The sequence below is a fragment of the Megascapheus bottae genome, chromosome 17 (assembly GCF_031878675.1).
Source record: "Megascapheus bottae isolate mThoBot1 chromosome 17, mThoBot2.hap1, whole genome shotgun sequence".
In the NCBI taxonomy this organism is placed as follows: Eukaryota; Metazoa; Chordata; class Mammalia; order Rodentia; family Geomyidae; genus Megascapheus; species Megascapheus bottae.
In genome coordinates, this window is record NC_143525.1 from 15,296,713 (window position 1) to 15,553,741 (window position 257,029).

The window sequence follows — 257,029 nt, forward strand, 5'->3', positions numbered from 1 at the left end:
CCATGAGCGGTATATGATTTTAATCTCTTTGATGGTATTTATTAGCCACGTGTTGGATTGTGGGGATCAGTTGTGAAGAGATAATGAAAACATACCAAAAAAAGATCCCAACAATATCCACCAACTACTTTTGAGTAATTATGTGGCTTTCTTTCAAAGGCATTGTAATAAACAGTGAACTGAGTGAATAGATTTGTGATGTATCAAGATATGGCATTTTTCTGTGACCTTCAGGGCTAATGTATTTATGTATATTTTTAAAGTCTCCTTTCTTTAGTATCTCTTTAGGGCCCAGAGACAAGATTCTTAACTGGCTTAGGTCAAGAGTCATTTTGTAGGCTAGCAATATGGCTTTGTGGTAGAGTGCTTGCTTTGCATGCATGAAGCCCTCAGTACCACATAAGCAGAGAAAGCTGAAAGTGGCACTGTGGCTCAAGTGGTAGAGCACTAGCCTTGAGCAAAAGAAGCTCAGGGACAGTGCCTTGGCCCTGCATTCAAGCCCCAGTTCTGGAAGAAAATAATTTTCTTTTTGAAAAGGGCCAGAGTAGCCAGGTGGTGGTGGCTCACGCCCGTAATCCTAGCTACTCAAGAGGCAGAGATCTGAAGATCTTGGTTCAAAGCCAGCCTGGGCACAAAAGCCTGTGAGACTCTTATTTCCAATTAACCTCCAGAAAACTAGAAATGGCTCTGTGGCTCAGGAGGTAGAGCTGAATAGCTTAGGGACAGTGCCCAGCCTGAGTTCAAGCCCCGAAAGCAACTAACCAAAAAAAAAGATCAGAGTGTAATTGATGCTACATAAAGCATGTAACCAGACAACCCAATAGAGCGGGATGGGCTAAATGATCTTAGTACTTTTCTGATAGTAAGATTTGTAAACAAGGTGACAATCTGCTATCTGAGCCGTAGTTCTTCAAAAATTAAAAATCCAGCTAGTGACCTTTACACCTTGATCACAAATAATCTACGCATTCATTGTTGCAAAAACTAAAGCGTCACACCCTGGCACTACATTGGCATGCTGAGACAAAACCTATTGGGTTCGTCTATGTTCTAACTTCCAAAAGAAATATTTGCTTTTAAAATGAAAGGTGAGGCTCAAGGGGTAGAGTGGTAGCCTTGAGCTGAAGAGCTCAGTGACAACGCCTAGGCCCAGAGTTCAAGTCTCGCGACCAAAAAAATAAGAAAAGGTGAGTGAACTTCCTAGGAATTAGTGCAAAAAGGGAACGTGTTTGGGTGGAGAATTTTACAGATGCCATTATTCACTGTGATGTCATTGTGAAATCAACCAAGACTTTAAGGGAAAACCTGGAGATATTTTTGTGCTTTCAAGTCAAAATTCTGCCTGTTGAACTGAAAGTCATCTTGAGTTGCTTTGTTATCAGCAAGAAGAGAAAAAGCATTGGGCATTGTTGGGGGGTTTTTTGTTTTTTTGTTTTTTTTTTTGAGCCACTTCCATGTAGCTTTACATGTTAAGTTCAGTGTTTTCTGTTTTGAGCTGAGATCTTGGTGGTTCCATGAATCAAAAACTACCACTGCCACTGAGAAGGACCAAGCGTCAGAGGGCACATGCCCTGGCTGATCACATGCAAGGCACACTCAAGTAGATCCCCACACCTTGCCATCCTCCGTGTCATTCTATGGCTGTGCTGTGTTGTTGTGTCCCCTACCTCCCCCCCCAGTTATTTATTATTGTTAATAACTTCCTTTTTCTTACATTCTGTTGTAAATAAAATACAAAGCAATCTTTCCAAGCGTAGCTTCCTCTCTCTTTCTCAGCTAACCACCAGGGGACGGTGGTCACTGTTGACTTGTGGATAGGAAGGAAGGTACAAGCAGTCAAATGCTGCTACTTACACCCAGTTCTAGGACCCAGTGCCTGGATGCTTCACCTTCCAAAAGGTATATTGTACCCTGGGGGTCAGGACCCAAGGCAGGAAAAGTCTGAGTGTCTAATTCTAACAATCCAGCCAAAAAAAAAAAAAAAAAATTACCCAAGAGGGCTGGGAGTGTGGCTTAATGGTAGAGCACTTGTCTAGCATGCATGAAGCCCTGGAATCAATTCCTCAGTACCACATAAATAGGAAAAGTTGGAAGCCGTGCTATGGCTCAAGTGGTAGGGTACTAGCCTTAAGAAAAAAAAATTAGGGGCTGGGAGTTTGGCCTAGTGGCAGAGTGCTTGCCTAGCACGCAAGAAGACCCAGGTTTGATTCCTCAGTACCACATACGTAGAAAAGAGCCGGAAGTGGTGCTGAGGCTCAAGTGGTGGAGCTCTAGCCTTGAGAAAGTCCAAGGACAGTGCTCAGGCCCTGAGCTCAAGCCCAGGACTGGCAAAAAAATAAAAATTAAAAAAAAATTATCCAGGTGCTGGTGGTTCATATCTGTTATCCTAGCTACTCAGGAGACAGATTTGAGGGTTGTGGTCTGAAGCCCGCCTGGGCAGGAAAGCCTGTGAGAATCTTATCTATAGTTAACCAACAAAAAGCCAGGAGTGGACTGTGACTCGAGTGGTAAAGTGCAAAAGCTCAAGGACAGTACCCAAGTCCAGAATTCAAGTTCTAGGACCTGTACTCCCCTAATCCCCAAAAAAGATAGATAGATAGATAGATAGATAGATAGATAGATAGATAGATAGATAGATAGATAGATGGATGATAGACAGATAGATAGACAGAAGAAAATCCCATAGAATTTGTACATGGGCTCATCCATCCATCTTGCAGATAGTTGATTCCCAGTTCTGGAATTTGAGACTGCGCCTCCCCCCCACCCCCTCCAGGAAGGCAATTGGCAAAGACCATGCTTCTAATGCAACACCAGATTCTTTTCAAGGCAGGTGGGGTCATTTTTCAAGATGAGTTAAAGTCATTGTGACGTGGCTTCCTCTTAAGTAGGGTATGTTGTTTACAAAAGGACGCTCTGGGGTATGCATGGTTTTGTTTTGTTTTGTTTGGCATTGGTACTCAAGGCCTGGGCACTTCCTGCCTCTTGGCTTTTCCCTCAAAGCTGGCACCCTGCTACTTAAGCCACAGCTCCATTTCCAGATATTTTTTTCTAGTTCATTAGCGATGCGAGTCTCACAAATTTGTGTACCTGGGTTGACTTTGAACCACGATCTCAACCTCCTGAGTAGATATGATTACAGGTATGAACCACTGGTATCCAGCAAGACCAGAGATATTTTCATCGCCCCTCGCCCATGCGTCTTTTATGAGTCACGGTTCAGCCCTCATGAGCCCAGCACACACCAGTCAGTTTTTACACTGAAAATTGCCCAAATTTGTGTAACAGAAATTGTTTACCAAAAGATGCTTGATTTTGCAGCTCTGACTTCCCTATCACCACCCCTCCCTGCCTTTTAATTCTCTATTCAAAACGCACACCTTCCCACACATACTTGCTGGCTGGCATTCAGTGTGCTATCTTGGGTATGGTCTGGCTGGGTGTTTATTCCTGGGTCTGCACTAGAGGAGGTGGTTAAATATTTGGATAACTAACAGTAATTATACAGATACTTGTAAACTCTCTCCTATTTATTTATTTTGGCCAGTACTAGGCTTGAACTCAGGGCCTGAGTACTGTCCTTGGGCTTTCTCAAGGCTAGAGCTCTACCACTTGAGCCACAGCACTACTTCCCACTTTTCTGTGTATGTGGTACAGAGGAATTGAACCTGGGTCTTTGTGCACGTTCTCATGGCCTCTAAACCTTCATTTCTTAATAGTTTTTGTGTGGTATCTGTACTGGTGTTTGAATTCAGGCCTCTCATTTCCTAGGTATGCAATCTTAACACTTGAATTATCTTACCAATATTTTTCTTGTTTCTACTTGTTTTTATGAAAGGGTTTCTTGGGGCTGGGAGTTTGGTACAGTGCTTGCCTAGCATGCACGAAGACCTGAAAGTGGTGCTGAGGCTCAAGTGGTAGAGCTCTAGCCTTGAGAAAGTCCAAGGACAGTGCTCAGACCCTGAGTGCAAAAAAAAAAAAAAAAAAAAAAGGTTGCTTGCTTTTGCCCAGCTAGCTTCAGACCTCAAACCTCCTAACTCTTTTTTCCCAAGGAGATACTGGGACTACAGACATGTACCATTCACACTCAACCCCTGGTAGAGCTTTTAATCAAGACATGTTCTGCATTTGAGCATGACTCCTAGAGATCATTCCCTCACATTGTTCATTAGGTTTCACTTGGGGTTTTACACCTCTGACCTCCATCCAGACCTTGGTCTCAAGTTTAAGATATAGCCTCTGTCACTTCTTCACCCTCTGTTCAGAAACATCTGTATGTAAAAATGTCATTGCAAGCTGGGAGTGGTGGCTCACACCTGTAATGCTCGCTACTCAGGAGGCTGAGATCTGAGGATCGAGGTTCAAAGCCAGCCTGGACACTAAAGTCCCTGAGACTCATATCTCCAATTAACCACTAAAAAAAATCCAGAAATGGTGCTGTGACTCAAAATGGCAGAGCACTAGCCTTGAGTGGAAGAGGTCGAGGACAGGGCCTACACCCAGAATTCAAGCCCCATGAAAACAACAACAAAAAGAAAGCACTGCGGTGCAGGGAGTTTGGCCTAGTAGTAGAGTGCTTGCCTAGCACGCACAAAGACCAGGGTTCCATTCCTCATACCACATATGTAGAAAAAGAGCTGGAAGTGAGGTTGTTATTATGTTATCATCCTTAGGCCAAACCACCTTCTTCAGGAAGCAGCGTTGGTCATCACAGAGAAGCTAAGACGCTGGACCTCTTTTAATTTCACATACGGCCAAATCGAGACTGTTGTGATGACTTAAGTCTGGTGCCCAGGGGATTCTCCTGGAGCGAAGCGGGCAGCTTCCAGCCGGATTGCTACCCCCGCCGCAGTGCGCCTGCACGGCACAGCGACCCTGGCTCCCAGGGCGTTTGTCTCTTCTTGGACCCCAACTTGGAAACTTACAACAATCCCTAGAAGTCCCCATCTTCCCACTGTCATTTGGTACTTAGTTTATTTCTTCATCTTTTGCTAAGTATATATCTATATCTATCTATCTGTATCTACCTACCTATCTATATCTAGCTATCAATCTATCTCTATGAGCTATAAACCCAGGGGTGTAACATGGTTCAAGTCCCAGGACCAACATTAAAATATATATATATATATATACTATATATATATATATCCCAGATACTTCCTTTTTATAAACTGTTTTGAGAGAATTTTGAGATTTTTTTTAAATAAACACCTTAACACACATGGCCTGGATATATTTTTTCAGAGCTATATGGTATGCCATAGGGTTAAATATCCATAATACATATATAACTATTACTTTAAGCACAGAAGTTATTCTCTGGATTTTGTCATTATGTACAATTCTGAAAGGAAATTCTTTTCTCTCCCTTGCCTCTCAAATCTCATCCTCCTGAATAATTAGAACTGTAAATGTGAAATATGAGCCATCAAAGTCTGGCTGAAAATGCTTTTTTTTTTCTTTTGTCAGTACTGGAGCTTGAACTCAAGGCTTGGGCACCATCCTCAAGGCTACTGCTGTACTGCTTGAGTCCACAGTACCACTTCTGGCTTTTTTTCTGTGTATGTGGTGCTGAGGAATTGAACCCAGCGCTTCATGCATGTATGCATGTTAGGGAAGCACTATACCATGAGGCCACACTCCAAGCCCTTAAAAAATAAAAAATAAACAGTTTATATCTTAATTTCTCTCCCCTGCAAGACACAGCCTCCTCTAGTTCTCTGAGCTTTAGAAACTGACAAGCTAGGCTACTACAGAAACAAAAGCCTAATTTGAGCATAAGGAACTACATTTAATTGAATAAGTAAACATAAATACTGAGTCATTTTGCTTCACACAGTGTCACCACACATTGGGTATATCTTTCCTGTGCATTTCCAGAAAACCATCATAGTACAAGTTACTTTTGCTAAGGGGCCGGGGCAGAGGAAGACTCAAAACTGAGTTCACCCTGGAGCTGCTGGCTCACACCTATAATCCTAGCTACTTGGAAGGCTGAGATCTGAAGACCTGTGTTTGAAGCCAGCCCTAGCAGAAAAATGCCCAGACTCTTATCTCCAATTAACCATCAGAAAACTGGAAACGGTGCTATGGCTCAAAATGGTAGAGTGGTCGGGTATGGTGGCTCATGCCTGTAATCCTAGCTACTCAGGAGGCTGAGATCTGAGGATCCAGGTTCAAAGCCAGCCCAAGCACAAAAGGACCTGAGACTCTCGTCTTCAATTAACCTCTAAAAACGGGAAGTGGGGCTGTGTTTCAAGGGTAGGGCAGCAGCCTTGAGCTGAAGAGTTCAGGGACAATGCCCAGGCCCAGGGATAGGGAGCTAGCCTTGTGCTAAAGAGCTCAGGGAAAGCACCCAGGCTGAGTGGAAAAAAAAAAAAAACAAAAAAAAAAACCATGGTAAAGTGTTAGCCTTAAGTGGAAAAAGTACAGTGACATTGCCTAGGCCCTTCAAGCCCCACAAGCAACAAAACCACAAAAAACAAAAAAGAAAGCCAAGCAAAACTAGAACTTGGTATGATTTTCACCTTCAGATCTTATTTTGCCATGCTAGAATCAATCCCTAGGCTTGGTGCTGTCTGTGGGTCTCACTTCTGCTGCCCTCTGAGTGCCATATCTGAGAAAGAGAGGTCACACAAGATCACCACACATCAAAGACAAGGTAGAAAATTTGCCTGTCTGTTAATTGAGACTGTTTCCAAACTTCACGGTTCCCCCAAACCATCATCCATCCATCCATCCATTATTGATCATCTATCATCCTTTTTCTATCATCTAGCTACCCATATATTATCTGCCCATCCATCCATCCATCCATCTATTCACCCATCATCTATCCATCCATCAATCCATCCATCCATCCATCCATCCATATAATATGTCCATCCCTCAGCTATCAATTGATCTATCCATCCATCATCAATCCATCCATCATCTATCTATCCATCCATCCCATATTATGTATGTATGTATGTATGTATGTATGTATGTATGTATGTGTCTGTCCATCTATTGGCATCCTGGGCTTGAGCTCAGGGCCTGAGCACTGTCCTTGGACTTTCTCAAGGCTAGAGCTCTACCACTTGAGCCTCAGCATCACTTCGGGCTTTTTTCTATGTATGTGGTACCAAGGAATCGAACCCGGGTCTTCATGGATGCTAGGCAAGCACTTTAACCACTAGGCCAAACTCCCGGCCCCCATCTATTGGTTTTTTAACACAAGGCCTCAGGCAGGCTTCAACTTGACAAGTTCTAGACCTCAGCCTCCCAAGTACTAGAATTTCAGGCATAGACCACACAAATGAAACAGAAAGTGTGAACACTGGATATATAGCTGTCTTTAACATGTTGGAGGCTCTGGGTTCAATCCCCAGCAACAGAAAGCAAACAAAAGCAACCAAACCAAATGAAAATCCCTAGAAGGTCTATTACAGAGCAGAGAGCACACAGAGGATGGTGGTCCCTGGAAGTTCATGAAGCCCATTTAGAGTTTGTTCCTCTCAACTACAGGAACTAAAAACAGGTTGTATAGCTGGGTGTTCTACACCTGTAATCCTTACTACATGGGAAGCTGAGATCTAAGGACCAAGGTTTGAAGCCAGCCCGGGCAGAAAAATTTGCAAGACCCTTACCTCCAATGAAACAGCAAAAAACTGGAAATGGAGCTGTGACTCAACTAGTAGAGTGCCAAACTTGAATTTAACAAAGCCAAGCAAGAGCAAAAGGCCCTGAGTTCAAGCCCCAGTTCACACACACACACACACACACACACATACTTAACATTATTGTTATGAAATGTGTGAGATTATTGGTTTATGAGGAGGAAATGGGAGGGAAGTTGCTCATAGTTGCTCCTTTTTTTTTTTTTTTTTTTTTTTTGCTAGTTCTGGGGCTTGAACTCAGGGTCCTGGTACTATCTCTGGGTCCTGGTACTATCTCTGAGCCTCTCTGTGCTCAAGGCTAGCACTGGGTCTTCATGCATGCTAGGCAAGCACTCTTTCCACTAGGCCAAACTCCTGGCCCCAACAATCCTTTCTAAAAATGAGTTTAATGAAAAAAATAGATTAAAAATGAAATTTAAAGTGTTTTTTGTAGTATTCAAAAAATAATAGCATCCCAAGTAACAAAAAATAGCATTGTAAGGGTAAATATATTTCTGCTTATGAATAAATTACAATAAGTCAGGCATAGGTGGCTCATGCCTGTAACCCTAGTTATGCAGGAGGCTGAGATCCAGAGGCTCAAAGGTCAAAGTCAACCCCATACAGAAAAGTTCTTGAGATTCTTATCTCCAAAATAAATCACAAGAAGCCTGGTTGGAAACATAACTCAAGTAGTAGGCTGCTAGCCAAACAAACTCCCAAGTCAAATACAACTTCAAACTCAACTACCAGAAAAAAAAGAAGAAAGAAAGAAGAAAGAAAAAGACAAACTCAAGACTGCAAAATCTGTTTTATTTATTTATGCCAGTCCTGGGGCTTTGACTCAGGCCTGGGCACTGTCCTTGAGTTTTCTCAAGGCTAGCATTCTACCACTTGAGCCACAACACCACTTCTGCCTTTTTCTGTGTATGTGGTAACCAAGGAATCAAACCCAGGGCCTCATGGATGGTAGGTATGCAATCTACCACTAGGCCAAACTCCTGGACTCTGTTTCATTTTTATGCATGCAAATTTCAAGTTTTATTTAAGAAAGAGAACTAAATGAGAGTGTTTGGATCATTTTTTAAAAAGTGGCTAAGCCAGAAATGGAGCTGGGTCAAGTGGTAGAGCACCAGCCTTGAGCAAAAAAGCCAAGGGACAGAGCCTTGGCTGTGAGTTCCAGTCTCAGTACTATCACATAAATAAATAAATAAATATTGGGCTAATTTCTGCTCACTTGATAGATCAGTACAGTGTATTTTATTCAATTTTTTAAAGGAACTTGACCTACTACTGTCAAAAGATTGTATTTCTTTCTGATAGGCTGTCTAATTTATATCTAAATGAAAAGACTTTGAAATAAGATAAGATCGCCCCTCCCCCAAGTTGATGGATGGCTTTTGAGGCTGATGTGATTCATAAGAAGTTGAACTGGAAAGGCTATCATTTTGTTAATTGGATTTGAGAAGCTACAGTCTCAGCACAAATTGAGCCAAAGGTACCTCAGAGGCATGCCTATCTTTAAACGGAGCCTATCTTCAGATTCCAACTTGAATTCAAACACAAATCAATTCTTTTGTTTATAGGAAGACCCTGCCCTTCTCCCACACACTGCATCCTCTTTAACCTTCAGATAAAAGCCAAGCAAAAGTACTTTAAAAAGTAGTTTTCCATCCGGGTGCCAGTGGCTCACGCCTGTAGTCCAGCTACTCAGGAGGCTGAGATCTGAGGACTGCAGTTCAAAGCCAGCCTAGGCATGAAAGTCCATGAAATACCTTCATTAACCACAGAAAACCGTAAGTGACACTGTGGCTCAAGGGGTGGGGTGGTAGCTTTGAGCTGAAGAGCTCAGGGGCAACACCCAGGCCCCAGAGTCCAAACCCCACTACTGACCAAAAAATAAGAACCAACAAAGAATTCCAGCCAGACGCTGGTGGCTTACACCTGTAATCCTTGCTACTCAAGAAGCTGAGATCCCGCGCAGGGAGCTTGGCCTAGTGGTTAAAGTGCTTGCCTAGCATGCACGAAGACCCGGGTTCGATTCCTCGGTACCACATACATAGAAAAAGCCAGAAGTGGTGCTGAGGCTCAAGTGGTAGAGCTCAGCCTTGAGAAAGTCCAGGACGGGAAGAAGACTAGTTTAATCTCATTTGAGTTTTAACACTACATATGTGGAGTGTAACTCAAGTATACAAAAGTTCTTTGCAGTCTTGGATGGTTTATGAGAGTATAGAAAGGAGACTATAACATTTGTGACCCTATGTTCTGGAGTCTCCTCCTCTCTCCCTCTCTCTCTTGAGCCACAGCTCCTCCTCCGGATTTTTGGTGGTTTAATTGGAGAAAAGAGAAGAGCCTCTCACAGACTTTCTTGCTGGGTGTTTCGAACCCTGATCCTCAGATCTCAGCTTCCTTAGTAGCTAGGATTACAGGCGTGAGGTTTCCCCCATTCCCCCTACATCCCCTGTCCCCTGCCCCTGGCTCAATCTGCTTTTAAGTTTGTCCACTTCCTAAATCCGTCTGTCTCGGCGCCATTAAACCAAGAACCCCGCAGACTCCGAACGTAACGGGCAGAAGCACATCCGGGACTCCGGGAGGCGTGCCCTTGGGAGGCGGAGTTTAGATTCACCGCTCAAGCCACGCCCACTCCGCTGCGTGGCTCGGAGCCTCCCTTCGGCCCACCAGGGGGCGCTGGCTGCGCGAGCGGATTTCTTCTCGGATGGATCCCTCCCATTTTAAGTTATCGCGAGGAAACGTGCTAGGCCTGCCGGGAGCTCCACACGGCCGTCCGTAGGCCGTCCAACATGGCAGCCTTGGAGGAAGAGTTCACGTTGTCTACCGTAGTCTTAAATGCTGGCCCTGACGGACTCCTAGGCGTAGAGCCAAGCAACAAAACAGACCAGTTTCTGGTGACGGACAGAGGCAGGACGGTCGTCCTCTATAAGGTGAGGTGACGGCAGCGTCCAGGCTGCTTGTCTGTCTGTCCCCCGTCCGGGTCCGGGTCCGGAGGCTCGTGTGTCTCTCTTACACTCACACGCCTTCCGGAAGCGTCGAGGAGCGGCCCGGACCAGCCCGCCCGCCGTGCCGGCCGGCGACGCGGGACCAGGGCTGGGGTGCGCCGGGCGGCTTTCCTGGAGAGAGGCGGCATCCTTCCGAGTTGAGTTGGTGGCACGGCGGCCCGGTGCACGTGGGACTGACGGGAAAAGCAGAGGGAGCCTGCGCGGCCGCTCGAGTCCCGCAGACACGGCCCCCTCTCGGGGTCTTTGTCACGCTGCTGCTCGTACGGGGACCGATCGGAGCTGGGCAGCCGAGCGTGACTGACAGGTCGGGAGGCTGGGCGAGTCGTTTCTGAAACCTCCCTCCCTCTCTCTCTCTTTCTCCCTCCCTCCCTCTCTCCCCCTCACTCTCCCTTAGTTCTTGCTATGCTGGTAAGGATCTCGATTCCGAGGGACTTGTATGTGGGCACCTCTGTCTTACGTTGGAATTTGAATAGCGGGAAATTACACGTTCCACCCCCTGTTTACAAATAGGCGTAACATTGCTTTTGATGGTCGTGTAGAAAGGTGTTTTGTTTTTTTGAGGTTTTTTTTTTTTTTTAGGGAAAATTTGGGATGCTGAGTGTAGTCCACAGTGTCTTTAGAGTATAGCCATCTAGTTTGAAGTTTTGAGGACGGATTGCCAACAATTCCTTACAATGTTTATTTAGGCTTTTCTGCTGACTCTAGATTGTCCTGCAGTTCCTCCGTTGGGAATACAGGCAGGAAAATCTCTAGAAGCCGTCCCCCATGGGCCCAGCCTCAGCTACATAGCAAGACCCTGCTTCGCAAAAAAAAAAAAAAAAAAACGAAAAAACTTTCGTATTCCTCAGTGTTTGTCAACTACAATTTTTCTATCTCTTTACACGTTTTGACTACTGTAGGTACTTCGTGTGAAGTAAATACCTCAGCTACATAGCAAGACCCTGCATAAAGAAAAAAAAAATTGGATTCCTCAGTCCTTGTCAACTACACTTTTTCTATCTTTTTACACGTTTTGACTACTGTAGGCACTTACTTCATGTGAATGGAACTTATCCCTACTAGGAAAGATGTTAAATACTGTCATTTGAAACTTGTCTTTCTGTCTCAGTACTGGAGCTTGAACTCAGGGCCCGGACACTGCCCTGGAGCTCTTTTTTTTACTCAAGGCTAGCACCCTTCCAACCTTTGCACCACAGCACCATTTCCAACCTTTATTTTCTTTCTTTCTTTTGGGGGGGGGGGAGTGAGTCATGGGCCTTGAACTCTGGGCCTAGGCCCTTTCCCTGAGCTCTTCAGCTCAAAGCTACCGCATAGCCCCACTTCCCTTTTTCTAGTGATTCATTGGAGACAAGAGTCTCAGAGTCTTTAGTGCTCAGGCTGGCTTTGAACCATGATCCTCAGATCTCAGCCTCCTGAGTATTTCTTTTCTTTTTTCTTTGTTTGTTTGTTTTGCCAGTCCTGGGGTTTGAACTCAGGGCCTAGGCACTGTCCCTGAGCTTCTTGTGCTCAAGGCTGGCACTTTACCACTTAGGCCACCAGTGTCACTTCTGCCTTTTTCTGTTTATGTGGTACTGAGGAATTGAACTCAAAGCTTCATGCATGCTAGGCAAGCACTCTGCCACAGAGCCACATTCCCATCCCTGTCCCTTATATTTTTGCTCAAGGCTGGCACTCTACCACTTGAGCCATGTAATTCTACTTTTGGCTTTTTGGTGATCTCATGAACTTTTCTGCCTGGGCTGTCTTTGAACCATGATTCTCAGATCTCAGTCTGCTGAGTAGTTAGGATTACAGGTGTGCATGAGCCAACAGCACCTGGTCTGAAATGGTTTCTTGGATTGTAAATCTAATTGCTACTGATGTCTACAACTGATTACTTAATATTGTATTCATCTTATTTTATTAGGTTTCTGATCAGAAACCCTTGGGAAGCTGGTCAGTGAAACAGGGTCAGACTATAACATGTCCAGCTGTATGCAACTTTCAAACTGGAGAATATATTGTTGTACATGATAATAAGGTGAGCTCAGAACTTTATAGACCAATGTATGTAAGAGACAGTAACATGTTAACCATGTCATTTACATATACATCAAATATGGAATACTTTTTAATTTGTGTGCTTTGATTGAAGGTTTTGAGAATATGGAATAATGAAGATGTAAACTTGGAAAAAGTATTTAAAGCTACAGTAAGTCTTTTGATTTTTTTCCCCCCAATATATTTATCTAGGTTATTGGAGAAATGGAATCATAATGTAGTATACATTTGTTGTCTTAATGTCTCTAGGAAAGTGAGCCTAAAATTGCAGTCAGTTTTTCTTTCTACTTACCTTACAATATTCATCTCAATTCATGTATTAATAGGCTATTGTTTCATGTATTAATAGTTTAATACATGTGAGATAATTTACATAAGTCATGAATGACTGATTTATACTCATTTCCATGAATTTGAAAGTTTGGGGTGTGCCTGTTATGAGAACAAATGACCTTAATCAGAATATGTAGACTAGTCCCTACGATTTTCTCTTGTACATTTGAAAAACATTATATGATATAGTTTATTTTTAAGTTTTAATTAGGTATATATTTTCTGCTAATGACCTAAAGAACATGAGTTAAATTGTTGATAAAGTGAGATTTTGAATGAGGTTAAGTTCAAATCTTCTGATCAATGTATAACTCTGAAAACAAATCAGTTGACTAAGTTGAGCCAAGGGTAGTGGTGCAGATGTGTAATCCCAGAAGTCAGAGGTGGGGCAGGATTGAAAGTTCCAGACCAACAGAGACTATCTCATTTTATTGGATTGTATTGTATTTGTCGGTCATAGGGCTTGAACTCAGTACCTGAGTACTCTTTGCTCAAGGCTAATGCTCTATTTCCTTGAGCCACAGCTCCACTTCATTTTCTGGTGGTTAATTGGAGGTAAGAGTCTTACAGGACTTTTCCTGCTGGGCTCACTTTGAACTGTGATCCTTAAATCTCCTGAGTAGCTTGGATCATGGGCCGAGCCACTGGTACCTGGCCCTCATCTCATTTTGCAAACAAAAATCTCCAGAAGTCCTTTTTTTTTTTTTTTTTTTTTTTTTTGGTCAGGTATAGGACTTGAACTCAGGGGCTGGGTACTGTCCCTGAGTCAACACTCTACCATTTTAAGTCACAGCTCCACTTCTGGTTTTCTGGTCACTAATTGGAGATAAGAGTCCCACAGAGGGGAGGGAAATGGGGACAAAAACATGAGAAAGGGTAGCAATGTTTGTGAAGTAATAATGCACCTTCTATCTGGCGAATAATGTAATCCTTCTATTAATTGCAATAAAATATATATTTAAAAAAATAAAAAAGAGTCCCACAGACTTTCTTACCCAGGCTGGCTTTGATCTGTGATCCTCAAATCTCAGCCTCTTGAATAGCTAGGATTATTATAGGCATGAGCCACCTGGCTCCAGAAATCTTCTGTAAAGTCCTGGGCTTGAGCTCAGGGTCTGAGCACTATCCTTGGACTTTCTCAAGGCTAGAGCTCTACCGCTTGAGCCTCAGCACCATTTCCAGCTTTTTTTTTTTCTATGTATGTGGTACTGAGGAATCGAACCCGGGTCTTCGTGATTGCTAGGCAAGAGCTCTACCACTAGGCCAAACTCCCGGCCCTGTAATGTCTTTGTCTTATTATGTAAGTTGTTTAAGAATTAAAATATTTCTAACACTTTTTTCAGTTGTCAGCTGAGGTCTATAGGATACACTCAATACAAGGGACAGAGCCATGGGTCCTGTTCAAGGAAGGGGCTGTCCGTGGACTAGAGGCCTTGCTTGCAGAGCCCCAGCAGAAAATTGAAACTGTCATCTCTGATGGAGAAGTGATTAAGTAAGTTACAATACGTGAAAGTGAAGTTTCACTAAGATAGAAATTATCTAGTACTCAGTCTCAAAGGCAGGAGGATCTTAAGTTCAAGGTCAGCCTGGGCTTCAGGCTGTAAGTTTCAGAAGAGCCTGAGCTACATAAGACCTGTTCTCAAAACAAAGAGGTGGGGGCAGAAATCTGGCCTAATAGTAGAGTGCTTGCCTAGCATGCACAAAGACCCGGGTTCGATTTTTCGATACCACATACATAGAGAAAAGCCAGAAATGGAGCTATGGCTCAAGTGGTAGATCGCTAGCCTTGAGAAAACCCAAGGACAGTGCTCAGGCCCTGAGCCCAAGCCCAGAATTGGCAAAAAAAAAAAAAAAAATGCTATGTGTTTCACCCTACATTCTCTGCCTTGTCTAGAAGTAGTTCTGATTATGCAAGTAACTTAGAGCTAGTGGTGAAACTCACAGATTTGTCCTGCGTTCACAAAGCCCTGGGTTCAATCCCTATGCACACATACATAGATACGTGTAACTTAACAACTTTGCTAGTGCTGGCAGCTCATATCTATAATCCTGGCTACTTACAAGGCTAGGATCTTAGGGTCAAGGTTTGAAGTCAGCCAGGGCAAACAAACTCGAGACTTATCCCCAACTAATGCAAAACCCAAGAATTAGACATGTGACTTGCGTGTTAAGAGAGCCAACCTTGTTCAAAAAAGCCAAACAATAGTGCATTGCCCTGAGTTTGGCCCTAATTAACCCCCCTTCCCAAAATTAACTGACCAAAGTAACATTGGGGGTAATAGATGATTTAGGGAACACTAGTCATGAGAGTCCTATTGGAATGACAGAGAACTAGATATTTGTTTGAAGATGACCAAGGACCAACCTTTTTCATTCTGTTGTACTGCCTGACTGCCAAGTCAGAGCAGTATAATTGAGAAAGTATAATTGCTGGTTAGTGAGACCGTGATAGTACTTTAAGATACCAGTTTTCTCAGATTCTGGAACAGACTGAAAAATGACCCACTCATGTGATAGAGGCTATTTCATGATTTTACATCTCTGATCTTTATTGTACCACATTTTCTGTTGAATTGACTTGCTGCCTCTTCAAGTCTACCTGGTAAAGTCAGCAGTGTGATCGACAGTTCTGTCAAGTGCCAACCCAATGCATTTCTCAGTGTGAGCAACTGTGAAGAAAACCTTTGGTCTCTGATGACTACTTTGCCACAATCCAAGGTTATGCTACCTTGGTTATGTCTTTCAGCTTCCTTCTGTTGCATGAAGTAGCTAAATAGGATACAAATGTATTCCTCTGAACACTATGCCCCAAAACAATTCTGAGGGAAAGGGGATGATATCAGTTTAAGTTAGGGGAGCATTCATATTGTCACTCTGCTCCTAGAACTTCTCTTTATGGTCTGGGAAGTTCAGTATCCTATAATGCAGAGATGCATTTGAAAGAGAAGGGCCTATTGAGAGCCTGTGACTTACATTCTAAAACACTGAATTAGCTGTTTTTTGTATTTCAGACTCCAGAATCATAGATATAAGTTTTGATTGATAAGATTTCAACTGATTTTTACATTTTATAATTTTTTTCTTGTTTTTTTCAAGGTGGACAAAATTTTTCATGGTATATAGACATCCTACAGTAATTTTTGTTACTGAAAAAGTAAGTGATATCTTCTGTTTCTCACCTACTTTGTGGAATTTTAAAGTAATCCATAGTATTTTCAAAATGAAAAATGGGATTTATATATAGTATTTCTCAGATGGTTAAGTTTCTTTTTTTTACTTATTTTTAATTTTTAAAATTATATTTAATCTAATAACATTTAAGTAGTTGTACAAAAGTTATAACTTAACTCATTTTGGAGGGGTAGTTCTGGAGTTTGAACTCAGGGCCTGGGCATTTGCTCATGGCTGTGTTTTACTAGTTGAGCCACAATTCTACTTGATGGTGGGATTTTTGCTGGTTAAGAGTCTTGAGGACTTTTCCTGTTCAGACTGACTTGAAACCATGACCTCAGATCACAGCCTTCTAAGTAGCTAGGATTATAGATATGAGTCATTGGCACCCAGCCAAAAAAAATCATTTTATAACTACAATGCATCATCCTTTTTTTTTTTTTTTTTTTTTTTTTTTTTGCCATCCCTGGGGTTTGAACTCAAAGCCCGGGCACTCTCCTTGGGCTTCTCAAGGCTTGTGCTCTACTACTTGAGACACAGAACCACTTCAGCAGTACCAAGGAATCCAACCCAGGGCTTTGTGAATGCTAGACAAGCACTCTACCACTAGGCCACACTCTCAGCCCTAGTACAAAGCATCTTCATCAGTGTCATGCCTTTTTTCATTCTGCCTTTTTATTCTTTTTTGGGGGTGCCTCCCTGGGGCTTGTACTCAGGGCTTAAAACTGTCCCTGAGATTGTTTTGCTCAAGGTTAGTGTTCTACCACTTAAGCTGCAGTACCACTTCTGGCTTTTTCTGAGTAGATTTTCCAGGAAAACAAACAAAAAAAAAGAGTTTGACAGACTTTCCTGTCCTGCCTGGCTTCAAACGGGGATCCTCACATTTCAGCCTCCTGAATAGTTAGGATTACAGTCATGACGAGTGTCCATCTCCTTTTTTATCTTCTTTAAACATGAAAACTTCTGTTAAAGTTATTTCCGTTTCTAAATAAAATATTTTATAAACATTTTAAAATTTTATATTGGACAAGTGGTTGGAGCAACAGGGCTAAGAGCATGGACTACTTGTAGAATGCTTGCTAGCATGCATGAAACCCTGGGTTTGATTACTTAGTACTACATACACAGAAAAGGCTGGATGTGGCTCACTAGCATTGAGAAAGCACAAGGACAGTGCTCAGGCTCTGAATTCAAACCCCAGTACTGGCAAAAAGAAAAAGAAAAAAGATTGAGCAACATCTTACTGTTTTACCATTCAAATATGATTGGATGAAATGGGAATATTTATAAAATAAAATTCTCCTTTTGTTGCAGCATGGCAAATATTTTGCTTATGTACAAATGTGCAAATCATATAACTTCACAAAATATACACTCATACTCGGACAAGAAGAAAAATCTATTATACCAAATTTTACTGCACATGTAGATCGGAAATTCATCTGTTTGATGTCATTATGTAAGTTTTCTTTAAATTTTCAGTGCTTGTCTAATATAACAATGTATAATTTTGAGTCTTAGGCTTTTTGCAGTTTTCTCTCATTACTCTTCCCCTTTCATTCTTCCTTATAAGCATTTATATCTTTAGTTTTTGCAATTGGGTCTGTCTGGTCATGCCTGCTCATTAGATTAGTGAAATATTTCATGTAGAGCACAATTTTCAAGCATGGTTTCTATAACTTTTATGTCTTAAATTTATCCTAACCAATAAATAAAAATATAATATCCAGCCAGGCGTGGTGGCTCAGGCCTATAATTCTAGCTACTCAGGAGGCGAAGGTCGGTGGACCAAGGGTCAAAGCCAGCCCAGGCACAAAAGAACCTGAGACTCTTACCTGCGTTTAGCCTCTAGGAAATGAGAAGTGGGTCTTGGCCCAAGGGTAGGGCAGTAGCTCTTCAGCTCAAGGGTAGCACCCAGGTAGAGTTCAAGCCCCATGACCCATAAAATGTATATGTATGTATGTATGTGTGTGTGTGTGTATTACATACAAAAGAAAAGTTAACCTTTTTCCTTACAGTAGAAGTCCAAGCTTGTTGATAGTCTACAGGATTTGGAAACAAGACAATGTCAAATTAAAGACCAGTCTGGGCTACATGTCCAGACCCTGTTTCAAGAAAACAGGAGTTGGGATGTTGTTCAATTGTTCAGTCAGTAATAAAGCTCTAGCTTAGATAAAATGTAGGTTTTTCTCCAGCCATTAGTTTCGCTGTTATCCTTTGAAAAAAAGAGGGATGACCAGAAAGAGACTTAAGCCATCCACTTTTTTTTTTATAGGGTTTTCTTGTTTTACAGGGTTTTTTGTTTGTTGTTGGTTTTGTTTTGTTTTTTTTTTTTTTGCCGGTCATGGGGCTTTGAACTTAGGGCCTAGGTAGGCATTGTCCTTGGGCTTTCCTCAAGGCTAGTGCTCTTCCACTTGAGCCACAGCACCACTTATGGCTTTTTCTGTGTATGTGGTACCAAAGAATCTAACCCAGGGCTTTGTGCATGGTAGGTAAGCACTCTCCTACTTGGCCACCATGCTCCTACAGATATTTTGTTTGTTCTCATTTGTTTTCTTGTACTAGGATTAAATCTAGTACCTTGTACATGTTAGGAAGCACCCTACCTCTGAGCTACATCCATAACTTTTGGGGGGAAAAAAGATTTCCCCAGTTCTGGGCCTTGAACTCTGGGTCCAGGCACTGTCCTTGAGCTCCTTTTTGCTCAAGGCTAGTGCTCTCCCATTTGAGTCATAGCACTACTTCTGGCTCTTTCTGCAATTAACTAGAGATAAGTCTTTCCAGCCTTCCTGGCCTGGCTGCCTTTAAACCACAATCCTCAGATCTCAGCCTCCTGAGTAGTTAGGATTACAGGCCTGAGCCACTGGCAACCAGCTTTCAACTGATTTTTTTTTTGTGGGGGAGGAGAGTAGGGGTTGTAGGGCTTAAACTCGGGGCATGGTCTCTATCCTTGAGCCTCTTTGTGCTCAAGGCTAGCACTTTACTACTTGAGCCACAGCACTGCCTTTCTCTCTTTTTTTTTTTTCCTATGAGCCATGGGCCCACAGCCTGGGCGCTGTCCCTAAGCTTTTCAGCTCGAGGCTACTGCCCTACCCTTGAGCCAAGCCCCACTTCCTCATTTTCTAGGGGTTAATTAAAGATAAAAGTCTCAGGTCCTTTTGTGCCAGGCTGGCTGTGAGCCTTGATCCTCAGATCTCAGACTCAGATCTCAGTAGCTAGGATTACAGAAATGAGCCACCCCTTCGGCTACAACACCACTTTTTGAGTAGTTAATTGAAGAGAAGAGTGTTACTAAGATTTTTTCTGGCTGGGCTGGCTTTGAACCGTAGTCTTCTGATCTCAACCTCCTGAGTAGCTAGGATTGCAAGCATGAGCCACCAGCACCTGGCTTTGGTTTTTTTGTTTTTTATTTTTAGTTACTACTTCCAGCATTTCAAGATTGTAGTATTTTTACAAATTTGTACTAGCATATATAATTAATTGTACAAAATAATGGATTTTTATTATGTTTTTAATACATAAGTATAATGGGCTTTGATCATATTTACCACAGAAATACACATACACTTCTGTAGTATTTAATAGAAGCATTACAGTGATATAGTTTTTCTGATTGAATTAGTGAAAACTTGAAGAAAAAAAACCCTGGAAACATTTAACTTTAAGAGATATTGACCTGTCCTTATTCACTTGTAAACATCAGGCTGTGATGGGTGCATATATGAAACCTTGATACCAATATATTCGAGTGACACAGCAAAGGATCATCGTCTTGTTAGTTCACTTTTGCTCAAGACTGTTGTGACAGGTACCACTGGAAATGTTGTTGGACTTACTACCCTGGATTCAGATCACGTGGCAGTCCTGGGACCTCCACTGCCAATTTCTAAGGGTAAATGCATATGGTCCCAGTCCGTCCTTCCTTCCTTCCTTCCTTCCTTCCTTCCTTTCTTTTTTTTTGCCATTGCAAAATCCTTATCAGGATTGCTTCATTCATTTGAGCTCCCTGAAGTTCTATATTAGTTTGAGGATTGTCTGTTCCATTTTTGCAAAGAAAAAAAAAAGTATTTTTTAATTGGCATGTATCATCAGATTGTATATAGAAAGGATTTTATCATATTGCTATACATGGATCCTGTGTGTCCCCTTATCCTGTATGTCCCCTGTAGTCCTCATAATTGCCTTTGGCCTTTGGAATTTCGATGGGGATTCATTGAATCCATAGATTGCTTTGTGCAGTATTGCTGTCTTTTTCAAATTATATATTCATGAATAATTGATAAGACCTCTTGCCCTTCCTCCCTTTTCACCAGTCTGGGGTACCTCTTGCCATGTCCTCTCCCATGGTCCAATTTCTGGGCTAATTGTGGTGTTCATTTCTAATTTTAGACTTAGTTAAATCAAACTTCTGCCTCTTCGTTGACATGTTCCCCTGCCCCAAGATGGCATGTATACATTCTTAGAACTATTTCTGAGTTTGTCTTATTTTTCTAGAGTGCATTTCCATATGGAACATAAAATTTCAAACATTACAGACTTCAAAGGAGTTACCACAAGGGACCAGTGGACAAGTAAGTGTTTTCCTTGAGGATTGTTTTCAAGTTTGGTTTTTGTTTATATGAGACAGGATATCAGTATGAAACCTAAGCTGGCCTTGAACTTGGAAGCTTTCTGCTTTAAGCCCCAGAGTGCCGAGATTACTGATGTGTGTCACTACACCAAGCCAAATTTAGTTACCTTGCTATCAGTAAATATTGTAAGGGAAAGATCTCCCTACAGAGTTAAATTTGATTGAAATAAATTAAATTTTTTTTGTGTAGTTGGGCACTGGTGGCTCTAGGGGTAGGGCAATAGCCTTGAGCTATAGAGCTTAGGGACAATGCCCAGGCCCAGAGTTCAAGTCCCACAACCAAAAAAGAAGAAAAGAAACGAAAATTTATAAGATTCCTATCTTGACCAACTCTGGGTATAGTAATATATATGTATGTCATCTTAGCTGTGTGAGAGATAGATTAGGAGGATCAAGGTTCTAGCCTAACTTGGACAAAATATAAGATTCCCAACTCAGTGTAAGAAACTAGGTGTAGGGGCCGGGAGTTTGGCCTAGTGGTTAAAGTGCTTGCCTAGCATGCATGAAGACCTGGGTTCGATTCCTCGGTACTACATACATAGAAAAAAGCCAGAAGTGATGCTGAGGCTCAAGTGGTAGAGCTCTAGCCTTGAGAAAGTCCAAGGACAGTGCTCAGGCCCTGAGCTCAAGCCCAAGACTGGCAAAAAAAAAAAAAGAAACTAGGTGTAATGGTGAGCATCACTCATCCCAACTATGCAGGAAATGAGAAAGAAGATCACCATGTAGGCATGTACCTGTGTAGAAAGTGAAACCCTATCTAAAAAGTAGAAGTAACGTGTGCAGAAAAGGACTGGTGCAGTGGGACGCCTTCCTAACAAGCTTGAGTAACCCAGTACTACCAAAATATTTTTACCTGAAAGATTATATTTAATTTAGTTATTGTTCTAATAGTTTCTAAATTTTTTTTGCCTTGAGAAAACTAAATTATACTTAGTTTAGGTCAAAGAACAGTTAGCTAATTAAGATACCATTTTGGCCAGGCCCTGGTAGCTCACACCTGTGATCCTATCTACTCAGGAGGCTGAGACCTGAGAATTGTGGTTCAAAGCCAGCCCAGGCAGGAAAGTCTGTGAGACTTGTCTCCAAATAACCACCAGAAAACCAGAAGTGGCACTGTTGCATAACATGGTAGAACAGTGGCCTTGGTAGGAAGGCCTCAGGGATAGCACCCAGGCCCAGAGTTCAAGCCCCAAAACTGACAAGATAAACAAGACACCATTTCTTTTTTTAAAATAATACTGGGGCTTGAGCTCAGTGCCTTATGCTGTCTAGGCATATGCTGTACTACTCTAGCCAAACCCCTGGCTGTTTTTAAAATATTTTTCAGCTGAGTCTCATGTTTTAGTCTGGGTGCAGCCTCAGACCACAATCCTGCTAACAGCATCCTGCATAGCAAGAATCAGGGATGCACAGCACCACACCCAGCTTCCTGATTGAGATGGGATCTCAATGACATTTTGCCTGAGCTGGGCCTTTTACCTAGATCTTCCTACCTTTGGCTTCACAAGTGGCTAGAATTACAGGTATGAACTACTGCTTCTGGCTTAATAAACTACCTTTTTTTCTTTTTTTCCTTTTTTTTCTTTTCTTTTTTTTTTGCCAGTCCTAGGGCTTGAACTCAGGGTTTGAACACTGTCCTTGGGCTTTCTCAAGGCTAGAGCTCTACCACTTGACTCATAGCACCACTTCCAGCTTTTTACATGTGTGTGGTACCAAGGAATCAAACCCAGATCTTCATGCATGCTAGGCAAGCACTCTTACCACAAGGCCAAACTCCCGGCCTAGTAAACTACCTTTTTTTGTGTGTGGGGGTCATGCTTGAACTTGGCCTGCCCACTGTGCCTGAGCTCTTCAGCTCAAGGCTACCACCCTACCCTTGAACCAAGCCTACTTCCCTTTTTCTGGAGGTTAATTGGAGATAAGAGTCTCAAGTTCTTTTGTGCCTGGGCTGGCTTTGAACCTTGATCTTCAGATCTTGGCCTCCTAAGTAGGATTACAGGCATGAGTCACCGCGCCCAGCTAATTTTTTTTTTTAATATTTTTATTTTTATTTTACTTTTTTGTTGGTCGTGGGACTTGAACTCTGGACCTGGACGCTGTCTGAGCTCTTCTCTAGGATAGTGCTCTACCACGTTGAACCAGAGAGCACTTCCAGTTTTCTGGTGGTTAATTGATAAGAGTCTCACAGACTTTTGTCCCCAGTCTGGCTTTGAACTGGGATCCTTAAATCTCACCCTCTTACACAGCTACCTAGCTCTTGAGAAGCCAGGATTACAGGCATAAGCACTGGCACCCAGCTGAATCTTATTTTTCAACTATACCTTAAGGTATTGGGTTTCCTAATAAATTAGGAATAAAGAAGTGTTAGAAAATTAAAGAATTAAGATTTAAACTGACCAAACTTCATGAGGCTAGGGTTCTTGATTGTTTTGTGAATTCTTCTGTACCTTCAGTGCCTAACAGCAAGGCAGAATATTCACTGTACTTACTGTCTGGGAAATTACCTGTATGCAAATAAGGTATCAATTTAAACATTTAGAGTATTGATTTAAAGAGAGAAACTCAGGTTTTCTCAGCTTACAATGAAGTTATAATTTATATTTAATGATTGATTGTAACAAAATTAACCAATTCACAGTTCTATTACTCTAACTTGTTTTTTATTTCTTTGTTCCTTTAAGCTTTTTGTTTAAATACCTGTTTTGCTTTCTCAAACTAATCTTTGAAATCATAAGATAGAAACACTGAGAAGAATGCACAGTAGCATATTCCTAGAATCCCAGTACTCTGAGCAGGATGATTACAACTTTCTAAGTCCAAGCAGGGCTACAAAACCCCAAGTTTTAGGCCAATGTGGCCTATATAGGGAGGCCCTGTCTCAAAAACAATAGCAATGACAGTAACCAAAAGAAAAAGTGTGTTGTGTGGTTCAAGTCTGTGAACTAGCTGTGAGGTAGAGCTTAGGGGATCAAGATTCTCTGCCAGCCCTGACATAAAGAAGTTGAAGAGATTCCATCTTGGGTGTGGGGAATCGCACTGGTTGGATGCAGTGGCATTTGCCTATTATCTCTAGCAACACAGGGAAACACAATAGGAAAGTGACAGCTTAGGCCTGCCCAGACATAAAGCAAGACTTTACCATGAAAAGAACCAATGCAAAATGAGACTGGAGGCATGGTTCAAGTGCTAAAGCACCCTGAGTTTTTTTCTGCATAGCAATCACCAGTACTGCCAAAGATAAAAATGCCCTTTAAATTATATTTTATTGAAACTTGACCCTAACTAATAAGTTATGATATATTAGATTACTTTGAAAAGTTGACTGGATTTCTGTTTATGTTATACTTAGCTTATACAATAAGTTGTTATAAGACTTTATTGAGTCAGGTTTTAATAGAGAAAAAAATTGCTTTTTTTGTTTGTTTTATTTTCTAGCTCTGGTATTATGGAGAACATTTGTTTATGTTACATGGGAAGTTTCTAACTGTGATTCCCTATAAGTGTGAAGTTTCATCGTTGGCAGGTGCCCTGGGGAAACTCAAGCATGATCAAAATCAAGGTAGGAACTTGACTCTGCTTTTTTACTCAAGAGCTGGTGTTCTACCACTTGAGCCACAGCTCTACTTCCAGCATTTCAGTGGTTAATTAGAGTTAAAGTGTCATAGACTTTCCTATCTAGGCTGTTTTTGAACAGCCATCCTCATATCTCAGCCTCCTGAGTAGCTAGGTACACATAAGCCACTGGCACCCAACTTTATACTGTTTAATTAATGCATATATTTTACCTCCTGGTTTCAAATGTAGATTTGCATATCGTCCTGTTCACAGGGCCTCTTCGTAATGTAGACATTGGTTCACTGCCTGAGGGTCCTTGGGATTGGTCCCCATAGAGAGGCTGTGGCAAGTTCACAAGGTAAACCCATGATACCGTTCTCTACGGTTATTTGCTGTGGCAGTCACGACTCTAGCTTGTAATCCTTGACTGTGTTAGGATTTACCTGTGGGGTTACTGGTGGAGTTACATGGACTTCACTTGTGCAGGAGAGGTCTTTCAGTTTTTGATTGATCCTTGATTGCTCATAATAGTCCAGTTGTGTCTCTTATATTTTCTTTTTAGACATTCAGTCCATGCCCCATTTTGCTAACTGGGAAACCTCTCAGGAATTTGAGCTTGGATCATATAACTCAGAGCAGTCAAGGAAAATGGTAAGTTTGGTTCGTTTTCTCCGTCCCTCCCTCCCTCCCCCCCTCCCCTCTCTCTCTCTCTCTCTCTCTCTCTCTCTCTCTCTCTCTCTCTCTTTCTTTTTTGGTCAATCGTGTGAGTGGAACGCTGGGCCTAGGTCTCTGCCCTACCTTGAGCCATAGTGCCACTTCCAGTTTTCTGGTGGTTAAGTAGAGATAAGAGTCTCATGGACTTTAGGGCCCAGGCTGGCAGGCTGGCTTTGAACTGCATTCCTCAGATCTCAGTCTCCTAAGTAGCTAGGATGACAGGCATGAGCCACCATGCCCAGCATTTCCAGCTTTTTCTATGTATGTTATACTGAGGAATCAAACCCGGGGATCCATGCATGGTAGGCAAGCACTCTACCATAAGGCCAAACTCCTGGCTAATAAGTTTTGTAGCAATGATATGCTGGTCTCTTTGGAGTGTTTTGTGTTAAATGTTAACAAGTCTTATATTGCTTTGTGGTCCTAATTAGTTTACTTCATTGCAGTTAAGGAGAAAAAAAATGGAAACACATTTACAGTCAGAAGGTCCAGCATCTGAACAACTTTTATCAGTCATAAAGGTAAACCAAAACTTGAGTAGCTATAAGCAATTCCATCTACTTTTCTTTGCTTTCTTTAATGAGCATGTTGGTGGTTCATGTTGAGTCTTTGGTTATCAGATTGGTCCACAACTGGCATGTTTGACTATCACCTTGTAATATTGCTATCACCTTGTAATATTGCTGTTTTTACCTCAGCCTCCTTAGCATCTCATTCAACCACATGCTGTGTTTGTAGACTTCAAAGGATATCAGTTTCTGAACCCTTAGATTTCTTTTCTCTTCAAATGTAGCCTGACATGTACTAACATGAACGATGGAATTCCTCAATTGTACCCTTGCAGAAAGCTTCTGAGAAACATATAGAAGTGGAACTGCGCAAATTTCTGGCTAAGTGGACACCTGACTTTCATAGTATCATTGGAGACTTAATAACAGGACTTCTGGGAAGATGTAAAGCAGATCCATCCTTTTATCCCCGGAACTGTCTCATGCAACTCATCCAAACTCGTGTGCTTTCCTATAGGTGGGTGTTCATGTATTCCAAGCTTCAAATGCCTAACTTTTTTTTTTGCTTGTAGGGCTTGAATTCAGGGCCTGGGTGCTGTCCCTGAGCCTGTTTGTGCTCAAGTTCTACCACTTGAGCCACGTGCCACTTCTAGTTTTTAAGTGGTTAATTGAAGATAAGAGTCTTATGGGGACTTCTTTATACCTTTTTCTATTTTTGAACTGAAATCCTCAGATCTCAGCCTCCTGAGAAGCTATTACAGGCATGAGGGCTGCCTCACTTTTTGACCTTGTTTTTGTTGTTTGTCAGGACTGAGGTTTGAACTCTGGGTATTATACTTTCTGTTTGTTTATTTGGCTGCCGCTCTACCACTTAATTCACATCATCAGCCAGCTTCTTGCTGGTTTAGAGATGAAGTGTTATGGACTTCTCTGACTAGGCTGGCCTTGAACCAAGATCCCCTGCAGATCTCAGTGTCCTGAGTAGCTAAGGTTACAGGTAGAAGCTATACAGCTTGATCTTCTTTTATTTAAAGAGCTGAAATTGTTCTTGCCAGTCCTGAAGCTTGAATGTAGGTCTCTGGGCACTGTCCCTTAGCTTCTTTTGCTCAAGGCTAACCACTCTACCACTTGAGCCATAGCACCACTACTGGCTTTTTCTGTATATGTGGTACTGAGGAATTAAACCGAGGGCTTCATGCATGCTAGGCAAGCACTCTACCACTAAGCCACATTTCTAGCTCCTGAAATTGTTCTTAACATATAAAAGATTACTAGGGTGAGGGTTGTAGTGCCTAACCATAATCCCAGTCCTCAAGATGCTGAAGCAAGTAGGGTCATGTAGCCAGCCTGGACTACATAGCAATTTACTATCTCAAAAATAATAGGGCTGGGCCAGGAGTTTGGCCTAGTGGTTAAGTGCTTGCCTAGCATGCATGAAGACCTGGGTTCAATTCCTTGGTACCACATACATAGAAAAAAGCCGGAAGTGGTGCTGAGGCTCAAGTGGTAGAGCTCTAGCCTTGAGAAAGTCCAAGGACATAGCTCAGGCCCTGAGCTCAAGCCCAGGACTGGCAAAAAAAAATAAATAAATAAAATAATAGGGCTGTAATCCTAGCTACTCAAGAGGCTGAGATCTGAGGATCAAGGTTCAAAACCAGCTGGGACACAAAATGACCTGAGACTCTTATCTCCAGTTAACCTCTAGAAAATGGGAAGTGGGGGCTTGGCTCAAAGGTAGGGTGGTAGCATTGAACTGAAGAGCTCAAGGACAGCGCCCGGGTCCTGAGTTTAAGCCTCAGGTCTGGCAAAAAATAATGATGATGGTGGTGGTGATGGTGATGGTGATGGTGATGGTGATGATGGTGATGGTGGTTTTTTGTTTTAGTTTGTGTCCTGGACTAATGGAGATTGCCTTAGAACAAACAGATGTGCAGATGTTACAGCTCTGTCTACAGCAGTTCCCTGACATTCCTGAATCAGTCACCTGTGCTTGCTTAAAAGTTTTCTTGAGGTAATTTGGAACCCAAGGGCTTCACTACATTTAAAAATCTGTTGACATTATTGGAGTTTTAAAATTCAGAATACTTAGAAAATGAATTTTCATCCAACAGTTCAAATGATAATAAGAATTAACCTTTTGCTTTTAATTAACATAGCATTGGTGATGACAGTCTTCAAGAAATTAATATCAATATGGAGTCAGTTTTTGATTGTAGTGATACTGTACAAGATGAGAAAATGGAAGAGCAACCTAAAATCCTTCAAAACGGCTTTAGTCGGGAAGACAGCAGTTGCAGTAACTGTAATCAGGAGTTAAATAAAAAGCCCCAGGGAGCATCAAATACAACCACCTCATGCCCTGTGACACTGAAGAGAGCAGCTCTGCTGTATCCTTTGTAGCTTGTATTTCTGAAACACTTTGTGGGGTATAATATTGCCAGCCAATGACTAATGAGCCATTAGATCACTTAGGAGGGTTTTGTTTTGTTTTTTTTAAATACAGTTTCTGCCTGAGCTGGCTTTAAACTTGTGATCCTTAGATCACAGTCTCCTGAATAGCTAGGATTACAGGTGTGAACACCTGGGTTAAACAGTTTGTTGGTTGGTGGTTGATTGTTTTGTTGGTTGTGGGGCTTGAATTCAGGGCCTGGATGCTGTCCCTAAGCTCTTCAGATTGAAGCTAGCTTCCTAGTTAGCTTCCTAGCTACCGCTACCACTTCTGGTTTTCTGGTGATTAATTGGAGATGGGCTAACTTTGGCTGGCTTTGAACCACTAACTTCAGATCTCAGCTCCTGAGTAGCTTGGATTATGGACGTAGGCGTAAGCCACCAGCACCTGACTAATGCAAATACTAGGGTTGGGAATGTGGCTTAGTGGCAGAATGCTTGCCTAGCACTCATGAAATCCCTGGGTTCAATTCCTCAGTACCACATAAACAAAAAGCCAGAACTGGTGCTATGGCTCAAGTGGTAGAGTGCTAGTCTTGAGCAAAAGAAACTCAGGGACAATACCTAGACCCTGAGTTCAAGGCCCAGGATTGGGAAGAAAAAAGCAACACACACACACACACACACACACACACACACATATGTACTTAGAGACTGTCAATTCTTTTGTGGGGGGTGGGGGCGGTCATGGGGCTTGCTTGACTTGGGCACTGTCCCTAAGCTCTTCAGCTCAAGTGAGCCACCTGGTTAGAAACTGAATTCTGTAAGATGATACTATTTACTATTTCAGGGGGCTGGGAGTTTGGCCTAGAGTGCTTGCCTAGCATGTACAAAGCCCTGGGTTTGATTCCTTGTTATCACATACACAGAGAAGGCTGTAAGTGGTGCTATGGCTCAAGTGGTAGAGCTCTAGCCTTGAGAAAGCCCAAGGACAGTGCTCAGGACCTGAGTTCTGCCCCAGGATTGGCAAAAAAAAAATCTTAATTTTAAGTTCTAGGTTATTAGTATATTTTCGAGGGTCTTCAGCTATAATATATCATTCATTTTATAATTTCATGTGAAATTAATGTTATGTATTTACCTTCTGCTTAATGTTATGTATTACCTTCTGCTATAAAATAAATATCAAATACCCATCTTAAAAAAAAATACTATTCCAGGGGGCTGGGAGTTTGGCCTAGTGGTAGAGTGCTTGCCTAGCATGCACGAAGCCCTGGGTTCGATTCCTCGGTACCCCACATACATAGCAAAAAGCCAGAAGTGGTGCTGAGGCTCAAGTGGTACAAGCTAGCCTTGAGAAAGTCCAAGGACAGTGCGCAAGCCCTGAGCTCAAGCCCAGGACTGGCAAAAAAAAAAAAAAAAAAATACTGTTCCAGTAGAGTAACCTTCGTTGAATTAGGAGTTGTTCTTTAAACTGGGTGCCAGTGGAGGCTGAGATCTACAGTTAGCCCAGGGAGGAAAGTCCATGAGACTCTTGTCTCTGATTAATTGCCAAAAAAGTGGAAATGGAGCTGTGGCTCAAGTGGTAGAGCACTAGTTTTGTGTAAAAAGTTCAGGGACAGGGCTGGGAGTTTGGCCTAGTGGTTAAAGTGCTTGCCTAGCATGCACGAAGACGCGGGTTCGATTCCTTGGTACCACATACATGGCAAAAAGCCGGAAGTGGTGCTAAGGCTCAAGTGGTGGAGCTCTAGCCTTGAGAAAGTCCAAGGACAGTGCTCAGGCCCTGAGCCCAAGCCCAGGACTGACAAAAAAAAAAAAAAAAAAAAAAAAGTTCAGGGACAGCACCTAGCCCTGAGTTCTTTCCCTGAGGACTAGCACACACATAAAGAAAAGTTTTCCTTTATTCCCGAGTAGAAATGCAATTCTTCACTCAGCATACAGCGAGACGTTTCTTCTGTCACACTTGAAGGACATCCCTGCCAAACATATCACTGTAAGTAGTGAGAAAGCCAGGAAGATATTTATTTATTTATTTATTTATTTATTATTACCAGTCCTGGGCTTGAGCTCAGAGCCTGAGCACTGTCCTTGGACTTTCTCAAGACTAGAGCTCTACCACTTGAATCTTAGCACCACTTCCAGCTTTTTTTTTTTTTTTCTATTTATGTAGTACTGAAGAATTGAACCCAGGTCTTCAGACATGCTAGGCAAGCACTCTACCACTAGGCCAAACTCCCAGCCCAATCCTGAAAGATTTTAATTCTCATTTACTACAATGTCTGACTGGTTATAGCATTGCATTGTGAGTTTTATCTTATGTGAATTTCAAGTTACCCAGACCTCATGGTGAGGAAAAATAAGACAATTGAGACCAGAGCGCCTTTTGATGGGTTACAGACCTTGGCATGTTCCACATACCAGACTGAAAAGCAAGGTGAAGCCATCTGAATCATACATGAGCAGAATCTTCTCTTCTGCCACCTGCAGACAGATGGAGTAGTCATCTCGTCTCCCTCCCCATAGTGTTACACCATCTCGGGTACTTGCTGTTCTACTGGTCTCCACATACCTGCAGTATTTGTTTGATGCAGATTTAAATGAACCATCAGCTTCTCAATAGTTCTTGCCAGTATGTGTTAAATTTATATGTAAAGTTTTCTACTGAAATGGTTAATTGTCCTTTTTTTTCCCCTTCCTCCCTCCCAGCTATTTCTCCAGTATCTTTATTTCCTTTATCTGAAGTGCAGTGGAAATGCTACCATGACTCTTCCTGGAATACATCCTCCAACCCTGAGCCAGGTCAGGCCATTTTCCTTCCTGTCTGTTTACAACCAATTGCTCCTGTCATTTCCAGGGGAAGAAAGAGACCCTGGGATCGCCTGTCTTTGTCATGCACACATACTACTGAAGATGGAAATAGAGAGGAACTCTCCCTTTAGTAGAGTTCTAAATGCAAATTCTGTATTTAGCAGAATTTAAGTCTCTGCTTCTTCATTGTAATGCCCAAGAATTTCCTTAGACTTGTCAGGAAAGGATAAGATGGCTGTTGGTAGATTGTCCTCCTCAGTGATCTCTTAAAAATCAGAGACTGTAGCTAGATATGGTGGTGCCTGCCTCACAGACCTTCGTTGGGTCAATCAGGAAGATCCTAAGTTTGGGTCCAGCCTGGGCTATGTAGTAAGACCCTGTATTAAAACTTTAAAAAAAAAAAAAGAAGTGCTAGGTGCTGGTGGCTCATACCTATCATCCTAGCTATTCAGGAGTTTGAGATCTGAGGATTACAGTTCAAAGCCTGCCTGGGCAGAAAAGTTCCCATGAAACTCTTACCTCCAATTAGCCAAAAACCAAAGTGGAAGGCCAGAAGTGTGGCCTAGTGGGAGAGTGCTAGGCTAGCATGCATGAAGCCCTGGGTTCCATTCCTTGATACCACATTCACAGAAAAAGCTAGAAATGGTTCTGTGGCTCAAGTGGTAGAGTGCTAGCCTTGAAAAAGCCCAAGGACAATGCCCAGACCCTGCGTTCAAGCTCTAGGACTAGCCAAAAAAAGAGAGAGAGAGAGCGAGAGAGAGCTGTGGCTCCTAGTATTAAGGGGTAGCCTTTTGCAAAAAAGAGATCAGGAATCGCATCCAAGCCCTGAGTTCAAGCTCCACAACAACAACAACAACAAATTGAAATTTTGTGGCAATATATGTACATTGCATCAGCAATCTCTCTGGAAGCTGTGGATAATTGGGAGGAGGACAGGGGAAGAGAACAGCCGATGAGGTTGATAGCTCTCAAGTGTAATGTGTGTCCCTCTGAGATGGCGTGGTGAAACCCATTTATACAACTAATAAACAACAGTGGAGAAATGAATAGCAGGAAGTAAAACAATCTCTGTTGTGGGGTGAATATCCACAGGAATGGAGAAGGTCAACAGAAGGTGGTGGAGATGAATATATTTAAAGTACATAACACACACGTATGAAATAGAACAGTGAAACCTATTGAAGGATGAAGAAGAAAAAAAAATATATGCTAACAGAATAGCTGAAATATGAAGAATCATAGTTTGAAGCCAGTCCAGACCGAAAAGTCAGAGATGCCATCTCCAGTTAATGAGCAAAATGCAGACTAGAAATGTGACTCAAATGGTAGAGTACCAGCCAAGAGCAAGCAAACCGAGTGTGTATGTGTGTGTGTGCGTGTGTGTGCAAGTGCGCGTGCGCCTGGCACTGATGGCCCATTCCTATAATCCTAGCTACTCAGAAGACTAAGATCTGAGAATCATAGTTCCAAGCCAGCCGGGGCAAGAAAGTCTGTGAGACTCTAATTAACTAACAGAAAACAAGAAGTGGTTCTGTGGTTCAAAGTGACAAAGCACTAGCTTTCAGCAAAGAGTTCAGAGACTTTCCTGGCCCTACCTTAAAGCCCCAGAACCAATGGAAAAAAATATATATTTTTTTCAGTATCTTTTTGGGAAACAAACATTAAAAATTACTGTGTTTAAGAATGTGTTAATTATTTCAAACATAATTTGGGTTGGGCACTGGAGGCTCACATCTGTAATCCTGGCTACTTTTAGGAGGTTGAGATCTGAGGTCATAGTTCAAAGCCAGCCCAGGCAAAAAAGTCCATGAGACTCACTGCCAATTAACTACCAGGAAACTGGAAGTGGAGTTGTGGTTCAAGTGGTAGAGCATTTGCCTTGAGCTGAAGAGCTCAGACACAGCAGCCAGACCCTGAGTTCAAGCCCCCCAACCCACTAAAATAATCTGGGGTCGGGAGTTTGGTCTAGTGGTAGAATACTTGCCTAGCATGCATGAAGATCTGGATTCGATTCCTCAGTACCACATATTTATAGAAAAAGCCAGAAATGGTGCTGTGGCTCAAGTGGTAGAGCTCTAGCCTTGAGAAAGCCCAAGGACAGTGCTCAAGCCCTGAGTTCAAGGCCCAGGACTGGTCAAAAAAAAAAATTATCTCATCTATCATTTGACTACTTCATTTTTAGAATAACAAATTAATGAGTAATATTTATAGTTGAAAGCTTCATCAAGAATAAAAGCAAAGGGCCGGGAGTTTGGCCTAGTGGTTAAAGTGCTTGCCTAGCATGCATGAAGACCCGGGTTCGATTCCTCGGTACCACATACATAGAAAAAAGCCGGAAGTGGTGCTGAGGCTCAAGTGGTAGAGCTCTAGCCTTGAGAAAGTCCAAGGACAGTGCAGCCCAGGACTGGCAAAAAAAAAAAAAAAAGAATAAAAGCAAAGCTTACACCTCTGCTCCTTTAGTCCCTCTTAAGGGACAAAATGTTTTATGTCTAGAAATGTTTTTGTTACCCTTCTCTCATTCCGTCCGTAGATCCAAGTGCATGGAGTTTTGCATTTGATTCTTTCACGCAGTACCATTTTACCCATTTTCTGGACCTGTACTCATTCAATGGACAAAACTTTCTTTTTCTTTTTTTTTTGTTGGTTGTGGGTGCTGTGCTGAAGCTTTTCAGCTCACAGCTACCACCATTCCCCTTGAACCACAGCATCACTTCAGTTTTCAGGTGGTTAATTGGAAATAAGAGTCTCATGGACTTTAATGCCTGGGCTGTCTTTGAACCTGGATCCTCAGATCTCAGCCTCCTGAGTAGCTAGGATTACAGGTGTGAGCCACTACACAGCTAAAGCTTTCTTTATTCTCCTTTGAAAGGCATTTGTTTGAAAGTCCTACTACTGTGAACATACCTTCCATGAGCATCCTTGTCTACAGCCATAGCTGCCCCACCACTATAGGTGGACTGCTAGACCTGAGGAGATGGCACTACCTTGGCTGATAGCCTCTGGACCATCATGACAAGTGCCACTGTCTTATTTTTCACATTCTTCCTGACATCAGTATCTTGAAAGTTTTTACTCTACCTCTTTGAGGAAACAACTGCTGCGATGAGCAAGCGAGTATCACTAACATGAAAAACCATTAAGGAAACCAGTTGTGAAAGGAGAGCAAGCCCCTGGGAAACTACATCAAAATAGACTCTAAATCTGCCCGTGAGTTAAGACATACTATGTATGTAGTCATGAAGCAATGATTATCTTGGAGCAGAAAGGCTTTCACAATGCCCTTGGTCATAAAGAATAGCTTCGTATTTTACCAGCATAAAACCAAAAACTTGTCTGGGCCAAAAATTATACTGAAAGCCAGCTGTCAGTGGCTCATACTTAGAATCCTAGCTACTCAAGAGGCTGAGATCTGAGGGTCCTGGTCAAAGTCAGCCCATGCAAAAAAAATCCATGAAGCAAAGTGGATGTGTGGCTCAAGTGATAGAGGACCAGCCCTGAGCACAAAGAGGCTTAGGGACAGCACCCAGGCCCAGAGTGTAAGCCCCAGGACCAACAAAGAAAGGCTATGCTTGCAGGACTCTGAAATGAGTATATTTAGTTTTAGGTGATGTTACCAAAGAGCCTTTTTTTTTTTTTTTGGCCAGTCCCGGGGCTTGAACTCAAGGCTTGGGCATTGTTCTTGGACACTTTTTGTTCAAGTGCTCTGCCACTTGAACCACAGAGCCTCTTCTAGCTTTTGCTGTGTTTGTGGACTCAAGCCCAGGGCTTTGTGTATGCAAAGTGAGCACTCTACCACTTAGCCACAGTCCAAGCCAAGAACCCTTTTCTATTGCTTAGAAATTCTCCCATCTCTAATCTGTTCAATTAAGACTTTTCTTATGAGTGTTTGAAATCATTGTGGACTTGTTACAAAAATTATTTGGAGTCTTTTTATTTCTCCTCAGATCATGGATTGGATATGCCTTCTTCTAGATGCTAATTTTACTGTCGTCCTAATGATCCCAGAAGCAAAAAGGCTACTGATAAATCTTTATAAGTTCGTGAAGTCCCAGGTTTGTGATTACTATTGAGTCCCAATTCTGTTTTTATCCACATGTCCCTTTCAGCTTGATAGTCGGGGGGTGGGAGTGTGTATGCTCAATGCTGGAGCCCACGCACAAACATGTGTCCATGGAAAAGTCCTAAGCAGCATTGGTTATATGTAGAAGTTATGGGGAAAGTTACTGTGAAACTTGTTTGTTTCCCCTTTAGATAAGTGTCTATTCCGAGCTCAACAAGATAGAAGTAAGTTTTCGAGAGCTACAGAAATTAAATCAAGAGAAGAAAAATAGAGACTTATATTCAATTGAAGTGCTGGAACTCTTCTGATAGCCGCTTCCTTCCTCAGTGTGAGGATGGGACCATTGCGGCGTGGGGTTTGTGCTCCGCAGTGGACCCAGGCCACACAGGAGTCTCTAGTGATGGACATTGTGGGGTTGGGAGGCTTGTGAATGTTTTTTTTAAATATGTGAGTGACCTGCTTTTAAGTAAACTTATTTGTGTATTGATAAGTGTCTAATTTCTTACATGTTCTGAAGCTTTTAAAAAATAATTATTGTGGGCCAGGAGTTTGGCCTAGTGGTAAAGTGCTTGCCTAGCATGCACAAATACCCGGGTTCAATTCCTTGGTACTACATACATTAAAAAAAAGCTGGAGGGCCGGGAGTTTGGCCTAGTGGTAGAGTGCTTGCCTGGCATGCACGAAGACCCGGGTTCAATTCCTCGGTACCACATACGTAGCAAAAAGCCAGAAGTGGTGCTGTGGCTCAAGTGGTAGAGCCCTAGCCTTGAGAAAATCCAGGGACAGTGCTCAGGCCCTGAGCCCAAGCCCAGGACTGGCAAAAAAAAAAAAAAAAAAAAAAAAAAAAAGCTGGAAGTGGTGCTGAGGTGCAAGTGATAGAGCTTTGGCCTTGAGAAAGCCTGAGGCCAGTGCTCAGACCCTGAGCTTAAGCCCAGGACTTGGGGGAAAAAAAAATTATTTAGGGCCAGGAGTTTGGCCTAGTGGTAGAGTGCTTGCCCAGCATGCACAAAGACCTGGGTTCAATTCCTTGGTACCATATACATAGAAAAAAGCCAGAAGTGGTACTGAGGCTAAAGTGGTACAGCCCTAGCCTTGAGAAAACCCAAGGACAGTGCTCAGGCCTTGAGCTCAAGCCCCCATGAGTATGTTTCTTTTTGGACAGTGTCATGCCTTCCCTCACCCTCCCCTAGTTTTTCCCTGCCATCTCCTCCTACAAGTTGTATAGTTCATTTTCAACATAGTGTCTTGCTGAGTGAAGCCTTTTATTTATTTATTTATTTTGTTGGTGGTGGTGGTGGTCATGGGGCTTGAACTCTGGGCCTGGGTGCTGTCCCTGAGCTCCACAGCTCAAGGCTAGTGCTGTACCTATTGAGCCACAGTGCCACTTGTGGTTTTCTGGTGGTTAATTAGAGATAAGAGTCTCAGGGACTTTCATGCCAGGGCTGGCTTTGAACTTCAATCCTCAGATCTAGTCTCCTGAGTAGCTAGGATTACAGGTATAAGCCACTATCACTCTTTTTTCTTTGCTTAAAAAACAAATAAAAACAAAAACGGGGCTGGGAGTGGTTGAGTGCATACCTAGCATGCATGAAGCCCTGGGTTTTATTACTTGGAACCACATTAACAGGAAATTTCAGACATAGTGCTGTATCTCAAGTGGTAGAGTAGTAGCCTTGAGAAAGTCGAAGGACAGTGCCCAGGCCTTGAGTTCAAGCCCCAGGACTGGCACAAAAAAAAAAATCACCACGGAAGCTGTAAATGTAGGAAGAGTCAGAAGCTGCCGCAGTTCATCTGCTTGTAGCAAGGAGGTGAGGCAGAGAGGTCCTATCCATCGCATAGCCTGCTGCTGGGGGTGAGAAATGCCCCCTCCTGTACCGCTCTCAATGCCTCAGACTGGTTGACACTAGGTTATGACAATGTATTACCAAAAAAAAATTTAAGAGGGTGGGAGGGGCTGTGATGGAGCTTCATGGCAAAGCGCTTGCCTAACAAGTACAACATATCCTGGATTTCATCCCCAGTACCAAAAAGGTACGACAAAAAAACCCAAAGTTAAAAAAGCCTCTTCTGAAACTAAATTTTAAAAGAATTTCACCTGTTGATTGACAATACACATTTACTAATCAGATCACAGATGTCCAATCCTTTTGCCCATTGGTTACATTTTTGTGTGCATATATGCAGGTTCTGGGGCTTGAACTCCACCTAGGCACTGTCCCTGAGCTGTTTTGCTCAAGGCTAGCTCTCTGCCACTCAAGCCACAGCTCCACCTTCAGCTTTTTGGTGACTAGTTGAAGATAAGAATTTCAGGCTTGGGCTGGGTGTAATGAGTCACACCTATAATTCTAGCTACTCAGGAGGCTGAGATCTGAGGATTCAGGTTCAAAGCCAGCCCGGGCACCAAAAGTCTGTGAGCCTCTAATCTCCAAATAATCACCAGAAAACCAGAAGTGGTGTTGTGACTCTACAGTGGTAGGTAACCTTGAACTGAAGAGCTCAGGGACAGTGCCCAGGCCCAGAATTTAAGCCCCACAATAGACCAAAAAAAAAAAAGATACTGGGGTCCCACATGATACTGACAAGATTTCATTTTGTTAATTAGCCATTTAAGCAGAACTCCTGGGACTGGGGATGAAGCTCAGTGCTTGCCTATCACCCTTGAGGCACTCGGAACCCGCCCCAGCACCACAATAAACAACTCTTCTGTTATTCTTTCTTAGTTCACAGAAACCTGTGGGAATAGTCACAGGGTATCAGTTATTCAACTTCACTTACAGCCATAGGTTTAAGGGAACAAGAATTCAAGTTAGGCTTTGACTAGGGAACAAGTCACTATTAAAAACGTTCAAGAGCTGAGAATGCAGCTAAGTGACAGAGTGCTTGCCTAACATCCATACAGCCCTGGGTTCATTTGCTTGCTACCATACAATCAAAAAAAAGCCAAAACTAAGCTGGGCATCAGTAGATCTTGCTTGTAATTGGAACTTCTCGTCTGAAATCCAGAGGGAAAAAAACTGGGCTAGAGGTATAGCTCAAGTGAGAGCACTAGAACTACGTGTGTGTGTGTGTGTGTGTGTGTGTGTTCGTTCCTCATCCTCAGAGTGAAGAGCTCTGGCCTTGGTCCATGGCCCTTAGGAGACATCACTACATCACTTTATGCATTGAGCCTGTTCTGACTCCTGCTGTTTACCTGGAGCTTTGAGACCCGCCAGCGGCTGATTGGGATTTATGGTAGGGGCTTTGGCTCCCCCTCAGAAGAGGCTGATGCCCAAAGGTTATGTGGGAATCATCATGTCCCCAGGAGTGAACCAAGGGAAAGCACAATGAAGCTCCACTGAGCTCTTGCTGGTGGGGCCTCATGTGCCCCACTTCTTATCTGGAGTTAGTGCTGTCCACAGACCATTAGTAGAGGGCACCTGGGAGCTGCAAGTGTGCCCTGAGCACTGTTGTCCCATCTCCTTGCACACTGGGTGGCTTGCCCTGTGAGAATGACAGCTTCTGGTAAGTTCTGGACATCTGACCCTGTGGGAAAGCTTGGTGAATTACAGTTGGTGCCAAAGAGAGAGGTGGGAGGGACTGGAGGTGCCTAGGCCTTTCAGTACCCAAGTGAGGTGCTCTTGGCTATGAGGATGAGTGATACTTGATCTCCATCTTCTGTATCTCACATGCCTGTGGGGAAGTTCCCCTACTCACTCAGAAAGCAGAAGTAGAAAACATGGAGGGCAGGCTGGGGGTGTAGCTACAGGGCTTGTTCCCAGTATGCATGAGGCATTGGGGTTCTCTGCCCACCCATCCCAGCACCAAAAATAAAAAGGGAACCTGGGGCCAGGAGTTTGGCCTAGTGGTAGAGTGCTTGCCTAGCATGCACGAAAACCCGGGTTCAATTCCTCGGTACCACATACATAAAAAAAAGCCAGAAATGGTGCTGAGGCTCAAGTGGTAGAGCTCTAGCCTTGAGAAAGTCCAAGGACAGTGCTCAGGCCCTGAGCTCAAGCCCATGACTGGCAAAAAAAAAAAAAAAAAAAAAAGATAAAGAAGTGTTAGGATACTTTGTCACCTGACAGGCATCCTTAGTCACAGCTCCTGTTAGGGGAATGTGCACAGAACTTGGCCCTGACCAGGTTTTCATGTTGATGGTTTTTTCACAGTGGTAATCTCTAAGATGACAAGAATCTTAATTCCTATTGCACAAATCAGCCAGGCAGCAAAAGGCACTGTGGGGAGTACATCATCTCCAGCCACAGCCCACAGGGCAGAGCAGAGCAAGAGGGATGGATATCAGTGTGTGTTGCTGGAGTTAGGAGCTCAGCAGATAAAAATCAGTAGGTCTGTCCAGGAAATTAAAACCAGAAAAGGAAGATCCTTGGATTTCAAACACCAGGCCCAAGTCAGAAGACAGGAACAGAGGCCAGGATCGTGACCTAATGGTAGAATGCTTGCCTACCATGCATGAAGACCCAGTACCACATACATAGAAGCCAGAGGTGGTGCTGTGACTCAGTGGTAGAGTGCTAATCTTGAGGAAGGCCTAAAGACAGTGTTCAGGTCCCAGGTCTGGCAAAAGAAAAAAAAGAGAGAGAGAGAGAGAGAGAACAGCCCATGTTTCTCTGCCCCAAAGCCTCAGCCATTACAGACTGTCATGAACAGACTACCCAAGCAATGAACAAGCAGGTATGCCTTGAATTCTTTTTTTTTTTTGTATAAATAGAAGCAGGTATGGCACTATCAGGTAATATCTATGGAAATTAAAATCCAGGCACCTTTTGGCCCACCTGTTCCTAGGAATATTCTAATGTTGGCCGAGATACCCACAGAAGTAGATGAGTAAATTCATTTCTTCCCTATGTGTGATAAGGTAGAAATAATTTACTGTCCAAAGGAATCCTGATTAAATAAAAGTAGTCCATCAATGTGTTTAATACAGAGTAGGGACAGCTCAGCGTGTGTTCATGGGAAATCACTCTAGAATATAATATCTGAAAATAATAGCTGGAATGTAATAGCTGAGTGGGTTGTGGTGACTCAGTCTCAGTTTGTTGCACTGAGTGATGAGAATTGCATTATTCTATGTAGATGTGTAGTGCATGCACACATGATCCCACCTGTATTGGTGCTTGAACTTAGGACCTTGTGCTCTTGAATGGCTTTTTTGCTCAAGGCTGATGCTCTACCACTTAAACCACAGCTCCATTTATGGTTTTTTAGTGGTTAATAAGTCTCTCACTTTCCTGACCAGGCTAACTTTGAACTGGTATCCTCAAATTTCAGTCTCCTGAGTAGTTAGAAGTACAGGCATGAGACACTCTCGCCTGACTTCAGGTTTTCTTATTGAAAGACAAAAATGTGGTGCTAGGGGCCAGGAGTTTGACCTAGTGGTCATGCATGCCTAGCATGCATGAAGACCCAGGTTCAATTCCTCAGTACCATATACATAGAAAAAGCTAGAAATGGTGTTGTGGCTCAAGTGGCAGAATGTTATCCTTGAGGGAAAAGCCCAAGGATAGTGCTCAGGCCGTGAGTTCAAGCCCTAGGACTAACAAAAAAAAAAAAAAAAATGTGGTGCCAGGAGTGCAGTCTAGAATGCGTAAGCCCTGAGTTTGATTCCTTGGTACCACATACACAGAAAAAGCTGGAAGTGGCACTGTGGCTCAAGTGGTAGAATGCTAGCCTTGAGAAAGCTCAAGGACAGTGTCCAAGCCCTGACTGTCAAGACGCAGGACTGGCCAAAAAAAAAGACAAAAATGTTTTTGCTTGCACTCAAGGAACATTGTCTGCTTGTTGAGTCACTATTACTGGCTAGAGATACACAGAAGTTCATGAAGTCATGGTGGGAGCGAAATACAGGTCTGTGAGAGTGCTACTTGCAGTTGTGGTAAAGACTGAGTACTTGGGGCTGGGAGTTTGGCCTAGTGGTAAGAGTGCTTGCCTAGCATGCACGAAGACCAGGGTTGGATTCCTCAGCACTCCACATACATAGAAAAAGCCAGAAGAGGTGCTGTGGCTCAAGTGGTAGAGTGCTGGCCCAAGGACAGCGCTCAGGCCCTGAGCTCAAGCCACAGGACTGGAAAAAAAAAAAAAGACTGAGTACTTATTCAAGTGCTGGAGGCAGGGAAAAGTACAGTACTAGATTGACTAACTTGCCATTCTTCATGACTGCCAATAGGAGACCTTGCTTTATTATAATGCACCTACTTCAGTACATAGTCTCCTGGCTACATTTTCCTTCTGGCTTTTCTCCTGCTCCAATGTCTCCTCCACAGCCATGCAGGGAGGGTCAGATCAATTCACACATTCCCTTTGTAAGTTTCCATATTGAGCCAGGTTCCGTGACTCAAGACTATGATGCTAGCTACTTGAGGGGCAGAGATCATGGAATTGTGGTTCAAGGCCAGCCTGGACAAAAAGGAATTTGAAAGGCTCCATCTCAACCAATCACTGGGTGCAGTGGAGCACACTTTACCTCAGCTACTAAGCACAACAAATGAGCCCCAGTGGTGCACATCTGTCATCTCCAGCAATGCAATGCACAGAAGCACAAGTAGGATTATACTCCAGGCTGGCCCAAGCAAGAACGAGAGACATAGTCAGGTACTAGGATCTCACGCCTGAAATCCTAGCTACTCAGGAGGCTGAGATCTGAGGACCATCGTTTGAAGCCAGCCTGGTGCCCTAGCCCCTCCCCCCAAAAAATGTATAAGATTCTTACCTCCGGGCCAGGAGTTTGGCCTAGTGGTTAAAGTGCTTGCCTAGCATACATGAAGACCCAGGTTCGATTCCTTGGTACCACATAAATAGAAAGAAGCTGGAAGTGGTGCTGAGGCTCAAGTGGTAGAGCGCTAGCCTTGAGAAAGTCCAAGGACAGTGCTCAGGCCCTGAGCTCAAGCCCAGGACTAGCAAAAAAAAAAAAAAAGATTCTTACCTCCAAAGGACTACTCAGAAACCCGAAGTGGAACTGTGACTGAAAGTAGTCTTTTGGGTGTTTTCTCGGTCCTGGCTTGGGTTAGAAGTCAACTGTATTAGGTTCATCTCTTGAGGGGGACAGTCTGGCTCCGAGGACATGGTTATCCCTGCTCCAGGGAGTTACTGGGGGAATAGGAAGGGATCAGACTAGGAGTTCTCCCTGGCAAGACTGGGGGAAACCGTGGACTCAAATCCCCATCCATGACTTGATTTCAGTGACAAAAAGAATTCCCAAGAGATATGTGGACAAGACTCACAAGGTAAGATGACAGTGAAGGCTTATTTCCAATTCACAATAAGGTGAATGGGTCTAAGGTGGCTTTGCAAAGTATCTTCTGTTTTGGGTACCTGTTTTTTGTGACCCTGAACATTCCTTTCTAGTCAAAGAGTTACTAAATCCAGACTCATTTAAGGCAATGGTAACTCACTCAGCATCTAACACAGAGGGCTGCGATGCACATGTGTATTTTCCCAAATGATGAATCCTAGTGCTTTAGCAATCCTTACCCGAACATCCTGGCTCTGGATTTCTTTCTGATGTTCTCTGATTTCCTGCCATCTCACATCTATATACATTCTCATTTATGGAATGTTCTGTCTTGAGGCAGAACTGCCAGGGATGAGTTTCTGTTCCTGTTCCTTGATGTTGTCAATCCATCCCGTCCTTCTCTCCCCCCACTTCGGTCATGAGGCTTGAACTCAGGGCCTGGGTATTGTGCTGGAGCGCTTTTACTCAAGGGTAGTTCTCAACTACTTTTGAGCCACTTCTGGTTTTCTGGTGGTTAATTAGTGATGAGTCTGTCTCATGGTCTTTCTTGCCTTGGCTGGCTTTGAACCGTGATCCTCAAGTCTCAGCCTCCCAGAATAACTAGGGTTATAGGCAAGAGCCATCAGTGCCCAGCAGTACTGTCTTTCTTGAAGACCAAGGTGACTGCAAGCAAGGGACTCAGAGCAAAGGAGGAAACCAAATGGAGACAAGAACATCATGCTTTTCTCCATTTACTCATTCATGTACCAGTAAAGGGTTTGAACTCAGAGCCTTGCCCTTGCTAAGCAGGTTTTGTTTTGTTTTGTTTTGTTTTGTTTTTGCCAGTCCCAGTCTTGAACTCGGCCTGAGCACTGTTCTTGGGCTTTCTCAAGGCCTAGAGCTCTACCATTTGAGTCACAGAACCACTTCCTGTTTTTTCTGTGTATGTGGTACCAAGGAATCGAACCCGGGTCTTCATGCATGCTAGGCAAGCACTCTACCACTAGGCCAAACTCCCAGCCCTGTCTTTTTTTTTTTTTTTCCAGTCTTGAAGCTTGAACTCAGGGCCTGAGCACTGTCCTTAGATACTTTTTGCTCAAGGCTCGTGCTCTGCCACCTAAGCCACAGTGCCACTTCTGGCTTTTTCCTGTATATGTGGTACCAAGGAAATGAACCCAGGGCTTTGTGCATGCTAGGAAAGCATTCAGCCACTGTGCCACACTCCCAGCCTAGGCAAGTACTCTTACCACTGAGCCCACCATCTTCCTCCAGCTATCAGTCAACTTGAAGATTTGTGAGTAGAATAAAGAAATGACATTTTAGAAGTTAAAAATACCAGATCCTCTCTCCTTCCTTCTTCCTCTTTCTTGTTCTCTTCTTCTACTATTTCTCTCCCACCCCCTCCTACTTTCTTCCCTCTAACAGTGTTTTAGCTCATCAAGTGACCTTTTGTTAGATTTAACTTCTCCAGGTAGGATATTGCCATCATTCCTATTTTGCAGATGAGGAAACTGAGACTCAGAGAGGAGAAATGACTCTGAAGTCATAGATTGAATTAGTATTAAGGCCATTTATTCAGGTTCTACTTAGCTTTGAGAAAATCCTCTGGCTTCCTTAAAGCTCCTGTTGCTTCCTTTCAGTGCTGTCTACCTGGGAGATTACAATGAAGATTACCTGATACACTTGCATAGGACTGACCTGGTTCTAGATTTGCTATTGTGCTGTGCCATTTATACCCTCTATGGTGATTCAGGACAGAGGGCCCTTTCGCTTTGCTCAGTATCCAGGTTGGAGAACTCAGGATTGGAACCTTGGTGCCTGGAAAGCTACACCCCTGTGTTCTTCTAGCTTCTCTCTTGCTCATCATATTGTACACATTGCTTCCATACACACGTTTGTTCTGTGGAATTTCCAACTCAGACAGGAGGAAGGAATGTATATTTAAGTCCACAATAGCCAGAAAAATAATCCAGCCTGGCACCATTCCCAGAGACTTGGTTCCCAGCGGTTGTCTTGACCTGAGTCCACACCCAGTCACCCTCAGATTATACAGTGTTCTGCTGATTTCCCAGAACCACCCTCTCCCAGGTACATTGACAAGATTCTTAAGTCAGAAGAGAGAATAGAAGTGCAGACAGTAAAGACTGTGCCATCTGGGCTTGGTGGCTTATGCCTGTAATCCTAGCTACTCAAGAGGCTAACATCTGAGAATCACAGTTCAAAACCAGCCCAGGTAGGAAAATCTGAGGGACTCTTAACTCCAATTAACCACCAAAAAACCTGAGTGGAATTGTGGCTCAATTGGTAGTGCACTAGCCTTGAGCATAAAAGCTCATCAACAGTGCCCAGGCCCTGAGTACAAATTCCAAGATTTGCATGTGTGCGCGTGTGCGTGCGCATACACACACACACACACACACAAAGAATCCAAGTACTTTTCACTAGGATAGTAGAGAAAATGCCTTGAGGCTACTTCAGGAATCAATGAGACCCCATTCATCTACTGCAGTCTGGAGGGTGTGAAGGTATAAACTCATCTAAGACCTTCCCCTAAGAAGAGAGAAGCACCTCCTGCTGGCACAGGGTCACCTATGTTGCTCTTCCCAGGGCATGATTGACCACACTCAGCCAGCCAGGCACCAAAGTAACATGGGCCAAGGACACTCAGATAGTGGCAAGCTGGCAGTGGACCTTGGCATCAGCTACAAGATATTCCTTCTCTTTCTTTCTTTCTTTCTTTCTTTCTTTCTTTCTTTCTTTCTTTCTTTCTTTCTTTCTTTCCTTCCTTCCTTCCTTCCTTCCTTCCTTCCTTCCTACCTTCCTTCCTTCTTTCTTTGTCAGTTGTAGGGCTTGAACTTGGGGTCTGGGTGCTGTCCCTGAGCCCTTTTGCTCAAGGCTCTATCACTTGGAACCACAGCTCCACTTCTGGTTTTCTGAGTGGCTTATTGGAGGTAAGAGTTTCCTGGACTTAGCCAGGCGGGTGTGGTGGCTCACATCTGTAACCCTAGCTACTCAGGAGGCTGAGATTTGAGGATCAAGGTTCAATGCCAGCCCAGGCACAAAAGGACCTGAGACACTTGTCTCCAAAACAGGAAGTGGGGCTTGGCTCAAGGGTAGGGCTGAAGAGCTCAGGCACAGTGCCTATGACACACACACACACACCAAAAAAAGTCTCCTGGACTTTCCTGCCTAAGCTGACTTTGAACAGAGATCCTCAGATCTCAGTCTTCTGAGTAGCTAAGATTACAGGCATCAGCCACTGGCACCCAGCTCACACAATGCCTTTAGAGCATGCAAAATTCAAGAAGTACAGGGTTGTAGAGGCTTCCACCTGATTGCAGTGGAAAGCCAGATACTTTGGGGCAGTGTTTGACAGGATTGGAATCCCTGGAGGCAGCCTAGGACAGGGTGAGGTTGAGGTGAGGCATAAGCTAGAATGGAGACATCAGAATGTTGAAGGGCCCAGGAATGTAGAATGAGCACAACCAGCTCAAGAGGGAGGCCATGCAGACAGTCTACTGGGCTGTGGGGGTGTGGCAGCCCACACCTGTTGAAGCTCACATGATATAATGTGCCTTGCATGCAGATATGAAACAACATGATTAACATTTCAGTCTTTCTTTGGCCTAGTTTCTGTGTCACTGTGTCTGAGAAGTACGTAACTTTTTTGTTCTTGTTGGTTGAGGCTTGAACTCTGAGACTAGGCACTGTCTTCGAGCCACAGTGCCACTTTCAGTGTTCTTGTGGTAAGTGGGAGATAAGAGTGTCATGAAGCTACTAGGTGTGGGTGTCTCACACCTATAATCCTAGTTACTCAGGAGATATGAGGATCACAGTTCAAAGCCAATCTGGGAAGGAAAGTCCATGCTTCATGCATGCTAGCAAGCATTCTACCACAAAGCTACATTCCCTGCCAATAACTTTTTTTAATTTTTTGCCAGTCCTGATATTTGAACTCAAGGCCTAGATGCTGTCCCTGAGCTTCTTTTTTTTTTGTTCAAGGCTAACACTCTACCACTTGTGCAACAGCGCCCACTACTGGCCTTTTTTTTTTCTTTTGTCGGTCATGGGGCTTGAACTCAGTGCCTGAGCACTGTCCTTGGGTTTTCTCAAGGCCAGAGCTCTACCAGCTTGAGCCACAGCACCACTTCCAGCTTTTTGTATATATGTGGTACCAAGGAATTGAACTCAGGTCTTCATGCATGCTGGGCAAGCACTTTACCACTAGACCAAACTCCCGGCCGTCTGGCCTTTTCTTTTTATGTAATACTGAGGAACCAAACCCATGGCTTCATGCATGGCAGGCAAATACTCTACCATTAAACCACATTTTTTTTTTGCCAGTGCTGAGGCTTGAACTCAGGGCCTGGGCACTGTCCTTGGCTTTTCTCAAGGCTAGAGCTCTACCACTTGAGCCATAGTACCACTTCTGATCTTTTCTGTGTGTGTGGTACTGAGGAATCGAATCCAGGGCTTCATACACGCTAGGCAAGCACAACAGTAGGCCATGCTCTGGGTCCTGAATACTTATTTTTAACCAGTGCTAAGTACAGGATTTTTATTTTTATTTTGCCAGTCCTGGGCTTGAGCTCAGGGCCTGAGCACTGTCCTTGGACTTTCTCAAGGCTAGAGCTCTACCACTTGAGCCTCAGCACCACTCTTGGCTTTTTTCTATGTATGTGGTACCGAGGAATCGAACCCAGGTTTTCATGCATGCTGGGCAAGCACTTTAACCGCTAGGCCAAACTCCCGGCCCTAAGTACAGGATTTTTGTAGCTCACTTTGTGAAAATAATACACTAGCCATGCCTGTGGCAGACATGATTTGATGCTATTCAAATTGTGATTGAATTCAGTCTTATGAGGTACTTAATTCTTCAGTATTAAGGTTATAACTGGGTTATTTCTGAATATTTCAATTTTATGAAGGCATAAAACTTTATCCTAAATAGTGCATTAATGTCTTTTTTTCTCCATTGACCCTTTGAGGAATGTACACATCAAAAGTTTTAAGCGGAGCTGGATGCTTGTGGCTCAAGCCTGTAATCCTAGCTACTCAGGAGGCTGAGATCTGAGGATAGAGATTCAAAGCCAGCCCAGGAACAAAAGTCTGAGAGACTCTTATCTCCAGTTAACTACTAGAAAACAGGAAGTGGCACTGTAGTATGGTAGAGCAATAGCCTTGAGCTGAATAGCTCAGGGACAGCACCCAGGCCAGAGTTCAAGGCCCATGGATTGACCAAAAAAAAAAAAAAAAATTAAGCGGGGTGGGGGTGAGGGCCTGGAATATGGCTTAGTGGTAGAGTGCTTGCCTAACATGCGCAAAGCCCTCAGTTCAGTTCCATAGCACCATATAAACTGAAAAAGCTGGAAGTGACACTGGCTCAAGTGGTAGAGGGGTAGCCTTGAGTAAAAAGAAGCTTAGGAACAATGCTCAGGCTCAGGTTCAAGCCCCAGGACTGGCATAAAAAAAGTTTTTAAGCATGTAGTGGCGGGGTGGAAGGAAAAGGGAGGCAAGGGATGGACAGCTTGTCTTTTTTTGCTTTTGTTTTTCTTTGAATAAATGTCCTTTCTGAAGCAGAAGAAAAAAAATGTTTCAAATGGCTGGGTGCTGGTGGCTCACACCTGTAATCCTAGCTACTCAGGAGACTGTGATCTTAGGATCATGGTTCACAGCCACACCGGGCATGAATGTCCATGAGACTCTCATTTCTAATTAACCAAATTAATAGAAAATTAGAAGTAGGTCGAGCATGGTGGCTCACACCTGTAATCCTAGCTACTCGGGAAACTGAGATCTGAGTATCAAGGTTCAAAGCCAGCCTAGGCACAAAAGGACCTGAGACTCTTATCTCCAGTTAACCCCTAGAAAATGAGAAGTGGGGCTTGCCTCAAAGGTTGGGCTGTAGCCTTGAGGTGAAGAGCTCAGGGACAGTGCCCAGGCCAAGTTCAAGTTCAAGCCCAATGTTCCCCCCCCCCCCAAAAAAAAAGAAAGAAAAGAAAATCAGAAAATCAGAAGTAGAACTGTGGTTCAAAGTGGTAAAGCACTAGCCTTGAGCAAAGGACCTCAGGAACAGGACCCAGACCATGAGTTCAAGCCTCATGACTAAAACAAAAAAAAGTTTTATGTGGAAATAAAAAGAGCATGTACCCCAAACTCAAGCTGCAAGGGGCCAGAGACCATTTGATGCAGACTCCCTGGAGCTTCTGGCTCAGATGACTTCTAGAGCTGGAGTCACTTTTCTCACAAAATATATTTCCTTCTTCAGGGGAAAGGACCCAGAGATGCTTTTGCTTACTCCCCTAGGAACTTCTTGTGGTGTTGCTGATGAAAGTGAGGACTTAGAGCCGCTACAGGATAGATGGTGACAGGTACCTAAGAGGAAGGAGTTCTGGGAAAGAAAAGACAATACATTTTCCTCATTCAACTCAGGTTCATAGCTAAGACATAGCAACAGCAACAACAACAAAAGATTTGTTCTGAGTTATTTAATACAAATTGTATATGACACAGAAGCCTTGAGAAATGAAGCAACTGGCTGATGTTTTTAGATAGTCATGCAGTGGTAAGCCAAAGAAAGAAAGGGTCTGATCTTATGGTAGTACATAGGAGTACTTAGTAAATCCCATTGGATCAGATTCTTTTTTGTGCCAAAAATAGGGCTTGAACTCAGATCCTAATGCTTTCACTTGGACTTTTAATTTTTTTTGTTCGTTTTGCTTAAGGCTGGCACTCTATTCCTTGAACCACTAGTAAAAGAAAAATGTTAAATTTCTTAGGCTTATTGAGAATGGAGTGGAAAACTGAGTATTTTGATGATTCTAAGATACTTTTTTTTCCTTCCACATACTATTTCTGAAATTGGGGTGCACCTTACAATGAATGGCTCCTTTGAGTCAATGTATTCATTCCCTAGTGTCGGCATGGGATTAGTTCCAAGACTTCTATGGATACCAAACTCCACAGATGTTCAAATCCTTTCTAGGAAGTAGCAAGGCATTTGCATGTAACACATACACATCTTCCTATATCTGCTTGTTTTTTTTTCAGTGCTGAGAATTCAAGCCAGGGTTTTGCTTTCCATATATTTTTAACCACTTTCAGATTCTTTCTAATACCTAATTACAGTATAAGTATATGTAGTTGTTGTACTAGGGCTGAGAGTCTAGGTTTATGGGAGTTGACCTACCCTGGTTTTAGCCCTCAAGTCTGAAACAAACAAACAAACAAAATGTAGTTCTACTTGTTGTTTAGGACATGATAACACTAGAAGGCTTACAAGTTCAGTCCAAAGGTAATTTGTTTCCCCCAAATGCTTTCCACTATGGTTGGTTAGGACCAGGAATGCAGAACCTGAGGATCTGCTGCATCCACAAAACAAACCCTGTTCCATCATTTGACCAAATGTTCCTCAGCAGAAGGGCCAGTAGCACCTCCTGCTGCCACCGTCTGTACACTGCATCCTGCCCAGTTAGCACAATAATGGTGGTAGCCTCTGGGTTATAATGGTTCCTCCAACCCCTGTTACTTTCATCATCATAGCCTATCTCATCAAGTTCTTACACCCATCGCACCTGAATCCATCTGACAGTGGGACACAATGTCACTGGAACTTCAGGACAGCTTGGGGTGTCCTGTGGCAGCCCACGACAATTTCCATTCTTACTGGTGATGTGTGAAGCTAGAAAATGCTAATGAGCCGGGCTTGGTGGCTCACTCCAGTAATTCTAGCTACTCAGGAAGCTGAGATCTGACGATCAAGGTTCAAAGCCAGCCCCAGAACAAAAGGACCTGAGACTCTTATCTCCAGTTAACCTCTAGAAAATGGGAAGTGGGGCTTGGCTCAAGGGTAGGTTGGTAGGGTGGAATCATGGAATCATGGTAGCCTTGAGCTAAAGAGCTCAGAGACAACACCCAGGCCCAGAGTTGAAACCTCATGACCCACAAAAAAAAAAAAAAGGTTAATGAGCTGGCCGGGAGTTTGGCCTAGTGGTAGAGTGCTTGCCTAGCATGCACGAAGACCTGGGTTTGATGCCATGGTACCACATATAGAAGTGATGCTGAGGCTCAAGTGGTAGAGCTCTAGCCTTGAGAAAGCCCAAGGACAGTGCTCAGGCCCTGAGCTCAAGCCCAGGACTGGCAAAAAAAAAAAAAAAAAAGAATACTAATGAGCCTGGATTTGTTCTTGGAGTTGAAGCTTTTGTACTGTCTTCCCCACACACGGAGGGGCTCACTCTGCTCAGATGTTCCTAGTCTGCATCTTCTAGTCAGATTTTGGACTTCTAACACTTTATTTACTAAAGCCATAGGTATTTTCCCTGCTAAGTTCACTGTGTGCCTGAGTTAGTACCTGATCCTCAGCCAGGCACTTCTCTAAGTATGGCCCCCTCTTTGAACGGGGCTTTGTAGCTCTAAGTGTCTTAAAGATCTTACCTTTAAGGCTAGCCAGCTTTCTTCTAGGGACCCCAGTTCTGGTAAGATTACAGGCACAAGCCGCTGGCTCCTGGCCCTCTTCCAATGTTAAAAGCTATGCTGGGGGCCAGTAGCATAGCTTAGAGGTAGAGTGCTCATCTAGCATGTATGAAGCCCTGCTTTCGGTTCTTCAGTACCACATACACAGAAAAAGCTGGAAGTAGCATTGCCACTCAAGTTGCAAAGCACTAGCCTTGAGCAAAACATGTCCAAGGGGAGAACAAAAATGTTCAAGGACAAGGACCAGGCCCTGAGTTCAAGTCCCAGGACTGGTAAAAAAAAAAAAAAAAAAAGGAGGGCCGGGAGTTTGGCCTAGTGGTAGATTGCTTGCCTAGCATGCTTGAAGACCCGGGTTCAATTCCTTGTTACCACATACCTATAAATAAAGCTGGAAGTGGTGCTGTGGCTCAAGTGGTAGAGCACTGGCCTTGAGAAAAGTCCAAGTACAGTGCTCAAGCCCTGAGCTCAAGCCCACGACTGGCAAAAAAAAAAAAAAAAAGGGAAAGAAAAAAAGAAAGAAAAGTATTCTGGGTAAAGTAAAGCCTAGTGCTGGATCATTCACCTAGCAAACAAGAAGCTCTGGGTACCAGGCAAGGTGGCTCATGCCTGTAATCCTAGTTACTCAGTTCCAAGCTAGCCAGGCACTAAGAGACAGTGCCCAGGCCCAGAGTTCAAGTCCTAGGACTGGCCAGGAACAACAACAAAAAAAACCTACAAGGGCCAGAGTTTGGCCTAGTGGTAGAGTGCTTGCCTAGCATTCATAAAAAGACTTGGGTTTGATTCCTTGTTACCACATACACAGAAAAATCCAGAAGTGGTGCTGTGGTTCAAGTGGTAGAGCTCCAGTCTTGAGAAAGGCTAAGGACAGTGCCCAGGCCCTGAGTTCAAGCCCTGGTTCTGGCAAAAAAGAAAAAAACAAAAACCCCACAAAACCCACATTTCTGTATAACCTGGAGGTGGCGCCCTTGCCATTGATCTGGAAAAGCTGGACCAAGGTAAGATTAGCAAATGGATGGAAGAGCTTGCCACCATAGTTTGAAGACTGAGTCAGACCTTTCCACCAGCCCTCAGAAGAGAGCAAGGTCATTATGAACATTACTGCCACATCCACAAACTGTTCAGGACTCATCTTGAAATCTGTTTTTACTTCCATACCCTCAGATTCACAGTCACCTGGCTTTTACATTCCACACTCAGATTTCTTAAACAATTTGGGCTATTCCTGCTGGAGCATGCAATTCAGGCAGTCAGAAGGTGGAGATGGTAGAATCTTAAGTATAAGACCAGTCTGGGCTACACAACGAGGGAAGAAAGGGAAGGAGGGAGGGAGGGTGAGGGAAAGGAAGGGAAGAAAAGAGAAAGGGGGAAGAACATTCCAAATCCAGCCTTACCGTAGAACCTTCCCAAGTCCTAACTTGAAAGTCTCTTTTCAAGCTGGATGTTGGTGGCTCATGCCTGTAATCCTAGCTACTCAGGAGGCTGAGATCAAGAATCACAGGTCAAAGCCAGGCCAGGCAGGAAAATGTGAGACTCTTATCTCTGATTAATCACCAAAAAGCTGGAGGTGAAACTGTAGCTCAAGTGGTAGTGTGCGAGCTTTCAGTGAAGAAGTCTAGAGACAGGATCCAGGCCCAGAGTTCAAGTCCTACTACAAGCACACATACAAAAAAAAAAATAGAGAATCAGCCTAAGTAGGGCATAGTCTTACATAACTACATCATATTAGGTCCAGCCTGGCCATGCCTGGTCTGGAAGACAAAATGGCTCTGTGTGTGTGTGTAACACATTTACTTAGAGCAGCTTAGGGCAGATCATTTCTTCCAGCTTGGATTCAAGGATACACTAAACCAAGGAGCAGGCAGCTTGGCCCAGCCTCTTATTTATTTTAGAAATTAAGACACTTCTTTTATGCCTTTGGCATTTGCTGACAAATGTGTAGCAAAGTTTCATTCCACACCTTGTTCTTCCCCTAAAAAAGTCATTTATGATCAAATTTATAACATACATTTGCTTTTGAGTAATACAAGTAAATGTTTCATAAAAGTCTAAACCTCCAAAGATATTGACTTTATAGTTTCCTGGCTGAGAAAGTGGCATTTGGGAAAGCGAGAAGATAATGAAAGTGCTGAAATTATTTGGGGCGGCTTAAATCGATCTGAAAATAAAAATATTCTGTCCTTACCTTGCTTGGTGAAAATGACCCGTTAGGTAGATTGAACAGGGTTTTGAAAACTCTGTACCTGTTTCACTTCCTATTAGATGACTTTGTTCACAAAGCACACAGGGCCAAAGAGCAGCTCACACTGGGTGTGATGGCACACGTCTGTAATCCAAGCACCAATGAGGTGAAGGCAGGAAGAGAGTTTAGGGCAAAGGAAGGCTGCATAAACCTACCTAAAACAAAACAAAACAAACAACAACAACAACAACAAAAACGTACTGGACACTAGGTACTAATGGCTTGTGCTACTAATGGCTCTAGCTACTGAGGAAGCTGAAATGTGAGGTTCATGATTTGAAGCTAGCTGAGGCAGGAAAAGTCTTTGAGACTTTTTTTTTTTCTTTTCCAATCCTGGGCTTGAGCTCAGGGCCTGAGCACTGTCCTTGGACTTTCTCAAGGCTAGAGCTCTACCACTTGAGCCTCAGCACCACTTTTGGCTTTTTTTTTATGTATGTGGTACCAAGGAATCGAACCCGGGTCTTCGTGCATGCTAGGCAAGCACTTTAACCACGAGGCCAAACTCCTGGCCCTGTCTTTGAGACTCTTATTCCCAATTAACTACACACACACACACACACACACACACACACACACACACACATAAAGAGCCAGAAGTGGAGGTGCAACTCAAGTGATAAAGTGCTATCCTTGAGCAAAAACAAAACAAAACAAAACTCAGGGACAGTGCCCAGGCCTGAGTTAACTTTGAAATGATTAATATGTTTTTTATTTCTGGCTTCTACTTTCCTCAGCCCTTTCAAATGTCTAAAACAAACCTTTTGCTTGGTTTGTTGGAATACTTAACTCTGTATTATGGAATAAAATTGGCACAATTTTAGAATTAAAAATCAAATAGGATTCAACCTAGACTACTGTGGGTTTGACTAGGTAGCTTAACTGTGAAGATGCTGAGCCTGCATCACTACACCTGACTCCTTTCTGTCAGTACTAGGATTTGAAGTCAGGGCCTGAATGCTTTTTTGCTCAATTGATGTTCTACGACTTGAGTACCTGAGCCACAGCTCCATTTCTAACTTATTTATTTTTTTGTCAGGGGCTTGAACTCTGGCCTGGGTGCTGTCCCTGAACTATTTGGTACAAGGATAGTACTCTACCATTTGACCCACAGCTCCACTTTCAGCTTTTTGGTAATTGGAGATAAGAATCTGTCCAGGCTGGCTTTGAACCATGGTCCTCAGATCTCTCCCCCACTGTCTCTTCCCCCCCCCACCCTCCCTCTTTTCTTTCTTTTTTGCCAGTCCTGGCTTGAACTCAGGGCCTGACCATTGTCCTTGGGCCTTCTCAAGGATAGAGCTCTACCACTTGAGCCACAGCATCATTTCTGGCTTTTTCTATGTATGTTGTAACCCAGGAATTGAACCTGGGTCTTCTTGTATGCTAGGCAAGCACTCTACCACTAGGCCAAACTCTCAGCCCCAGATCTGTCTCTTCAGTAGCTAGGATTGTAGGTGTGTATTACTGGTGCCTGGCAATACTAAAATTTAGTATTCCCTCCGATGCTATATATCTTTTATTATAATTATATTCTATGAAGAAGTGTGTGTGTGCATGCTGCTATTGGGGTTTGAACTCAGGACCTTTCGTTCTTGCTTGGCTTTTTGAATCAAGACGTGCTCTACCACTTGAACTATACCTCAACATCCCACTTCTTGCTAGTTAATTGGAGACTAGAGTCTTATAGACGTTTTTGCACAGGTATGGTTTCAAACCAAGATCCTCAGACCTCAGCTTCCTGATTTGCTAGGATGACACATGTGAACTGGTACCAGTGCCCTACTTCTTATTCCATCCAGTCTGAACTCCTGACCAGGTTTATAGCTCTACTGGGAGCTATTGCCTATAATCTACCATTGGAGCTGAGGTGCCAGGTCTGGCCTCCCCTGGGGCTAAACCCTTGACTAAGGCACCTGCACTGAAGCCTTTTTGTTTTGTTGGTCATGGGTCTAGAGCTTGGGCGCTGTCCCTGAGCTCTTTTTTTGCTCAAGGCAAGCACTCTACCCAGTTTTTTTCTTACCAGTCCTGGGGCTTGAACGCATGGCCTGGGCACTATCCTGGAACTTTCTCAAGGCTAGCACTCTAGTACTTGAGCCACAGTATAACTTTCAGCTTTTTCTGTGTATGTGGGACTGAGGAATCAAATCCAGGACTTTGTGCATGCTAGGCAAGCACTCTACCACTAGGCCACACTCCCAGCCCCAACTCTACCACTTTGAGACAGTGCTACTTCTGGTTTTCTGGGGTCAATTGAAGATAAGAGTCTCATGACCTTCCTGCCTGGGCTGGCTTTGAGCTGAGATCCTCAGATTTCAGCCTCTTGAGTAGCTAGGATTATAGGCATGAGTCACCAGCGTCTGGCTCACTGTAGTCTTTTTAATCCATACACCCACCCACCTACCTAGCTAGATCTATCTTTGTGTTGGGGATTGAACCCTGAGCCTATTGTGTTAATTGGGTACGCTGCCACTGTTACACCCCCAGTTCCTTCTTAGTTTCCATAACTGGAAGAGAGAGCTCTGTACTGCAGTGACAGCACACAGCATGGGCACTGCTGTGAGGGCAAGCTGGCAGCAGTCATGCTGTCTCCAGTGTCCAATTCTGCAGCATGACTTCAGACATTTCCTGGCTGCAAAGCCTCAGTGCCTAGCTCAGGTGCTCTCAGAACTTATATGAGCTTAAAGTGGGTCGGGTTATTATTATTATTGTGTGTCTTGGGGCTTGAACTTTGGGCCTGGGCACTGTGTCTGAGCTTTTCAGCTCAAGGCGACTGCCCTACCCCTTGAATCACAGCCTCACTTCCCATTTTCTAGTGATTAATTGGAGATAATAGTCCCTTGGACTTTAGTACTTGGGCTGACTTTGAACTCTGATCCTCAGATCTCAGCCTCCTGAATAGCTAGGATTGCAGGTGTGAGCCACTGTACCCAGCTGGGTTATTATTATTATTGTTTGCATGTTGGGGGGGGGTCATGGGGCTTGTACTTGGTCTGGTCACTGTCTCTGAGCTTTTCAGCTCAAGGCTACCCTTGAACCAAGCCCCATTTCCAGTTTTCTAGAGGTTAATTGAAGATAAGAGTCTCATGGCTTTGAACCTTGATCCTCAGATCTCAGCCTCCTGAGTAGCTAGGATCACAGGTGTGAGCCACCACACCCAGCGGTTATTATTATTATTAAGAAAGGATCCAACTGATAATTGGTACCAGACTGGGTTGTGGGCTACAGTTCAGAGTGGTTGGGGGTGTGGGTAGCAGGTGGCCTGAGAGTGCCTTGTCTTCTGAGGCTGATTGTAGTAAAGACAATGGACCTAGTATTAAGGTTTAAAATGGAAAGACAGCCAAATGCACACTATTTTTTTTGGGGGGGGGGGCAGTTCTGAGGCTTAAATTCAGGGCCTGAGCACTATCCTTGGGCATTCTCAAGGCTAACACACTACCACTTGAGCCACAGCACCACTTCAGGATTTTTCTCTATATATGATACCAAGGAATCAAACCCAGGTCTTCGTGCATACTAGGCAAGCACTCTACCACTAGGCCAAACTCTCGGCCCCCCAAAACATACTATTGATGGTCCTTTTTTCTCTCAGTGGCAATACCAACTTAATGGAACTAGCCATGTCACTAGGAAATATAGACAAGTCTTTTTAAGTGTGGTGGAAACCAAGGGACCTCCTTACTTGAGTGTGAGGAACCCCAGGACCCAGGATGGTAGAGGATGTGGCTCTTGTGGACATGAATGGAGGCTCAGAAGCCTCTTGGACATGTATAGCCACATCTGGAGGAATTGCCTTATTCTATTCCTAAGTCACCTGAAGTTTCTTCATCAGGCCCACAATACACTGCACAGAGCTCTGATCACTGGGCCCCATGATTCTGTGTAACTCCTCCCCACCATGTTCCATGCCCAGCCACAGACCCCAATGTACAGAGGCTGCAAACCCCGAAGAATCATCACCATGAATGGTCAAACAAAGCCTTGTTTTCTGCTTATTTGAGGATGGCTCTTACTTTGTCCCTGGGCTCTGACATGGAAAGCTGAGTGACCACAGATGTGGCCAGTTTATCATGAAATATCCATAAAGACCTTCCTAAAGAGGCAGGACTGGCTAGGCCCTGGAAAAGTCCAGGAGTGGTGATTTCAGGCAACTCTGTTTCTGTGGCACTGACCCTACTTCCTCAGCTTGCAACCATGGCCTTACGAAGAAGTGGGCATAATCAGGTGACTAGGAACACTGGGTTGACTAATGGTACCAGGCACATGGCATGGTGACAGGAAAGCCAACCGTGGGAGGAAAGGTTATTTATGCTGAAATCACATCTGCTTTTCCCACCAGCCATTCTCTTACCAGCATCATCCATTTTCTTTGGTGCCAGTTCTGGAATTTTAACTCAGAGCCTGATGCTGTTCTTAGTTTTTTTCACTCAAGGTAGGTGCTCTACCACTTGAGCCACAGCTTCATTTCAGACTTTTGCTGGTTGACTGGAGAGAAGAGCCTCACCGACTTTCCTGCCTGGGCTGGCTTCAAACCTCGATTCTCAGGCTGTGAATGTGGCTTAGTTGTAGAGTGATTTCCTAGCATTCATCAAACTCCAGGGTTGGCAAAACAAAACAACCCACCTCGATTGTGAGATCTTAGCCTCCTGAGGGGACAGGATTACAGGCATGGGACATGGACATCCCATATGCCATGCCATCGGCCTGTGAACTAAGTACACTGAAACAAGGACTGTGCTACTAGATCCACTGACCTTACTCTGCACCTAACCACCAGAAGTGGTTGTTGGAACAGTGGAACAGCCTATAGAACACTGGGCTTCCGTGGCAGATGGAAGGTAACAGCTGAGTACTTGGATTCCATCAATACTCCTAACAGTTCTGGAAGCATCCATATCCTTCTCAAGAACTGTTGCTTGCAACTAAAAGCTCTAAAGCATTTTCCACTGTGTGACATCTAATATATATATATATATATTTTTTTTTTGTTTGTTTTTTTTTGCCAGTCCTGGGTCTTGAGCTCAGGGCCTGAGCATTGTCCTTGTCTTTCTCAAGGCTAGAACTCTACCACTTGAGCCACAGAACCACTTTTGGCTTTTTTTTCTATGTATGTAATACTGAGGAATCAAACCTGGGTCTTTGTGCATGCTAGGCAAGCACTCTACCACTAGGCCACACTCCACCCCCCCCCCCTTTAAAAATTGTAATGAATTAATTTTGTCAGTCTCAGGACTTGAACTCAGGGCCTGGGCCTTGTTCCCTTGCCTCTTTGTGCTCTCCCACTTGGTACCACAGCACCATTTCTAGCTTTTTATGAGTAGTTGATTAGAGATAAGGGTCTTACAGACTTGCTTGTCCGGGCTGGCTTCAAACTGCAATCCTCAGATTTCAGCCTCCTGAGTAGCTAGGAACGATTACAGGTGTGAGCCACCAGTGCGCAGCTCAGTGGCCTTTTTAAAAGGAAAGATACCACACTTTGCCTGTCAAAGTTCTTTTCTTACTTTTTTTCTTTTTAACTTTAGTCACTTTGTCCCTCTAGGTATGTAAATTTGCCACCAATGGTGGTCAGCTGAATTACAGCGAATAAGTTAGTCAACTAGTACTATATTTTCATTTTCATTCTATATAATGTTCATCCAACTACAGTGTAATAAGCCATTTTTTTGGTCTTGTCTTTTTGGCACTGGAGATTGAACTCAGGACATTGCACTTGCTAGGCAAGTTTTCTTTTTACTTTTGGTGTCAATCTTGGCTTTTGAACTGAGGGCCTGGGTGCTGTGCTTGTACTTTTGTGCTCAAGGTTTGCGCTCTACCACTTGAATCACAGCCATTTCCAGCTTGTTTGAAGATTAATATGGAGATAAATCTCATGGATTTGCCTTTCAAGGTGGCTTTGAACCTCAATCCTCAGATTTAAGCTTCCTAAGTATCAAGGATTACACCTTTGTACCACCAGTGCCTCGCTTAGAACTCTGTTCCTGTATAAATTACTTTTTAGTTGTAATATATTTCAATAAACATGTGCTTATAAAGCTCTCTTTTTGGTAGTATTGGGGCTTGAATTCTGCACGCTGTTCCTGAGCTTTTGTGTTCAAGACTAACTTTGCTACTTAAGAGACAATTCAAGTAGTAGACAATTCATGACAGTTTTTGTGGTTAACTTTACTGCTGGGGCTGGCTTGAAATGAGATACTGATCTCAACCTCCTAAGTAGTTAGGATTACAGATATAAGCCAGTGGTACCTACTCTCTCTTTTAAGACAGGGTCTTGGAAATGGCACTGTGGCTCAAGCCTTGACCTGAAGAGCTCAGGAACAATGCCCAGGCCCAAAGTTCAAGTCACAGGACTGAAAAAAAAAAAAAAAAGAGGGTCTGGGGCCGGGAGTCTGGCCTAGTGGTTAAAGTGCTTGCCTAGCACGCATGAAGACCCGGGTTCGATTCCTCGGTACCACATACATAGCAAAAGGCTGGAAGTGGTGCTGAGGCTCAAGTGGTAGAGCTCTAGCCTTGAGAAAGTCCAAGGACAGGGCTCAGGCCCTGAGCTCGAGCCCAGGACTGGCAAAAAAAAAAAAAAAAAAAAAAGAGGGTCTTACTAGCAGTCCAGGTTGATTTATAATTTATAATTTTACTTCAGACTCCACAGCACTGGAATTACAAATAAAAGGTTCAATAAGGCAGGGTGTGGTGGTACTGAGTTATAACCCCATCATTCAGGAGTTGAGAGGCCAGCCTTTAATCCTCAGGAGGCTGGGATCTCGGGGAGGGCAGTTCAAAGCTAACCCAGGCAGGAAAATCCCATCACACTTCTTGTTGTTATGTGATACAGAGGAAGTCGAATTCAGGGTCTCATGCACGCTAGGCAAGCACTCCACCACTAAGCCACATTCCCAGCCCCTATAGGACTCTCATTCCCAATTAATCACCAGAAAATTGGAAGTGGCGTGGTGGCCCAAAGCGGTACAGCGCTAGCCTTGAGCAAAAGGACGCAGGGACAGCGCCCAAGCCCCCGCAAGTTCAAGAAAAAGAAAAGAAAAGCGGAATTAGGCCAGCCCGTCCCGGACAAGAGAAAAAGCCGCACGCCAATGGCGCTCAACTGTAATAATCGTAGCGACTGGGAGGCTGAGATCTGAGGAGCATGATCCCGGCCAGCCCGGCAAGAAAGTCCAGAAAGCTCTCGGCTCCAGTCAACCACCCCGAGCCGGAAGTGAATCCACCCCCGAACGTTCTGGGTCTCCCAGACTTGGGCTGCCGCAGGTCGCGCGCCTGCGACCCGGAGGGGACCTGTCGGACCGAGAAGTGGAACTGACTTCCCGGCGGGACAGGCGTGGAAGTGGTGGCGGTCTTGGGCGCGCTTTCCCCGCAGGTGCGGGCGCGGCGGGCGCGGGGGAGGGCTGGGCGCCGGCGGCCGGGGAAGGTCGCCGCGCGGTGGTCAGTGTCACCCCCCCCCCCGCCCGGGCCCCCCTCCGTCGTCTCGGCGGCCCGGGACGCGGCTCCCCCAGCAGACGTCACCCGGGTCAGTTTCAGGACTCCCCCCCCCCCCGCCCCGCCCTGCCCAGCGCCCCGGGCGCCACGCTCCCCCAGGGGGCCCCCGGGGGGGACATGGGGGGGGCGCCCCTGTCTTCTGGACTACCCTCAGAGTTGGAGGTCGTGCGGAGTTCGGGGTCCCCTCAGGGTTCCCCCAGACGGAGGCGTCGGGGTGAGGGCGCTGCCAGGAGTCGCGGAGAGCCGCGGCGACCCCACTGCACGGCTCGGGGCGTCCCCAAGCCCGCGCCCCAGGTGCCCCCGCCCCTCCAGCGCCGCCGCCGCCGCGCCCTCGCACGCCCCCTAGCGGCCGCCGCGCCTGCTCGCTCTGTTCCAGGCTCGTCGGCGGCGCAGCTCACGTGACGCGCTCCGGGCCTGCGGCCGCTGTCGGTTCCCCCAGTCACCGAGCGAGAGGGAGGAAACAAGATGGCGGCTGAAGGCGATCCGGAGTGGGGCCCCAGCAATTCGGACTGAGCCTTCTCCCCTCCGCCCGCTCCCGCCGGCCGGGCCCCTCCCGCCCGGCCCTGCCGGCCTCCCCCCCCGGACCCCGGCGCCCCCCTCACCACCCCCGCCCCTCCCCCTCCGCTTTCCTTCACCCCCCTCCCCCTCCTCCGCCTCCCCCGGCCGCCGCTCCGACATGAGGGGCCGGCGGGGCAGGCCGCCCAAGCAGCCCGCGGCGCCCGCGGCGGAGCGCTGCGCCCCGGCCCCGGCCCCGCCGCCGCCGCCGCCGCCGCCCCCGCCGCCGCCGCCGCCGCCGCCGCCGCCCGCGTCCGGACCCATCGGGGGCCTGCGCTCGCGGCACCGAGGCAGCAGCCGGGGCAGGTGGGCCGCCGCCCAGGCTGAGGTGGCGCCCAAGACGCGGCTGAGCTCGCCCAGGGGGGGCGGCAGCGGCCGGAGGAAGCCGCCGCCGCCGCCGGCCCCCCCCAGCACCGGCGCCCCGGGCCGGGGGGGGCGAGGAGGCGGGGGCGGCAGGACGGGGGGCGGCGGCGGGGGCGGCGGCGGCGGCGGCCACCTGGCCCGGACCACCCCGGCCCGGCGCGCCGTCAACAAAGTGGTGTACGATGACCACGAGAGCGAGGAGGACGAGGAGGAGGACATGGTCTCGGAGGAGGACGAGGAGGAGGAAGAGGAGGAAGGCGACGCCGAGGAAACCCAGGACTCGGAGGAAGACGACGAGGAGGAGATGGAGGAGGACGAGGACGACTCCGACTATCCGGAGGAGATGGAAGACGACGACGACGACGCCAGCTACTGCACCGAGAGCAGCTTCAGGAGTCACAGCACCTACAGCAGCACTCCAGGTACCCACCCCGCGGGGCGGCCGGCGCCCCGGCCCCCTCCCCCTCCCCCTCCCCTCCCTCCCTCCCTCCCTCCCTCCGGTGAGCCGAGCATCCTGCGCCCGGCCGCCCCCCGAACGCCGGTGCCCGGCGCTCACCGCAAGTGGCAGGAAAACAACCCCACCACTACAACAACCCCCCAAAACTCGATTTGCAAGAGAAAAGAGGCGCATTGTTCAAAATGGAGATTGCATTGTTGCTCAGGCAGGCCCCACCGCACTCGGTCGCTCCCTTTCTCTACCTCCTCCGTCCCATCCCACCCCCAGCCCTCTACCCGCTCTCTCCCCCCCCCCTTCCTGGTCTCCAAAATTTGTGCCACTGCAGTGCCTGTACCGGGCAGGGTTGAAACTTTGGCACTCATCCATTGTGTGTGTTTATTTATTTATTTTTCTCTTTTCCGCCTCTTGTTTTGGTGTGGTGTATTTGGAATGAAAGAGGCCTCTTGTTTTGCCGAACCTCTTTGCAATTCTAACGTGGTTTCCTGAAGATTTTTTTTTTTTCTTTCGGGAGTATCTGTTCCTTAAATGGGGATTAAGGATTTAGGCTGATTGTGGGAGCCAGGCACACGCAAAACACGCTTTCTCTCGCCTAGCTGTGCGGTTTGAAAATTGTGTGAAAGAAATGATCGGCTGGGTTGGAAGGAGGGGGGGTGGCGGAGGAAGCCTTTCTGGTCCCGAGCGTGTTAGTGTTTTTCAAGTGCTAATGGGCGCGTGCAACAGTTGCCGGCAAATTGCAAGGCCCAAACCAAACAACCCTGAATTTGACAATCGATCAGATTCACAAATCATTTTAGTTAAATCCAAAAGTAAAGAGTAGGAAAGCACAAGACCACTGTCCGTCCTAACATGTTTTGGGAAGCCTGGGCTCTGCCGGGGGAAATGCAGTTTGGTGGCACCTGTTGCAGGAGATGTGGAGTTGATCCTCCGGACTGGAGTGCTGAGAAACTTTGCAAGTCACCCACAAACAGCACATTTATCACAATACTGTCTCTCTTCGTGCTATTTCTGAGGAATAATGCCTCTGTGGATCTGTAAGGCATTTCTCCATGGTGACGTCTATCCTGTTTTCTCAAAAAGTTTCTCAAGGCTAGTGCTGAAATGCATTTTGTTTTAAAAAAGAAAAGAAAAAGAAAAAGAAAGAAAGTAACCCACACACAATTGCTGCTTTGTATAATTTACATAGTGTGGTTTACTAAGTTGTCAAAAAATATAACTTGTAGCAAAAACCTATCAGGTCTGTATGTTTTGTGAACCTGGGTTAAATAAACTACAATGCAATTTTAAAAGCGCTTACAAAGTAAACTTTGTGAGGAAATAGGAACTTAAAGTAGCCAATTTGTATCTTGTCATTTTCAGAGAGTAAAAAAAGAAAGTGGTTAAATGTTTCCATTAAAAAAAATAAATGCATTAATACTTGTTAGGAGAAATATAGCTGTTAAGCCAGATATAAACCCATTTAGGTTTTCCTAACTTCTAGTGAAAAAAAAATTTTTTTTTTGCCTGGCAGTAAACATTGCTGTTTGTCTGAAGGGAGTGATAGGAGAGGCTGACAGGTAGAAGGCATAAGCCAAATGTGAAGTATTTGTCTTGTACTGAGTGAGCATGTTTTCATTTCTTAGATTTTGTGTGTCTTTTTGTTTTTTTGTTTGAGTGGACTTGAACTCAGTGTCTAATGCTTTCACTCATTGGCTGGCTTTGTACCACCTGAGCCATCCCTCCAACTCCCAAGTACCTCTCTTAAAGTTAGTAGATTTTTATCTTAAGAAGTCTTCTCTTTGTACCTAGAGCCCAGAATTGGAAACCTGAAGAGTGAAATATGTTCATGATTGGAGAAAAGTGTTCCCCCCCCCCCCAAGTTAGAACTGAGACATTTTGACAGGCTGGTTCAATGGTTCAGCTAACTTTACTTCCTGCTAAAGATCTAGCAAATTATATTTAGCATTGATGGCAGTACATATGTTGAATTAAATTACAATTGGTGGTGGTTGTAGCTTGTGTGTATGTGTGTGTTGCTGTTGGGGCTGAAACTTAGGGCCTGGACTCTAGGCCTGGGTGCTGTTCCTTAGTTGTTGTTGTTGTTTTTCTTGAGCCACAGCTCCACTTCTGGCTTTTTGGTGGTTAACTATAGCTAAGAGTCTCCTTGACTTTCTTTCCTGTCTGGATTGGCTTTGAACCACCATCCTCAGATCTCAAGCCTCCTGAGTAGGTACAGTTGCAGGTGTGAGCTACCAGTGCCAGGCAACTTCTTTTTCCCAAAACAAAACACTTGACTATTTATGATACTTGGAACATTTTCTTCCTCCTGACACTTGTAGCCTACTTGGTGTTCCTTGTCCTGTATTTCTTTGAACTTACTGTGGATCCTATTGACATTGCAGGAATTCAGGAAAGTAGGCTTAAATAAATTATTGTATTGAGAATTTGTAATAGATGAAGTCGTGAGAATCTTTCAGTGTGGGTCATAACAAATATTTTGGATTTAGGACATAAAAAGTTGGTCTGGGGCTGGGAGCGTAGCCTAGTGGTAAAATGCTCACCTTGCGTGCCTTGGGTTTGATTCCTTGGTGCCACATACACAGAAAAAGCCAGAAGTGGCACTGTGGCTCAAGTGGCAGAGCACTAGCCTCTAGCAAAAAGTGTCCAGGCCTGGCCTCCCTCCCCCCCCAAAAAAAAAGTTAGCCTGATTAGGTTTTGAATGACTATTTTTTCATTTACTTTCTAAAATTCAAATGGTTGTACGTAGGTACAAGGGGGTTCCAATTTTACCCATTCATAGATGGGTCCAGATGATCATATATGTGATCAGCCGCCTCTTCTTGCTAAACCATTTGACCAGTAGATGTTTCTAATACACTTAACTTGATTGCCAGGCAGCTTTCTTTGTGGAGTTAACTTGAAGGTTTTCCTGTTTTTGGGGGGAGGGGGCTGGTACTGGGGTTTGAAGTTAGTGCCTGGCAGCTTTCCTAGTTGAGCCACACCCCCGTAGAGCCACGCCCCCACCATGGACTTTTGCCTTTTGAAACATACTCTATATTAAGATTAAAGATTATGGTAAAGGAGCTGGGACTTGGCCTAGTGGTAGAGTGCTTGCCTAGCAGGCACAAAGACCTGGGTTCAATTCCTCAGTACCACATACATAGAAAAAAAAAGTCAAAAGTGGTGCTGAGGCTCAAGTGGTAGAACTCTAGCCTTGAGAAAATCCAAGGACAGTGCTCAGGCCCTGAGCTCAAGCCCAGAACTGGCCAAAAAAAAAAAAAAAAAAAGATTATGGTAAAATGGAAGCTACACTTTGTATCTTATCTTTCAGCATATGCGCCCTTGTCTAAAAGAGTACCAATTAAAAATCATGAATTGTTTTCAAGTCACATGCTTGCTAGTTTCATTAGTTTTATAGTCTGTACTTCCTGGAGGGAGGCTGTCTAGTAAATGTGTATATGTTTGGGTTAAGATATCCCAAGAGTAATACAAAAACAAATTGGTAGATAGGAATGTCAGGATCTAAGAGAAATATGCTTTATTGGTAATTTAGACTAATTTCATTATTTTTGTAGTTTAGAATTTTGGTTAAACACTAATATACTAAGTTCCTAGTATAAGAAATAAATCATGGGCCGGGAGTTTGGCCTAGTGGTTAAAGTGCTTGCCTAGCATGCATGAAGACCTGGGTTCAATTCCTTGGTACCACATACATAGAAAAAAGCCGGAAGTGGTGCTGAGGCTCAAGTGGTAGAGCTCTAGCCTTGAGAAAGTCCAAGGACAGTGCTCAGGCCCTGAGCTCAAGCCCAGGACTGGCAAAAAAAAAAAAAAGAAAAAAGAAAGAAATCATTTCTATACTGAGTACCTTTTAGGTAATGTAACTGTGCATGCAGACATGGACTGACATTATTTATTAGAGATTGTTTACTTTTTTTGTGTGGGTCATAGGGCTTGAACTCGGCCTGGGCACTGTCCCTGAGCTCTTCAGCTCAAGGCTACCACCCTACCTTTGAGCCAAGCCCTACTTCCCATTTTCTAGAGGTTAATTGGAGATAAGAGTCTCAGGTTTGGCCGGGAATTTGGCCTAGTGGTTAAAGTGCTTGCCTAGCATGCACGAAGACCCGGGTTCAATTCCTTGGTACCACATATATAGAAAAAGCCGGAAGTGGTGCTGAGGCTCAAGTGGTAGGGTTCTAGCCTTGAAAGTCCAAGGACAGTGCTCAGGCCTTGAGCTCAAGCCCAGGACTGGCAAAAAAAAAAAAAAGAGTCTCAGGTTCTTTTGTGCCTGGCCTGGCTTTGAACCTTTATCCTCAGATCTCAGCCTGCTGAGTAGCTAGGATTATAGGTGTGAGCCACCACACCTGGCAAGAGATTGTTTACTATTTATGGGGAAAAATTAAATGAGTATGTGAAGTATTCTCATGACAATACTGTAGGGATGTCATTTTACTAATATGAAATTGAAATAACCTCCACTGATATGATTTTTTTTCTTTTTTTTTGCCATTTGTGGGGCTTGAATTCAGGGCCTAGATGCTGTCCCTGAGTCCTTTGTACTCAAGTCTAGAGCTCTACCACTTGAGCCATCATGCCACTTCTTGAGTGGACTTTGAATTGTAATCTTCACATTTTAGCCTTCTGAGTAGTAGTTAGGATTACAAGTATGAGCAGCCATTGATGTATACTGGGTTTTGAACCTATGACTTTTATATACTAAACTGATATTCTATGACTGCGTTATATTCCCCAACTCTTTAAAATATCTTATTTATTTTGAACAGTACTGGGGTTTGGATTGACTTCATACTTGCTAGGCAAGTTTCCTAATATTTGAGCCATGCTTTGAGCCAGCCCTATTTATTTTATTTATTTATTTATTTTGTGTGTGTGAGGGTCCTGAGGCATGAGCTCAGTGGCCTGAGGACAGTTCCTTGAGCCACAACTCCACTTTTGACTTTTGGGGGGAAAGTTTATTAGAGATAAGATCTCACAGACTTTCCTGTCTGGCCTGGCTTTGAACCAGGAACTTCATACCTTAGCCTGCTAAGTAGCTAGGATTATAGATGTATAGCCCTTGTTTATTTTTTTCTTAAGCCAAAGTCTTTCTAATTTCTTTCTTTTTCTTTTTTTGGCCAGTCCTGGGCTTGAGCTCAGGGCCTGAGCACTGTCCTTGGACTTTCTCAAGGCTAGAGTTCTACCACTTGAGTCTCACCAGTACTTCTGGCTTTTTTCTATGGATGTGGTACCGAGCAATGGAACCCAGGTCTTCATGCATGCTAGGCAAGCAGTCTACCACTAGGCCAAACTCCTGCCCCCTCTAAATTTGACTTGTAATCATCATGTTTCAGTTTACTGGTAGCACATAAATAATTTATGTGTTATCCTGTCTCACAAAAAAAGCTGTTTTGTATAAACATTTGGGGAAGTTCTGATAACACTTTTAAATTAAGCATTTGTTCATTAAAAAAAGTTATTCTTGAAGCAGAATATTTCTTAGAAGTGTGAGGCTTCTGAGAATACTTCCCTGGAATTTTGAAACTTGGAACTTCTGATGACATCAGAAGACTGAGTGACTCAGGTGGTCTAAGGAGATCAGAGACAGAGTTGGCACTGCATGAACACAGCAGAGTTTGTTACTGATGTGCAATCTTCATTCCCACCAGTGGCAGTCAAATACCTTTTCAATGTATGTGTCATTCCTGATCACTACGCATGAAGGACAAAGTACAGCAGAGATTTCAATGAAGGCAAGATCTCCTGTCTTCGCTAATAAGGCTTGATGTGCTTCCTGGATGGACTTGGGGATTGTTAAGGACAGATGGAGACAGGGAGGGAACAAGCAGCATAAGCTCAGGCACTGATAGTAAAGTGTGGGCAGACACAGCAAGTCTGCTCCCCCAGTGGCTGAATATGGAAACAGGAAATAAACCATAAAGCTCCCCTATGCTCTGTGTTGGGCAGTTCCTTTGAGAGACAAGCAGTGGCCATTCTGTTTTGCTTCTCCTGGGGGTATGGGGATTGGATCCCACTGGTGAACCAAGCATTTTCAGTCTTGGAACTTCCAACCTGTCAAGTTGTGTGAGAGACCTACCTGAGAGGTAGGCTCAAGACCCTCTGTCTGTCTGTCTGTCTGTCTGACTCAGATTCATTTCCTGTCTGTAATTTTGGTACTGAGCTCCATCAGGGGTTTGGCTGGAGAAGATGGGAAATGGTCTGTCTCAGTGGTGTGGTGGCTAGAGACTGGGTTGGCAGAGGATGAGCTAGCTGGTGGGATCTGCATGGAGCCCTGGATGGAAGATCAGTACAGGAGTTCTCTGGCCTTGGCCCACCATAAGTGTAGACTTAGGTAGAAGCACATTCTCTATACACACATCTAGGTGAGGATGTAGTCTGTGTCAGTAGAGAAGTCAAGGTGATGAGGGAAATGAGTGAGAGCAATTTTCCAGTCTCAGCACCTGGAGAGATGAAGCATGAAGAAGACAAAGAAAGAAAATGAGGATCAGAAGACTTAGTAAAAAGTTATCATGAGCTGTGTAGCAGGGAGGCATGTGCTAATCTGCCATAATAAATAGGCTTGCATGTGGCTCATGCTTGTCTGCTCTTCTGCTACTTAGCCACAAGGAGAGCTGGAAATGGCGCTGTCAATTGAAATGTGTGTGCAGCAGGCTAGCGCTCTGGTGTCTTTTGTTAGGTTCCCCTTTCCTCACTCCTTCAGACCCACTTGTTCTTCCTTTGGCTGCAAACCTTTGTATGTGGGGCTGTGTGTGGTGGTGGGGTACAGTAATCCTGTGATATAGGCAGAAGCAAGTCCTAGTGTACACCCTCCTGCCTGCCCAAAGCAGAGGGTGCTGTCCCTGTGCCTGGCTTTCTGCGCTTTTTAAAATTATTATTGTTAATTTTTGAGTTGACATACATTTGTAATAGGAGGTTTCATGAGATATTTTCATTGTGATTTATGTACACATACTTTAAACAATGCTTTCTCATCTTATTGTCTTTCCTCGTACTCCCTTTTATACACAGTGTTTGGTAGGGTTCAGTATCTGTTTTTTTTTGTTTGTTTTTATTTTTTGTTGGTAGTAGGAGCATGAACTCTAGGCCTGGGCATTGTCCCTCAGCTTTAGGCTACCGCATTATGCCTGGAACCATAGTGCCACTTCCAGTTTTCTAGAGGTTAATTGGAGATAAGAGTCTCACAGATTGTGGTTTTGAACCATAATCCTCAGATCTCAGCCACCTGAGTAGCTAGGATTACAGGCGTGAGCCACCGAGCCCAGCTTGGTTTTTGTTTTGTTTTCTTTCTTATTAATCTGTCTTTTGATCTGCCTTCTGGTGAATTCATTTTTTAAAAATTCTAAGCCTTTTTGTGAACTGGTTTTTATTTTTAGCTGTCAGGTTTTTAATTTCCATTGATTTTAATATTCATTGATTTACCCTCATGTTTCTGGGACAATGAATGTTATTTAACTTGCACCCTTTATGTACAGTTTTAACTACTGCTGCCATCAAATATGGCAAGTCATTGTCACTCCTGCTTAATTCCTCTGTGTTCTTTTAGTCAGCTCCTATTCCTGATTACTAGCTACCACTCATTCTGTAGTTTAATTATTATTATTTTTTTTTTGGCAGTCTTGGGGCTCAGAGCCTGAGTACTGTCCTTTGGCTTTCTCATGGCTGGTGTTTTACCACTTGAGCCACAACACCACTTCCAGATTTTCTGTATATATGGTACTGAAGAATCAAACCTGGGTCTTTGTGCATGGTAGGCCAGTACTCTACCGCTAGGCCAAACTCCCAGCTCTTGTTTATTCTTTTTTTTTTTTTTCTGCCAGTCCTGGGGCTTGAACTCAGGGCCTTGAGCACTGTCCTTGGGCTTTTTCCTCAAGACTGCACTCTGCCATTTGAGCCACAGCACCACTTCCGGCTTTTCTATGTATGTGGTACCAAGGAATTGAACCTGGGTCTTTGTGCAAACATTCTACCACTAGGCCAAACTCCTGGTCCTAGTTTATTCGTATATGAAATTATACAGTATGTATACTGTAAGTGTGTGTGTGTGTGTGTGTGTGTGTGTGTAGAACTAAGATTAAACCCAGAGGTTCATGTAGCTAGGCACTACTCACTGTGTTCCCACCCTAGCTCCAGTATACAGAATTTGGGGCCTGACTTGTTTGTTATGATGTCTGACTCCTTTCTGGCCCACATGGTATAAGTTGTCTATTACAGAGATGCATTGCATTTGCTTTCCCCTCCACTGATAACATTTGGATTATTGCCAGGTTTTGCTGACAATGAAAAAAGCAGGCAAATATCCCCTTACACATTTTGTGTATGAACAGGAATATTCTTTTTACTTTTTTTTTTGTGCTAGTCCTGGGGTTTGAATTCAGAGCCTGGGTGCTGTTCCTGAGGTGTTTTGCTCAGGACCTAGTGTTTTAATTAACTTGAGCCACAGCTCCACCTCTGGCTCCTTTTGTGGTTGATCAGAGATATGAATCTCACAGACTTTCTTGTCTGGGCTGGTGTTGAATTGTGATCCTCAACTCTCACCTTCCTGAGTTGCTAGGATAGGATGACAGACATGAGCCACTGGTACCTGGCATGAGTACATTTGTTTTTGGATAGAGTTACTCCTTCCTTCACTCTCTTTCAGGTTTTTCCCTTCTGTCCCCATCCACAAGTTGTATAATTCATTTTCAACATAAATGTCTAGTTTGCACCAGTTCTGTATGTATTTTAACCATTTTATGACTATTTTGCCTTTTTTTTTTTTTTTGCCAGTGCTGGGGCTTGAACTCAGACTCTGGGCACTACCCACTACCCCTGAGTTTCTATGCTCAAGGCCAGAGCTCTACCACTTTAGCCACAGTGCCATTTCCAGTTTTTTTTATAAAACCCTGAGGCTTCATGAATGCTAGGTAAGCAATCTACCACTAAGCCACCTTCCCAGCCCTTGCCAAACTGAAAATGTTTTTACCATACTGCATTCCTACCAGCGATATGTAAAAGTCTTCCATTCTAATCGATGTACTGTATGATAGCATGTTTCATTATGGTTCTTACATATCATCATTAATATTTATGTAATTTATACTAGTAGTGTGTGAAAGCCCATTTCATCAGCATGTAGTGTTTAAAATCCATCTCCTCCCTCCCCCCTCTCTTTCTCTGTCTCTCTTTCTCTGTCCCTCTTTCTCGTTCTTTCTCGAGCTCGGGGCCTTGTGCTTGGTTGATAGGTGTCCCTCTATGTTCCATGAATTGACAGTTTTGTTTGGCTGGACACTGGTGCTCATATCATACCTATAATCTATAATCCTTAGTACTCAGGAGGCTGAGATATGAGGATATTTATTGATTCAGTGCCAGCTCAGGCAGAAAAGTCTATGAGACTTTTATCTCCAGTTAGCTAGAAAAAAAAGCCATAAGTGGAGCTGTTGAAGCTCAAGTGGTAGAGCACCAGCCAGGCAAGCAAGCTGAGCAAGAATGAAGCTGGGCTTGGTGCTGGTGGCCCATGCCTGGAATCTTAGCTCCTCAGAAGGCTGAGATCTGAGGATCCAATTCAAAGCCAGCCTAGGCAGGAAAGTCTGAGAGACTCTTATTTCCAGTTAACCATCTGAAAACTGGAAGTGGTGTTCAAAATGTTAGAGTGCTGGCCTTGAGCCAAAAAGCTCAGGGATAGAGCCTGGGCCCTGAGTTCAAGCCCCAGGATCAACCAACTCCTGCTCTCTCTCCCCCCGAAAAACTCAAACCCCAACAACCCAACTCTGTTAGGATATTAGAACATTTGTATTTCCTTAACTACAACATTGACTTGTTCATTTATTCAAAAAAATGCCTACTGAACTCCTGCTATTTCAGGTGTTACCCTGGATGTCTAGTGTGTCGGATCTGACACTGGCACTAATAAGGCTTCTTGGGTAGCAGGGCAGGCAGCCTATGTAGTTGCAAGCCTTTCAAAGAGGAGAAAGAAGCTCACAGTTATGCCAGAGAAAAGGTAGAAGATTCTGGACCCAAGGATCAGATCAGTATGTTAGTGTACCAGAGAGGAAATTGGGAAAGATTGTAAGAAGGGAGTGATATGATTAGACTTATGTTTTTGTTGTTGTTGTTTCAGAAAGTCTTGTGGTGGGGGGGGGAGTGGCCTAGTGGTAGAGTGATTGCCTAGTGTGCACTAAGCCCTGGTTCCATTCCTTAGTACTACATATACAGAAAAAACTGGAAGTGGTGCTGTGGCACAAAGTAGAGCACTAGCCTTGAGTAAAAGTGCTCTAGCACAGTACCCAGGCCCCGAGCTCAAGCCTCACAACTGGCAAAAAAGAAAGAAAGTCTTTCAGAGTCTGGGCACTAGTGAGTTTCTAGGTGTCTGTGTTACTGATTTCTAATTTAATTACATTCAAAGAAAGCCGGGTTGTGTCTCACAGGTAGAATACTTGTTTTATTTTAGGTTCTTAGTTTGTTGGAAATAAGAGTCTCATGAACTCTCTTGTCTGGGCTGGCTTCGAGCTGTGATTTTCAGGTCTCAGTCTTTTAAGTAGCCAGGATTACTAGCACCACTAGCACCCAGCTAGGTTTTATTTTTTTAGGGGGAATTTTGGGTTTTTTGTGTTGGTCCTGGGCTTTAACTCAGGGTTTGGGTGCTTTCCCTGAGCTTTTTTGCTCAAGGCTAATGCTCCACCAATTGAGCCACAGCTCCCACTTTCTTGCCTGGCTGACTTTGAACCTCTGTCTTCAGATCTCAGCCTCTTTAAGTAGCTAGGATCATGGGCATGAGCCACCAGTGCTCAGTTAGAGTATTGCTGTGTAGTTGTATTGCTACATAGATTGGTTTTGAATTCTTATCTCAGCCTTCCAAGTGCTGGTATTACAGATATGTGCCACTGTATCTAATTTAGAAGTTGGTTTTGCATCCTGAAATATTCAGACTAAGTGATTATTCTATATTCACTTGAAAAGTAGGTGTTGTCTCTTTCCTCCACCACCACCACCACCACCACCACCACCTCCACCTCCTCCTCCTCCTCCTCCTCCTCCTCCTCCTCTTCTTCCTTTTTGTGTCTTGGGGCTTGAACTCGGCTTGGGGCGCTGACCCTGAGCTCTTCAGCTCAAGGCTACCACCCTACCCTTGAACCAATCCCCACTTGCATTTTCTAGAGGTTAACTAGAGATAGGAGTCTCAAGTTCTTTTATGCCTGGGCTGGCTTTGAACCTTGATCCTCAGATCTTAGCCTTCTGAGTAGCTAGGATTACAGATGTGAGCTGCTGTGTTTTTTTCTTCTATAGTTGGGCAGAGTATTCCATAAATGTTAATTGGGTCAGATTAGTTGATAGTATTAAGGTCTATATATCTTAGAGATTTTTCTGTCTACTTGTTCTATTGCCTATTAGGGAAGGATTTGTATGCTGTTTTTTTTTTGGCCAGTCTTGGGGCTTGAAGTCAGGGCCCGAGCACTGTCCCTGACCTTATTTTTCTCATGGCTACCATTTGAGCCACAGCACCCCTTCCAGCTTTTCCTGTTTATGTGGTATTGAGGAATGGAATCCAGGGCTTCATGTATGCTAGGCAAGTACTATACCACTAAGCCACATTCCCAGCCATATGAGGAGTTGATTTTGTTTTTTGTTCATTCATTCATTCATTTATTTGTCAGTCTTTGGTCTTGAATTCAGGGCCTGAGCACTGTCCTTGGGTTTCTCAAAGCTAGCGCTCTACCACTTGAACCATAGCACCACTTCCAGCTTTTTCTATATATGTGGTACCCAGGAATCAAACCTGGGTTTTCATGCGTGCTAAGCAAGTACTCTATCTCTAGGCCAAACTGGCAGCCCCTATTTATTTATTTTCTGCCAATCCTGGGGCATGAAATCAGGGCCTGGGCACTGTCCTTAGGCTTTCTCAAGGCTAGTGCTCTACCACTTGAGCCACAGCACCACTTCTGGCTTTTTCTGTATATGTGGTACTGAGGAATCGAACCTGGCTTTATGCCTACTGGGCAAGGATTCTATCACTAGGCCACACTCCTTGCCCAGCCCCCCCCCCTTTTTAAAGACTGAGTAGTTAAGGCTGGGAATGTGGCTTAGTGATAGAGAACTTGCCTATTATTCATGAAGCCCTGGGTTTGGTTCCTGAGTACCATATAAACAGGAAAACCCAGAAATGATGCTGTGGTTCAAATGGTAGAGTACTAGCCTCAAGCAAAATAAGCTCAGGGACAGTGCTCAGGCCGAGTTCAAGCCCTAGAACTGGCCAAAAAAAAAAAAAGACTACATAGTCTCCTACATAAGCCAGGGTGTCCTCAAACTTTTGATTCTTCTTAGTCTTTGAAGAAGCTCAAATTACAGGCATGCACCTTCATGCCTGCTTTCTGCTTGTAAGTTCTATCAGTTTTCATGAATTTAATTTTATTTTAAAGCTGTTATTAAGTTCATAAACCTTTAGGAAAGATGTTTTATTCTCTTCATTGTTTGACTGTTATCATGATATCTTTGTTTGTCAAGGCATTAGACCATAAAATAGACTATTAGCTACTTGGTTCCTCCATTAGAACCTACTTTAGGTAGGGAGGATCTCATGAAATCTCTCTCTCTAATTTAGAGTCAAGCTCAGTTTTCTAGTATTCAGTATTCAGTACTCAGGGTAATTTTTTTCACACTCTTGTTCTGTGTTGTTTAATATGGTAGCCACCTACCCCATGCAGAAGTGTGTGTATTTTTGGGCTTCTAGTTCTTCAGTGTTCAGCAGCCATGTGTACAATTCATAGTGTGTATTCTACCACAATGGAGAACATTTCATATAACATTTCCCATGATTGTGAAAAGTTCTTGTGTGGACAAGTCTGTGCTTTGGTTGCTAGTCTGCCTCTTGTGGACAGTGAAAACTTACCTAACATTTTATTTTTCTCTGACATTTACTTTCTCCATAGTGCTGGCCTTGGTTATTTTTGTTAAGATTATTGGCCCATTGATAGTATTGTGTTTCTTTCAGTAGGAAAGGTTATCAGCCAGGCATTGGGTAACTCACTGAGGAGGGTGAGATCTGAGGATCATGGATCATAGTTCACAGCTAGCTCAGGCAGAAAATTCTGTGAGACTCTTATTTCCAATTAAGCACAAAAAAAGAAGAGGAGAAGGAGGAGGAGGAGGAGGAGGAGGAGGAGGAGGAGGAGGAGGAGGAGGAGGAAAAAGCCAGAAGTGGAGCTGTGGCTCAGGTGGCGGCAGAGTATTAACCTTAAGCAAAAATATACTCAAGAACAGTACTCAGGCTCTGAGTTCAAGCCCCTGGATCAGCATACACAAACACAAAACACCTTTTAGGAGTCACTACTAGATGACTTACCTCACTGTTTTCAAGGAAAAGATGCTCCTTTTTTGAGTAGAATTACTTTGTGACTTAAGTGGGTAAGTAGCAGCTGTGGAGGACTCTGAGAAAGTTAAAGTTAATGTTTAGAGTCTTCACTCATGGATATGTTCTGCAGTTCACACTCTTGGGAGATGGCCTAACAGTGATTCATACCAATGATACTGTTCTGTAGGTGTGGTTTCTGTATTTTACTAGAAACATGGATTCATGTTTGATTTCAGTATCTTCATATTGCCTTCTTTGAGATCTATTTCCATTCATGAAACCTAAAAGATATTTTTGGAAATGAGCATATTAATCAGTATGGAATTTCTTTGTCCTTTTTCTTTTCTGATGCTTGCACAGCTACTTGAGAGACTTGTTTGAAGAATCAACATGAGAATTGCTAATGATGGAGGTAGAGATTTGGATAATGCCTGCCTAATAAGTGTGAGGCCAAGTTTAAACCCTAGTACTACCAGGAAGTAAAAAAAAATATTTTTATAACTATAAATAATATAACTATTATCTGTTTTTAAAGTACTATGTGAATAATACAGTTTTTGTTGTTGTTGATCATGGGGCTTGAACTCTGGGCCTGGGTACTGTCCCTGATCTCTTCAGCTCCAAGCTGGTGTTCTGCCACTTTGAGCCACTACTCCACTTTGGTTTTCTGATGGTTAATTGGGGGTGTCTCAGGGACTTTTGTGCCTTGGCTGGCTTTGAACCGTGATCCTCAGATTTCAGCCTCCTGAGTAGCTAAGATTACGGGATGAGCCACCAATGCCTGGCAAATAATACAGATTTTAAGAGAGCTTATATTAAGATATAGTTGCTATACATCTATAATCTCAGCACTGGGGATGGTGAAGAAAGAGTTCATGATCAGCTTGGCTGCTAAGATCCTACTCAAAAGAAATCACAACAATAAAGTGTTTTTGCTGTAATTTCAGGTATTTGAATTTTGAGTCTCAGTTTTCCTAGTGAAAGGCCTTATCTTGGATCCCCTGTAAACTTGTGAGGTTGCCTTCTTCCTTCTGAGTATTTTGTCCTTGATTGCCTGGGTGGCTTGAGCTGATTCTTCTCTGTCCCATAAGAAGCCTATGGCAGGTGCTGTTGGCTCATGCCTATTCTCTTAACTACTCAGGAGGATTGCAATTTGAAATAAGCCAGAGCACATAAGTTGGAGTGATACCTCCAAAATTATAGCTGAGCATTGGTGGCTTATGCCTGTAATTCTAGCAACTCAGGAGACTGAGGTCTGAGGATTGTGGTTTGAAGCCAGCCTAGGCAGGAAAGTCCATGAGACTCACTTTCCAATTAACCACCGAAAAGGTGTAAATAGAACTGTGGCTGAAGAAGTATAGCATCAGCCTTAATCAAAAAAGCTAAGGAACTGTGCCCACCTTCTTTGAGTTCAAGCCCCAGTATGGTGTATATACATATATGTACACACACACACACACACACATAGACACACACACACACACACACACACACACACACGGAAGTTTTTTTCCACCTTCTTTGAGTTCAAGCCCCAGTAAGGTGTATATACATATATGTACACACACACACACACACACACACACACACACGGAAGTTTTTTTTCTTCTTTTTTTTTCTGTTGAATGTGGGACTTGAACTCAGGGCCTGCACACTGTCATTGTGCTTTTTCATTCAAGGCTAGCACTTTACCGCTTTGAGCCACACAGTACCATTTCCGGTTTTCTAGTGGTTACTTAAAGAATCTCCCAGAGTTTCCTGCCCTGCCTGGCTTTGAACTGTGATCCTTAGATCTAAGTCTCTTGAATAGCTAGGATTACAGGAATGCGCCATCAGTGCTTGGCAAGAAGTGTCTTTTTTCTTTAGTAATATCTGATGTATTTGTTATTGCTAGTTATTTGCTATGAATTGTACCATGTTGAGATTTCAGTCCCTTTTTACTTTTGCACAGTGTGTCTAAATATTCTGAGGATGTAAATCCTTCCTGGTGCTCCTCTCTGTAGACTGGGAAGAGGACCTGACATGTCAAAGGTCAGACCAGCTGATACTCTCATTGCTTATTCACTTAAAACTTTTTCTATAAGTGGCCAGGGTAGAATTTATGGGGGCGTGGTGGGGGCTTATAATCCCTGTTAGAATTCTGCTGTTGTTTATAAAACAACCCAGACAATATATAAATGGATGAGAGTGGTTGTTCAATAAAGCTTTATGAACTCTGCAGTTTGAATTCTACCTGATCTTCAAAGTACTAATTTGGATTATTTTCTAGCCATTTAGTTCTCTTGGGCCAAATAAAAACAGTGGATGGACGGTAATTTGCTGATCAGTGTCAGATAGATTTTTCTCTCACTCTTTCTTTTTTTCTTTCTTCTTTCTTTCATGTAGAATGCTTCACCAGTCTGCATGTTATCCTTGTACAAAGGCTGTGCTGATCTGCTTTGTATTGTTCCAACGTTCCAATGTTAGTGTATGTGCTGCCAAAGTGAACACTCTCCTTTGATTTCTTTCACACTTAAAAAAATTATTTTAGTTTTTTCCTCTCCCTCTCTCCCTTCCCTTCTTCCTTCCATCCTCCTCCCCTTCCCTCCTCTCCTCTTCTTTCCTCCCATTCCCTCCTTTAATCACTCTACTTGTAGTTTTTTGGGGGAGGGGCAGTCTGGGGCTTGAACTTGGGGCCTTAGCACTGTCCGTGGTCTTTCTCAAGGATAGTGCTCTACCACTTGAAACATGGCACCATTTCCAGCATTTTTCTATGTATGTGGTACCAAGAAATCAAACCTGGGTCTTTGTGAGTGCTAGGGAAGCACTGTACCACTCCCAGCCCCTCCACTTCTAGCTTTTTAAGAAGCAGTTAATTGGAGACGAGCGTCTCAAAAGCTTTCCCACCTGGAATGGCTGTGAACTTCCATCATCAGACCTCAGACTCTTGAGCAGCTAAGATTACAGGTGTAAGCCACCGAAAACAGGCTCTCTTTTCTTTGGTGGTAGGATCAAATCTAGGACCTTGTACATGCTATATAATGGCTCTACCACTGACTACTTTTCCAGTTCCTTATTGTGTGTGTGTATACATGTGTGTGTGTGTGTGTGTGTATATGTGTGTGTGTGTCCTGAGTCCTGAGCTCAGGTCTTGGGCACTGTCCTTGAATTTTTCTGCTTTAAGGTAACACTTGAGACACAGCTGTACTTCCAGCTTTTTTGGTAGTTAATTGGACAGAGGCTGTCTTCAAACTGAGATCCACAGGTCTTAGCCTCCTAATAAGATAGGATTACAGGCATGTGCCACTGCTGCCTGGCTTCATTTAATGTTTTGTTTTGCCAGCCCTGGAGCACTGGCCCTTAGTGTTTTTGCTCAAGACTGACACTTTACCATTTGAGCTACAGTTCTGGTTAATTGAAGTCATTATTGTGTAGTTTTCTGTAGACATATCTCTGGACTAAGGTTGTCCAATAGAACTTTCTGTGGTGAATGCACGTGAAATGATAGCTCTCGTGGAAAATTTGTGCTGTCTCATTCTTTCTAATTCCATCACTGCTTTCCTTTATTTGCTCTTTCTCCATTTTCCACAAAAGACATGTGCTACTTTTTAAATTTGTGATCACTGAAAGGTCACTTGAGGCTTTTATAGTAAAGGAAGGCTGTCCTAGGGTAGAAGTTCAGAACATAGGTTGAAGAACCAGGTATTCTTATTGTGACACATTTAGCCTCTGTAAGCATCTTTTTTTTTTTGGTTGGTCAATGAGCTTGAACTCTGGGCCTGGGCAATGTCTCAGAGCACTACCCCTGGAGCCACAGTGCCACTTCGTTTTTTAGTGCTTAATTGGAGATAAGAGTCTCATAGTGTTTAGTGCCTGGGCTGGCTTTGAAGTGCTGGCTTTGAACTGCGATCCTCAGATCTCAGCTTCCTGAGTATCTAGGATTACAGGGGTGGGCCACTGTGTCCGGCTTGTAAACATCTTTGAAAGGTAGTAATTGATTGATCTGAGGATAAAATAATGGCAATGCATTGAAAGGTGTTTGCACAATCCCTAGCAGTCAGGAAAGCCCAGTCTGTGAAAGCTTGCTGCTGTTTATAAGCACTGCTGGCACAGAGGATAGGAATAGGGACAGATGGGATGTCCTTAGAGAACATGGCCTTACCAGCAGTAACTTTATGCTGGATTGAGGCACTATTATAGATCAACCTGCGAATCCTTGTTAATGTGGGTAAGTTTATTTCAAATTGCTGTTTTTGCCTTTTTTCCTCTAAGGATTGAACGTGGCTTTCACTTACGCCACTCATCACTGAGTCAAGACTTTTTTTTTTGCCAGTCCTGGGCTTGAGTTCAGGGCCTGAGCACTGTCCTTGGACTTTCTCAAGGCTACAACTCTGCCACTTGAGCCTTAGCATCACTTCCAGCATTTTTTTTATGTATGTGGTACTGAGGAATCAAACCTGGGTCTTCGTGCATGCTAGGCAAGCGCTCTGCTACTAGGCCAAACTCTCTTGAGTCAAGATTTTTTTTCTTTTCCATATATTTTTTATTGTAATTAATAGAAGGGTTACATTATATTCGCCAGATAGAAGGTGCATTACTTCACAAACATTGGTACCCTTTCTCATGTCTTGGTCCCCATTTCCCTCCCCCTCCCCCTGCCCCTCATCTTATTTTCTCCCCTTCCCTATCTGATTTCAAATAACCAAATTTGCCTATATACAATATATCAGATAACAAGGTGAAATACTGTAACAATATGAGATAACCAAGAGACAGCAATTGAGATGAGAGATAACATAGTACCTTAAGGACAACAATCCCTGAGTCAAGATTTTTTTTTTTTTTTTTTTAAGTAATGAATTGCCTTTTCTTTTTCTTTTTTTTTTTTTGCCAGTCCTGGGCTTGAGCTCAGGGCCTGAGCACTGTCCTTGGACTCTCTCAAGGCTAGAGCTCTACCACTAGGCCAAACTCCTGGCCCCCCTGAGTCAAGATTTTTATTGGTTAAAATGAGGTCTTAGCTTGGCATGGTGGCTCACAAGTGTAATCCTAGATACTCAGGAGGCTGAGATCTGAGAATCGCAGTTCAAAGCATGCCTGGACACTTAAACTAGTCCTTGAGACTCTTATCTCCAATTAACCACCAGAAAACTGGAAGTGGCACTGTAGCTCAAGGGGTGTAGGGCCAGTAGCCTGGAGCTGAAGAGCTCAGGGACAACCTCCAGGCCCAGAGTTCAAGCCAAAAGATCTTGAGAACCTAGGATGGGCTCAACCGTGATCCTTCCAGTTTCTGCCTCCTGAGTATTTGAGATTACAGATATGAGCAACTTCATCTGGCCCATAATTTTTTTTTAATCATCAGTGTGGGACTTAAATCAGAGCTTGAGCTCTTTTTACTAAAGACTAGTGTGCTACCACTTTGAGCCACAGCACCACATCCCTTTTTTGGGGTGGTTAATTGAAGATAAGAGTCTAATAGACTTTCCTGCCTGGGCTGGCTTTGAATTGTGATCCTTGGATCTCAGTTTCTCGAGTACCTAGGATTACAGGTGTAATTTTTACTCACTTGCCTTAACTTAGGAAGGTGATTCCAGAACAGCACAATTAATGCAGTCTGAGAGTTATTAGAGATTGAGAATCTCTGACCCTGTTCTTAAATTAAAACAGTTTAATCACAATCAGCCCTCCAGTGACCCTGATGGTCAATATGCATTTCTTCTCTACAACCTCCATTCTCTTGTTCTTTCTGGAGATGCTCTTCTGTGGTGCAGCCCAGGCTGACTCATGATCCTCCTGCTTCTACCTCTCAGTGTGTGAGATTTAAGGCTTGAGCTGCCAACCTCACGCTTTACCACTTGAGCCTCAGCACCACTTCCAACTTTTCTTTTCTTTTTTCTTTTTCTTTCTTTTTTTTTTCCCAGTCCTTGAGCTCAGGACCTGAGCACTGTCCTTGGAGTTTCTCAAGGCTAGAGCTCTACCACTTGAGTCTCAGCACCACTTCTGGCTTTTTTCTATGTATGTGGTATCAAGGAATCAAACCCCCGGGTCTTTATGCATGCTAGGCACGCACTCTACCACTAAGCCAAACTCCAGCCCACTCTTGGTTTGTTTTTTAAGATTCATTCATATTGACATACACAGCCCTAAATTACTCATAGTTACTCTAAAGAATTACACCAAGTGAATGTTCCATAATTTCCTAATCATTTCCTTGTTGATGGACCTTTTGGTTACTAAACCAGTGTGTTTGTTCTTTGTTTTCATAAACAGTGTTGAGTGTTCTGAACATGCATTAGGAGAATTTCTCTAAAATAATTTTTCAAATGGTGGGCTGCAACTAGCATTTTTTAAAAAGTAAAACAGTGTAGAAGAACATTGTAGAAGGAGAGAGGGGAGGAAGAGCAGAGAAGGGGGGAGGGAGAGGAGAGAAGGGGATAGCAGTGCTTTGCAGAACTTTGACTTTGAGGGATTTGTGTGCTGTGGTTAAGATGTGAAATCTAGTTCCTGCTGGGCACACAGGCTTGGAGGCTATCCTTTCAGGTTGTATGCAGCCTTGTATTACTAGCTATTAGAACTGTTCCCAAGGTTTTCCTTCTAGTTTGTAGTCTCACCACAGGTGGTATTCTGGTGTTTCCATTTTTCTGCATCTAAATATTTGTTTTGTTTACTTTAAAATTTTTTCCCTTAGTGAGTAATGATTTTTTTTCTCGCCTCCTGCCAGGGTTTAAATCCAGGGTTTTATGCATGCTAGGTAAAGCCTTCTAAATAGTTGAGCTGAATGCTCTCACTTCTTTTAATTTGTTCCCCCCAGTCCTGGTACTGAGGAATCGAACCCGGGTCTTTGTGCATGCTAGGCAAGCACTCTACCACTAGGCCAAACTCCCGGCCCCTGGGTTCGATTTCTTGATATCGCATACATAGAAAAAGCTGGAAGTGGTGCTGTGGCTCCCGTGGTAGAACTCTAGCCTGGAGAGAGCCCAAGGACAGTGTTCAGGCCCAGAGTTCAAGCCCAGGACTGGCAAAAAAAAAAAAAGAAATCGAACCCAGGTCTTCTTGTATGCTAGGAAAGCACTCTATCACTAGGCCAAACTCCCCACCCTAATTTTTTTATTTTGGGGGAGGGGGATCAGGGCCTGAATACTGTCCCGAGCTTCTTTTGCTCAAAGGTAGCATTCTACCACTTGATCCACAGTGGCATGTCTGCCGCATCTGTTTATGTGGTACTGAGGAATTGAACCCAAGGCTTCATGAATGCTGGGCAAGCACTCTACCACTAATCCATCTTCCCAGCCTGCCTGCCTTTCGTTCTTTCTTTCTTCCTTTCTTTCTTTCTTTTTTTTGCCAGTCCTGGGCTTGAGCTCAGGGCCTGAGCACTGTCCCTGAGCTCTTTAGTTCAAGGCTGCCACCTACCCCTGGGCCTGGGTGATATCCCTGGGCTTTTCAGCTTAAGGCTGTCACCCTGCCCTTTATGGTTTTCTGGTGGTTAATTGAAGATAAGTGTATCACATTCTTTAGTGCCTGCCCAGGCTGGCTTTGAATCATGAAACTCAGATCTCAGCCTCCTGAGTGCTAGGATTACAGACATGAGCCACTGTGCTCGGCTTATGCCTTTTAATTTTTTAATAGAGGAAAATTAATCTAGTTAAGTCAGTGTTGGAAATGGTTATTAATATAATGTGTGATAAATATAAATACATTTCTGTGAATTATTGAAATGACTTGCTCATACTAGTGATTGGGCAGCTGAGGATCTTTAACAGTTTCTTTTTATTTATTTATTATTTATTTATTTTGCCAGTTCTGAGGCTTGAGCTCGGGGCCTGAGCACTGTCCTTGGGCTTTCTTTCTTCTTCTTCTTCTTCTTCTTTTTTTTTTTTTTTGCCAGTCCTGTGCTTAAGCTCAGGGCCTGAGCACTGTCCTTGGATTTTTCTCAAGGCTAGAACTCTACCACTTGAGCCTCAGCACCACTTCTGGCTTTTTCTAAGTATGTGGACCAAGGGTCTTCATGCATGCTAGGCAAGTACTCTACCACTAGGCCAAACTCCCAGCCCTGTCCTTGGGCTTTCTTAAGGCCAGAGCTCTACCACTTGAGGCACAGCACCACTTCTGATATTTTCTGTATATGTAGTACCGAACAATTGAACCCTGGTCTTTGTGCATGTTAGGCAAGCACTCTACCACTCAGCCAAACTCCTGGCCCCAGGTGGTTTCCTTTTATGAGTTTTCTCTTTACATACCATAATCTATGGTTAGTTCTGAATTTGGTTTAATGACTGTATATGTGTAGTCAGGCAAGATAAGTAGAAATGTCATTTTTATTTGAATATCAGTATTATGTGTATACATAGAGACTTGCCCCCCCCTTTTTTTTGGCCAGTCCTGGGGCTTGAGCTCAGGGCCTGAACTCTGCCCTTGGGCATTCTGAAGGCTAGACCTCTACCTCTAGAGCCATAGCACCACTTCCAGCTTTTTTCTTTTTTTTTCCTTTTAAGATGTAATAAAGGGGGGCCGGGAGTTTGGCCTAGTGCTTAAAGTGCTTGCCTAGCATGCATGAAGACCCGGGTTCGATTCCTCAGTACCACATACATAGAAAAAAGCCAGAAGTGGTGCTGAGGCTCAAGTGGTAGAGCTCTTGCCTTGAGAAAGTCCAAGGACAGTGCTCAGGCCCTGAGCTCAAGCCCAGGACTGGCAAAAAATAAAATAAATAAAAAAATTTTAAAAAAAAGATGTAATAAAGCTGGATGCAGTGGCTCACACCTGTAGTCCTAGCTACTCAGGGGGCTGAGATCTGAGGATCATGGTTCAAAGTCAGTCCAGGCACTAAAGTCTGTGAGACTCTTATTTCCAATTAAGGAGTAGAAAACCAGAAATGGTGCTGTGGCTCAGGGGTAGGGTAGTAGCTTTGAGCTGAAGAGCCCAGGGACAACCCCCAGGCCCAGAAGTAATAAAAATGCATGAGGGGTGTGTGTGTGTGTGTTCATGTTTCAGTGCCAGTACCAGTACCATTGTCTGAACTTTGGGTCTAGACACTAGCCATAAGAGTCTCATGGACTTTTCTTCCTAGACTGGCTTCAAACTATAGTACTCAGATCTCAGCCTCCTGAGAAGCTTTGATTACAGGCGTAAGACACCAGTGCCTGGCTTGAGATATATTTTTAAGTATGAAATGGTTAAAAATTGATCGTTCTTTTTGGACTCTTCTATTCTTTTCCAGAAACAACTTTAGAAATGTATCCCTCCCCCTGCCCTTCATACAAGTAGCAACAGTCTGTTGATTGTATTATATAGCTGGTGCCTGACTTGAATGAAGTGTTTTTGTACTTTAGACATATATGTGAGTATAAATCCCTGGACGCAGAAGTATATTCAGTAGGCTTTTGCCAGTTTGCCTTAAAAGCCCAGGACTGGCAAAAAAAAAAATCCAAACACCAAATGACTCATGCTTATAGTCTCCCCTGATTGTACCCTCTGAATATTTCAACTTATACTGTGAGAAGTGCTCATTTTGTTCAGTATATTATGGTAAGAATATGGAACTCATAGAAGCCTCTGGCCTTCCCCAAAACTAACCAAAGACAGACAGACTTCAGCTTTGATAGTCTGAGGATCCCAGGGCTTTGCTATGTGAGCAACACTGTGATCAGTCATGAGCTACCATGTTCTCCCTGGCTATCTTCTGAGGAGAGTCTCTGGCGAAGTCCTCCTCATATGCCTTTGCTGTCTCTTGAGTTATGTTTGTGCAAGGAAGTCCTACCAGGCTTTCCCACAGAAAGTTTGAGTATATTTGTATTTGAAAAATCTGCTTTCTGGTAAATGGTTGCGTTTGCATTGTGTAAATGTAAAAATTTTGACCTTTTATCTCCGTAATTATATATAAACCTCTAGTATCTTGTATGACTTTATTTTATTCATTTATTTATTCTGTGGGTCATGGGGCTTGACCTGTGGGCCTGGGAGTTGTCCCTGAGCTCTTCAGCTCAAGGCTATCGCCTTACCTCTGGAGCCACAGACCCACTTCCCCTTTTCTAGTGATTAATTGGAGATAAGAGTCTCTTGGTCTTTAGTGCCCAGGCTGGCTTTGAACCTCGATCCTCAGATCTCAGTCTCCTGAGTTGCTAGGATTACAGGCATGAGCCAACTCACGCCTGGCTAGTATGACTTTAATTTGCAGATAGTGCAGTAAAAAGTAGAGGTGAGATTTTTCCAGGGTACAGCAAATTCACATCAGGGTTAATAGAACTTAATTATACAAGAGGGAGTACAGTGTTAGCCTTATTAATACTTTTCATTTCTGAAAAGTGGAGATTTGCCATTCTGTAGATATCATCAGAAACTGTAACAATAATGATATTACAGACAATAACTCATTTTAACAGGCAGATTGTAGTACTCCATGTGCTTGTTTGGAGACGTGTACACATGTTACAAAGTAAGTTGTCCTAAAGTTGTCACATACATCTGATAACTGACTTGATGACAAACATGGCCTTTTGTCTATTTCCTAAAGAAGACACTATTTTCTCTTTGCATTGGAGATCTTTTCTCTCCCCTTCTTCCTTCCTCCTCCCTTTTCTTTCTGCCTCTGGCTTGAGCTTGTGCTTCACTGTGGAACTTTGAATTTGTGTTTTCCATACAGTAAAAGCATTGCTTCTTGATACTTTAGTTTCTTACTTCTGGGGATTGTACCTAGGGCTTTAAGCTTGCCAGGTGAATAAAAGCTCTAGCACTGATCTGCATTCCCCAGTCCCTTTTGTGGTATTATTTTCACTTGACAATTTTAGGGAAGTTGAGAGACCCCTATGTTTGTGGAAGCAGTGTGATATATTAATTTGTATATCATCACAAAGGCTATTATGCATTTCTCTCTTTACAGGTAGACGAAAACCAAGAGTACATCGGCCTCGTTCTCCAATATTGGAGGAAAAGGACATCCCACCCCTTGAATTTCCCAAGTCCTCTGAGGATTTAATGGTGCCTAATGAGCATATAATGAATGTTATTGCCATTTATGAGGTACTGCGGAACTTTGGCACTGTTTTAAGACTGTCTCCTTTCCGCTTTGAGGACTTCTGCGCAGCTTTGGTAAGCCAAGAGCAGTGCACACTCATGGCTGAGATGCACGTGGTGTTGTTGAAAGCCGTGCTTCGAGAGGAAGACACTTCCAATACTACCTTTGGACCTGCTGATCTGAAAGACAGTGTCAACTCCACCCTGTATTTCATAGACGGAATGACCTGGCCGGAGGTGCTGCGGGTGTACTGCGAGAGCGACAGGGAGTACCACCACGTTCTGCCCTACCAGGAGGCAGAGGACTACCCCTACGGACCTGTGGAGAACAAAATCAAAGTTCTGCAGTTTTTAGTCGATCAGTTTCTTACGACAAACATTGCTCGTGAGGAGTTGATGTCTGAAGGGGTGATCCAGTATGACGACCACTGTAGGGTGTGTCACAAACTTGGGGACCTGCTTTGCTGTGAGACATGTTCAGCTGTATACCATTTGGAATGTGTGAAGCCCCCTCTTGAGGAGGTGCCAGAGGATGAGTGGCAGTGTGAAGTCTGTGTAGCACACAAGGTACCTGGTGTGACTGACTGTGTTGCTGAAATCCAAAAGAATAAACCATATATTCGACATGAGCCTATTGGATATGACAGAAGTCGGAGGAAATACTGGTTCTTAAACCGAAGACTTATAATGTAAGTAAATCTGTCATCATCCTTTTAGTGCTGGGGCTTAAACTCAGGGCCTTGGCACTATCCCTTAGCTTCTTTTTGCTCAAGGGTAGCACTCTACCATTTGAGCCACAGCACCACTTCCAGCTTTTTCTGTTTATTTGGTGCTGAGAAATTGAATCCAGGCCTTTAAACAAGGTGGGCAAGCACTCTACCACCAGGGCCAGCCCTGGTCATCATTCTTTTTTTTTTTTTTTTTTTTTTGCCAGTCCTGGGCTTGAGCTCAGGGCCTGAGCACTGTCCTTGGACTTTCTCAAGGCTAGAGCTCTACCACTTGAGCCACAGCACCACTTCCGACTTTTTTCTGTGTATGTGGTACCAAGGAATCGAACCCTGGTCTTCATGCATGCTAGGCAAGCACTTTAACCACTAGGCCAAACTCCCGGCCCCCTGGTCATGATTCTTATATGTATTTTCCTTATGATCAACACAGCAGAGCTGTGCTGCTGATGTGGTATCAACGTCTTTAATTTCATAACTTCAGACTTGAAGGAATATGTGTATTAATGCAGCTTTTAAAGTCATAAAGGAGAAAGAGTTTGAGAGATGCAAGATTCATGCCAGTGTTTTTCAACCACCAGGGCCAGAAGTAGAATGGTCCTGGGCAGTCCTGGCAGTGTATTGCTATGAGCTCCTCCTTGCCTCTTTGGTCTCTCCCGCTACAGCCCACTCATATATTTGCTCTAACTGTGGTGTTAGGGTTTTTTTTTTAGTAGAACAGCATGAACAAATCTTGGTTGCAGGAAAGACTGGTTGCAGTCTCTCAGGGGGAAATAATCCCAGCAGATGTCAGGTCAAAACCTGCCCTCCACCATACCAGGATTTCAACAAACTCTTCCAAGCTTCCATGTCAAGGCCAAGCAAGCACTTCAGTTGTATCCAGGGCATGAGGCTACTCTTAAAAATTTTGAGGTAGAGACAGAGTCTTGCCCAAATTTGTCCACAGCAGCATTGTACATCCTTATCCTTTCATCTCCTAAAGAGCTGGAATTACAGGTGGGATCTTCACCTCAGCTTCTGATTGTTGAGTTATTGTGTAGGCTGGGTTTGGACTTGGCTAGAAGCCTTGGGTACTTTGTAGGTGTTGACACCTACAGAGGGACTCATTTTATCTACTGTACATTTGGTAGCAAAGTTGTGTCCTTTGGTTTGAGAACTCTCCTGAAAACTTCCTCTTCTTCTTTCCCTTTTGCTATTATTTTATTGAATGTTGCACTTCCTGTTTTGGTCTTCTGATTTCTTATCTTTTCTCTTCAGTGTTCCTCTTTGGGTTGCTCAGTTTTTCTCAAAGATTCTTATCTTAGTCTTCTAACCCTGACACCTACTACTTTGGCTAACAATTTTCTATTCCCCCCCACCCCCCAAATCTTAGAAAATAATCCTAGAATCTTTCTGTTTTTGTATGTCAATCTTGAGATGTGAACTCAGGGCCTGGGTGTTTTCCCTGAGCTTTTGTACTCAGGGCTAGCACTCTGATACTTGAGTCACAACTCTTATTTCTTATTTCCAGCTTTTTGGTGGTTAATGGGAGGTAAGTATCTTATAGATTTTCCTGCCAGGCTGACTTGGAACTGTGATCCTTAGATCTCAGTCTACTGAGTAGCCAAAATTGCAGACATGAGTCACTGGCACCCAGCTAGAAATTTTCTTTTCTTTCTCTCTTTTCTTTGCCCTACCCTCTCTCTTTTGTCCATCATGGAACTTGAACTCTGGGCCTGGACATTGTCCCTGAGCTCTTCTTCAGCTCAAGGCTACCACTGTACCACTTGAGCTACATAGCTATTTCCTCTGTCTGTCTTTCTCTCTCCTTCCTTTCTTCTCTCTCTTTCTCTTTCTTTCTTTCTTTCTTTCTCCTTTCCTTTCCTTTCCTTTCCTTTCCTTTCCTTTCCTTTCCTTTCCTTTCTCTCAAGACCAGCACTCTATCACTTGAGCCACAGCTCCACTTCTGGCTTTTCTGTTTATATAGTACTGGGAAATGGAACCTAAGGTTTTATGCATGCCAGGCAAGTACCCTCCCCTTAAGCCACATTCTCAGCCCCTAGAATTTTTTTTTGTAAAAATAATAAAGCCTAAAAAACAAAACTGTCTCTGGCACTAGTGGTACAGGCCTGTAATCCTAGTTACTCAACAGGCTCCAGTCCAGAGGAGTGGTTTGAGGCCAACTTAGGCAAGAATGACTGAGAGCTGGGGGCCAGTGGCTCACACCTGTAATCCTAACTACTCAGGAGGCTGAGCTCTGAGGATCATGATTCAAAACCAAGCCAGGCACAAAAATCTGTGAGACTCCAGTTCTGGAAGTGGCTCAGTGGTTAGAACCTTGAGAAAGCCCAAGGACAGTACTCAGGCTGAGTTCAAGCCTCAGGACTGGCAAAATAACAACAACAACAATAATAAATAACAGTCCAGGAGTTTGATCTAGTGGTAAAGTGCTTGCCTAGCATGCAGGAAGACTAGGGTTTGATTCCTCAGTACCACATACATAGAAAGCTGGAAGTGGTGCTGAGGCTCAAGTGGTAGAGCTCTAGCCTTGAGAAAGTCCAAGGACAGTGCTCAGGCCCTGAGCACTAGGATTAAGGAAGAATAAAATGAACATATTTTCAGTTAAATTATTGACACAGAGCACTAATGACACCAAAAGGAAGCTATCCTTATGTGTCACAAGTGCTGTACTCTACACACTTTATTACACACCAATATAGGAAATCTGGGTACTCTAATTCGAGTTCTTAAAGTGAATATTTAAATATGCCTTTTGCTTGTGTGCTAGAGCACTGAACTCAGGGCCCCACACTCTCACTCAGTTAAGGCTGCCATTCTACCAATTGAGCCACACCCGCACTTCAGCCTTTTGCTAGTTAACTGTATATAAGCACAAATCTCAGAATTTAGCCTCTTGACTAGCTAGGATTATAGACATGAACCACTTATACCTGGCTAACTTTATAGTTTTAGTGCAAAACACAAAGCATTTTACATTCAACTTAGAAGTAATTGACTTAATTATGACCATGTATGCTTTAGAAAGTGAATTATGAGATTTCGAAAGTATATACTTCTTTGCTTTCTTAAGTATCGTATATCTGCTTCCTGATGAATCAGTACATAAAACAATACTTTAGAACACTTAATTTAGTTTTGGTTTTTTTTTTTTTTTTGGCCAGTCCTGAGCTTGGGCTCATGGCTTGAGCATTGTCCTTGGACTTTCTCAAGGCTAGCACTCTACCACTTGAGCCTCAGCACCGCTTCCGGCTTTTTCCTATCTATGTGGTACTGAGGAATCAAACCCGGGTCTTCATGCATGCGAGGCAAGCACTCTACCACTAGGCCAAACTCCTGGCCCCTTAATTTAGTTTTTTAAAAAATGCTTTTATTTCACAATTTAAAAGCTCTCAAATATCAGTGTACATATAACAAACTTTTTTTCTATGGCTCTAGCCCATAATTGCAGCTACTCAGAAGATGGATCCTAGGGCCGGGACTTTGGCCTAGTGGTAGAGTGCTTGCTTAGCATGCACGAAGACCAGGGTGCGATTCTTTGGTACTACATACATAGGGAAAAAAAAAAAGCTAGTTCTCTACTTGAGCCACATAGCTCTACATCTGGATATTTGGTGGTTAATTGAAGAAGATGGATCCTGGTTCAAGGCCAACATGGACTAGAGCAAGACCCTGCTCTCGAAAAAGCAGAAAGATCCAGGCCAGGAGCATAGCCTAGTGGTAGAGTGCTCAACTAGCATGCATGAAGCCCTGGGTTCAATTCCTCAGTACCACATGCACAGAAAAAGCCAGAAGTAGCACTGTGGCTCAAGTGGTAGAGCACTAGCCTTGAGTAAAAAAGCATACAGGGACAGTAACTAGGCCCTGACTGGGGACTTGAACTCAGGGTCCCTCCTTGGGCTTTCTCAAAGCCTACTGCTCTACCACTTGAGCCATAGCACCACTTCTGGCTTTTTCTGTGTACATGGTTAACTGGAGATAAGAGTCCTACAGACTTTCCTGCCAGGGCTGGCTTTGAACCTTGATCCTAAGATCCCAGCCTTCTGAGTAAACAGAATTACAGGCATGAGCCACCAGCCTCTGGCTTCCTTTAAAAAAATTAAATTTCTAGAGGTGTAAGCTAGCAAGGGTAAGGGAAAGAGGGGAGAGACAATAAAAAGAAGATTAAAGTAGGAAAGCAGATGGATAATAGATTACTGTCAAAGTGTAGAGCCAAGAAAGCCCAATTTGAAAGACAGAGGCAACCAATGCAAACTCCCAGTCCCTCACACACTTCCAGTGCTTCAAAAGGCAGGAGGGTCTCCAACAGAACTGGCTGCAAGCTGTTCCAGGCAGTTCCCTAGAACATCTCTCATGGTCAAACCACTAAACATCCAGTCTCTAGAGGATGCATATCTGAAGTGCTCTGGGCCAGGAGACATCAGGCTCAAGTGTGAATAGAAGGCCTACCTATCAGAAAATAGAACCTTAAATGGCATACTATTTACAATTTACACCTACCACTCAGCCACCCTCTGAGAATGCCACCAGCCACACCTGCAAGCTCCAAGCTAAGCACTGGAAAAGAACTCTTTGAGCCTTCTATCCAGCTCTCAAAGACTGAGCTACAGGACAGACAGGAGGAAAAAAAAAAAAAAAGACAGTGAAAATCACCTATGTGTAAGCTCAAAACTGCTCAGATTCCACCCCCCCCCACGTGCTCAGAGCTTCCAATTAGCTAGACAATGTTCATTAGGAGCAGAAAATTAAAATTAATAGACATCTGAGAATGGAAGAGAGAAACCAAAACAAACAACAGGAAGAAGTAAATTTAGAAGAAACAGATGACACAAGGGGGGAAAAACTATAAGTAATATCCTCAGAAGCAAAGCATGGAAGTGCAAGCCTGTAATTCCAGCATTGAGGAAACTGAGGCAGGAGGATTAAGAGTTGTTTTGTTTTTGTTTGTTTTTTTGTTGTTTGTTTGTTCATTTGTTTTGCCAGTCCTGGGGCTTGATCTCAGGGCCTGATCACTGTCCTTGGGCTTTTTCTTCAAGGCTACCACTCTACCAGTTGAGCCACAGCACCACTTCCAGCTTTCTATGTATATAGTACTGAAGAATGAACCTGGGTCTTCCTGCATGCAAAGCAAACATTCTACCACTAGGCCAAACTCCCAGCCCCTAAGATTAAGAGTTCTAAGCAGGATTTTTTTTAGGGAAATGGTACTGGGATTGGAATTCAGCTTTGTACTTGTTCAGCTTTTTCTTTTAAGCACTTGAGCCATGCCTCCAGCAAGCTTTTTGCTGGTTATCTTTGAGATGGAATCTCCCAGCCATTCTCCACACCCCCACACCCCTACTCTGCCCCTTTAGTCATGGGGCTTGAACTCTGGGCCTGGACACTGTCTTTAAGTTCTTTAGCTCAAGACTAGTGCTCTATCGGGTATTGAACCAGGCCTTTGTGCATGCTAGGCAAGCACTCTACCACTAGACCAAACTCCTGCTCCCCTAACCACCAACATCCCCCTCCACCCCCCATTAATGTCTTTTAAAAATGAAAATTAGCTTAGGATAACAGACTTAGTGCCCCCTTGTGGCAGACAACCTCTGTGAAAGTTTCAGAGCCAGGGAAAATGCTGAGCAGTTTAGTTTGTGGAGTTTGGTCTGTGCTTCTCTGCAGCTCAGAAACTTAAAATAATCATTCTTAGTGGCCCTGTGGTTCAGGGAAACAGCAGATGTGTACTACAGCCTGCCACTGTCCATCTGATAAATACGAAATTATCAGTGGGTAGTAATTTTTACATTTTTTTTGACAGCTGTGGAGATTGAACTCAGGGCCTGAGCACTGTCCTTGGACTTTTCTCAAGGCTAGAGCTCTACCACTTGAGCCACAGCACCACTTCTAGCTTTTTTTTTTTTTTTCTTTTATGTATGTGGTGCCGAGGAATCGAACCTGGGTTTTTGTGCATGCTAGGCAAGCACTCTACCACTAGGCCAAACTCCCGGCCCATATTTTTACTTTTATTTATTTATTTAGTTTTATTTATTTATTTATTTATTTAGCCAGTCCTGGGCTTAAGCTCAGGGCCTGAGCACTGTTCTTGAACTTTCTCAAGGCTAGCGCTCTACCACTTGAGCCTCAGTACCACTTCTGGCTTTTTGCTATGTATATGGTACCGAGGAATCGAACCCGGGTCTTCATGCATGCTAGGCAAGCGCTCTACCACTAGGCCAAACTCCTGGCCCATTTTTACTTTTATTAAAGATACATTTTCTGGGTAGATCAATATAAGAAAAGTTTTGGGGCATGAATTTATAGTTTGCCCTGGGGAATAAGTTTAAAGATTAGTTTTAATTAGGTACCAATCAAATCAGTCTTTGTCTTTCTTTTATTCCTTCCCTCCTTTGTTCTTCCCATCTCTTCCTCCCTCCACTATGTAGCCTAGTCTGGCCTTTTTTTTTTTTTTTTTTTTTTTTTGCCAGTCCTGGGCTTGAGCTCAGGGCCTGAGCACTGTCCTTGGACTTTCTCAAGGCTAGATAGAGCTCTACCACTTGAGCCTCAGCACCACTTCCGGCTTTTTTCTATGTATGTGGTACTGAGGAATCGAACTCGGGTCTTCATGCATGCTAGGCAAGCACTTTAACCACTAGGCCAAACTCCCAGCCAAGTCTGGCCTTTTTTGTTTTGTTTTCCCAGTTCTGGGGCTTGACCTCAGGGCTTGGGCATTGTTCTTGGGTTTTTCCGAAGGGTAGCATTCTACCACTTGGGCCACAGTGCCAATCCCAGCTTTTTTTGTGTATGAGGTACCAAGGAATCAAGCCCAGGGGTTCGTGCATGCTAAGCAAGCACTCTTCCACTAGGCCACACTCCCAACCCCTAGGCCTGCCTTGATCTCCAAATACTCTTTTTTTTTTTTTTTTTTTTGCCAGTCCTGGGCTTGGGCTCAGGGCCTGAGCACTGTCCTTGGACTTTCTCAATGCTAGCACTCTACCACTTGAGCCTCAGCACCACTTCCAGCTTTTTGCTATGTATGTGGTACCGAGGAATTGAACCCGGGTCTTCATGCATGCTAGGCAAGCACTCTACCTCTAGGCCAAACTCCCGGCCTCTCCAAATATTCTTGTCCGTGCCTCTGGAGCACTCCAAGGTTACAAAGCTTTATATAGTGCTTGTTCTGGGGCTTGAACTCAGCACATGGGTGTGTCCCTGGGTTTTTGTGCTCTAAGTTATTGTTCTACCGCTTAGCCACAGCTCCACTTCCAACTTCTTAGCTAACTGGAGATAACAAACTCAGACTAACTGGGCTCTAGCTGAGCTCAGTGGCTCATGCCTGTAACCCTAGCTACTCAGAGGCTGAGATATAAGGATCAAAGGTTCAAAGCCAGCTCCAGCACAAAAAAACCTGAGATTCTTTAACCTCTAGAAAACGAGAAGTGGGGCTTGGCTCCAGGGTAGGGCGGTAGCCTTGAGCTGAAGAGCTCTGTGACAACACCCAGGTCCAGGGATAGGGCAGTAGCCTTAAATTGAAGAGCTCAGGGACAGCACCCAGACTAGTTCAAGCCCCATGACCCACCAAAAAAAAAAAAAATGTCTCAGAGACTTTCCTGCCCAGGTTGCCTTAATTCTCTAATCTCAACTAGGATTACAGGCTTAAGCCATTGATACCTGGCTTATTTTTTTATATTCCAAATGAACTAAATTATACTTTTCTTTTCTTTTCTTTTTTTTTTTTTTGCCAGTCCAGGGCTTGGGCTCAGGGCCTAAGCACTGTCCTTGGACTTTCTCGAGGCTACAGCTCTACCACTTGAGCCTCAGCACCACTTCCAGCTTTTTTCTATGTATGTGGTACCAAGGAATTGAACCCGGGTCTTTGTGCATGCTAGGCAAGCACTCTACAACTAGGCCAAACTCCCGGCCCCACTTTTCATCTTTTATAGTTTTGCTGCCATGCCTTCGCCTTCAGGACATGCCCATGTTGTAACACTTTTCACACAAAACTCATAGCTCAACCCCATTATCTACTCCTTCATCCAGTGTTCTCAGTAACCACTAACTGTCCTGTGAATAATATTTTGTGTTATATTGTTTGTTTTATCTTTAAAAAAAAATATGAGACATTCTCACTACATAGCTCAGGCCAGCCACAAACTTGTGATCTTTGTATTTTAGCCTTCTGAGTACTGGAATTACAAACATGTACCTCTATGCTAGGCATTTATTATACTTTTTTTTTTTTTTTTTTTTGCTAGTCCTGGTCTTAAGCTCAGTGCCTGAGCCCTGTCCTTGGACTTTCTCAAGGCTAGAGCTCTACCACTTGAGCCTCAGCACCACTTCCAGCTGTTTTCTATGCATGTGATACCGAGGAATCGAACCCAGGTCTTCATGCTTGCTAGGCAAGCACTCTTACCACTAGGCCAAACTCTCGGCCCCACTTTTTTTTTTTTTTTGCCAGTCCTGGGTTTGAGCTCAGGGCCTGAGCACTGACCTTGGGTTTTCTCAAGGCTAGAGCTCTTCCACTTGAGCCACAGTACCACTTCCCGCCTTTTCTATGTATGTGGTACTGAGGAACTGAACCCTGGTCTTCATGCATGTTAGGCAAGCATTCTATCACTGGACCAAACTCCCAGCCTTAAATACTTCTTAACTTGTCCTTAGTCTCATTTTTCCTGCTGTAATACAAATCAGTACCATGTTTAGACTAGTCTTATAGGTAATTCTCTCTAGTTCTGTTTTCTTAGCTGGATGATTTGTGCCTGTGCTGGTACAGCTCAGGGCCTAGCTATTATCCCTTAGCTTTTGACACTCAAGGCTAATTGCTGTAACAGTTGAACCACACCTCTGATGGTTTGGGATGGGTAATTGGGTGTCTCATAGACTTTTGTGCCTAGGCTGGCTTCAAACCATGATCCTCATAACCTTATCCTCTTGAGTATGTGGGAATACAGATGTGAGCCATTGATTGTGAGCTCTGGTTGAGGCTTTAGAGCAGGAATTTTGAGTTTTCCTTTACCTCTAAGTTGAACCTCTTAATTACTTCCGTTTGCTCTTTTTTGTTTTGTTTTCTTGTGATTTTTTTTTTTTATATATTTTTTTGCTAGTCCTTGAGCTTCTTTTGCTCAAGGCTACCACTTTATCATTTGAACCACAGCACCACTTCCAGCTTTTTCCATGTATGTGGTACAGAAGAATGGAACCCAGGGCTTCATGCATACTAGGCAAGCTCTATACTACTAAGCCACATTCTCAGCTCCATGTTGTATTGTGTTTTTGGTGCTGGTACCAGGCTTGAAGTCAACGCCTGGTACTTGGCTTTTCCACTAGAGCTATACTTCCAGTTCTGGCTTTTTGATAGTTAGTTGGAGATTTAGAGTCTTGTAATACTTCCCTGTCACAGCTAGTTTTTTGAATTACAATACTCAGATCTCAGCCTCCTGGGTAGCTGAGATTACAAGCCTGAGCCACTGGGGCTGGCTCTGAGTAGTTTAAGGTAGCAGGAATTTATTGTCTTATAGTTCAGGAGGCCTAAAGTCTCTAATCACATGTTTTCTGGAGGCTGGCCAGGGGCATGCTACTTCATCTGACTTCTGACTGGCCCTCCCTTCTTTCCTCCCTTCCTTCTCAGCCTTGGCAATGTCCCTGAGTTTTTGTGTTCAAGGCTAGTGCTCTATGACTTTGAGAGACACAGCACCTCTTTCGTTCTTTCCTTCTTTCTTTTTCTTTCCTTCCTTCCCCCTTTCTAGAATTTAGTTTATTTTTCTTCAATATGACAAAAGTCAAGAAAAAAATCCATTTAGATGATTGAAGTTTGATGGTAGATACTGTTAAAATTAGTCATTTAAATAATACTTTCTTTTTCTTAATTAATAATTAATTTATTTTTTGCCAGTCCTGGGGCTTGAACTCAGGACCTAGGCACTGTCCTTGGAAACTTTTTGCTCAAGGCTAACACTCTGCCGTTTGAGCCACAGCGCCACTTCCAGTCTTTTCTGTGTGTGTGGTTCTGGGGAATGGAATCTAGAGCTTTGTACATGCTAGGTGAGCACGCTGCCACTAGGCCACATTCCCAGCCCTAAACAATATTTTCTTTAAAATACAAAATTACCTTATTTTCCTTTTCAATTACTTCCTTTAATTGATTATCAACTGCTGTTATGTCAGGATAGTGGCAGTGGACATTTGTAACATCTGTAGAAGCATAAAGACATTGCAAACAGACAGAAGGAAAACAGGAGGCCAGAATTTTTTTCTTCAGATGGTAACTCCTCAGAATTGATAATGTAAACCTTATTCTACTTTTTTCTTCTTCTGTATTTGTTTGTTTTTGTGTTATCTTTTTGCTTTGTTTTGTTTTGGTTTGGTTTTTTGCCAGTCCTCTGGCTTGAACTCGGCCTGAGCACTGTCCTTGGCCTTTCTCAAGGCTAAAACTCTACCACTTGAGCCACAGCACCACTTACAGCTTCTTTTCTATGTATGTTGTATGAACCCGGGTCTTCGTGCATGCTAGGCAAGCACTCTACCAGTAGGCTACGCTCCCAGCCCCAAGAAGTCCTTGTTTCTTGACTAGAAGGTTAGGAGTATCACTCTGCCTCCTGCCCTTCCTCACTGCCTCCCTCTCTATTACTACTATTATTATTATTATTTATATAGTATTGTGGGGGCAGGGGGTTGTGAACTCAAGGCCCTGTACTTGGTAAGCAGGTAGTTTACTATTTGAGGCATGCCCCCAGCTATTTTGCTTTAGTTACTTTTTTGTTTTCTTTAATAGCATCTTGCATTTTTCTGTATCCTGGGCTGACCTAAAATGTAACACTCCTGTTTATATCTACCAAGTAGCAACTAATCCAAGTTTTATTAATTGAGATGGGATTTCCCTAACTTGCTGTGTGGTCTGGCCTTGGACTTCCGTCCTCCCAGTCTCCACTTCCAGTGTGGCTGGGATTATACCGAGGCACTATATCTAGCCACTACTCTCTTATCTATGAGTCTGTCTCTCTTTTTTCCTCTTGCATAACTATCAGTCTTTGGATTTAGGGATGATTTCATCTCAGAAGCTAAAATTGCATTTGCAAAATCCCTGTTTTCAAAATTAAATGGACTTGCATTTAGAGGGACAGTACTAACTAATTTCAGGGTTTCTTACTCCTCATTTCTGTGATTTGTTTACAAATGAAAATTGAACCTGATGTGGTGACATATGTTTGTAATTGCAGCTCTCTGAGGCTGAGTCAGGAGGATCTAGAGTAGGCCAGCTTTGCCTACATTGTTCCCCCCTTCAAAAAAAGAAGTGAGAAAGAGAGGGATGAAACAAAAGCCTACTATTAAACTTGTTATCTTGTCTGGTTAGTCATGCAGTGCAGTCTAAAAGTCAATGAAATTATACAAAATGTTCATACACAGTATGCATCCATATATCCATATGCAGTTTATACATTGTTGTTTGTAGTTTCCCTTTGTGGTGAGTGTTTTGTGGAGCTTCTGGGGACTGGCTTCAGGTGAGCCTCAGAGGGCAGCCAGGCCATTCCAGCCACCTAGGCAATGAATGCTGTGAGCACAGAAATCCCAAACCAAAGAGGCACACAGGCAGCGAGCTGCTGTGGTCTCTTGTATGATTAGGACAGTTTTGGCTTTATAAACTTCCTAAATACATCCAAACATAACAGAAGCATAAACAACAACTTTCTCTGAGAGCATTAGCAGTTCCTATTTCCTCTGTTTTGCCATGTTATACTTAATAGTAAATTTATCCTTGTGCTGCTTTAAGAGGAAAAAGTTAAGTCTGTGAATATTATCATTGATGAGCAGGATAAAAACCAGTGGCCTAACACCTTATTTTTAGAGACTTTAAAGAACTATACTCTTGGGCCGGAAGTGTAGCCTAGTGGTAGAATGCTTGCCTCGCATGCATGAAGCTCAGGGTTAGATTTTTCAATACTACATACACAGAAAAAGCCAGAAGTGGCACTGTGGCTTTAGTGGCAAAGTGCTAGCCTTGAGCAAAAAGTGTCCAAGGACAGTGCTCAGGCCCTGAGTTCAATCCCCAGGACTGGCAAACAAACAAAAAACTGTAGTTTAAAGATATTTGTCAGTGTAGAATGGCTGGACAGCATGCTACAGGAAGAATAATGGAAGTATTTGAGTATTTAGCCTGAAAGAAAAAAAGCAGTTCTAAGTGATGGATGCTGGGCATGGTTTGAAGATTTGTGTGGAGGAGGTGTTAGGTTCATTTCATATAATGCTTGCAGGCAGAATCAAGACTAATTGTAAAATAGGCATGGTGTGAGTCACCTCGTTATAAGAAAAGCATACTAAAAGCAGTTCCAGTGCAGAATGGCCTGCCAAAGGAAGTAGTGAGTTTTCTATTGTGAATGGGAGATTCACAGTGTTAGATATCACCTTCTAATCCTCTGTCAGTTTCTAGCAATTCTAAGAATTGCTTGGAAAATCAACAGAATGTCCATTTAGGCAATGTGTTCCTATTACATCTCATTTTCTTAGTGAAATCTTGTATTTATTGTCAGGACTTGAACTCTGTGCCTGGGTACTGTCCCTGAGTTCCTTTTGCTCAAGGAGTTATTCTAAAATTTAATGTTTTCATGTGGGATGTGCATGTGTGCATATGGGGGATGTGTATTTATTCTAGGGCTTGAATGCAGGGCCTAAGCACTGTCCTTGGGCTTCTCAAGGCTGGAGCTCTATCACTTGAGCCACAGCACTGCTTCTGGCATTTTCTGTGTATGGGTACGGAGGAACCGAGCCCTTGTCTTCGTTCATGCTAGGCAAGCTCTCTACCACTGGCCCCCTTGCTTGGCTTTTTTTTTTTTTTTTTTTTTTTTTTTTGCCAGTCCTGGGCTTGAGCTCAGGGCCTGAGCACTGTCCTTGGACTTTCTCAAGGCTAGAGCTCTACCACTTGAGCCTCAGCACCACTTCCGGCTTTTTTCTATGTATGTGGTGCCGAGGAATTGAACCTGGGTCTTCATGCATGCTAGGCAAGCACTTTAACCACTAGGCCAAACTCCCGGCCCTTGGCTTTTTTTTTTTTTAAATCAGTCATGAGGCTTGAACTCTGGACCTGGGTGCTGTTCCTGAGCTCTTCAGCACAAGGCTACTATCCTACCCCTGGAGCCACCACCCCACTTCTGATTTTCTAGTGATTTAGTGGAGATAAGAGTCTCACTGAACTTTATCACCAAACTTTAGTGCCGGGGCTGGCTTTGAACTGGCTTTGAACCGGGATACTCAGATCTCAGCCTCTTGAGTGGCTAGGCATGAGCCACCATACCCCCTTGGTTGGCTTTTTTAACTCATGCCTTCTTTCACTATTTGAGTCACACCCCTGCCTCTGGCATTTTGCTAGTTAATTAGATTGGTAAGTGTCTTTGGGTGTGTCTGCCCAAGCTGGCTTCAAAATATGATCCTCAAATTTCTAAGAAGCTAGGATTATAGGAGAGGGGCACTGACACCTGGCACGTGTTTTCCTTGTTGCACTGAAGTGTGTAGATAGAACTGTGTGTTGCTTACTGATGGGGTTTGTTCTGAGCCAGTGTACCACTAGGCACTCTGGCCATTGGTAAGAACACCATAGAATGGACTGAATAAATTAAGTTGGCTGTCAGCATTGTGCTTACTTGGGCCCTTCATAGTCTATGCTGATCCATCATAGAATGATTGCCATTAAGTGTGGTGCATAACTAATTCTAAACAAAGAAAGATGCAGTAATTGAAAAATAACTCAGCTGGGTGCTGGTGGCTCACACCTTTTTTATCCTAGCTACTCAGGAGGCTATGACCTGAGGATCTAGGTTCCAAGCTAACAGATGTAGGAAAGTTTGTGAGACTCTTATCTCCAATAAACTACCCAGAGAAGGTGTGAAGTGGCACTGTGGCTCAAGTAGTAGAGTGCTAGCTTTGAGAAAAATAATCTCAGGGACAGGGCCCAGGCCCTGAGTTCAGATCCCAGGGCCACACAAAAATAAACAAGTATATAAATCAGCATCTTTATAAGAAAAAAAAATATTTTGGCTGGGAGTTTGGCCTAGTGGTAGAGTGCTTGCCTGGCATGAACGAAGACCCAGGTTCAATTCCTTGGTACCACATATTCATAGAAAAGGCCAGAAATGGTGCTATGGCTCAAGTGGTAGAGCTCTAGCCTTGAGAAAGCCCAAGAACAGTTTTCAGGCTGAATTCAAGGCCCAGGACTGGCAAAAAAAAAAAAAAAAAAAAAAAAAAAAAAAAAAAAAGCCCAAAAACCAGGAATGATTTAAAAAAAAAAAAAGTAATGTTATTTCAAAAGCTTTGTTCTGGTACCAGTATATGCTGGTATAAGTGCTTGAACTCAGGACTTTAGGTTCTCATTAAAAGAAAAAAGAAAAGAAGAAGAAAAATCTTTTATGTTTTAGAAAATTATAGGCTGTCCAATACTTAGGCTCAGAGTTAGGTACTATCTAACTTGATATTGCTACTTAGATTTTTGCTGTGAGGTTGTTTTAAAAGATGTGTGGGGGGGGGGGCAGGGGGCAGGAGTTTGGCCTAGTGGTAGAGTGCTTGCCTAGCATCCATAAAGGCCCAAGTTCAATTCCTTGGTACCACATATATAGAAAAAAGCTGGAAGTGGTACTGTGGCTCAAGTGGTAGAACTCTAGCCTTGAGAAAAGTCCAAGGATAGCATCTGAGCCCTGAGTTTAAGCCCCCTGACTAGCAAAAAAACCCCAAAACAACACAAGGTGTGTGTGTGTGTGTATGTGTGTGTGTGTATGTGTATACTCACGTATGTGGGTGTACACGTACATACTTATGCACATGTATGTATACATAAGTACTAGGACTTGAACTCAGGGTCTCAAGCTCTGGCTAGTTTGTTTTGCTCATAGCTGGTGATTTGCTATTTGAGCCATACCTCCGTCCCGTCCAGCCCTTTTGCTAGTTAGTTGGAGATGGAGTCTTGCAGACATTTCCTGCATCGGTTGTCTTCAAGGTAAGATCCTCATATTCTTTTTTTTTTTTTTGCCAATCCTGGGGCTTAAACTCAGGGCCTGAGCACTATCCCTTGGGCTTGTTCCTCAAGGCTAGCACTCTGCCACAGCACCATTTCTAACTTTTTCTATGTATGTGGTACTGAGGAATTGAACCTAGATCTTTGTGCATGCTAGGCAAGCACTCTACCACTAGGCCAAACTCCCAGCCAAGGTAAGATCCTCATATTTCAACCTCCTAAGTAGCTCGCATGAGCCACTGGCATCAAGCCATTTTCTTTGTTTTTAGTATTTTTAATATCCTCTCATTGATGTAAGATTTTATATACCCCTTCTTTCATCAGAGTTCCTGAATGACCTCTTTATGGATTTCTAAATTTTTGCTACTTTAATGGTAATATTTAGTATTTTCTGATTATCCATGTTAGCCTGGGCACTGTAATAGATGCTTTAGCTAATTCCTTCAAGTCTGCAGTTGTTCTGAGGCATTGTATAAGTGGAGCAAATAAAATGGCTTAGAGACTTAGAGTTTTGTACTGTCCATGCCTCCATATCTCAAATGTCCCAGCCTATTCAAAGCCAAATCTTTTCTATTTATGGTGATGGAGTGGAACCCAGGGCCCTCTAGTATGCTATAGTAATCCTGATCCCAAATCCTGTCTTAAAACCCAATTCTCTGCTCCACCATTGAGGAAACAAAGAGTCCTTTGGTGTTGCACACTGCTTAACTCTTCTTGAGTAGGAGCTGGATACCATGTACTAAGCATACATATATCTGATGGGTTCAAGGGTTAAAATTCTCACTAGACTGTTTTACTGATTTTTTTGGGGGGAGGGGTGGGTGGTACTGGGGTTTTCAGGGATTCAAGGCCTTATGTTTGGTAGGCAGTAATTACCACTTGAGCCATGCTTCCAAAGGTTTTTGCTTTGGTTGGCTAGGTTTATAGTTAGAAACCACCCACTGTGTATAGAATGCACTGCTGATTTTAAAGTTGATTGAGTTAACTCATCTCTTCTCTATCAGATGCTTTGATTTTTTTTGTGTGTGTGTGGGGGGGGGGATTTAGCTCAACACTAGCGCCCTATCACTGAGCCACAACACCACTTCCAGTTTTCTGGTGGTTAATTAGAGATGAGAGAGTCTCATGGACTTTAGTGCATGGGCTGGCTTTGAACCACAATCCTCATATCTCAGCCTCCTGAATAGCTAGGATTTCAGGCATGAGCCATGGGTGCCCAGCTACCATGAATTTTGAGGTTGTCTGGGTGTCATGCTTATATATATATATATATATATATATATATATATATATATATATATATATATCTTACCCAGTTTCTGGTTCCAAATTATCTTCTCCTAAGAGGCTGAGGGCTCAAGAATCAAAACAATTAGAGGTTGCTTAAATGAAATAAGAGTAAATGGATAGCCTGGCGCAGTGGCTCAATGCCTATAATCCTAGCGAATACTAGTAAATGAAGGTTGACTAAGATCTGAAGACATCTCTGTACTCACATTGAGCTTTTATGCATGTCTTGAGTATTGTTGTATCTAACATGCCCTGTCCCTCCCTCATTCTACCACAGAGAAGAAGATACGGAAAATGAAAACGAAAAGAAAATTTGGTACTACAGCACAAAGGTCCAGCTTGCAGAATTAATAGACTGTTTAGACAAAGATTATTGGGAAGCAGAACTTTGCAAAACTCTAGAAGAAATGCGCGAAGAAATCCATCGGCACATGGACATCACGGAAGACCTGACCAATAAGGCTCGGGGCAGTAACAAGTCCTTTCTAGCAGCAGCTAATGGTGAGCAAGAAGTCTTCTCAATTTATTTTATTTTTAAAATTAAATTTGAGATACCTTCATTGTTTCAAGTTACTATAAAACTTAAAAATAGACAAAAAATGTTCAAATTATATGTCTTACTTTAACACTCTTATTTTCTGAAGGTAACTTGTTCACCAGATGCTATTCATTTGAAGGTTTTATTTCTTGCCCTGGTCTTTGTTAATTTTATATCATTTCTTTTTTGTTGTTGTTGTTTGAGTTTTTAGAGACAGTGTCTTGTTACATAGTTTGGTATAGCCTCTAACTTCTGTTCCTCTTGCATTAGTTCCTTTTCCATGTTCTGAGACTACAGGTATGCACCACTATAGCCAGCCATTTGTTTCTTCATTTCTTTCTTTTCTTTTATTTGCCAGTCCTAGTGCTTGAACTCAGGGTCTGGGCACTGTCCTTAGACACTTTTTGCTCAATGCTAGAGCTCTGCCATTTGAGCCATAGCACCACTTCCATCTTTTTCTATGTATGTGGTATTGAGAAATTGAACCTGAGCCTTTGTGCATGGAAGGCGAACATTCTACCATTAGGCCAAACCCCCAGCCCCTTACTTGTTTTGTTTTGTTTTTCTGCCACTACTGGGACTTGAACTCAGGGCCTGAACACCATTTCTTTTTGCATTCAAAGATGGTGTTATTGTATTTGAACCAGACCTCCACTTCCACTGTTAGTTAATGGTTCTAACAGACTTTCCTATTTCTAAGCTTAATCCTCACATTTCAGCCTCCTGAAGTTGCTAGGATTGCAGATGTGGGCCCCTGGTACCCAGCTTTACTAATTGTTCTTTAACTTGGGATTTTATTTATTTACTTACTTATCTGACACTGGGACTTGAACTTTTGAAATTCCTTTAAATTTCTTAACTCTAGAGGCCAGGAGTGTGGCCTACTGGTAGAGTGTTTGCCTAGCATGCACAAAGCCCTGGATTCCATTCCATGGTACCACATACACAGAAGTCAGAAGTGGAGCTGTGGCTCAAGTGCCAGCCTTGAGCAAAAGTGTCCAAGAGCAGTGCCCAGGCCCTGAGTTCAAGCCCCAGGTCCCGACCAAAAAAAAAATGACTATTTTTAAAAATCAGATGACGATTTGTACATTGGATATACAACAGTTTATCTAGGAAAAGCTTACATATTTGAAGGTCCAGGTAGAGAAGCAATGTGCATTTAAGGAAAATATGATTGATAACTACATTTTCTTTACTGTTGTGGGAGAGTGGGGCTCAGAATTGAGGTTTAACTTAGGATTTCATACTTACTTTGCTGCCTGAGTCATGTCCCAGCCCTTTTTGCTTTGACTATTTCTGAGATAAGGACTTGCTTTTTGCCCAAGCCTCAACCTCAATTCTCCTATTTATGCTTCCTGTCATGCTCATCATTTCCAGTTGACATAGGTTTCTCTCTCTTCCCCCCTCTCTACCTCTACCTCCCTGTCTTCCTCTTCCCTCCCCACTTTTTTTTGCTCAGGCTGTGCCCCCTCCCCCACTTTTTTTTTGTGGGTCATGGGGCTTGAACTGTGAGCCTGGGTGTTATCCCCTGAGCTCTTCAACTCAAGGATACCACCCTACCCCTAGAGCTGCAGCCCCACTTCCCATTTTCTAGAGATTAATTGGAGATAAAAGTCTCACGTTCTTTAGTGTCCTCTTTAGTGCCCAGGATGGCTTTGAATGATCTTCAGATTTCATCCTCCTGAGTAGCTAGGATTACAGGGGCGAGCCCCCATGCCCCAGCAAACCACCAGCTATTTTTAAAGAAAGTAGAATCTGCAGAGTGCTGTGGTTCACGCCTATAATCTTAGCTACTCAGGAGGCTGAGATCTGAGGATCAAGGTTCAAAGCCAGGACAGGCACTAAAGTCCATGAGACTTTTATCTCCAATTAACCCCCAGAAAACCAGAAGTGGAATTATGGTTCCAGGGGTGGGGTGGTAGCGTTGAGCCCAGGCCCAAAGTTCAAGCCCCACAACCGGCCCCCCCAAAAAAGGTACAATCTGTACTTAGCATGTATTTTATAAAAATGAAGGAACCTAAATTGAATTTTATAAACAAAATCACATCATAATCTTAGTTCTTAGTTATAATGGTTTTGAAATATTTTAATATTCTCTTTAATAGCATGTACTCTCAAGTGGCATTTGGTGATACTTTTATATTTTATTATTTATGCAAAGAAATCTATTCATTAATTTATTTTTATCATAGAAGAAATTTTGGACTCAATAAGAGTCAAAAAAGGAGACATTGATAATGATAAAAGCCCAGAAGAAGTAGAAAAAGACAAGAATGAAATTGAGAATACCAACTGTAAAGATGCTGAGCCAAGCAGAGAAGAGTTTGGAGATGAGTCCTGTGAAAAAGATACGGATGGCAGAGCACCAGATGACAGTCGGGAGCCAGGCAAATCTGAGGGTAAAAGAATTACTTGCTTAAAAAGAATTGCCTCATTAGTTTTGTTCACTTACAAAATGACAGTGAAAAAAAGTATTGCGAACAACTTTTTATTTTAAATTCTTGTAGCATGTAGTTGTAATGAATTTGATGGATTGATAGATTTGCGATCATACTATTCCTAGATCTCTACTTAAATATTTCCTAGGAAATTGCCGTTCGTTGTAGGGTTGGTTAGTGAAGTCACTATTTTTTATGTCACTAAAACACACTCTTTTATATGTGATTAAATTATGTTCATTTTTACATTAATTCTTTAAACATTCTTAAAATAGTAAATACTTACTTCAGTTACCCATTACAAAGCTATCCAAGAATCTTAATTGCTTCAAAATGGCCATCAAATAGCCACAGGCTTTTGGTGATTGCTCGTTTTTATTGGTTGATTTGAATGTGGCCATTTGTCCCAAATCAATTTTAAAGAATATCTTAAAGTTTTGTTGTACATTTTGCTGTAGAGCCAACAGAAGTTGGGGATAAAGGTAACTCTGTGTCAGAAAATCTTGGCGACAACACAACAAACGCTTCTTCAGAAGAGACTAGTCCCTGTGAAGGGAGGAGCCCCGAGGGGTGTCTCTCAGAAACCCATGATAGCAGCAACATGGCAGAGAAGAAGGTGGCATCCGAGCTCCCCCAGGATGTGCCAGGTACAGAGGGCCGTGTATCCGTGCCTCTGTAATGGGGGGATCCTTCCCTTTGCAGCACAAGCTGAGCGTCACTTAGAACTCTAAAGTATGTGCTCATTCATGCTGCTTGCTCACAGTGCCATTCCTCATTGCTAAGTTGTCACCTACCTAACATTTGAAGTTCCAACCCATCATAATTCTCATGCTTTTTAAACATCATCAAGCTGATTTTGTTTACTAAACGTATGTATATTTGCTCACCAGATCATCGTAGAAGATATTCTGGTTTGAGTTACTTACATATTAATGGCTCATTGTTGAATGATTTGGCCCCTTGAGCTCTGTATGTACTAACACATTAATCGTATGTTTGCATGTTTTCATATTTTGGCATTTCAAATTCATGTTATGACAATATCCACCATCACAACATATTACATTTTTGCAAAGGTATATTTTTCATATAAGTTGTATTTGAGTCTTTCTAAAATTAAAAATTAAAAAAAATTTAGTTGATTAAATGTGGCCATTTCTCCAAAAGCAATTTTAAAAAATATTTTTAAAGTTTTGTGCTTTTTGCTGTAGAGCCAACAGGAGTGGGGATAAAGGTAACTCTCAGTCAGCAAATCTTGATGACAACACAACAAACGCTTCGCTAGAAGAGACTAACGAAGGGAGATTGTGAAGGGAGAAGCCTGAGGCTTATATGCTTGTGGTTCTTGTTTGTTTCTCTTTGTTATAAGACTTCTTTTTTCAGTATGTATGTGTATGTGTGCTGTTACTGGGACTTGAACTCAGGGCCTCAGCCTCTTATTTGATAAGAATCTCTTGGATTTGTCTACCTGGTTGGATTTAGGCAGTGATCCTCAAATCTTAGCCTCCTGAGAAGCTGGGATTATAGGCATGAGCCACTGGCACATGGCTTACTATAGGAATTAAGTATGTTCTTTAGAAAAATATAAGCATATATATATATATATATATATATATATATATATATATATATATATTTGTGAATCATGGGTCTTAAACTCTGTCCCTGAGCTCTTCAGCTCAAGAATACCATCCTACCCTTGAGCTAAGCCCCACTTGCCGTTTTCTAGAGGTTAATTGGAGATAAGAGTCTCAGGTCCTTTTGTGCCTGGGCTGGCTTTGAACCTTGATCCTCAGGTTTCAGCCTCCTGAGTAGCTAGGGTTACAGGTGTGAGCCACTGCGCCCAGCCCTTAAAGATCCTTTTCTGTTTCTGAAAGAACCGTATCATCTACTTTCAAATGACACTGTAGCTGGCATGTTGGAAGTTCAGCAAAATCCTATCTGGAAAATAACTTAAATAGCTAAAAAATAATCAAAGGGGGCAGGGAGTTTGGCCTAGTGGTAGAGTGCTTGCCTGGCATGCATGAAGACCCGGGTTCGATTCCTTGCTACCATATACTTAGGAAAAGCCAGAAGTGGTGCTGAGGCTCAAGTGGTAGAGTTCTAGCCTTGAGAAAAATCCAAGGACAGTCCTCTGGCCCTGAGCTTAAGCCCAAGACTGGTAAAAAAAAAAAAAATAAATAAATAAATGAAAGGGCCACAAGCATGGCTCCAGTTGCAGGGGCATCTGCCTAGTAAGCACATGAACCTAGGTTCAAATGCCAACATCATCAAAATGAATAAAGAGATAATTAGGTCAAAAATTTAAATTGTGTTCTAATTTATATCCTTTCTGTGGGTTTTTTTTCCCCCTCCCTATAAGAAGTTTTTGAATTATTTCCAACTATCAGTATGAAATTGCTTTTTCTTTTCATGTTTGCAGCACTGGGGATTGTGCACAGGGCCATGCCTGTGTTAAGTGGGTGCACAACCATGGAGCTATACCCTATCCCTTTATAGTTTTGTATCACATGCAGTTTAGGGGTATGTTCAGTGCATCTCACTGTGTTTCCATGCAGTGTCATAGAAGATAACATAAAAAGGAAAAACAACAAATGTGTAGCTTAAAAAGTTATAGGAGAACATAAAAAAGAATAGTTCTTTTTCAGGATAACCAGCATATTGGTATAATCAGTAATCCAAAGCATTTTATGTGGGGCTGGGATGTAGCTCAGTGGCAAAGCTCTTGCCAAGCAAGTGCAATGTCCTGGGATCGATCCCCAGTACCAAAAAAGAAGAAACTAAAAAAATAAAAATACAGTTAAAAATACATTTCACGCTGTAATCTTAACTACTCAGGAGGATCAAAGTTCAAAGCCAACCGGACACAAAATGACCTGAGACCTTATCTCTACTTAACCTCTAGAAAATGGGAAGTGGGGCTTGGCTCAAGGGTAGAATGGTATTCTTGAGCTGAAGAGCTCAAGGACAGCACCCAGGCTGAGTTCAAGCCCCATGACCCACCAAAAACAAAATACAAAAAAACCCAAAACATTTTATATGAATCTGACTGAAAGACCACATAGTGAAGTTGGATAGTATTTTGAGAAAGATTGGTAGACATCACTTCAGTAGGCTAATTTCTTCATGACTTTTCCTCAGTTTATTTTTGTGTCTTCCCTGCCCATTCCACTTTAGTTCAGGAGAATGGTGGCATTGCCTATAACTGTATGCCACTTAGCATACAGTATTACTTTAAGCAACCAATGCTGAGTTTCAGAATTAGACTAGTGTTCTGCATTTTAGATCTGAAAGTTTTCTGTTCCAGAGCAGTCATTTAACTCCTCTCCTCTCCTCTCTGTTCTGTTCTCCTCCTCCTCCTCCTCCTCCTCCTCCTCCTCCTCCTTCTCCTCCTTCTTCTCCTCTTCCTCCTTTCTCTCTCTCCCTCTCACCTCCCTCCCTCTCCCCCTCCCTTCCCCTCCCTCTTCTCCCTCCCTTCCCCCTTTCCTTCCCCTTTCCCCTCCCCCTCTTTCTGTCTTTCTTCCAGACCTAGGGTTTGATCTCAGGGCCTGGGCACTGTCATTGGACACTTTGCTCAAAGCTAGTGCTAAGCCACTTGAGCCACAGTGCTTTTTCTGTGTATGTGCTACGGAGAAATTAACCCAGGGCTTCATGCATCCTAGGCGAGTACTCTACCACTGGGCCAAATTCCTGGCCCTCAGTCTTTAATCTCTTTCTTTTCTTTTCTTTTTTTGCCAGTCCTGGGCTTGATCTCAGGGCGTGAGCACTGTCCTTGGGTTTTCTCAGGTTTAGAGCTCTACCACTTAAGCCACAGCACCACTTCTGGCATTTTTTCTATATATGTGGTACCAAGGAATGGAACCCAGGTCTTCGTGCATGCGAGGCAAGCACTCTACCACTAGGCCAAACTCCTGGCCCTCAGTCCTTAATTTCTTTAAAGAAAAAAAAAAAAATGTGTGTGTGTGTGTGTGTGTGTGTGTGTGTGTGTGTGTGTGTGTGTGTGTGTGTGTGTGTGTGTGTGTGTGTGTGTGTGTGTGTGTGTGTGTGTGTGTGTGTGTGTGTGTGTGTGTATGTCTTCCTGGCAACTTTCTTTCTTTTTTCCTGTTGTGATTTGAACTCAGGGCCTTGTGCTTTGTTTTCTTGCTGGGCTGGCATTCTACAAATTGACTCATACTGCCAGCGTGGCATTTTTCCTGATTGTTTTGGAATCTTACATACATTTTTTTAGCCCAGGCTGTCTTTGGACTGATTAGCCTCACTTCTTGTAATGTATGGATCTTTTTACTGGGCCATTGCCTTGTTGAGAAATACTTTGTTTCTAGTCTTTTCTGTTACAAATTACACTTTGCTGAATCACTTTGTAAAGATAAGTAATTTGGAATTTTTGTTAGTTTCTTTTGTGATAAATTCTTTCTTAGCAGTGAAATTACTAGGTGAATAGTAATGCACGTGTAAAATTTCTAGGTACTGCTAGTTCTCTTTGATTTACCATGGATCCTTTGTCCAAATCCACAGCAATGTGTGGGAGTGTTTTAATCTACTGCCTGAGCATATTGTGAGACTTGACTTTCTGCCAATCTGATACCTAAATAGTAGTTTCTCTATGTAGGTTTTTCCCCTCCCTTTCCTTCCTTGTGCAGTTTCTGGAGTGTGAACTCAGGGCCTTCTCTCTCAGTTTTTTTTCCCCGCTAAAAGATGATGAGTGCTCTACCACTTGAGCCACATGTCTACTTCTAGCTTTTTGCCAATTAATTGGAAATAAGAGTCTTGGATTTGTCTGCCCAGACTGGCTTCTAACTTCGGTCCTCAGATCTTAGCCTTTTGAGTAGTTAAGAAATGAGGATTACAGACATGAAGCCACTGGCACTTGGCTCTTCATATAATTTCATTTCACATTTCTTTTAGCTTGAAAGATGTGAGTATATAAATTTAAGGCCACTTTCATTTCTTTTATGATTATTCCTGTTTTCCCATATTTTATTTGGTTGTGGACTTTTCTTTAAAAAGATTTTAGGAGCTTGTACATTTGAAATAGTATGACTGACTGGGTGACTTGGGGTGACTTAAAGTACCTGACTAATGACATATAAAGGCAGAATGACACTTTGAATTTTGGGACTGCTGGAAATGTTAAGGTTTTTAGTTTGTGAAAGTACTAATTTTGATGTACTTTTAGGAACTAAGCTCTTTGTGATAGTATCAGATTGTTCAGAAAAGCTGCTAGGTACAGCTTGGTGGCAGATAGTTTAGGCAGAAAACAAATGATCTTGTTGAAATGTATTTTCAATACTTTTGAACAAAGAGAAATTATTATCTGGCTAAACCACCTGTGTAGTTATTGTTGGTAGCCTAAGTTTTGTGAAGTAATTGTGTCTGTTGGTTTTGCTTTGGCTCTGGTCCTCTGAAACTTTGCTCTCTACTAGACTGAGAGAGTAAACAGACTAAGAGGACTTTTTAAAAATCTCCTGGATGTGCTAACAAAGCCTTTTCAGATAGTGCATTTCATTCTTCATACATAACCAGCCTTGCTTTTTAAAATACAAAACTTTGTAATGAAATCCCAAGTCAATGAAGTGCCTTTTCTGATAGTTATTTTTTAATGTGATTCTTTCATTTAAAAATGAGATATTCTATTTTTCTAGAAGACTCTCACAAGCCATGTGACAGCAGTAAATCTAGTACCTCCTCCGTGCAATCCAATCTGGAAAACAGTAGCAGCAGCAGTGAGCTAAGTTCTTCCCCGAGTGACTCTGCTCAGGCCGCCGATGACCCTGAAAATGGAGAAGGCGAGCCCCAGGCACCTGTCTCTATTCAAGGAGAGATAGGTAAGAGTACGCTTCTGCCTGCAAAGCAAGCATTTTGTATTTTTATTTTTTAACATTTTTATTTTTTTTTTAACTCAAAGTTTGGTGGGGTGGGAAGATGAAACTTTTCTTTTCCTTTTTTTTTTTTCATTTTCTTTTTTTATTATTTTTTTTAAGTGTTGCTTGAAATTGTTTTTTTTTACTTACTATGGAAGCACACGGAAAAGAACAACAACAAAAACAAACCTTTTCATCACTTTCCTCCCACGTGTAGTTCCATCAGCAGTCTGAGTTGCATTCATACACATATGTTTTCAGTTTCTTTTTTCTTTTTTTAATTATTTTTTCTTTTTCTTTTTTTTAATGTAAATGGGATTCTTCTGCATGCATTGTTCTGCATTGTGGTTTTTGTTCAGTAACACATGTCAGGAACCTTGTGAAGTTAAATTCATTGTTTCCTCGAGTCCCTGCATGGTATGCGATCATTCCAGTGGTGGTTCTTTTCCACAGCCTTGGTCTGTGTCTTGTGTGCTTGTCAGCATGGCAAGAAGTAGAGAGATTGCTGGTCAAATGTTAGAGACAGTTTAAATGTATGACTTTTGCTTAATTGAATGTCAAAAGGTTAAGTCTAATAACTCAGAGGCATATCTGTCCCGTTATCATGCATAAATTTTATACTATCAAACTTCTTAAATAAGCGTTTCATGAATTACCTGTTTACTAATACGGCTGAGCTTCTTATGCGTTAGTTGAATTGATTACTCATATCTTTGCTCACATTTTCCTATTGAGTTTTGAAATTTGTCTTGAGTGAATTTCGGGAATGTTTTCTGTATCATGGTTATTAAAGTTTGGATTTACATGTAACATTAAATGGTTACTCATTTTTAATTATCAGCTGTCTGGTCATACTAAAATTTCTACATTTTTATGTAGTTAAGCATATTGATCTTTTTCTTTAGGATTTCTCTGCATTTTATGTCTTATTAAAGAAGACCATCTCCATCCCAAGAATATACATATATTTCTTAGTAGTTTCCTATAATATTTAGAGGATAATTTCATATGCGGTGTGAGATCTGTGAGAGATAGGTTTTATTTAAGACTTTCTCAATTGCAAGCAATTAAACTAACTGACAGGAAGAGGAAAATTAATTAGCTCCCATAGTCGGGAAGTCTAACACATTGTTTGGCATAAGTGGACCCCCAGGTATAGCTCTTTTTATGACAAGCTCTCTTTTTCCTCTACCTTTTGGATCTACATTTATCTATGTTTTAGTTTCCTTCTCTCCTGTTACAAACAGGCTTTTCCCAAGTGTCAGGGGAGGTGGCACCAGCAGTTTGTTTTCAGGCCTTCTCAAGGTCTGTGACTCAAAGGGAAAACCCCCCTTCCTGCTCCACATCCAGAGTTCTTGAAGAAGGAATTTGAGTGACCTATTTGGGATCGTATTCTCACCTCTACAGCCAGGGAAGGCAAGGTATTCTGATTGATGGCTCCAGCCAAAGTAAATGATGAGAATGGGGTAGGAGTTGCTTTCCAAAAGATGGATGGGACCTGCACAGATAGAACATAGTAAATAGCTGCAGTTCTGTCCTTGGTTGCTCAACACAAGCACATTTACTCAGTTTATTCACATACTTTCAATAAATGTGCCTTTTATTTCATAATGCAAAGAGCTCATCTACAACTGAGACTCCAAACTTCTGTTCCACATTTACATCCAGTAATCATAGCAAGGTTCAAATTGGGGACTTGTTTGTTGTTCATCTATACTGACAGATCTGGATATGGCTTATCTGAATTTCACAACCCACAAGCCAAACTCTGAGCTTCATTGACTGGAATACTCATTATCCAGACAGTGGAGATACTCTGGTAAATCTAGAAGAGAAGGGACAAGCAAGCATATAAGGATCCCTTCTGGAGGCTCATTCAGTTTAGCAGCCTCATTCCTGCTAGTCGTTCCTAGAGACAGCTTGCTATAGGATTGAACCATCAGATGCACCAGTTTGAGAGGCTTGGAATTTTTTTTTTTTCCTACAGCAACACTCCTTTATAGGGTGCTAGATACCCCACTGGTTTCTCATGCTTCATATCCCAGGAAGTGAACTTCTCTACATCCACACTTTGTCAGCTTCATAGGCCAGTAACTCTTGCCCTCTCTAGTCTGTCCCTAGCCAAAGAGACTGAGGGAGAACTGATCTACCCAGTTGTCTCACAGTGATTCAATACTTCGTTATTGTTGTTGGCTGGGGAAGTACTGAGGTTTCAGCTCAGCACCATGTGCTTGCCAAGCAAGTATTGTACTACTAGGCAATGCTCCCAGCCCTTTTTTGATTTAGTGATTTTTCAGGGAGAGGCTCATGTTTTCTTGCCTGGGCCATCCTGGGTCTTCCTACTTCCTTTATAGCTAGGATGACAGGCGTATGCTACTATGACTAGCTTTTTCATTTAAATGGAGTCTTTTGAACTTTTTGCCGGCACTAGCCTCAAGCCAGGGTCCTCCTGACTTCTGCTTTCCAAGTATTTGGAATTATCTGCACGAGTCACCGGTGGCTGGTCTGATTGACTCCTTTGTAATAGGAAAAATATGGCCCTTGGGAAGTATGTGTACAGCGAAGACCTTTCCTCTCAGCCTTGTCCCCTTACTCCACTGTTTTAAGTTTTACTTGGGCATGAATTTACTCTTCTTATGTGCATTCAACTTGGCAAATGGCAAAGATTAATTCTGAATTAGTGGTTGTACACTGAGGGGTTTCTTTTAAAAATCATTTGCCTTTCCTTTGCTATTTTCATGATATTCAAACTAGACCAGACAGTATATATAAACTCTTTGCCCCAGGCTGTTACAGATGGTCCCATGAACTAGACACCTAAGCTCAGCATCTTAGCATAAAATTCCAGCATGGGTAGCCATGAGCTGAGACGTAAGAAGAAAGTAAATGGTCTGACCAACCATTTCATCACCACAACATCCAGGTTATCAGCCTTCTATCCTAGCAGGGCACCCGGTCTCTACTCCATCGTGATGTTACCAGTGGATTCCAAGTCTTAAAATTCTCTCCTGAATTATGTAGAACCTATTTGCTTGGCCAGAAATCCATTCATTCACCTTGCTTGAAGCAGAAAAGGAATTTTGCTAGCACAGTTGACAGGGAAGTCCAGTAGTAGTGACAGCCTTATGTGCTTTATTTCAAGTAACATTTTATAGGTTAGAAGTAGCCAGCTCCCTGCTCACTAACAGAAAAAACAAAGATCTATCTTCATCTCTAGATTTTAAACAGTTTGGTAGGGTGCTGTGTTTATTGGGCCACTTTGGTAGTTCCTGGGGCAGTCATGTGATTGCTTTGGCCAAGTATTTTGGGGGACAAGAAACTTGATAGACAGTCCTGCCACAGTTATATGATAATGGAAAGAAAGGGTAAGACAGGTTAAATGAACAGAGGTTTTACTAAATTCTTATATCCTTCTGCCCCAGAAAATGCACAGCCAGTTTCCCAGTCCTGCCTCTGTCCTTATATATTTAAAATTGGCACCAGTATACTATCTAATGTATGTAGTAAATTCTCCATCCTTGCCATATTGTGTCTTAACTTTTTTTAAAATGCTTTAAATTAAAAAAGAAAAAATGAGATTTTTGTGTAGCTGCCTGTTCAATGTTAAGCCAACAGTAGTGCTTTCATCTGTACAGCCCAGGCAGGGTTAGTGAATGAACAAAGCAGAGATGGCTTTGGGGCAGTTCAGTCTATCACTTAAAAAAAACTAAGTTACAGCCACCTTGCCTGGCTTCTAAACTAAAAGTTTGGTGGGGTGGGAAGATTAAACTTTTCTATTTTTTTTCCCCCCTCTTTTCTTGCTTTCTTTCTTTCTTTCTTGCTTGCTTGCTTGCCAGTCCTGGGCTTGAGCTCAGGGTCTAAGCACTGCCCTTGGACTTTCTCCAGGCTAGAGCTCTACCACTTGAGCCTCAGCGCCACTTCTGGCTTTTTTCTATGTGTGTGGTAATGAGGAATCAAACCCTGGTCTTCATGCATGCTAGGCAAGCACTCTACCACTAGGCCAAACTTCCAGCCCTTTATTATTATTATTATTATTTTTAAGTAGTACTTTTTTTTAACTTAATGTAGAAGAATATGGGAGTGGGGGGGGTGAAGCAAAATCCTTTTTATCACCTTCCTCCCAGGTGTAGTTCTGATTTTTCTAGTGGTTAATTGGAGATAAGAGTCTCACGGACTTTAGTCAAAGCCTGGGCTGGCTTTGAACCGTGATCCTCAGATCTTGGCCTCCTGAGTAGCTAGGATTACAGGCATGACTACTATGCCTGGCAGAAAACAGCTTTTTATTTATAAAACAAAAGTAACAACTATTTGATTAGTTTGTTTTTGAAAGTCAAAAAGTGGAAGTGGCACTGTGGGTTAAGGGTAGGGGGGTAACCTTGAGCTGAGGAGCTCAGGGACAGTGCCCAGGCCCAGAGTGCAAGAAAACACCTAAGCTACTAACAGTATTGGGAAGACTTTATTATATTATTAATGAGCTTTTACTAATAATTTCCATTTGACACATTTATAGGCTCAAAATTGTTAAGTATTTAAATGTTTGGTACTTAAATGTTTGGTTCTTGGAAATTTCTAGCAGCCCCTCCTGTTTTCTAATAGATAAGCCTTGAAACCGGTATCTTAGCAAATTTGTATTTTTTGTGAACCAGAAGTGACTTACAATGAAGTTCTAATTTTTTTTTAAGTAAAATATTTAAGAATTAATGAAACTTGCTTTTGGCTATTCAAAGATTTTTGTCTTTTTGGATCTTGAACATAGTAAAACATTGATATAGTTATTTACTTGCTGCCAGCAATTACTTTGTGACTATTTTGCTTGACACTAGGTGATTTCAGACTGGAGAAGTCTAATGGGGAAGTGGCTGAGTCCCCTAGTGCTGGGAAAGGAGCATCAGGCTCAACTCGCATCATCACCAGGTTGCGGAATCCTGACAGCAAACTAAGTCAACTGAAGAACCAGCAGGTGGCAGCCGCAGCACATGAAGCCAATAAACTCTTCAAAGAGGGCAAGGAGGTCTGTTACTTGTGTTTAAAACCAGCGCCTGTACAGGATGAATCACTATGCTTATTCAACATTAAAAACAAGGGCAAGAAGTTTATGTACCTGCTTTGGAATCGTATTTGATCCATTTGTTAAGGGTATTGGTGATGAGCAAAAGTATTATTTACCTTTGTATTATGATTAAAACAAAACAACCAGTTGTACAGCTTGCTATAGTCCTTGCATAGATATGCTATAAGAGCTGTGGATTTTATACTAGGACCAAGTCAAGTGAACTTGCAACCCCTAAGTAGAGCTTATCTTGGGAGTAGGGACCCATGCACAGGACAGCACAGTGTACTGCCACACCCAACTCTAGTTTTCATTTAAGGTTTTTTTTTTTCCCTTGGGGGAAAAGGGGTCGCAATAGTCCTGGGGCTTGAACTTGGGGCCTATGTACTGTCCTTGACCTCTTTTGCCCAAGGCTAGCACTCTACCACATGAACCACTGTGCTACTTCCAGGTCTTTCTGTTTATTTTGTACTGAAGACTGGAACCCAGGGCTTCATGCATACTAGGCAAGCACTATTCCTAGCCATTTATTTAAATTTTGAAACTTGAACAATTCTGTTGTGAAATGTATCTTGTTTGGAATGATTGATTGTATTTATTGAAAGACAGTTAATTAGGCAAAATTCACATCTTTAATAATCACATCATTAATAATGAATTCTTTTTCTTTTCTTGGTCAGGTATTGGTAGTTAACTCTCAAGGAGAAGTCTCACGGTTGAGCACCAAAAAGGAAGTGGTCATGAAAGGAAATATCAACAATTATTTTAAATTGGGTCAAGAAGGGAAGTATAGAGTCTACCACAATCAGTACTCCACCAATTCATTTGCTTTGAATAAACACCAGCACAGGGAAGATCATGATAAGAGAAGGCATCTTGCACATAAATTCTGCCTGACTCCAGCTGGAGAGTTCAAATGGAATGGTTCTGTCCATGGGTCCAAAGTTCTTACCATATCTACTCTGAGACTGACCATCACCCAACTAGAAAGCAACATCCCTTCTTCCTTTCTTCACCCCAATTGGGCTTCACACAGGTAGAGGAAGCTATGTTTAATTTATTGCTGCAAACATGCTACATATTTTGGGTATGATTATTGTATCTGTATGATATTATTATTGCATACAGTTGTGCAATAAAAATGCACATTAAAATACTGTTATAAGTGAATTAAATGAAGTTATTTTGTATAGCACAGAGGAAGTTAGAGGCATACATGTCATTGTGAAGTATTGAGTCAACGCTAGCATTTGGATGGTTTTTATTCCTGGAATCAGGTAGAGGCCACAGTTCCAGAAAATTCTAGAAGTCAAGGAATTGGGAGGTATAAATGATCTCTGTGATTCCCTGCAGTTTAAAATGTATTATTTCTGTAAGATTAGAAATTTCCATTATATTGATGTTTGTAACCTAGGACCCTTTTTCATATATATCATAAGATGAAATCATTTAGATCATTCAAGTGAAATGACTTATTTCTTTTCTTCTGAAATTTAGGGCAAATTGGATCAAGGCAGTTCAGATGTGTAGCAAACCCAGAGAGTTTGCATTGGCATTAGCTATTTTGGAATGTGCAGTCAAACCAGTTGTGATGCTCCCAATATGGCGGGAATCTTTAGGACATACTAGGTGAGTGAATTCTGAGCCTTGCAAATAGTGACTATACTATTCTCTGAAATGTAGGTTGATCAATAATGAAAGTTAATGTATTCAAAAGATCATATTAAGAACTTCACTCACCTTTTTAGCCTCACTAAGTCTTCTTCTTTCCCTCCCCCACTCCATCCTGGGCCTTGAACTTAGTCGGTCTAGGCACTGTTCTTGAGCTTTCTCAAGGCTAGAGCTCTACTACTTGAGCCATAGCACTACTTCTGGCTCTTTTCTTTTTTTTCTTTTTCTCTTTTTCGCTTTCTTTTTTTTTTAGTTTTTTTTTTTTTTGCCAGTCCCGGGGCTTGAACTCAGGGCCTGAGTGCTGTCCTTGGGCTTTTCTCAAGGCTTTACCATTTGAGCCATAACACAACACTATTTCCAGCTTTTTTTTCTATATATGTGTTACTGATGAATCAAACTGGGTCTTTGTACCTGGTAGGCAAGCACTCTATCACTAGGCCAAGCTCCTGGCCCACTGACTTTTTCTATGTATGTGATAATGAAGAATTGAACCTGGGCCTTTATGCATGCTAGGCAAGCACTCTACCAATAGGTCGTGCTTCTGACCCTCCTCCCCCCGCCCCCTTTTTAAAATCTGTTATGGAACTTGAACTCTGGGCCTGGGTGCTGTCCCTAAGTTCTTCAGCTCAAGGCTAGTGCCCTACATACCACCTTGAGCCATAACACCACTTCCAGTTAATTGGTGTTAATTGTAGATTATCTCATGGACTTTCTTGTTGGGCTGGCTTTAAACCATGAGCCTCAGTTCTCAGTCTTCTCAATAGCTAGAATTACAGGCGTGAGCCACTGGTATCCGGACTCATTACTCCTTATTTATGATATAGGATGTAATGGAGACCAAAGAGATCAGATAACTAAAAATTAAAAATACTTTGTGTTGGGTACCAGTGGCTCATACCTGTAATCCTAGCTGAGATTGAGGAAAGTCCATGAAACTATTATCTCCAATCACCAAAAAAAAAAAAAGAAAAGAAAAAGACAGAAGTAGAGATTTGGCGATTTGGCTTAAGCAGTTGAGCACCAGCCATGAGCTCAGGGACAGTTTTTAGGCTCTCAGTTCAAGCTACAGGACCAGCACAAAAACTTTAAATTTTTTTTTTTTTTTTTTTTTGCCAGTCCTGGGCTTGAGCTCAGGGCCTGAGCCCTGTCCTTGGACTTTCTCAAGGCTAGCACTCTACCACTTGAGCCTCAGCACCATTTCCGGCTTTTGTCTATGTATGTGGTACCAAGGAATCGAACCCGGGTCTTCGTGCATGCTAGGCAAGCACTTTAACCACTAGGCCAAACTCCCAGCCCCAAACTTTAAATTTTTAAAAAGCTGAGCACTGGTGGCTCATGCCTATAATCCTAGCTATTCAGGAGCCTGAGATCTAAGGATTGTGGTTTGAGGCCAGTCTGGGCAGAAAAGCCCCCTTGAGACTCTGGTCCCTAATTATAACTACTCAAAAACCAGAAGTGTTTGTTTTGTTTTGTTTTCTTTAATAGGTACATGTTCTTTTTTTTTCTTTACTTTTCTTTTGCCAGTCCTGGGGCTTGAACTTAGGGTCTAGAGCACTGTCCTTGGGTTTTCTCAAGGCTAGAACTCTACCACTTGAGCCTCAGCACCACTTCAAGCTTTTTTGTGTATATGTGGTACCAAGGAATCAAACCCAGGTCTTTGTGCATGCTAGGCAAGTACTGTACTGGTAGGTCAAACTCCCAGCACATTCTTTTTTTTTTTTTAATGAGGGGCATGGGGCTTGAACTCAGGACCTGGAAGCTGTCCCTTAGTAATTTTGCTCAATGACTAGTGTTCCTACCACTTTGAGCCCTAGTACAACTTCTGGTTTTCTGGTATTAATTCTCCAATAAGGAATTTCATAGACTTTTCTGCCCAGGTTGGCTCTGAACCACAATCCTCAGATCTCAGCCTCCTGATTAGCTAGGATTACAGATGGGAACCACTGGCACCAGCAGGTCCCGGACTTTAAAAACTGGATCCTAAGTTAGTATATAGAAAATTATACTTGGATTTTACTCATAAAAATTGTATTATATGGGCCGGGAGTTTGGCCTAGTGGTAGAGTGCTTGCCTAGCATGCACAAAGACCTAGGTTCAATTCCTCGGTACCACATATATAGCAAAAGGCCAGAACTGGTGCTGCGGCTCAAGTGGTAGAGCCCTATCCTTGAGAAAATCAGGGACAGTGCTCAGGCCGTGAGCCCAGGACTAGAAAAAAAAAATTGTATTATAATTACAATGCTTCAAAAGTAGATGAACAAGCTGGGTGAGGTAGCTCACACCTGTAATTCTAGCTACTCATGAAGCTGAGATCTGAAGATTGCGATTCAAACCTTGCTCAGTCACTAAAGACTGAGAGACTCTTATCTCCTATTAACCACAGTAGAAAACAGGAAGTAGGGCTTTGACTCCAGGGGATGGACGGTATCCTTGAGCTGTAGAGCTGAGGGACAATGCTCAGGCCCTGGGGTAGGACAGTGGCCTTGAGCTGAATTGCTCAGGGACAGCACCCAGGCTGAGAGTCCAAGCCCCACAGACAAAAAAAGATGAACAGTAACTTATTTATTTTTGTCAGTTGTCAGGCTTGAATTTGGGGTCTAGTAGGCACTGTCCCTAAGCTATTTCACTCAAGGCCACTTACTGTTCTTCCACTTTGAGACACAGCACTACTTTGTTTTTGTTTTTGATTTACCAGTTTTGGGGCTTGAACTCAGGGCATGAACTTTATCCTTGAGCTTTCTCAAGGCTAGAGCTCTACCACTTGAGCCACAGCACCACTTTCGGCTTTTTCTGTGCATGGGGTACCAAGGAATTGAGCCCAGGGCTTGCATGCTAGGTAAGCACTCCTGAAAAAGTTCAATTTCTTGACTTTCCTATATTTAAAAAACTTTTACTAAAAGAAAATATTCCAGCAGCAAGAATAGCCAAACCTTTGATTGTTTGTTTATTTGATACCAGTCCTGGGGCTTGAACTCAGGGCCTGAGTACTGTTCTTGGACTTTCTCAAGGCTAGGGCTCTACTACCACTTGAGCCTCGGCACTATTTCCGGCTTTTTTTTACATATGTGGTACCAAGGAATAGAACCTGGGTCTTTGTGCATGCTAGGCAAGCACTCTACCACTAGGCCAAACTCCTGGCCCAACAGCAAAACCTTTGAATCTCTAGGAATAAATGTAAGAAGGAATGTTTAGGATCTGCATAAATCAATCCTTAAAGCCTGTCTCTAGCCAGCCATTACTCATTCAAGCCTTTAATCCTTGTTACTCAAGAGGCTGACATCTGAGGATCTAGGTTTGAAGCCAACCTGAGCAGGAGAATTCAAGATACTCTTATCTCCAGCTAACCACCAAAAAATAAAAGGCAGAAGTAGAGCTGTAGCTCAACCAGTAGTATGATAGCTTTGAGCATAAAAGCTCAGGGACAGTGCCTAGGCCCTGAGTTCAAGTTCTGGGTTCAGAGCAAAAGAACAAAAAAGGCAAAAGTGGACCTGTAGTTTAAATGGTAGAGTGACAACCTTGAGAAGAGTTCATATCCCAGTACTTGGTGCTCACTTGCATGCATACATGCACGCCCTGTAACTATGGACTTAAAGTTGTATAGTCCTGTGGATAAGATCTGCTCTCCTTGGACCATGCAAGTCTTGATCAAAAGGATAATATTTTATGTAGGAAAATATGCAAGGGTAGTTACACAGGGAAATAGTTACTGAGAATAGACATAGAACTAGAAACGGTGATACATACATACCCATAATCCCAGCACTCAGGAGGCAGAGTGAGGCAAGAGGATTATGTGTGGAGGCTAGCCTAGGCTACATAATGAAATCCTGTTTCAGAAATGAAGAAACATGTATTAGAGCTTATTTTGAAAGGGGCCTAAAGAAGAATCAGGCCAGTAGAATGGAGTAGACTGTGGAATTCAGCAACAGATATAAGCATGTTCCACAGAACATTACATTACACATCAGAAGAGGAAAAGTATTACACAGATCCCTTTTTTAGCAAAAAGACACTCAGATTAATATAGATTAAAAAAGAGACCTACAAGCCAATCAACCCAAAAGACCTCAAGAAAACATAAATTAATTCATATTTTTGTTGTAATACTTTGTTTTTAAACAGATATAAAATCCAGATGCCATAGAGGAGGAAAATGGACACATGTATTTAAAATTGAGTGGAAAAAAATTTTTGTTATAATCAAACTCAAAAGACAAATGCCAAACTGAGGAAAAATATTTGTACCACAAACGGAAACTTCCCTTAATTGACAAAGACCTTTGATAAGTGAAAAGGATTAATAGTCCAAAACAAACAGGACAAAGGATTTGAACAGGCATTGTACAGACAAATAAATATGAAAGGCTAGTAGACATGAAAACCATTACTTATCTCATAATTAAAGAATAATGGGATAGCATATTTTTTTTCCCTCTCAGTTGAGCTGGTGGTTGGAAGTTTGATATTCTAGTGATGGTATGACACAGCTTGTTGGCTTTGTAGTTGATGCCAAATTGTTTCTCAGAATTGTGCACTATATGCCTCTCATTAAGTGTCACAAACGTTTGGTCTCAGCCACATAGAGAGATGTTCCCCACTTTTAGATGAGAGGAGTACATTATGTATTGTAACTTAGTATAACTGCAGAGCTAAAGACCCAGGGCCCTGATCCCCATGTGGCGATTACAGGGTGAAGTGACATGCCATTGGTCCATCTCACCATAGAGATGTGGAAGGAACAGAAATTTCTAAACCCACACTGAACTGCCAAGCCACCCTGTGTATAATCTCTCCCTGTAAGAATGATTTTGGTGGCATCACAATAACTATCATACAGATCACTTCTAACAACCTCAGCAAAGGGCAGCTTTTGTATTTGGTGATGAGAACAAACTTGCCTTATAAACAAATGCCAGGCGTCCATACTGAGCACCCAGTACAGCTGTGGGTTCCTGGAGTCTCACTGTGATATCTTTGCCCACATAGTACTTTCTTCCTGGCTTCTGGCACTGTTGGACCTGGCTTTTCAGTGGGCAGCACAGCCTATGATCACTGAGTTGTAAAACTTGGTCCTGGCATAGGCCAGTTTTAGTCCAGGAAGAAGACGATCTGGTGCTTCTCCTCATACTATACCTCTAGAGCTTGCCTTACTCTCTTGTTTCAAGAATCTTGGTAAAGGATGGTGTTTTAGTAAGTAAATTAGATCCCTAATGGGAACCCTCTCCCCAATCTGTTGTCTCCTTCTGTCAGTGTTTGAAACCCTAGAGGAACTTCCATGGAGAATGTGCCTGTATTACTTGTATGCAGCTAATGCCTGAACTCAGCCTGCAGGAAGCTGTGTGCTGATGTCTTGTCATTAGGATACAAAACTTTCTTAAAATTGAGGAGAAAGGAGAGAAATAAGTCTGTTTCTCTGTTTGCAGACAGGATCTCACATGTAGTCCAGGCTGGGGACAAACTCCAAGTCCTCCTACCCCAACCTCCCAGGTGCTGGGACTACAGGATCTTTGTGTTCTGACAGGAAAAAATTCACTGATTACAAAGTGTTGTTGAATCCTTTATGTAAATGTGTAGAAGGCAGGATTGGCATATGAGTGGAAGAAAACAGTGTTTCTTGAAGGCATGCAGCAGGAGAGCACTCCTTGTTTTCATATTTTGTACTTGGATTTTTCATGTTACCGAATGGGACTTGTACTTTTTGACAGATGAGATGGGGTCCTGGGGTTATTGTTAACCAGCCTTTGCTTTTGTGCCTAATTTTCAGTGTTGCGTTTTTCAGCTTTTGGTTGACCCTTTTGAAAGTGAAGTATAACTCTGTTTTTCTGCCTGCATGTGCTTAGGTTACACAGGATGACATCCATTGAGAGAGAAGAGAAGGAGAAAGTGAAGAAGAAGGAGAAGAAGCAGGAAGAGGAAGAGACAATGCAGCAGGCCACATGGGTGAAGTACACATTTCCTGTCAAGCACCAGGTAAAATAGCCACAGTCCTCTTCTGAGTCCAGTTCTGAGACATCTTGTAATTAGTTATAATTGTGGCACTTTTTTAAGCATAAGTGTGTCATTTTCTTTTTAGTGGGGAGGGCTACCAGTGCTTGAAATCAGAGCCTCACACTCTTAACTCACCTTTCTTGCTCACTTGAGTCATACCTCTACTTCCAGCTTTTTGTTGGTTAGAGATGGAGTCTCAAGGACTTTTCTGCCAGACTGGTTTTGAATTATGGTCCTTGGATCTCAGCCTCCCAAATAAGTAGTTGAGATTATAGGTGTGAGCCACTGATACCCAGCTATAAGCATAGTTTTTATTTATTTTTTTGTTTATTTACTTGCCAGTTCTGAGGCTTGAACTCAGGGTCTGGCACTGTCCTTGAGCTTTCTCAATACTAAAGCTCTACTACTTGGACCACAGCACCATTTCAGGCTTTTTCTATATATGTGGTACTGGGGAATCTAACCCAAGGCTTCATGCATGCTAGGCAAGTACTCGAGTTATCACTAAGCCACATTCCCAGCCCCTAGGTTTCTTTTAATTGAATACAGATGGAAAATTGTAAAACGGGTTTAACTTCCTCATTTTAGAAAGGAATGATAAGTTTTTCCATAAATGTTTGAATACAAGAGACAAATTAGTTGGTACCTTTAATTTGTTTGACTCTTAGTTTGTTTAACAAGCATGAATTTCCATGTGCTTTGTAAATATGTTGTCTAATAGAAGTGTTTGCATTTATCCAGGTGTGGAAACAGAAAGGAGAGGAATACAGAGTAACAGGATATGGTGGCTGGAGCTGGATTAGTAAAACTCATGTTTATAGGTTTGTTCCTAAACTGCCAGGAAATACTAATGTGAATTACAGAAAGCCATTAGAAGGAAGTAAGTGGTTGAATCATTTATGCTATATATAGTATTTTAATAGTAATGATAATTTTTATACAGAACACTTCCTGACATGTACTATTTTCTTAGAAAATCATAGTATATTAACTTTATTGTTTATGTTTATAATATTGGGGTTTTGAACACATAACTTGCACTTGGCTAGGCAGGTGCTCTATTGCTGCTTGATGCACATCTTCCCTTTTTGGTTTATTGATTTGTCAATTATGGCGCTTGAACTCTAGGCCTGACCACTGGCCCTGAGCTCTTCCTCTCAAGACTAGTGCTCTACCATATTGAGCCACAGCAACACTTCTGGTTTTCTGGTGGTTAATTGGAGGTAAGAGTTTCAGAGACTTTTGTGCCAGGACTGGCTTTGACCCATGAGCCTCAGATCTCAGCCTCCTGAGTAGCTTGGATTTCAGGGGTGAACCACCAGCACCCAGCTCTTTTTTTTTTTTTTCTTTTAAATAGGATCTTGGGGCCAGGAGTTTTGCCTAGTAGTAGAGTGCTTACCTAGAATGGGCAAAGACCCAGGTTCGATTCCTTGATACCACCTACATAGAAAAGCCAGAAGTAAGCCAGAAGTAAGGTGTTAACTCACACCTGTAATCATAGCTACTCAGGAGGCTGAGCTCTGAGGATCACGGTTTAAAGGCAGCCCAGACACAAAACTCCCTGAGACTCATCCATTAACCACTTGACCAACGTATCCCACCCCTCCCCGCACTCCCCTCCCCGCCCCCAGAAAAAAGCCAGAAGTGGTGCTGCGGCTCAAGGGGCAGAACACTAGTCTTGAAAAAGTCCAAGGGCCATGTTCAGGCCCTGAGTTCAAGCCCCAGGACTGGCAAAAAAAAAAGAGGCGTGGGGAATCTTGTATTTTACCCAGGATGGGACTTGGACAGTTCTCTTACCTATACCTCATTGTAGCTGGAACCACAGGCATATGCCAACACACCTGACTTGTGTTGTTTTTACTTGGGCTAGCCTCAAGTTCTTGCCCTCCCAATCTCTGCTCCCAGAGTCAGATTACAGTTGTGGGCCACCGTGCCCTGCCCAGCTAGCCATATTTTGGGTCAGAGCATTTTGCTAAAGTTTTCAGTAGTATGTGCAAAATTAGGACTGTACTTTCCCAATTAGTTTCTAAAGTTTGCAAGATTTTAATTTAAATAAAAGCTTTAATTTAAATAAATATTTCATTTATTACAACAGAAAAACAACTTTTTTTTTTTTTTTTGTCGGTGCTGTGGCTTGGACTCTGAGCCTGGGCATTGTCCCTGATCTCTTCAGCTCACGGATACTGCCCTACCCCTGGAGCCACAGTGCCACTTCTGGTTTTCTAGTGGTTGATTGGCTTTGAACAGGCAATCCTCAGATCTCAGCTTGCTGAGTAGCTAAGATTACAGGTGTGAGCCAGAAAAAAAACCTTTAATTAATTAATTTTTCTTTTTTTGCCAGTCCTGGGCTTGGGCTCAGGGCCTAAGCTTTGTTCTTGGGTTCTCAAGGATGGAGCTCTACCACTTGAGCCTCAGCACCACTTCTGACATTTTTTCTATGTATGTAGTACCGAGGAATCAAACCTGGGTCTTTGTGCATGCTAGGCAAGCAATCCACCACTAGGTCAAACTCCCACCCCCCCCCTTTTTTTTAATAAAACAAAAGTAATAACCATCTGATTGATTTGTTTTTGAAAGCCAAAATTCTGTACTAAGCTGGGTGTTTGTGGTGAATGCCTATAATTCTAGCTGCTTAGAGGCTGAGATCTGAGGATCATGTTTCTAAGCCAGCCCAAGCAGGAAAGTTGGTGAGACTTATTTCAGGATTGTGGTTCAAAGCTAGCCTAGGGTATAAATTTCTGTGAGACTTACCTGCAGTTAACCACCAGAAAACTGGAAGTGGCTCTTTGGCTCAAGGAATAGGGTGGTAGCCTTTAGCTGAAGAGCTCAGGGACAACGCCCAAGCCCAGAGCTCAAGTCCCAAGACTGACAAAAACGAAGACATCTGTTTCTAAGATACACCCCCAGCCCAAGAAGATCTTTAATACAGGGAACCCCAAACATTTCATAGTTACCTGTCTGAAACAACAGGACTTTTAATGCTTATAGAATATCACCCGCATATAGTGGTTTTTTTTGGCAAAGTAGGATAAGAAAGGATATGGGGAGCCAGGTGGAGGTGGCTCACACCTGCAGTCCTAGTTACTCATGAGGCTGAGATATAAGGATCTCAGTTCAAAGCCAGCCCGGGCATAAAAGTCCATGAGACTCTTATCTCCAATTAACCACCAGAAAACCTAAAGTGGCAATGTGGTTCAGTGTTATAATGCTAGCCTTGAGCTGAGGAGCTCAGGATAGCTCCCAGACCGAGTTCAAGGCACTACCCCCCCCCCCCAAAAGAAAATGATATGGGCTACCTTCAGCTTTTGTTGTAATGAAGAATGATATGTACTTACTGGAAAATACTTGCTTATTTCTACTCTAGATAAGTAGAGTTAATTTCTAGTGTTGAATATATATATATATATATATATATATATACACGCATATACAATTGTGTTTCTTTTTAGTGAAAAATAATGTAGATGAAAATATGGATGAATCAGATAAACAAAAAGGTCTACAAAGTCCAAAGAAAATAAAAACAGAGTCTGATTGTGAAAACAAAGATACTGCAAAAGAAGCAGTCCAGAGTGAAGAGGATATGTCAAAGACTACTGAGAAGAAGGAAGAAGGTAAGGAAAGTCCATGACGAGGGCAGCCTGGGCACCATAGGAATGCACTGCCCTGCTTTCCACCGCAGGAACGGTACTCATGCTTCTGGTGACAGCTTTACTGACACACAGTTCACCTTGTTTATGTGACTGTGGTCACATAGTCACAGGTGGTTAGCCTGTAAAGTTTCTGAAATGATTCAAATTGATCATGGGCAGGGCTGAACATCATAAAAGATGAAAAAACTTATTCTAATTTATTCTAATACACATTCTGTTTTTTACAAAAGATAATATAAGTTTCTCAAAAGGTTAAACAAGGAGTTCTCATATACACTTTACAGACAGCCTTAGAACATTTTTTGTCACCCTAAAATTAAGCCTCTTAGTCACAAGCAGTCACCTTGCAACCCTTCCCAGCTGTGTCCAGACTGCCAGTCTCTTCTCTGTCTGTATGCATTTGTCTCCTTTCATGTAATGAGGCAGCGTGTTGTCCTGTGGCTGCCTTCTGTCACTGAGTATAGTGTTTTCAAGGCTTATGGGTTTGTTGCTCATTATTGGTACTTTATATTTCAAAATAGCATTTCATGAGTTTTTTCTGTTTGTTAGCTATAAACCAAACAAAGATTTGGTTTCTGTTTGTTTTTGTCTTTTCGGTTTTTGTAGATTTATGATATTACTTCTCAGTGATAGATCTAGGAATGAAGTTTACTAAATTATATGACAACTCTATATTTAACCTTTTGAAAAACATATCTTTTATTTAAAAAGGGAATATATTAGAGTAAGTATATTTATTTTTTAACCTTTTATAATGCTTAACCCTGTCCATGATCTGTTTTAATTACTTCAGCAAGGTGCCAATGGCACACTCATGTAATCCTAGCTACTTAGGGGCCTGAGATCTGAGGGTCACAATTCAAAGCCAGCCCAAGCAGAAAAGCCCCCGTGAGACTTGTATCTCCAACTAACCACTCAAAAAACAGAGTGTAGCTAGCTGTGGCTCATGGTGGTAGAATGCTAGACTTGAGCAAAAGACCTCAGGGACAGTGTCTAGGCCCTGGGTTCATATTTCCTTACGGCTTTTTGTTCTTGTGTGGGGTGTGGGGGAGGCAGAACTAGGGCTTGAACACAGGGTGTGGGTAATGTCTCTGAGCTTGATTGCTCAGGGTTAATGCTCAGCCACTTGAGTTACAGCTTTACTTTTGTCTTTTTGTTATTAATTGGTGATTAGAGTCTCACAGAATTTCCTGCCTAAGCTGGCTTCTAACTGATCCTTAGATTGCAACTTTCTGAGTAGCTAGGACTATGGGCATGCACCACCAGCACCTGAGTTTATTAATTTTTATTTTTTTTGCTGGTCCTAGAGCTTGAACTCAGTGTCTGGGCACAGTCCCTGACCCTCTTTTTGCTTAAAGCTAGCACTTTCTCTCGCTTGAGCCACAGTGCCACTTCTGGTTTTTTTGAGTAGTTTATTGGAAATAAGAGTCACAGGGACTTTTCTGCTCAGGATGGTTTTGAACCGAGATCCTTAGGTCTTAGCTTCCTGATTAGCTAGGATTACAGGCATAAGCCACTGACGTCCATGAGACATTTTTTTTTTTTTTTTTTTTTTTTGCCAGTCCTGTGGCTTGAGCTCAGGGCCTGAGCGCTGTCCTTGGGCTTTCTCAAGGCTAGCACTCTACCACTTGAGCCACAGCACCACTTCTGGCTTTTTCTATATATGTGGAGTGCTGAGGAATTGAACCCTGGTCTTCGTGCATGCTAGGCAAGCACTCTTATCACTAGGCCAAACTCCCAGCCCCCATTTTTTTTTTTTTTAACCAGTCCTGGGCTTATGCTCAGAGCCTGAGCACTGTCATTGGACTTTCTCAAGGCTAGAGCTCAACTACTTGAGCCTTAGCACCACTTGCAGCTTTTTTCTATGTATGTGGTATGAGGAATTGAACCCACCTCTTTATGCATGCTAGGCAAGCACTCTACCATTAGGCCAAACTCCCAGCCCCCCCCCCTTTTTTTTGGTCAGTTGTGGAACTTGAACTCAAGGCCTAGGCACTGTCTGTGAGTTCTTTTTGCTCAAGGCTAGTGGTCTATCTTTTTTTTTTTTTGTCCAGTCCTAGGCTTGAGCTCAGGGTCTGAGCCCTGTCCTTGGACTTTCTCAAGGCTAGAGCTCTACCACTTGAGCCTCAGCACCACTTTTGGCTTTTTTCTATGTATTTGATGCCGAGGAATCAAACCCGGGTCTTCGTTCATACTAGGCAAGCACTCTACCACTAGGCCAAACTACCAGACCCCTAGTGGCTTATCATTTTTAAGCCACAGCATCACTTCCAGGTTTCTGGTGATTAATTGGAGATAAGAATCTCAGGGACTTTCCTGCCCAGGCTGGCTTGGAACCACAGTCCTCAGATCTCACCTTCCTTAGTAGTTAGGATTACAAGTGTGAGCACCCATCTTCTCTGTGAGACTCTTTTCTCCAATAAACTACCAAAAAGTTAAAGTGGAACTATGGTTCAAGTAGCAGAGAACTAACTTTGAGCAAAAATACTCAAGGAGAGCTCCCAGGCCCTGAGTTCAAATCCCAGGAGTGGCACAAAAATTAATATTATATGTATGATATATATATATATGTATATAGCTTTAGGAATTCCCATTTCAGAGTAAAAATTACATTTCTGTAAATGTCTTTGTTTTCATAGATGTGAAAGAAGTATTCAATTCTGGTAATGATAAATCCTTCAAGGAAGAAGCAATGGAGGTGGATCAGGAGAACGTGAAAGAGGAGCCACATGTAAATTGTCAGGAAAGCTCCCCCGTCGATGTGGTTAATGTCAGTGAGGGCTTTCACCTAAGGACTAGTTACAAAAAGAAAACGAAATCATCCAAGCTAGATGGGCTTCTTGAAAGACGAATTAAACAGTTCACAATGGAAGAAAAACAGCGCCTGGAAAAGATGAAGTTGGAGGGTGGAATTAAGGGTTCTGGAAAGTCTTCTACAACTTCCTTAAGAGATCTCTCTGATTCATCCATCACAACCAAAGCGAAGGAAGGCTGTCAAAATGACTTGCTTAGAGAAGAACCAAGCCCAGTTGTAAATAATGAGAAGTGTGAGGAGTCAATTCAGGGATGTTCACAAAGTGATTCCTCAGCTCTGGGCACTGGTGATTCTACTCTTACTCCAAGCAAACCTTACTCGAAACGCCGCCTGTTAGATGATGTGTCCATTCAGACTCTGGGGACAAATTACCAGAAACAAAATTCTGTTGAAAAGGACATAGATGAGAGTTTGTCTGAAAGCAACAGTAAAGGCCAGGAGCTCAGCAAAAGCAAAACAAAAGGAGGTGCTTTTTTCACTGATATCTCTAAACCAGCCAGAACCGATGATAGTGGTACTGTGAGGTTTAAGAATAGAAAACCACTCCTAGAGGAGGAGAATGACTTTATTTCCTCACCTGAGAGTGCTTTACTTCCATCTGGACCTAAAAATACCAGCAACAGAGATGCCCCATCGCTCTCAAAAGCAATGGACTTGGATGGGAGACTAGAGTGTGCTGAATATAATAATAACAGCACTTTGGAAAATAGTTCTGATAGTATGTCTATTCAGGATAGTAGTGAAGAAGATATGGTTGTTCAGAATAGCGGTGAAAGTATTTCTGAACAGTCCCTAACTTCAGAACAAGATAGTGAAAGCTCAGAACCATTGAGATGTGAATTTGTTTCAAAGTCCACTGGAAACTGTGATGACAAGCTACAGGGCAAGGTAACAGAAGCCAATGGGAAAAAACCAAGCCAGCAGCAGAGATTAGAGGAGAGACCAATGAATAAATGTGCTGATCAAGGAAATCTCAGAAATATCCCTGATAAAAGGAATAATGAAAATCGAGAATCTGAAAGGAAGGGACAGAAAAGTATCTTCCAAATAAATGGAAAAGATAAGAAGGCTAAGATATATTCGAACAGTGAATGTTCGAAAGAAATCCCTGAACTTAAAGTAGTGAGTGGCAACGTTGAATCCAGAGTTAATAACATAAATAAAATAATCCCTGAAAATGATATTAAGCCTTTGACTATTAAAGAACCTGCTGTGAAGCCTTTCATTAATGGTGATGTCATCATGGAAGAGCTGAATGACAAAAGCAACTCAGAAACCAATTCATGTGCACTGAGTTCCTTAGATGATGAAGGTAACTACCAAGATAGCCTACCATCCATCAGAGAGTCTGACAGTACGCAGATGACACCGCCCTCCTCCTGTCCAGAGAGCCAGGTAGAAGATATGGAAGTGGAGACCCCAGAAGTGAAGAAAGTGACTCCATCCCCTATCACTTCCGGAGAGGACTCCAACCTCAGTAATGATTCCACAGATGACAATGGGCTGCCCACCCACAAAGCTGAAAGCATCAATGGAGATTCCAGAAGAAAAACTGTCATCACAGAAGTTACTACAATGACATCCACAGTCGCCACAGAATCGAGGACTGTGATCAAGGTAGCAAAAGGCAATAAGCAAACCGTGGTGTCTTCCACAGAAAACTGTGCCAAATCCACGGTCACTACCACCACAACAACAGTCACCAAGCTGTCCACTCCCTCCACAGACAGCACTGAGGACATCATCTCTGTTAAGGAACAGAGCAAAACGGTGGTCACCACAACAGTGACAGACACGCTAACCACCACAGGAGGCACTCTCGTGACATCCATGACAGTCAGCAAAGAGTATTCCACGAGGGACAAGGTGAAACTGATGAAGTTTTCAAGACCGAAGAAGGCTCGCTCAGGGACAGCTTTGCCATCCTACAGGAAGTTTATCACCAAGAGCAGCAAGAAGAGCATATTTGTCTTGCCGAATGATGACTTAAAAAAGTTAGCTAGAAAGGGAGGAATTCGAGAAGTCCCTTACTTTAATTATAATGCAAAACCTGCCTTGGATATATGGCCATATCCTTCTCCTAGACCAACCTTTGGTATCACCTGGAGGTATGTATTTTAAAATGTATTTGGGAGGATGGAAAGTTTTCCAAGACCCATCTCTGACATTTAGTTAAGAAGATAATTGGTCTGACACAAAGAGGCATGTATTTAATGAGCAAAGTTGCTCATAGAAATAAGATACAGAAAGCTTCCAGCTTGGCCAGTTGGTAGATATCAAAGTTTGTTTAGGGGGAAAAAAAATGAAAGACTTGAAGTGTAAGGGAATCCTTTAAATTCAGTTTCAGAGACAAAAGGAACCTGTCAACCCTAGCATGCTTGTGTGCCAGTTATTGCTGCTTTGTTTGTTCAAGGAACAAAATAACCACACAATTGGATTGGGATTATCGCCAACTTTCTGGAATGTTTGTATTTTATTTCTATTAGGTGGGTGCTCATTAAAATGTAAAAATAGGGAAACATACCGACATATAATAATGTAATCTTCTGTAAGTTGTGTGCATGATAAATTTGTATGTTGGACTCTTCTCTGTTATTTAAGTAAGAAAAAGTAGACTATAATTCCTTAGGAATATTCTAGAACCCAGAAATACTCCTAGTTTAAAGTTTTCTGGACACTTTAGATTCAGGGATGGTCTAAGTATTCAATATTGGCAGCTGTAAAGGGATCATAGAAATTCTTTACTGGATGTATAGCAATTTGCCTTTGCCTACACAGGGGTGGGATTAGAAGTAAAGTCTGGTTTCCTGAATCCCAGTCTGCTACTTTGTCATCTTTCACCTATCTGTCCTTGCTTTATCCTTTTTAATGTATGTCTCTGTCTTTTCACCCTTAGAACTGGAGGTAGGACATAAGCATGCAACATGGAAGGGTCTGGGGAATGTGTGTGAAAACACACTTGTTCTTAGTTGAAGATTAGTTTTGCTAGATTCCTAAGCTTATTGTAGAAGTTTCTGAGCAGATTACATTTCTCCTAAAACTTCATTTTTGTGTGTCTTTCAGTGTGTTCCCAATTTCTTTGAAGTCACATGTTTTTGTGTATCCTTTATACTGTAGTCAGCTAATAATCAGAAAAGACCAAACAGGAATGTAAATAAAATACTCTGTGTAGAGGAATTAATTTACTGATCCAACCAATCATAGTTTGTATGAGCAAGTTTTATTTTTATAACTCATTTAATTTGAAGTAAAATATCACTCCATTACACATGCAATAGAGACAGCTGAAAAGTACAATTTCTCTGCAGGGCCTGCAATGAAGGATTTGCAGAATCCTGCAGGGAATCAAGGAACTCTTCATTACAGTTCATGGATTTGTAGGATTACTCTGCACTTTTCTGCTTTCTTCATTGAGAGCGGTCCCAAAATGTATCCTTGACTGTCCTGCAGGTAACTTCTTTCCCACTGGAAAAGTTACTGTGTACAGATACTCTAGTTAAAAAGACCTGGCAGTTGCTGAGGCTGGCCCTTCTGCTCTTTTCTGTCTGGGAGTGGAAGGCAGGCTGAACTGGGAAGAGCTGTTCTTGGAATTCACCAGCCTTCATGGGGTGCTCAGGGCCCTTCTGTGCACAGCTGGGTTTCAGGAGCCTTGTGTCATAATGTTTGCTATGTACTGTGCACAGTTTCTACCTGTTTAATTTCTCATTTTTTAATGGAAAGAAATACTTTCCTATACGTTTTTGGTAATTGCTTTCAAATACATGCTACATCTTAATTTGCTAAAGTTGAGATAAATCAAATACCTTCTGTCTAAGAAAGGCATGGGTAAATACATTCTTGATTTAAATATGTTCTTGATTTTGAATACATTTTTTAAAAAGCTATAAAAAGCATGCAAATGAAGAACATTTTTATACTCACACTTGAATCTTTTATTTGTTCCTTAGAGTAGACACCAAGGATTCCACAGACACATGATATTTTAAAATACTCATTCTGGGATCTTACTGTGTTGCCTAGACTGGTCTTCAATTCTTGGCTCCTTATGCCTCAGCCCCTCAATTGCTGGAACTATAGGTGTGCCCAAATGCATGTGTGAGTTTTAGTAATGTTCCAGCTGAGCACTTTAGGAAATTGAAGCTTGTCTCATTCATAGACACAGAAACTCTGACCCCTTCCTGTCCACTGCCACTTCCTTTCCCAGGCCCTGCCTCTGTGTTTTATGAACACCTTGACCTGGTCTTCTCCATGGTGCTGCCAGGAGAATCCGGTAACATGGCACTCTATTTAGAGATTATGCTGCAGATGTCTACCCAACACCGGAGGCCTGGCTGTATACATAGTCTATTCTACACTTCTTCAAGCTTTTGGTCTGGGCAGGACATTATTGAGTCTGCCTTCCTCTCTCAGACCAGCTTCATCTCTGTCTGTACCCCACAGTCATAACACATTGGATGTGGTGTCAGACAAGTGTGTATTCTTCAACATTTCTCCTGGGTGTATCTCTACCCCTTGCCCTCAGTCAGCCCCCTTCACCTCCATGCCCAACACCCTTAACATGTCCTTTTAGATGATGCCAAACCTCTGATCTCTGTCCCCAAGCTAGATGAGATGTCCCCCTCTTGTACTTGGAAAACAGAAATGGATTCTAACTCACTGATGTGTCTCCAGATCCTTTTACATAGTCTGCCATGTAGACTACACTCAGCTGTGTTCTGAACAAATGACTGGATAAGCAAGCTGATGGTCTAGAGGATGGGTTTCTCTCCAGTGAGGTTATTGTGTGAACATAGAGAACAAATGAGAAGAGTGAATGAATAAACTTGTCTTTATAAACAAGTCTCTATTTGCTTTCTCCCATGAGAGCCAAGTTCCCTAAGGATTCCTTTAGGGTATGGTCTGAAAGTGACAGTTTCTCCCTCTTAGGACATCCCTGCACTTTGTGTTTCTGCTCTGTGCCTGTCTGAGGATTTACCTAGAGATAATATAACATAATGTAATAATGTGTCGAAGGAGGAGCCGGAGGAGCTGGGAGTTGGGCTAGTCCTAAAGTGCTTATCTAGCACACAGGTTCGATTCCTCTGTGCCACATACATAGAAAAAGCTGGACGTAATACTGTGGTTCAAGTGGTAGAGTTCTAACCTTGAGAAAGCTCAACGATAGTGCTCAGCCCCGGAGTTCAAGCTCCAGGACTGGCCAAAAATAAATAAATAAATAAATAAATAAATAAATAAATAAATAAATAAATAAATAAATAGAAAGGGGCCGGGAGTTTGGCCTAGTGGTAGAGTGCTTACCTACCATGCACGAAGACCGGAGTTCGATTCCTCAGTACCAAATATGTAGAAAAAAGGCCAGAAGTGGAGCTGAGGCTCAAGTGGTAGAGCTCTAGCCTTGAGAAAGTCCAAGGACAGTGCTCAGGCCTTGAGCTCAAGCCCAGGACTAGCAAAAAAATAAATAGGCGCAGGACATTAGGAAGCTGCAGCAACTTTTTAGCTAGAGCTTTGTCTTCTTCACCTGGCTCCTTTTTCTAACTTAATGCCCATAGTAGGAAATAATGCCATTCAAATGCTAAATGGTCTTCAGATTTACTGTCTGCTGGGCTGGAGGTATGGCTTAAGTAGTAGAGTGCTTGCCTAGTATGGTTCAGTCTCTAGTAACACACTGACATACAGTCCATCTCTATTAATGAAATGAATTACTTTGATTTTGTACAATTCCCTATATTGTAGCCAACCAGTATTCATTTATGTAGAGTGAAAATGTGAATTGTTAGCCAAAAATCCTAATAGAAAATTGAGAGCTTAAGGCTCCTTTAAAATACATTCTGGTGCTGGGTACTGGTGGCTCAAAGTGGTAGAGTACTACCCTTGAGTGAAAAAGCTCTGAGACAGTGCCCAGGCCCTGAGTTCAAGCCCTATGACTAACCTCCCCCCAAAAAATCCAGTGATTTAAGGCATGTATCAACCACAGTTGAGTAAATTCATTTGAAATTGCTTTTAGCATTAGGCTTTGAAGAATAGGAAAACAGTTTAGTAACTTCACACACTATGCTACTTATGTGTGAAGGAAAAAATAAACATTTATGATTAGTAAATGATGGAGCATTGGCCTTTTTCTAATGTTTTACTACTCATTATGGGACCCTTGAGCTGCACTAACCTTGTTCAATGGTATTATTCAGCATCTGGTACTTGATGTTTTGCAGAATCACTATTTGGGGCCAGAGTTTTCTTTCCACTAGGAAAAGTTTTTCCTAGATTTGCGAAGTATTCAGGTTTAATTTTGCTTTTTAAGAAGATAGAAACAAGCTGGGCACTGGTTACATCTGTAATCCTAGCTACAAAGGGGACTGAGATCCGAAGATTGAGGTTTTAAAAGCCAGCCAGTGTAGACAATCCTATAAAACTCTTATCTCCATTCATCCAGCAAAAAGATGGAAGTAGAGATGAACTTGAGTGAAAAGGCCAAACAAGGAGGCTAGGCCTTGAGTTCAAGCCCCAGTATTGGTACACACACACAAAAAGAAGATATAACATTTTCAGATTTATCTGTTTCAGCAAAAATTAGTCATACCTCCTAGCTGCTCTCAGAAACATTTTTTAATTTGTTCTTATTTATATGTTTCCTTGTAGATATCTCAGAATTGCATTAATTTATGAAATCCTCATAAGTTGTTACCATTTTAATGAAGCATGCTTATTACTTTACATAATTATGTGATAATTCAAAATGAATATCAGCCCTTTAAAATTTTCAGATACCAGTTGTGCCTAGCAACAAAAAGTTCTTTGAAGGAACACACAATGTCAGAATCTTACAAAACCATATTACAAGCTAGGCAGTGGTGGCTCACGCCTGTAATCCTAGCACTAAGGAGGCTGAAATAGCAAGATTGCCAGCCCACACAAGGAAGTCCATGAGACTCATATCTCTAGTTAACCACTGGGGGACAAAAACCGGAAGTGGCACTGTAGCCCAAAGTGGTAGAGCCTTGAACAAAGGAGTTCAGGGACAGTGGCCATGCCCGGAGTTCAAGCCCCATAACTGACCCTAAAAAAAGAAAAAATACTATAAATGTTGAAATCCGGCCAGGAGTTTGGCCTAGTGGTAGAGTGCTTGCCTAGCATGCACAAATACTTGGGTTCGATTCCTCGGTACCACATACATAGAAAAAAGCCGGAAGTGGTGCTGAGGCTCAAGTGGTAGAGCTCTAGCCTTGAGAAAGTCCAAGGACAGTGCTCAGACCCTGACCCCAAGTCCAAGACTGGCAAAAAAAAAAAAAAAAGGTTGAAATCCTAATGAAAATAAAAATAAAGGCTTTCCATTGAGGAAGGAAGAGAAAGGATACAGAGGGAGAGGCAGCAAGGGAGAGAGAAGGATGGAGAGGAATAAAGATTGAAATTGAAAATGTATGTGTATATGTGCATCTAGAGAGGAAGAAAGTTTTACCTGGTCTGTTCTTTCAGGTACAGGCTTCAGACTGTGAAGTCCCTCGCTGGAGTGAGCCTCATGTTGCGGTTACTGTGGGCTAGCCTGAGATGGGATGACATGGCAGCCAAAGCTCCACCAGGAGGAGGGACTACGCGGACAGGTAAGGGGGTGGAATTTTTTAAATAACATCACTTCAGTGATTGGTTACCCATTTCAGTTAGCATCGTTTTTTGTTGTTGTTGTTGTTTTTTGTTGTTGTTTTTCTTTGGCCAGTCGTGGGGCTTGAACTCGGGGTCTGAGCACTTGTCCATGGGCTTTTCTCAAGGCTAGTGCTCTACCACTTGAGCCACAGCACCACTTCAGCTTTTTTCTATGTACGTGGTACCGAGGAGTCAAATCTGGGTCTTCAGGCATGCTAGGCAAGCACTCTACCACTAGGCCAGACTCCCAGCTGTTAGCATCGTTTTTTAAAAAAACAAATTACTGGTTGTTAGAAAAGAGGTATACAGAGGGATTACAGTTATATAAGTCATACAGTACATTTCTTTTGGGACAATGTCATCCTGTCCCTTCCTCTGTCCTAGTTATAGTTAGCATGTTTAATGTTTCATAAAAATACAGCTTTAATAGGGGCCGAGAGTTTGGCCTAGTGGTAGAGTGCTTGCCTAGCCTGCACGAAGACCCAGGTTCAATTCCTCGGTACCACATACATAGAAAAAACCTGGAAGTGGTGCTGTGGCTCAAGTGGTAGAACACTAACTAGCCTTGAGAAAAGTCCAAGGACAGTGCTCAGGCCCTGAGTTCAAGCCCCCATGATTGGCAAAAAACCCCCAACTTTATGGGCTGAAGGCATGGCTCAAGTGGCAAGTGCGAGGCCTTCAGTTCACTTACCAGTACTACCAAAACAAGACAGCTATGACATATGTCATACATTTCTGGTGTGACACCACACTTGAAAGTCAAATCTTTCAAATGACATCTATTTTGAGCGTAGAAGTTATTTAAACAGACTCCTAGGGCCCTTTGCTTACTTCTCTTGTCCTATGACTTTTTTTGTGGGTTTTTGTTTTGGTCCTACACCAGCACTGGAACTCAGTACCCACTGCTTTCACTCATTTGAGTAGTACTCTACCAAGCCATACCTCCAACCCAGGATTTTTATTGAGTTTCATGGCCAGGAGCTAAGTTGCACTCCACAACATTTTATTCAGTTTAGAAATTTTCTCACAACTATTCAAGAAGTTGAAGTAGGAAGATTGCTTGGACCCAAAAGTTCAAGACCAGTATAGTGAGACCTTAGTTGAGAAATACAAAAGTATATAACCTAAGAAAGAAACTACATACTGTTGCATTCTACTAGTGACTGTGTAGTCATTGTTTCTGAAGGTTTATTCCATATGTGTCTCTTCTGCAAAGGCCAGGTATAGTACTTTTGTAGTTTATGAGAATGTCTGGTGATATTAATAATATTGCAATTAAATCCCTATAGAAACACCTGAAACTGCCGGGAGTTTAGCCTAGTGGTGGAGTGCTTGCCTAGCATGCACGAAGACCTGGGCTCGATTCCTCGATACCACATACATAGAAAAAAGCTGGAAGTGGTGCTGAGGCTCAAGTTGTAGAGCTCTAGCCTTGAGAAAGTCCAAGGACAGTGCTCAGGCCCTGAGCTCAAGCCAGGCAAAAAAAAAAAACAAAACAAAACATCTGAAACTGAAATCACAACCGCAGAAATAATTAGGAGGCAGGGCATTAATCCACAGTGGGTATTAATAATATGTGATTAAATCCCCATAGAAACAACTGAAACTGAAATCACAACCACAGAAATAATTAAGCGACGGGATGTCGGTCCTTACGGCATTCGTTCTGAATACTGCATCAGGAAAATCATTTGCCCCATTGGAGTTCCAGAAGCACCAAAAGGTAAAGAATGGTAAAACTTCTATTCTCTTGATATCCATGCACATATTACAAATTGAAAAAATTTGAAAAGTATTTTTCTAGTATGAACTGCGTATCAGAAAGAAAGCTTAACAGTTTAAGTAATAAATATAACAAGATTTTATTAGCCACATATTAGTGCCTGTTGTTATTGTATAACCTCATAAAGAAGACATGTGATGAAGTGCTTAGACTGTAGGCCCGAGTGCTCCAGGAAAATTGCTCTCTCTCTGGCTAATTTGTTTTTTTTTATCATGGCACTTTGTATAGCATTTGACCTATGAAAATAGTTTGTGGATTCAGGCTTAAAGCTACTACAAAGTACTTCAGTGGTCAGAATAAAAATAATATGAAATGAAGAATTATTCAGGCTGGATGTGGTGGCATACACCTGCAGTCCCAGCTACTTGGGAGACTGAAGCATCCCAGTAACACTGCCATCATTGTACATGGCAAGGACACCCATCCCAACTGAGAGGAACATGTTGAGGCAGAGGGAATAGGTCATATGGGCCACAGGCCACCTCCCATGAGCCTTGGCAGAAAGCCTGCTTTTCTTCTTTCTTGCAAATAAAATTCAATTGAAGCGTAGTTATAATTAAGTATGCATGTTCTCTTTCTATTGTGATACAAAGGGAAGAGTCAGGTAGTCGGAACAGGGACTAGCTAGTCTATGTTCTCTAACTACACCATCTGGCTCTTGAAGGAGAGAACGTTTGCTGAGCTTGGCAGCACACTCTTGTGGTCTGTGACATTTACTCTGGAAGCTAAGGGTGAAAGATCATTCAGTCATGGGCAACCATGACTACACACAGATGGTCTGTGTCAAAAGTGAATAAAGAGAAAAAGGTTGATATCTATTGATAGAGAATGTGTGTGTGTATGTGAAGACTCCAGCAATACTCTCAGTTGGGCGGGGTGAGTCATAGGGCTTGAACTCAGGGCCTGAGAGCTCTTTCACTCAAGGCTAGCACTTCAGCCACACACCATTTCTGGTTTTCTGGTGGGTAATTGGAGATAAGAGTCTGATAGACTTTCTTGACCTGGCTGGCTTCAAACCAAAATCCTCAGATCTCAGCCTCCTAAGTAGATAGGATTATAGGTGTGAACCGCCAGGGCTTGGGCATGACTCGTTTTTTTAAAAAACTGTAGTGTTTAAAATGCTTTGCTTTCTTTTCCAAAGAAACACCTACACCTCAGAGGAAAGGCCTTCGATCAAGTGCACTGAGGCCAAAAAGACCGGAAACACCTAAGCAAACTGGACCTGTTATTATTGAAACCTGGGTAGCAGAAGAAGAATTAGAACTCTGGGAAATCAGGGCCTTTGCTGAGAGGTAAGGAAATCCTTAATATCTGGTCATAGATTCTATCATTTCAGAATTGAGAATTATCAGGCAATTAATTATTCAGTATATAACATATATAGTCTATATCTTTATATAAATATATCTATAGGTAGTTTATACATATATGTAAATAAGTCATAGTCAATTTTATTGCAGTTTTTTATTTTAAGAGTTATCATTTAGTATATATATATATATTTTTTTTAATTATTTTTATTCCCTTGTCAGTCATGGTTTTTTTTTGTTTTTTTTTTTTTGCCGGTCCTGGGCGTGAGCTCAGGGCCTGAGCACTGTCCTTGGACTTTCTCAAGGCTAGAGCTCTACCACTTGAGCCTCAGCACCACTTCTGGCTTTTTTCTATGTATGTGGTACCGAGGAATCAAACCCGGGTCTTTGTGCATGCTAGGCAAGCACTTTAACCACTAGGCCAAACTCCCGGACCCTCATTTAGTATATTATAGTCATATTTTACATGTTATCCATTTGTTAGTCTCTATCCTAAAAGTTAATATGTTTAAAAAAATAGTTCTTATATTAGTGGCTAGGTGTCTGGTGGATAGTTTCTGATAAGTTGCTCCTTTTTTTCCCTGCAGAGTGGAGAAAGAAAAGGCCCAAGCAGTCGAGCAACAGACCAAGGTTAGTGACCAAAGGAATTCCAGAAATTAGAAATAAATTGTCCTAAAAAATTCCAATCTGGAAAGTCTCTATAAATTATAGTAACAGCTGCATGCTAAGAATGTGTTGTAACTGCTGATGCTAAAGCCAGTGATAGTTCTGTGTGAATTGTACATGCTCCTCAGGCACAAAGAGAAGATGCTTGTTCCTATCAGGGAGTCATGAGGAGCTTTTACCTAACTAGATGTTTTCAACTTTGGGGACACTGATAAAAAAATAGATTTAAAAAGGGATGGCTTGGGTCTGTAATCCTAGCTATTTAGGAGGCAGAGATCTGAGGATCAGGGTTCAAAGCCAGCCTGGGCATAGAAGTCCATGAGACTCTTATCTCCAATTAATCACCAGAATACTGCATGTGGTGCTGTTGCTCAAGTGGTAGAGTGGTAGCTTTGAGCTGAAGAGCTCAGGGACAGTGCCCAGGCCTATAGTTCAATGGGAGCTACAGCTCCCTATAGCTCCATGGGGCAGGGGAGTGGGGAGCGGGGAGAATGATTTTGTTGTTGTTGGCCAAGGATCATGTTTTGAAGGCAGCCCAGACATGAAAAGTTCATGAGATTTATCTCTTGATAAGCTACTCAAAAATAAATAAATACATTATTAGAAAGCTAGAGAAGTTTTATAATTTTCAGCTTGTTTGATTATAGGTTTGCCAAACTAAATAGGGAGTCCATTTTGACGTGCTATTACCATGAAAACCTATTACTTGTTCTCAGGTGTAAATGGCACCCCTAAGCAGCGAAGTGCTCCTCTTTCCAGTAAATTATCCGTATCTTTTTTTCATTTTGGATATTTATACAGGCCACAAAATTTGGATCATCTTCATTTGTTTTGGACAATGATAATGAAATATGTGTGATAGAGACATGTAAATATTGCCTTCATCGAGTTTAACTTATAGATGAAATGTATTTAGCCATATTTTCTCTTTAGAAGCAAAATATATTACAAGTTTAAAATCCAGCTGCTGATAGGTTGTGCCTGTAAAATCCTAGCTACTAAGGAGGCTGAGATATGAGGATCGACTTGTGATTTGAAGCCAGCCTGGGCAGGAAAGTCTGCGAGACTCTTATCTCTACTAAAACTACCCTCCCCCCCAAAATTTTTACAAGTAAAAGAAAGAAAGAAAGAACGGACGAACGAACTTGAGCTGTGGCTCAAACAGTAGAGTGCTCAGAGACAGCACTGAGGACCTGAGTTCAAGTCTCAATGTTGGCACCAAAAATTAAAATAAAATTTAGTGTACTTTCTTATAAAACTAGGTTGTTTTAATGTGGAACTGTGTGGATTTACATTTTTCCTCATTGACTTTTGTAGAAACGACTGGAGCAACAGAAGCCTGCAGTCATCGCCGCTTCTACCACATCCCCACCAAACAGTACAACCAGTACCATCTCTCCAGCCCAGAAAGTTATGGTGGCCCCCATAAGTGGCTCAGTTACCTCTGGGACAAAGATGGTACTAACCACCAAAGTTGGCTCTCCAGCGACAGTCACATTCCAACAAAACAAGAACTTCCACCAGACCTTTGCTACCTGGGTTAAACAAGGCCAGTCAAATTCAGGTACAGAGCCATGCTGATGCTATACATTGTTTGCAGCCAGGACAAAGCACGTTCAATCCCTCCCCTACTGAAATGAAACCTGTCTTTAGAAAGTTGTTTTTCTTTTGTAGCTGATTGAGCAAACAAACTGTAACCATTGGTTTATTTCCAGATAATATTCATTATATGACATTAGGAAAGCTTTCCTACATTATTTAACTTTCAACATCTACATAATTTCACTGTGAGTGGAGAGGAATGTGATACAAGATGAGTCACATTTCATGCATTGGTGCCCTTCCTAGAAGTCACTACATTGCTGGTTATTCTAAATGTAAAGCTTATTAAATGTCTTATACCCCATTAGCCACCAGCACAGCTGCCACATCTGCTACCACCATTGCCAGCACAGGTCAGACGTTCCAAATTACAGGCAATCCAGTCACTATGGCAGGAAAAGTAATTACAAAACTGCCACTTCCTGCAAACAGCAAGATTGTCGCTGTAAATGTGCCAGCTACACAAGGAGGTAAGGGAGATGTGAAGAGTTTTAATTCACATTTGCTAGATCATACTGTTGCCATGATTCCATTTCCTTTCCACTGATTTCAGTCCTCAGACCTCACATTCTATGTGGCCCACTACTCAACCCTTCCACACATAGTGTCTCCTAGAAACCAAGCAACACCAGTGCCTCTCCTTGAAGAGATAATTGTTAATGACCTCATTGTCTTTTTTTTTAAAGGTGTTGTTCAGGTGCAGCAGAAAGTCCTGGGTATCATTCCATCGAGTACAGGTACAAGTCAGCAGACGTTTACTTCATTCCAGCCAAGGACAGCAACTGTCACAATTAGGCCTAATACCTCAGGCTCAGGAGGAGGAACCACCAGCCCGTCACAAGTAAGAGTTCTTCCCGGACCCATTTTGTTTTAGAATAATAAACACATCAGGAGGATGAAGAACTTAGAATGACCTTGTCTAAGATCAGTTCAGATAATTTCGTTGTTGTTGGTGGTGGTGGTGGTGGTGGTGGTGGTGGTGTTTGGCATTGATCTTACAACTTGAACTCGGGATCTGGATGATGTCTCTCAGCTTTTGTGCTCAAGAGTGTTCTACCACTTGAACCACAGCTCCACTTCCAGATTTCTCTGTATATGTGGTGCTAAGGAATTGAACTCAGGACTTTGTGCCTGCTAGGCAAGCACTCTACTGCTAGGCTAAACTCCTGGCCCCTAGAAATAATTTCTATAAAGAAAAGTTTACATAAAATCAGCACTGGTCTACCCAAGGAAGCATTATGCAGCCAAGTTAAGAAGTAGCATGAGGGCTGGGAGTGTGGCCTTGTGGTAGAGTGCTAACCTAGCATGCACGAAGCCCTGGGTTCAATTCCTCTATACCACATATACAGAAAAGGCTAGAAATGCCACTGTGGCTCAAGAGGCAGAGTACTAGCCTTGAGCAAAAAAATGTCTAAGGTGGCTCACACCTGTAATCCTAGCTACTCAGGAGGTTGAGATCTGAGGATCAAGGTTCAAAGCCAGCACAAAAGGACTTTGAGACTCTTATCTCCAGTTAACCTCTACAAAAACGGGAAGTGGGGCATGGCTCAAGGATAGGGCAGTATCCTTGAGTTGAAGGGCTCATGGACAACGTCCAGGCCCAGGGGTAGGGCGGTAGCCTTGAGCTGAAGAGCTCAGGGACAGCCCTCAGGCTGAGTTCAAGCCCCCATGACCCATCAAAAAAAAAAAAGTGTCTAAGGACTGTGCCCAGGCTGGCAAAAGAAAAAAAGAAGTAGAATGAAAATATCACCTTGACCAGATAGATAGATAGATAGATAGATAGATAGATAGATAGATAGATAGATAATATATTGTATCAGATTATGTATGTATCATATCATATTAGATAATATATACTAGATAATAGATGATATATATATACATATTAGATAATTTCTTTGGCACCGATATCATAGAAAAGGTTATTTTGTCAGTCTTGAATATCTTCTTTTTTTTTTTTTTTTTTTTGCCAGTCCTGGGCTTGAGCTTAGGGCCTGAGCACTGTCCTTGGATTTTCTCAAGGCTAGAGCTCTACCACTTGAGCCTCAGCACAACTTCAGGCTTTTTCTATATACGTGGTACCAAGGAATCGAACCCAGGTCTTTGTGCATGCTAGGCAAGCACTTTAACCACTAGGCCAAACTCCCAGCCAGTCTTGAATATCTTCTTACCATAAAACTGAGATAGCATGTTTTATAATCTCTTTATTAAAACTATGAACAATGTGGATTGTCCTTATTACGTAAAGTAGGTTACAGGTATGGATTGGAACTCCTTTGAGGAGTGAGTATAGAATAGAAACTTGCCTGCGTCAGCCTCTTGTTTTTTGTCTGTAGGTTGTTTTTAGTATACATGATAAGGGTACATAGTATTCATATGAGCTCATTTTAAGCCCATGTGTTCTAGTATTTTAGTAGTATCTTAATGTATTGTTCTTTGTGTCATTTATAGGTAATCACGGGGCCTCAGATCCGACCTGGTATGACTGTGATTAGAACACCACTCCAGCAGTCAACACTTGGAAAGGCAATTATTCGAACACCAGTGATGGTACAGCCAGGTATTTATCCATCCACTTTTATCATCTGCATCTGAACATCTACTCTAGGAAATCAGTAATAGTTTATATTTGGCAATATTAATGTTAGAAAATGCTAATTTAAATTCGTATTTAAAAGCATATCAGGGCCAGGAGCATGGCCTAGTGGTTGGTTGCTTGCCTAGCATGCATGAAGCCCTGGGTTCAGTTCCCTAGTACCACGTACATAGAAAAGGCTGGAAGTGGTGCTGTGGCTCAAGTGGTAGAACACTAGTCTTGAGAAAGCCCAAGTGCTCAGGTACTAAGTTCAAGCCCTAGAACTGACAAAACAAACAAACAAGCAAAAAACATACCAAATTTCTAATCCATTGGGTTATGCACCCATAGATATATTCATTCTTGCCCTTACTAAGATTAAAAAAAAAATAGGTATTCTTACCAAAAATGTAACAGAAGCCTTTAAGAAATGAAACATAAAGATTCTAATCATTAAAGTAAAAAAAAATGAGCAAAATTTTGTATAGTAAACTGTATAAAATCAAGGAAACAGCAAAGAAACATATAACACCACATAAAGGAAATTATAAAAGTAATGCCAGACCTCTATTTACTATAATGAATGGGAATAGGCTAAACTTCCATATTAAAAGTTAAAGTCTGGGGGCCGGGAATGTAGCCTAGTGGTACAGTACTTACCTATCATATACGAAGCCCTGGGTTTGATTCCTCGGTACCTACATATACAGAAAAGGCCAGATATGGCTTAAGTAGCAAAGTGCTGGCCTTAAGCCAAAAGTTTCCAAGGACAGTGCCCAAGCCCTGAGTTTAAGCCCCTGTACTAGCCAAAAAATAATAATAATAACAGAAGTTAAAGTCTGTGCGCTGGTGGCTCATGCCTGTAATCCTAGCTATCTCTGAGGCTGAGATCTGAGGATTCAGACCTCAGATCTGAGATCTGAGGTTTGAAGTCAGCCCGTGCAGGCAAGTCTGAAAATCTTATCTCCAATTAAATACTCAAAAAAGATAGAAGTGGCATTGTGGTCATTTGGTAGAGTGCTTGCCTTGAACAAAAGAATCTCAGGGACAGTGCCCAGGCCTAGAGTTCAAGCTTCAGAACTAGCCAAAAAAAAAGTTAAAGATTGTGGACTGAAGCTGAAGGGAAGAGCTTTTATCTAGTGTACGTAAAAGCTCTGAGCTAAGCAGGGTGGCTCACACCTGTAATCCTAGCTACTCAGAAGGCTGAGATCTGAGGATTGCAGTTCAAGGCCAACCCGGATAGGAAAGTCCCATGATTCTCCAGTTAACCACCACAAAACCAGAAGTGATGCTGTGGCTCAAGTGGTAGAGGAATAGCCTTGAGCTGGAGAGCTCAGGGACAGCACCGAGGCTGAGAGTTCAAGCCCCGCCACCACCAACAAAAAAGGCCTTGAGTTATATCCCTAGCAGTACAACAACAAAAATGAGTTTTAAAAAAAGAAAGGAGGTCCCTACACAGTTATGAGAAACATTTAAAGTCAAATTACCACAAGGGGATTACAAAAGATGAAAAATAGAACTGTAGGCAATCATATATGACAAATTAAGAGGAATAAACAAGGATAATCCCGCTAGTGTTGGACAGAGTAGAATAAGTGTTTACTAAAAAGAAAAACCATCAAGACAAAATTTTTATTATATAAATTTTGAAGATTAAGACTCAATGATAATGAAATCTTGAATTCCTATGGTTTGGGTAAGGTGTAAATGAGTGGATTTTCAGAACTATTTGAAACCAAGGAGGCATTGCTGGGAAGGAGAGCAAAAATAGATAACTATGTTTCAGCTTGTATGCTTGCAGATGTAGTCACAACACATTTGTGCTATTTGGTGGGAAAATAGTCCTTCAATCAGATAAAAGCTTGATTATTTCTGAAAAGTAGGATGTGAAGATGCCTCATTTTTTGTAATAATGCTAAAAACACAAAGACATACAAATAACATTTACCTGTTTGGAAATTTTTTTAATATGTGCATATCTGTTCACAAAGGCATTGAACATGAAATTACAAACATTTTCAAATTGCAACTTTAAATCATGGCACCAATATTGAACTCAGGCAGATTCAGTTCATCCAAAAAGTATTTGATCACCTATAGACAGGTGAAATATACTGGTGATGTTTTGACTAAAAATTCCATGTATTGTTCCTGTTTGGTGTGTGTAGTATATGAATATGTGTATATGTCTATACACATGCACCTGCAGGTCCTAAGGCTTATACTCAGACCCTGGATACTGTCCTTGAGTCTTTATGCTCAGGGAAGTAAATATCATTTGAGCCACTGATCCACTTCAAGCTTTTTGGTAGCTGGAGTTAAGAGTTTCATACACTTTCTTCAAACTGCATCCCTCAGATCCCCATCTTCTAAGGGAACCACTGGTGCCCAGATCATATTCTTAAATTCTAGTGAGTAGTTATAAATATAAATAAAACAAGTATTAAAAGAGACTTTTCGGGGCCGGGAGTTTGGCCTAGTGGTAGAGTGCTTGCCTAGCATGCACGAAGACCAGGGTTCGATTCCTCAGTACCACATACCCTAGCCTTGAGAAAATCCGGGGACAGTGCTCAGGCCCTGAGCCCAAGTCCAGGAGTGGCAAAAAAAAAAGGGGGGGGGGAGAGACTTGTCTAGCTGGGCATCCACAGCTCCCTCCATAACCCCAGATTTTCAGGAGTCTTGTTCAAAGACAAGACTCTACATTTAACCCACTGGCAAAAAAGCTGTACTAGCAAGAGCACCAGCCTGAGCAACTAAGCTGAATGGGAGACTAAGATTCTGAGTTCAAGCTCTAGTACAACATCAGAGAGTGGGGGGCGGGAAAGAGGGAGTGGGAGAGGGAGAGAGAAGGAAAGAAAGAAAAGAATGAGTGAGGGAGAGAGGAAAAGAAGACAGGTCTCACAGCATGTACCATGACTATGCCCACCTTTGAGTTTAGCTCATGAGAGTACAAGTAAGCAGAACCACCTAAGCAATAATTAAAGCCAAAAAAGAATAGGTTTTTTGTTGTTGTTGTTGTTTTGTTTTGTTTTGCCAGTCCTAGAACTTGAAGTCAAGGCCTGGGCACTGTCCTTGGACACTTTTTGCACCCTGACACTTGAGCCACAGCATCACTTCAGGTTTTTTTCTGTGTATGTGGTACCAAGGAATCAAATCCAGAGCTCTGTGTGTGCTAGGCAAGCACTCTACCACTAGGCCACAGTCCCAGCCCCTAGTTTTTGTTTGTTTGTTTGTTTTCGCCAGTCCTGGGCCTTGAACTCAGGGCCTGAGCACTGTCCTTGGGCTTTCTCAAGGCAAGCACTCTACCACTAGGCTAAATTCCCAGCCCGATTTTTTTGTTTGTTTGTTTTTTAAATAACATGGAGCACATTAAAATTTATAGGTTTAGAAAGAAAATTGACTGGTTGTAAAGTGGGAAGAGCACATTAGTTTACAATATGCGTCAGGGCTGGAACTTTCCCTGTGCAGTATGATGAGTACCCACAGTTGGTGAGAATGTGAAGATACAACCTTTCCTGTCATTCAATTCACTGTGTTCCTACCATGAACCAGTAATATTTTCGGGAGTTTATTCTAAAACATCAAAAGTGCACAAAATCCTTAAGTGAGGATTTTGATGTGTATTTTTCTAACAAGGGAAAAGGGGAGAGTATTCTGAATCTCAAACACTGGCCAAAAAGGGAACAACAACAATGAAAACACTAGCCAATAAAAGAAATACATGCTGGAGATGGTAGTATGTGCCTGTAATTTCAGTTACTTGGGAGGTGGAGAGTGGAAGGACAGCACTTCAAGAACAACCTTGGCAAAAAATGGTAACGAAACCCCTCCCCACAAGAAGTAGGCGGAGTGTGGTGGCTTATGCTGTCATCCTAACTGGATCTTCCCACCTATGTCCTTGGAAAAGCAAAGGAGGGCTTGAGCAGTAGAGTTTGCCTAAGTTCAAACCCTAGTGCCTCCACCCCCACAGCATTTAAAGAAATACATAGCATATACATAGTACTCTAGTGATTCATGCTTGTAATTCTAGGTACTCAGGAGGCTAAGATTTGAGAATCAAAGTTCGGAGCCATCCTGGGCAGACAAATCCATGAAACTCTTAATTTTAGTCAACAGCAAAATGCTGAAGGAGAGGTAGTGTTCAAGTGGTCGAGCTCCAGCCCTGAGTGAGAAAGCCAAAGTAAGGGCTTCAAGCTCTAAGTTGAATTTCTGTACCATCACAACAAATAATTGTGTGTGTGTATGTGTGTATTCATTCACAGAAAGAAAAATGACAGGAAATAAATGCAAAAACTTGAGAAATGTAGGGAAGGGAAGAGGGGGGAAACAAGATGATTGGGAGGGGATGGAGGGCAGGAATTGGGGACAAAAACATGAGAAGTGGTATCAATGTGTGAGAAGTAATGCACCCAATACCTGATGAATGTAACTGTAACTCCTCTGTGCATTACCCCGACAAGAAAATTTAAAAAACAAAAACTTGAGAAATGTGGTATTATGCACTAATTAGTAATGAATCAGTAAATATCAAGTTAAACACTAAATAATTACTGTGGCATGGGGGGGCAGGGGTAGTCCACATGCTATTCTAGTTTTCAAGAAACAAAAGTGAAACTAAGCTAAGTGCATTTATTTATTAACCGTTATTCAACAAAGCTAAATTTAATTAGTGGTGAAGAGCCATCATTTGCTAAAAACAAGGTATGAGATTTTGAAGCAAGTGTTGGGTTTAATGCATGGACACACTGCAGTCCTGGGAGGGTGGCATAAGTGCATTTATTTTGCAGACTTGCTGTATGTGATTCTTTGCACAATGGCTCTCATGTCAGGACACAAGGTGCTTCCCTTTATGTTCCTCCTGGCAATTTGCCCTGGATATTTGCAGTTCTAAAACTCTGTGATACGTGAAATCACTGTTTATTATTAGTACATTAATTGAAAAACAAAACAAACCCTTGTGGTATGGTTTACATATCATTTATCTCTCCTGTTGTCACTTTGGCTTTGAGTTTTGAGGGAGTATGCTGTCTTTCCACTCCACTGTGGATGGCCAAAGCTGTAAGTGGGCTGAGAGGTAGACCCACTACCACTCAGGCAACTCCTTTGTCTGTAGGCCTGAGTGTCTTTGAAAGTTCTAATGACTACATCATGTACAGTCTTGAGTTATTTCAGCCCAGAATACTGCTGCAGACAGGCGTGTAAGCATCTGGGTCCCTCTGCTGTTTGTGCAGGTGCTCCTCAGCAGGTGGTGACTCAGATCATCCGAGGACAGCCAGTTTCCACTGCCGTCTCTACCCCTGGCACAGCATCCTCAACTCCTGGACAGAAAGGCCTAACTTCAGGAGCAGCCAGCACTGGTCTACAGTCTTCCGCGCCCCCAGCCCCCCGCCCCCAGCAAGGGCAGGTGAAGCTTACCATGGCTCAGCTGACTCAGTTAACACAGGGCCACGTAAGTAGTGTCACTTCCACTTGAGAGGTGATCTTGTTGAGTCTTGCTATAAGTATAAGAACATGTGCTTATTTTGATAAGTTTTACAAGGTACTTATCTTGAGAGGTGTGCTTCCAGGGGTCAGACAGAAATACTTTGTACAGGGAGAACAGCGTCAATCCCAACTGTCTAGACTCTTCCCTCCCTCACTCCCACCCCAAGTCCTGGGGCTTGATGAACTCAGGGCCTGGGCACTGTCCCTGAACTTCTTTTTGCACAAGGCTAGTGTTCTGTTACTGAGCCATAGTGCCACTTCTGTTTTTTTCTGGGTATTTGATAGTGATGAACCCAGGGCTTCCTACATGCCAGGCAAGCACTCTACCATTAGGCCACACTCCTGGCCCCTGTGTAGACTCTTCAGATGTAAGCATGCAAGCATAGTATAAGCATAGCCCTTCTAGCTACCAAATTGTTGTTAGTTGGCCAGTTTCCCCAGGGAAAAAATAAAACAATTTGGATACATTAAGATTGCTTCCTCACTAGACATTGTTGTGTGGTCTTCCACTATTAAAACATTCAAGGCTGTTCCCATTTAAACAGCAATGGGTATTTTTTCTTGGTAGAACCTCACAAGCTGATTTTCACAAAGGTGTTTGGAAGTACGAAGGATCAGAAGTAGCTCCAATACTAATAGACCAGGAAGGCATGACCTGAGTGGTATATTAAAACTTACAATAATGCTTCAGTAATTAATTTGGTAAGGTTCAGAAATAGAGACAGACAGAGGAGCAGAACAGCACAGAGGATAGAGCATGACCTGGGGTGGTAGGGTGCTTGTTATATTTAATAGATGTGCCATTGCGTACTATTGAAAGGACAAGCTTTGTAGTAAATGATCTGTGGTCAACTGAATAGACATATGAATTTAAACACAGCCTAACTCTGTAGATAAACTCATTACAAACTCATCATTTATTTACTTATTTTATTTTATTTTTTGTTGGCCCTGGGGCTTGGACTCTGAGCCTGGGTGTGCTATCCCTGAGCTCTTCAGCTCAAGGTTACCTTCCTGCCCCTTGAGCCATGACACCACTTCCAGTTTTCTAGTGGTTAATTGGAGATAAAAGTCTCAAGTACCTTAGTGCCTGAGCTGGCTTTGAACTGAGATCCTCAGATCTCAGCCTCCTGAGTAAGTAGGATTATAGGTGTGAGCCACCTCACCTGAGATACTCATTTTTTAAGGAGAATGGAATTCCAGACCTTGAAAGGAAAATGACAGTATTTTCAGGAGATAAGACAAGACTATCTCAGTAGTTTCTTAAACACACATATACAACATAAAAAAGATTTGCAGTGCATAAATTATGATTCTATTTGTATAAAATTCAGAAATAGGCCAAACTATGATGGAGTGTATACAGCTGGCAATGCATCCTTTCCACAATATTCTTTTTTTTTTTTTTTTCTTCACAGTCCTGGGCTTGAGCTCAGGGCCTGAGCACTGTCCTTGGACTTTCTCAAGGCTAGAGCTCTACCACTTGAGCCTCAGCACCACTTCTGGCTTTTTTTCTATATGTGGTACCGAGGAATCAAACCCGGGTCTTCATGCATGCTAGGCAAGCACTTTAACCACTAGGCCAAACTCCCGGCCCCTCCACAATATTCTTGTGAATGGCGCTCATATGCTGCGAGTCTCAGTGGCCCTATCAAGAGCCTGTACCTTCACAGACCTCAGTAACATCTAACATCAGTCCAATGATGTGAAAGTAAGGACAGGGTGACCTGTAGGCAAGGAAAATATTGCATGCAGGTTCTTAAGTACTGACTAAGATAACCATAGGAGTAGTTTGGTGGGTGATCATTTTATAATTACTGCTCAAGTGGTACCTGGTATGTGTATCTTTGAATATACAAAAAATACATGTATTTTAGACAAGCTATAATAAATGTGCTATGAAGACTATATGAATATATGAATATATGAATATATGAAGCTCAGCACACAAACTTCAGATGTGAGGGATTTGGTTTAATTTTGTTTGTGACGGGTTCTTACTATGTAGTCCATGGACTCATGGTCCTTCTTCCTCATCCCCTGAGTGCTGGGACTATGGGTGTGTACCACGATGCCCAGCTGTCAGGCCTTGGTTCTTTTCATTAAGCATATGTGAATTGTTTTTACTTCGGCTTTCTAATTCCCTATCACATTCTCGGCAGTCAAGGTTGTTGGATTCCTAGGTCCTAGATAGATAGTTAGTACATGTGGAGTTTGAGGTTCCTGGGTCCCATTTGGAAATGCCTTGAACCTTAAGTGGTCCTCTTGACTTGGTACTTACATCCTGTACCTAAAACTCATAAGGGGCCAGGGTTATGGCTCAATGGCAGAGTGCTTTCAAATGTGAGAAGTTCAGTACCTAGCAACAAAATGCTTTTTCATACAGACACACCCCAGTATGCTTTTCACATAGTTCAAAACAAAACAAACAAAAAATGAGAAACTTTTAACTTGGACAAAGGACTTGACTTTTCTGATAAGTTTGGGAATGTGCTTATAATGGTGTTTGCTCTCCAAGTCTTGAATTTATCGTGATGAAAAAATGAGACCCTCTTGTGACAATACTTTGAAAAACATTTAGGGAAGCCAGACTGGTGCCTTAAGCCTGTAATTCCCATAATTCAGGAGGCTGTGATCTGAAGATTGTGATTTGAAGCCAGCTTGGGCAGGAAAGTCCACAAAATTCTTACCTCCAACTGACTACTAAAAAGCAGAAGGGGCTGGGAGTTTGGCCTGCTGGTAGAGTGCTTGCTTAGCATGCACGAAGACCCGGATTCAATTCCTCAGTACCACATACATAGAAAAGGTAGGAATTGGTGCTGTGGCTCAAGTGGTAGAGCTCTAGCCTTGAGAAAGCCCAAGGACAGTGCTCAGGCCCTGAGTTCAAGCCCCAGGACTGGGGGAAAAAAAAAAGTGTATCCTCTTGGGACTAGGAGTTTGGCCTAGTGGTAGAGTACTTGCCTAGCATGCACAAAGACCCAGGTTCAATTCCTCAGTACCATGACTGGCCAAAAAAAAAAAGCAAGAAGTAAGCTGGGCACAGTGGCTCCCACTTGTAGTCCTAGCTACTCAGGAGGATAAGATCTGAGGATGGAGGTTCACAGGCATCCTGAGCACTAAAAAGTCTGTGAGACTCTTATCTCTAGTTAATCATCAGAAAACTGGAAAGTGGCACTGTGGCTCAAGGGATAGGGTGGTAGCCTTAAGCTGAAGAGCTCAGGGACAATACCCAGGCCCAGAGTTCAAGTCCCACGACTGACACACACACACATAAAAAAATGAAAAAGCAGAAAGTGGCTCTGTGGCTCAAGTGATAAAGCCCTGGCGTTGAGCACAAAAGCTCAAGGACAGTTCCCAGGCCCTAAGTTCAACCCTAGGACTGAAAGAGAAAAGAATTATTAAGTAGTAGAAATATAATGTTTAAAACAAGAATTTTTCAGAGACTGTAGTCATTCCTTTAGTGCCTTGCTTCAAGGATTGGGGCCTTGGGCCTGGAGGAATGATGTTCTCATAGGTGAATACCTGGCTGCTACTTGGAGAGCTCGGACCACACTCTTCATCATTCATGTGTTTTCTTCTAGACATAACAAGTATTATTTTAGCTAATCTAATGCTTTTGTCATTCTATAAACATACATACGTGTATATATACACACACACTTATAGATATATATGTATTCCTTATGTTAATGGTTCCTTACAATATATAAATGACTTAATAAGAATACTTTATAGCTGGGCATCAGTGGCTCACACCTGTAATCCTAGCTATTGAGGAAGCTTAGATCTGTGGATCACGGTTCTAAGCCAGCACAGGAAAGTCCATGAGACTCTTTTCTCCAGTAAACTACTGAGAAAAGGGCCTGAAGTGGCAATGGGCTCAACTGGTAGAGCACTAGCCTTGGCAAAAGAAACGCAGGGACAGAGGCCTGGCCCAGAGTTCAAGCCCCAGGACTGGCTACAAAAGAAAGAATATATAGCCAGGTACCAGTGATTGATACCTATAGTACTAGCTACTCAGAAATCTGAGACTAAAAGGATCACAGTTTAATGCTATCCCAAGTAGAAAAGTCCATTAGACTCTGTCAGAAATAACAAGCATAAAAGCACAGCTGTTGGGAAGTAAGGCTGAAATGGTCAAGCAAGCCCACCAGGTTCAACTCTAGTAATCCCCACCCCAAAAAAGCTTTACAGATTGGTTCTTGAACATTATTTATGTTGTATTCTTTTCCCACAGGGTGGAAACCAAGGTTTGACCGTGGTAATTCAAGGACAAGGTCAGACCACTGGACAGTTGCAATTGATACCTCAAGGGGTGACAATACTGCCAGGCCCAGGGCAGCAGCTCATGCAAGCTGCAATGCCAAATGGTACTGTGCAGCGATTCCTCTTTACCCCCTTGGCAACAACAGCCACGACAGCCAGCACCAGCACCACTACTGTTTCCACTACAGCAGGTAGAACTTCACGCTTTTTGACAATGCTAAATGCTAGTGCCACTGTCATTGGGCCAATGAAACAAGAAGACCAGAGTTTATCAGTTGACAAAATCATTCTCATGGTATCTCTGTGCTCCCATGCCTCGTTCTTACAGACTCCCTGTCACCACTACCCCCTAACTAACTTAAAAAAAAATTAGAAAGCCAAGCATGGTAGCTCATGCCTGTAATCCTAGCTCCTCAGGAGGCTGAGATCTGAGGATCATGATTCAAAGCCAGCCTGGTCACTAAACACCATGAGATTCTTATCTCCAATTAACCACCAGAAAACCGGAAGTGGCCCTGTGGCTCAAGGTGTAGGGTGGTAGCCTTGAGCTGAAGAGCTCGGGGACAACGCCCAGGCCCAGAGTCCAAGCCCCAGAACTGACCTCCCCCAAAAGAAAAATGAGAAAGAGGGACCCAAAATACTGGACATCATGGCAGCTTTGTTCACTCACTCCCTGCCAAGCCTCAATGGAGTCTTGGAACCAGTTTGGAGAGTAAATTCATCCAAGACAGCCTACAGCCGAGTGCTGGAGGTCCTTACCATTCACCAGGCTCCTCCTTTCCTACCTGCCCACCACATCCTAGGCAAAAGGCAACCTCTAATGTAGGGCGCCAAACAGCTGTGTTTCTTCAGAGGTTGCTCCTTACTTTGAAAACCAGTCCCTTGGAGATTAGAATGGTGTTCAGAGTATGGCCAGAAAACAGCAGGGCAGAGGGGACCATTTCAAAAGGTTTAAAATACACAACTTTAGGACTGGGGGTTTGGCCTAGTGGTAGAGTGCTTGCCTGTCATGCACGACAGCCCAGGTTCAATTCCTCGGTACCACATACATAGAAAAAAAAGCTAGAAGTGATGCTATGGCGCAAGTGGTAGAGCTCTAGCTTTGAGGAAAGTCCAAGGACAGTGCTCAGACCCTGAGTTCAAGCCCCACAACCGGCAAAAAAAATATATATACACACACACACACACACACACACACAAACACACACACACACACACAAACTTTAAAATCTTGAACTGGTCATCTTACTTTCTAGAGTAATGGTTTGTCTTTCCTTTTCACAGGCTCAGGTGAACAAAAACAAAGTAAATTGTCACCCCAGACCCAGGTGCAGCAAGCCAAAATACTGCCACCAACTTCATCTTCAAGTGTGAGTCCTGCAGAAGCCCAGTCACAGACTGCTCAGCCTTCAGCACAGCCCCAAGCCCAATCCTACCCCCAGCCCCAGTCCCCAACACAGCCTGAAGTTCAGGACCAGCCTGACGTCCAGCCCCAGACAGCTGTTTCATCCCATGTCCCTTCTGAAGCACAACCTGCCCAAGCACAGTCATCTAAACCCCAAGTTGCAACACAGTGTCAGCCTCAGAGTAATGTTCAAGGACAGTCTCCTGTTCGTGTCCAAAGTCCACCGCAGACTCGAATACGTCCATCAACTCCATCCCAGGTGTCTCCTGGACAGCAATCCCAGGTTCAGACTTCTGCCTCACAACCGATTCCAATTCAGCCACACACATCTCTTCCGATTCCTTCCCAAGGCCAGCCACAGTCACAACCCCAGGTACAGTCTTCAACTCAAACTCTTTCAGCAGGACAAACGTTAAGTCAAGTTACTGTTTCATCCCCATCCTGTCCTCAGCTACAAATTCCGCAGCCACAGCCCCAAGTTATTGCTGTACCTCAGCTGCAACAACAAGTCCAGGTTCTCTCTCAGATCCAGCCGCAGGTTGTGGCTCAGATACAGGCCAAGCAAGGTGGTGTGCCCCAACAGCTCAAACTCCAGTTACCCATTCAAATTCAGCAAAGCAGTGCTGTGCAGCCTCACCAGATTCAGAATGTGGTTACAGTGCAGGCAGCCAGTGTGCAAGAGCAGTTGCAGAGGGTTCAGCAACTCAGGGATCAGCAGCAAAAGAAGAAACAGCAACAGATAGAGATTAAGCGTGAACACACCCTCCAAGCTTCTAACCAAAGTGAAATCATTCAGAAACAGGTAAAGTTATTAAGTCAAAGCAGCATGTTCAGTAGCTTGAATTATTGTGCTGTGCAATAGACATAGTGTTTGGTTTCTTAAATGAGACAGTCACTGGTGGTAAAATTCATTCAGGAGAAGTACTAGCTGGACCAGAAATGTTGACAGTGATGGTTTGAACTCTTGGTTGGATAATGAGAAACAACCTGTTTGGGGAGAACACTGGAGTTCTGAGTTTTAGTATCAGTGATATGAAACATAAAGGTTTTAGTCTTAAAACTAGTTCAGACACTGTAGAGATTCATTTGAAGTATTTGCTATTTTCTGTCCCAAATTTGCGTATCACTGGAGTACATTAGCCAACTGAATTCATTCGCATTTCCTGCCATAACTTATAAGAATGTTTTCAATACTGTTTTTCTGTAGCTTATGTTGAAGGTGGCCTTGTGCAGGTGCGCCATGAGTGGCACCTTGGTGAAGTGGGCAGCTTAGACGAGTGAGAAATGCTGTCAAAGTGAAACCACACGTGCAGCATCCATCAACAGTGTGCTTATTTAACACTGGACAATAATTGGAGTGTAGGTTTCAAGTATTACCAAGTCAGGAATCTCCCTCATCTCCCCTGAGCATGTCTTCATTAAAACTCCTCTCTTTGCCGCCACACAAAATTAGTTTAAGGATAACAAAGGCCACCTATTTGATTGTAATGATGGGAGCTAATATTTCTATAAAATGAATTTCTGTGTAATATGTTCAAATACACATTATCACCTACTCCTCAGTGCAATATAGTCCATATGTTGAGAAGTATTCCAAAAGTTGTCCATCTTTTTGGTGTTGCATAAGAGGAATGATGCCAGCTCTGTAATGCCTAGAAAGAGTGTAGTGATAATGGCCTATGGTGCATGATACTTGTGTGAAAATGGTGGCTTTTTTTGTTTGTTTTTGTTTCTTAATCTCAAAAACATTAATTCTTTCTATCTCGGAATTTGTGACCTTAACCCCCTGATTCAGTGTTTTGATTAAGACTGGAGAAGATCCCTGCCAGGTGCTTAGCTTAACATGGTGCCCAGCTTCCATGCTCAGCACCCAGGCCCACCTAGCTGCTAATTTTATTTGTATCAACATAAAATTTCTAGCCATTTCTCCCAAAAAGCAGATGTGTGCTGATTTCTACTGTGCCCTGTGTCCTAACTCTGGTCATTATAAAACAAGCGCTTTTTGGGTTTGCTCTTTCCTAAAGGTGGTGATGAAGCATAATGCTGTAATAGAACACTTAAAACAGAAAAAGCCCATGACTCCCGCTGAAAGAGAAGAGAACCAAAGGTAGGGGAATCCAGGGCCTCTTCCCTTAGCCTGCACACGAAGCAAGGCTTGTAAGTTTTTGTTGGTTGAGTCTTGACTGAAGTTTGCTAACTTGGTGCTGATAGTTGATCACAACAGGTTTGAGGCACTCCTAGAGACTCTGCACACCCCCCTGTAGGGAAACCCCAAAGAATCTTGTCTTGAACTTTTAAAAATGAAACCCCAGCATTTCACAGTTTGTGTATTTTTCCCTAGAATGATTGTCTGTAACCAGGTGATGAAGTATATTTTGGATAAGATAGATAAAGAAGAAAAACAGGCTGCGAAAAAACGGAAACGGGAAGAGAGTGTAGAACAGAAGCGGAGTAAGCAGAATGCTAGCAAGCTGTCTGCTCTGCTCTTCAAACACAAAGAGCAGCTCAAAGCAGAAATCCTCAAAAAGCGAGCGCTCCTTGACAAAGACCTGCAAATCGAGGTGCAGGTAAGAAAGAACTCTTCTCCTATGTAGCATTTACTGTTGTTGGGCATTGTCTTGAATTCTTGCGTGCGCGCACTCGCGCTCTCTCTCTCTCTCTCTCTCTCTCTCTCTCTCTCTCTCTCTCTCTCTCTCTCTCTCTCTCCTCTCTCCCTCTCTCTCCCTCTCTCTCCCCCTCTCCCTCTCCCCCTCTCCCTCTCCCACTCTCCCTTTCCCCCTCTCCCTCTCCCTCTCCCCCTTCCCTTTCCCTCTCCCTCTCTCCTCCCCTCCCCCTCCTCCTCCCCCTTCCTCTCCCTCTCCTTCCCTCTCTCCCTCTCCCCACCTCTTTTTCCCTCCCTCTCTTCCTCTCTCTCTCTCTCTCTTTCTTTCTTTCTTTCTTTCTCCCTTTCTTTCTCTCTTTCTTTCTTCCTTCCCCCCCCCCCTCTCTCTCTCTCTCTTTCTTTCTTTCTTTCTTTCTTTCTGCCAGTCCTGTGCCTTGAACTTGGGACCTGAACACTGTCCTTGGGCTTTCTCAAGGCCAGAGCACTACCACTTGAGCCACAGCACTATTTCCAGCTCTTTCTATGTATGTAGTACTGAGGGATCAAACCTGGGTCTTTGTGCATACTAGGCAAGCATTCTACCACTGGGCCAAACTTCCAGCCCCATCAAGGCTAGCTTTATATCACTTGAGCCACCGCACCATTTCCAGCTTTTTTTGGTATATGTTGTACTGAGGAATCAAACCCAGGGTTTCGTGCGTGCTAGACAAGCACTCTAAACTAGCCATTCTAAGATGACAGTAAAATGTTTTGAAATTCTGTTGAGAACAACTTTCTTCATTCATAAGGTAGTTTTGCAAAATGTTTGCAGGGGCCAAGTGTCATAAGAAACATAGAAGACAGCAAGATAATGTTACAAGTTAGAAGAATAAAGTATTCCCTACCTTGAAACGGATTTTGGAGGCATTGCTAATTTATTGCTTTCTAGAGGGATTTGTTTTAAAAAAAAAAAAAAATGAGAGCCACCTCTCTCCCTCTCTCTCTACATCCCCCAGTGTTCTCCTTTTTTCTCTCTCCTATGCACTGGCACAGCAGAAAACCTGTCAGGTACAGCTCTTTGAAAGACAAGCAGGCTATGTAAAGCAGCCCATAAAGAGTCCTGTGCATGTTAAAGAAAATATTGATCAGACCAGGAGTCAGCATGACCTAACTCTAACCCTAGAGAGCATCCCACTAAGGCAGAAATGAGACAGCAGTCTAAGACACTTAACATCTTGGTGCCCTGCGTTCATTTTCATTTAACACTGACCAAAACAGGAAAATGCCTTTGTCCTATCTACATAGCTGACTGCTAGGCTTTGGTGCCATTAGAAGATCACAGCCACAGGGTTAAGTACCTGATGGACTCTGCAAAATAAACTTAATTTTCTTGTGTTGTCTCCGTAGTGGGACTTGAACTCAAGTCCTTGAGCTCTCAGCTTTTCTTACTCATAGTCGGTGCTCTACTACGTAAGCCATGCCTTCAGTTACAACTTCTTTGATGGTTTATAAAAAGAAAAGAAAAAAAAAAAACAAGAGACTCTCACATATGTCTGCCCTAGTTGGTTTTGAACCAGGATCCTCATATCTCAGCCTCCCAAGTAGCTAGGATTTCAGGTATGAGCCATTGGTGGCCTGCTAACTTTCAGTTTTAATAAAATAGTAAAGAATGCTATTTGATGTTAGGTGTTGGGAAGAAAGTCACAATGATACATGCTCAATCAAAATAGGTTATAGCCTGGCATCTATAATCCTGGCTACTCAGGAGGATGAGATCTGAGGATCATGGCTCAAAGCCATCTAGAGCAAGAAAGTCCATGACAATGCTTATCCTCAATAAACTATCCAGAGAGCTGGAAATGGAGCTGTGGCTCAAAGTGGTACAGCACTAGCCTTGAGCCAAAAGCTCAAGAACAGCACCCAGGTCCTGAGTTTAAGCCCCAGGACCAACCAACCCCCCCACTCCCTAAAAAAAAAAAACCCAGCACATCAGAGAAATCCATGAGACACTTATCTCCAGTTAAGCACCCCAGAACAGCCAGAAGTATTATTGCATCTCAAGTGATTAGAGCAGTATCCTTGAGAAAATAGTAAAATCCCAGGGACAGTGCCCAGGCCCTTAGTTCAAGTCCCAGGATCAGCACCAAAAAGCTAATTACTGTGTTTCCAGTTTTGCGTTTCACTCACCTTTCTGTCCAGGCTAATATGGACCTTGATTCTTCTTAAATTTCCAGTGTAGGGCCAGGAGTTTGGCCTACTAGTAGAATGTTTGCGTAGCACGCATGAAAACCTGGATTTGATTCCTTAGTACCACATACATAGAAAAACCGAAAGTGGTACTGTGGCTCAAGTGGTAAATTGCTAGCATTGAAGAAAACCCAACAACAATGCTCAGACCCTGAGTTCAAGCCCTAGGACTGCAGATAACAGGACCTGTTGTTATTAGTTTAGACTGAGGTGTCAAACTTTTTGTGTGGGTAGGCCTTGAACTTCTACTATAACCTCTTTCCTAATCTCTGTCTCCCAAGTAGCTAGGATTATAGACATGAGCCATTGTGCCTGGCTTAAAAAAAAAAAAAAACCTCATGGTTTATTTGTGCCTGCTAGGCATCACATGGTTACCCTCCAGCCCCTTTCTGCCTCAGTTATTTTCCATTTAAATTTATGGCAAAAACTCAAGGCAAATCTGCCTCTAGTTTTACTTTGTGTTGGTCATACCACCTTTGAAACTCCTACTCACTTCATTACAGTATCCCTGTAAAGACAAGATGGGGAAAGATATATAGTGATGAGGACACTTAGAATCCCACCCTAAGCAGCCTCTGACATGGCCAGGTCAGGTCAAGATAGGCTCCAGCTGGAAGGAACTGTCTTTCACACCGGGCCTTCTCCGTGCATGATCCTTTTCCATGTCTGATTGTTGAAATTGGACTTAAGACACAGTGCAAAAATACTTGTTTGCTGTTCCCAGAACTGTCACATCAGAAGCCATATGCCAGCAGTTCACACTTGAAATTCTAGCTACTCAGGAGGCTAAGATCTGAGGGTCAAGGTTCGAAGCCAGCCCAGGCAGGAAAGTCCTTCTCTCTGATGAATTAAAGCCAGAAATGGAGCTCTGGCTCAAGAGGTAGAGCATTAGCCTAAAGCACAAAAACTAAACAACTTCAGCATCTTAGGACTGGCCCCAAAACAAAACCCTTCTCACATCAGACTGAACTGTCCAGGTCGTACACTGAAGTGATTCTTACCATCTTCTTGCCTTGTGTCTCTAACCAACAGGAAGAGCTGAGGAAAGACCTGAAAATGAAGAAGGAGAAAGACATGGTGCAGGTGGCGCAGGCCAGTGCAGTAGCAGCCCCCTGTCCCCCTGTGGTGGTGACGGCACCAACCCCCACACCTCCTTCACCTTCGCCTCCCACTGTCCCCACACTGCAGTCCCCAGGCCTCCCCACACCCCCGCTGCCTGGGGCTTCCCAGAAGAGGAAGCGGGAGGAGGAGAAAGACTCAAACTCAAAGTCCAAGAAAAAGAAAGTGATCTCTACTACCTCAAAGGAAACTAAGAAGGACACAAAGCTTTATTGTATCTGTAAAACGCCTTATGATGAATCTAAGTGAGTAGAGTTTTTTGAGCTCTAGTTTATTTTAAGTTTAGCTGTTAAATTGACAGTTGTAGGAAAGGCATGTACTGGTGACAGTGTAAATGACGACTGTTGTGAGGGTAATAAAGTTCCATCTCTGGTGCAGGTGGTATTCTCAGCCTTGCACTGGAAGTAAAGTGCTATTTCACAGGTTCGCAGTCTTTGTCCTTTGGCGTATTCTTTCCTGTCAAAAACCAGCTTTCTGGTGCTCCTTTTCTTTCTCCTGTGCTTTCTGGGCCACTCCAGATCTGGCAGCATTGCTGGCCCTCCATCCCCATACGAAGAGCCTGGTACTGCCATCGCCAGAGCCCAGAACCCAGAACTCAGACCCTACCTGCCTGTGAGTGGCACAAGCTGCCTCAAATTTGAATAGTTCTGGGTCTTATTTTAAACAATTCTTGTTTTTTTACATTGGGATACAAAAACTTAACGTTTTTGTTAAAAGTTCCCATTACATGGAACAAAAGCCAGAAAAATATTTTCTTTAAAAAAATGTTCCTTTTACCTTCTTCAATTGTAAGACTCAAAATTTGATAACTGGGTGCCAGTGGCTCATGCCTACAATCCTATCTACTCAGGAGGCTGAGATCTGAGGATTATGGTTTGAAGCCAACCTAGGAAGAAAATGCTGATGAAACTTTAATCTCCAATTAACTACCAGGAACCTGGAAGTGGAGCTGTGGCTCAAATGGTAGAGCGCTAGTCTTGAGCAAAAGAGCTCAGGGACAGCGTCCAAGCTGAGTCCAAGCCCCATGGCCAACAAAATAAAAAATTGATAACTATGGCAGCTAGAAGCTGTTTTTGACAGTTGTGTCTTTGGTAAATGAGATTTTAGAGATAAGTCTTTACTGTTTTACATTTTGGTCATTACTATCATTCAACTAAGTATTTGTGGACATTAATTGTACACTACTTTTTTTTTTCCCTTGAGGCAGGGACTTGCTATGTAACCAAGCTAGCCTTGAACTTATTACAATCCTGCCTTGGCCTCCCAGGTGCTGGGATTTTGCACCACTATACTACTTGTTGGCCTAGTTTTCCAAGCCACAAGTAACCATGGTACATTTTTTTAAAGTACTATAAAGATTATTAGACTTTGCTTTAAAAAAAAAATCATTAGTGGGTCTGGGAATGTAGCTTAGTGGTAGAATGCTTACCTAGCTTGCATGAAGCCCTGGGTTCAATTCTTCAATACCACATAAACAAAAGGTCAGAAGTGGCACTGTGGTTCAAGTGGTAGAGTGCTAGCCTTGAACAAAAGAAGTTTAGGGATAGTGCCCAGGCCCTAACTTCAAGCCCCAGGACTGGCAAAACAAAACCAGTCACCAGTGGCTCATGCCTGTAACCCTAGCTAATCAGGAGGCCAAGGTCTGTAGATTTCGGTGGGATACCAGGTGCGCAGGAAAGCCCATGAGACATTTCACCAGTTGACCATCAAAAAGCCAGAAGTGGGGCCGGGAGTTTGGCCTAGTGGTAACCAAAGTGCTTGCCTAGCATGCATGACGACCCGGGTTCAATTCCTTGGTACCACATACTTGGAAAAAGCCAGAAGTAGTGCTGAGGCTCAAGTGGTAGAGTTCTAGCCTTAAGAAAAATCCAAGGACAGTGCTCAGGCCCTGAGCTTAAGCCCAGGACTGGCAAAAAAAAAAAAAGCCAAAAGCACAGCTGTATCTCAAGTAGTAGCAAAGTGCTAGCCATAAGCAAAAAAGCTCAGGATCAGCACTCAAGCCCTTAGTTCAGCTGCCAAGACTGGCACTTGATAAAAAGAAATTTCAGTTGGGCAGGTGGCTCATGCCTATAATCCTAGCTACTCTGGAGGCTGAAATCTGAGGATCAAGTTCAAAGTCAGCCCGGCACAAAAGAATCTAGAAAAGGGGAAGTGAGGCTTGGCTTAAGGGTAGGGCAGTAGCCTTGGACTGAAGAGCTCAGGGACAGCACCTAAGCTGAGTTCAAGCCTCATTACCCATAAAGGTGGGGGGGAGGGGAAAGGAAGGAAAGAAAAAATGAAGAAATTATCACCTGAACCTATAATCTTGTTACACAGGAGGCTTAGATTTGAGGATCTCTGTTTGAGCCAACCCAGACAGGAAAGTGGATGTGAGGCAAGAGACACACACACACACACACACACACACACACACACACACACACACACACACAACAACAACTGGAAGTAGAGCTGTTGCTCAAGTGCTAGAATGGTATCCTTAGTGCAAAAGCTCAGAGCCTGTGCCCTGTCCCTAAGTTTCAAAGTCCCCGGGCAGGGAAAAAAAATCATTTAGCCAGCATCATTAATTCACACATATAATCCTAGCTGCTCAGGAGGCTTAGATCTGAGAATCACAGTTCAAAGCCAGCCCAGGAAGGAAAATCTATGAGAATCTTCAGCTAACCACCGAAGAATGCCAGATGTGAGCTGGGTGCTGGTGGCTAACACCTATAATCCTAGCTACTCAGGAGGCTGAGATTTGAGGATCATGATTCAAAGCCAGCTCTACCAGACAAGTTTGTAATTCCAGTTAACCACCAAGAAGCCATTAGTGGAACTGTGCTTGGAGCTATTGAATGCTGGCCTTGAGCAAAAATGCTCTGGGACAGCGTGGGCCCTCAGCTCACACACGCAAGCACACAGGCACACGCACAAATCAGAAAAGGATCTGTGCCTTAAGTGATAGAGCTTCTACCTCAGCAGAAAAGCTAAGGGACAGTACCTAGACTTTTGAGTTCAAGCTTTAGTACCAGCATACACACAAAAAGTCTTTTAGCCAGATGCTGGTGATTCTTGCCTCTCAGTTACTCAGGAAGCTGAGACTGGGGATGATGGTTCTAAACCATTCTGGGCAGGGAAGTCTGTGAGGCAAAAAATGTGGAGGTGTGGCTCAAGTGCTGACCTTAAGCAAAAAAGCCAAGTGAGAATGCAAGGCCCCAAGTTCAAGCCCCATACTGGTACAAATTGAAAATAATTTAGAGCCAGTCACAGTGGTGCACAACTGTTCCTAGCAGTTGGGAAGCTGGAGCAGGAAGAGCAAGAGTTCAAAGCCAGTCTAGGCTACATAATGACACCCTGTCTCCAAAAAGGAAAGAAGGAAAATGTTTAGCAATAGAAATATTTAATGTCTATTTAGTTAAGGGGTCTAATTGATTTATAAAAGAAAATTGTAATCTCTTAAGAAATTACTCTGGTGACACTGTCTAAGTTATAACTTGTTTGTAAATGCCTGATGAAAGTTTTGCTGGTCAGTTCACTGTGTTAAACACGCATCAGCTCTTCCCGTTTCATCGTCTTCCCACAGTCAACATTGTACATAGTGTGAAAGTGGAGCCTGTCCACTGACGTGGTCTGACGTGGTCTGCTACCGTGTGCCTCACTTAAGCAACACACTAAGTCATTCCTGGGACAAAAAGAGCATGCATTCCTTTCTGTGAAAGAGCTGCTTTGGGGTTCTTTGGCCTCAATTCTTTCAAGTGTTCAAATCACAGAAATTCATTTTGCACAAACTTTTTTGGAAAGCCTGAGTTGTGTAAAATGAGGCACACATGTACCTGTGCTCATGTTGAGGTTGCCTCATTATTTTGTGGATATATCATACTTTTTCAGTTTGCCATTCCAGCCTACCAGTTTCATCCACTCCCAGTTGTAGCTGAAGTAATTTGCTGGGTTTCAGTAGTACTTCATAGTCTCTCATACCAAGCCAGCCTAGGTGGAAGAATCTAGGAAGAGTAGCTAAAAAGGGAAATTCATGTCCTGCCCTAACTTCCAGTACACACAGCTCACCAGCCACTATGAAGAGACCACAGCAAAATACCTCAGAAGTTCCCCCTCCCTGTCCAGGCAGAGATTAGCAAGTACATAAATAAGAGTCAGAATTCCAAGGAGAGAATTAATTGGATACACACACAGGCAGGTATTACCCCCTGAGTCAGATCATTTGGACTCATTCCTTCAGAGTGAAAGGTATCACTGGCAGGCTGTTAACACTAAGGCCCCACTACTAAGGTGCTAGTGTCACAGAAACCTTGAGGGCTGTTGTGTAGTCCCACAGCCTCACCTCTGGGAGAACCATGCCTTTATCATTCTTCCCATGATGTGCCCTTGCTTTTGACTCTGAGCAGTCCTTCCCATCTCCTATCCAGTTGATTATCCTGGCCTCTCCCCATTAGCCACACACACTAACTGAACATCCTGCCCATTCCCTCATCCACTATGAGGTGATTTTCATTAGGTCATACCTGGCTGCTTATAAGCATAGAAAACTTGGTACCTCGTTCCTTTTCATTCTTCACCTCCCATCTGACCACTTCTCCACCTCTGGATGGACCTGCATGTTCCTTGTGGTGTTACTTTTACTTGGTGTTTGCGCTTTGCTTTGTTTTTGGTTTTCTCTTCTTTTATCAAGTTGAAGTTGTGAGATACATTTTCAAACCTATCTGAGAAGCAGCCTTGCTATTGGAATGGCTTCTGTGGCATAGGTTTGACAGATGTAAGTCTTGGTTCTTTGGCTCTGGTTTCTGCGCCTGTTACACTTTTGCACACATTCATTAAGAGGAAGCCATTACCATCAGTGTCTCATTTTTTTTAAAACTCCAGTATGTTTTTAAACACCCATATTTCACACAACAGTGTGTTTGTTGAAATCAATGTGAGTGACTTTATGTTTCTACACTTGACACAGCATCAGATACTGAGTTTGCCACTAGTAGAATGGTTGGAGTCAGGATATTTAGGCGACTCATTGCAGAAATTATCCTATAAGAAAGAGAATCAGGGTAGGAAAGACAGATTTAAGTACCATGCAGCTCAAAATGACAATTACATTGTCATTTTCATTGTGAATACTTTTAGGTTCTATATTGGCTGTGATCTTTGTACTAACTGGTATCATGGAGAATGTGTTGGCATCACAGAAAAGGAGGCTAAGAAAATGGATGTGTACATCTGTAATGATTGTAAACGGGCACAAGAGGGCAGCAGTGAGGAATTGTACTGTATCTGCAGAACACCTTATGATGAGTCACAGTGAGTTCTGATAAGAGCATCATATTTAATAATGTAGGAAGCCACATTGCTCTGATTGGTTTACTTATTTATTTTAAAATAAGAAGCAAGATCTTTTTCTGCATATATTATACACTTACATTACAAATTCTTTTCCAATTTTTTTTTCTCTTTTTCCCTCTTTACCTACCCTTCAGAATTTATGTTGCCTCATACTGAATGCTTGCGACACATTGGGGGAAATGTGGTTTAATAGTAGAATTGATTCCTCAATATGTAATGTAGAAATTAATGAGATTAAAATAGTCTTATTTGGACTTAGTGTTTGAAATGGCACTTAATTGTAAGAGAGAAAAACACTAATTGGGTAAAAACTTTGAAATGTTGCTGTCAGCTTCCAGGATTTTGAACTCCCACTTGAGATGGTATTCATTGAAAATTTTTGGCTCTATTTTGTTTGGGGCTTTAAAATTAATGACTTACATTTTTCTTCAAATCCAATAAACTTTTACTGCTTATTTTTTACTTCAAAAGTGCTAAATAGACACGTTGCATTGTCAACCTCAAGAATATTAAAATAAGATCCTAATACTAAAGTTTTATATACTGGGGCTTACTAAATTTGCATGTTTTGTTATTTATAAAAGTAAATTATGACGTGCAGTGTTACCCCACCTGCTTGGAGCTCACTTCCGTTTTGGATCTTCCAGATTTTACATTGGCTGTGATCGGTGTCAGAACTGGTACCACGGGCGCTGCGTTGGCATCTTGCAGAGTGAGGCAGAGCTCATTGATGAGTATGTCTGTCCACAGTGCCAATCCACAGAAGACGCCATGACTGTGCTCACACCACTGACAGAGAAAGATTATGAGGGCTTGAAGAGGGTGCTACGTTCCTTGCAGGTAAAACCCCTCGGAGGGCACAGTGACAATGCCACATGTGTAGCATTGGAACTTCCCATCATGGAGCATGTCGTTACTGGCAGCCTCTCAGCTTTTAGGGGGAGGTCGTGACACACTGGAATCCTCCACACTCTGCAAGGATTACCAGATTTACATGCCACTTCCACGGCTGTTTACCTCATTTCTCACTTAAAGTGCCTCACTGGTTTTTACTTACTTTTAACTGTTAAAACTTTAAGCCAGCAGCCAGGAATTTGGCCTAGTGGTAGAGTGCTTGCCTAGCATGCAGGAAGGCCGAGGTTCGATTCCTTGGTATTACATATGTAGAAAAAAGTTAGAAATGGTGCTGTGGCTCAAGTGGTAGAGCCCTAGCCTTGAGAAAGCTCAAGGACAGTATCCAGGACTTGAGTTCAAGCCCCAGGAATGGGAAAAACAAAAAACAAAACTTTAAGCCAAGTGTTCATGCCTATAATCCTAGTTACTCAGGAAGCTGAGATCTGAGCATCGCAGTTAAAAGTCAGACCTGGCAGGAAAGTCCATGATTCTCTTTATTTCCAACAACCCCCAGAAAACTAGAAGTGGCATTATGGCTCAAAGTAGTACAAGCACTAGCTTGAGGGAAAAAGCTCAGGGACAGTGCCCAGTACCTGAGTTCAAGCCCCACGGCCCACCCCCCCCCCCAAAAAAGGAAAAAAATAAAAGAAGACTTTATCTTAAGGCACAGATTGGAAAACCATAGATTTAAAGACTACTCATTCACCCCTTTGTTAAAAACTTAAGGGGCTAGGCATTGTTTGCACTAGATTGGAACTTTTTCCTCCTGTTGTAATCGGAAACATGAGAACTAGAAGAACTGGAAAGAGAATCAGAATTCACCGTGGCTTAGTGTTGTTTAACTTCATGTCACTGCCACCTCATTACAGCCGGGGTAACTGTTGCACACTATGAACCCGTCCACCCCAGCTTCTCAAAAGCAAGGCAGTGCCAGCAACACTCAGCCGGCAGGTTGTCACACACAAGCAGAACAGACCTCACAAGTCCTAAGCACACCCACACCCCACCTCCACTCCAGCATCCTTGAACAGTCTCCCCCAGCACAGAGTCTGTCCTCACATGCAAAACTGACTTTTGGAGCTAATCAATGTATATTGATTAGATAACAGATGAGAGAAATTGAAATTATTTTGTTTTCTAAAAGCATTGGGGGACATACATTAACTCCACAAGGAGAGGCTTGTGAGGATGTCTCCACGTCCATGATTTCTGTAAATATATACAAATGTCCACCATCAGCCTCATCCTAGAATTCATATTTCTCACAGTGATGGCATGTCTGTTTTATTATAGGCCCATAAGATGGCTTGGCCTTTCCTTGAACCGGTAGACCCTAATGATGCACCAGATTATTATGGTGTCATTAAGGAGCCAATGGGTAAGTACTTTGAGCTGAATATGATCTTTTTGAGAAGTCTCAAGAGGTATTTTATCCCCCAGGAAATTGATACACCATGGGCCCAGAGCATAGCCTAGTGGTAGAATGCTCGCCTACCACGCACAAAGCCCTGGGTTCAATTCCTCCGTACCATATACACAGAAAAAGCCAGAAGTGGCACTGTGGCTCAAGTGGCAGAGTGCTATCCTTGAGCAAAAAGTGTCTGAGGACAATGCCTATTCCCTGAGTTCAAGCCCCAGGACTGGCAAAAAAAAAAAAAATTGATATATACCATGAGGATATTTTGATCAGACTAGTAGAAGTATGTGTTAGTATGGTCACTGTGGAAAGGAGCTCAAGAGTGCATGCTCTAAGCCAAGCAGTTTCATTCCTTAGGATTCACGGGGCCACAGTATGTATTCAAGGTAACATAATGGTGGGAATGAAGTAGCCATAAATAAAGGAGTAGCTAAGACACAGTAATATCTGAATGACATATTATACAGCTGTATAAAAGAATGAAGTCAGTGGATCTCCTCCCTGTCACTTCTTCCTCAATATAGAATAAAGCTATATATATTCATTTCCCAGAGGAAAACAGTGGTATAACTGATCACAGTAAGCTGACTAGCAGCTAGTGGAAGAGTGCTTGCCTAGCATGCCTGAAGCCCTGAGTTCCATTCCTCAGTACCACATAAACAGGAAAAAGCTGAAAGTGGTACCATGGCTCAAATGGTAGGGTGCTGGCCATAAACAAAAGAAACTCAGGGACAATGAGTGTTCAAGCCCTGAGTTCAAGCCCCAGGACTCAGGGCGGGGGGGGGGGGAGGGATGGAAAGATGACTATCTACAAGTGTTTGTATGAGTTGTTTTTGTGTTTGTTTGTTTTGGGCAGGAGGGACTGGTGCATGAGGTGGGGAGGAAGCCTGAGAATTGAAGCTAAGGGACACATTGATCATCTCCTTTAGCTACTTGATCCACACCTCCACTTCTGGCTTTTTGCTGGTTGATGGGAGATAAGAGTCTCATAGATATATCCAACCAGACTGGCTTTGAAATATGATCCTCAGATCTCCTGAGTAGGTAGGATTATAGGTATAATCTATCAGTGCCCAATAGGGAGATTTGTGTTTGATGGCAACTTAGAAGAGAAGGGAAAGAAGAAAAATTCACCAGGTACCATTGGCTCAAACCTGTAATCCTAGCTACTCAGGAAGCTGAGATCTGAGGACTACATGCAGTTCAAAGCCAACATAGGAAAGTCCATGAGACTCTTGAGTTCAAGCCCCAAGACTGGCCAAAAGGAAATCCAAGACTGGAGTTGTGACTCAAGTGGTAAAGCACTAGCCTTAAGCAAAGGAAATTCAGGGACAGGGAGCCAGGAATTTGGCCTAGTGTTAGAGTGATTGCCTCAGGTAGAGTCCAAGCCTCAGGACTAAGGAAAAAAAAGGGGATAGGGGGGAGAAAAACTAAAGGGCATGATTGAAACTGCCTCCAAAAAAACACACACAGCCAGGTGTGGTGGCTCACATCTATAAACTAGCTACTCAGAAGGCTGAGATCTGAGGATCAAGGTTCAAAGCCAGCCCGGCACAAAAGAACCTGAGGCTCTTATCTCCAATTAACCTCTAGAAAATGGGCCATAGGGCTTGGCTCAAGGGTAGTGCAGTAGCCTTGAGCTGAAGAGTTCAGGAACAGCACCCAGGCCCAGAGGTAGGATGGTAATCATGAGCTGAAGAGCTCAGGGACAGTGCTCAGGCCAAGTTCAAGACCCATAACCCGCAAGAACACCCCCCCCCCCCCACCACACACACACACACACACACACACACACACACACAGTCAGGACCTAGAGTTTGGGTACTGGTAAAGTGCTTGCAAACAAAACGCACACACACACAGTCATGCAGTCATGTGTAGTTTAATGACAAGGTAAATGCTCGTGCTCGCGCGCTCGCTCTCTCTCTCTCTCTCTCTCTCTCTCTCTCTCTCTCTCTCTCTCTCTCTCTCTCTCTCTCTCTCTGTCCTTTTTTTTTTTTTTTTTTGCCAGTTCTAGGACTTGAACTCAAGTGCTAGGCATTGTCCTTGAGCTTTCTCAAGACTAGCATTCTACCACTTGAGCCACAGCACCACCAGCTTTTTCTGTATATGTGGTACTGAGGAATGGAACCCAGGGCTTCATGCATGCTAGACAAACACTTTACCACCAGGCCATACTCCCAGCCTGGTATGTACTCTTTTTTTTTTTTCTTTGCCAGTCCTGGGGTTGAGCTCAGGGCCTAAACACTGTCCTTGGACTTTCTCAAGGCTAGAGCTCTACCACCTGAGCCTCTGCACCACTTCCAGCTTTTTTCTATGTATGTAGTATGTATGTATGTAGCATGCTAGGGAAGCACTCTACCACTAGGCCAAACTCCCATCCCTGGCATGTACTCTTAAAGTACCACACTGTTATACAGGACTGTCCTTGCCTGAAACATCATTTTCAGTCAAGGGACTGAATTGTTACTTCTGTGCCTCTGGTTTTAAAGATTAAACAAGTAAAGCATTGCACGTATTTTAGATTTATGTAGTTCCCTTTTTTACTATTACTATTAAAGTAATAAATTCTACTGATTAAAAATAACTAACAGCCAGAAGTGGCAATGTGGCTCAAGTGGTAAAGTGCTAGCCTTGAGCAAAAGAAACTCAGGACAGTGCCCAGGCTCTGAGTTCAAGGGGTAGAGTGCTTGCTTGCTTAGCATGCATGAAGACTCAAGTTCCATTCCTTGGTACCACATACATAGAAAAAAGCTGGAATTGGTGCTGTTGCTCAAGTGGTAGAGCTCTAGCCTTGAGAAAGTCCAAGGACAATGCTCAAGCCCTGAGTTCATGGCCCAGGACTGGCAAAAAAAAAAAAAAAAAAAAAAAAATATATATATATATATATATATATATATATATATATATATATATATATGGCTAGGAGCTTCACACTCACTTAGTTTGCTTGCTCAGCTGGTGATTTACTACTTAAACCACACCTCCAGTTAGGTTTTTTTTTTTTTTTTTTTTGCCAGTCCTGGGCTTGAGCTCGGGGCCTGAGCACTGTCCTTGGACTTTCTCAAGGCTAGCACTCTACCACTTCACCCTCAGCACCACTTCCAGCTTTTTTTGCTATGTATATGGGGTACTGAGGAATTGAACCAGGGTCTTCGTGCATGCTAGGCAAGCACTCTACCACTAGGCCAAACTCCCGGCCCTCCAGTTAGTTTTTTTGTTAGTTGTTTGGGAAGTAGATTCTCACAGACATATCTACGCAGAATATCATCAGTATGGACTCAGATCTCAGCCTCTTAAACAGCTAAGATTACAGGCATGAGATATTGGGACCTGACAAACATTGTTTTTATTAAATAAAATAAAAATTAATTGATTTCCCTCTCTCCATTAATTTATTTCTGTTGTTATTTGTGTATAGTTTTTGCTCATATATTCAACATAGCATTAACTTTGTTCATACATCTACCAGTATTTGTTTATTTCTTAGGAAAAAATATGTTAGAATTAGAATTTCTTGGGCCAGCAGCGTGGCCTAGTGGTAGAGTGCTTGCCTAGCATGCACAAAGCCTTGGGTTCAATTCCTTAGTACCACATACACAGAAAAAGCCAGAGTTCAAGCCCCACTATCCACCAAAAAAAAATTAGGGATACTACCTAGGCCCTGCAAGGCTCAGGACCAGCACACACACTAATAATTGATGCAGAAAAAGGGCTAGAAGGATAGAAGGATAGTGCTGGCCTAGTAAGTGAAGGCCTTGAGTTTAAACTCCAATATTGCTACAGAAATGGTTTCAAAACAACCTGGGTGTTGTGGCTCACGCCTATAAGACTAGCTACTCTGGAGGCTGTGTTTTGAGGATTAAGGCTCAAAGCCAGCCTGGGCACAAAAGTACCTGAGACTTTTTTTTTTTAGTACCTGAGACTTTTATCTCCAGTTACCCTCTAGAAAACGGTAAATGGGGCTTGGCCCAAGGGTAGGGTGATACCTTTGAGCTGAATTGCTCAGAGACAGTGCCCAGGTCTAAGGGTACGGTGATAGACTTGAGCTGAAGAGGTCAGAGAGAGCATGCAGGCCTACTTCAAGCCCTATGACCCCACCCAACAAAAAGGTAGAAATGAAGGAAAAAGAAAAATGGTGATATTTTAATGTTTACAGATGAAAGGATGCACAGAACAAAAGCTAGGGAAAGGGTTTTACCATCTTCCAGGAACTTTCACATCTTTAGCTACCTATAAGCTCCTGAAACTGAGACTTTGACATACATTGTGTGTGTGTGTGTGTGTGTGTGTGTGTGTGTGTGTTTCCCCAGAGACTGAGACTTAAACATCAGTATCTGATGCTTCCTCATTGGCTGGAACTCTATCATCAGAGCTAGGCCTCCAGCCCCACCTTTGAGGCCTGGCTATATAGACTTATAAGTTGCTTCTTACATAGCCATGATTTAGTACAGCGGCGGTCATTAGTGATGAGCTTCCCCTCCCTTTCTCCTTCTCAGAGGTTAGACGGTGGAACTGAAAGTTCCAGTCCTCTAGTCAGAACTTTGCCTTTCTGGCGACCAGCCTTCTTTCCTGAAACTACCCAGAAGCCCACAGCCACCAGGCATCTTAAGCCTTCAGCAAATCCATCACTTACTGTATGCCAGGAACTGGCAGCTACCACGTAATAGTGCTGGCTTTGCCTGCCTCTTATCTGTATTTTAGTACTTCATACCATTGTATTTATTCCTATCATCTACTCTCTTTCCCACCATGAATGGGTAAGTTAGTATGTACCAAACAGAAGATAACTATAAAAATGAATAAAAAGACAAGACCATGTAATTAAAGTCTATCACGGATTGTAAAACGATTTGTTCATATTCTGGACTGGCACCTTCTCTATGTACATACACTACAGTTATGAGCTCTTCTCTGTAATTAAAAGCAAAAGAATCTTCACAGCACTCGGGAGGTTTGTGTAGAACCCAATCCAAGACAAAATTGGGAAAGTGTTAGAATGTGCTTTGTAAATTGCAAAAGTCTCCAGGATAAAGCAGCTCGAATCCACACTTGTTTTAGCAGTAAATCTGTTTTCTAGTCAGAATACAGAATACATTCATTTACAGTGGGAACATCTTAAGACTTTAGGATTCTTTTTCCTTTTATATTTTTAAGACCTTGCCACCATGGAAGAAAGAGTGCAAAGACGATATTACGAAAAGCTGACTGAATTTGTGGCTGACATGACCAAAATTTTTGATAATTGCCGTTACTACAATCCAAGTGACTCCCCTTTTTACCAATGTGCAGAAGTTCTCGAATCATTCTTTGTACAGAAGTTGAAAGGATTCAAGGCGAGCAGGTAAGCAGATATGCTCCAGGTTCTGCAGGACTCACCCCACAGGAATCCATCCCTGCAGCTTATGCAGCCTGTGTGAACCTTAAAATAAAAAATCAGTCTGTAATCCTAACTACTCAGGAGGCTGAGATCTGAGGAACATGGTTCAAAGCCAGCCTGGGCAGTAAAGAACATGAAACTCTTTATCTGCAGTTAATCACCAGAAAACAGGAAGTGGGGCTGCGCGCCAGGGGTAAGGCGCTAGCCTTGAGCTGAAGAGCTCACAAACAGTTCCCAGGCCCAGAGTTCAAGCCCCATGACAGACAAAAATAAATAAATAATAGGAGCCAGGAGTATAGCCTAGTGGTAGAGTGCTCACCTAGCATTCATGAAGCCCTGGGTTCGATTCCTGTATACCACCACATATACAGAAAAGGTTGGAAGTAACGCTGTGACTCAAGTGGCAGAGCTCTAGCCTTGAGCAAAAGTATCCAAGGACTGTGCCCAGGCCCTGAGTTCAAGACCCAGGACTGGCATAATAATAATAATAATAATAATAATAATAATAATAAATCAATATTAGATTATTACATACTACGAGGATAGGGACAGATTTTTTTTTCTTAATTGAACAAGCATTTTATCAAGTTTCTGAATCTCACTTCCATCCCCCATCTCAAGCACATGGCTTCCTTCCTTTCTATGGAACCCTGCTTTCCTTTCCTGGGATAACTGCCGCCTGTAGCCTTGAGACTCATTTTTCACGGTGCCCCATACACTAGCCTCAGCTGGACCATCCCCAGGAATTTGTGGCTGTGTTGGTGCCTGCACATCTCCATATTATCTGGTGAATTCTTGATGCCACACCAACTAGAAGAACATCCAGGCTGGAGGTATATGACCAGTGCTTCCTCAGCGTGTTGAGCAGCTTCTAGGTCTCATCCTTAGCACTGTAAAAAAGAATGTTCTACTTAAGACCTTTTCTCCAGAGAAAATCTTTAGTGGGGTCCTGGAAATGTGGCTTAGTGGTAGAGTGCTTACACAAAATGCATGAGGCCCTGGGTTTTGATTCCCAGTACCACATAAACTGAAAAGGCCAGAAGTGGCCCAAGTGGTAGAGTGCTAGCCTTGAGCAAAAGAAGCTCAGGGGCAGTGCCCAGGCCCTGAGTTCAAGCCCTAGGACTGGCAAAAAAAAAAAAAAAAACTTCAGGGTATTTTGTCTTCCTTGTTCTAAAGCAAGAAAGATAAGTCATTACCAAGAACTATTTTTTGTGTCAGTTTACTTAACTAAAAGGCAAGTATCCAGTTACCTTCTGTTAAAGGAATCTCCAACTATATGCAAGGAAGGAAGAAAAACAGGCAGCATAAAGAACCGCAATAGTAAACTTTGCCAAGTGTATAAAACTATCCAGCCTATTAACTCATTGCAGTCAAGGTCTTCCCTCCTCCTTCCTCTCTCCTTGTCCTTTCTCCTTCTCCCCTCCCTCTTTCTCTCTCCATGGACACTGACACTAGGGCTTTGTGCTGCTAAATGTACCCTCAATCCCAGAGGACTGCCTAGGACACATTTCTACCTACTTATTCTTAGGTAGTTTTCGTGTGTGTGTGTGTGTGTGTGTGTGTAGTTTTAAAATGTTGACTTTTTCCAATGAGTTATCATGTTTATTGTACAGTGAAAAGTTTTGCTAATTTAAGATTTCTTAATTGTTCTCTACTGTTTGCCAAGAATGAGTACAGGAGTGTGCTCCCCCATATTGTTCCACATGGCATCCATGAGTGGCGCCCTAGAAAGCATCATTGTTTCTGAAACAGAAGGGCATTTAATGATTGCCTTTTTTCTGTATTCTGTAGGTCTCATAACAACAAACTGCAGTCTTCAGCCTCCTAAAGTTCAACATGTTAACCTAACATAAAACACAGCAAGAATCTGGTTGTCTGAATGATTTTAAATTAAGGAGCCAGATGTTTTTAGTCAGGTTATCCTGACAAGACATGACCTAAACTTCGTTTTTTATTGGTCATAACAGCCCAATTATATTCTTGGCCAATTTTGTCCAAGGGACAAGGGAAAAAGCAAAGTCAACGACACCATTATCTTGTCAAGATCAAATGGTTTTACTATTGTGGCAGAAGCAGGAAAACTTTGTTTATTGAAAAAAAAAAAAAGAAAAAGCAAGAAAAAAAAAAAGACTATGGGGTCACGTGAAACTCCATGGAGATGCCACGTCTGCTCTTCAGTGAAGAAGCTGGTTTAGTCTCACAGAAAACTTTTGACTGTATTTATTTATTGTTGCAAAAAAAGACGCTTTTTTATTGCTGCCCTCATTTGTCAGCTAATTATTTTTTCTTATAAAATCCAGCCCTGGTTCCATGCGATCCATCCTGTATCTTATCATGACTCCTGTAGGTAAAGTTCCAGACAACCTCTAGATGTCTTTTCTTTCTATGAAAGGAGCTGCTATGTACACATGTGCACACACACCTGGGAATCAACAATGAGTTACTGTTCATGGTAGACAAAAATTGAGCTCGAGGAGAGGTTGAGCTGAGTAGTCCTCAACTACAGACTGACGCCTTGAGCACCCCAGTACAGTCCGACATTCACTCCGCACCAGGCTAAAAGGAGCAAAATCTATTTGAAGGTATCTTGTTTGTAAACATTTGTCAGATTCTAATTTTTTTCTTTTTGTATTAAAATTCAACTATGGATGTATATGAATGGAAATAAATGGAGATACTTTTTCTCCCACAGATGGAGGTGTCTTTGTGCACTCATGATGATCTGTGAGCCTTTGCGGGGCGGGGGCTTCCAGGTCAGGACAGGCAGAGGCTCCAGTCGGACCTGGGTTTCTCCGTGACAGTGGTGACCCCCGTTTTAGGATTCCCAGTCCACTGTCGGCTCGTGAGGGGAAATCTCCAGGGTGCTAATCCCTTTCCACAGTTGACTGTGTCCATGAGAAAGGCCTTCTTCCTCTGTTCTCTGTGATTCCAGGCAGATGACCAGTTACAGACAGCTACTTCCAACAGAGGACGGGCACAGTTAGATGCCCTTAACCTCTGTCAATTGTTGTCGGTTGGTTGGTTGTGTTTGTTCCTTTGTTGTCTGTTTGCTCTACATAAGGAAAAGTAGCATAAGCTTTGGGAAAACAGGAAAGCAGGGGACAAAAGTGTACTACTCTACTTGTGTTTCCTGTAAGCGTTTGATCCTTCTATGTTGTTGTTGTTTTGTTTTGTTTTTCCTGTGCCAGGAGAATGGCTTCTCTCAGATCTGCCACGGTTGAATTAGGCAGCATTGCAAGGATTTTTCTAGCTTTTTTGCACTAATTCATGTTAGCTTTGTCCTTTCCATGTCCTGAAATTTGCCTAGTTTTGGGATTTCCCCATCCCCTTCTGTTTAATGTTGTCTTGCTATGCAAAACCTTTCCCAGCTCTTGGTTTCTTCAGAGCAAGCTGTTGCTACACTTCCACCCTTCCCTCCTCTAAGCTCAGGTGCACAGATTTTCCTGCAGTCATTTCATTCCTTCTGTACACCAACATGTCATTCTACTCAGTGTAGAAACCTGGAAACAGCATTTTTGCCTAAAATAGTAACATGGAAGTAGTTAAATACAGGTTATCTTGTCCTTTTAGCTTTTTTTTTTTTAACGTTACATGTTCTATGTACTGTGCCGATGCAAGCATTCTACATTTGAATGAATTTTTAAATGATTCGGCAAATCATCACATCACAGTATTTCTGTACTATTTATTCATATCTATAAACACAGGCAATAGATTGCTATGTTTTTTAACAAATTGTGGCAAACAAAACAGCAATTCTTTTTGTATGTAATAATAGGACATTTCATCCTAGGAAAATAAAGTATTGGTTTTGACATTGGATTTGGTGCAGTTTCTAATGAAACACTAGATGGTTGGTTGCTATATTTTCTGAAGTTGTTGGCATTGCCAAAATGTATTGAAAAAAAAACTTCAGGAAGTCAGGTACTGGTTCTCTCATACCTGTTAATCCTAGCTACTCAAGAGGTTGAGTTCTAAGAATCAAGGTTGGAAGGGAACCCAGGCAGAGACTTTTATCTCCAGTTAACCAGCAAAAAGCCAGAATTGGAGGCATGGCTCAAGTGAAAGAGCCTTGAACAGAAAAAGCCAAGTACAAGCTCATGGCCCTGAGTTCAAACCCAGGAGTCAGCACAGAAAAGGAGAACAAAAAGACAATGATGTTCATTTTATGTTTTTAATAAATATCAAGACTTTAATAAACATTTCTGTCATAAGTACCTGAAGACATTTTATGTAGTTTTATCAACTAGAGCTCTAGTCTTTTGAAAGTGATTTTTGAATAACTTACATTCTTCAAAAGCTACTTTTTTATGAGTATTCTTTAACAAAAGTCTACTATTCAGTTAAGATATTAAGCTGTTTGGCTTTCAATAATCCAACTAGAATAATGCACATCTGTAATGCTACTAGAATGTTTCTGCCCCAGTCTTGGGGCCTGTAAATAGACTTCACTAACATCAATGGATTCCTTTGGCTAGAAAATATTTTCAATGTTTGCTATGCTTCATCTCCAAATTCATAATCCTTGAGACCATTTCATAAAAATTATTTTCATAATGGTGTAAAGCTTTTTCCTCCAAATTCTGCAAAATTTGTACTTCATGTCCTGCAGTGGGTTTTTTTTCTTTTTAATTGTAAATTTTGGGAAAATATTTTCTAAAGCAAAACACTTAATAACCTTTTTATACTCAAGTGGCCTGGAGTGTTGTTTGTAACCTGCCTTCCTAAAATCTACAAATAAAAGATCTTTCCCTATTTCTGTTGGTTTCTGTCAAGCCAACTCCCAGTTTCTTTGTATTTCTCATATTAGTGGACCTGGTGGCCTTTGAAAATCTGCAATTCTTACAGACTGGGCTGGGTAGAGTTGCTCTTCCTTATATAGAGGCTAATGAGCTCAGATTTCCAGCCCTTAAATAAAAGTAATGAGGGCTGGGCACTGGTGGCTCATGCCTGTAATCATAACTACTCAGGAGGCTGAGATCTGAAGATCACAGTTCAAAGCTAGCCTGGACAAAAAAAAAGTCTGTGAGCTTCTTACCTCCAGTAAACCTCAGAAAAAGCCGGAAGTTGGGCCGTGGCTCAAGTGGTGGAGCACTCGCCTTGGGCAAAATGGAGCTAAGGGACAGCACCCAGACCCTGAGTTCAAGTTCCAAGCTCTGGCACCAAAAAAAAAAAAAAAAAAATTATGGGGGAAAGGGCAAGGTGAGATATATCTCTAATAATGTGAAATAGTCTGAGGCACTTTGGACCAAATTCAACTATAGAAATAAGGTATATTTTTTAAAATGACAAAGTTCTGCTTTAACTTGGTTCCATTGTGAAACAGATCCTGAGGTGGCGGTAAGACATGGTAGGCGACCAGTCAGTTTTTGAGAAGTGTTTGCACGCATGTGTGAGTATGTGTTAGGTAACCTTAAAAGGTAATTTCTGGAACAAGAGGAACTGTGCCAAATGGTGTCTTTGGGACATTTTTTTTAAAAAAGCTAGAGCCACAAAGAAAGGAAAAAGGGTTATCTTAGAGACCTTTCTATACCAAAAGGAAAAAAAGAAAAAACAAGTACTTACTTCCCCTTGAATTTTAAAGTGACAGATTAATTTGAAGGACAGCTGCTATTGAATTACTTTTGTGGGCTACTGAGTATTTTCTTGGTGAGGGACTATTATGTGCCTGTAGGCACAAAGGACCCTTTAGTCTTTGGCCCAAATGTATGTGCTGAGAAAAACCTATCAATAGGACAAAAGGATTAGAAACTACCACAAGAACTCGAACTCGTTAAAATTTTCCTGACTGCATATTGACAAAGATTCTGACCTTCTCTGCCTAACCTGGAGTTAGTGTTTCTTAGGGTCTCCCTCTCCCAGCCTCAGTGAGGCTCTGCAAACCTGGCCTGAAAGATGGATGGCCTTACCTCTTACATAGGCTTCACTAGAAACCTCCTGCCCTCCTTTGTGGGGCAAATTTACCACATAACTTCCAAGTATCAATATAAATCAAAGGTCTGCATTCCTATGCATCTTCTTGTTCTTTTTCTTTTTTTTTTTTTTTTGCCAGTCCTGGGCTTGAACTCAGGGCTTGAGTACTGTCGTTGGGCTTTCCTCAAGGCTAGCGCTCTACCACTTGAGCCACAGTACCTCTTTTGGCTTTTCTATATATGTGGTACTTTGTGCATGCTAGGCAAGCACTCTACCACTAGGTCAACTCGTAGCCTGCATCTTCATTTTTTTTTTTATACATTGTCTTTGACTGCTTCTGATATTAACTCTCAACTTTATGTAAAATTATTTCCTATTATTTTTATTTATGTAAAATTATATCTCTTAAATCTGACCAAATGCATTTCAAATACTTGTCTTTAGACTTCAAAATGAGTGTCCTTAGTCTTATAAGTTTTCTCCACCTTGTTCCTTGAAACATAACCTAAAAACTTAAGTTTTGAAGGCTGAAGGTGTGTGGCTGAGTCCCTGCCTAGAAAACACTTAGGCCCTGAGTTTAAAACCTAGTATTTTTAAAAAGGAGAAAAGACAAGTCTGACTTTTGTGACTGGCCCTATTTAAGCCTTAGTTAATCTTCATCCTGAATAAAACATTACTCTGAATCTCATCATTTAGCCAGGCTCTGATGGTTCACACCTATAATCCCAGCTACTTATGAGGCTGAGATTTGAGGATTAAGTAGGGAAGTTAATCCAAGCCCCCCCCCCCAAAAAAAAGAGATTGCTCTCCAATTAACCAGCAAAAAGCTAGAAATGGAGGTGTGGTTCAAATGGTAGATCCCTAGTCGTCATCAAGAAAAATGAGCTTGGTCCCTAAGTTCAAACCAAAGTACTGTACAGGAAGAAAGAAAAACCCTCTTCACTAACTGCATGCTCTACTGTCAATTCTTTATGCTGTAATGGACTCAATTCCTGAGCAGTTGTAGTGAAACCTTAATAAGAATCAGACATGACTGATTTTTGGAAAATCCACTAAATGTCCCCAGTATTGCACTATCACAGAACAGCCAGAACCTCTCAGTTAGTTTCATTTGCCTCTGCCCCATATTGGAGGTGAGATGCCTGAAGCAATTACTCACTATTCCATCAACTTTGCAGAATCAACCCCAGCCCTGAGCCAAGCCTGTCACCTTGACACCAAAGAAAGCCTGCTTCTCTTCAAGCCCTTCCTCAGTCTGTCTTTGGGAAATAATCTTTGTACATTCCTAGTATCTGTATTCATAGTAGTTTAAATTAACAGAAACATAGCTTGATCTGAACACAGCTGTCAAGTACTGAATCGTTAACAGCTTTAGCTAGTGATTAAACCTTTCAAACCTAACTGGAAAACAGAGCTTGGTTGCTTGCTTGTAAGCTGTCCATTGATGTATTGGCTTTGGGGAGTCAGTTTGAGAGGGTTTTTTTTTTTTCCTCAAACCTTTAGGCTCAGTGAGACTAAAAACAAAAGCCAGGTGCACCCAAGATCTGATTTCAAGGCAAGATTTACTGCTTTCCATACACAAATATGATATTTGGTCTTCATTAAAAAAAATGACATCAGCTACAGCAGAGTATGCTCAGCATCGGAATACAGCTGTTGCTGCCAGTTTGGCATAAAACAAACTATTAGGAGTAGGTGGCTAGAGTCTATATTTCACATTTTGGTACATCAGGAACTCTTGCCTTCCATAATATTGTGCTTGAAATGTAAGCCCTTTTGTACTCTTTACATGTAAGATTTTAATACCTGTCCTGCTCTAACCGTAGCATTTGATCTAAATGGCATTTCATCTGTAAATGTCTTCAGATGAGTGCACTTACTCTTTTGTACAGAATTTGAAATGTGATGGTTTAAGTATAGAATTTGGCTTGATACATGATATCAACGGTTCAAACCTGTATATTTAAATCATGGGGTTGTGTGTGTGTGTGTGTGTGTGTGTGTGTGTGTGCGCGCGCGCGCGCTTGTGTGAGAACTATTTCTACTGAAGAATGTATTAAATTAAAATAATTTAAAAACTTCACATGAAGCAGTGATCTGTTAACTGCACGAGTCAGTTACCGGAGGGGAGTGAAAGAATCTCATTACATTTGAGGAACTGCCTGCCGAACTGAAGAGCAGGTCCTGTCCCTAGAGCAATCATTTTGTGAATGGGGATGTGGCATCGCCAAGAGTTGGGAGGATACCAAGCTGTCCATAAAATAGATGTGGGCCCAATGTTTAAAGACCCCCCCCCAACCCATTCCAGGAAGAACTCGAGTCTCTCCTGATCCACCTGCAGCGGCGCTTCAGCTGCACTGGTGGTGGTGCATCGCTGCGCGCACTTGCCGGTCCCGCTTCCGGTTAAACCTCTTCACGTAGCTGCTGGTTCGGAGGAGTCCGTCTCCGGGGCGCACGCGTCCCCGCAGCATCTGGAGCAGATCCCTGGGCAGCTGCCGCCGCTTGTGATAGATGTGACCCATCACTATGTACCTGGTGCCTGACGGAAACAACCGAGGGGAAATTATAATAGTGTCATCCTAGCTACCCAGGAGGCTGAGATCTGGGGATCCTGGTTCAAAGCCAGCCCAGACAGAGAGCTCCAAAGTAGCGAGCAAGAGAGCGAGCGCAGATCACTAGTGGTTCATGCCTGTGGTCCTAGCTACTCAGGAGGCTGAGATCTGAGCATTCCCGGTTTGGTTCCAAGCCAGCAAGATGGCCCAACTAACCACAAAAAGCGAGAAGTGGAGCCTGTGGCTCAAGTGTGGGGAAGAGCACCAACCTTGAGTGGAAAAAGCTCAGAGCCCGCACCCAGGTCCAGGGCCTGAGTCTAATCCCCCCACCCCAGCCCCACAGGTGCACGCATGCTCACACACAAGCGCACGCAAAGCAGAGGGAAGAAAGGACTGAAGAAAGTCTAGGTTACGCCTCGGCATCTTGCACCCGTGCAAATTCTTTTCGCCTGCAGGCAACTGGCGGAATCAACCCAGGGTGCTTTAGGCCCTGGCTCACCCGAGTGTCCGAGCACAACTCTGGGAAGACATGGGACTAAGCGTGCAATCCCACCCCCCAAATCAGGAAGCTTCTCTCAGCATTATTACGTGTCGTCATTCGCCCCACTTTGCGCGCGTTTACTGCCGGTCTTTGCAGTCCCGTGGCTCTCGCGCGGTGGGTGGGCTCCTGGTCCACCCGTCTAAGTCCTACCGAGGGGTCGTGGGGTGGCCCCAAGAACCGGCCCCATGGCCGGCCTCCCTACCGAGCTGAAATTCCAGACATGGCCTGCTGCAGCTGGCGGAGTCCAGAACTAGGATGTGGATCTGGAAGAGGAAGCCGTCGGGCGCGATGTACAGGCGGTCCCGGCGGTACAGCCCGTCCGGGTCCAGCAGCAGCGTCACCAGCCGCGCGCCCGCGCCCAGCGCGTCCACGTCGCGCACCACGCCGTTCGCTGCTGCTTCCGGGGCGAGAGGGAGAGAGCGCTACCGTCCGTCTGCCCGAACCCCATCCCGGCCCGCGTCCCGGCCCGCGCCCACCGCTCCCTCCCTCACCGAACTCGCTGGCGCAGTACGCCTCGCGCTCATCCGGGTCGGCCCCGCACGGGCGCGCGCAGGGCTCCGCGGGCCAGGGCGGCGACACGGCGGCGCGCGGCCGGTTGGGATGCAGCGGAGGAGCGGCGGCGGCGGCGCGCATGGGCGCGTGCGCGACGGGGAAGCGCTGGAGCCGGGGGCGCGCGCGGCGCGGGGAAATCTCCGACTCGGGCGCGCGGCGCGACGACGCGCGGTTCTCCGCTTGAGCGAAGCCCGGGCCCGGCGTGTCGGCGGGCGCGCGCGTGGCCTCCCGGAAACCGGCGCGGTTCTCGGCAGGCGGCGTGGGTTTCCGGCGCCCCCACTCGAGCCAGGCGCTGGGGTCGGGGATCGCCGGCTCCCGGGGCCGCGGCGTCTTCGCGCCGACGCTGGGGTCGGGCTTTCGGCTGTTCGGCGACAAGGCTGCGGGGAGCAAGGGGAGGCGGTCAGTGGAGGCGGAGGGGGTGAAGCCGAGAGGGCGGGGATGGAGGACGGGGCGATCGGCGCACACCTGCGGGAGGAGAGAACGGGGGCCGGAAGTGAGGGGCGGAGACGCTGGGGTCCCCCGGGGAAGGAGGCGGCCCGGGGTCTCCCCCGTGGCGGCCTAGCGGGCACGGTTTATTTTGCCTTGGAGCCTGTTTCACAGTCTGTGGTCCCTCCGATTACACTCGCCGCTTTATTCTAGGACTGAACACTCCTGGGCACATGCGTGACGCCAAGTCCTCGGGCCCAGCCTGTAGCCCAGGGCGGCTACCTGTGCGAGGACGTGCAGGTGCTCGCCACCCCCAGCGCCGGCCGGGGGCCGGGGCTCCAGTTACCGGATCTCCCCATTGTTTAAGCGCCCCTGACAACCCCACTATTTGGTTTTCCCATCCGTGTTTACCCTGTCATCTGGCTCTCGGCAGAACGCAGCACTTGTGAGTGATTTTTTTTGTTTTGTTTTAAATCTGGCATCTTAGACACCACTCACTGGTAAACCACAGTTCTGAAAGGTTTAAAAAAAAAAAAAACTGGCCGGGAGGCAGAGGCCCCGGGTTAAGAATCAAAGCACTTATGGCTTCCACCACACACACACACACACACACACACACACACACACACACACACACACACGCACGCACACACCCCTCCGACATAGCACGGCGCGAAGACTATTCATGATTCCTCTCCAGCTCTGCAGACAGGTTGGTGAACAAACTTTAGCCAGGCTGGAAGCTGGGCAGCTTTCCATGACCAGTTACACAACCTCGGCTCCCGCGTTGCCTGGGTCCCAGCGCCTTCCAATCAGACGCCGGGTCGGGGAATCCGGCTCTGCGCCCCAATTTCTCCCCCCCCCCGCTCCCCACGCCCGGAGAAACAGCGTGCCCGGCGTATTCCCAGACCTGGCAAAGTGATTTATGTGCCAGATTGACAAGTCTCCTTTAAAATCAGCTTTTCTCCCAGCAGGAATGACTGGGTCGAGTTCTTCTCCCCGCCCCCTCCCTTTTCCCCAAAACACTTGCTTCTGATTCACAGTGGTAATAAAATGCTATCTCTTCCTGACCGCCCACCGTCCACCTCTGCCCTGCTTCCCACGGGCAGGACCATCTGTTGTCCCAGGGAAGGATGGTCTAAGATGTGGGGTTAAATGCCGCTGAAGTCATTCAGTTTCCCTGTGTGTGTGTTGAGGGGGGGGGAATAACCCCAAGTGACCTGCCAGGCGGGCGAGGTGGGGGCGTCTGTTTTTCATGGAGATAGCGAAGCGCACACAACACGCAAATAAAAGCCAACCAAAACACCATCCTGCCGGGCGTGGAGCACTCGCCCCGGAGCTCAGTCATCTCACGCCTGCCATCCATGTGTGCGGATCCTGGCTCAGGTGGCGTCCCGAGGCTGGGCTGGGGCCATGTGCCCCCCCCACCCCGGCCTCCCTGCGGGCCGCGTCGCCTCCCGCCACCCCCTTCCCGGGCGCGCGCAGCCCGCGCTCCCGGAGGGGGGCCGCTGGCCGCCCGCTGCGCCCCCAGGACGCCCCTGTGGCTCCAGAAAGGCGCGCCGAGCCCCCTTCGGACACTTTCTGCAACGCCTTAGCATGCAAAGTTTTCTCCAGCCTGCCGGGCTCGCCCGGGATCCTCTCCTTTCAGTCGCCAAGCGAGCTGGCTTCTTTCCGGAAAAGCTGCCAAAGAGACGCAACATCTTGGGGACCCAAGACTGTGGTCCTTTCTAACAGACACGCCTCGCCCCGAACACTCCGGCCCCGGGCCCTCCCTGCAGGTCCCTCTCCGAGTCCCGGCTCCTGCCCGCCCCCTACCCTCCACCCCCCCGGCTCTGCGACCTCACCTCTGCCCTGGGCCGCCAGGGCTCCGGCCGTCGACCCCACCACCAGGCAGAGCAGCCAGAGCGCCCGAGCTGTCATTTTGGTAGACTGGGTTCCCGGGCTCGAAACCCCAGTCCCGGCTTTGGCTCGCGTTCTCCACCCCCAGCCCTGCCCCACACCCCCGCCGGCCATGCTAATGAGGGGCGGCCTCGGGGGCGCGGGCATCGCCGGCACGGCCACCCGCGCAGCCAAACCCCGCGGCCGCGCCACGCGCGCCCCGCCACCGCGCGCCCCGCGCCGCCCCCCCGGCCGGGCCCCGACTGCGGCGCCGGCCACCGGCGGGGGAGGCTCGGGGCAGACCCGGCGCGGGCGCGCGGGCCGAGGCAGCGGCCGCCGGGTGACCACGCGCCCGGATTCCCAGCCAGCCCCGCACGGCCACCCAGGTTTGGCAAAACTGGCTGCAGGACTGACGGTCCACAACCAGGAGGGAGAAAAAGCCCTCGGCAAACCCGTCCTCCCTCTCTCCCTCCCTCCTCCTCTTTCTCTCTTATCTCCTCCTCCTCCCCCGCCCCTCCCCCATTTCCTACTTCCTCCTCTCCCCCTCCTCCTCTTACTTCCTACTTCTTCCTCTCCCTCCTCCCTCTTTCCCTCTCTCTTGAGTTTTGTTGTTGTTGTTGTTGTTGTTTTTTGGTGGGTCCTGGGGCTTGAACTCTGGGCCTGGGCGTTGTCCCTGAGCGCACAGCACCACTTCCCATTTTCTAGTTGGTTAACTGGAGATGAGAGTCCCATGTTCATTAATGCATTAGTGCCCGGGCTGGCTTTGAACCGCGATCTTCAGATCTCAGCCTCCTGAGTAGCTAGGATTAGAGGTGTGAGCCACTGCGCCTGGCGAGCTGGTATTCTGTTGAGCAGGTTCCTAAACGGGGTGCTGTGGTTTGTAGGCTACAACGAAGCGAATTTACTCAGTTCAGCTGCCTAGCATTTGCTTAGCATTTGCTTAGCATGCACAAGGCCCTGCCTTTGACTCCAGGAGGAGGAGGAGATTTAAAAAAAAAAAAAAAAAAAAAAAAAAACTGGGCGTTGGTGGCTCAGACTGAAATACCAAATACTCAAATACTCAGGAGGCTGAGATCTGAGGACTCCAGTTTGAAGCTTGCCAGAGTAGGAAAGTCTGTGCGACCCTTATCTCCAACTAACCAGCAGAAAACCTGAAGTGACACTGTGGCTCTACGTGGTAAAGTGCTAACCTTGAGCCTAGGCCCTGTGTTCAAGCCCCAAAACAACCAGTAAACTAATTAAAATGGAATGGTGCTCCAGCCATTGACTGACAGTAAAATGAAGTAGGATGCCATATTTCTGTAGTTCAATTCAGTTTCATCATTGAACTGATGATGGGCCCAACTCATAAAAAACAGATGCATAAGCCAGACTTATTAACTTGGCACAGAGAGGCTACAGTCGTGGTGGTGAGTCAGAAGTGAAACTATCTAAAAATGGCCTCGAGACCATTAAGTCAAATTATAGCTGAAAAGCTGAGTGCTCAGAACTCACACCTGTTATACTCCAGAGGCTAAAATCTAATAATCCCAGTTCACATCACAGACAAGGAAGGCTGTGAGATTCTTTTTTTTTTTTTTTTTTTGGCCAGTCCTGGGCTTGAGCTCAGGGCCTGAACACTGTCCCTGGACTTTCTCAAGGCTAGAGCTCTACCACGTGAGCCTCAGCACCACTTCCGGCTTTTTTCTATGTATGTGGTACCAAGGAATCGAACCCAGGTGTTTATGCATGCTAGGCAAGCACCTTAACCACTAGGCCAAACTCCCGGCCTGGCTGTGAGATTCTTATCTCCAACTAACCAACAGAAAAGCTGGAAGTGGAGCCTAGAATTCAGGGCTAAAGTCAAGACCCTGAGTTCAAGAGTTCAAGCCCTAGGATCAGCACTATATATATGTGTGTGTGTGTGTGTGTGTGTGGTTAAAGATTGCAGTTGAAGAGAGTTAGCTAGTCTTTGCCAGTGAAGCCAATTCTCTACTGCCTCAGTGCCAGCTAGATTGACTTCTCGCCCAGATTATCCATTCTTCCACACACTCTTCTCTTTCCTTTTTGTTCCACTCCCTGAGTTTGAATGCAGAGCCTCAAACTTCCTCTGTTTTCTTGCTCATGTGTGGTACTCTAGCAACGTGAGTGATGCTTCTTGCTGTTTGGAAATGGGGTCTCACACACCTTTCTTTCTGGGCTGGCTTTGAACCCAAATCTTCTGGCTCTCAGCTTTCTGAATTCAGCTGGGCTATGAGTCACCAATGCTTGGCTCATGTGCTCTTTCTTTAAGCCAAGTGAAAATAAAATGAATTAGGCTTAAAGCACTCTCAGTTACAATCACACACCTCAGACATACCTTCCTGAGTTTACATTCAAGTCACCCAGATTTAATTTGGGGTGTTCTGGAAAGCCTTCTGTGGTAGGAATGTTTAAATGCCCTAAATCTCATACCCTGAAATACAGAGATAGAGAGATACCTGGCTGGCTCCCTGGGACTCCTCAAGGTCTGCAGGATGACAGCTAGAAGAACATAAGCAGAGTCCAGGCCAGGTCTTGAGCAGTGTCTGGCTTACAAGCACAGAACCACAGCAATGGAAGAAGGCACAAAGGGTTCAGAGGGACTGGTCTCCAGTGCCAGAATCCAAGTGCTTGATTTACAAGAAATTGATTGACTCGCACATGCGCAGGGACTGGCCAGTGTTCTCTTTCAATAAACAAGTCACCCAGGAAGACAAACCAAGGTGCTTGGTAACAGAAGCCACGGTGCGGGGAATTGGAATGTTTAGCTGCTTCAGTTCCTCACATATAATAGCTGTCTATTCCTGTCAAGTGGAAAAATCCAAGAGCTTGAATGGTCTCCTCTCCCCCTTCCCTTTCTGGTATTTGGAGCTGTATGTGTCTGCTTCACAAATATTTATTGAGCACGAATTATGTGTTGGAATTTCTCAGGTGACAGAAATGTCATTGTGTTTCATGAGCTTCCTGGTGACTCTTGAAAGGCCACCTGAGGGTTTTGTGGATAAGGATGAGGTTGAGTCACCAGAAAGCACCAGATACCATCAGAGGCTTGAGGCTTTGAGTCTGCCCCACCATCTCTAGGGAGAGAAAGGACATTGGAGATTGCAGGGCAGGCACTTGCAATGATTAATCAATCACACCGACTCAATGGAACCTCAATTAAAAACTCCAAGAGAGGAGCTGATGGCTCACACCTGTAATCCTGGCTACTCAGGAGGCTGAGACCTGGGGAGTCCAAAGTTCAAAGCCAGCCAGAGCAATAAAGTCCAGATTGTTTCCTCAAGCCAAGGACTTCTTCAGGCAAATTTACAAAGTCAGAACTGAGGTAATAACAAAGCTGGCCTAAGTGACTGAGACTGAGGCATCTTAATTGTGTGTGTGTGTGTGTGTGTGTGTGTGTGTGTGTGTGTGTATGAAATCATAAAAATTTAGTAAGTATGATGAAAATTACATAAAGAGAAAAAGTAAAAGCCAGTTTCTAAAAGGTCACTAAAAGAAGTCAGACAAACGTAACCACCTGCTTTGTGGCATGCAGCAGTAGTGCTGTGTAAAATACTCCATGTTTACCTAGATCCACGACAAGTGCTGCTGGTGGTCACATCTGTAATCCTAACTACTCAGGAGGATGTGATCTGAGAATCTCGGTGCAAAGCCAGCCTGAGCACTAAAGTCTGAAAGACTCTTATCTCCAATTAATGACCAGAAAACTGGAAGTGGGACTGTGGCTCAAGGGGTAGGGCAGTAGCCTTGAGCTGAAGAGTTCAAGGACAGGGCCCAGGCCTAGAGTTCAAGTCCCATGAACCACCAAAAAAAAAAAAAAAAAAAGAAAGAAAATGAAAAGAAAGAAAGAAAAGTTAAGCAATAATGTGAAGCCTGGAGTTCAATCCCCAGTATAGGCACAAAAATGCTCTATAAATATATATATATATATAATGCAATAAAATTGATATCTATATCACCCTGTATTTATTTACAAAATTTATACATTTTTCATATGTATAGCCAAAGACTAGAAATTGATAGAACAAAAATCGATATAATTAACATTTCCCTTTTTTAGTTTGTAATATCTGATTGTTATTCAATGATTATGTTATTTGAATCTCTCTAACTCTGTCTGTCTCTGTCTGTCTGTCTGTCTATCTCTCTCTCTCTCATATTGTTGAGACACGGTCTAAATAGCCCAGGCTGACTGGCATGCCTTTTCTTTCTTTCCTTATTTCTTCCTCTCCCTCTCTCCCTCTCCCTCTCCCTCTCCCTCTCTCCCCCCCCCCCCGCCCGCCCTCCAATCCTGGGACTTGAACTCAGAGCCTGGGCACTGTCCCTGAGTTTCTTTTGCTCTACCGCTTGAGCCATAGCACCACTTCCAGCTTTCTTTGTTTATGTGGTACTGAGGAATGGAACCCAGGGCTTCATGCATGCTAGGCAAGCACTCTACCAAGCATTCACCTTACCAATATGAGAGAGCACATCCATGTCAAGGTCAATGGCCTGCCCACTTCTTTACCTGCTGATTGAGCAGCATGAAAAACCGTGTGTGTGTGTGTGTGTGTGTGTGTGTGTGTGACAGCCTCAGCTTCCAGTTGAATGGAGCCATGACAGCATCTCCTGACCTGACCTCACCTCTTCTTCCATGTACATTCAGACCTCAGCACCCCATTGAACTCCAAGTTTCTGACAAGGAGGGAAAACCTTTCATCTAGTAGTTTGTTGTTTTCATTACTCATTAGATCCCTTCTGCTTGTGGTAGTTACCTCTGATTGCATAAAAAATTGTGCTTGCATTTAGTAGCTCGAAACAATAAGCCTTTGCTATTTCTTAGTTTGTGTAGGCCAGAAATCTAGGATAGCTTAGGAAGGGATTATTCACACCTCTTGGTCTCCTAGGCCAAGGCGTTCTGGCTTTGTCGGCCAATGGCTGTATTTAACAGAAACCCTGCAGGGCAGTGAGGCAAATTCGGACCCAGAACCAGGGTCTTTCCCTGAGAGGAGGAAGCACTGTCAACATACTGCACATTTTGTCTTGTCATTATAAAGTCATAGACAAGGATTAGTATTTGGCTTCTCTAGGTGTGAGCCTAACCTTGGAGAGCGCCCTCTGTGGGCCTATCCCGGGATCTGCAGCCACAAGTCTCCAGGCGACCTTCTGGTGAATTCTGCTCTTTTTGGCTGGCTTCTTTTATCATTGGCTTTGAAGAATTTCAGTAGTCTCCCAGCTCCATGTTGAAGGGGATGCTCATGGTCTAGTACTCATCTCCCTTGTGGATTTCATGGGATTCCAGAAGGAGTGGGAAAATGTCATTTTCTACTGGCTTGCTCCAGTGGAACCACCTCCAGCCTGGAATCCTACTGGTTAACTTGAGACTGAGCTGACTTGGGGTCAGACTCTTAAGTAAGTAGGATTATAGGTGTGAAAACTCCATGGGACTCCATCTCTAATTCACCAGCAAAATGCTGGGTTGGATGTAAAGAACTTGTCTAATAAATAAGCAGATCTCGAGTCCAAATTCCAGTACTGAATTCTCACCCCCCACCCAAAAAAAAAAAAAAAGATTTGTTTTTTTAAATCTTCAGGACCTGAAATTAGATAAAGAATAAAAGGTGTTTCTTCAATTTGCCAATGGAGAGGCCATGGTTGGGGGGAAGTTGTCAGATAGCATGGAATCAATGCCAAGAAAAGCCTCCCAGAAAGAGAGAGGAGAGAAGCAAGAAGGAGCCACAGTTCTTGGAGAAGCTGAGGATATTATGGGACTTAGAAAAATCTAGAAGAACAACCTGCAGACACAGGCAGAGGGAAACACAACATCTCACAGCTTTCTAGTGGTTGCCAATTGCCAGAGAGATCTGCCTGGAAACGGAGGCAGGTATCTTAGGAGATCCCAAGGCAGGAAAGAAATCTGGGAGATGGTGGAGGTAGAAGGAAGGGGACCGTGTGGAATTTAAGTTGAATGATGGGGATCTGGGGTATTCAGTGGGCACTCAATCAGTGTTTGCTGACTTTAGTAAAATGGGCTAAGGTGAATGAAAATAAGAAAGGACTCCTGCCAGACAGGAGTGGGGAAAGGAGTACAAGGAGAGGATCATGGAACATTTTTAATCATACAAAATGGGGGAGGGGTTCTGGGAATGTGGCTTAGCGGCAGAGTCTTTCCCTAGTATGAATGAAGTCCTGGGTACCACATAAACAGAAAAAAGCCAGAAGTGGCACTGTGACTCAAATGGTAGAGTGCTAGCTCAGGGACAGTGCCCAGGGCCCTGAGTTCAAACTCTAGGACTGGCAACAGAAAAAAAAAAAGTGATCTTCAGTTCTTAAGAATACACACTTAAAATTTGGAATAATGTCAGATTCACAGAAAACTTGCAAAGAGAATGCGGCGAGTTTTTCCCCTCGCTCTAACATCTTTCCTGACCATGTCATCTTTCAGCACCAGGAAATCAACACTGCCCAATGGTAACTGAACTTCCTATTTCTTCTAAGGACTTTTTCTGTTTCAGACTCAGATCCAAATTGCGTTCAGTTGTTTTCAGAGATTAACTTGCTGACATTCCTTTTGTGCAAATTTGCAAGAAGACTTTAAACTTTTCATGCTGTACAACTGGACTGGACTTAATTTTTTTTATTTTTTGGGGGGGGGGCGGTTATGGGGCTTGAACTTGGCCTGGGCCCTGTGCCTGAGCTCTTCAGCTCAAGGTTACCACCCTACACCTTTTTTTTTTTTGCCAGTCCTGGGCTTGAGCTCAGGGCCTGAGCACTGTCCTTGGACTTTCTCAAGGCTAGAGCTCTACCACTTGAGCCTCAGCACCACTTCCGGCTTTTTGCTATATGTGGCACCAAGGAATTGAAGCCGGGTCTTCATGCATGCTAGGCAAGCACTTTAACCACTAGGCCAAATTCCTGGCCCCCCACCCTACCCTTTGAGCCAAGCCCCACTTCCCGTTTTCTAGAGGTTAATTGGAGCTAAGAGTCTCAGGTCCTTTTTTGCCCAGACTGGCTTTGAACCTTGATCCTGAGATCACAGTCTCCTGAGTAGCTAGGATCACAGGCGTGAGCCACTGTGCCCAGCCTGACTTAATTATTTATCTCTCTTACTTCATTAATTTGTAGATCACCCACACATACCAAACAAAACCTGGTATTGTCATTATGTAATTTGTTCCTTGTAATACTTTGAAGACAGAAACTATAAATTATGTTTGTGCTGTAACAGCACATAAATCATAAAGTATGCTTGTGTTGTAATAAAATACCTTTTGAATAAACTTTCCTTAGTCCAAAAAACCTAAAGGCAGCATACCAATGTTGGGCTAAGGATTAGCACAGAATTTTGCCAAGTATACTTATCTGTGGCAAAGCTCAGCCTGAAAGGCAGAAAAGAAGTCACTACATTTTTTTGCTTTTCTTTTTTTTCTTCAGTCTGGATCCTAGGGTTTCCCCCACACCCCCCACCCAGCTCTTTTTTTTTTTTTTTTTTCCTTTTGGTCGGTTTGAGGATTAAACTCAGGACCTGGGCATTTTCCCTGAGCAATTTTTGTTCAAGGCTAATACTCTATCACTTGAGCCACAGCTTTACTTCTGGTTTTCTGGTGGTGCATTGGAGATGAGTCTCACTACTTTCCTGCCTGGTCTGGCTTTGAACCACCACCTCAGATCTCAGCCTCATGCCTGAATCCTATTCAGGAGATTGAGATGTGAGGATTGAAGTTTAGAACCAGCCGGAACAGGAACGTCCCTGAGATTCTTAGCTCCAGTTAAACATCAAAAAGCCAAAGTGGAGCTGTCTCTCAAGTGATAGGATGTCAGCCTTGAAAACAGAAGCTCAGGAACAGTGCTGAGACCCTGAGGTTAGGCTCCATGATGAATAAATGATGACATTAAAACAATAAAATAATCAGTTTAAGAAGGGGGAAAAATCACTTAAGTTCAAATAAATTCTTCTTAAATACATACTGTTTTGTCTATTGTTCCTCAATAAAGCCGAGGATGCAATTCTTTTGGAAAAGATTAAGTGTCACTTTTTGGCAAAATCATTCCTACACTGCCTTGCAAACATTTCAAAACGATCAGATTTATCTCTTTAATTTGTAATACAGCTGATGCGGAGACAGATAACGCTATTTCAAAATCTACTTTATCAGCCCTCTGCTCCAAAATAGAAAAAGGAACCTGGCACGACCCAGATGGGACTCGAACCCACAATCCCCAGCTCCGGAGGCTGATGCCTTATCCATTAGGCCACTGGGTCACCACCGGCCTTCGCTTCTCACACCCTCTCCTTACGTGATTGCTCCGCCCCTGCGTTCTGCAGTCTCGCGTAGAGTGGAGTGGGATCTGGAAGCCGCCTCCGGAAGCGACAGAGCACGCATGCGTCCTTCTGAGCCGCCTGTGCCCTGGGTGCCGTTTGGGTCGGTAGTCCTGTGAGTGCCGGAGCTTGGAGGACCAGAGTTCGTCTGTGCGGTCCCTTTCCGCTTGTCGTTGTTGTTTTCTCGAAGGTTCTCAACGTTTGCTGCTGTTTCGGCTCCTAAACAGTATTCCAGTGCTTGCTTGTTTTCTTGGCGGGTCCGTTTTCCAGGATGCCCGGGACCCACTGCGAAGGGACCCTCTACTAAGTAAGGGACCGTCTGCGAAGGGACCGTCTGCTAAGGGACCGTCTGCGAAGGGACCTTCCTCAGTGTCAGGGGCGGTATGAACTACTTGCCGGTCACCGTGGCCTCCCCCTCCACCCTCCCCAATAATCCTGTACCCTGCGGCCCTTCCTCCCTGCTTTACCGAGTTTCCCGCTACAAACACAAGTGAGCAAATTAGCTTGGTGGCACTGTTGGCAGGTGTCAGGGTCAGCAGAACCCAAATCTTCCTTCCCTTCCCCACTGCCATCGTCTGCCTCTGTGTACCTCCGTGTCTCTAACCGGGATTATTTAGAAGGTGGGGCATTTTTGCAGATATTCTCCAGAAAATGATCAAAATAAACAAGTCATACCAGGGAAAACAACTGGCCCTCTCTGTTGCTAATGAAACAGGTGAAGCTTTCAACAGAGCAATGAGCTTAGCAGTTTTCAGATAAACAGTTAACTGATTTAGGGGGTGTGATAATGAATGCAGGGTTTTTTTTCCTTAATATATAATGTGATGTATTAGCTGTTAGAAGGTCTAGTTCCAGCTGATCAGTGCATTTTAGAAAACTATGTACGGTAAAAGATGTGTCCAAGTGGAATACAAACTAATGGATTTTAATGGAGGAACACGCAAAAGTTTACTGTGAGCCTTCAGATTTCACATTACAACAGTTTTTTAAATGAGTAGATTTTTTTGATGGTTTCTTGAATTCTTATTTTATGTACAAATCTGGTCTTTTATTGAGCTTTATGTCTTGGAGGATCCACTCAAGGAACAAGGAAGATCGCTTAGTCCAACTTAATGCAGCCGATGTCCTTGGCATACAGACTGAAACACTGCCTAGCGCTCTACCACTTTGAGCCAGGGGACTATTTCTGGCCTTCTGAGTAGTTTATTGGAGATGAGAGTCTCACAGACTGAAATAAGGAAGGGAAGAGGGCAACAAGATGATTGGGAGGGGGTGGGGGGAAGGAAAGGGGAACAAAAACATGAGAAGGGGTATCAAGGTTGGAGAAGTAATGCACCCTGAAGAATATAACTGTAATCCCTCTCTGTATTATCAGACAATAAAATACAATTTTAAAAAAGGGGTGGGGGAAGGAGCATAGCCTAGTGGCAGTGTTCGCCTAGCATGCACAAAGCCCTAGGTTCAATTCCTAGGTACAACATACTCAGAAAAAGCTGGAGGTGGTGCTGTGGCCCAAGTTGGCAGAGCACTAGCCTTGAGCAAAAGTGTCCAAGGGGGACGGGGAGTTTGGCCTAGTGGTAGAGTGCTTGCCTAGCATGCACAAAGACCTGGGTTTGATTCCTTGGTACCACATACATAGAAAAAAAAGCCAGAAGTGGTGCTGTGGCTCAAGTGGTAGAGCTCTAGCCTTGAGAAAGTCCAAGGGCAGTGCTCAGGCAGTGAGTTCAAGGCCCAGGACTGGCAAAAAAGTATCCAAGGACAGTGCCCAGACTCGGAGGTCAACCCTCAGGACAGGCAAAAAAAAAAAAAAGTCACAGATTTTCCTGCCCAGGATGGCTTTGAACTATGATCCTCAGATCTCAGCTTCTTGAGTAGCTGGGATTACAGGCATGAGCCACTGGTGACTGGCTGATTTTGTGGGGTTTTAACATATACCATACAGAATACTTCTCTTCTTCCCTCCCCCAGAATCCCTTGCAACTACAAAACTACATAGTTTTGAACCTGGAATTTTTTTTTTGAGTTTTCTAGAATACCATATATACTATAATTTGAGGCTACAGTATATAGCCTCTTAAATTGAATTCCTTTATTTCGTATATATGCATTTAAGTTTCCTGTGTGTCCGTTTGTTGTTTGATAGTGCATTTCTTTTTTTTTTGCATCTTCCTTTTTTTTAAAATATTTTTTATTGTATTTAATAAAAGGGTTACATGATATTTGCCAGATAGAAGGTGCATTAATTTACATACATTGATACCCTTCCACATGTTTTGGTCCCCATTAACCTCCCCCCACCCTCTGCATTTCTTTTTTTATTTTATTTTATTTTATTTTTTGTCAGTCCTGGGCTTGAGCTCAGGGCCTGAGCACTGTCCTTGGACTTTCTCAAGGCTAGAGCTCTACCAGCTGAGCCTCAGCACCACTTCTGGCTTTTTTCTATGTATGTGGTACTGAGGAATTGAACCCCGGTCTTCGTGCATGCTAGGCAAGCACTCTACCACTAGGCCAAACTCCCAGCGTGCATTTCTTTCTTTTTTTTTTTTTTTTTTTATCCCTGAGTACTATTTCATTGCAGGAATGGATGACACTTTTATCTGTTCACTTTTTGAAAGGCATCTTGATTACTGCTATAAATTATAAAGCTGCTATAAATATTTGTGAGTAGTTCTTTGGGTATAAGTTTTCAGCTCACAGCCATTCCCATGAGGCATGAGTGAGTCCCTGTTCTTTCACATCCTGAGAAGCATGTGTATGTCTGATGTGGTTGGGGTGAGGAGGCTTTAGCTACCCTACTAGGTATGTTTCCATATCTCATTGTTTAGATTTGTTTATTAATTTTGTGGTACAATGAGTTTCTGAAGGTAGAACAGGATTGAATGGGAATGGAGACAGACAACATTGGCAAAAATGCTTGCAGAAAATGAATGACACAGAATGAAGCACGGGGAAGTAAATATGGTCCAGCTGAGTTATTCGTGATCTCTTCTGCCTCATCCATAATGAAAATGGCGCACTCATGCTCCAAGCCATCAGCCGACTGAATGTTCCCTTCCCGGAGCAAAGCCAGCAACAGAGCCCCTGAGCACTAGCTGGAGAGATATCCATTCTAACCTGTGCGGCAGGAAGTACGGCCTCCATCTCTGCTATCTGACCATGCATTTATGATCCCATTAACCCAGTCCTGGCTGGGATGGAGGAGGACAGAGGTCCACAAACAAGCCTGTCATAGATGCGCCCGTTCCACAGTGCAGGTCTTTGGATGGATGTCCATCCCCTGAAATCATTCCAAGGATCTGTACATGTCCTCTGTCCCAAACCACCTTCTGTCAACAGTCGTCTTTCCTCACCTTTCCAGAACCCTGACTCTTTTGTACTTGGTGATGGGCAAACCTATCATAATTTGAAAATACTATTAAGTTGAAAATTAATAAAGTTTAACCTACAAAACATCATAGCCTAGCCTAGCCTATCTTAAACATGTGTGGGCCTTAGCCTGGCTGTGCCTGTACTCATGGCTTTCTTGGGGAGCTGAGTTCTGGAGGATTGTGGCTCAAAACCACTCTGGGTAGAAAAGACCAGGAGACGGCATCTCCTACTAACCAGCAAAACCAGCAAAGAGACTGGCCCCAGTGGTTCATGCCTGCAATCCAAGCTGCACAGGAGGCTGAGATATTAGGATCCCATTTCAAAGCTAGCTTGAGCAGGGGAGTACTAGAGACTCCAATTAACCATCAAAGAGCTAGACGTGGAGCTGTGGCTCACGTGGTAGAAAGCTAGCCTTGAACACAAAAAGCTCAGTGACAGCATCCAGGCTTTTGAGTTCAATCCCTTGGACTGGCATACACACACACTTACATACCCCACAAAAAACCAAACAGCAGCAGGGCTGTGAGTGTGGCCTAGTGGTAGAGTGCTTGCCTAGCATGGACAAAACCCTGCATTCAATTCTTCAGTACTACATACACAGAAAAAGCCGGAACTGGTGCTATGGCTGAAGTGGTAGAGCTCTAGCCTTGAGAAAGCTCAAGGATAGTACCCAGACCCTGAGCTCAAGCTCCAAGACTAGTCAAAAAAAAAAAAAGAAAGAAAGAAAAGAAAAAAGAAAAACAGCAAAGAGCTAGACTGGAGGTAGACTGGAGGTGTGGCTAAAGTAGTAGAATTCCAGCTGACCAAGCCAAACTGCTCGAGCACGCTAAGCTAGTTCCTGATTTCAAACTCCATTGCTGGCAATGGAAAAAGAAGAAAGATATGAAATAATAGCAAACTCTCCTACTTTGGCTGTACTAGTGATCCTTCAAGCTGGGTGTGATCTGCCTTTTAGCATCCCTAGTAGCTAGGATTATAGGTATGTGCCTCTAGTACCCAATATAACTTGTTACTGAAAGCAACCATCCCAGAAGACCATGCAGAGACACAGTCATGCACAGCAAAAGGAATTTATTGTCAGCAGGGCTGCCAAGGCCAGTTCTCAAGGAGGAGGGAGAGATGGCACTTGTCATTGTTCAGGGGCATTTTTATTATAGCTACAGGGGGACTAGAGGTGGGAGGTGTGCCATGTGCTCAGTTATAGCTGAAGACAGAGCAGACAGGGAGGAGTTCAGGTTTGAATGGAGGGTGTAACGGAGGGCTTTCCACTGATACAGATGGCCTAGGAGGATGGAGTGTCAAGCCCCAAGTGGAAGAGGACATACCAGTAAAACTTAAGTTTTTTTCTTTTGTTGACACTAGGGTTTGAACTTGGCCTTGTACTTGCTAGGCAGTACTTGAGCCCAAAATGATTAGGATTTTTTTTGTGTGTGTGTGGGTCCTGGGGCTTGGACTCTAGGCCTGGACTCTGTCCCTGAGCTCTTCAGAGGCTACTGTCCTACCTCTTGCGCCTCAGTGTAATTTTCTAGTGGTTAATTGGAGATAAGAGTCTCTGGGTCTTTAGTGCCCCAGCTGGCTTTGAACCTCAATCCTTAGATCTCAACCTCCTGAGTAGCTAGGATTACAGGCGTGAGCCACTGCACCCAACTTTTTTTTTTTTTTTTGGCCAGTCCTGGTGCTTCAACTCAAGACCTGGGCACTGTCCTTGGACACATTTTGATTAAGGCTAGCACTCTGCCACTTGAGCCACAGGACCACTTCTGGCTTTTTCTGTGTATGTTGTACCAAAGAATTGAACCCAGGGCTTTTTATATGCTAGGCAAATACTCTACAAGTACTGGAGATTGAAATCAGACCTTTGCAATTGGGAGGCAGCCACGATCCCACTTGATCTATGCATCTAGCCCCTCTAATTTTTACATGTGTGTATGTGTGTGTATGAGTGTGCCAGTCCTGGGGATTGAACTCAGGGCCTGGGTGCTGTCCCTGAGCTTTTGTGCTCAAGACTTGAGTTCTAATTTCTAGAGTTTGAGCCACAACTCCCATTCAGGCTTTTTGGTAACTTGTTGGACATAGAGTCTTACGGGCTTCCTTGCATGGACTAACTTTAATCGATGAGCCTCAGATGTCAGCCTCCTGAGCAGCTAGGATTATAGGTATGAGCCATCAAAGACCAGCTGGTTCTTGCTATTAATTCATTTAGCATTTATTTTATTTATTTTATTTTTTTTGCCAGTCCTGGGCTTGAGCTCAGGGTCTAACCACTGCCCTTGGACTTTCTCCAGGCTAGAGCTCTACCACTTGAACCTCAGCACCACTTCCAGCTTTTTTCTATGTGTGTGGTACCGAGGAATTGAACCCAGGTCTTTGTGCATGCTAGGCAAGCACTCTACCACTAGGCCACACTCCTTGCCCCTTACTATTAATTCATAATAAGCCATGAGCCTGTCTAAACCTATCTGCGGGGAAGATGGTCCTCCTAGGATAATCCATCTCTGCTGGAGAGGAGAGCGTGGGGCCATTTTCCCCCAATTCTAGGGGCTGGTTTGAGAGAGCACTGGTTCCCACGTGAGACTCCAGAACTGCTGTTGAAACAGCAAAGTACTGGGGAGCATAAGCCATTAATGGCCATTATGACAAACAGCCAGCCAAACTGGTTTTCCATGTTTGAGAATCAGTGTAAAATTGACCTCAGTCTATTTGTCCTTTTAGATAAAAGTCTATCAGAGGGCAGAGAGTTTGTCCTAATGGTAGCAGACTTGCCTAGCATGCACGAAGACCTGGGATTCCTCTGTACCACATGCATAGAAAAAGCTGGAAGTGGTGTGGTGGCTCAAATGATACAGTGCTAGCCTGGGGAAGGCCCAAGGACAGTGCTCAGGCACTGAGCACTGAGTTCAAGACCCAGGACTGGCAAAAAAAAAAAACAACAAAAACGTCTAGCAGAATAAATGTAGAGCCAGGCTTGGTGCCTCATGCCTGCAATCTTAGCTACTCAGGAGGCTGAGTATCTCGGTTCAAAGCCAGCCCTGGCAGGAGAAGCCTGAGAGATTCATATCCCCAGTGAACTCCCAAAGCAGTCAGAAATAGAGTTGTGACTCAAGTGGTCCTGACACAAGCCTTGAGCAAGAAAACTCAACTAGTATACTAGGATAGACGCTTGTATGCATGCATGCACACACACACACACACACACACACACTCAAAAAGGCCTCTGCCAGCAGTGACCTTCCCTCTTATTCTATAGGACTGCTTCCTTCACTAACAAGACCTATTTCAACTCAAGGTCTATTTTAACTCCTGCCAGCAGATCATGCCAGTTCCAGCTCGACCTTTTTTCTTGCCCTACATTACTGGAGGCTACCAGATTCCAGGGAGGGCAGCAAGTCAGTGACTGGAAACATCAATTATTTGTCCATATGATTCTCTCATCTCTTGGGCCTGCTTGATGCAGGTCCTCCTTTCTTGCCTCTGCTTTCCCAGGAAATGCTGCTGCCTAGCGGGCCTGGAAGGGGTGGGGTGTGGGTTCAGATAACCTTCAGTGCGCTCGTAACAGCTCAGGTCTTTTGGTGCTTGGTCATTATGAGCCCTTTGCCAGAAAGAAGGTAGGTCCTTACTGAGGAGCCCCACTCAGCGTGCGTCTCCACAGTTCCCCCAAGCATGAAGGGTTGCTCCAGAATATTCACTTTGTGGACAAAGGGGCATAGTCTTTCACTTAGCCATGCTTATAGTGTAGCCCTTACCTGAGTGTGGGGAAGCCAGCACTAAGAAATGTCTGCACCAAGTACAGATTCAGGAGCAACCAGCAAACACCAGACCCACCACATAACCTCTCCAAGTCAGGGCTGCTAGTATCATTTGGCCCCCAAAAGTGCTGCTCTGTCAGGAGAGATATTCTGTCCCACTTTCCCCAGACTGCCTCAGGGGCTGCAACTGATGCTTTCCTTTCCTAAAAAAATCAGATTTTTGGAGGGAGGCATGACATTTGTGCAAAAGGAACTGTACTCGTTACCTGACTTATGTAACTGTAACCCCTCTGGATATCACCTTCATATAACAACTTATAAAAACAACAACACAAAGGCATTGGGCCATATGGGAGGCTGAGATTAAAAGTGTCACAGCTAGAGACTGTCCCAGGCAGAGAAGTGCCTGAGACCCCCTTCTCAATGGAAGAAGCTGGACACGGTAGAGCATGCCTGCCATGCCAGCTACTGCAACTACAGGAAGCCTAAAACAGGTCAGTCATGGCCCAAGTATGTGCCACGGCAGGAAACAAGGCCTGATCTCAAAAATAACCAGCACACAAAAGGGCTCAGTGATAGAGTGCCTGCCTAGCAAGTTCAAGGCCTTGAGTTTAAACCCCAGTACTGTCCAAAAGCAAAAACAGTTGTCAGCTGGGTGTGGTGGCTCATGCCTGTAATCCTAGCTACTCAAGAAGCTGAGATCTGGGGCTGGGAGTTTGGCCTAGTGGTTAAAGTGCTTGCCTAGCATGCATGCATGAATTCCCGGGTTCGATTCCTCGGTACCACATACATAGAAAAAACAGCCTGAAGTGGTGCTGAGGCTCAAGTGGTAGAGCTCTAACCTTGAGAAAGTCCAAGGACAGTGCTCAGGCCCTGAACTCAAGCCCAGGACTGGCAAAAAAAAAAAAAAAAAGCTGAGATCTGAGGAACATGGTTCAAAGTCAGCCTAGACACTGAAGTTTGTGAGACTCTTATCTGCAATTAACTACCAGAAAAGTGGAAGTGGAGCTGTGGCTCGAGGAGTAGGGTGGTAGCCTTGAGCTGAAGAGCTCAGGAACAACGCCCAGGCCTAGAGTTCATATGCCACAACTGACAAAAACAAAATCAAAAGTTGTCAGACTATAGTGAGATTCTAAAGGTGGAACACTTGTCTAGCACATACCTATTCTTGGGTTCAGTTCCAGGTACTTACTACAAAAACCAAACACACATACCAATTAACCTGAGAATAGCTGTAGGTCTCTTGAGCAATAATAAAAATGATAGAATAGTCTTTGGTATGTAAATGTGTATCCTTGTGCTTTCTGTAGGGTACTTGCCTTTTAAGGAGTCTTGGTATATGATAGAACCCATAGCCTATGTAGGGGAATTAGTATTTGGGGGTACATAATTCTCCATGCCATTAAGAGCATATGTATTTCAATGTGGATATGTGTCAGTGGGGATTTAAATGAGACTTTGGTTCAGTAGTTTTGGGGAGAGCCTCAACTTAGGAAAATCTCCCAGGAAGTGCAAAGGATTTGGGTGTATGAACCACACATTGAGAAGCAAGGTAAGGGGGAGGCAAAACATATATATATATATATATATATATATATATATACACACACACACACACGTATAGATGTGTAATATAGATATATGTATTATATATATATATATATATATATATTCCAGTCCTGGGGCTTGATCTCAGAGTCTGGGCACTATCACTGAGCTTTTGCCCTACCATTTGAGCCACAGCACATCACTTCCAGTTTTTTTCTGTTTATGTGGTACTGAGGAATGGAACCCAGGGCTTCATGCATTTTAGGTAAACACTCTACCACTAAGCCACAGCCCCATCCCAAGAATATTTTTTGAAAGGGAATGGTCACATAGTGAAACAGACAGCACGAGACATTCAGGGCCAGATCTGTAATAAGCTAATCCCTCAAGATCTATGCAGGGCCCCATGTAAACTAATCCCTTCTAAGGGCCAGCCTCCAATGACCTAAATACCTTCCATTGAGCCCCACCATTACTCAACATCACCATACACGGATTAGGCTTCTAGCATAGGAACCTTTGGGTGGGGGTGGGGAGACATTCAAAATAGAGCAATTATCTGTGTCTAGAGTATGGAATATACTAGTGGGCTTAAGTCAGATAAGGCCTTTCCTGTCTCCACATCTAAACTGCAATAGCTTGGGCTAGGAGAATATTTTCCCCAAGGATTCCCCTCCTCCTTCCCTTTGCCCCTTCTTTCCTATCTTCCATCAGACCTGGGTGCCAGCTAGGAAAACAACTCCCAGACTGGCCTCCCAGATACTGCCTTGTCTTTCTTTTTTGGTGCTGTACTGGGAGTTGAACTCAGGGCCTGGGCACTGTTTGTCCCTTAACTTTTTCATTCAAGTATGGTACTGTACTATTTGAGTTACAGCTTCATTGCTGGTTTTTTACTGGTCAAGGGGACATGAGTGTCACTAATTTTTCTGTCAGGGCTGAACTATGATCTTCAGGCCTCAGCCTCCTGAGTAGCTAGGATTACAGGTGTGAATTCTAGGCACCTGGTGCTGCACTGCCCTTCAAAGGCAATTTGTGATAGCACACTTCTCTTTTAGGTGCTTTTCATGGTTGAGAATATAGATCATAGCACAAGAATGCCTAAGTCTGAATCCTGTCTCTGACATTTGTTGGCTATGTAAGCCAGGACCAATTAATTACTCATTTCATCTGGGAAATGGAGTAGCAAAGACACCTCACAGATGAGTGACAATTAAATGTATAGATACATGTACAACACGAAACACTTCCAGGAGCACAGTACTCACGACTTTTCAAGCAAATGAAAATTTAACCTTGTAAAGAAAATACATTGGAGCTGGGCACGGTGGCTCACGCCTGTAATCCTAACTACTGAGGCTGAGATCTGAGGATCAAGGTTCAAAGCCAGCCCAGGCATGAAAAGTCTTGAGACTCTCATGTCCAATTAACCTCTAGAAAATGGGAAGTGAGGCTTGGCTCAAGGGTAGGGTGGTAGCCTTGGCTGAAGAGCAGAGCTCAGGGACAGCACCCAGGCCAAGTTCAAGCCCATGACCCACCCCCCCCCCCAAAAAAAAAAGCCAGCTATGCATGAATACACTTACGTATATGGAGAAATACCAAATGTGTCCAAATAGTAATATTGGGCAAGAATACGTGAACGCTTGTAATTCTGCATTTGAAATGACTTAATAAAAGTTTTTAACTATCCAGACAAAACTTTTGTTATATGTAAAGTTTTCATACAAATCTTTTATAATACAATTTAAAAAAAAAAAAAAACAAGAGAGCAAGCAAGCAAGAAACAAACTGACGCGGCGCCAGCAATCAGTTTGCTCCTTTCTCTTGCAGCGGCCAAGTTCCTATTACCGTGCAGCCTAGCAAAAAAATATGCAAAAGGCAGCTCAGCCCCCGCGCGCGGCATGCCGGGATCTGGAGAGCTCAGGCCGGACGCCCCGGATCGCAAGACTGCTCCCTGGTCTCGCGATGCCATCCTATCCTCCTGCTCCTCCTGCTCCCCCCTCCCCCCCCCCCCCGCACCCCCGCTCCTCCTTCTCCTCCTCCTTCTTCTAGGCCTTATGACCCCTCCCCTCCGGCCCCGCCTAACGTGTTTTTCAAATCCACCAATGGACGCGCAGCTTGGGCTCGAACCAGCCAATCGGAATGCAGAGTCACCGGGAAATTTAAATCGGGCCGGCCGGCGGCACGAGGCACACCGTCCCCGGGCTGAACCGCACTAGACGTTTCGAGGGCAGCCGATCCGCACCCGGCGAGCCCCGCACCGCCTCTCGAGGAAGCCTCAGCCCGATCTTCTGGTATGGACCCCGGCTCTTTCCCCGCCGCAGCGGTCACGCCTGGCGGTCACGGGGCTGCGCTGGGCCTGGCGATCGCGGAGGAGAGGCTCGGGCGGGGTGGGGTGGGGGGAGGCCCGGGGATTGTCTGCCTTCCCTGGGGGACCGGGCCTCGGGGAACCCGCTTCGTTGATGTGGAGACAGGCTCGGGGATTGAGGACGCTGAGAATGGTGCAGAATGCTCCCGCCGATCCCGACAGGGACAGCCGGACCCAGGCGGGCCCGACGGGCGGCGGCCGGCCTCCTCTCTCCGCCGGGCGCTGCGGATTCCGGGAAGCGGCGTGCCGGGGCGGGAGCTGGAGGAGGAGGCGTGTGGGGAAGGCGATCTCGGGCGCCTGGGCCTGGGGTTGGCCGTGCCAGCGTCGTGGGCGAGCCGCGGGGAATGGAGGCTAGTGAGTGACGACCTGGCTGACCCCTCCCTGCACTGGCCTGGAAGGATCAGGAAGTGAGAACGAGTGCGGGGTGCTGCAGATGCGACACTCCAGTGTTGACTGAGGACAAAGATTGTCATGCCAGGCTCCGTACTGTCAGCCATCAGATGCTTATGTAACGTTCCAGTGTGGAAAAGGCACTTGATTATTTTGGTCACTGAATGACAGTAAAGTTAGAGCTTCTCGGGAGCATCCGAATTTATTGCCCTTCGGACACAGGTTCCTTGTAAGTCATCAAGTCATTTGTATTTCCCTACTTTGGATTGGATTAACCGTCATAGATGCCAGAATGTAAATCTCACTGCCTTAATGTTGGGATTGCCAGATGTTATTAAAAAGTCACCGTTCTCAATAGAGGTCCACAGTGTGTGCCGTAGGAGCACAGGGTAGAGATACATGGGGAAAGACAAGTGTGCAATAGATCTTTTTTTTTTGCTTTTTAATTCGAATGTCAAGGCAGTAGTTGGGTAAAATCTTCTATTTTCGTATGATCCTTTTTTTCTTTTTAATGCCACAACTGAAAGGTGTGTATGGCTTAAACTAGCTTAGTGATGGACAGTTTTTCCAGGAAGTCAGTACTTGAGTAGAAAGGGACTAATTTATTCTTGGACTAAAACTATATTCACAATGCTGAGAACTCAAGGTACTTCACGGTGGTATAGGGGTGGGCTCACTCAGTATATGGCTGATAATTCTGTGCTTGCTTGATGCTCTCCTTATTGACAAAGCAACATGAAAAAAGATAAATTTTCTTTTTTTTTCTCCCAGCTTCTAGCTTTCTCCCTTTGTCTCAACCATGTCCACCAACGAGAATGCTAATTCACCAGCTGCCCGTCTGAACAGATTTAAGAACAAGGGAAAAGATAGCACTGTAAGTACCTGTGGTTGTTAGTGTTTTCGAATGTCTTCCAGTTGGAAGATGCTTGTGGAGAAGGGGTAAAACTTGGAGAGATTGAAAGAAAGCAAGTCACTTGGCTACAGTGTGGTGAGAGAGAACCTTGTGTGTGCAGGAAATGAGACGGCGCCGGATAGAAGTTAACGTGGAGTTGAGGAAAGCTAAGAAAGATGACCAGATGCTGAAAAGGAGAAATGTGAGCTCCTTTCCTGATGATGCCACTTCTCCACTGCAGGAGAACCGCAACAATCAGGTGCGTGGATCTTGTTTCAGAGAAATTTTTGACAAGCAAAGGTGTGAAGATCTGTTCCTAGTCAGTTCTGGTTGTTTTTCTGGGTTATTTACTCTCTGTGATCTACTAAAGCTGATTCCAAGGTCTTTTATTATTTGTTTTGGACAGTGCTAGGGATTGAACCTAGAGTGTCATACATACGCAAGCGTTCTAGCACTAAGTTGCATCCCTAGCCTCCAGTGTTTTCATTTGGCTGACCTTCCTTCAGGTGTTCTTCCTGCTTCTAGAGGGCCACCTGTTCTTCTGCTAACTGTATCTAGAAGTAATTGTTTTGTGCCAGTCCTGGGCTTGAGCTCTGTCCGTGGACTTTCTCAAGGCTAGAGCTCTACCACTTGAACCTCAGAACCACTTCCAGCTTTTTCTATGTGTGTGGTACTGAGGAATCAAACCCAGGTCTTAGTGCATGCTAGGCAAGCACTCTACTACTTCTTGGCCAAACTCCTGGCCCTTGTGACTTAACTTCTAACTGTTTTTTTTTTTCTCTCTCTCTCTTTTTATCTTCTCTGTGGTTAGCAGCTTTGTTCAAGTCTTTTTCCTCCTGAAATTTTTTTTTTTTTTTTTTTTTGCCAGTCCTGGGCTTGAGCTCAGGGCCTGAGCACTGTCCTTGGACTTTCTCAAGGCTAGAGCTCTACCACTTGAGCCTCAGCACCACTTGTATGTATGTGGTACCAAGGAATCGAACCCGGGTCTTCACGCATGCTAGGCAAGCACTTTAACCACTAGGCCAAACTCCTGGCCCCCTCCTGAAATATTTACAGTAGCTTTTAAACTTACCTTTCTCTTTATCCTGTTTCATATAGTACATTACTAAAAATTTATGGGAAGGACAGTTGTGGGGTGTCTTACAATGTTTCTATTAGCTAAAGACGGAAAGTAGGACACTTAGTCCCATAGATGACAATGGAATTGGATATATATATATATATATATATATATATATATATATATATCAAAAGAAGAAGCAAGAGAAAGTAAAAAGTCTCTTGGAGTTGACTACCCAGGCTGATTTTGAACTCAGATCTTAGCCCCTGAGTAGTTAGGATTACAGGCATGAGCCACCACCAGTGCCCGACCGCACTGACTATAATTCTAAAAATAGCGTCACAAAAGCCTGGCAATGACTTCTAATCCTAGCTACCAGGAGGGTGAGTAGCTGGGCCAAGCTGGGCAGAAAAGTCCTTGACACTTTTACCTCCAATTAATCACCAGAAAAAGTGGAGCTGTGGCTCAAAGTAGTAGAGCAATCCCAGAGTTAAAGCCTCATGAATGCCAAAATAAATGAATCAATCTTTTATAATGATACATTTTAGTATCTGTTTAATCTTCAAAGTAATTTGTGAACTACCACTTTTCTTCCAGGGTACTGTGCATTGGTCTGTAGATGATATTGTCAAAGGCATAAATAGCAACAATGTGGAAAGCCAGCTCCAAGCCACTCAGGCCGCTCGGTAAGTCTTGTGGGTCTTAGTGGGCAAGGCCTAAGAAGTGAGCCTTTGGGATGTTTTGTTAGGAAGGGGACCTAGGTACTCTGGGTCCAATACAGGTGAAACCAGGTGTCAGCCTATTTCACTGCGAATTTTTTCCTGGGTACAGCTTCATGATTTCTACAATTGCTTAAAATTCTGTCCCCGGTAGTAATTGGTGTTGACCTTTTGGTATACTTTATTTATTTATTTATTTTTAGTTACGTTTTTCTTTTGGTCACAGTAGCATTTTAAGTTACTAGGAGAAAAGAAAGAAATATTCTTATGTGAGATTAATATAGCCACTTAGAAAAACAAATATAATTAGACCTTTCCCTCTTAGTCTAGTGATGTTTGTAACAGAAAGGTTAGTAATACTTGTGGTTTGATAGTTGTACGCTGAAATAATGCACGTAACAAATGTTGAAAAGAAAGATGCTTTACCTCACTGGTAATCAAAGAAATTAAATAACATGCTAGATTCTCAGTAGTTCAAAAGAATGTGCAGGGTGCCAGTACCTGATGCCTATAATCTCAGGAGGCTGAGATCTGAGGATTGCGATTCAAAGCCAGTCCAGACAGTAAAGTCTGTGAGATTCATCTCTAATAAACTAGCACAAAGTCAAAGCAGGGATGTGGCTCCAGTAGTGCTAGCCTTGGGTAGAAAAGTCTTAGGAGTAGCGTTCAGGTCTTGAGTGTACCCCTCCCCCCCAAAAAAAAAGTCATGGCAGCAACATAGATATTTTTGTGGGAAGAGAAGAGTAATCTGTATTACAGGTAATTACAGGCAATTCTTTGGTTCAGGGTAACAAGGTTGTTGACAGTAAGATAGCTAGCACCATACCAGCCCTCAGCCCTCTGTGCCCAGACCAAATTCCTGAAAGGTTGTCTTAAAAAATTGGGCATAGAGGCCGGGAGTTTGGCCTAGTGGTTAAAGTGCTTGCCTAGCATGCATGAAGACCCGGGTTTGATCCCTCGGTACCACATACATATATAAAAGCCAGAAGTGGTGCTGAGGCTCAAGTAGTAGAGCTCTAGCCTTGAGAAAGTCCAAGGACAGTGCTCAGGCCCTGAGCTCAAGCCCAGGATTGGCAAAAAAAAAAAAAAAAAAATTGGGCATAGGGCCAGGAGCGTGGCTTAGTGGTAGAGTGCTTGCCTAGCATGTACAGAGTCCTGGGTTCAATTCCTTGGTACTGAAAGTGGTGCTATGGCTCAAGTGGTAGAGCGTTAGCCTTCAGAAAGCCCGGGGACAGTACTCAACCCCTGAGTTCATGCCCTAGGACTGGCAAAAGAAAAAAAAAAAAAGCAAACAATCTGGGCATAAGCCAGTTGCTGGTGGTTCACGTCTGTAATCTTAGCTATTCAGGAGATGAGATCTGAGGGTTGCAGTTCAAAACCAGCCAGGGAGGGGGAAAAAACAGCCAGGGCGTCCAAAAGTCCATGAGACTCTTTATTTTCAGTTAACCACCAGAAAGCTGGAAGTGCCACTGTGGTTCAAAGTGGTTAAATACTAGCCTTGAGCTTAAGAGCTCAGTCACAGAGCCCAGGCCCCAGAGTTGAAGTCCCATGACCCACAAAAGACAAACAAAAAAGCAACCGAGCATAATGGCCTTTGTTATCAGGGATGAGAGGACCTCAAGTTTGAGGCCAATATGAGCTATGAAATGATCCCCTGTCTTAAAATGATAAACACTTTTTTATTTGACTGGGATAATGGAAAGAGGGGTTACAGTTACATTTATTAGGTAGTAGGTGCATTACTTCTTGCACAGTGATACCCCTTTTCATGTTTTTGTCCCTTTTTTTCCCTTCCCCCAATATAACGATAAACTCTTGAATTCTATTTTAAATTGGTTTTCACACAAGCTTCTTACTCGTTTCTCTTTGTTTCTCCCTTAGGAAACTTCTTTCTAGAGAAAAACAGCCCCCCATAGATAACATCATCCGTGCTGGTCTGATCCCCAAATTTGTGTCCTTCTTGGACAGAACTGATTGTGGGCCCATTCAGTTTGAATCTGCTTGGGCTCTCACTAACATTGCTTCTGGGACCTCAGAACAGACCAAAGCTGTGGTGGATGGAGGCGCCATCCCAGCATTCATTGCGCTGCTGGCATCGCCCCATGCTCACATCAGTGAGCAGGCTGTGTGGGCCCTAGGAAACATTGCAGGTACTTACACTTAAAATTCTTTGAACTGAGATGGGCGCGGTGGCTCACGCCTGCCATCCTAACTACTCAGGAGGGTGAGATCTGAAGATCTCTGTTCAAAGCCACCCTGGGCACAAAAGAACCTGAGACTTTTATCTTCAGTTAACCACCAGAAAATCGCAGTGGCACTGTGGCTAAAGGGATAGGGCAGTAGCATTGAGCTGAAGAGCTTGGGTATAACACCCAGGCCCAGAGTTCAAGTCCCAAGATGGACTCCCCCAAAAAATTTCTTTGGCTGAGCTTGGAGAAGGGTCATGTGACAAACAAGAGTGACTTTTGTTTGAAGTTTGCAATAGGCCTTTATGATGGATGAGAAAGACAGAAGCTGGGTGCTAGTGGCTTATACCTGTAATCCCAGCTACTCAAGAAGCTGCAATCAAGCTAACCTGATCAGAAAAGTTTTCATCAGAAAGCTGGAAGTGGAGTTGTGGCTCAAGTGACAAAATGGCAGTCCTGAGTGAAAAAGCCAGTGGGAGGGCAGGAGGCAGAGTTCAGGGCCCAGTGCTGTCACATCACACACAAAAATTAAAGTAAACCCAGCACCACGGAGTCACCTGAATGAGAGAGGGAGTAGTTGTGATGAATCTGGGGTTCTTTTTTTTTCTTTTTAGGTGATGGTTCAGATTTCCGGGATTTGGTTATCAAATATGGTGCGGTCGACCCCCTGTTAGCTCTCCTTGCAGTTCCTGATATGTCGACTTTAACAGTAAGTTCCTAAGAGTCACCAGGTAGACTATGTTGAGCCTAATGTCTTCCACCCCTCATCACTTGCTTTGTGCTTCTCCCCTCAGTGTGGTTACTTACGGAATGTCACCTGGACACTTTCAAATCTTTGCCGCAATAAGAATCCTGCACCCCCACTAGATGCAGTTGAGCAGATTCTGCCTACTTTAGCCCGCCTCCTGCATTACACTGACCCGGAGGTGTTGGCGGACACCTGCTGGGCTATTTCTTACCTGACTGATGGCCCCAATGAGCGTATCGAAATGGTTGTGAAGACAGGAGTCGTGCCCCAACTCGTGAATCTTCTAGGAGCCACCGAATTGTCCATTGTGGTAGGTTGTTAACCTTTCACATGATCAGATAGTATTTGAAGTATGAGGCTGCGGTGTAATCGTATGTGCTCATGCCTGTAACCCTAGCTACTCACTCAGGAGGCTAAAAGCTGAGGATCATGGCTTGAAACTAGCCTGGGCAAGAAAGTCCATGAGATTGTAATCTCCAAAAAGAAAGCCAGAAATGGATTTGTGGCTCAATGGTAGAGCGCTAGCCTCGGGCACAAAATGCTCAGAGAACAGTGCCAAGGCCCTGAGTTCAATCCCCAGGACTAATACCCAAAGCTAAAGAAGTCATGGTAGATTTTCTGATTTGTCAAAAAAAAAATTAGGATAAGCTGGATGCCAGAAAAGTCCTCATGAGACTCACCACCAATTAATGACTTAAAAACTAGAAGTGCCATGTGCCCAGGCCTTGAGTTCAGGCCCAACAATCAATTTGGAAAAACCTTTTTGTAGGATAGAGAATTTGTTTGAGTACTGTTGGGATAAAAAGCAAAGGTAACCAATTTACCAGTTACCCAGGTAACAAGTTTATCATTGTTTGCCTTCTCAGACTCCTGCACTTAGAGCCATAGGGAATATTGTCACAGGAACTGATGAGCAGACCCAGATTGTGATCGATGCAGGAGCCCTTTCCGTCATGCCCAGCCTGCTAACCAACCCCAAGACCAACATTCAGAAAGAAGCTACGTGGACAATGTCAAACATCACAGCTGGCCGGCAGGACCAAATCCAGCAAGTGGTGAATCATGGACTGGTCCCGTTCCTTGTGGGTGTTCTCTCTAAGGTAATTATTGTGAATTCCATCCAGTGATTGGTAACTAGTTATGGACCAGCTGGCTCAGGAGCATCCTTTATTTGTGACCTCCTACTTAAAATCCTTTGCTAAGCCAGCACCAGTGGCTCATACTTCGAATCCTAGCAACTTAGGTAGCTGAAATCTGAGGATTGCAGTTCAAAGCCAAAAGTGTCTGAGAGACTCTTTATCTCCAATTAACTGTAAAAATATGGAGGTAGAGTTATTGGCTCAAGTGGTAGAGCATCAGCCTTGAGCAAAAGAAGTTCAAGGACAGTGCCCAGCACTCGAGTTCAAGCCTTAGGACCATCAGACACACATGAAAAAGTCTTTGCTAAGTAATAGGCACTTAAGGTTGGCTAGAGCCAAGTTGGTAATTTCTGTCATTTTTGTGAAATGGTACCTGTGGGATTTTACTATTAAGCCTTCTGAAATAGCTATTTGTGTTTTTTTCAGGCTGACTTTAAGACACAAAAGGAGGCGGTGTGGGCAGTGACTAACTACACCAGTGGTGGGTCTGTCGAACAGATTGTGTACCTTGTTCACTGTGGCATAATAGAACCATTGATGAGCCTCTTGAACTCAAAAGATACCAAAATTATCCTGGTAATTCTGGATGCCATTACAAATATCTTCCAAGTAAGTTTTAACATGGTGGTATTTGTTGGATTGTTTAAACTAACAGGGGTGGGAATGAAGGAGTTAATTAGCTTAACTCAGTCATAGGCAGTAGAGTCCTTCGCTTAATTCATTTGTCCTCAAGCCTGGATGGGCTCAAGTTCTCTTCCTGGCTCAGCATGTGGATAGCATATTCACCATAGCACAAGTCCAGACTTTTTCTTCTTTCTTTTCTGTGCTAGTACTGAGGCTTTGGCTTATGCCAGGCAGCAGGGGCTTCACTCCTCCTACTCAGGAGGCCGAGCGCTGTGGATCTCAGTTGGAAGCCAAACCCCAAGCAGGAAATTCTAGGAGACTCATCTCTAATGAAGCAGCAAAAGGCTGAATTTGGAGCTGTGTAGCTCAAGTGGTAGAATGCCAGCCTTGAGCAAAAAAAAAAAAGCTAAGGGACAATCTGTGCTCAGGTTCTGAGTTCTAGCTCCAGTGTTGGCACAGATGCAGAAAAGAAGTAGGTGCTAAGACTCTGTACATGTAAAAATGGAGGTGAAGCTTGTATTCCTGATGAATATTATTATTCAACGGGAGGGTTGTTTTTTTTTCTATTCAAATAGGACACCCAATGGAAGCTAATAAACTTTGCATCTTTTTTAGGCTGCTGAGAAACTAGGAGAAACTGAGAAACTTAGTATAATGATTGAAGAGTGTGGTGGCCTGGACAAAATTGAAGCACTTCAGAACCATGAGAACGAGAGTGTGTACAAAGCCTCGCTGAAGCTGATTGAGAAGTACTTCTCAGTGGAGGTGAGTCACATCATGGACGGTGTTAACTTGAACAGGTCAGAAAACACTGGTGGAGCCTTAAAGGCTTTCTCCCTCCCTTAGAGTACTAGATTGTGTGATGTAGGATTAAAGGTGGGGCACATTGGCAAAGACCTTAAGAAGAGATACAGGCTTTTAGACAGGTGATTGCTTAGAAATGTGCCATATACCTGAGGGTTTTTGTTTTTTTGTTTTTCCTGTGTCTAGGAAGAAGAAGATCAAAATGTTGTACCAGAAAGTACCTCTGAAAGCTATTCTTTCCAAGTTCAAGATGGTACTCCAGGGACCTTTAACTTCTAGATTTGTACAGCTTCGGCATAAAGATGTTCCTTGTGTACTGTTTGGTATATGTCTGTCTTACTGTTTTCTCTCTCTGAGAACTCTTTTTTTTTTTAAATGTGGTTATTGTAGCACTTTTTACAACAAAACTATACTTGAACAGTTCCAAACTGTACATACTGTAAGAAGCTTGTCCTCGGAATGGGTTTCTTATTTCTATGTGGAATTTCCTATCTTGCAGTGTCCTGTAAATAAAGATTAAGTTCCACCCCTCCCTTGGTTCATCCTCACCCGTGTGTTTGCTGTCCAGACAGGACTCGTCCTGCTGGGCTCTTTCTTCATCACTAGGGGTTATCAATGGATCAGAGGTGCTGACTTATTCCTACCCGATTCTCACAGTCCTGGCTAGCTATGGGCTGGCTACCTTTCCTGAGTAAGAATTGGTAGCTCTTGTAATCCTAACTACTCACGAGGCTGAGATCTGATGGTTGCAGTTCCAAGCCAGCCTGGGCAGGAAAGTCCAAGAGACTTATCTCCAATGAACTACTGAGAAAAATGTAAGTGGCACTGTGGCTCAAATGCTGGAGTGCTAGCCTTGCGTAAAATACTTCAGGGACAGTGCCCAGGCCCCCAAGTTCAAGCTCCATGACCAACCGAAAGAAAGAATTGCAGCTAGCCAGGCCTGACGCTGGTGGCTCATGCCTGTAATTCTAGCTACACACGAGGCTTCAGATCTGAAAATCACAATTAAAAGCCTACCCAGGGAGGAACTTCAATGAGATGTATCTTCAAGTAACCACCAGAAAGCCAAAAGTGGCAATAGGGTTCATACTGCCACAGGCAAAAAAAAACCCCAAATCCCCTAAGGATCCCCAGGGATCCAGTAGTGGAGACCCACCCCACCCAGTGACTTTCTGGCTACAACTGTGAGTATATTCTTCCAGGTACTTTTCTATAGTGCTCCTTGCAGACAGCGGGGCCTCTACCACTTGAGCCACATCTCTATTTCTGTTTATTAGATGCCAGGCTGGTTTGGAACCATGATTCTCAGCTCTCAGCTAGGATGACTATTATCACGAGCCACCTGTGCCCAGCAGAACACAAATATTGGAACACTTATCTTGTAGAAGGTTGTGTGGTGGTGCCCTGGCTAATATTGGAGGTGGGACACACCCGCTCTGCACCCACACCCCTCCCTTCCCACCTTGCTTTGGGTCCTGCTTGCCACAGTTTTGAACCTAAGAAGAGATAAGACTGTAGAAGGACACTGGGTGTTTGCTTTAAGGTGGGAGAAACTTTATGGTGTCTGAAGGGCTAGGATAGCAGACATGTTGATAAGAAGGCATGACTCAATAATGAGGTAATGAACAGGAGATAGCCAATATCCAAAAATACATTTCTTCATACTTTAGATAAAATTCTTAGCATGCTATTTTATTCAGTCTTAGTTTTCTATCGTTGAGAATGACTATAATAACGTGACAAACGCTATATGGTCATCAACTTGTACCAAGTACGTCTGATTTGCTATTCCTCTATTGCTGCACCAAAACTTTTCTTTCCCAGCAGTTCCACATCTCAATGAATTATATATATATATATATATATATATGTATATATATATATATATATATTATTTTTTTCTTTTCAGTGCCTGTTCTGAGGCTTGAGCTCAAAGCTTAGGCACATGTTATGAGCTTTTTCTTACTTTTTGTCAGTTCTGAAGCTTGAACTCAGGGTCTTCAATTAACTACCTAAAAAACTGAAATGGAGCTGTGGCAAAAAAGTAATAGAGCATTATCTTTGAGTGGAAAAGTCCAGTGAGTGCCCATGTTATAGAGCTTAAGTACAAGCTGTGTAACATGGGCACTGAGTAAAAGCTCTATAACAAAACAAAGCTTTGGGTGCTTAGGGACAGCTCCAGACCCTGAAGAACAGTTAAATAACTAAGGGAAAAAAGGGGCTGGAGGTGTGTCTCTGCCTAGGAAGCATAAATCCTTAGGTTTAAAACCCAGAACCTGGGCCAGGAGTTTGGCCTAGTGGTAGAATGCTTGCCTAGCATGCACGAAGACCTGGGCCAGCACTCTACCACTAGGCTACACTCCTGCCCCTGTAGCTCCATTTTTTTAAGCACCCTGTTCTTTACTATCTCACTGAGAACAGTGGGTTTTGTTTGCATAGGCAGTTGGGAACAGAGATGTAGGACTAAAGTTCAGAAGCCATTCGGGGAAGTTAGCTGGCAACTAAACCTCCCCCACCCTTGCTGAAGCATGCCAAAATCCAGTTGATTGATTTTGCAAAGCCCTGGAAACATGTCATTAGTAGTTCTTGCTTTTGAAATTGGGCTGTTGACCTAATTTGTACTGAGTACAATGTGGCTAAATCATGTAGCAGCCCCTCAAAACGCCTCAACCCCTAAGAGAAAGTATTAGAAAGTGATAGCAACAATATCGATTGAAATTTCATAATCTCAGCTCATAAAGGTGATTAAAAAAAGCCATGCTATCAAGGAGGGGGTTTGAGGGTGGAAATGTAATAGCATTTTGAGCCTTTGTATGTTTAACGGCATGTTGTTGGCATAGATTGAAAGCATAATTCAGTGTCTCTAAACGCCCAGTTCCTCTTAAATATCTGGGACAGTTTCATAACAGTTGTAGGAGTTGTAGGCGACAAACCCTCTGAAATCCATCAGGTCATGTGCTCCTCTCGCACCTTCACAGCTGTAACTGCTCTTTCCTATCCAAGTGTTTTAGGAGCCAGATCTGCCCGAGTTCAAGTTCTGCCTCTTTCATAGGTCAGCGAATGACCTTGGAGCAGTTCAAGCTTACAAAATATATGGTGTGTGTGTGTGTGTGTGTGTGTGTGTGTGTGTGTGTGTATGTACAAGTGCCTGTGCTGAGGCTTGAACTCAGGGCCTGGATGCTGTCACTTAGCTTTTTCACTCAAAGCTAGTGTTCTACCACTTGCTTTTGACTCCTTGCTGGTTAATTGGAAATAAGAGAATTATGGGCTGTTCTGTCTGGGTTAGTTTTGAACCTTGATCCTCAGATTGCAGCCTTCTGAGAAGCTAGGATTATAGGCATGAACCACCAATGCCTGGCTTTTTGGATGCAGCAGTCTGACTACATGTTACCAAGAACATACAAATAGTATAATTAGATGCTAAAGATGCCACAGTTACCTACGATCTCCCCACTCTTCAGTGGCTCCCAAACTACACAGCATGACTTCCTTCTGATGAGCTCTCGCCCCTCCTCCCCCAGTCCTGGGGCTTGAACTCAGGGCCTGGGCACTGTCCTTGGGTTTTCTCAAGGCTGGCACTCTACCACTTGAGCCGCAGCACCACTTCTGGATTTTTCTGTTTATGTATTACTAAGGAATCGAACCCAGGATTTCATGCATGCTAGGCAAGCATTCTACCACTAAGCCACAGTCCCAGACCCTGGTGAGCTCTTCGAGGCTGCCAGGTTGAGTTGTTCTTTCAGGTTCTGAACAGGGATCTCCACAGGGGTTGGGAAAGACTTCTTAACCTAAGTAGAGCTCCAAAATACGGCTGATTGGGCTTCCAGGAAGTCCTAGCACCAGTCGCTATTGCCTAGGCCTTCTCCATGAGCCTCAGCAAAGACCCAGAGAAACAAGTCCTCCTGAGTATAGGCCAAAACAACCCTTTTTCTGTTGATGATTTAACTGTCTCAGGTATTTTGTTATAGTGCTGGAATGCTGACCAACACAATCATTGGTTCCAAAAGCATGATGACATAACACTGGTTTTCTGTAGTGCCTTTGTCCTGGGAAGAGAAGATGAGGGATATGGATTTGTAATTTTCTATTGGTTTCAGGTTCTGCTTCTCTGAAGGCCCCAGAGGCTGGGTAGAACAATGTTGTCTGATTCCTCATCTTCCTATGGACAGCCAGGTATTAGAGGGGAAATTTACATTCCCCAAGTGCTTGTTCAAATGCTTCAGGAAGAATGGTACCTTAGTGTGGTTAAAAGGTACAGAGCGGCCCCAACCTTCACCAGCACATTTGTCATGCTCTTTCGTCACTGGCTGTTCTCTCCACCCTATTCTTCAAGCCGGAAATTGCAACTACCATTTTTCCCCGATAATTTTACTTCCTAACCTTGTTGCTCTTCTTACTGGGGGAAAGGAGGGGAACAGAGAAGTTGCTAACTATGGTCACAGGCTAGCTGGCTCCCAGCACAGGCCCCTGGCATCTAGACGACTGTCACTCCTGTGACTCACTAACACCTCAACAATGATTTGCTTGGGAGCTGCAGACCTGGCTTGCTGGAACTCCCACACTGCGAGATTTAAATGATCTAGGGAAAAAACAAAACAAACAAACAAAAAACTTCATTCTTTCTTCATCTTTGATTCTGTCGTATCTGTTTCTATCTCTGCTTTGGTCTCTATACACACGTGCGAGTGCATGTGCACACGCACACACACACACAATGTATTTAAGAATAGAAAGTATGTATTTAGGAATAGACAATTTCTTGTCAGATATTAATGGCTGATACCTATAATCTCAGCTTCTCAGGAAACTGAGATCTGAGGATTTCACTTTGAAGCCATTCCAGGTAGAAAAAAATCCAAAGGACTCTTATCTCCAAGTTACCAGCCAAATGTTGGAAATGGATGAGTGGCTCCAACAGTATACCCCAATCCTGCGAGAAAAATACTAAGCAAGAGCAGAAGGGCCTGAGTTCAAGCTCCAATACTGGTACACACACACACACACACACACACACACACACACACACAGAGTATTCCTCATGTAGTTAAGAATTCTCAGCTAGGTGCTGGTGACTCATGCCTGGAATCCTAGCTATTGAGGGGGCTGAGATCTGAGGATTGGGGTTCAAATCCAGCCAAAGCAGAAAAGTCTGTAGACTCCTCATCTCCAATAAACTACTCAGAAAAAGGCAGAAGTGGTGTTGTGGTTCAAGTGGTAAAGCGCTAGCCTTGAGTGCAAAGAAGCTCAGGGGCAGCAACCTAGGCCTTGAGTTCAAACCCCAGGACTGGTTAAAAAAAGAATTATCTTCTAGGGTGTGTCTTAAAGACATTGGGTTTGACAACCAAATGATGTGTGATTCTCTCTTTCCACAGTGAGTGTCTGATCTTTCCAGGTAGAAATGAGCAGCAGAACACAAATCTTTTTTTTTTTTTCTGGCAAAGAAATTCTTTGGTGTCCATGTCCTGGCCGTGAAGTGAGAGAATGTGAGCAGGTTTCTAATGTGCTCCGGCTGTTCAGGAAATACTTTACATAATTTCCTGCTCTTGAGAATAGGAGGAGGGCCAGCAAGTTGGAAAGCATTGCTCTCTTCTTTCTGTATGGTCTCCACTGCCGTTCACAAGCACCCCAGCTATTCACATGCATGCCCTCCTCAAGCTCTTTTCTGGCACTACCAGCCTTTTAATTTGGGAATGTTCTTTTTTAAAGAGTGTGGCGAGAATCCTAGGAACTTGGCCTTCCCATCACATCTTGGCCTGAGGTTCTTAAGAAATCTTACAAATCGGAGCTAATTAAGCCTGGAAAGCCTCCTGAGAGTCCTCCCGGGGGCCATTATTGAAATGCAGCCAGCTCTGAGGTGGACCGGACGGCTTCCATTTTGCCATGCACAGAAACAATTTACACAGTGAAGAGGAAGAGAAGCTGCCTGCCTAATGCAATTGAATCTGCAAGGAAGAAACTAGTTAGGCAGCATATAATTAATTGCCTTTTGGGTTTTGTTTTGGTCCATAGTGGGACTCAAATCCTGGCATTTTTAACTGGGTCACTTATGACTTCAACAAGGTAACCACCACTATCTATCTATCTATCTATCTATCTATCTATCTATCTATCTATCTATCTATCTATCATGTGTGTGTGGAGGGGTTATGGGGCTTGAACTTTGGGCCTGGGTGCTGTCCCTGAGCTCTTCAGATCAAGGTTACCACTCTACCCCTTGAGCCACAGCCCTACTTCCTGTTTTCTAGTGATTAATTGGAACTAGAATCTCACTGTCTTTAGTGCCTAGGCTGGCTTTGAACCTCGATCCTCAGATCCCCCTGATATAGCTAGAATTATAGGCATGAGCTACCACTCCAGGCTCACCAATTTTTATTTATTTTTTTGCCAGTCCTGGCCCCCAAATATTTTTTAGTTTATATTTAAACAACCAAAGATTTTACTTTTTTTTTTTTTCCCCAAGACTGAGACTGAAACTTAGTACCTGACATTTTTGCTCATTGGCTGATGCTTTACCAACTGAGCCATACCTCCAGCTCCTTTTCTCTAAAGAGAGAACAGCCCCAGTATTCTTAGATCAGATCTATGACCAACAACAACAACAAAAAAAAAAAAAAAGGAAGGAAGGAAAGAAGGAAGGACTCTTAGAGCTGGGTGCAGTAGTTTATGTGTGGCTCAGGTAGTAGAGTGCCAGCTTTGAGTAAAAACGTTAAAGGAACAGTACCCCAGGCCTGGAGTTCAAACTCCAATACTCTCACACACAAAATAAACAAAAACAAGGGCCAGGAGTGTGGCCTAGTGGTAGAGTGCTTGCCTAACATGCATGAAACCCCAGGTTTGATTCGTTGGTACACAGAAAAAGCCTGAAGTGGTGCTGTGGCTCAAGTGGTAGAGCTCTAGACTTGAGAATGCCCAAGGACAGTGCTCAGGCCCTGAGCTCAAGCCCAGGACTGGCAAAAGACAAAACAAAACAAAATAACAACAACAATAACAACAACAACACACACACACACACTCAAACAGGAACTCTCGGGTCTAAGATGTCAGAAATGTAGAGGCTGGAGCTGAGCGCTGGTGGCTCATGCATGTAATCTTAGCTACTCAAGAGGTTGAGACCTGAAGATGGCAGTTCAAAGCCAGCCTGGAAATAAAAGTCCCTCATAGGCTTATCTCCATAGCCACTAGGTAACTAGAAATGGCACTGTGGCTCAAAGTGGTAGAGCACTAGTCTTGAGCTCAAGAGCTCAGGGACAGCGCCCATGCCCAGAGTTCAAGCCCCACGACAACCACCACGCTCAACAATGACAACAAAAAGAAATGTAGAGGCTGGGAATCCTTTCAATCTTTGAAGGACTTCTGTGTTGACTCCTGTGACCTTTCTCAGTCCCAGGGTTTTTGTTGGTGATCTTGAAATTCATTGGGATGAGGATAGAAGTTTCTGCTCGCAAGTGCTGGGCCTGGGAGTTTCTGAGCTCTGCCTGGGCTCCTCTCTTCTGCAGACAAGACACCCTGGGACTGTGTCTTTCTTGGGAGCCTCTGCTGGAGAGGGTCTCTTATTGCACTCAGGTCCTGTGCGTGGCCTTTCTGAAAAGGCAGCCCTTGTCCCCCTGTCAGGCCTCAGAGCTCACAAGTCCTGGTTCCTTGCAGTGCACTCCTGTTCTTACAGACCATTCCCATGGCAGCTCATTTCCTGCCTCCTGGGGTGGGGAAGCCCTGCCAGGCGGGCCGCCAAGCTGCTACCAGAGGAGCCACAGGGAATGCAGCCCACAGGAACACGACGAGCAAGCACCCTTGCATTCTATATTTTGTGGTGTGCGTGTGTGTTAGTCCTAGGGCTTGAACGCAGGGCCTGCTTGCCATCCTGAGCTTCCTTTGCCCAAGACTAGCACTCTACCACTTGAACCACAACTCTATCTCTCCTCTCCCCTCTCTCCCTCCCTTTCTTTCTTTCTTTTTTCTTTCTTTCTTTCCTTCCTTCCTTCCTTCCTTCCTTCCTTCCTTCCTTCCTTCCTTCCTTCCTTTCTTCCTTTCTTTCTTTCTCTCTTTCTCTTTTCTTTTTTCTTTCTTTTGCTCTCTCTTTTTCTTTCCTTCCTTCCTTCCTTCTTTCTTTCTTTCTTTCTCTCTTCTTTTTTCTTTCTTTCTCTCTCTCTCGCTTTCTTTTTCTTTCCTTCCTTCCTTCCGTCCTCCTTTCTCTCTCTCCTCTTCCTTCTTTCTTCCTTCCTTTCTTCCTTCCTTTCTTTCTTTCTTTCTTTCTTTCTTTCTTTCTTTCTTTCTTTCTTTCTTTCTTTCTTTCTTTCTTTCTTTCTTTCTTCTTTCTCTCTTTCTTTCTTGTCCTGAGGCTTGAGCTCAGGGCCTGAGCACTATCCTTTGGCTTTCTCAAGGCTAGAGCTCTACCACTTGAACCACAGCATCAGACTTACAACTTGTTTTTAATGTATGTGGTACTGGGGAATGGAATCCAGGTCTTTGTACATGCTAGGCAAGCACTTTACCATTAAGCTGCATTCCCAGGCCTATATACTCTACTTGTTTCTTAGATTCTGGGTTGTTTGTTTTTTGCTAGCTGTGGGGCTTGAACTCAGGGCCTGAGCACTGTCCCTTGGACTTTTCTCAAGGTAGAGCTCTACCATTTGAGCCACAGCACCACTTTCAGCTTTTTTCTATGTATGTGGTGCTGAGAAATCAAACCTGGGTCTTTGTGCATGTTAGGCAAGCACTCTACCATTAAGCCAAACTCTCGGCCCCTCATTTTTGGTTTTCTAATGGTTAATTGGGGCTAAGAGTTTCATAGAGTTTCATGTTTGGGCTGGCTTTGAACCTTGATCCTCATTCATAGCCTTCTGAGTAGCTAGGATTACAGCCAGCTGTGTCATTTGAAGAAGGTAAAACCTTTAAGAGACGTGGCCTCCTGGCAGGAGGTAAGGTCATTGGGGTGTGTTTTTCTTTTCATCTTGGCCTGGAAGGTGAAAAAGATTTACTCTGCCAAGTTTTCCCTCCCTGTTGTGTCACTACAGGCTCTTGAACAATGGGAGCAACAGACCTTAGGTTGCATCTGTGGACCTAAATAAACCTTTCTTCCCTTCAGGTGCATCTCTAATAGGTGTTTGTTGCTGTAATGGTGAACTCTCCAACCCACCTGGGGTGGCCCTTGAGGGTTTCTTTGATTCTGAGCTAAGAAGTTTGTGAAGCCACAGGGATCCCTTCGCGTGGTGGCCATACTGGTTACTTCAGCAGCAATTATTCTCGTAATAGCTTCGAGGTGAGCTTCAGGATGGTGGTGGCATCATCGCCCACCTAAAGAGGTGGTTCCCTCTCTCCACAGCACACCCACCCAGGCACAGCAGTGCTGCTGCATTCCTGGCAAAGGCAGATCTAACACTGAGGTTTTTCGCTTATGGCTTGTCACTCTACCACTGGAGCCACATCTCCATCCCTGGCTCTGTGTGTGTGTGTGTGTGTGTGTGTGTGTGTGTGTGTGTGTGTGATTGGAATTAGTGTGTGTGTGATTGGAATTATATACCTCATGGACTTTCCTGTCTGGACTGACTTCAAATTGTGATCCTTAGATCTCAGCCTCCTGAGTAGCTAAGATTGCAGGTGTGAGTCACTGATCTTTCTAAAATGTCTACATTCATCAGAATGAATGCCCACAAAGTAGGCCCTAAAAGACAGATTCTGCCCGCCTTCCCCCAGGTGTCCCTCCCAGGGCCTCCAACAAACTACTGAGTAACAGAGAAGGAACTCACTTGGTTTTTGCATAGGGAGGTAAGAAAAAAAATATTTTCCCTATAATAATGGTCAAGAGGTGGCAGAGGGGGCGTTGTTGGTAAAACAAAGCAAAATGAATAATGTAGTTTTTCTTTGTGGTGGGCCAAAGTATTTCATGGATGTTGCAATTGTGAATACAGGCCTTGTTCAAAGTCAGGCAGGAGTGTGGTGGTGGTGGCGGCAGCGGGTGTGTGTGTGTGTGTGTGTGTGTGTGTGTGTGTGTGTGTGTGTGTGTGTGTGTGTGTGTGTGTGTGTGTGTGTGTGTGTGTGTGTGTGTGTGTGTGTGCGTGTGTGTGCGTTTTCCATGTGGGGAGAGGTTGTAGAGGGAAGGTGCCCTGGCAGCTGCAGAAATGGCCACAGGGAGTCAGTAGAGCCCAGGGGTTAATGGCCTGAGCTCCTAAGGCCCACAGATTGTGGAGTTGCAAACCTGGCTCTGACATCTAACAGCTGTGTAACCTCCAGTGAGTTGCTTAACTGAGTTGTGTCTCACTGCCTAACAGCAAAATTGGGACAAATCTAGTTTCTAATAACAGGTAAGTTTTCCACTGGCGTTGTTTTGAAAAGCAAGAGTTTAAGAGCTGGGGGCCAGTGGCTCACCCCTGTAATCCTAGCTACTCAGAAGGCTGAGATCTGAGGATCTGAATTCAAGCCAGCCTGGGCAAAAAAATCCCTGAGACTTACCTCTAATTAACCATTGGAAAACCAGGAATAATGCTGTGGCTCAAAGTGGTAGAATGAGCAAAAAGAAACTCAGACACAGTGTCTAGGCCCTGAGTTCAAGCCCCACATCTGACAAAAAAAATTAGTTTAAGGAGACAACCATATCAAAGAGGGAGGTGGTGGGGGGTTGAGGTTTCTGTTTTTGTTTTGGCAGTATTGGAGATTAAACTCACTTGACTGGCAGGTGATTTACCAGTTGAGCCTTGCTTTTGAGCCTTGTTGTTGTTATTATTTTTATTAGTCTACCGTGGGGCTTGAACTTTGAGCCATCAGCACCGCATTCTTATTTATTTTTGAGACAGAGTCTCACTAAGTAGCTTAGGCTTCTGCCTCCAGCCCCCAGTGCTGGAATTACATGTGTGTACCACCACACTGCCTTTAAAAGAAATTTTGGGGGGGGGTCTGGGAATTTGGCCTAGTGGTAGAGCCTAGCATGCATATAGACGCGGGTTTGATTCCTCAGTACCACATACATAGAAAAGAAGCCAGAAGTAGTACTGTGGCTCAAGTGGTAAATTTCTAGCCTTGAGAAAACCCAACGACAGTGCTCAGATCCTGAACTGGCAAAAAAAAAAAAAAAAAAAAAGCCAGGAGTGGCGGCTCATGCCTGTAGTTCTAGCTACTCAGGAGGCTGAGATCTGAAGATAGAGGTTCAAAGCCAACCTGGACACTAAAGAATGTGAGGCTCTTATCTCCAATTAACCACTGAAAAATGGAAAGTGGGGCTGTGACTCAGGGGAAGAGCACTAGTCTTGAGCCAAAGAGCTCAGGCACAATGCCCAGGCCCAGAGTTCAAGCCCCATGACCCACAAAAAAAATATAACAACTTTAGCTTTTCCTTATAATTTCACAGACACGGAAAGGACTGCTTATTTCAATTTTCCTTTCCTCCCTTGCTTCCTTGCTTCACCCCCCCCCCCCCCATCTATCTTTCTTTCTCCCTCTCATATAGGTACTAGAGTTTGAACTCAGGGCCTTCCACACTTGCTTAGCTTTTCTGCTGTAGGCTTGTGCTCTGCCACTTGAGCCAGCCTCCAGTTCTGGCTTTTGGCTCCTAATTTTGTTTTTCTGCCTGAGCCTGGTTTCAAATCTCAGTCCTCAGGTTTCAGCTTCCTGAATAGTTAGGATGACAGGCATAACCACCAGTGCCGGGCATCAGCTCTTCAGGGAACGAGATGGAAGGAAACCCATTCAGTTTTGTGTGTTGATCACAGGTGGTGTTAGCTGTTGTTACCTGAGGGCCTGGAGGTGATCAGCGGGTGGATACAAGTGTTGGAAGAGGAGGGATTAAGTGTGGTGGAATCCTGGCCAGTGGGATTGGCTTTAATCCTCTGAAGTTCATAGGCGGCTCTGAGGTAGGACTGGCTGGCTCCTTGGTTAAGTTTACCAAGAGAGTGAGAGAAATCTAAGAGGTGGGCTCTGTCCTTAGTAGTCCAAACTGAACTGAATCCTGAAGATTTTGGGGTGTGTGTGTGTGATGGTATTGGGGCTCTAACTCAGCCCTGAGCACGTTTGTGGTGAAGGATAGCACTCTACCACTTTGAGCCATAGGACCACTTCTGGTGATTTTCTGGTGGCTAATTGGAGATAGGAGTCTCACAGGATTTCCTGCCCAGGGTGGCTTTGAAACAGGATCCTCAGATCTCAGCCTCCTGAGTAGCTGGGATGACAAGCACAGGGCACTGACACCCAGCTGTTGGGCTCAATTTTGTCCTTCGGATTTTCTTTCTTCTAAATAACCTATGGGAATGAATGATGGATGTGATTTCTACCCCTTGCACACAGTCACCCTAATAGACCCCCCTCCCCTGAAGAAGCAGCCACTGTTTCCATTTTGTCTCAGGGAACACAGGCTCAGAGTTCTCAAGACCAATCAGTCCATTCCTGCATGGACAAGGGAGGTGCCACACAGGCCTCCAGGGAGACTTGTTTTACCCTGGGTGTGGGTGGATAGCCTCTGCTTCTGGTGGGGCCTGAAAGGAACCAACCATAAGTCAAGTCAAAGACTCAGAATCTCTGGCTGCTTTATCGGTGAGGCAGAGCTAGGCCCAGATCTGTGGCTCGAAGCAGAGCCGACAATCTCGCTCCAAATGTGTCCCCTCTGTGAGCCCTTGGGCGCCGTCCAGGCGTGGTGGTGCTGGGCCCAGTGGCTGAGCCACATACCTTAGCCAAGTCAGCTGGGCTCTTTCCAGTAGAGAATGCCTTGGATGGGAACCAGAGGTGGGGGCACCTCGCTCTGCAGGGGGTCCTGCCTGGCCCTCAGCATCAGGCCAGGGGGTTGCTGGGAAGCAGCCCCTGGTGGATCAAAACCCCCTTCTTGTCTTTCCCCTCCCTCGCTGAAAAATGTGGAGCAGGAAGTGACAGTGCTCAGATCTCAAAAGTCCCTATGTCCTGGCTGCTCTCTCTAGGAATTTTCTGGGCCTCTTGCTTGCTGCTGTTTTATGTTCTTGTTACTCAGGGCATTTGAAGGAAATGAAGGAAATGTGGAGAAGGAGGATATGGATAAACACCTCTCGTATCTTCACTCCCTCACCCCGCTTTGTTTCTGGGTGACTGAGTTATTTATGTCTGCCTAGACTCACAATTCCATGGGCTACAATCCATCATGCTCCTGTTTATTTTAATGATGAAATGATTCCTGATTTGGCTAGGGGGAGTCCGTTCAAGTTGGTGGCTGTGCCTTTGTGCCAGGACCCATCATTCTTTGTGTTTCTAGTACAAACTGTTCCAAGTTCATCTGCCCTTGTCCTGTCCCACCCTTGGAATCAGCTGCTTCTCCAAGAACCCTGGTTTTTCTGGTGAAAATGGTATTTAGAAGGCAAGCTGTGGAGGGCTGGGAAGGTAGCTTAGTGGTAGAGTGCTTGTCTAGCATGCATGAAGCCCTAGGTCAATTCCTCAGTACCACATAAACAGGCAGAGAAACCTGGAAGTGGTGTTATGGCTCAAGTGGTAAACTATAGCCTTGAGCAAAAGAAGTTCAGGGACAGTGCCCAGGCCCTGAGTTCAAGCCCCAGGACTGCTAAAAAAAAAAAAAAAGGTAAATCATTGCTACTGTTCACCATGCTTTCAGTGGATGGCAGTGTTCACATGTGTGTGTGTGAACACACGGCACACACATAAGTATTCCCACTATACTTATTATTATTATTATTAGGTTTGTTGTGGGGCTTGAACTCTGGCCCTGGATGTTGTCCCTGAGCTTGAGCTCTTCAGCTCAAGGCTACTTCTCTAACACTTGAGCCACAGAACCACTTCTGGTTTTCTGGTGGTTAACTGGAGATAAGTGTTTCATGGACTTTCCTGCCCTGGCTGGCTTTGAACCTCTATCCTCAGATCTCAGCCTCCTGAGTAGCTAGGATTATAATCGTGAGTAATCAGTGCCTGGTTTTCTTTTTCCCTTTTCCCTTGCCCCTCCCTTCCCCTCCTCTTTCCTCCCCTTCCTTACTTTTTTTGTGCTTGTATTGAGGCTATGCAATTAGGTTTAGCTTTTTTTTCCCCCTTTGCCAGTCCTGTGGCTTGAACTGAGGGCCTGAGCACTGTCCTTGGACTTTCTCAAGGCTGGAGCTCTTCCACTTGAGCCACAGCACCACTTCTGGCTTTTTCTATGTATGTGGTACTGAGGAATCAAACCCTGGTCTTTGTGTATGCTAGGCAAGCACTCTACCACTAGGCCAAACTCCCAGCCCTGGGCTTAGCTTTTTCACTCAAGACTGGTGCTCTATCACTTGATTCATACCTTCACTTTTAGTTTTTTGCTGGTTAGTTGGAGATAAAGAGTCTCACAGACTTTTCTTGCCCGGCTGGCTTTGAATTAAGATCCTCAAATCTTAGCCCAGGCTGTGCTAATTTCTTTAGTTGAAGTCACGCACCCCTGGCCTTTTCCTGGGAGTCCTCCTGCCAGCCTGGTCTTAAATTCCCTCTGTATGGTAGACTTGGCAAAGCAGACTTCTCTGTCAACAGACCTAGCCTATAAGTCCTCTGTCCATTATAAGGACTGGTTTAGTCTTTGAGTGGCTAGTAGCAGGATGAAAGATATCTGATTAGGCAAAAAGGATGAATTTTTAATGAAGGATCTGGTTGTTCAGGAATCCTATAAACCAAGCCTCCAGCAGCCAAGGCTATCTGTGTCCAGAACCCTTCCTCTGTGGTCCTGCGTGCTGCTCTTTGGACCTCTGAGTGGGAGCCAGCCAGTAGGGCATCTCAATGAGATTTGCTCCTAAAGTTGGATCACTTGGCTCTGGCTAGCCTGTCACAATCCCTTCATTTCACACTTACTGGCAAAAGGATTGTCAAAACTCAGGATAATCCGAAGTTGCAAAGCATCATGCTTGTCCTCCGGCAGTACTCAGCGGGCATATGTGTTTCATTTGGCCCTCACTTAATTAAAAAAATACAAAAGTAAAATTAGTTCACAACATGAAAAAAATCAGGAGCTCCTCATAAAAGTCTAGATTTTGGCTTCTCTTGAGAAATCCAGATGTGGCAATAGGGGGCCCACGTTCCCACATGGCAGTGCATGGCCAGAGTACAATGGCAGCTGCCCCCTGGCTGGGACCTGTGCTTACTTCACTAGTGTCACAGCCGAGTCCCCTCACTCGCTGGAGTGCTCTGATGCCCTCCAGTCTGACACTGGCCTTGTGGTAGATTCTTTTTTTATTTTTTTGTCGGTCATGGGACTTGAACTCTGGGCCTGGGTGTTGTCCCTGAGCTCTTTAGCTCAAGGCTACCTCCCTTACCCCTTGGGCCACAGTGCCACTTCCATTGTGGCAGATTCTTGTAGTTTACAGAAGAATGTTTCTTGAGCCCCTTCCCTGGCTGACTCTGTACTAGGCTCCCAGATAAGCCCTAGAGATGGGATTCTAGAAGGTGTTAAGTTCCTGATGGGGGGCCTTGTTCCGTGGGAGTTTGGTTGAGGATGCTGTTTTAGTCTTTAGGAAGTGATCCAGATTCAAAGGAGAGGGAGAGGGACCTTTGATCTTGGCTCTTCTCTTCCCCTACTCCCTTCTTCCCTCCCCTTACTACCTTCCTTTTTATTTATTTATTTAGTTGTTGCTGTTTGTCATGGCGCTTGAACTATTGAACTTTTGTGCTCAAGGCTAATGTTCTACCACTTTTTTCTTTTTCTTTTTGGCTGGTTGTGGGGTTTGAACTCTGGGCCTGGGTGCTATTTCTGAGCTCTTCAGCTCAAGGCTACCACTTGAACCACAGCACCACTTTGCCCTACCACTTTGTGCCACAGCTCTATTTCTGATCTGGGGAGTAATTAGAGATAAGAGCCTCATTGACTTTTCTGCCCATGCTGGCTTCGAACTGAAATCCTTAGCTCTCATCCTCCTGAATAGCTAGGATTATATGCATGTGCCACCTGTATCTAGTTCAATATATACACACACATATACACATATACCTATATTTAAAATTTTTACTTTTGGGGGCCAGGAGTTTAGCCTAGTGGTAGGCTGCTTGCCTAGCATGCACAAAGACCCTGATTCAATTCCTTGGTACCACATCCATAGGAAAAAAAAAGCCAGAAGTGGTGCTGTGGCTCAAGTGGTAGAGCTCTCGCCTTGAGAAAACCTAAGCACAGTGCTCAGGACCTGAATTCAAGGCCCAGGACTGGCAAAAACAAATTTATTTTTTTTACTTTTTGGTCCTAGTGATTAAAATCGGGTCCTTACACGTTAGGCCCTCACTGTAACACTGATCTATATCCAAGCTCAAGTAAATTCCTTATAATGAAGTCTCTTAAATATCCTTTTTTTTTTTTTTTTTCTTTTGCCAGTCCTGGGCTTGAACTCAGGGTCTGAGCACTGTCCTTGGACTTTCTCAAGGTTAGAGCTCTACCACTTGAGCCTCAGCACCACTTCTGGCATTTTCTTTTTCTATGTATGTGGTACTGAGGAATTGAACCTGGGTCTTTGTGCATGCTAGGCAAGCACTCTACCACTAGGCCAAACTCCTGGCCCAAATATCCATTTTTTTTTTGAGTTGTGCAGGCTTTTATTTATATATGTCAAATATCTTAGAGGACTCACCTTACTTACTGCTAGAAAAACAGGGGTTAGCAGGCTTGAGATACCATCAAAAGTTGACCCATATGATTTCTATAACATGACAAAGATAAATCATCTTACCAAACAGCAGACAAGATACAGGGACTTTAAAAATGTCCTATTTATGGGAAACAAGTCTTATGAGCTTCAGAAAAAAAAACTGCGAAGTAGATGAAAACCCTTCTTCTTCCTTTAGTTTTTCTTCAATCAAGACTGCCCAAACAAATTCCCAATTATGATGCTATAAGGCTTCTGATTTTAGGAACTTGACACCTCTAAGTCACAAAAGAAAATACCAGTACCTTTAAAACTACTCACTCTAGAAATAAATATTTAAAAGCCTCAGTGTGGCTCTTGAGCTTTGGGAAATATCCATTTTTAACCCTAATATATGACAATTTCAAATAAAAGTAGGCACTGGTAGTGCATATCTATAATCATAGCTATTCATGAGGCTGAGATATGAGGATTGTGGTTTGAAGCACAACTTCAGCTTGAGCAGAAAAATCCTTGAGACTCTTATCTCCAATTAAGTACCCCCAAAAAAGCTGAAAATGGAGCTGTGGCTCAAGAGATAGAGCACTAACTTTGAGCAAAAAAAGCTCAGAAACAGCTCAGGCCCTGACTACAAGCTCTAGAACCTGCACATTAATATAATATTTTTTTAAATAAACAAAGCTGGTATAGGTATTTTTGTATAATGGTTTTTGTTTTATTTTATGTTTCTGAGCTAGAGTTTCTTCATGTTGACCAGACCAGTTGCATACTTGCAGGCTCATGTAATCCTCCTTACTCAGCCTCCCCTGTAGTTTGAGACTATGAATGTATGCTACCATACCCAGCCTAAATAATGCACATTTTCATTTCTCTGAGATAAACACCCAAGGAATACCATTGTGTGGGGAGGGTCTTAATGGTAAATACATCTTTAATTTTATAAGAAATTGTCAAATAATTTTCTAGAAAGGCTGTGCAGATTTAGATTCCCACTGGTTACCCTATTTTATGATTTCTCAATTTTAGTTCTAGGAATCACATTCCAAACAGGTTGTCAGTTCAAAGGCTGGTCAAGCAGTGACTTTTGCCAAAAAAGCAGTGACTTTTGCCGACTTGTCTGGTGCACACATCCTTACTGCAACCTCACCTATAGAAGCTGAGTCCTGTCGGCTGACTGCTTCAGACTTTCAGGCTGGCATCGGGTCTTGCCAGACCTTTGAATCAGCGGGTGCAGGGAAGGGTCACCAGGAAACTCTGGCTGCCTGGACCCGACAGGAAGCAGAGGATGGAACTTAATTCCCTCTCTGGCTCGTGTCCAGCCCAGCCAGGGCTTCCAGCTTCCAGCCCTGCTTAGTGCGCACACTCAGGAAACAGCCTGGACCCTTGAAAATTGCCCCACCTCTGAAGAGTACATTCCTAAACAAGATAGCTCAAAGATCCTTCCTTTGAGAAGCAGCATCTGATAGCCTGGAATAATATTGATTTGTAGGGGGCTGGGAATGTGGCTTCATGGTAGAGTGCTTGCTTAGCATGCATGAAGTCCTGGGTTCCATTCCTCAGTACCACATACACAGAAAAAGCCAGAAGTGGTGTTTTGGTTCAAGTGGTGGTGTACTAGCCTTGAGCAAAAAGAATCTCAGCACTACTCAGGAGGCTGAGATCTGAGGATTGCAGTTCAAAGCCAGTCGGGGTACTAAAGACTATGAGACTCTTATCTCTAATTAACCAATAGAAAACTGGAAGTGGAGCTGTGATTCAAGGGATAGGGCAATAGTCTTGAGCTGAAGAGCTCATGGACAGCACCCAGGCCCAGGCTCAGAGTTCAAGCCCCAAGACACACACACACACGCACAAAGCTGGGTGAGGTGGCTTACACCAGTAACCTTAGCTACTCAGGAGGCTGACATCTGAGAATTGCTATTCAAAGCCAGCCCAAGTACTATAAAGCCGAGGGACTCTTATATCCAATTAATCATTAGAAAATGGGAAATGGGGCTGGGGCTCAAGGGTAGGGCTGTAGTCTTGAGCTGAAGAGCTGAGGGACAACACCCGGACCCAGGGGTAAGGTGGTAGCCTTGAGCTGAAGAGCTCAGGGACAAAGCCCAGGCCCAGAGTTCAAGCCCCATGACACCCCCCCCCCCCCAAAAAAGATTAATTTCTTGGGTCATCAGGACTGTGTTCCTGGGTTTGAACACCTACCCTTCAGTTAGTGACTTGAGATGTTTTTCCCTAGAGAAAAGCACTCTAGAGTGTTTTCCTGATGTTTTCTCCTGGGAGCTTTCTACCTTCTCTCCTCCCTGCTTCTGCCTACATGTAAGAACAGATGGAAGGGAAGCTTAGCAGAGCTACCTTGAAGTAATTTTTAACCACTTCTCTGTACAATTGGCATTTGACACGGGTATGCATTTCTCTAGGCCTTAGAATAAAGATCTCATGTTACGATGCCAGGGAGCATGGTTAGAAGTATTTTTCTTTCTTTTCTTTTTTGTTTTTGTTTGTTTTTTGGGGGTTCGGTTGTGGGGCTTGAATGCAGGGGCTATCCCTGAGTTCTTCAGCTCAAAGCTAGCATTCTACCACTTTGAGCCACAGCTCCACTTGTGGTTTGCTAATGGTTAATTGGAGGTAAGAGTTTCATGGACTTTTCTGCCTGGGCTGGCTTTGAACTGCCATCCTCAGATCTCAGCCTCCTAAATAACTCACATTACAGGTCTGGGCCACCATTGTCCAACTCTCAGAAGTATTTTGTTTGTTGTTTTACTTGTTTGTGTTTTTGTATCAGTACAGGGGCTTGAACTCAGTACATTATACTTTTCCCCCCACCCCATACTTTTGTTTGGCTTTTTTTTGTTGAAGGCTGGTATTCTACCACTTGAACCATAGTGTCACTTTTGGCTTTTTGGTAGCTAATTGGAGAAAAGAGTGTCATGGATTTTCTGCCAGAGCTGCCTCTGAACCATAATCCTTGGATCTCAGCCTTCTGATTTGCTGCTGCTGTTGCTGCAGATTATTATTATTATTATTATTATTTTGCCAGTCTTGGTCTTGAGCTCAGAGCCTGAGCACTGTCCTTGGACTTTCTCAAGGCTAGAACTCTACCACTTGAGCCTTAGCACCACTTCCGGCTTTTTTCTATGTATGTGGTACGGAGGAATCAAACCCAGGTCTTTGTGCATGCTAAGCAAGCACTCTAACACTAGGCTAAACTCCGGCCCTATTATTATTTTTGTGTGTGGGGCTCATGGAGCTTGGCTTGGGCACTGTCCCTGAGCTCTTTAGCTCAAGGCTGCCACCCTACCCAAGTCCCACTTCTCGTTTTCTAGAGGTTAATTGGAGATAAGAGTCTCAGGTCCTTTTGTGCTGGCCTAGCTTTGAACCTTTGTCCTCCAATCTCAGCCTCCTGAGTAGCTAAGATTACAGGTATGAGCTACCACACCTGGCTAGCTGTTTATTTTAAGCATTTTAAAGGGCTATGGTTCAGTGCCATTAAATGAATTAATGGCATTGGGGGAACCATCACCCCATCTACTTCTAGGCCCTTTCATAATCATGAACAGCAACTCTACATTCACTAATCAATAACTCCTACTCCCCTGCCCCTAGTTCCTGGCAACTTCCAGTATTCCTTCTGTCCCTCTGAATTAACCTTCTCTTGGCACCACAGACAGGTAGAATACACAGTGCCCTTTTGTGCTTGACTTAGATCATTGAACATGCTGCTTTCTGAGTTCACTGATGTAATATGTCAGAATTTCATTCCTTTTAAAGGTTGAATACTGTTTTATTGTATTTATATATCACATCTTATTGATGTGTTCATCTAGTGAAAGGTGTTTTGAAGCCTGTAATCCTATCTACTCAGGTGGGCTGAGATCTGAGAATCACAGTTCAAACCTCACCAGGCCAGCAAAGACCATGAAACTTTTTTTCTTTTTTTTTTTTTGCCAGTCCTCAGGACTGAACTCAGGGCCTTATCTCTGTCCTTGGGCTTTTCCTCAAGGCTAGTGCTCTACCATTTGCGCCACAGAGTTCATGAAACTTATCTCCAGTTGACCATCAGAACCAGAAGTGGTGCTGTGCCTGAAAGTGGTAGAGTACTAACCTTGAGTGCAAAGCTCAGGGACAGTTCCTAGGACTGGAGTTCAAGTCCATGACCAATAAAAGAAAATAAAAAAAGGAAAGGAAAGAAAAGGAAAAGATGTTCTGGTTGACTCTACCTTTGGCTGCTGAGAAGAATGTTGTTGTGGACATGGTATGTGCAAATAGTTGTTTGTCTGCTTTCAATTCTTTGGGTCTCAACCCAGAGTGGAATTGCTGGATCCTATAGTAGTTTTGTGTTTTACTTTTTGAGGAACAACTCTCTTATTTTCCACAGTGGCTACGTGATTTTACATTCCTACTGGCAATGTGCATATGTTCCAGAGGACAACTTATCTTTTGAAACATCTTTATTCTAAGTCCCTGCCAAACCCCAACAGTGCAGGGAGAATGTGAGTAAACGTTACCTCAAGGTGACTTTACTGAACTTCACCTCTACCAGGTCTACCCCTGCTTAACTCCCCATAACTACCTCCCCTTACATCCCGTCCTCTGTACAGAGTCTGCTCATCTGGATCGCCAAGTCTGTAAGATCGCCAAGTCTGAGCTACAGTAGATGTAGCTGGAGCATAGCTTCTTTTGTAAGTGTCTCCTCCCTTTGGCTCTACCCAGCTGTGTTTTGCAGCCATTTGGGCATCTTTGTCATTTGTTCTGACCAACCAAACTCATTTCCACCTGATCTGTCTGTGTTTGTTTGATGTATGCAGAGCAGATTATAACTCCTCCTCTTGAGCCTCTCCCCAGATAAGCACCTTCATGACTCTCATAAGAGTAATACTTTTCGACAGCGTGGTGGCTCACGCCTGTGATCCTAGCTACTCAGGAGGCTGAGATCTGAGGATCAAGGTCCAAAGCCAGCCCGGGCACAAAAGGACCTGAAACTCTTACCACCAATTAACCTCTAGAAAAGGGAAGTGGGGCTTGACTCAAGGGTAGGGCGGTATCATTGAGCTGAAGAGCTCAGGGACAGCACCCAGGCCAAGTTCAAGTTCCATTACCCACACAAACAAAAGAGTAACACTTTTCCTATTTTGGCATCTTCTCTTTCCATTGACTAAATAGTGTATAGCAATCATTCGTACTCATTCCTCAGGTGCATTTGTGTGTTGTTTGTTGGGGGTGATTCAAGAGTTTAAATGCAGGGCATTGCCCTGGATAAGCAAGCATTTTACCATCGAGCTGTTTTTCACTTGTGGCTCGTGTGTGTGTGTGTGTGTGTGTGTGTGTGTGTGTGTGTGTGTGTGTGTGTGTGTGTGTCTGGGAGCTTCAATATATATAGGTCCCTGAAATATTATTTTTGCTCAAGTCTAACCCTCTACCACTTGTGCCACTGACCCATTTCTGGCTTTTTGATGGTTAAATGGAGGTAAGAATCTCAAGGATTTTTCAGCCAGGTCTGGTTTTGAACCATAATCCTCAGATTTCAGCATCCTGAATAGTTAGGATTATAGATACAATCCACCAGTATCTGGCCGTGTGTGTGTGTGTGTGTGTGTGTGTGTGTGTGTGTGTGTGTGTGTGTGTTTATTTGGTTAAGAAACTCAGTCTCCTGGACCAGGAGCATGGCCTAGTGGTAGAGTGCTTGCCTAGCATGCACAAAGACCTGGTTTGATTCCTCATACATAGAAAAAGCAGGAAGTGATGCTGTGGCTCGAGTGGTAGAGCTCTAGCCTTGAGATAGTCCAAGGACAGTGCTCAGACCCTGAACTCAAGCCCCAGAACTGACTGGCAAAAAACGAAAACAAAAACAAAAAATCAACTGAGTCTCCTGAGTAGCTAGGATTGCAGATGTGTGCTACTGGCACCTGGCTTTAGTACCCCTTTTCTTAATTTTGTATTCAGTGGTATCTTTTTTTTTTTTTTTTTCTGATCCTGGGGCTTGAACTCAGACTGTGGGCTCTGTCCCTGGCCTCTCTCTGGACTCAAAGCTAGTGGTCTACCATTTGGGCCACAGCACCACTTCTGGACTTTTCTATACATCTGGTACTGAAGAATTGAACCCAGGCTTCATGTATGCTAGGCAAGCACTCTACCACTAAGCCACAGTTCCAGCCCTTTTTTTTTGGTTTTAAGCTGCATTTTCCTGATGATCATTATAGTTGAGCTTTTTTTTTTTTTTTTGCCAGTCCTGGACTTGGCCTGGGCGCTGTCCCTGAGTTCTTTAGCTCAAGGCTACTGCCCTACCCCTTGAACTTTGGTGCTACTTCCATTTGTCTAGTGGTTAATTGAAGATAAGAGTCTCTGGGTCTTTAGTGCTCAGACTGGCTTTGAACCATGATCCTCAGATCTCAGCCTCAGCCTCCTGAGTAGCTAGGATTACAGGCATGAGCCACTGGGCCCGGCTTTTAACTCTATTTTTTTTGGGTGGAAATGTCTGCAGATTTTGAGTTTGGTCATGTTTAGTGCAGTGGTGATAGCAGCAATTCTAGAACCAGCTTCCATGGACCCATACTTGTATGACCTTAGGGAATTACTTAAGTCTTTGAACTTTTGTTCTCCATCTGCATATTTGCATAATGATAATAACAGCAGCTACTTCTTGAACTTTTCCACAAAAGCTTATAAATAAACAAAGCAAAAAAAAAAAGTGGGTTAGGCCTGGTGCAGTTGCTCACGCCTATAATCCTAGCTACTCAGGAGGCTGAGATCTGAGAATCCTGGTTCAAAGCCAGCCCGGGCAATAAAGACCATGAGACTCTTAGCTCCAGTTAACCACTAGAAAACCCAAAGTGCAGCTGTGGTTTAAGGGGTAGAGTGGTAGCCTTGAGCTGAAGAGCTCAGGGACAGCGCCCAGGCCCATAGTTCAAGCCCCAAGACAAAAAAAAAAAAAAGTGGGATGGGAAGTAGAACTTGAGGGGACATATTCTGAACACTTGCTTTCCAATTTTCACATTCTTTTAGCCATTGAAAAGGCCCACAAGTGTGCCATTGCATGGCGAGTTCAGTCTAGCCATATGGCCACTCTCTCCTGACCTCTAATATTAACCAACACCAGCGCCCTTCAGCCCCAGCCTTGGTAATGGGTGCTGAGACCCAAATTGCTCTCAGAGTAACCTTCATCTTCCTTGCCTTCCATTTCCCTTCCTCCCCCCTCTCCCTCTGACAAATGGCTTGATGGGATGAAGTCCCTTGGTTCTGTCTGTCAAGCGTCCCTGGCTTGGAACTTTCTGGAAGTTGACTATTCAACCCAGGACCAAGGACCTCTTCTTTCTCTGCAACATCTGTGAGCTCCAGTCCTTCCCACAGTGACAGTCACCACAAAGTCCCTGCCTTTCTCACAATATGCATCTCAGAATTGAGGAGAGGGACAGGTTGGTGGCTAAGCATGGAGGAAAGGTCTGTGTACTTGATCCAGGCAACACTGCTATTTCTCTGAGCTCAGATGCTTTCTCTATGTTCAGTGAGCAGGGATGGGGCATTTTCAGCAACTCAATTTGAAAATTGTCTGGAAGGAGGGCTAGAAAGGCTATCATGATTGTTGTTACGATTTTCTGTGGTTAACAATCCTTGAATTTCTGACATAAATTTTGATTGTTTTTTCTTCTGGTCATGGGGCTTGAACTCAGGGCATAGACGCTGTCCCTGAGCTCTTTGGCTCAAGGCTAGTGCTCCACCACTTTGAGCCGCAGTGCTGCTTTCGGTTCTCTGATAGTTAATTGGAGATAAGAGTCTCACAGACTTTCCTGCCTGGGCTGGCTTCAGACCATGAACCTCAAATCTCAGCCTCCTGAGTAGCTAGGTTTGCAGGTTTGAGCTACCTACACTGTCTTTATTAAACTCTTATCAAAGGACCAGCTTAAAGATGGTTGCTTTGGTTTCAGGAAGGAGGAACAAAGTAATGAAGTTTTTAAGAGCTTCATTTGAAGTCTCATAATAACATTTCAGTTTATCTTAACTCTCAATTAAGTATTAATTTAATTTTGGGTTTGTGTGCCAGTCCTGAGGCTTGAGCACAGAGCCTGGGTGCTGTCTTTGAGCTTTTGTCTTCAAGGTTGGCACTCAAGTGGTACTTGAGCCATATGTCTACTTCTAGCTTTTTTCTCTTTCTTTCTTTCTTTCTTTCTTTCTTTCTTTCTTTCTTTCTTCCTTCCTTCCTTCCTTCCTTCCTTCCTTCCTTCCTTCCTTCCTTCCTTCTTCCTTTCTCTCTCTCTTTCTTTTCTTTGTAATTATTTGGAGATAAGAGTCTTGTAGACTTCTCTGCTCAGGCTGGCTTTGAATTGTGATCTTCAGATCTCAGCCTCCTAAATAGGATTACAGATGTGAGTCATTGGTGTCTGGCTTTATTTTATTTTACTTTCCTTTTTCTAGTCCTGGGCATTGAACTTAGGTCCTACGCACTGTCCTTGGGCTTTCTCAAGGCTAGCACTCTATCACTTGAGCCACAGCACCACTTCCAGCTTTTTTCTTTTTTATTTATTTATTTATCTTTTTTTCGATTGTAATTCATAAAAGGGTTACATGATATTTGCCAGATAGAAGGTGCATTCATTCACATACATTGATACCCTTTCACATGTCTTGGTCCCCATTTCCCTCCCCCCCCCCCAGCTTTTTTCTATGTATGTGGTACCAAAGAATTGTGCATGCTAGGCAAGCACTCTACCACTAGGCCAAACCCCCGTCCCTTTATTTATGTTTTTGTGCCTGTCCTGAGACTTGAACCTAGAATCTGAGTTTTGTCCTTGAGCTTCTTTGCTTAAGCTATAGCTCAACTCCTGGCTTTTTTTGGTAGTTAATTGGAGTTAAGAGTCTCGGGCTTTTCTACCAGGGCTGGCTTCAAACCATGATCCTTAGATCTCAGTCTCTCTTGTGTAGTTATGATTACAGGCATAAACCAATGGTGCCTAGATTCTGTTCTTATTTTCTACATATCTATAGAAGGGTTTCTGAAGTGTAATTCTGAGTTTTGGGAAGCATGTACTGGGGTTTGAACTCAGGGTCTCAGTTTTGCTAGGGAGATGCTTTACCACTGAGCCATATCTCTTCCTCTTTTTTGCTTTAGCTAATTTTTACATAGATTCTTGTGCTTTTGCCCAGGCTAAGCTCCTACCTCTTCCTCCTTAGTAGCTGGGATTACAGGTATATGCCACTCCATACATCAAGTCCCCAAGTCTTTGAGAGGTCTTGGAGAGAGACTGTTCACTTTTCTCTGCGGTCTTAATCATAAGCTTGAAATACATAGTTAATATTTCCTTGGGAGGGTTGCAGATTAAAAAAAGAAAGAAAGAAAAATAAAGAGAAGGAAACAGGAACTCAAATGCCACTTATCCCAGGAGAGCACTGAGGCTTAAGGCCGAAATACTTCTTTGGGCAGTAGGGAGCCAAGCTTCCTGTAGTGGGCTGCTTAGACCTCTCTTCTCCTGCCTACTTCCTCAAGCTCAGGCTCCGCCCTGGTGGCCCAGTCCCCAGACCACTCCACCCCTCCCTGAGAACCCAGCATCTTGTACAGCCACATAAAGGTGACCAGTGTCTGGTGGCTTATGGGGTAGACTTGTTGGGGACTTCCTGCCTTTGATGCAATGCTGTTCCTGTGCACAGAGTGGGGCCTCTGCAAGATGTCGGGACTCTTTTGACTTCCTGAGTGTCACAACAGTCAGACTCTTGGGGTTTGTGGTTAGACACATTGGTATGAACATTGTGTTCTACAGACTGTGCCCTCTGGGTCCCCTAAAGTTAACAGGCAAAGCAGCCCTTAATCAAAATGACCAATAAATTGATCAATAAGTGAAGCAAGCAGGAGGAGGAGAAGATCTGTTCAAGTGAGGGGCTGTGACAGTTCTAGGTGCCCAGAAACTCCCTTCAAATGTTGTCAGAAGCCAGGCATGGTAGTTCATGCACTTGGATGATTGAGTATGGGAAGATCTCAAGGCCATCACTGGCAGAATTAATGGCCTTATTTCAAAAGCAAAATGTAAATCAAAGTTCTGGGCACCTGAGGCCTGGAATCCTGACTGTTCAGGAGGGTGAGCTCTGGAAGATTGCGGCCTAATGCCAACTTGGGCAAGTGCTTTACCATTTGAGCTACACCTCCAGTCCCTTTTTTTTGCCAGTCCTAGGCTTGGGCTCAGGGCCTGAGCACTGTCCCTGGATTTTCTCAAGGCTAGGGCTCTACCACTTGAGCCACAGCACGACTTCTGGCTTTTTTTTGCTATGTATGTTGTACCGAGGAATTGAACCCGAGTCTTTGTGCATGCTAGGCAAGCACTCTGCCACTAGGCCAAACTCCCGGCCCCTCCTGTCCCTTTTTGCATTGGTTATTTCCAAGGTAGTGTCTTGATCTGTGTCCCGTCCATCCTGAGATGTGATCCTCTTACTTGTGCTTGTCTATGTCACTAAGGATTACAGATGTGCACCACTGTGCTTTTCTGGTGGCTGGAAGTCAAGTACATGCCACTGTATTTAGACATTGGTCTCTCAAACTGTGTGTGTGTGTGTGTGTGTGTGTGTGTGTATTCTGGTATTAGGACTTGAACTGAAGACCTTGCATTCTACCTTGGCTTTTTTTTTTCTTCATGGCTGGCACTTCATCATTGCAGCTTGTCCTCTAGGCTTTCTCTTGAACTTGGGTTGCCCTGACCCTTGATCCATTGACCTATACCTCCCAAGTAGCAAGGATTACAGGATTACAAGCTACAACACTCAGTGAAGACCCTCTGTTTATTCTTTGAAACACACAAGATCATAATGACAACAACAGGTCGCAGAATGCTTTGTGATGATTAATGTATGACTTCAGATCTGTAAATAAAGAAATTAGAAATCACATGTTAGAGGTTACCTCCTGCTGTGTGTGTGTGTGTGTGTGCGCGCGCATGTGCGCGCACGTGCATGCATGTGTGTGCCACTCTGGGGCTTGAATTCAGTGCCTGGGTGCTATCCCTGGGCTTTTGTGCTCAAGGCTGGTATTCTACCACTTTGAGCCACAGAGCCATTTCTGGCGTTTTGGTAGTTAATTGGAGATAAGACTCATGGACATCCCTGCCTGGGCTGACTTTGAACCATGGCTGAATCTGAGATTTCAGCCTCGTGAATAGCTAGAATTAGAGGTGTGAGCCACCTATGCTATCTTTATTAAACTCTTATCAAAGGACCAGCTTAAAGATGCTTGTTTGGTTTTCAGGGAGGAGGAACAAAGTAGTACAAGTTTTATTAGCTTCATCTGAAGTCTCATAATAACATCTCAGGCTCTGAGCTGCTGCTGGCTTTTTATCATAAATACAATGTACAGCTTGTCGCTGTGGTTACACAGAGTGGTTTTTCTGCTTTTCTGGAAATGAATTGCTATCTCTGCTTCTTTCCATCTGAGCTCTGGGTTGAAAGGGGTTTCCTTAAATGGTCACTTTTTTTTTTTTAATTAGAAGTTTCCTGGCATAGGTTTTATGACATTTGTACCCTTCTGTATAGGAGCTCAACTCAAATGTTTGAAGCCACCAAGGCAGAAGTTCTGTGGAATGTCTATAGGAATGTTTCTTTCTCTTTGAGCTACAAAATAAGACTTCAGGCCACAGCCTCTACGGACATGAGACAGGACCACATCAATAAAGATGGCGGCGCCAGGCACGGGTGTCTTATGTCTGCAATCCTAGTTATTCAAGAGGAGATGAGATCACAGGATGGAGGTTCAAAGCCAGAGTAAGTAGGAATAACTGTGAGATTCTTATCTTCAATGAACCAGCAAAAAAAAAAAAAAAAAAAAAAAAACCAAAACTGGAACTAAGCCAGGTGCCTGTAATCCTAGCTACTCAAAACACTGAAAACTGAGGATGGCAGTTTGAAGCCATCCGTGGGAAGAAAGTCTGTACGAGTCTTATTTCCAATTAACTACACAAAGCTGAAAGTGTGGCTCAAGTGGTAGAGTACTAGTCTTGAAAACAAGAAAAGCTTAGGGACAATACCTAGGCCCAGAGTTCAAGCCCTATGACCAAGGTGGGGAAAGCTGGAACTAGAAGCATGGCTCAAGAGATAGAGTGACAGTCTCAAATGGAAAAAGTCAAGCAAGATCTTGCAAGTTTCTGAGTTTAATCCCTAGTACTGGAACCCAAAACAAAATGACACAGAAGGGCCGGGAGTTTGGCCTAATGGTTAAAGTGCTTGCCTAGCACGCACAAAGACCTGGGTTCGATTCCTTGGTACCACATATATAGAAAAAGCCAGAAGTGGTGCTGAGGCTCAAGTGGTAGAGTTCTAGCCTTGAGAAAGGCCAAGGACAGTGCTCAGACCCTGAGCAAAAAAAAAAAAAATGACACAGAAGCCTGGCAGCTCCCTACCCCCACCCATCCCTGAATGCTAGAACCCCAAGACCCAATGCTGGATGGGTTCAAACAAGCTTGCTTTTTATTTTATTTTTTTGCCAGTCCTGGGGCTTGAACTCAGGGCCTGAACACTGTCCTTTGACTTTCTCAAGGCTAGAGCTCTGCCACTTGAGCCACTGTACCATTTCTGACTTTTTCTAGGTATATGTAGTACTGAGGAATGGAGCATAGGTCTTTGTGCATGCTAGGCAAGCTCTCTACCACTAGGCCAAACTCCTGGTCCTCCCCCTTATTTTTATTTTTTTATTTTTGTGTGTCATGGGGCTTGAACTCCTCCTGGGTGCTGTCCCTGAGTTCTTCAGCTCAAGGCTACCATCCTGCCAAGCTTGCTTTTTTTTCCCTAATTCTGGGAATTTGCAGCTGGCTGGTTTCCCCCTGAACAAAGGCTTTCTAGCTCATCTACCTGAGATCTGAGATCAAGAGAGACCAGATTGGTTGAAAGATCTCAAAGTTACTTCTTTGACAGTTCTACAGATCTTTTGTGCTTAAGGATATTTGTGTGTGTGTGTGTGTGTGTGTGTGTGTGTGTGTGTGTGTGTGTGTAAAATCAAGGATTAAACTCAAGGCCTAGGCACTATCTCTGAGCTTTTGTCCTCAAAGCTAATTGCTCTTCCCCTTGAGCCACAGCTCCACTTCCAGATTTTTTGATGGTTAACCAGAGATAGGAGTCTCCCAGTTTCTCCTGCCTGAACAGGCTTTGAAACTTGATCCTCAGGCCTCAGCCTCCTAAGGTGTTTAGAATGACAGACGTGAGCCACCAGTGCCTGGCTACTTCTCCAGATCTTAAACCCAGGTGCTTCTTTCCCACTCTGTACTCAGTTGTTTTTCCTGACTATGTAGACACATGACCAATGGCGGCTTTACCAAGGGCCCATTTCTCACCCGTGCATTCTGTGGGAGATGCTGGCACGGAAACAGGTCACTTCTACAGGACTTCCCACCTCCCTGGCTCTGTGTGTGTGAAGGGGACGTTGATATCCCGTCATCCCAGCTGGGATCTCCAGAGGAGGAAGCACCTGCTAGACTTCACTTAGGCCCGTGAATCCCCTGCCATAGAGAATGAGTCACCCCAGACACCATGCTGCCGATTTTACTCAGTCCCTAGGAATGGACCCTTGGAAGGCTCCAGAATGACTGGCCTCAAGTGTGCTTGTCTCAGGCACAGGGCATTTTCTCCCCATCCTTGTCTGCAAGTCACTTCCTCCCTGTGATGCTTCCTGTGTCTGAGAGTGTGCCAGGCAGATTGCAGCGTCTAAGCAGACAGGCGGAGATGCTTCTTCTTCCCAGTTCCCGTACTTAATGCTATCTTCTTTCTCAGGCCTACAGACCAGTTGGTGTCACAAGAGCAAGGCAGGGACATATTTCCATTGGCCACTCCAATGTATGACAGGTGCAATTTGGTCTTCCTCATCCATCACCAGCATCTCAGGGGAAAAGGGAATCAGGAAAAGATCCAGGGCAAGGATCCATTCATTCATTTATTTAATAAATATTTATTGACTGCCTACTATGTTGGGCCATCAAGGTAAACAAAACATAGACATCAATGTCCTCTTAGCAATGATATCTCCTGGGAAGGATATTTGATAAACAAGGTGAATTTTTTGTTGTTGTTTAAAATAGGGGAGCATGTGAGATAGTGCTGAATACTAAGCAGACAGAACAAAGCTGGGAAAGCAAATAGGAATGTTGGGTAGGAGGGAAGTGTGAATTATTAAACAATGTCTCTGGCAAAAGTCCTTGCTAGGGAAGCAACATATTTTGAGTACTGACGTGAAGGAGGCAAGGGAATGGATTCGTGATTAGCCAGAGAGAGCAGCCTTCTAAGCAAAGGAAAGTGCAAGGGCAAAGACCCTGAGGTTGGGAATGTGACTGCACAGGGCTGCTGAACAGGAAAAATGCTGTTGGGAGTGGGAAGAGAGGGAAGAGAGGAGAGTAATTGAAGTGAAAATCAGGAAGATTGAAAGTAATAGTATCTTGCCATAATTTCATAGTGAGAGTACATATTTTGCTTTCTTTCTCACTGGAGGACTCAGGAAGCCATAGTTTTTTTGTTTTGTTTTGTTTTGTTTTTTTAGGTCATGGGGCTTGATCTCAGCCTGGGTGCTGTCTCTGAGCTCTTCAGCTCAAGACTACTGCCCTACCCTTGAGCCAAGCCCCTTTTCTTAGAGGTTAATTGGAGATAAGAGTCTCAGGTCTTTTTGTGCCCAGGCTGGCTTTGAACCTTGATCTTCTGATCTCAGCTTCCTGAGTAGCTAGGATTATAGGAGTGAGCCACCCCGAAAGAAGCCACAGGTTTTAGAGAAATGACAAGATCTGATTTAGAGTATTTTTGTTGTTGATACTTGAACTCTGGGCCTGGGCACTGTCCCTGAACTGTTCAGCTCAAGGCTAGAGCTCTACCACTTGAGCTATAGTACCACTTCCAGTTTTCTGGTGGTTAGTTGGAGATAAGAGTCTCACAGACTTTTTTTTTTTTTTTTGGTGGGTCATGGGACTTGAACTCCGGGTCCCTGGGCACTGTCCCTGAGCTCTTCAGCTCAAGACTACCTCCCTACCCTTGAGCCAAGCCCCATGTCCCATTTTCTAGAGGTTAAATGGAGATAAGAGTCTCAGGTCCTTTTGTGCCTGGGGCTGGCCGAGATCCTCAGATTTCAGCCTCCTGAGCAGCTAGGATTACAGGTGTGAGCCACCAGTGTCTGGCAAGCATAATGTTTTGCTTTGTTAGATATTATAGCCTAGTACTTAACCAGGGGACTGGTACATAGTGGGGAGATCCTATTACCTGCTACTAGGGCAACTTAATACAGTTCCTGAATAAATGAGGGAAATGCATAGTAAATAAGGTGAATGTGGTTCCTGCTTTCATAGAGAAAAAAATGCTCAAGTCTTGAAAAAGAATAAAAATTTCTAGGCCCCCTGGCCCAAGCTTGTAATCCTAGCTACTTGGGAGGCAGAGATGGGAGGATTGCAGTTAGAAGTCAGCTGGAATATAAAAGTTGATGAGACTCCATCTCACTCAATGGCTGGGTGCAGTGGTGTTTGCCTGTCAACCTCACAGGGAAGTACAAATAGGAAGATCACAGTCTAAGTGATCTTGTCATAAATTGGGATCCTCCCTGAAAAAAACAAAACAACAATGCAATCCAGAAGCACGATCATAGAGTGATAACGTTGAATTGAAACCCCTTTGTACAACTACTCAATGATAAAAAAATAAACATTTTGAAAACAATGTAAAAAAGCGGTAGTGTCTCCCTAGCACATATGAGACCCTATGTTTAATCCTTGGTGCCACAACAACACAAAATAGATAAATAAGGTATAAATAGTCTAGATAGCTCTGAGGTATAGGCTCTTACTGTTTTTATTATTGTTATTATATTTGAATTCAGGGTCTTGGCCCTTGCTGGGCTGGTGTTCTACCACTTGAGCCATCTCCTCAGCCCTAGCGTTTCTATCACTGGTATTATTGATTCAGTCAAGAGCCTCAGACATGTTAAGATGTGTACTCCATCACTGCATGACACGCCAAGCCCTAGAGGCAATTCCTCCTCCTCCTCCTCCTCCTCTTCCTCCTCCTTCCCCCCCTCCTCCTCCTTCCCCCCCTCCTCCTCCTCCTCCCTCCTCCTCCTCCTCCTCCTCCTCCTCCTCCTCCTCCTCCTCCTCCTCCTCCTCCTCCTCCTCCTCCTCCTTCTTCTTCTTCTTCTTCTTCTTCTTCTTCTTCTCCAATAGGCTCTTGGGCAGAGGCCAACTTAGAGTATGAATTTTAAATAAATACTTCATACGGTTTTTCAAGCAGACTTTCTGGACTTAAAAATTTATTCTTTCAGGGCCAGGAGCATAACTAAGTGATAGAGTGCTCACTTAGCATGCACAAAGCCCGGGGTTCAATTCCTCCATACCACATATTCAGAAAAAGCCAGAAGTAGTGCTGTGGCTCAAGTGGCAGAGCACTAGCCTTGAACAAAAAGTGTCCAAGGACAGTGCCCAGGCCCTGAGTTCAAGTCCCAGGAGTGGCAAAAAGAAAATCAGATTGTGGGATGCGTGTGCATCTCCCCTGGGTCACTGTATTTGCCAGCACTTTCACTAATTTAATTATATTTCTTCATCTTGGCAAGATGTTCTGTATTTTGAGGAGCAGCTGCAGGGTGTGGGAAGTAGATTTGACTGAGCAGAGGCTGGGTTTATCTGTGTGTGTGTGTGTGTGTGTGTGTGTGTGTGTGTATGTCTGTGCTTGTACGTATGTGCACCAGCACTGAGACTTGAACTCAGGACCTTGAGAGATCTTACTAGGCCTTTTTCCACTCAAGGTTTGTGCTCTACTACTTGAGCCACACTTTTACTTTCAGGTTTTTTTTTTTTTTTTTGCCAGTCCTGGGACATGAACTCAGGGCCTGGTCACTGTCCTTGGACATTTTTTGCTCAAGGCTAGGGCTCTGCCACTTGAGCAACAGCACCACTTCCAGCCTTTATTGTGTGTGTATGGTACCAAGGAACCAAACCCAGGTCCTCATGCATACTAGGCAAGCACTCTTCCACTAGGCCACACGCCTGGCCTAAGCTTTTTGCTCAGTGTCTCATAGATTTTCCTGCCTGGGCTGGCTTTGACCCTTGATCCTCAGCTCTCAGCCTCTTGGGTAGTTAGGATTTCAGGTGTGAGCCACCAGCGCCTGATTTGAACTTGACTTTGTAGCCACAAGACAGGGCATGGAGGGACACTCCAGACAGACGTCAGGCTCCAGTTCTGGGAGGAATGAGGTTACTGGGCTGGTGAACTGGAGGCCACATCAATAGCTGGAGGAATTAGCTTGCTTGAGAAGACTGGGCTGCTGCCGTGTCTGGAAGCCTCATCCCAATGTGTCTCTTCACCGCTGGCACCTCTGGTTTAAGGTGCCAGAGAAGGGGGCATGTGGCTCAGCCTGCTTGAGGTTGCACCTGCAGGAGCCCAGCTGCCACTGGGGTGCCTGAAAGAACTCCAAGGCTTAAAGCGTTCCTGGACTTGTCCCCTCCACCAGCTTTACAGACCTTCCCAAACGGTTATTGACTCTCCTGCAGCTCCCGACCAGAGGCTGGGGATGCTAAACACAGCCTCCCTTGTGTGGTTAGGAGAAAAGAGCCAAAGGTCTCTTGGGTGCCGGGTTTGAGGGCACCCACAGTGAGTGGCCAGCCATGTCTCCTGAGGGGAGTCGGTAGTCCTGTCCACAAGTGACATACGTCACTGTCATCGCCACCCCACCCAAGTCTTCTGGTGGCTTCTTTCACAGTTCTGTGAGCCTATTACTGTTATTTCTTCTGCTCGCTGCCTCCTTGAACACATTCTGGAATTTTCCAGCCATGAGATCTCTTTTTCTTCCTCTCTCCTCTCTCCTCTCTCCTCTCTCCTCCTCCTTCCTCTCTCTCTCTCTCTCTCTCTCTCTCTCTCTCTCTCTCTCTCTCTCTCTCTCTCTCTCTCTCTCTCTCTTTCTCTCTTTTTGTCTCTTTCTTCTTGTGAGTTTGCAGTCTTTTTAATTCTCTACTATCATTTTTCTTTTTGGGTGGGGGTTGGTCATGGGGCTTGAACTCTGGGCCTGGGTGCTGTCCTTGAGCTCTTCAACTCAAGGCTACCCTTTGAGCCACAGCCCCACTTCCTGTTTTCTAGTGGTTAATTGGAGATAAGAGTCTCAAAGACTTTAGTGCCCCGGCTGGCTTTGAACTGAGTTCCTGAGACCTCGGCCTCCGGAGTAGCTAGGATTATAGGCATGAGCTACCATGACTGGCTTTTACTATCATTTTTTTTTTTTTGTGGGGTCTCTTTAGACAAATGAGAAAAAAAGTGGTTTATTTTTGTTTTGTTTTGTTTTTGCCAGTCCTGGGCTTGATCTCAGGGTCTGAGCATTGTTCTTGGGTTTTCCTCAAGGCTAGAGCTCTACCATTTGAGCCACAGTACCACTTCCAGCTTTTCTATGTTACGTGGTACCAAGGAATTGAACCTAGGTCTTCGTGCATGCTAGGCAAGCACTCTACCACTAGGCCAAACTCTCAGCCCCCAAAGTGTTATTTTTACAAAGTGAAAATTTGAAATTATGCTGATACTTTACAGAAAAGTTAGGGGAAAAGGAAAGGTGAAAGGGCCACTCATTCATCCCACATTCTAGAAAACTTATTCTCATTCTGGGGTCTTCTTTAGGTGACTTTTTTTTTTTCTCAGTCATGGGGCTTGAACTTCGGGTCTGGGCACTGGTCCTGAGCTTTTCTGCTCAAGGCTAGTGTTCTACCACTTGAACCCTAGCTCCACCTCTGATTTTCTGGTGGTTAATTGTTCATAAGAGTCTAATGGAGGAGCTGACAATGTGGCTTAATGGTAGAGTGCTTTCCTAGCATTCTTGAAGCTCTGGGTTTGATTCTGTAGTACCACATAAACAGAAAAGGCCAGAGGTAGTACTATGGCTCAAGTGGTAGAGTGCCAGCCTTGAGCAAAAACATCTCAGGAATGGTGCCAGACCCTAAGTTCAAGCCTTGGGACTGGCAAAAACAAACAAAAAACCCAGAAGTGGAGCTGTTGCTTAAAATGGTAGGGTGCAAAAGAGCTCAGGGTTAGCATCCAGGTTCTGAATTCAAATCCCATAGCTGGCAATAAATAATAATAAAATAAAATAAAATAAAAATAAAAAATAGCTAGGTGCTGGTGGCTCGCTCACTCCTGTAATTCTAGTTACTCAGGAGGCTGAGATCTGAGGATCACGGCTCAAAGAAGGGTTGGGCATGAAAACCCTGAGACTCTTATCTCCAATTAATCACCAGAAAACTGGAAGTCGCGTGGCCCAAGTGGTTGAGTGCTAGCGTTGAGCTGAAGTGCTCAGGGACAGTGCCCAGGCCCAGAATTCAGGCCCCATGACCGACAAAAATTAAATAAATAAATAAATAAATAAATAAATAGATGAAATAAAACATAGTGTGAGGACAATTGAGTAATTATACAGGAGAAAAATACCCTTAGATTTGTATTTTTCTTTAGGACAACTTCCAAATATTTAGATGTCCAAAAACATCAACCTCTATAAAATACTTGAAAAATTTACTGGAGAGTACTTTAGTATTTAATTTAGTGGAAATTTTATCCAAGTATGAACCTAAGTTCAGAATCTATAAAATAAAAAATAAAAAGTATGGTTATATGGAAATATAATTCCTTCACAATAGAAGCAACTGTAAAGGAAGTCAAAGACAAAACTGGAGAATATATTTTCAATTCTGACTACTGTAAGGACTAATTCCCCTAATATATAAAGTGTTGTTTTCAGTCATTAGGGAAAGAAGCCACTAAAATAAGAGAGCAATGAGACAGAGACTCTGCATAGACTGTTCATAGAAAAGGAAAAGGCAATCTTTGTTACATGTATGAAACTTGTCCACTCTCTTTCATACCAAGAGAAATTCAGATGAAGATTGAGTAATTAAATCTCCATCAAGTCCACTACTTCCAGGTTGTTTATTGAGACCCTGTCTTCCGGTTTGCCTTGACTGACTTCCAACTTTAATCCTTCCTATCTCTGCCTCCTCAATAGTTGAGATTACAGGAGTAAACCACCCTACCCAGACTGATTCACATTGACTTTTTGTTATTATTTTCTTGGTACCAGTACTGGGGCTTGAATAAAGGGCCTCCTATTCTGACTTTCTTTTTCTTTCAAGGCTGTTGCTTTACTATTTGAGCCATACTTCTACTGTGGGTTTTTGGGTGGTTAATTGAAGATGAGAGTCTCATGGGCTGGGGTTGGCTTCACCTGTGCTCCTCAGATCTCAGCCTCCTGAGTAGTTAGGTTTACAGGCATGAGTGTGTGTGATTTACATTTTTGAAAACTTATAGTAGAAGCTGCCAGGACTGACATCTATCTTCAAGAAGCCTGAACTGAGGGGCTCCTTGTGATGAATTAGGTGGAAAGAAGGTGTTTCTCTACCCTATGGGAAGAGTCTGAGATTACCTGTAGTCTACCCGTAGTCTCCAGAAGGTAAAACTCAAAAGGTATTGGGAAGGAGCAAGGAAAAGCTACCTTAGGAGTTATCATGATGTATTCTCTGAGGAAAGGGGATCCCCAGGCAGGATGTGGGGGGGCTGAGTCTGGAACTTTTCAGACCTGCTTTTTTGGAGAAGTAAGCAGGGGTTGTCAGCTTGTGACCAGGCACCTGGCAGCCTTACATGAACGGAAGAGTCAGACACAGGACAACTGTCCCTGTCAACTGTCCCTTTAGAGATGGAGTGGTTTTCCCCTTTGGAAAAGCCTCATGGGAGGCTGTGGTTTGAAGAGTGTCACCAACAATAAATAGAAGCCCCAGAGTCATTTCAGTAGAATGATGGTCTTTATTTTTGTACCATTTGCTGTATAGGCAGGGAAAAATAATCAGTTATAGAAATAATGTGACAATAACCTTCTGCTTTGTATTTTCTCACCTTACATGGTATCTGAGGAATGGGAAGACAGAGTTAAAAAGTATAATGAGTTGGGAGGCCAGGAGCATGGCCTAGCAGTAGAGTGTTCACCTAGCATGCAGGGAGCCCTGGGTTAGATTACTCGGTACCACATACACAGAAAAAGCAAGAAGTGATGCTGTGGCTCAGATGGTAGCGCGGTAGCCTCGAGAAAGCTCAAGGACAGTACCCAGGCCCCGAGTTTAAATACAATGGTTTGGGTGCCGGTGGCTCACGCCTGCAGTCCTAGCTACTTAGGAGGCTGAGATCTGATGACTGGGGTTCACAGCCAGTCCAGGCAGGAAGGTCTTATAAGAGCCTCTTAGGTTTCATTAAACACCAAAAAGCCAGAAGTGGAGCCATGGCTAAACTGGTAGAGTATGAGCTTTGAGAAAAAAAAGCTGAGTGAGAGGGAGAGGCTCTGAGGTCATGTTTCAGCACCAGCATATAACCACACAAATGTAGGAATGCTTTAGTAGAGTACTTGTATAGCGTGCATGAGTTCTTGGATTTGAACTTTGGTACTGCAACACACACACACACAGGAAAACACATATCTTATTCATAGTTTCATCAAAAAGTTGCATCATGTCTTAATTTTTTTTTTTTTTTGGCTGTACATGGGGGCTTGAACTCTGGGGCCTGGGCTCTGTCCCTGAACTCTTTTTGCTCAAGGTTAGCACTGTACCACTTGAGCCATAGCATCACTTCTGGCTTTTTCTGTGATTAATTGGAGATCTCATGGACTTTCCTGCCCAGGATGGTTTCGAACAATCCTCAGATCTTAGCTTCCTGAGTAGCTAGGATTGCAGGCGTGAACCACTGGTGCCACATTTATGAGGAGAACCTTCCCTTCCCTTCCCTTCCTTCTTTTTTTAAAAAAATTATTTTTATTTTTATTTTTTTTTTTGCCAGCCCTGGGCTTGATTTCAGGGCCTGAGCACTGTCCTTGGGTTTTCTCAAGGCTAGAGCTCTACCAGTTGAGCCACAGCACCATTTCTGGCTTTTTGCTATCTATATATATAGTACTGAGTAACATACATATATATATATATATATATATATATATATATATATATATATATATATATATATAGTACTCTACCACTAGGCCAAACTCCCAGCCCCCCTTCTTTCTTTTGATAGCTCAAGGCTAGCACTGTACCACTTGAGTAGCACCTCCACTTCCAGCTTTTTTTCTTCTAGAGAGTAATCTCATGGACTTTCCTGCCTGAGCTTGCTTTGAACCGCCATCCTCAGATCTAAGCTGACTGAGTAGCTAGGATTGCAAGCATGAGCCACCAGCACCCAGCTGGTTATTTTTGACAGAGGGTCTTACTTTTTGCCCTGGCTTCAAACCACAGTGACTCCCTGTGGCTGGGATGCCAGGCATGCACCACTATGTACAACTATAAATTGAAATGGAGTCTCTGAAACATATCTGAGCTGCCCACAATCCTCGTATCTGCATTTCCCAAGAGCTAGGATTGCATGCTTAGCCACTGTGCCTGACTGTAAATAGTGAACTTTGATAGCAAATGGGAACCTCCTTGGCCCTTATAAAGTCATAAGTCATCCTGAAGGATATTTCAAAAGACACCAACTTGAGACTTAAGAATGAATTCAATTGGCGTTAGGTTTATGGGGCTTGCACCACAGATGTCTATTGAATGAATGTATAGCTTCTATTTCTTTTGCCAGGATAGAAGAAAATGTGGCTCTGGTTGATTGTCATTTGGAGAATGTTTTGAGGCAGGACACAAATAGACTGAGTGGAATTTTTGTCTCTGGGTTTAAATATTTGGTTTTCAGATGTTTCCCTCCTGTGGCCTGATCCTAGCCTCAATCTGTTGACTGTGGTGCTTTTTTTCCCCCTGAGTCTCTGTGCTGAGTCCACGTGGATTTGTGCTGCTGTTTGACCTCATCCATCAGCTCTGGCTCTGAGTGCTTGTCCTCAAGGAGCCTGGTAGGGTTGACAGTGAACTAGATTCACCTATTGAACATTCTCTGAATGGCAAATCTGGGAATGAGGCATGTCTTCCTGTGGAAGGAGAAGAGAAAATCCTTATTCAATCCAGTCCTTAGTAAAAAGCCATCCTTTCTAAATCCTCCCTAGGTTTCAAAAAGTTTCCTGTATTTCTGCTGTCCCTCTCGACCTTCTTCCATCTTCCATGTGACAAGGCCAGACTAGCTTGTTGGAGGATGAATAACCTTGTGGATCAAAAGGCAAGTTATCCCAGCTGAACCCCTGTTAGGCCAGCCAGTCCCCAGCTGACCTGACAACCGACCAACGAGACAGGAATGAGTCCAGCTAAGATCAGAAGCCCAGCCCAAATTTTTGACCCATATAATTGCAAGCTAAATAAATTGTTGCGGTTTTACTCACCGAATTATGAGGTTGTTTGTTGCATAGCAAAAACTAAGTGGTCTGCCCTCCTCATTGGCTTAGCTTTATTGAATGTTGAGGCAAGCTTTGTGCTGTCTTGTGTTTTCCTATCATTCTCAGCTCCTCTACTATAGATAGCACATTTATAGAGTGGTTGAAATTTGGGGTATTGTAGTCTAGTCACAGATTTGAACCTGAATCCAGCCGCTCAGCTTTGTGACTTTGGGCAAGTCATTTTCCCCTCTGAATTTTATTTTTACATCTGTAATTCATGGAAACTGACATCCACTTATGATATTATTAGTAGTAACTTGTCTAATATCTATTTCTGGCCTTTTCCTTACAGACCTTTGGTTTTCCCTCAGTAATCTCAGGGTGTGTGTGTGTGTATGTGTGTGTGTGTGTTGGGCCTGGAGTCTGAAGTTGAAGCCTGAGACCTGTCTCTGAGCTTTTGTGCTCAAGGCTAGCACTCTACTCCTTTATCCACAGCTCAATTTTTTCTGGCTTTCCACTTTTTAGTTGGAGATAAGGGTCTCATGGAATTTCCTACTGGGCTGGATTTGTCCCTAGATCTTCAGATTTCAGCTTTTTGAATAGTTAGGATTCAGACAGCTCTGTGTATGTGTGTGTTTAATTATAAAAGGAACATAAAATGTATATTGCTGTGGTCTTTCAGGTTCTGTCTCTTCTACTGGATTATAAACTGTAGGAGTAGAACTCAGTACCTAGCATTATTAAACAGCTCTTTCAATGAATGAATATAGAAGTATATTTATTTAATGCTTAGGACTTTTTCCTCATGCATACTTTTTTGCTTTTTGATAAATTCATGTTTAATTATGAGCATTCTTTCTGTAATTATATATAACA

General features: G+C 43.6%; 4 protein-coding genes, 1 non-coding gene and 1 pseudogene across 16 annotated transcripts; 3 read left to right on the forward strand and 3 right to left on the reverse strand.

Moving 5' to 3' along the window:
* Positions 1-10,387: 10,387 nt before the first annotated feature.
* On the forward strand, positions 10,388-35,351 carry Nol11 (nucleolar protein 11). Of its 3 annotated transcripts, none has more exons than XM_090349900.1 (18): positions 10,389-10,585; positions 12,567-12,680; positions 12,795-12,851; positions 14,377-14,525; positions 16,130-16,187; positions 17,519-17,663; positions 19,908-20,096; positions 20,699-20,775; positions 24,270-24,393; positions 24,952-25,040; positions 25,550-25,624; positions 25,948-26,129; positions 27,498-27,623; positions 27,829-27,999; positions 29,915-29,993; positions 30,707-30,799; positions 34,753-34,860; positions 35,060-35,351. In XM_090349900.1, exons 1-18 carry the CDS (start codon positions 10,445-10,447, stop codon positions 35,174-35,176), a joined length of 2,094 nt encoding a protein of 697 aa, XP_090206026.1. In that variant the 5' UTR covers positions 10,389-10,444; the 3' UTR covers positions 35,177-35,351. The 3 variants fall into 3 exon arrangements, with proteins under 3 accessions (XP_090206027.1, XP_090206026.1, XP_090206025.1); XM_090349899.1 differs by having other exon boundaries at positions 10,391-10,585; positions 27,769-27,999; XM_090349901.1 differs by lacking the exons at positions 30,707-30,799; positions 34,753-34,860; positions 35,060-35,351 and adding an exon at positions 30,171-30,654 and having other exon boundaries at positions 10,388-10,585; positions 27,769-27,999.
* A 25,587-nt stretch (positions 35,352-60,938) lies between these two features.
* On the forward strand, positions 60,939-179,324 carry Bptf (bromodomain PHD finger transcription factor). 9 transcript variants are annotated; one of them, XM_090349911.1, is made up of 32 exons: positions 60,939-61,602; positions 85,805-86,627; positions 103,199-103,422; positions 105,652-105,858; positions 106,356-106,544; positions 111,540-111,722; positions 116,582-116,769; positions 117,489-117,844; positions 118,306-118,437; positions 124,321-124,450; positions 125,210-125,348; positions 127,918-128,082; positions 130,761-133,044; positions 138,407-138,531; positions 140,166-140,294; positions 141,496-141,646; positions 142,252-142,294; positions 143,648-143,894; positions 144,241-144,402; positions 144,619-144,773; positions 146,384-146,492; positions 151,739-151,956; positions 156,229-156,448; positions 157,542-158,464; positions 159,687-159,769; positions 160,004-160,229; positions 163,523-163,854; positions 168,725-168,898; positions 169,588-169,780; positions 171,128-171,212; positions 176,409-176,595; positions 178,423-179,324. In XM_090349911.1, exons 1-32 carry the CDS (start codon positions 60,939-60,941, stop codon positions 178,457-178,459), a joined length of 9,483 nt encoding a protein of 3,160 aa, XP_090206037.1. In that variant the 3' UTR covers positions 178,460-179,324. The 9 variants fall into 9 exon arrangements, with proteins under 9 accessions (XP_090206037.1, XP_090206028.1, XP_090206033.1 ...); XM_090349902.1 differs by lacking the exon at positions 144,241-144,402; XM_090349907.1 differs by lacking the exon at positions 144,241-144,402 and having other exon boundaries at positions 157,542-158,035.
* On the reverse strand, positions 77,331-77,445 carry LOC150051150 (U6 spliceosomal RNA; annotated as a pseudogene).
* Positions 179,325-184,253: 4,929 nt separating the features above from the next.
* On the reverse strand, positions 184,254-188,577 carry C17H17orf58 (chromosome 17 C17orf58 homolog). The gene is made up of 4 exons (XM_090349914.1): positions 188,460-188,577; positions 186,129-186,566; positions 185,840-186,031; positions 184,254-185,083 (listed from the first exon to the last, which is right to left on the reverse strand). Exons 1-4 carry the CDS (start codon positions 188,533-188,535, stop codon positions 184,893-184,895), a joined length of 897 nt encoding a protein of 298 aa, XP_090206040.1. The 5' UTR covers positions 188,536-188,577; the 3' UTR covers positions 184,254-184,892.
* Positions 188,578-196,662: 8,085 nt separating this feature from the next.
* Trnar-ccg (transfer RNA arginine (anticodon CCG)) lies at positions 196,663-196,735 on the reverse strand. Its single transcript has one exon. It is a non-coding gene; the product is annotated as a tRNA-Arg (tRNA).
* Positions 196,736-207,622: 10,887 nt separating this feature from the next.
* Kpna2 (karyopherin subunit alpha 2) lies at positions 207,623-216,915 on the forward strand. Of its 2 annotated transcripts, none has more exons than XM_090349912.1 (11): positions 207,623-207,746; positions 208,982-209,084; positions 209,224-209,361; positions 210,760-210,848; positions 212,763-213,031; positions 213,682-213,776; positions 213,862-214,125; positions 214,682-214,915; positions 215,381-215,563; positions 216,194-216,343; positions 216,569-216,915. In XM_090349912.1, the coding sequence occupies exons 2-11, from the start codon at positions 209,010-209,012 to the stop codon at positions 216,659-216,661; spliced, it is 1,590 nt and encodes a 529-aa protein (XP_090206038.1). In that variant the 5' UTR covers positions 207,623-207,746; positions 208,982-209,009; the 3' UTR covers positions 216,662-216,915. The 2 variants fall into 2 exon arrangements, with proteins under 2 accessions (XP_090206038.1, XP_090206039.1); XM_090349913.1 differs by lacking the exon at positions 207,623-207,746 and adding an exon at positions 208,340-208,439.
* Positions 216,916-257,029: the final 40,114 nt, after the last annotated feature.

Bases quoted from the DNA above. Each gene is read 5' to 3' on its own strand.
- Nol11 (XM_090349899.1), top strand. From the start codon at position 10,445: ATGGCAGCCTTGGAGGAAGAGTTCACGTTGTCTACCGTAGTCTTAAAT. The intron at 29,994-30,706 runs GTAAGTAGTGAG...CCTCCCTCCCAG, and splicing joins TCCCTGCCAAACATATCACT to CTATTTCTCCAGTATCTTTA. The intron at 30,800-34,752 runs GTCAGGCCATTT...ATTTCTCCTCAG, and splicing joins ATCCTCCAACCCTGAGCCAG to ATCATGGATTGGATATGCCT.
- Kpna2 (XM_090349912.1), top strand. From the start codon at position 209,010: ATGTCCACCAACGAGAATGCTAATTCACCAGCTGCCCGTCTGAACAGA. The intron at 213,777-213,861 runs GTAAGTTCCTAA...TTCTCCCCTCAG, and splicing joins CTGATATGTCGACTTTAACA to TGTGGTTACTTACGGAATGT. The intron at 216,344-216,568 runs GTGAGTCACATC...TCCTGTGTCTAG, and splicing joins AGAAGTACTTCTCAGTGGAG to GAAGAAGAAGATCAAAATGT.
- C17H17orf58 (XM_090349914.1), bottom strand. From the start codon at position 188,535: ATGACAGCTCGGGCGCTCTGGCTGCTCTGCCTGGTGGTGGGGTCGACG. The intron at 186,567-188,459 runs GTGAGGTCGCAG...TGCTCCCCGCAG, and splicing joins CCTGGCGGCCCAGGGCAGAG to CCTTGTCGCCGAACAGCCGA. The intron at 186,032-186,128 runs GTGAGGGAGGGA...CCCCGGAAGCAG, and splicing joins GTACTGCGCCAGCGAGTTCG to CAGCGAACGGCGTGGTGCGC.
- Bptf (XM_090349911.1), top strand. From the start codon at position 60,939: ATGAGGGGCCGGCGGGGCAGGCCGCCCAAGCAGCCCGCGGCGCCCGCG. The intron at 86,628-103,198 runs GTAAGTAAATCT...ATTCTACCACAG, and splicing joins TTAAACCGAAGACTTATAAT to AGAAGAAGATACGGAAAATG. The intron at 124,451-125,209 runs GTAAAATAGCCA...GCATTTATCCAG, and splicing joins CATTTCCTGTCAAGCACCAG to GTGTGGAAACAGAAAGGAGA.